This window comes from Panthera pardus, unplaced genomic scaffold, assembly GCF_024362965.1.
Source record: "Panthera pardus isolate Hobbes unplaced genomic scaffold, ASM2436296v1 HiC_scaffold_7, whole genome shotgun sequence".
Classification (NCBI taxonomy): domain Eukaryota; kingdom Metazoa; phylum Chordata; class Mammalia; order Carnivora; family Felidae; genus Panthera; species Panthera pardus.
In genome coordinates this window covers 12,729,710-12,987,507 of record NW_026527002.1, presented here as the reverse complement: position 1 = coordinate 12,987,507, position 257,798 = coordinate 12,729,710, and the positions used below count along the sequence as shown (strand labels likewise).

General features: G+C 38.8%; 2 long non-coding RNA genes across 3 annotated transcripts; one reads left to right on the top strand and one right to left on the bottom strand.

Moving 5' to 3' along the window:
• Window positions 1-97,705: 97,705 nt before the first annotated feature.
• LOC109250257 (uncharacterized) lies at window positions 97,706-226,939 on the top strand. Of its 2 annotated transcripts, none has more exons than XR_002072950.2 (4): window positions 97,706-97,816; window positions 121,850-121,959; window positions 129,729-129,828; window positions 226,928-226,939. It is a non-coding gene; the product is annotated as an uncharacterized LOC109250257 (long non-coding RNA). The 2 variants fall into 2 exon arrangements; XR_002072951.2 differs by lacking the exon at window positions 97,706-97,816 and adding an exon at window positions 103,284-103,361.
• Window positions 217,009-256,188, bottom strand: LOC109250259 (uncharacterized). The gene is made up of 4 exons (XR_002072952.2): window positions 255,911-256,188; window positions 220,061-220,184; window positions 217,840-217,968; window positions 217,009-217,314 (listed from the first exon to the last, which is right to left on the bottom strand). It is a non-coding gene; the product is annotated as an uncharacterized LOC109250259 (long non-coding RNA).
• Between the last annotated feature and the right edge of the window lie 1,610 nt (window positions 256,189-257,798).

Here is a 257,798-nt window from a genome sequence, read left to right as displayed (position 1 = left end):
GGTCCAAGCAGTCACAGGCCTGACCAGATTCAAGAGGAAAGAGGAATAGATTCTACCTCTTGATGGGGAGTGGCCAGGCCACAGACAGAAGAGCACATGGCATGAAGCCACGATTGGAAAATGCATTTGACTACAGTTTATATGCCTAAATATACAAATCAATTCTTGCCACAAGGTAACAGATTTGTGAATTATCTATCATAAGACTTTCGAACAGTGAAAACAAAATTTGAAAAAATATCTGAGGCTGTCATTCATATTTGGAATGCACGAGAATATTTTAACACTGATTTCATTTAAAGAGTTTTTGGCTTTTAAAGCATCTCTTAAATTATGTTGTACCAATATGGAAAACATTTAAGCAGATAAAATACAGTAGATTCAGAGTTAAATGAGAAGTTATTACTCTGAAGCTTTTATTTATTTTTTTAAATAAGTTTCTATTTATTTATTTTGAGACAGAGACAGCACAGGTGGGGAGGGGCAGAGAGAGGGAGAGAGAATCCCAAGCAGGCCCCACACTGTGAGCACAGATTCCAGTGTGGGGCTTAAACTCACAAACGATGAGATTGTGACCTAAGCCAAAGTCAAGAGTCAGATGCTTAGCTGACTGAGCCACCCAGGCACCCCCCCTTTTATATTTGATCATATTTGAATTCAAGTCAATAGCATTAATATTTCAAGTTTATAATATTTTACTAAATTGCCATTACCCTTTTGTTGAATGATCATATTTATTTCATAATTCTCTGTCACAGTATATAATTACAATAATTTAAACTCTCTATATAGATGTAATTTAACAAATTATCCTGGATATTTAAATGCATGCTAATCACCAAGCAATTAGTTAAGTAAAACAAGAAAATTAAAGCAAGGATTAGAAAATAAACTTCTGGAAAAGGATAATTTCAGGGACTAATTACGTCTCCAACAATAAATCTTAAGTGCATACTAGTGTAAAGACCTATTCATTTGCATTCAGATTTTACAGGTGGCCAGAATTGGTCCAATATGCATTTTAATCCTATTCGTATTAATATTTCTGTTTTTATGTTCAATTGTTTATTCAGTAATCCATTCATTTTTTCATACATTCAGTATTTATGCTCGGTCATAATCCTGTTATGAGTAGTGTATTAGGATTCTCCAGAGAAACAGAACAAATAGATTTATAGTATATATTATATATATTATTATATAATATATTTGATATATTGTAATATTTAATTGTATAATATATAATATTGTATAATTCCATAAAATATATTATTATATAATTACGCTATTAATGTGATGTGTAGTATATTTTATATAACATTGTAACTTAATGCATAAATATAAATATAAATTAATATATATTTAATAATATACAACATATGTTTTATGTGATATATAATATATGTAATTATATGGTACATAATTATATATTATGTATAAAATGTATAAATTAATTATAATGAATTGGCTCATGCAGTTATGGAAAATAAGAAATCCATACTCAGGAGATCCAATGGTGAGTGCTCCAGTCCTAGTTCAAGTCCAAAGGCAAGAGCAAATCAATGTCCCAGCTCAAAGAGAGAAAGAAGTCTTCCTTACTCATTCTTTTAGCCTATCCAGGTCACCCATGGATTGGATGAGGTCCACCCACAGGGAGCAATCCATTTTACTCAGTCCACAGAATCAAATGTTAATCTCAACCAGAAACACCCTCAACCAGAAACACCCTCACAGGCACACCCAGAAATACTATTCAGCCAAATTTCTGGTCTCCCTGTGGCCCAGTCAAACTGACACCTAAAATTGACCACTACAAGAAGTTATGAGTAGAGTCAGAGATTCACTGAAACTCTTTTCTGACCTTGAGATGCTTATTAGCTAGTTTCCAAAGAAGTTATTTACCAAAATAACAATGATTCAGAGTTAAAAAGAATATGATCATTTTTAAAAGATAAGTCGGGGCACCTGGGTGGCTCAGTTGGTTAAGCATCAGAATTTTGGTTTCAGCTCAGGACAAGATCTCATGGTTTCATGAGTTTGAGCCCTGCATTGGGCTCTGTGCTTACAGTGTGGAACCTGCTTGGGATTCTCTGTCTCCCTCTCTCTCTCTCTCTGTCCCTCTCCTGCTCATGCTATCTTTGTCCTTCTCAAAAATAAATAAATAAAAACTTAAAAAAAAAAAGATAAGTCAGTTCATGTCACTTCACTACTTAAAACTTAACTGTGGCTTTCCAATAGATTTACATTAAAATCTAAATTCCTAACCTCAGCCTAGACAACCTTCCATAGCTTTCTGACTGTACCACCTTTCTTGTATCCACTATAGCCAAGGAAAAATTATTTATTCCCAAAGATGCTAGACTCCTCCTTCTTGGGACCTTTGTGCTTTCTTCCCTCTGCCTGGAGGGCTTGTTCTTGCTTCCCTATCCCCAAACCCCACATGGGTCAGAGATTGAGTCAGTATACACACACACACACACACACACACACACACACCTGAATATCACAAGTATACATCAAAAATCATATTTTTTATAGTATAATTGAGGCAGTTATAGCCAAGAATTTCACAGCAAATAAATCATTGTCATGACAAAAAAATGTTATGAAAACGATCTATCCACTATAAATGCCTATAAACATTTTAATATATGCTGAAATACTACAAAGTTGTCAACTCCTTGTTGTAACAATGTATAAATTAAGTACATCATGTAAAAATACAATTTTTTTCTGTAATAAATTTGATCCAGATTCAAATAGGAAGCTAAAATCAGCCTTTAGACGTTAATAACCTGTTTTCATTGCTTTGTAAGAGTTTGGAAAAAATGATTTGGGATGTCCAGATCTCTGTAAAAAGCTGCTGATGGTGGCTTATACTTAGGTGTTCATTTTCAGTATCTTTCTTGGCATCAATAAAAGTGAAGATTTTCAAATTTTGTGTTTGTCCCATTGAAATGTGGTTTTAAGAACAGAACTAATCATAGATTTTCCTTTTCATACTGTTTACATAATCAGTTTATTCAGAATCACAAGTACAACTACTTAGTATTTGACTAGAGTATTTATTTACTAATACTAGTTATGTGACTTCAGAAAAATTCTTATATTTGTACATTATTATACACTGACATTTTTCTTACCATTTGAGATAGCTTTTAACAATGAAACTAATTGAATAAACACAGAGTATAAATGAAGATCATTTTTAAAAAGGTCATATCCTAACTGAAGAGGTGAGGGAGCTGGCTCAGATTTAGGAAGAAAGGGGTTTTGCTTAAGGCCTTGCTTTTCTTGTTTAAACAGAGTGGTTGATTTAGATGGCAAATAGGTCCTCTCTCATGTGCCAAACCTCACTGGGTGAAGAGGTCACTGCACTGGGATGAGATGTTCTTGAGGCTATCTGTGGGCTCACCCAGGCAGAATGCCCAGATCCCTGGGTGAGGTCTGCCAAAGTTGAGGTACCAGGAAGTCACAGGAGGCATGCCATGCATGGGCCATTTCTGGAAAAGATTATGGTTGTCAGTAACTCTTTTAAGTGTCCTCACTGTTTTTGCATAATTTCTCACTGTGCAGCAACAAACTCTTTGCAAATAATGAAAAATGATCTGTTATGCCTATTCATTGCCATCATTGCTTTGAATTTGTTTGGTAAATGGATTCACCTCAATTCCTTTTTATGACATCTTGGGAATTCCGAGCATGGTTCCTGACCTCTTTAAGTTGAGTGTCTGGTAGGCGAGAAGAACCTTAATCATGTCATTATACAAATAACCTTGTAATTGCTATTGTGAGGAGTTCTACCAAGGAAAAGCATTGTGCTCAGTGAGGCATACCTGGACTGTGCTGGCAAGTCTGTGAATGGCTGCTGAGCAGCATCCCCCTAATTGGAGGGCACATGACTTGCTTTCTTATGTGTGTTTTTACAGAATATTTATTCATTAACAGATTAAACCCCCCCCCATTATCTTACCAGACCTCTACTCTACTGAAATACTGTGTAATAATCCTATTTTATTGATTGCATACCTACCGGCAGAAGCAATGTGCACACATGCATTATTCTCATAACACTACAGCTTTAATACTCTGAAGCTAGTAGTGAAAATAATGTACTGTTGCCTACCTCTGGCAGTTTAGACCTTTAACAGTTGGAGCCTCCAATTTGGAAATGTACCCTGAGTTACATAACACTTGCAGAACTAAGTTGATAGATCAGTCAAGGTGCTGAGAGAGACTAAGTTTCTAAAAAACATCACTGATCTTCCTGTTGTTCACAAGGATAGCATATGGGAATGGTTCTTAGAAATTGAAAAGAAAAGTTCTTCTCTCTTTGCTGGATGAGGTTTTGCTAACATGCTGCTTTATCACAGTATCGAAATCCTGCATCCTTCAGCTGACTTTAATACAGGATTCCACACATGAACTGAAAGATTTGTGTATATAGAGAAGTAGTGTGTGATAGAGAAAATAGTGATAGCTCCAATGTTTTTTTAAAGAAGTTATTCAGTATTTTATATTATCAAGGAAGTAATCTTTTTACAAATAGAAATTCTTTTTTAAGTTTATTTATTTATTTTGAGAGAGAGAGAGAGAAAGCACGAGCAGGGGAGGGGTAGAGAGGGGGGAAGAGAGAGAATCCCAAGCAGGCTCTGCAGCGTGAACACAGAGCCTGATGCAGGGCTTGATCTCACAAACCATGAGATCATGACCTGAGCCGAAATTAAGAGCTGTGCTGAGCCACCCAGGTGCCCCTACAAAATAGAGACTTTTAAGAAATCATTTTACATACCTTGTTCTGTTGTGTTAAATTTTTCTTAAAAAAAAAAAAAAACAAAAAACTTTAAATTCTGTACGTCTTATACAATTACTTTAGCTGCCAGATAGTATTCCATTTAATTGTTAAAACATTTTTTATTTACATTAGCCTTACTGTGTGATGATTAGCTTGTTTACAAGTTATCTACTCTTACATACAATGCTGTGGTAAAAATTCTTATGCAGATACTGTATACAACTAGTTTCTCTAAGCAGACACCAAGAAAGAACCAGAAAAAAAAAGTTGCAAAAGAATGGGCCTGATAGGATAAAATTGGCATAAATTTTTGTAACACAAAGCTTTTATGGATACAATTTTCATTGAAGAGAGGCTTAAAAACTGCAAACAAATGATTATTCTAGCTTCAGGATGGTAGTCACCTTTGGGTGACTTTTGGAGGGACAGAGGTAAGGCCTAGCAGTATCTTTACCATTTCTTCTTTAAAAATAATCAAAAACAAAAAAATGTATAACACCTAGTGAGTATATAGGTGTCTTTTTTATTGTTTCCCATACTTTTCTTGAAATGTTTCATAATTTAGAAAATAATCTTAAATTCTATGAACAGTTTTAGGATACTGTTTAAATCAGAAAGTCCAAATGTATTCAAAATGCATTAGAATCACAGATGAAAGGATGTATTACATACACATATCTAATTGCCTCACTTGAAAGAAGCTAGCTATAAATAGTTTTTTAAAAATAGCCATGAAAAAAATGACATATAACATTAGGGTTCACATGATTAAGAAACTAAACAGTGTTGTGTTAAAGAGTGTCCCTCCCCGCCAAAATTTTTTTTTGCCCATCTAGAATCTCAGAATGTGACCTCATTTGGAAATAGGATCTCTGCAGATGTAACCAGTGTCCCTATAAGAGGAGAGGACATGAATACACACACACACACACACACACACACACACACACACACACACAGAGGAAAAATGACCATGAGAAGATAGAGGCAGAAACTAGAGGACGTCAAAGAATGCCACAGGTTGCTAGGAACCAACAGAAAGTAAGAAGAGGGAAAGAAAGATCCTTCTGTAGTGCCTCTGGAGGGATTATGGCCTTGCCCCCACCTTTATTTTGGATTGCTAGCCTCCAGAACTGTGGAGAGCAAGTTTTCCTTGTTTGGAGCCACCTGTTTTGTGGTACTCTGTTACAGCAGACACAGGCAACCAATGAAAATACTTTTTATTTCAATTCTCTGGTGGTTGGAGCTAGGACTGGAGCAGCACACAGGAATCCCCATGATCAAGAAACAGCCCTACAGGTCAACGATAATCTATGTCATTTCCAGGACTAGCTGGACTCAACTCGGGTGAGGAGGAAGCTGTAGGTGTCTTTAATGCCACAGAAAATCCGAAATGAGCCAGAGGTAAGATACAAAGAAAATCAGAGCAGATCTGGCAAGAAACATGTGGCCATTCTAGAAGATGTGTCATTGAGTGGGACACTGATGCAGTTAGGTTGGAGTTGGCTGACATGGGTTTGAAATTTGGGGGGCTCAGTTTCTTCACCTAGAATATATCCTCATGAACATTAAATGAAATAACAAAGATTTAAAGATCTTGGCACCATTGCAAAAGTTAGATTCCTCCTCAACTGTAGGGTGAATAAAATTGGAGAGGAGATGGACCAGTACAGAGACCATTTGAAGCTCTGTCTCAGAAGGTGGGATGGCTAATTTAGCCAAGTGTCAACTTGGTTAGGCCACAATATGCAGGTCAAACGTTAATGTAGATGTTTCTGTAAAGGTATTTTTTTAGATGAGCTTAGCATTTAAATTAGTAGACTTTGAGTATAGCAGATTACTCTTCATACTGTGGTGGGCCTCATCCAATCAGTTCACTGATTGAATGACTCCTCCGGAAGAGAGAATTCTACCTCCAGATGTCCTTCAGACTCGAGCCACATCAGCTCTTGCCTGGGTCTCCAGCCTGCTGGTCTACATTGCAGATTTTAGACTTGCTGGGCATTACAATTGCATGATCCAATTCCTTAAAAATAAATCTCTCGTCTCCGTCTCTGTGTTTCTGTGTCCTGTGTCTGTTCTGTGTGTATCTGTGTCTATGGATATGGATGTAGACATAAATCTCGTTGTTGTTTCTGTTGCTCTGGAGTACTCTAATACAGAAGGGATTCAAGAAAAACTTAAAGTGAAATGCTTCTTCTAAGACCAGGGTGGTGTGCAAAACCACTAAGTGGTATGAGTACTTGATAGATAATGGATCGGGAAGGTAGCCCTCCTGTATTCGAAGTTAATTGTTTGCAGGTGTGCTGGTATCATTTGCTTCGGTTGTACAGGTTTAGTGAAAGCCTGGCTGTTCAGCCCCTGATGTCCTAAACCATTAATCCTCATCCACATGTTGCTGCTGACTAGAAACACTACGTTAGTTTTTCCAGTGCATCACTAGCGAGTGATGGCTTCCCTTGTTGGTATTTACAATGTAAGTCTCTCTTAAGGTTAAAGAAAAAAAATAATCCCAGAATAAGTCTTCAGGCAATTCATTTTTGAAATTGAATAAGAGCCATTTGGGCAGCATACTCCATCTGGTGATACACTTGCTAACTGCTGCCCTCTAATTCTTCTGTTGTTCATATTAAATACCTTGCAGCCATTCAGAAAAATAGAATTGTGTTGCCACATCTTCCTGTGGCCACAGCAACCAATTAGTTCCTGGCAGGTCTGAGTATCTGAGGAGATTACAGGGAGGACCTCTAATTACATACTCAAGCACAGCAAGTTGCTTCGGTGTTTTTTGCTCCGCATTTACAATTTCTACGCCATTTAGATTTGGAGTTTATTGACAGAAAATGGAAAACTTTTATGTTCCACATTCCTGATGGTGGCATCATCATCATTCTTTCAGCTGAATAAAAGGGAAACAAAACTTGGATTTTACTGAAGCAAACAGCTTTACAAAATCTGAAAAGGACCTTCTTTAAGGAAGGTCTGTAGCACAAAATGTATTCTTATTGTTACTGATATCTTCCAAAGGGTCAAATCTGAAGAATTTACTGAAAAAGCTTTTTATTGCCCTTTGACAGTAAAAGAAAGTTTATTATTTTTATACTTATACTGGAATTCAAGAATCTCAATACTGTTTGAACTTCGCAGGTAGATTTCTCGGATCATTTCCCCCTCCCCACCCAGCTTTCCTATATATACATTAGAAGACATTTAAATAGGACATTTGGAATTTTTTTCCAAATTATTTTCATCCTTCACAGCTGGACTCCATTTTTCTTTCTTTTCTGAACCCTTTCTGGACTTGCCACTATTGTTTGTTTTCCCAGCTTTTTTGAAACCCTGTGAGATATAGCATCTGTACTAATCACTTGTCACCTCTTATTTTCAAACAAGTTTAGTGTTATATCCTCAGTCAGCCTTATCAGCTTACTAAGAATAGAAATCATGTCTTCTTGTCTTCTCTTTGGAATATGCTGTTTAATTTTTCATAGATAAGTAAAACAATCCTATTGTTCTAAAATCCATCTTTCTCCCTGGCGTCAGAAAACCTTTTCTAGAAGGCAGTGTCTTTAAAAACTGTTTTCCCCCCAAATCCTTTAATAATATTTCCCTGGATTCTACATCTACTCATAGATAGTTCAACTCCGTTGTCCCTAGAAAAAAAGATGACAAATGAGGGTTTAAAATAAAATCCTATTTCATGTCTCTGTGTTACTTAAATCTTTTCTAGGCTCATTGGATGGTTGAGATACTAGCTCCAGGGGACAGCCACTTTCTAGAGAAATGAGATCAGGACATAGTGACCAGAGGGGAGAGTTCGTGTCCAGAAGGGATGGTGAGCCTGCTAGAGTGGGCAAAGCATAAAAGCCAGAGAATCAGTAGGAACCGTCTTGGTTGAGGAGGGTCTCCTACAGTAGACAGGAAGGAGGGTAACAGGGAACGAGAGCCTCGGCCACGTAAGCCACTAGTCAGGGTACCACACACACTGGAATTCAAGTCATGGCCCCAAAGTAGTAGTTAGTGAACAGTCTAAAAGAATATTGCCTCTTACGAGGGGACTAACACCACGACCCAGTTTTGTGATGTGGACCAACCCAAAACATCAAGGCAACAGTAAACCGTGGAGCCCACGCAAGCACACGAATAGGAAGGCTGGTTGACAGCCAGGCAGATAGGGATAAGTGAATATGGGAGAGCAAGGTTGGAAATGGAGCACATCCTTAAGCTTCGTAATGCTGGAGTAGACAAAGATGGAGGAGGTCGTGCCAGAGGTGACAGTGCAGCTGCTGCTCACTGCCCCCCGCCACTGCCCCCTCCCTGGCAAACCCCAGCATTCCCTGTACCTTCAGGGCACTGCGTGTGAGTGCTGCTGTAAATCCTCGTTAGCCTTCCTCTGGACACCGGACGCTGGAGGGTGGGCCCAAATATCTGCACGTCTGACTGGAGTTGGAGAAGCATGACACCAATACTCCTGATCATTTTTTTTTTCTTTTTACCTGTTTACTAGACTTTAGAAGTTCAGAAGTATTATGAGGATGAGAACATCCCACGAAATTTCATGGTGCTGAAGGCCCTATTGTCGCCCTTCTCTCCAAGGCACACAATTCACTTTGTACTTATGTGTGTGATGCCCCCTGGAGTTCTACATGTTTGCCTGGGTAAACTCAGGTTGATTTAAATAGAAAATGTCATGCTAGCAACCTGGGTTGCTCAGTCGGTTGAGTGTCGGACTTCAGCTCAGGTCATGATCTCACAGTTGGTGAGTTTGAGCCCCACGTCGGGCTCACGGCTATCAGTGTAGAATCTTCTTTGGATCCTCGGTCCCCCACATCTCTCTCTGCCCCTCCCCTGCTCATGCTGTCTCTCTCAAAAATAAATAAAACGTTAACAAAGAAAGAAAGAAAGAAAGAAAGAAAGAAAGAAAGAAAGAAAGAAAGAAAGAAAAAATGTCATGCTACAGAGCAGTGTATCCTATTAAAGAGTTGCATAGAGGGGTGGTGGAGACCAATAGCTTTATGGTTTGATTGCAGTCAAATCACGGTTCTGCCTTGTGTCTTACTGCAGAGCTTGGGCAAATTACTGTGCCTTAATTTACTGAACTCTGACAACACGTACTCACAAGGCTTAAATGAGATTTAAGTAAAACAAAATAAGTAAAGTGCTCTGAAGTGTTCCTGGCAGGTGACCAGCACTCCATAAACATTTGTTACCATCAACAGTGTGGTTTATAGTTATAACGTTGCCAATTAGACTTGTGCTAGCACCGACCTAAACCATTTTGCTGCTCTGTTCCAGGATCAAATGAAAAGGCCTAAATTTTTAGAACCAGTACAATGATACTTATTTCATGTGACTCTTGGGCCACTGAGAAATAGATTTATGAAAATATAGGCAAGTATCAAGAGAGTAACTTTTTCTTTCAGGTGGGTTTTAAAACAGAGCAGTCGGCACATTTGAAGACTTATGCGGTAGAGGAAGTGAATGACTCCTGTGTTTTCATTGTTTAGACATTGTTATGAGTAGTACACATTTGTGTAGTAGGTGTGTGTGTGTGTCTAGTAGCTCTAAAAAAATACATGAAATGGATCCTTCACCTGTCTTTTTTTTTTCTTTTTGGTAATTTATATCTTATTTTCCTCTCTTTGTCCCTGTCTCCTTTCACCTCTTTCATAAATAATATATAGCTTTTCTCTGCCATTCTAAAGGGGTCATGGGGACTTTAAACTAAATTGATACAGCTATAAAGGAGGAAAGGAGAGACAAGGGAATACAATGTAACTTTAGGATGGAAAGCTATGTGGTCTGACTGCAAATGCAGAAGCAGCTTTGATTGGGGGTAACACAGTAAAGATCCAAGAACAATCAGAGCAAACTATTACAGATCTCCTGGGCAAAGGGAAAGCTCGGTGGGAGAAATTTTCCTGCATAAGGGTGGGGTAGGGAAATAGCTAGTTAAAATGTTAACAGTATCAATCATGTGGGGAATGCACAGAGGCTGAGTCAGGTAAGAGCACAGACTCCTTGCCAGGGCTGGAATGAGGACAAGAGTGGGTGGAGAGCTTTGCACTCACCCACACCTAAGCACACGTGTGTTCACACACGGGCACAAGCACACATATCTTTCAAAATTTTTTTTAAATGTTTGCTTGTTTATTTTTAAGAAAGAGAGGAGAGACAGAGCATGAGGGAGGGGCAGAGAGACAGGGAGACACAGAATCCGAAGCAGGCTCCAGGCTCCGAGCTGTCAGCACAGAGCCCGACGTGGGGCTCAAACTCACGAACCGTGAGATCATGACCTAAGCTGAAATCAGATGCTCAACCAACTGAGCCACCCAGGCACCCCAAGCACACACATATCTTAAGGGTCCTCTGGAGAGGTGTGGGCTTTCTTTTTGCGGGCCACCGCAGAGGCAACACAGCACGTGCAGCACAGACCAATTTTCACAGTTCCCATAAATTAGGCCCATAAATAAATCCAAAAAATTAGGATTTGCTCTGAGCTCTCCATTTTGCCCCACCCCATCATGTACTGCTTTCCTGTTCATGGCTTCTGAAGGTGACGAACTGTAGGCCAGCTCCTCCCATCAGTACTTGAACTGATTTCTTTGCCCTGCAAGGCCCTGTCGCTCATGTACTGGCCATGAGCCAAGGAAACAATTCCATGTGGATGGTGGATGGTATTGTTGAACAATGAAAGGCAAAACTGCAAGCCGCAAGACCAAATGTGTGTGTTTATTTGGGATCTTCGGGATTGCAATCTGGGGGACCCAGACTTGACCAAAATAAAAAATGGGCTCTGGAGAGACAAAAGAAGTCAGGGTTCTTAAAGAAGAAAGACGGGATTTACAGAAGTTGTTTTGAAGAACAGGTGACTGGTGTGGTTTATCCACATTTACATTAATCTATGTGTGATTGGTTGCTAGGGCTAGTGTTAGGCAGAAAGTTCATCTCTGTCCATTATAACGTAAGTAAATGTCTTGGATTTTAGCTGAGCTCAGCAGAAATCTCTGAGAATTTGGGACAGATGTGCACAAGCTCTACCTCAGCATCCTCATAGTTCCATGTTAAATTATCTCTTAGCAGTGGTTATTCCATTTTACTCTCTCCCTTGTCAGTATTTTAAGCCTATCATTTTTATACTCTCAACACTCTAGTATTTTGGGTTTTAGAAGCAGCATAATGTGTAGATAAGGATTTAGGATTCGTATGCAACCCTGCAGAAGGGCATCTTGAGGTGTTGTTTTTTTTTTTTTTTTTTTTTTTTGAAGGTTCCAGGAATCACTACAGAGAAGCAGAAGAGAATAGGGGAATTAAAGATGAATGAATGGAATGCAGAAACTTGCTGGAGAAACATGGAGAATAGTTGTGACACCTGATACAAACTATATAGAGGAGGGAAATTATAAAACAAATTGAAGGTAGTCCAAATATTGGGGAATACGAGACATGGCACATGAGAATAAGGGAAGGAGGATACCTTTCTAGTAAATCAGAAATACAGCAACTACCAAAGAAAAGTTGTTAGCTTTGTTTGCCTAACATGAATCCAATCTGGGGGAATGAAGTAGCATTCATGAGTAAAAAGAAAAACATGATTTTTTAAAAAATTTTAATTGAAAGGTCTAAAGAGGAAAACTATAAAATATACCAGCACTACACCACACTGAAGGAATATGAACACTGACAGGAAGAAATGATAAAAAGAGAGAGTCTATGTTTCATTCTAGTTTATTTGTAATACAGTAGGACAAAAGATGGAAAATAATCTGGATTTTGTGGACATTAGATACTATTTTATCTGAGATTTTCCCCTGACCTGCAAGAGACATTGCCACACAGGCAACAAGATTGGGGAAGGAATATCTCACAAAATATGTGTACATTCTGTGTGCCTTTTGGGGGGAGAAAACTATGCAAAAATGAAATTATATTAGAGGTAGTAAGTGAAAAGCAGTTTAAGACCAGGGTAATGACACTAATGGAAAAAAAAAAGACCACAGAATAGACTATTATCCAAGGAAGATATAAAAATGGCCAATAGGCATATGAAAAGAGTGTCAACATCATGGGTATTTGGGAACTTTAAATAAAAGCCACAATGAGACACTGCTTCATACCCTCCTGAATAGCAGAATCAAATATTCACATAATAACAAGTGCTGGCAAGACTGTGGAGAAATTTGAACCCTGGTCCATTGCTGGTGGAAAAAGAAAGTGGTGCAGCCATTTAAGAAAACAGTTTGGCCTTTTCTCAAAAGACTAAACACACAGTTATAATTTAATCAAACAGTCCTACTAAGTCTATATACCCGAGAGCAATTTAAACATGCTCACACAAGACCTTATATAGAACTATTTCCAGCAGCATTACTCGTTTGAATCAAAATATGGAAACAACCCAAATGTCCATCAACAGACACTGGATAAAAAAATTGTGGTATATCCATACAATGGAATCCTATTTGGCCATAAAAAAGCATGAAGAACTAATACACACTCCACTACAGATGAACCTTGAAAACATGCTAAGTGAAAAAAGCCAATTACAAAAGCCACATACTGTATACTTCCATGCAAATCAAAATCCAGAATAGGAAAATGTATGGAGATGAAAAGCAGATGATGGGTGCTTAAAGCTGAAAGAGGAAGTGGGGAGCTAGGAGTGTGATAGCTAGAGAGTATGGGGCTGTTTTTGAGGGGATGCAAATGTTCTAAAATTGACTGTCATAATCTGAATATACTAAAAACCATTGAGTTGAACACATTAAATGCGTAAGTTGTATGATATATGAATAATATCTCAATCAAACTGTAAATAGCGAAGTAAGTAAGTAAACTAATGAATACAAAAATTAGAGAAGAGATTAAGATGCTTGTAAAAATAAGCTAATCAAATTGTCACATTTCTTTTCAACAGATAATACAATTAAAGGTGTAGATATCTCAGTGACAGTATTTATTTATAAATTATCAGAATAGATGCGCTGAAAGGAAAGCATAACACCTAAAAATCTCCAGGCCAGGATGGTTGCCCTAGATCATTTTTCCAAACATTTAAAAAAGAATTAACACCAATTTTTCACAATCTTAATTTTTTTTAAAAAAGGGAAAGAACATTTTACAGTTTATTTATAAGGCCAGGATTAACCTGATCTCAAACAAGACAAAGATAGTTAATAAATAAATAAATAAATAAATAAATAAATAAATAAATAAACACCAATATCTTTTATTTAAAAAAATTTTTTTTACATTTATTTTTGAGAAACAGAGTGAGAAAAAGCGTGAACGGGGGAGGGGCAGAGAGAGTAGGAGACACAGAATCTGAAGCAGGCCCCAGGCTCTGAACAAGCGGTCAGCACAGAGCCTGATGCGGGGCTCGAACCCACGAACTGTGAGATCATGACCTGAGCCGAAGTCGGACGCTCAACCGACTGAGCCACCCAGGCGCCCCAACACCAGTATCTTCGTAAGACACAGAAATTGTCACCAAAATATCAGTAAGCTGAATCCAACAATGTATACAAAGAACTGTACACCATGACCAAATGGGACTTATTCCAGGTCTGCCAGGCTAGTCCAACATTTGAGGACCAATCATATGAAAAGGACAAAGAAAAAAAAACATGCAATGATATCACTTGTTACAGAAGAAGCATTTCACAAAATCTAACCCATTCATGATAAAAAGACAAACCTCTCAGCAAACTAGAAATAGATAGGAATTTCCATATTTTGATAAAGCACATTTACCAAAAATCTACAGCTAAATTCATATGAATATTTCCTCCTGAGATAGAGAACATGTCCCAGTCAGCTCATGTTGCCATGACAAAATACCATAGACTGGGTGGCTCAGACAACAGAAATTTGTTTTCTCGTGGTTCTGGAGACTGGAAGTGTGAGGTCAGAATCCCAGCATAATTGGGGTCTAGTGGGAGCTTCCTTCATGATTTGCAGATGGCCACCTTCTCATGTGTTCTTACAAGTTCTTATTTTAGTGCAATGGCTTGAACTTCCAGTACTATATGGGGTAAGAATGGTGAGAATGGAGATCCTTGCCTTGTTCCGCTATGGACTGAATTGTGTACTTTCCCCAGTTCATATGTTGAAATCCCTGCCCTCAATGGGATTGTATCTGGAGATGGGGTCTTTAGGAGGAATTAAGGTTAAAGGCCACAATCCTGTCAGATCGGGTCCCCTTGCTTCTATACTCTTTAGCCTTAATTCTTCCTAAAGACCCCATCTCCAGATACAATCCCATTGATGGATAAGTATTTGAAAGCCACAGGTATCCAGAATACATAAGAACCTTCCAAACTTGACAGCAGAAAATCTCATGCAATCCAGTTTTGAAATAGGCAAATGACATGAATAGATATTTCGCTGAAGAAGACATACACCTGTATTGAGACTAAGCACATGAAAAGTTGCTCAACATAATTAGCCATCAGGAAAAAGCAAACTGAAACCACAATGAAGTAGCTGTGTACATCTGTCTAAATGGCTAAAATAAAAAGTAATGACAACACCAAATGCTTACAAGGATGCAGATAAACTGGATCAGTTACACGTTGCTGGTAGGAATGTAAAAACTGTAGAGCCACCTTCAAAAATGCTCGGCCCTTTCTTATAAAATTAATATGGAATTGTCATAACGACCTAGAATATGCAATCTTGGGCATTTGTTTCACAGGAATGAAGCACAGAAATGTCCACACAAAAACCTCTACCCCAATATTCACAACAGCTTACTGTTAATAGAACAAAACAGGAAAGAGCCCTGATGTCCTTCAAAGGGTGAATAGTTAAACAATAATACATTGAAACCAAGGAATTTTACCCTGCAATAAAAAAGCAGCTGTCCTCACTGTACGTAAGACATGGGAGAATCCTCTGGCTAGGAGGGCCTTTTTCTCTTGCACTGTGCTGAGCGTTCACCCTTGAAAAGGAGTTGAAAACTCCTCTCTTCCCCTTTCTGTGTTCCACCAGGGTGATGTAATCTCTCACCTGGATTCCAGAGGTCTGGTAAATCTGTTTTCACCCATGAAGGACTTGTTAAATTGGCACTGCTGTGGTGGTGGTGGTGGGAAGGGTGGTGAATGAAGCTCGGGACCTCCTGTTCTGCCATCTTGCTGATATTATTTCCCAGTAATGTTTTAAATAAATTATAGAAAACAGGAAAACTAGGACATTAAAAACAGACCTTTTATACTTAGCAAACTATTTTCCCCCTTCGCTGTACCTCATTCCTTCCTTTAGATATGGGGTTCCATATGACATCATTTCTCTTCAGCCTACAGATGCCCTTTAAGCATCCCTTACATGGCAGATCTGTGGGCTGTCACTTATCTCAGCTTTTGCCAATCTGAAAGTGTCTTTACTTCACCAGCATCTCTGAAGGATACTTTCATTGGATATAAAATTCCAGGAGGAGGTGAGTAAAGTCATGACTAGTTCTGGATTGGATCCTTTGTCTGTGGGGTGTGTGCAGCCTAGGTACCTCCTCATTGCTCTTTTGTCATCACAAAGTTTGGTGACAAAGACCCCAAAGAGAGGTCTTGGCAATGGTGGTAGTGAGAACTCAAGAATTAACTCCATGGGTTACGTTCTTGTAGTCTGTTTTTACTGTGGGAGAAAGAAAGATTAGGTGTGTAGAAAAGACTCAAATTTTTGGACTTTTCATATTGGTCATTATTCAGTGAAAGTGGGGAAGCAGTATCTCTGAGGACAGGCAAAATAATACTTAATATCATAAAAGTTACCCTGCATGGATTATTAGGATGGATAGGAAAGAGAACAGATAGGAGCTTAGGAGATTAGTTTACACTTTAGCTTTTAGCATAAACTCAGGGGGCAGAAACCAAAACATGAGCTAGTGCAATAATGTTCATTGGAAAGCAAGAGAGGAAAGGGGTTCAAAATCATTTTGGAGGATGTTCTGACAAGACACAAGTAACAAATCAGTTTTGAAGTACATGGGGATGTTTCTAAGTTAAATGACCAGGTACTTGGCAATGCATTAATTGATTTATTACATATTAAGTGGAGGGGCAGGGTTGAGGGGTGGCATTAACTCCATGTTCTAGGCTATTTAGCGAAAGCATGTGACTGCATTTGGGACACTTGCTGAGAAGAGATTTCAGAAATGGAGATCAGATTAGATAAAAGGAAATTTTTGGTGTATATTGAAGGAGCATGTCACGTAAGTAGAGAACAGAATAGAAACTAGAAACAAGAAAGAGCTGAGGACCAAGTCCTAGGGACAACAATATTTAAAAGTCAAAGTGAAGAAAATGAGGGGGCAAGGGAGGTCGCAAAAGCTAGGCAGGTGGACAGTAGGTGAGGGTGAAGGGTACAGTGGAGATTATGGGAGAAGTCTCAGGAAATGGAGATAGTCAACAGGTTCCAGAGGAAAGCAGGCTCCTCTCAGTTGGCACTGTGCTCAGTGAGGTAGTAACATAAGGATGGCAACTCATTGTACTCTTGTCTCAGGGTGGCAGTATTTCTTCAACTACATTTAAAAGAAACTTTTGTAGATGCTTCAAAAACAGTGGCACTCAAACAGTACATTACATATTTGGAACAGGATAGAGAGGGAAGTTGAAATGTTGTTTACCTCTTACATTATTAACCAGAATGTGGCATTCTGATCAGTTCCATTTGATTTTTGACGTGGAATCCTTGACCTGGACCAATGAGAAAAAGCAACATCCTTTAGTATAGCTTGACAGATACACATACAGAAACCTTCCTATGCCACGTGAATGGAAAAGTGAGGAAGACATTGTTACTCTCCCCATGGTGGTTCTGCTGCTGTTCCTATCACTGCTTCCCATTGTCCTAAGCCTCAGTGAATGGTGACTGTCAACGAGTTCATTCCCACATCCTTTGTCTGAGAAAAGCGTATACACTGGAAGAGGGAAAGATTGAGGGAGATCATTCAAACCAGGGTTAATAACAATTCTAAAACTTGCTGCTATTTAGATATCTGATGGTAAAATGTCATGGTCTTCTAGATGAGGCAAAATCCAGTCATCTCACACAGGCCCAGACTGATTCTCTGGAACACTAAGATCTTTTATTTTCTCTTTTCTTTCAATTGAACCAAAACCAGGATACCCCCGTTCCCTAGCCCTGCCAGATAGGAAAATTCTCCGTAATTAATTATAATAAGAGCTTAACCATTTAAAATATCTTAAAAGGTAATAATTATCTTCATAACGCTGAGGAGTCATCTACACTGCAGACAAGCACTTGGCAGTGGGTGCTGTAATTGGGGCAGGGGCTGTAGCATTTGATGAGCTTGAGCTTGGAGAGTGGGACTTCTGATACACACATTTAGTTTCCAAGATGACACAGAATGTGCTAAGGAATTGAAAGAGCCTGTTCTTCTTTTTTTTTTTTTTTAAACAAATTCAGAACTGGGTATGGGGAGTGGTCAGTCCAGGGAGTGAGGGACAGCAGTGGGCCATTTAGGGAAGGCAAGGTAGGAAAATGCTTCCTAAACTGTCCCACACCAAGGCAACATAGCTGATGTCCAGTGGTTCTCTTAATTTCTTTAAGAAACATTATCATAAGGTAAATTCGTCTTTAAAAAAAAAAAAGATGGTATGTACTTATAGACACTACAACAACATTTTTTGTTGTAATTAAAAATAATGTGGCAAATATGAAGAATCATAGTAAGATTTCCACGTGGCTTTACATCATTACTTTAATGTTTTGCTGCCGGCGTCATTGAAGTTGACTTTTTCCCAAGAAGATGGAATATCTGCATTTTCAAATGTGACGACAAACAGATACATATATACCTCACTAATTTACAGCAAGCTAGGGAGGTATGGCATATTCTAAAGCTATTAATGTGTTGTCATTCTCAAACTTACTATTACCATATGTCTCGTAAGCCAATCACATTCTCTTGATAAAAGTTGCACTTAATGCATGTATAGCTCACTTACTGAATACATAGTTCTTTGTCACCTAGTTCACTTAATGCATACATAGTTCTTTATCATTAGCTACAGACTATCCCTGGGAATAGAGGTGGGGAGTAAACCTGGAAAATGACAGTAAAAAAAAAAAAAAAAAAAAAACAGAAAAGCACCAGTAACAGTAAATCTCTTGAGGAGGTCTTAGTAATATTAATAAATGTGAGAATTTTACTTTTGTAACTTATAAGATTTCTAGGAAGACAACTGGATCACTGCGAGATTTATTGGTCCATTTCATTGTATGCAATGTTTTTTATTATTTTTATGACTAAGCATTGCATCTTTAAATTGGAACTTCATAAAATGTAAAGCATTTTACCTGGAAGTGATACAATGATGTCATTAATTGGCGATAACCTATCCATGTGTAAGTCTAACCTCTCTAGAGTCCAAAGACATCATCTCTAAGTAATCCAAGACCTCATCATGTACTGTTCCCTTCCTTGTGTTAAAACACAGAGAGCATCTATGGTTCAGAACACACACTTTTTAAGATGCTATAACAAAATATCATACAATGAATGGCTTCTATACAACACACATTAATTTCTCATGGTTCCGGAGGCTGGAAGTCTGCCATCAGGGTGCCAGCATTGTTGGGTGAGAGCCATCTTCCAAACGCAGACTTCTCATTCTGTCCTCCTGTGTCAGAAAGAGTTATTAGGGAGCTCCATGGAATCTCTTTTATAAGAGCATTTACCCCATACATGAGGACTCCACCCTCACGACCAATCACTTCCCAAAGGCCCCACCTTCCAACACTATCACATGGGGTGTTGCAATTCCAACACAATTTGGGGAGTGGGAGACACAAACATACGGACCATAGCAGGGGATGTAAATTTGGGGAGTGGGAGACACAAACATACGGACCATAGCAGGGGATGATTAATAAGATTAATATCCTATAAAGTGCCTGGCACATGCTAAGTGCTAGATTGTAGCTATTATACTTATCCCTTTTATGTATGATTTTACCTTTATCCCTCTTTTGGGTTTTCAAACGTGCATATCTGAGGCTAAAATAAATATGGCTATCTATGTGTAGAGATTTATTTAAAAATATGTTCTAAAATATTTTGAGTATTGAAAGCCTTTAGATTCTAGCGATACGTCAACACCATCTCTTCTCTGTGACACTGGGCTCTCCCAGTGTCCTCCCTATGAGCAGGAGAGGTGAGTGACACCAAAACTCTCAATGGTCTGTCATGGTTTTGTAACTGTAGGCACACTTTACCTTGTTTTCGTTGTCTGAAAAATAGAGACAAAAAAATTGAAACCTGACTTCAGATGGATTGTAAGGAATAGCAAGTAGGAAAAATAATAATGAAGCAGTTAGCTTTCTTTAAAGTGTTGTAAGGTGGTATCATATTTTAATTATGTTCTCTTCACAAAACAAATAGCAAAAAGCAATCAATCAACTTAAGGGCATAATTCACCTAGTTTAAAATTGGCCCAAAAGTATGGTCTGAGACAAATTGCAAATTGTAGCTTTAGCTTCAATGCCCCTTTGTGAATATTGCCCAGTGCCTTTGTGGTAGAGTCCCCACCCTAAGAAATGTGGTAAGGGGGGAAAAAAAAACAACAACAAGAAAAGGGAAGGCAACCTGGCTATGTGCACTTATGTGACATTCCTCATGACCCTGTAACGTGAGACCACCCAATCAGACCATACATATGTCTGTATATTACCATGTAAGGGAGACGAAGAAGTAAAAAATTTATAAAAGGCTACACCTCACTGTGCTGGGGGCTCAGTTTTTCCAGTCCCAACCTACTGAACCTGTGCCTGCATAGATAAAGCTGCTTCCTGGATAGAAAGGCCTCAGTGTCCCCTCCCTCTATTTGAGAATTGTGCTACACCTTGAGTGAATAATTGTTAGAGTTATTACTGAGGATGACGAGATTATACCCAACGCTTGGCTAGCTAAAATGTAACACAGAGATTTCTGCTGGGTTGCAGTTAAGCTTGGAAGGGGCATGGGTCTCTTGGAATGCAGGAGGCCTGCAGCCTGCAGAACCACCCTGACTGCTGAATGCCCCGGGGGCTTGCCCTCCTGGTTGTTTCTGCAGTTCTTGGGGAAACTCCTACCTATACCTCGTATACAAAGTTTAGCAGAACGAGAGGACACATAGACCCTTGCTGCAGATCTCTGATTTGATTGGGCTCTTGTGATTGTTCCCCTTTAAGTCCTGCACTCCTTGTTTCTGCATGCCTGGAATGTTGTACGCCCTCTGCACACAACAAGCCAACTGAGATTTGTGATTGGCCTGACACTGCAATAGATGAGAGTAAGAGTGAGGCGAACCGGGTCTTCGTCTGCAAACGTTGACCACCCCCCCCCCCCCGCCCGCCTTCTCCTGTCTTTCTAGCAAAGTGTGGAGTGATCTTTGACCCCTTGGCACAGGGTTTGCCGGCCATGCCCCGCAAATAATTAATGCAGTGACCTCCATCAGGAGGTGGTGGCGAAAGCAGATATGGGGTCAAGTAGGCACTACATTGTTTTCTAACTCAGCGGTGCTGGATCTCTACACCATCAGATTGTCATGTCTTCAGTATATTGGGGATAATCAACCTTCCAGTCACCTCAGAATTATTTTAAAGATTAATACTAAAAATAATTGTTCACTTCTTTTTCTTCTTTGAACAGAAAGCAGTGATGGAAGCAGAGTAAGAAAAAGGGTTAGGATTAGCCAAGAGAAACCTACCTGAGAAGCTGCAGTGAGAGGGACTGTGATGGACAATGATACAAACAACCAGTTTAGTTACAGGACGCGGGGATCCATCACTAGGAAGCAGACATTCCGAAGTGTTTATGAGGGAGTCCTAGAAACCCAAGAAAGGCTCAATCTTCCCCTCAAGCCACAGTGCTAGTGTCATGGTAGGGGCGGCATGTTGTTGGGGAAAGAAGAAGGGCTTGAAGGCAAGTGGGCCTGGGTAGGAATCCTCCTCTGATGAATTACTGGGTGCTGTTCCTTGCTGAGTCTCAACATCTAAGTAAACTGGGGATAATAATATTTATCTTCAGGGAGGCTGTGAGAATCAAAAGCGTTAATGCATATCACCTACAGTAAGCATTTAACCTACAGTAAGCACGCTGTAAATACAGAGCATTGTTAATCCCCTGGGACTCGGTGTTCTCACTACACTGCCCTTCTCTTCATTGACTGTACTTCTTACTAGGAAACCACAGATCACCAAGTTTCTAGCGGAGCTTATGGTTTCCTGTTATCAGTCACACGCTCCTGAGCAAAGGAGATATGTTAAATGTCCAAGGAATATTATTTCAGATTAAATTCTTCAAGTTGGTAGAAAAACTAATTATAAATCTATTGACCTAATCCCTGACCATGTTGACTTCATCATTATTTATTGCTTGTATCTTCCATTACTTTCCAGTTACTGTCTCCTATTAGTGAAGCATATTGTAAATAATGGAAGGAAGAGGACCTCACCTCCCCATTTCTCTCAAACAAGCCACTTTAAATCAGAAAGCTTTGCTGCTGTGTTTTTAGCAGGGTACCTTGTGGGCTTACTTTAATTGGAGTGTATTTATGATAGTATTACCAGTGCCATTCAGGAACACGTGCTAGGGGCACTGGGTGGCTCAGTCAGTTAAGCGCCCATCTCTTGGTTTGGGCTCAGGTTGTTACTTCACAGTCCCAAGATCGAGCCCCATGTGGGGCTTCACTCTAAGCATGGAGCCTTCTTAAGAAAGATTCTCTCTTGGGGCACCTGACTGGTTCAGTTCGTGAAGTGTCTGACTTCAGCTCAGGTCATGATCTCGCAGTCTGTGAGTTTGAGCCCCGTGTCGGGCTCTGTGCTGACAGCTCAGAGCCTGGAGCCTGCCGCAGATACTGTGTCTCCCTCCCTCTCTGCCCCTTCCCCACTAGCACTGTGTCTCTCTCAAAAATGAATGAACATTAAAAAAATTTTTTAATTAAAAAAAAAGATTCTCTCTCTGTCCCTCCCCTGCTCATGTGCACGTGTGCACATGTTCTCTCTCTCTCTCTCTCGCTCGCTCCAAACAAACAAAAATACACCCTCTAACTTGGATGGTAGAATTTTATTCAGTTCTTATAACTTGTGAAAAATGCAGTCATTTTCAAATTGCGATGTGTATGAAGATAATCATGTATGTTAAATCTATGTAGAACCTAAGTAATTTTCAGGGCATACTATTTTCCATACCTAAAATCCTTCATAAAAATGTAATTTTGATTTAATTAAAATGTAGTTTGTAAAGACATGCATATGCTTGGGGGGAAAAACAAACCTTTCTCTTCACATAGTAAACACTGGGTTTTGTGACTCTTAAGCATCTATACTCCTGTCTTGTGTTAATGCATCCCCGTTGCCATATTCTTTTTGAGAAATTGCTTTTTGTAAAGACAGAAAGAAAACAATGTGATGTGGTGGTAACATCAATCGAAATGGCCTGACTTCCCTGAGCCAAGGCGGGAACATGTGGCCCAAGGCAAACCAATTGGATTCCGTCTCCTGTGATTTTGAAACATGAATAAAATAATGCCAATGTGGGGGGGGAAAACAATTGGAGCCAATTTATCTAGCTGTCAGTACGCTGGTTAGGTAATTCCACTGACTCCATCATGTTGTTAAGGACCAGAATCTCTCTCCTTGATTTCCACATTCACAAGGTATAGACTCATCTTGTTCAGCCGCCTCCTGTGTGGTCTCAAGATGGCTGCTCACGTCCCAGTTTCACAAGGCAAGATGATTCTGTGGACTGGCGGTCTGATCAGGGCTCAGCGGGACAGCTAAGCTCAGTAAACAAATAAATACACACCAACTGTAATTATATGGCTCTAGAGTTGCAAATATTTTGATTTATTATTTCATAAATCTGTGAAAATATCCTGAGTATAATAGTCTACGAATGTTGAAGTTGTACTTTAGTACCAGAGCATACTTTCAGTGACTTTTTCGGTAGCAATTTTGGAGGGAAGAGAAAAACATCTTATTTCTGTTACTCAGGAATCCCTTACTGTTTCTTATTTTACATTTCTTTCTGTACAGAATCCCCTCCAGCCATAACAGCTAGAGCTAAAATTGTGCGTTTGATGATGCACTGGGATTTTGCCTTTTCACTCTCCTGTGCCCACTTATGTCTATGATCAGGGAGTCTTCATTAAATGTTTGTTGAATTCATAATTAAAAATAGATTAAGTGAGGAAAGGCAATTGCTATGATACAAGCACTAGAAAATGGTTATTAGAAACAACAACAATGACATAGACATGATTCCTGCAAAAGAAAAGGAAATGTATAGTTGAGGTTTAGAAAAATGAGAGCAGAGTATGAGCTGCACATTAAAAGTCCACCGTCTTGGAAAAAAAATAACCACTGTCTTGGGATTCATAAGACTTGGCTCTGAGAGTTATGTGGATCACTCAGGCACATAATGTTGACAGTGAACAATCAACATTTTTTTGTTGTATTTTTTTATGTTATAAAATTCATTCAGGTAACACTATCCTTGGTAAGAACACAAAAGTAGAACACAAAAGTAGAACACAAAAAAAACACACAAAAAAAAGAACACAAAAGTAGAAACTGTTCTTTAGATTTATAGACCTGTAGCATTAGAAGGACCTAAATTTATCTTTCCATCTAACTTGTTCATTTTAAATGAAAAGATTAAAGTGTGGACAGGTTCATGTAACCCATACCATTTTAATAGCATATACTAATCACTTGTTCTGTGTTGTCTTAAATCATTTACTTACACATATTCTCTCATTTAATGCTCTCATGCAATTCAACAAAAGAAATCCCAACTTATGTATCGGCTAACTAAAATTCAGCAAGGTTAAGTAACTGGTCCAAGGTCACACTGCTGTGCTTCTCATCAGCAACAGGCCCAGCTCTGTTGACTCCCAGCCTAGCATTCACCAGTAGTCAGACCTCTGAAACAGCCTACATGGGAATCTGGATCCCAGGAATTGGGCAGAAAGGTTTAGGTGGTCTCTCTGTGCAGTTATAACATATGAGCATATGCTTTTATGAAGATTATCTTGAGGCGCCTGGGTGGCTCAGTCGGTTAAGCGTCCGACTTCAGCTCGGGTCATGATCTCACAGTTCATGGGTTCGAGCCCCACATCGGGCTCTGTGCTGACCACTCAGAGCCTGGAGCCTGTTTCAGATTCTCTGCCCCTCCCTGCTCGTGCTCTCCCTCTATCTCAAAATAAATAAACATTAAAAAAAAATAATAATAAAGATTGTCTTGTCCTAGGGGGTGCCTGGGTGGCTCAGTTGATTAAGCATCTGACTTCAGCTCAGGTCATGATTTTGTGGTTCATCAGTTTGAGCCTGATGTCGGGCTGTGCTGACAGCTAAAGCCTGGAGCCTGCTTCACATTCTGTGTGTGTGTCTCTCTCTCTGCCCCTACCCCCTCACACTCTGTCTCTTTCAAAAATAAATAAACATTAACAAAATTGAAAAAAAAAAAAAAGAAGCGGGGGGCACCTGGGTGGCTCAGTCAGTTGAGCGTGCGACTTCGGCTCAGGTCATGATCTCGCAGTTCGTGAGCTCGAACCCCGCTTCGGGCTCTGTGCTGACAGCTCAGAGCCTGGAGCCTGCTTTGGATTCTGTGTCTCCCTCTCTCTCTGCCCCTTCCCCACTCATGCTCTGTCTCTCTCCGTCTCTCAAAAATGAATAAACTTTAAAAAAAGTTTTTAAAAAAAGATTATCATGTCCTATTAACAGCTTTTAATAATATGCTTAATGTTTACAAATGTCAAAATAAATGGAAAGAGAGAAGATCATGAAACTGTACCTGCCGAAATAGCTATTTTAAGCTAGATCACTGATTGCATTCTAATCAGGATGAAAAAACAGCTGACTTCCTAATGTAGAATAACCAGGTTGGTGGGGGGGCAGGGAATATCAGGATTAAATACTCCAGTGATACCCTTTTCTGTTTCTATTTAAATAATATTGAGAGCACAGGGTATAAAAGTATGGGCAGGGTGTCCCTATGAGGTGATAAGAGACTGGCAAGGTTCCTACAAAAAGAGCCAGAAACGCATGGCAAAGAGTGCCACTCATTGTCATCTTATCCGCTGATTCTGGTTAATACATAATGTCTTCAATGAGTTCAGCAGGAAGCCTCTCCATAGTTCTGTGTTCAAAGCTAGGGTTATTCATTAATTCATTTGTGCAGGCATTCATTCAATTTGTTATCCTCATTGAGCTCATGTGATTGGTAAGTTGCAGTTATGGGAAAGAAGTATGGGAAATGTTCTGAAAGACTATCAGAGATGTGCTTTCAAAGAACAGAGTTGATGTATGTTGGGTAATATAATTAGAGTAGATTAGTCTAACTTTAGTGCCTCCTCTTTATAGAGATAGAAGCTTCCCTTCTCTACATTGTTTTATGTAATTAGTTTCTAGCCAGAAATGTTTTATTTTTGTTCAATGGTCCCTAATTTACCAGCCTCTTTTCCAGGACAGCATTTCCTACTACCCTAATAACTACAGTGGAATGGCTATGCTCTGCTTAATGGGCATGAGTTTTAAACAATAATGTCATTTCTGAACACTTAACGAGATTCACAATTAAGAAGGCATTGAAGTTCAAGGTCTTATGAAAAAAAAGACAGTTTTGTAATCATAATGTAGCCATCTAAGTTAGTAACCCAAGTAGTCTTTTTCTTCTAATTTAAGGCTTAAAGACATGAATGTATTCCTATTTATTCCTGACCTTGAAATAATCCCAAATGTGAAAAGCTGTTTGACTCCCATCACAGAACTACCTATGTGTGTGTATTCATAGGTATGTAGATATCCATGTAAAATACTATAGTATAACAAGCACGATACAGATGAAGTATATCTGTGTGTAGGTACAGTAAACTATAATCTGTATCTAGACTAAACTGTGTCTGTATCTATAGTGTATGAAACCAGTATATACATATTATAATATATATACTAATAAATATTTATATATACTATATATTGTTATATATACTATATATGTGCCATATAATAAATGTATTAATAATTATATAATAAATATATACACTATATATATGTATAGCAGTTTGTGTGATAGTTGTCTTAACAGCCATTTCACATATTGAATTATATATAGTATTTATATCTATATTATGATATATAGTAGATACATATTAATGTGTATAATTACTTTTGATTCTTAAGATACAATTTGAGAAGAAAAAGTCACAATTTTTAAGGAACGAACCAACACACATAGGACTTCTGTTTTCAGTGTAGACTAGATTAGTAACAGTGAAAGGCATATTATATTTATTTTCTGTTTGGGAAATAAAACTTAAACAGTCCTTTCATAATTATGCTCAGTGGAATGTGTGGTACTTGGGCAGTTACCATAAACATACTGTGAATTTTCTTCTCAAGCAGCTCACAGAGGGTCTCCTGTCCTTCAAGAAGCCTGATTAGAATAGACTCTCATTGTGGGGAAAAGATCCTTTTTACTCATCCTAAATTTAGTTCCTACCTCCAACACCCGGCAAAGATCCCAACTTATTTTCAGTGGAGAGCCAGGCCAAATACCATTCCTATCAAAATATCTAAGAGATAAATTTGAATTTGAGCTAAAGTCTAGCTTTCTTCAACAGTGGACTCAGGACTTTACTCTCGTGTTTTGGGGCTTCTGTTTTCTTTGGTTTCTCATCCAGTTTGGGCTTATGATCTATGAAAGATTTAGTATTAACCCTGGTAGCACTTTTGGCATGGACTGCTTAGAGCATTTGATTGTATGATTAACATTATAAATAGTTAATACCTGTTACTTGGTACAGTCAATTCAAATTCTGCATTGTTGCTTGGTTACTTTTATTTGGGTTTTAGAATCATGCCAGAAACTTACTGTGCTATTAACAAATATGTATTAATGATTATTGTAACTACCATCCCTATAAAGGAATAGGCAGCCATTAGGCTTTAGGATTCAATTGAATGAGAGTAACATTTAGACAGGGTCATTTCTAGACTAATACATGAAATACATGCCATAATGTAGGATCTCTGGGTTTTGTCAAAGAAATATAGTGAGTATAATCCTTTTTCTTGAATATTGTAATGTTCCTTAAAAAAAATATTTCTGCATCCTGAGTTTCTGCCCTCATCTAATTCAACTTCATTTTAAACCCAATGTTTCTATTATTTCATTCTTTTCCCCCACAGATTCCTCCAATGAAATATAAACATTTCAGATTATCCCCAATAGCTCTACCCTTGCTCCCCATTCCAAGTTTGCTCTCTCTCTCTCTCTCTCTGTCTCTCTCTCTCTGTCTCTCTCTCTCTCTCTCACACACACACACACACACACACACACACACACGTCACCAGAACTCTTTTACTTCTCTATATTCCTTCTCCTAAACCTCTTATTTAGTTTTCATAATCAATCTGTTCTTCATTAATCATGTTCAGTTCCTTCTGCATAAATAATAACCTCAAAACTTCGGTGGCTTACAACAATCAGCATTGGTTTTCTCTCCTAAGGTGGTGGGTTAGCAGGAACTTCAGGCTGCAGTCACTGAAGTAGATCATTCCCACATATCTGTCCCCATGGTCCTGAGATTATCAGGCTAGCTAGCATCTTTTTCTCATAAAATGACAAAAGTACAAAAAAAAAAAAACCAAGCCCCACTGTGTAAGGTCATTTCAAGCCTCTGTTTGTGTCACAACTGCAATCAACACATTGCCTGGTTAGGTTCCCTTGTCAAAGTTTAGTGATACCAAAACACATCAAAACAAACAAAAAGGGCAACAGGATAAGAAACAAGGAACAATAGATTACAAAACAACCAGAAAACAGTTAACAAAATGACAATGGTAAGTCCTTACCTACTAATAATTATTTTAATGTAAACAGATTAAATTCCCCAATTAAGAGACATTAGAATGGCTGAATGGATTTACAAAACAAAACAAAAAAGAAGTTCCAACAATATGCTGCCTATAAGAGACTCACTTTAGCCTTAGGGACACTTGTAGACTGAGAGGGAAGGGATGGAAAAATAGACATTTCAAGCAAATGGTAATTGATAACAAAAAAAAAAAAAAGCAAGGAATGCTATATTTATATGAGACAAAATAGTCTTTAAACTAAAAATGTTAAAAATAGACAAAGAAGGTCATTATACACTGGTAAAGGAGTTAATACTCAAGAATATATAACAATTACAAATACACTCAACATTAGAGCACCTAAATGAATAAACAAAAACTAATACAGCTAAAAAGAGAAATAAACTATATAATACAATAATAGCTGGGGACTTTAATACCACAACTTCCAGCAATAAATAGATCATCCAGACAGAGAATCAATAAAGAAACAGTGGATTTGAACAATACTGAGACAAAATGGACCTAACAGGCATATACAGAACGTTTTACCCATCAACAGCAGAATGCACATTCTTCTCAAGCACACTTCTAACATTTTATAGATTAGAGCAAATGTTAGCCTCTGAAACAAGTCTTAGCAAATTGAAGAAGGTTGAAATCATACCAAGACTCTTCTCTGACCACAGTGGCAAGAAACTAGAAATCGATAATGAGAGGAAAAATGGAAAATTCACAAACACCTAAAAATTAAACAACACTCTTCCAAATAGCCAATGGATCAAAGAAGAAATTAAAGGAGAAAGAAGAACAGTTCCTTGAGACAAAGGAAAATGAAAATACAACTTTCCAGAACTAATGCAGTGCAGCAAAAGCAGTTCCTAAGAGGGAGGTCCATAACAATAAACACCTATGTTAAAAATCAAGAAAGACCCCAAATAAACAACCTAACACTACACGTTTAGGAACTAGAAAAAAAGATCAAACTAAGCCTAAAGTTAACAGAAGAAAGGAAATAATAAAGATTATAGCAGAAATAATGACATAGAGACCAGGAAAATAATAGAAAAGATTAACCAAACCAAGACTTTCCTTTGAAAAGACAAAACTGACAAACTCTTAGCTAGACTAACCAAAGGGAAGAGAGAAAGGACCATATCAACAAATTATAAATGTAAAAAGAGACATTACAAATAACAGAAATTCAAAGGATCATAAGAGGCTACTATAAATATCTGTATTATTTAACCTAGAAAAATGGGAAAATTCTTAGAAATATACAGTGTACCAAGACTGATCAAGAAGCAATAGGAAATCTTGGGACACCAGGATGGCTCAGTTGGTTAAGTGTCCAACTTCAGCTCAGGTCATGATCCCACAGTTCATGGGTTCAAGCACCACTTCGGGCTCTGTGCTGACAGCTGAGAGCCTGAAGCCTGCTTCAGATTCTTTGTCTCCTCCCTCTCTCTGCCCCTCCCCCACTCATTGCCTCTCTCTCTCTTTCTCAAAAATAAATAAATACTTAATTTTTTTTTAAAGAAGATAGGAAATATGGACAGACCAATTATTAGTAAGGAGGTTGAATCAGTATCAAAAATCCTCCAGTGAAGAAAAGCCCAGGATCAGATGACTTCACTGGTGAGTTTTGCCAAACATTAAAGAATTAACACCAATCATTTTCAAACACTTCCAAAAAATCAAAGAGGAGGGCACTTATTTTATGACACCAGCATTATCTTGATACCAAAATCAGAAAAGAAAACTACAGGCCGATATCCCTGATGAATCTAGATGCAAAAGTTCAGTGAAATACTAGCAAACCAAATTCAGCAATGTATTTAAAGTATCCTTCACCACGATCCCACCAAGTGGGATTTATACTTGGGATACAAGGATGGTTCAACATATGCAAATCAATCAATGTGATTTACATTAAGAGAATGAAAGCAAGAATCATATGATCATCTCAATAGATGCAGAAAGAGCACTTGACAAAATTTAACATACGTTCATAATAAAAACTCTTAACAAATTAGACAAAGAAGGAACATATCCCAACATAATAAAGACCATATAAAACAAGCCCACAGCTAGCATCATACTCCATGGTGAAAGGTTGGAAGCTTTTGCTCTCAGATCAGGAACAAGAAGAGGCTGCCACTGTCACCACTCCTATTCAACATGGTACTGAAAGTCCTAGCTAGTGAAATCAGGCAAGAAAAAGAAATAAAAAGTATCAAAATTAGAAAGCAAGAAGTAAAATTAGCTCTATTTGCAGACATGATTGTATATATAGAAAATCCTAAAGACTCAACCAGAAAACTGTTATATCTTATCAATGGATTCAGTAAAGCTTAGGGTACAAAATTAGCATTCAAAAGTTAGTAGAATTTCTTTTTTTTTTTTTAATTTTTTTTTCAACGTTTTTTTATTTATTTTTGGGACAGAGAGAGACAGAGCATGAACGGGGGAGGGACAGAGAGAGAGGGAGACACAGAATCGGAAACAGGCTCCAGGCTCCGAGCCATCAGCCCAGAACCTGACGCGGGGCTCGAACTCACAGACCGCGAGATCGTGACCTGGCTGAAGTCGGACACTTAACCGACTGCACCACCCAGGCGCCCCAGAATTTCTATGCACTGATGGCAAAATTGTGGGAAAAAAAAAAAAAAAAAAGAAAAAGATCCCATTTAGAATAGTATCAAAACAATAAAATACTTAGTAATACATTTAAGGAATTAAAGATCTCTGTGCTGAAAACTGCAAAACCCTGATTAAAGAAATCATAGAAGATACAAATAAATGGGAATGTATTCTGTATTCTTGGACTGGAATAATGACTATTGTTAATATGTCAGTACTACCAAAGGCCATCTATAGATTTAATGCAATCTCTATAAAAATTCCAATGGAAGTTTTTACAGAAGTTAAAAAAACAAACAAGAAAACTAATATTTATATGAAACTATGAAAGACCATGAATACCCAAAGAAATCCCGAGAAATCAGGACAGAAAGGACAGGAAAGAAGAACAAAGCAGAAGGTACCCCCTACTTTCTGATTTCAAGCTATACCATAAAGCTATAATCCTCAAAATAGTATGGTACTGGTATAAAAACAGAACAATGGAACAGAATCAAGAGTCCCCCCCAAAAAACAAAAAAACAAGTATTTACAGTCAAATAAATTTGACAGGGGAGCCAAGAATACCCAGCAGAAAAAAGACAATCTCTTCAATAAATGGTGCTGAGATAATCGGATATTCACATGTAAAAGAATGAAAGTGGACCCATATCTTATACCACTCACACAAACTCAGAATGGATTAAAGACTTAAATGTAAGATCTGAAACCATTAAACTCCCAGAAGAAAACAGAGGAGCAACTCTCCTTGACATGGGTCTTAATAATGATTTTTTGGATATGACAAATAAAGTATAAGCAACAAAATAAAAATAAACAAGTGGGATTACATCAAACTAAAAATCTGCTAAACAGCAAAAGAGACCACAAACAAAGTGAAAAGACAACCTACAGAATGGGTATTTGCAAACTATGTATCTGATATCTAAGACATTGCAACTCTCTCTTTTTACTGTAGAACACCAAATAACCCAGCTAAAAAATGGGCAAAGGACACAACTAGACATTTCCCCAAAGAAGATATTAAAAATGCCAACAGACCAAATGAAAGGTGCTGAATTTCATATTAGGGAAATGCAATTGAAACTACAATGAGATATCACCTCATGCCTCTTGTATGTCCATCATCAAAAAGACAAGAGATTACCAGGATGGTATCCTCTATAGGATATCCTCTATAGTATATCCTCTATCCTCTATGGCGAGGATGTGGAGAAAAGGGAATCCTTGTGCACTTTTGGTGGCATGTAAATTGGCACAGCCATTATGAAAAACAGGAGGATTCTTAAAAGATTAAAACTCGAACTACCAAATGATCCATCAATTCCACTTCAGGAAATATATCCAAAGGTAACAAAAACATCAAATGGAAGATACATCTGCACCCCATGTTCATAGCAGCATTATTTACAAGTCAGGACATGGAAACAACCTAAGTGTCCATTGATGGCTGAATGGATAAAGCAGTTGTGAGGTAGGTATATATACGTGTAGTACACACACGCACACACACACGTGCATACAGATGCATACATATATGTGTATATCCATATAATGAAATACCATTCAGCCATAAAATAAACAAGGAAATCCTACTATTTGTGACAACACGGTTGGGCCTTGAAGGCATTATGCTAAGTGAAATAAGTCAGACGGAAAGACAAATACCAAATACTACATGATCTCATTTTGATGTGGAATCTAAAAACAACAACTCATAGAAAAAGATATTAGCCATGTGGTTGCCAGAGGTGGAGGGTGGGGGCAGGGGAAATTGGAGAAAGGCCATAAGTACTAGAGATGTAATGTACAACACGATGAATATAGCCAACACTGCCGTTTGATATATAGGAAGGTTGTTATGAGAGTAAATCCTAAGAGTTCTCATCACAAAGGGAATTTTTTCCTTCTTTTTTTTATTGTATCTATCTGAGAAATGGATGTTAACTAAATATTTTATGTCAATAAATTCACAATATATGTAAATCAAACCATAATACTATATGCCTAGAACTTATACAGTGTGTATGTCACTTCTCAAACTGGAAAAAAATGTTGAATACACTTAATACATACTAGAATGGCTAAAAAATCCTAAATATACCAAGTCTGGTGAGGGTTCAGAGTGAGTGGAGCTCTTTTATATTGCTGGTGGGATCACACAGTTCAGTCACTCTGGGGAACAGTTTGCATTTTCTTGTGAAGTGAAATACATACCATAAGAAACAGCATTCCCGTTCCTAAGAATCCTTTGCTTTTATCTAGGATGCAAAAGCAGTTTTTTTCCTTTGGGGCTTCTCTTTGGGGTTGACATGTTTGTTTTGCTATCTTTTATTTGTTTTTCAATCCCTCCCCCCATTCCTAACTTTCTGTTCACTCATGTCTTTTTCTGTTCTCATTTCTCATGATTTCAAAGCTGCTTTTTGCAAAGCTTTACATTGTAGCTCTCTTTCATAGTCAAACTATATTCTACTCTCTCTGTTATGTCTGCTCATTATGCCGACATGCATGTTAATGCTACGGTGTGCACTGTTTGCCATCAACTAGACCAAAAGCCTGTGATCTTACGGATAGTCTTCTTATGTCATAGTCCGTAATTCTTTTTGACCACTAGAGGTGTATTTTATGATTGCTTATTTGAAAGATGAAATGTCAAGATTTCTCTGGCAAATATAATCTGCTGGTTTCCACTTTTGGATGTCTAAATAAGCTCTGCTAAATGTGTGTGTAGAACAGTCATCTGTTTGAGGAAACATCTTTAATATTTTCTCATGGTATAGATATGCTAAATGGTGAGTCATGTCTGAGATACATCACTTTTCACAGCAGGTGCATTTTATATGCTAGAAAAACTTAATTAGATATGACATTTAAGTTAAAGGGGGTTAATGTCGTTCCAGTTTGTGGAATTCATTGTTTAGTTGCCACGTAGCTCAGCCTGCAGCCTGCCACGTAAGGGGTTATGTAGTTAGTGCATAGGGTAATGCATCCTCCCTCACTTCCTCTTTCTTTCTCTCTTTTTGTTTTATATCTTTTTCACCACTGCCTTCTTACACTTCAATAAGTCTTCATCATAGTGACTAAAAAAGGAAAACAAGGGGCACCTGGGTGGCTCGGTCGGTTAAGCGTCTGACTTCAGCTCAAGTCATGATCTCACGGTTCGTGGGTTCAAGCCCTGTGTCAGGCTCTGTGCTGACAGCTCAGAGCCTGGAGCCTGCTCCCGATTCTGTGTCTCCCTCTCTCTCTCTGCCCCTCCCCTGCTCATACTCTCTCTCTCTCTCTCTCTCTCTCTCTCTCTCTCTCTCTCTCTCTCTCAAAAATAAATAAACATCAAAAAAATTAAAAAAAAATAAAATTAAATTAAAAAGGAAAACAAAAATCAAAACAATCCACAATGAAAAAGTCCATGATGCACTTCTTTTCCATCTCTGTTCTTTGCTCCTTTACGGAAATCACAAATGAAAAGTCTTCAGTTCTTTACTACATCTTCATCACCTAACACTCTGAAGAACTATTATGGGCTTTAACAATCTCTGATACCTGAATAATGCTGTTCTTTTGGAGTCTCCAATAAATTCCTACTTGCAAAATCCAAGTGCCTCTTCCCAGATCTCATGCTCAGGTAACTTTCTGTATTACTTGGCATTGGTGACCACTCCTTTCTTCTTCACATGCTACTTCTTGGCCTCTGTGTAAATCTCCTCACTCTTGTTCTAGTAGTTATCAGCTTCTCCATCACACCTCTTTCTTCACGTACCTTTTAGGTGTAACTTTCTCAAAGTTACATGCTGGTCTTCTCTCACATGCTCTCCCTAGTGAAACGCTGGCTACCACTGTTTCAACATTCACTTCCCTTCAGATAACTCCACCTCCATATTTCTGGCCTGCTTCTTGTCTTAGACAACACACCTACATTTGGAACCCCTTGCCGTACAGGGATATTGCAATTATCCCTAAATTCAACGTGTTCAGAATGAAAGTGGGCAATGAGTAAGAGTGTATGGAACACGACCTTCTTCTCAGACAAATCTGGTTTAAAGTTTTGCCTTGACCACTTATCCTCTTGTGTGCCTATGGAGAAGACACTTAAATGGTAAATACAGCTGTAATTTGGGGAAAGCACACTACAGAGTTACTGTGAGAATTAAGTATCTAATTCACTGCCTGAGATATGGTGGCACTCAATATCTCAGAGATATGCTGTGTTATTACCCTCTCTTTAGTGTCTCTTTGTCTTACTGAAACTCTATATCCATTAGTAACATTATTACAACCCTATAGCAATTTCTTCTCGTTCTATCTTCACATCCCATCAGTGGTCAAGTCATGTTAACTGTATTTTTTTTTCTTTTTATTTTTTACATCTGTCCTTGTCTTTCCGTGCATTGGTTCTTATTATCCACAACTCACATTATTGCAAATTTTTCCAATGGTTTCTTCTTTCAGTCTTTTATTGCTCCAAATCATCCTTTATACTGTCATTTACATTATTTTCCTAAGGAACAGCAATAATGCCTTTACATTTCCCTCAGATTGCTTCAGTGGATCCCAATTGCCTGAAGTATAATGACCAAATATCTTAAATTAGCATTCACAGCCCTTCTCAGTCTGATTTTTAGTTATCTTTTTTGTTTCATTTCCCACTACTACTCTTTATAAACTCTCTGCTCTAGCCAGATTGGATAAGTAACTGACCTCCAAAAAAAAAAAAAAAAAAGCTCAATAAAGCATGCTCAATGCATTTCCTCCCCTTGCAAGGTCTCTCTTCCCTTAATAAATTCCAGTTAGATGCAACTGCTTCTTCCTCAGGGTTCATGTAACATGTTGCTTGTATCTCTGTTAAGTGTTTTATTTTTACCTTTCTCTCTTATATTGTTGTTAGGCATATGAGTATCTTTTTTCAGTATAAGCTGAGTCCATTGGAAGCAAGAATGACAATACAGTAAAGCTAGTAAAATAGAAATGGATGTAGAAAATCATGACTGAGAAAAAGAACTACATGCACATTATGGCCCAATATGATAGCTGTGATTATTGCCAAGCATTGCTCTGAACTACTTTTTTTTAATTGAGGTAATTTTTTAATTAACATACAATATTATATTAATTTCAGGTATACAACATATCAATTCAGCAATTCTATTACCCTGTGCTCCCCACAATAAGCATGATCACCATATAATATTATTATAGTACCATTGACAATATTCCCTATGCTGTACTTTTCATCTCTGTGACTTATTTATTTTACAACTAGAATTTTGTACCTCTAATCCCTTCTATCTATTTCACCCATCCCCCCATGATTCCCCTTTTAGAAATTGCCAGTGTGTTTTCTGTTCTTTTGTTTTTGTCTTCATTTTATTTATTTTAGAGAGAGAGAAAGTGCGCACAGGAGGTGGAGAGGGGCAGAGAGGAAGAGAGAGAGAGAATCTTAAGCAGGCTCCACACCCAGCATGAGCCCGAAGTGGGGCTCAATCCCACGATCCTGGGATCACAACCTGAGCTGGAATCAAGAGTCTGACATTCAACAGACTGAGCCACTCAGGCGCCCCTGTGTTCTCTGTTGTCTATTTGTTTTATTTTGTAGATTCTGCATGTAAGTGAAATTATATGTCTTCTGTCTTTCTCTGTCTGCAGCAAAAGCAGTTCTAAGAGGGAAGTTTATAGCAATACAGGACTACATCAAGAAATAAGAATTCTAAAATTAATATGGAATCACAAAACATTCCAAAGTGCCAAAGCAATCTCGAGAAAGAAGAACAAAGTTGGAGGTATCACAATTCTAGATTTCAAGATCTACTACAAAGCTGTAATAATCAAAACAGTATGGTACTGGCACAAAAATAGAGCTATAGATCAATGGAAAATAATAGCCCAGAACTAAATGCACATTTGTATGGTCAATTAATCTATGACAAAGGACTCAAGAAAATACAATGGGGAAAAGACAGTCTCTTCAAGAAATGCTGCTGGGAAAACTGGACAGCTATATGCAACTGAATGAAACTGGACCACTTTCTTACACCATACACAAAAATAAACTCAAAATTGATTAAAGACCTAAATGGGAGACATGAAACCATAAAAATCCTAGAAGAAAACATAGGCAGTAATCTCTTTGACATGGGTCTTAGTAACATTTTTCTAGATGTCTTCTCAAGCAAAGGAAACAAAATTTAAAAAAAAATAAATTTTTGGGACTACATCCAAATAAAAATCTCTGAACTTCTAGCTGAACAAAATCCAATCATTCATTTCACAAATGTATTTTGAATGTCTTCCCTAAGTTTTGCATTGTGCTAGATCCTTGGGATACAAATGCATGCAGTTCATAGGAAATTTAAAATGGCAAGTTATATACCTCAAATTTTCTAAGAGAAAGAAACACCATTCTTCATAAGAAGCAAAATGTCTCATAGTACTAATATTTGAGAGAGACTTCTTATTTGGGACCTTATGAAGGGGTCATGGGAAAAAAATGAACAGGAGCCTCAACAATTCTCTTTACAAAAATATGGAAGCAACAATCCATATAAAAAAGCAATTTGTAATCACTGTATTATATGTAATATTCAGAAGTATTAGTGTCTTAGTTCCTCACTATTTTTATTAAATGTGGCCAAACCGTTGGCAACAGCAGCCTTGACACATTAGTCACATTGGTTCTATGAATTAGTTTACATTTAGTACTAAGTAATCCTTCACTGAGAACCACATTAAAAGGCATTTCCCAGTATTGTGTGGATTAGTGACTATAACTACTAACTAGCTATTCAAACACCCAAACTCTATGAAAAGTCTGCACCCACACCTCTTGAAACAAATATGTCTTACTTTTCCTTAATCCATAGTAATGTTTGTCTAATTTAGAACATGTGCATTTTTCTCTGACTTTCATTGTTGGTCTTTGGGAACAGAGGAAGCTGGTATTTTCTGACATGTTTCTCCCCTGAATGTCTGCCAAGATTCTATTTCCTTCTCAGGGATTATCTTCATTACCTTGTCCCCTTTTGCTTCCTAGTTTTCTGCATTTCCTCACCTAATGTATAATAGGTAATGGGTTGAAACAATCTATTCTGTTTCTACTACTAACAATGGTTAGCTCTTAACTGATTTTCATTCTTATGCTAAGATGTGTTTAGTTTTGAATAAGCTGCTTATGTGATCTGCCCATAATTTTGCACTATGTGAATGATTTTCCATTGTTTGCCAAAGCATATGAGTGATTAGGAGATATACTGCTATAGAGTCTATCGGCTTCATTTGACAAAATTTTAACAATCTTGGATACTGTAGATAAAAATCCAGATGCATGAAGATTTTTGATTGGAGTCTTGAATGTGAACAAAGCATAACTTGCTTCTTCTAGACTATGAGTTACTCACTGGGACTTATTTAAAATCCACACAGGCACTGCCTCAGCAACTGTTTAGTTCTGTGCACACAGCAAGAATTCATAAATGCTGAATACGTAAATAATAGAAGTATTTTCCACTCTTCCCTAGACACCTTTATATTCTTACCAAGTAACATGGAATCTGAAATCAGGTAGAAATAATCGACACTCATGATTAGATAACACTTATCACTGTAGTCATACATGCCATCTTTGGAGCTAATGCACATACTAAGGTATTCATTATTGTTCTAAAGAATACAACAAGCTAGACCTTTTTCTGAATGCCATATCAGAGTTAGCACCCTTTTTGGTAATATTAAAATTATACTCCACCAGGTGAGAACAATAAGCCTAACGATGGATTTCTTTTTTGTTTGCTTTTTGATAGAAGAGGGATTGCCCACTAATTAGATGAAGGACACAACATTAATGAAATTTTTCTTCCTTTAACTACCTCTTGTTTACAGTTATATCTACAGTTAAAACAGTCTGCAGATTAAAAGCCTGATGGAATTTTCAAAAGTCGTGATGCCTATATTAGGCTGCCCGTTGCAAGTGTCAGAAAGGGTGTAACTTGCAAGAAGACCCATGAAAGAGAAGGGAGGTGGGGTGGTGGTAAGAGTAAAGAGATTCTTCTGTCTCATGTATTGTTGCCAGAAAATGCCAAGGTCCAGTTCCCTGGCACAAAAAGTACTAAAAAGACATCTTGACGTACACAAGACCTGCTAAGTTGAGAAAAAATAGCTCAGTTACTGTTATGTTAATCGGGCTTACTAAAGGAAACTGATAAGTCATTACTTCCAGGGAATAATTCCTCAAATGCCCTATTTCCTAAGAAGCTTCTCTTCAAAGAAGTCATATGATATTAAAGAACACACTTGAGTCAGGAGCCATAAATTCCAATTCTGACTCTACCAGTTATGGTGTGATTTTAGGCAAGTCACTTTATTTCATTTTTTGACAAAATGGGGATCCTCTCAGCCCTTCCAACTGAACTCTGTTTTTGTTGTTTTATTTTTTTATTTTCTCTTTTAGAGAGTAAGAGAGCAAGCTGGGGAGAAGGGCAGAGGGAGAGAGGGAGACGGAGAGGGAGGGGGAGAGAGAGAGAGAGAGAGAGAGAGAGAGAGACAGAGAATGAATCCCAAGTGGGCTCCACGCTGGTCATGGAGCCCAACTTGGGGACAGAAAAGCAAGACCCATCCATATCTTGCTACAGGAGACTCATTTCAGACCTGCAGTTTGAAAGTGAGGAAAAGGAGAAATATTTATCATGCAAATTAATGTAAAAGGAAACCTTGGAGTAGTACCACTTATATTGGAACAAATAGACGTTAAAACAGAGATTGTAGAAAGAGACAAAGTCACTATATAACAGTAATAAAGGGGAAAATCCAACAAGAAGATCAAACATTTGTAAATATTTATGGACCCAACATGAAACACCCAAATACACAAAACAGTTAATAACAAACATAAAGGAACCAATTGATAATAATACAATAATACTAGAAGACTTTAACACCTCACTTACATCGGTGGACAGATCATCCAAAGAGAAAATCAACAAAGAGTGACTTAAATGACACAGTGGACCAAATGGACTTAACAGTTATGTTCAGAACATCGCATCCTAAAGCAGTAGAATACACCTTCTTTTCAAGTGCACATGAAACATTCTGCAGAATAAATCACATATTGGCCCACAAAGCAAGCCTCGATAAATTCAAGATCAAAGTCCTACCATGCATAGTTTCTGACCACAGTGCTTTGAAACTAGAAATCAATCACAAGAAAAAATCTGAAAACACCACAAATACAAGGAGGTTAAATAACATGCTACTATACAATGAATGAGTCAATCAAGAAATCACAGAAGCAATCAAAAAGTACATGGAAACAAACAAAAATGTAAACACAATGGTCCAAAACCTTTGAGATGCAGCAAAAGCTGGACTAGAGGGAAACTTTATAGCAATATGAGCCTACCTTAAGAAGCAAGAAAAATCTCAACCTAACCTTACACCTAAAAGAGCTAAGAAAAGAACAACAAACAAAACCTAAAACCAGCAGAAAGAAAGAAATAATAAATATTAGAGCCGAAATAATGATATAGAAACTACAAGAAACAATAGAACAGATCAATGAAACTGGGAGCTGGTTCTTTCAAAAGATCAACAAAATTGATATACGACTCATAAAAAGAGGAAAGACTCAAATAAAATCACAATTGAGAGAGGGAAAATAACAACCAACACCACAGAAATACAAACAATTGTAAGAGAATATTATGAAAATCTATGTCAGCAGATTAGACAACCTAGAATAAATGGATAAATTCCCAGAAACATACAGCGTACCAGAACCGACAGAAGAATAGAAAGTTGGAATAGACAGATTACCAGCAAGGAGATTGAATCAGTAATCGAAAAGCTCCAAACAAACAAAAGTCCAAGACCAGATGACTCCACAGGTGAATTCTACCAAACCCATAAAGAAGACTTAACACCCATTCTTCTCAAACTACTCTAAAAAATAGCAGAAAACTTCCAAATTCGCTGTATGAGATTAGTATCATCCTGATACCAAAACCAGATATAAAGACACTAGAGAGAGAGAGAGAGAGAGAGAGAGAACTACAGACCAATATCTCTGATAAACATAGGTGCAAAAATCCTCAACAGAATACTAGCAAATAAAATCTAACAATACATTACAAAATCATTCACCACAGCCAAGTGGGATTTAGTTCCAAGATGCAAGGGTGGTTTAGTATTCACAAATCAATCAATGTGATATATCACATCAATAAAAGAAAGGATAAAAACCATATGATCATTTCAGTAGATACAGGAAAAGCATTTGACAAAGTACAACATCCATTCATGAAAAAAGCCCTCAGAAGAATAGGTTTAGAGGGAACATACCTCAACATAATAAAAGCCATATATGAAAAAGGAAAAACTGAGAGCTTTCCCCACTAAGGTCAGGAGTGAGACAAAGATGTCCACTGTTACCCCTTATATTCCACATAGTACTGGAAGTCCTAGTCACAGCAAGCAGACAACAAAAAGAAATAAAAGTCATCCAAACTGGTAAGGAAGAAGTAAAACCTTCACCATTTGAAGACAATATTATACTATGTAGACAAACCAAAACAAAACAAAACAAAACAAAAACAAACAAAAAAACAACCCACCAAAGAACTGCTAGAACTGATAAATAAATTCAGTAAAGTTGTAGGATACAAAGTCAATGTGCAGAAATCTGTCGTGTTTCTATACACTAATAATGAAGCAGCAGAAATGGAAATTAAGAAAATAATCCCATTTGCAGTTGCACCAAAAATGATAAGATACCAAGGAATAAACCCAACAAAAAGGTGAAAGACCAGTACACTGAAAACCATAAAACATTAATAAAAGAAATTGGAGATGACACAAAGAAAGACCTTCCAAGCTCATGGATTGGAAGAACAAATACTGTTAAAATGGCCACACTACCCAAAGCAATCTAAAGATTTAGTGCAATACCTATCAAAATACCAACAGCATTTTTCACAGAACTAGAGCAAACAATCCTAAAATGTATATGGAACCACAAAAGATGTTGGATAGCCAAAGCAGTTTTGAAAAAGAAAAGCAAAACTGGAGGTATCACAATTCCAGACTTCAAGTTACCTTACAAAGCTATAGTAATTCAAAACAGTATGATAATGGCACAAAAATAGACACATAGATCAGTGGAAGAGAACAGAAAACCCAGAAATAAACCCACAGTGTATGATCATTTTAATGTTCGACAAAGCAGGAAAGAAGTCTAATAGGAAGAAGACAGTCTCTTCAGTAAATGGTATTAGGAAAACTACGAGACCATTTTTTTACACCATACACAAAAAGAAAGTCAAAATGGATTAAACACCTAAATGTGAGACCTGAAACCATAAAAATCCTAAAAGAGAACACAGTCGGTAATGTTTTTGACATCAGCCATAGCAAAATTTTTCTAGATATGTCTCCTGAGGCAAGGGAAATAAAGCAAAAAATAAACTATATAATTATACAATTCAAACCCCGCAAAAATAAATAGTCCAATTAAAAATGGGCAAAATACATGAACAGACATTCTCCAAAGAAGATATCCAGATGTCCAAAAGACATTTAACTTCACTCATCATCAGGCAAATGCAAATCAAACTACAATGAGATACCACCTCACACCTGTCAGAATGGCTAAAATTAAAAACACAAGAAACTACAAGTGTTAGTGAGGATGTGGAAAAAAAGGAACCCTCTTGCACTGTAGGTGGGAATGCAAATTGGTGCAGCCAGTCTGGGAAACAGTATGGAGTTTCCTCAAAAAGTTAAAAATAGAACAACCTTACAATCAAGTGATCGCACCAGTGGGTATTTATCCAAAAAACACAAAAACACGAAGTCAGAAGGATACATGCACCACGATGTTTATAGCGACATCATTTACAATAGCCAAACTATTGAAGCAACCCAAGTTTCCATTGATAGATGAATGGATAAAGATGTGGTGGTACACACACACACACACACACACACACACACACACACACGAATATCATTCAACCATAAAGAAGAATAGAATCTTTCCATTTGCAACAATGTGGATAGAGTTATACAGTATAATGCTAAGTGAAATAAGTCAGAGAAAGACAAATACCATATGATTTCACCCGTGGAACTTAAGAAACAAATGAGCAAAGGAAATAGAGAGGGACAAACCAAGATATAGACTCTTAACTATAGAGAACAAGCTGGTGGTTATCCGGAGGCAGGTGGGTGGAGGGATGGGTGAAATAGGTGATGGGGATTAAGGAGTACTCTTGTCCTGAGGAGCACTGGGTGATGTATGGGATTGTTGAATCAATATATTATACACCTGGAACTAATATAACTCTGTATGTTAACTATACTGGAATCAAAATTTTAAGGAAAAGAAAGTAAAAAATAGATAGTTGAAAGAGGTTATTTATTGTTTAATTGTACCTTTTAGTCATCTCAGCATCATCCATTATTCTGAATTTCCACTATTACACATGCTAAGATGTCTGAAAACCACAGGAAAAAAGGCACTTTTTAGTAATACTATGGATTTAGATACTAAATTGCAAGAGTATGCCAGAGTTGTTTCCACTGGAAAATCTGCTTTACTTTGCAGTGAACACCCAGTCTTACTTATTGTTACAATTATATTATTTGTATTAGTTAAGTCACAATTTTTATATTTGAGCTGCTGCTTCAATTTTAAATGTGGCTCTCACCTGTGGAGTCTATTTGTGTAACGACATGTTGAAGTTTAGGTGAATTCTTGGTTGTAAACTTATCCTAACTTTATTTTTCTCATCAGAAAAACTTTTATCTACCATCATTTTCATTTTCACTTTCTCTGAACACAGAGTACATTACCAACAATTTTTCAGACATAAGTAAATGTTTAAAAAGTTGTGGCAGCAAGGTATCTAAAACATCATTATGAAAAGACTATCACAGCATTGGTTCCAATTGACATCATGAAAGCCATTATGGAAAAATACAAAATGTTAAATGAAACTGATTTGGATAGCATATCTTCCTTCCAAGGCAATTAATGGGAGAAATAACTTTTCTTGTCAAAGCATCAGTGCCCATGGACAAAAGCACTGCTGTTTATAATGCATTATGATAAATAGATGCATAATACCTCCCTAAAAGAAAAAAGTCTAATTTATTGCAACCAGTTGTAATGCAGAATCCTTTAACACTTATGCAAAATTACATTCTGTCACATCAGCTAACAGCATCAAACCCACCAGAGGGAGGAAACAAGAATATTTACATGTAAAGTGAATGATCTTTAGTGCACTTGTGGCTAGGAGACATGGTATACTTTCATTTGAATTTCTCTATTTTGTGTTTTAAGACACTGTCTTTTCTCTATTAAAATGTGGTGTAGCTATGGGCACCTGTGTGGCTCAGCAGGTTAAGTCTTGGAATTCAGCTCAGGTCATGATCCCGCAGTTTGTGAGTTTGAGCCCCACATCCAGCTCTGTGCTAACAGCTCAGAGCCTGTAGCCTGCTTTGGACTCTGTGTCCCCCCCTCTCTCTGCCCCTCCCCTGGCACGCTCTCTCTCTCTCTCAAAAATAAACATTTAAATAAATAAATAAATAAATAAATAAATAAATAAATAAATAAACCATCAAAACCCTAGAGGAGAAAACAGGCAACAACCTGTTTGACCTCGGCGGCAGCAATTTCTTGCTAGACATGTCTCCAAAGGCAAGGGAAATAAAAGCAAAAATGAACTATCGAGACCTCATCAAGATAAAAAGCCTTCTGCACTGCAAAGGAAACAATCAACAAAACTAAAAGGCAATCTATGGAATGGGAGAAGATATTTGCCAATGACATACTGGATAAAGGGTTAGTATCCAAAATCTATAAAGAACTCACCAAACTCAACACTCAAAAAACAAATAATCCATCAAAGAAATGGGCAGAAGACATGAATAGACCCTTTTCCAAAGAAGACATTCAGATGGCCAACAGACACATGAAAAGATGCTCAAAGTCACTCATCATCAGGGAAATACACATCAAAACCACATTGAGATACCACCTCACACCTATCAGATTGGCTAAAATTAACAACTCAGGAAACAACAGATGTTGGCGAGGATGTGGAGAAACGGGAACCCTCTTGCACAGTTGGGGGGGAATGCAAACTGATGCAGCCACTCTGGAAAACAGTGTGGAGGTTCCTCAAAAAATTAAAAATAGAACTACCCTACGACCCAGCAATAACACTACTAGAAATTTATCTAAAGGATACAGGAGTGCTGTTTCATAGGGGCACATGTACCCCAATGTTTATAGCAGCACTTTCAACAATAGCCAAATTATGGAAAGAGCCTAAATGCCCATCAACTGATGAATAGACAAAGAAAATGTGGTTTATATATACAATGGAATACTACTTGGCAATGAGAAAGAATGAAATCCTGCCATTTGCAACAACGTGAATGGAACTGGAGGGTATTATGCTAAGTGAAATTAGTCAGAGAAAGACAAATATCATGTTTTCACTCATATGTGGAATTTCAGAAACTTAAGAGAAGACCATGGGGGATGGGAAGGGGAAAAATAGTTTCAAGCAGAGAAGGAGGCAAACCATAGGAGACTTCTTAAATACAGAGAACAAACTGAGGATTGATGGGGGGACGGGGGAGAGGGGAAAATGGGTGATGGGCATTGAGGAGGGCACCTATTGGGATGAGCACTGGGTGTTGTATGGAAACCAATTTGACAAATTATATTTAAAAAAAGAATTGATATTATATTTTTAAAAAATGGTGTTATATTAAGGATATATTTGTTTAAACAAGACAAACATGGTATTTTCTTGATTTATAAATATTCCCCACTGACATCTCCAAGGTTTTTCATTATGATTTATGCTGCCACTTGGTCTAATTATGAATTAATGATTAGATTCATTTAAAGATGAATTTGACAAAGTGAACATTCATTCGTGAAGAGAAATTGTCAGTGATAACTGTACTGATGATCAGAAAACAGGAATGTAAGAAAAAATATTGCTTGCCTTCAGTTGACCATTAACTTTATCCCACTGATACTAACAACTTTTAATGGCATTCTTTAATTAATCATGGTCCCACACTTACATAGTTTTCCAGAACTTTTGTTTCAAGTTTGTTTTCTTTGCAAAGGTTTTAATCAGAACTGTGATATTTAAGCCCCTTTACATTCAAATGCTTTATTTTTAAGAGCACTCTGTCCAATTCATTTGAAGTGTAGTTACTCTTCTCACAATTGAGTGCATCTTGACATTTGAGAATTAATATAGGCCTCAAGAGAAAGTGCAATTTACTCAGGTTTCATAGCTGTTCTGATGTATATGGTCATATTAAAGATGTATTAATTACACTTCAAGATTAATTCTAACTGAAGGGTCTGTGAAAAAGAGCCCACACACAATTATGTATTTCTCTGTCTCCTTATCCTTTGTAAATGCTCCTTTTGGAAGGTTGGAAGGGAAATCAGCCAATAAAAGGTAAATAAACCCAAATGCATTTTTTAAAGTATGTATGTATATATGTTTGTTTGTTTGTTTGTTTATTTATTTATTTATTTATTTATTTATTATGAGAGAGAGAGAGAGAGAGCGCACACATGCACCAGCAGGGGGAGGGCAGAGAGAGAGAGAGAGAGAGAGAATCCCAAGCAGCCTCCGTGCTGTGAGCTCAGAGCCCAACCCAGGGCTCCACCTCACAAACCATGAGATCATGACCTGAGTGGAAATCAAGAGTGGACGCTTAACCAACTGAGACACCCTGGCACCCCCAAATGCATTTTTTAAAGTTACCAACATTGGGCTCCTGGGTGGCTCAGTTGGTTAAACATTCAGTTTTGACTCATGATCTCACAGTTCGTGGGTTCGAGCCCCACGTGTTGGGCTCTGTACTGACAACTCAGAGCCTGGAGCCTGCTTCCGTGTTTCTTTCCCTCTCTGCCCCTACCCAGCTCGCACTCTGCCTCTCTCTCTCTCTCTCTCTCTCTCTCTCTCTCTCTCTCTCAAAACTAAATAAACATTAAAAAAAATAAAGTCACCAGCTACTTTATCATTTCTGCCAGGAGCCATCAGCTGTACTCAGATTAGCTTTAATGGCGAGTTGTGTACTAAGAATCCTGCCGCAGAACTTCCTAATTAGAGCACATTGCTTTTTTTTTCAAATGTTTACTCAGAGAATTAATAGTGAATTGTAACCTTTCAAAAATTGAAATTACAAAGCAACTGAATAGGAGGAGGTAGAAAAGGATGCAGAGTAGAGGCAGTTTCGTAACTAGAGGAAAGGGTACCATCAGAAGGAGCCCCTGTTTCTGGTAATCCTGTGAAGCCATTCCATGGGCGAACATCTCTCTCTCGTGTTTTGTACACCATTATCTTTGTCTACTTGTCAGTGCAAAAGACTCTGGAATTAGTCTGAGTTATTTACATCAGAAGTTTTTAAGAGTTCTCCCATAGCTATTTGGCATATAAATCATTGCAAAAGTGTATTGTCTCATTTATTTGCTCAGCCCATATCTTCTCTATTAATAATTTAGCCTTGTTTATCATTCAGCTTAACCTGAAAGAATAGCCAGTTTCAAAATCCTTCAGGTAAATTGATCTTTTGTAAGGTCAGTTCCCTATATTATCTCTATAGCAATACACATGGAAGATGACTTTTATATGCAGTACAGTTCTAGTATCAGATATGCACAGAGCAATTAACCCCTAGCATGTCAACTGCAATTCCGCCCATTTCCTTTGCAACTTGAAAGAAGAGTACGTAGAAACACAAGTGATAATGATGTTATCATAGATACAGTCTTGAATTTGGTCTATTAGAGTTTCCAGCTTTCACAATTACAGCTTTAATAATAGAAGTAAAATACATCTTAGAACTGATGAGTATGTCACAATTAATAGAATAGGATATGAGATTAAAAATTATAGAGCCATCAGGAGCACCTGAGTGGCTCAGTCAGTTGGGTGTCCGACTTCAGCTCAGGCCATGATCTCACAGCTCATGGGTTCGAGCACCATGTCGGGCTCTAAGCTGCAGCCCAGAGCCTGAAACCTGCTTTGGATTCTGTGTCTCCCTCTCTCTCTGCCCCTCCCTCACTTATGCGCGCTCTCTCTCTCTTTCTCTCTCCCTCTCTCTCTCTCTTTCTCTCAAAAATGAATAAAAGTTTAAAAAACACTTTAAAAAAATAAATAAATAATAAAAATTACAGAACCATCAAATGAGTAGCATTTGTATTACATGGGAATGGAAAACCTTAACTTCAAAGGGCATTTTTGACAACCCAGAGAAGTCGCTACATAATGACTTCTGATTGAAGGAGTTCTCTACCTTTGTGAGAGTCAAATGATAACTACCAATCATCTGTGTCTCCTCTCTACATGGAAATCTGGACTGTTGTCCTGAAAGAATGTGATTCTTTACAATCTGCTTACCTGATTGCAGTGTTTCTTAACATTTGCCAGGACTGCAGACACAGACTTGCCAAGTCACCCTGGGGACTCCGACAGACGTTACTTAACTTTCATGACATTGACACTTAAAAAGATAAAGGATATTTATTTTGTAGACTCTCCCTCAGTTGGAGTTTTGCTGATTCATTTTTGCTGGTTACTTACTTTTAGTTTATTCTTTAACAGGAACATCCCAAAATGCTATGAAGTATTTGGATTCTATCAGGTGTCACACATTTTCTATGTGCACCATGGTTGGTGATGTTCACCTTGATTACTTTGTTGAGGTGCTGTCTGCTAAATTTACCGTAAAGTTACTCCCTTTATTTGTATTTAATAAGCCTTTTGTAGTGAGAGAGTTTTATGTGTCAGTTTGGCTAGGCTATAATACCCGGGTATTTAATCAAATGCTAATCTAGGTATTGCTGTGAAGGTATTTTGTAGATGTATATATATATGATATATATGATCTATATCTAATCCTTTTGGTTCTATTTCTCTGAAAAATCCTGACTGATCTGACTGATAGGGATTTGGGGACTGGAAATGGTTTAGGAGGAACAGGATCTTAAGGATGAGATTTCTGAATTGATTCTGCGGAGGTGCTTTGAGATTATGAAATGTCCTATTCCTTATCAAAATGTCCATTTATCCATTTCCTTTAGTATGAACTCATGATTTCCTAATTTATTCAGTGGTTTGCAGTCTACGCTTTCTAGTAATTTTATTGAAACTTAATTCACAGAGTATACAATCTAGGCATTTAAAGTATGGAATTCAGTGATTTTTAGTATATTCAGAATGTTGAGAAATCATCACCACAATTAATTTTTTAATACTTCCCCACCTAAAAATGAAGACTTACACACTTCAGCTTTTATCCCCCAAACCTCTCATCTCATCCAGGCTTGGCAACCATTGATCTACCTTCTATCTCTATAGGCTGTTCTAGACATTTCATATAAATGCAAAACTATAACATGTACTCTTGTGACTGGCTTATTTCACTTAGCATAATATTTTCAAGATTCCTCATGTTGTAGTATGTATCAGTACATCGTTCCTTTTTATGGTCAAATAATATTGCATTGGGTAGAACACCACATTTTGCTTATCCATTCATCATTGACGGAAATTTAGATTGTTTTCATCTTTTGGCTGCTACCGTTTAAGTCCACTAAAATCATTTGTGTACAAGTTTCTTCATGGATATGCTTTTGATTCTCTTGGGTATATACCTATGAGTAGAATTGGTAGGTGAAATAGTAAATGTATGTTTAGCTTTTTAAGGAACTTCCAGACTGTTTTCCAAAGTGGCTCTGTCATTTTACATTCCACCAGCAATGTATGGGGGTTTCAGTTTCTCCACATGCCTGCCAACATTTGCTATTTTGTGTTTGATTCTAGTCATTTTAGGGGGTGTGACGTGGTATCTCATTGGGGTTCTGATTTGCATTCCCCTAATGACTAATAATTTGAGCATCTTTTATGTGCTTGTTGGTCACTTATGTATTTTCTTTGGAGGACTGTTTATTCAGATTCTTGTTTATTTTTTGTGTTATTTGTTTTTTATGACTAAGGTGTAAGAGTTCTTTGTGAATTCTACATACAAATCCCTCATCAGATTTATAACTTGCAAATAACCTCTCCTGTTCTGTGGGTTGTCTTTCCCTTTTGTAATAGTATCTGTGTAAACACAAATGTGTCATTTTATGAAGCCACATTTATCTACTTTTTCTTTTGTCACTTGTACTTTTCATATCATATCTAAGAATCCATTGCCTAATCCAAGGTCACAAAGATTTACTCCTATTTCTCTTCTTCTAAGATTTTACTGTTTCTAGCTATTACATTAGATCTTTGTTGAATTTTTAGCTATACGTGGTATGAGATAAGGGTCCAACTTCATGCTTTTTCATATAGACAACCAGTTTCACAACACCATTTATTGGAAAGTCTATTCTCCGTCCATTGAATTGAACTGTGATGTCATGGAAAAATGAAAAAGTTGGAAGCTACAATAATCAGTACCTCAAATAAACCAATCATTGAGCTAGCAAAACAGATATTATCAACTTTTTTGGAATCCTGCAACCTAAACAAAAGCTCACAGCAATGAAGCAGGTGCTGAATGAAGGAAAAAAATACTGTAAATTTCATTATGAAAGCATTATAGTTATTTTGCTTGCCTTCCTGCCATCCTTCATTCTCCAGCTCAGTAGTGGCTGTCTGGACGGTGGCCCGCGTAACTGGGAAGACTTGCTGGTCCAAAGGGACAATATAAACCTTGTTCTCAAAAAACTGGTTGTGAGTTTTGGCATGTCTGATAGTTCCCTGACGGACTGGCACAGGGGCTCCACTTTCTTTTGACCCCTCTAGGGCGGGAGCAGCTCTCTGGCAGTGATAACTTCTGTCAAAAACATGTGAAGACGTGTGCTATCGGCATCTAGCTGGAGCAAGCAATGCTAAATAGGGGCCAGTAGCAGATAGATTCAAAAGCCTGAGAAGGAGGCTTAGGAGGAAAATTCTTGGGGGAATAAGGGCTATGAAGAGTTACTACATGTACCAATGAAGCCAGAGTGCAATTCTCGGGGCCAGAGGCGTGCTTAGAACATGACCGAGAGGTTGATAGGCGTGCACCTCTACCAATCTGTGGGCTCAGTGGTTGGCGGTCTGCATTAGTCTGAAAGGGAGTGCCACCTATTCTCTGACTGGATCATTGAAGGTGTGGCTCTGTGGAGAAACATGAGAATGCCACCAGGCCAGCGTACCTGGAAGTGCTGGCCTCTGGCCTGTGTGTGGGCTGGTCCACCATGAGGTGAGGAAATGGAGAGTGACTATTTAGAACCTCTCCCAGCAATTTCAAAGAGTAATTCTATGTGTGTGGAATGTAATAAAATGTTAGGTAGTATTTCAAATGCTGTTCATTTCATTTTTCTGGCAAATATTTTTGATTGTATTTTACAGAAACACTGATCCACAACAAATTGGAGACAAATTTTTAAAAACTACAGATGGTTTGAGATCATTGTTCCAGGCAACTTCATCACTTCTCCTAGGTCAGGTTTATTTATTTGGGAGTATAATGATTTGCTAAAATACCAAAGACATCTATATTTTCAATGTGAAAATAAAATTGACAAACCATTAGCAAAACTGGCAAATAAAAAAGAGAGAATACCCGAATTTTAAAGTCAGGAATAAGAAAGGGAAACCCCTAGCATTCTGGCGCCCCCTTATTTTTCAAAGAACACTTTTGGTTTTGTTCCACTTTCTATTCCTATTAGGTTTATTTATGCTCTAATCTTTTTTATTTCCTTCAATCTGCGTCTTTTGGATTTAGTATGCTCTTTTTCTAGTTTCTTAAGGTGGAAGGTTATTATTTGAAATCTTTCTTCTCTTTTAATATAGGCTTTAAAGCTATTAATTTTTAATAACATCCCAATTGTTTTTCTGTCGTCATGCATTATCTGATTGTCTAAAAGTGACACGGACAGTTCCAAAGCAAGTGTTTGTAAACAGCTCCTTGTGAAGTGGAAGTAGGTGGAACAGCTGTATACCTACTGCATGCGCATTGGATTTAAATTTCTTTATTTTGCACACTTTGCTTGTAAGTAGCATATGCATAAAATAGTGGAGGTGACCCCCTTCATGAAGTCATTCTTGATGCTCAGATAATCACTCAGTAATTTGTCTGTTGGGTCAAGAATTGATAGAATGGACAGGCAAGCACTGGGGGAAATCCACAAAAACTTTGAACTACATGTGGTGTCTCTACCTTTTGTTTTTCTTAACATTTAAGTTTTCTAGTGTAAAGATTAAAGTGGATGGGGACTATGTTTTTGATAATAAAAAAAGAAACTGGGCACCTAGGTGGCTCAGTCGGTTAAACGTCCAACTCTTGGTTTCAGCTCAAGTCATGATCTCATGTTCATGGGATCGAGTTCCCATACCACACTATGTGCTGACGGCATGGAGCCTACTTGGGATTCTCTCTGTGGCCTTCCCCCTGCTTGCATACTCTCTCTCTCTCAAAAAAATAAATACGCTTTAAAAAATGATCTAAATGAAAACATTAATTTGAAAAGATATATGTACCCCTATGATCATTGCAGTAGTATTTGTAATAGCCAAGATACGAAAGCAACCTAAGTGTCCATGGATGGATGAATGGATAAAGATGTGGTTTATACATACAATAGAGTAGTATTCAGCCATAAAAAAAGAATGAAATCTGGCCGTTTGTGACCACATGGATGGACCTGAGGGTATTATGCTAAGTGAAATAAGTTTGATTGAGAAACAAAAATACCATATGGTTTTACTTCCATGTGGAATCGAAAAAACAAAACAAAACAGATACAGATACAAAGAACAACCTGGTGTTTGCCCATGAATGGGAGGTAGAAGTAGAGGTGTAACAGGGGAAGAGATTTAAAAGGTACAGACTTTCAGGTAGAAAATACATAAGACACAGAGATGCAATGTACAGCATAGGGAATACAGTTAATAATATGTAACAACTGTATATGGTGACAGATGGTAGCTAGATTTATCGTGGTAATCACTTCATGATGTATATAAATGTTGAACCACTATGTTGTATACCTAATATAATACTAATATAATATTGTTCTGTCAACTACACTTCAATATAAAAAGAAAAACCACTGATCTTAAGTAAATCTGCAGTAATTTCTGAAGGTAAGACTCATTTAAATTAAAATTTGGTTTTGTTACCTTCGGATATCAGGCCTGGCAAGCTCTTACAATGGTAGACCGTTAGCCCAAGTAGAGAAGTAAAAAACCCTCACTGCTTTCTCTCTTGGTTTTGGAAAAATGTATCACTGGTATGACATCCAGTAACATTTATTAAATACTGTGTGCAAGGTACCTGGTAGGCACTGACTTAAAATTGATGGTTATATATAACCCCTTCTCTCATACAGCTATCTCCATATTGCAGGTGATCTAGACCTAGTAAAAGAAAACTTATAGTATTCACTTTGGCTGTGTTTTTTGGATATAGGAATAGTAAAATAGTAAGACACATTTCCCTGGATTTTTTCCCTAGTGTTCTGGCTTCTAAGGAGCTCTAGACCCAGTCCCAAGAAAGACTGGAAAAACCTGTATCCAGGAAAGGCTTTTGTAGCTCTAAAGATCTCTCCAGAGATCAATCTCTCTTGATGCATTTCTCACTTCTTTTTGTCACCTGAATTGTATTCACTTGGCAAAGTAGATGGTTAAATTTCAGCCGGGCCATCGTGCTCAGCTTCTCTTTATTTTTTTAAGATTTTTTAAAAACATTTATCTATTTTTGAGAGACAGAGAGAGACAGAGTATGAGCAGGGAAGGGGCAGAGAGAGAGGGAGGCACAGAATCCGAAGCAGGCTCCAGACTGTCAGCACAGAGCTCGACGCGGGGCTCAAACTCACAAACTGTGAGATCGTGACCTGAGCCGAAGTTGGATGCTCAACCAACTGAGCCCCCCAGGTGCCCCCTACTCAGCTTCTCTTTAAATTGATGTTAGGCACAATGGCATTAGACTTCAATTCAGTAGTCTTTATTACCTAAAGTGAAACCCGAAATCCTCTCAGCCTAACTTCTAATACCTCCCATGCTGTCATCCCAAAATGAATGTGATCTCTTCATTCGACGGGGCATCACCAAGAACCTGTTTTCCTTCTGGTACATTCAGAAGGAAAGAACCAAAAGACAGGCATATAATTACTGACAGATGCGGCACTGTTATTTAGTGTTGGGTTTTTATGGTAAGTACAACAGTAATTCAGAAGGGAGAAAGGCTTCTACCCTTCGCTTTTCTTTAGAATGAATTCTGGGTCAGGGCACATTTCCAATGATGTAAAAATACTAATACATCCTAGTAGTCAGGAAGAAGTACCTTTGTAATTTAGCTGTCATTTAAGCAGGGGCCCCTTTAGAATTTCTATATGGGTGAGGCTTAGAAAGAAGAACGTGTTTGGAAGGAGGTGCTGCGTGACTTCTTAAATAAATGTACTGTTTTTACTTAGGGTATATTAGCAAAGTTTTCTAAAGATAATTTACTTATACCTTATATAATTTTATTTATATTTAAATATGGATATTTATATGTAATATAGATATCTAGGTATATGAAATAGTATAAATATATATAATATAAATAATATATAATATGAATATATTTTTTTACGTATCTACATATCTGTCATATCTTTTCTCTATGTGAGGCAGCTGGGATTATTGATGGAGAGTACTGGGCATACAAAGGATTCCTCCAAGCCACTCTTCATTATCACCATTATGAATAAGAGGGTACAAATTGAGCCTGACGATTTTTTTTTTTAATTTTTTTTTTTTTAACGTTTATTTATTTTTGAGACAAAGAGAGACAGAGCATGAACGGGGGAGGGTCAGAGAGAGGGAGACACAGAATCCGAAACAGGCTCCAGGCTGTCAGCACAGAGCCTGACGCGGGGCTCGAACTCACGGACGGCGAGATCGTGACCTGAGCCGAAGTCGGCCGCTCAACCGACTGAGCCACCCAGGCGCCCCGAGCCTGACGATTTTGTCCAGGACTGTGACATGCCACGAATGAAAGGATGAATCCAATCAGAAACAAATTCTTCAGTCTTCTCAGAAAGATTCCTAGTTTAACTTCTTTATTCTCCACAACTTCTACCTTAATTGAATCTCATTATGTTTAGTAATGCCCTAATTGCTTTGTACCTTTTTATATTTATATCTTTGCTTTAACAGCCCTCAGTTAGGAATTCCTTTGAACTTTATGTGCAGTTCCACAGAGGCTGTTATGAATTCTTCGGGAACCTCAGAAAATAAGTTCTAATGGAAAAGATGTAAGAGCTTCCTCAAGTACAAATGGAGCAAGTGACTTTTAAAATTGACTTACATTTTCTGAGCCACTTTGATCAGATTGCTTTATTAAAAATGCTCTGCTCAACAATGGACTTTTCAGAACCTTAGGCAGGATAGTGTTATGTTCTTCCCTTCTTGACACAACCTCAGAGAGGGTGAGTTCAAGGGCAGATCTGTGTCATCTCTGTGCCGCACCTCATAGTGATGGCAGCTGTGATTACAGCCTAGCCTCCCCCGAGCTGCCAGGAGCTGCTTCCCCTGACACAAAGCAGGTGTCTGAGCACTGGGGAGAAGAGAATGAAATCGGCCTCAAGGAGCTTCACAATACAATAGTTCCAACTGACCTGTAAACACATACTTTGCAATAATTGTCCTTGTTATGGGATAGGTTGTATATTTTTCTCTTTCCCTTATTCTTTTCTGCAAAACAGTCTGAGAATAGATGTTCAACAAAGAAGCAGTTTCAGAATGAACGTTATTACCATAAAATTCACATTAATTTCAGCTATAAAAGTGATTCTTGTTGATTTCTGCCTTATGGTGTGATAAGTAGGTTTCTCTACTACAAATTAGTTTCAAATACTTCATAGCACTGAATGTGATGTCAACACTGGGCATTCATTTAAAGTTAGTGATGATTTCTCTACCCTGTGTCATTAATATTCTGCTGTACAAACTCTGTTATCTAGTGAAATTCTAAGTTTTCCATTTTTTAGAATTTATTCCAAGAATAAAAAGGGAAAGAAGCAGCAGGAGAGGAAGAAGGGGAAGAAAAAGAACTTATTCAAATGCATTTAAGGGGTCAGTGAAATATAAGATAGAATCTCTTCCTGCAGTATTACACTTTTTTTCTATCTGAAATATTACACACTCACTATAGCCTCCATTAAAATGGGGATTTTAATCCCCCTTCCGTAGCATCTAGAGCAGTGCCCAGGATGGAGGAGGCATTTAATAGGTGTTCTAGTTCTCCTGGTTTTAAAATTGGAAATACTCTACACACTAATTCCATGGTCTTTGACATTGACTCTGTGTATCCTTCTCACAGTGGTTTTGAGCTATCCTCATTTTGAGCTCATTGTTGATTCCTTTTACGTAGAAAGGAAAATTAGCAATACCACACAGCAAAGTGACATTATGGGGATTAATTACTTACTGGAATAATTGAACTATCATGGAGATTTACAGGAACTATAAAATACGTTATTATATATACTATATATATATATATATATATATATATATATATATATATATATTATGTTATTATATATATATTACATTCTTTGAGTCAAAGAATGGGAGTTAAAATTTCACTACACACTGGCAGAAACAAAGGTAGTGATTTATTTCAGGTCCTCTGCAATATGAATTTGGTCATCTGTCCTAGACTTTTGCTAAAAATCACCAAGATCTGAAATGTATGCTGCATAGAGGAAGAACACCTGGAAGAGTGACTTATGACTGAATCACGTGAAGGTGTCTGGTCAAACCGTCTCACTTCCCATTTCTCTAGAGGATACATTCCAGTCTGCGCTGTTTAGTTAGGCAACCACGTGCAAAATGAAAACAATCAAAGATCTATGAGCTGCTTTGTTTCTGTTATGAATATGAAAGGAACAAGAGTATTGCTCCTTGTGGGAAGCAATAATATACTCCAGGAGTTTGTTGTATTTATTGATTCCTAAAAATTTTATCCAAAAAGTACGTTTAGGTATCTTAGAAATTAACCACTTTAACAATGTGAATAACAAATCGCAGTTCCTTGCCCACATCTACTTCTAGCTCTTACTCTCCAGAAGAAGCAATTATGAAATTCCTGATAATTATCTGTTTTTACCTACAAACTGGCAACTTCATGTTTCCACATCATACTTTTACTATGTGTGTAGGCCCAAGCCACACAAAATATCTGTTTGTTGTTTAAATGTGGAACTCTTTAATCAACATTATTTTCATAATAATCTGTATAATTCTAATTCATATTATTCTTCTGAATAATGCCCCATGTATTTATCCATTTTACTCTTGATAGGCATTCCATTTGCATTCATTTTTCTCTATACAAATAACATCTATTCATGTCTTCAGGTGTGTCTATTTTACAATTCTTCGGGGTTATACTCTTAGGAATGGAATTTCTGGATCATAAAGTATATGCATCTTCACCCTTACTAGGTGTTGACTAATTATTTTGCAAAGTATTGATGTACCCTCCCATCAGCAATGTACAAATGTTCCTTTGCCTGTTTGTTTCAAATCCTTTGACAATTCTTGGCATTGTCAGAAGTTTTCCAATATTCTTTACATCCATCCTGGTGCTCCACCAGACCCCATGTCCCTGCAAAGATTCCTGAGAGCACCACCTCCTAAGGTTCTGCAATGCAAGTTAGGTTACATGTGTTTCCACACTCACCGCTTTGATCAGTTTTCTTAGGTATGTGGTGTAAGTTTCTGCTTCTCCTTCAGCTTTCCAGCTTACAGAATTTGGTGGCTATCATCTTCATTTATATTCTGTTTTGGTAGCTTTATGCCTTTATTAATCCCCAAATATTTTTATTTTAATGAGGTTGCAACCAGGAATTCAGATTCATCAGTGTGTTCAATCACTGCCTTTAACTAACGTTGAAAACTTCCATGGAGTTTTACTTGCAAATACATCAATATGTTGCAAGCACGCAACTCTGCATTGCAGCTCAGAGCAGCTGTAATGCCATATAAATGAATGGGTGTGGCTGTGCTCAAAGAAAACGATATTTGTAAAAATAGCCAGTGAATTGGATTTGTCCCAGGAGCCATATTTTATTGATCTCCTAATATAAACCCACTACCTAGTTGTCCAACATTGTGAACAGCATGTGAAAGAATACATTCCCCCATAAGCATTGCTTGCCTCCAGGACATGTCTTGATCAGTCCCCTGTCATTAATATATTCATTTGTGAGACTTGATAACTCAGAAATAAAAATTCAAGAGTGTTTGTTTGTTTGTTTGTTTGTTTTGTTTTTCAGTCTACTCCAATCCCAGGTTCTTTCTGGCCATCACTATCTGAACAGGTGTGCTGGACAAAGCTGACACAGAACACTGGCTGCCACCAAAAACCAAAGTCAGTTTTACAGTCGAACTCAGTCTGAACTAGGGAGCAGCAACCAAAGTGTTGTTGGGCTGGGCTCTCTATCAATTACTTTTGTGGTTGATTTGTTTCTGAGCAGCAAGCCCATGTGGCCATCAGTTGTGTTTTTCATCTGCTTACATTATTCCCAGTCAGTCACCACTGAAGACCAGAATTCACAACCAGAGTTGTAAGTTGAAGTATTTGTCATTTTCCTTTCATTTAAGTGTAAATTGTAAGTATGTTGGGAAGGAGTAAGACAAAAATACCATTTCGGATGTTTAGAGTTGGCTGTATGCTTGCATTCTGTCCCTAGGTTTCCCACAGAGGAGAGTCACGGGGGCTGGCACAGGTGTAAATATTGAATGATGGGATTCGTGCCAGTGCAGCATATGGTTTTATGTGAACAATGAATATTGCATTATCTGGTGTGTGATGCCAGGGAGAAAGTGCGTTTGTAGAGGCCTGGGGCAGCTGAGCCTATGTCAATAGGCTACCCTTTTGTCATCCCTGGTATATGAGGTCTACTGATGGATGGAAGGACTCCCTGGAGGAAGGCAGACAAGGGGGAGGTTGTTTGTGAGTTACAGCTGTGCCCAAAATGGCACTGGCAGTTGCTACAAGCAAATACATTTTGAATGACTTTAGTGTCCCTTGTGATCTGTGCTTTATCTGAGCTGCCTGGATGCCTGGATTTTCAAACATTAGTAGCATGGTATTTTTATTCCTGTCCCTAGAGAGGTCTCCGTTTTAAGAGCTTCATTTCTACCTTCTGATTAGTTATGAGAGGATTAAGCTATCCCCATATTTCTAGCATATAATGTATGTTAAATGTATGTGTTTTATATGTGTGTATATGTATTTACACACACACGTTTCTTCTTCATGAGTTTCCTAAAAGCAAATTCCAACTAAATTAAAAGATTATTTGTTCAAATAAGAATATCATTCACATTTAGTAAAAATGAAGTAGTTTCTTTTTTGTGATGGCTTCAGTGCTCTATTAGGCCCTTCTTGCCTGTTTCCTTATTCCTGGTCAAGCATGTAGATTCTGTGTGGTCAAAAGAACTCTGAGGCTGGTGTCTGATCATAAGAAAGAATACAAATCTATATTCCTGGACCTTACTGACTAGAAGTGTTCTAATGTTTGATTTTGTTTTAAAACATATGAAGAATTCCCATGAGTGATATTTAAAATGGTCCCTGAGCACGAGCTCCATGATGATTTAAAATGGAATAAAATTGCCACTCCAATTCCCGGCCGACAAAATTCTGATGTGGCCTCAGCTCTACTGGGCCTCAGGCTGCAGAGTAAGTCATGAGTCGCTTCATTAATTGGCATGCAGCGTGTCATGAAATGGAAATGAAGGGGTGCGCTGCAAATTTTAATATCCATACACATATCACCTGGTGTGCTGTTAAAGTGCAGATTCTCATTCAGGAGGTCTGAGGTAGAGTCCAAACTTGTGCAATTCTAACAAGCTCCCAAGTGGCGCTCATGTTGCCAGGCTACAGCCCACAATTAGAGGAGCAAAGTTATTTGGAACCAGTGGGTCAGAGGAATAATGCTATCCCCTTCCACGTCAATTACTGAGATCTCCCCTGGATCCTGTTAAGCTGAGAATCACTTCTGAGTTTTGAAGATAAACCTTTTAGCAGAAAAGCAGGATAGATTAGTCAACCTCGCATCTGGTGTGGCTGCCAGATACCTAGCTTTTGTGTATATATATATCTGTGTGTTTGGTATGTATGTCTATCTGAAGCAGGTCTCGCAGGCATACAGGTAATTGCACCACTGTCCCAGGAACATCATTATAGTTTGTAGATGCTGTGGAGCCTGGATTGAGGGTGGGAGTGGCAGGCATGGAAATGTGATAGTCTCGGTTAAACTGTCTTAGGTCTTAGGTATTCTGTAACTTTGCGTTTCAGTCGCATAATTTTGTAATGCATCTTTTGTTCTGTTTTTCTTTATTTACACCTCATATAATTTAAGTTTATTAATTTACTTATTTTGAAGGAAGGGGAAGCAGAGAGAGAGGGAGAGAGAGAGAGAATCCCAAGCAGGCTCCACACTGTCAGTGCACAGCCTGACCTGGAACTCGATCCCATGGACTGTGAGATCATGACCTGAGCCAAAACCAAGAGTCAGACTCTTAACCGACTGAGCCACCCAGGCACCCCAACGCCCCATATCATTCTTTAAAAATGTTGAAACAGTTATCTTTTGCCTTCACGTATATTTTTTGAAGTTAAATTTATTATAACTGTAAGCCAAGCTTTCTGGAATATATATTTGAATCTGAACTAAATTAACAAAATACAATGTGAAAGATGTATTACGTTTATCACTTTCGTAATCAATCATTTGTTCTCACAAATATTTATAAATCACTTACTGTATGGGCCAAGCTCCAAAGTAGGAACTATAAGGATATAAGTGGGAATACAAGGATTAATAAAATTACCAGCCATAGACAGACAATTTAACCATTTAGTAAAAGTAGCACATTGTAAGAAGTATCACGTCAGGGAAGTACAGAGCTATGGCAACACATAATTGAGGAATTGACATAGCTGTTTCTAGTGTTAACATCTCTGTAAAATTCCTAATCTGCTCATAAACTAGGTCTGCTGGATCTTTCAACATATAACTATATTTATTCTAACATCCCTGCTGGATAATTACAACATCTCATGTATTTCTGAGTCTCATTCTTTTAGTTTCTCTACCTCCCAGAAACAGATTATTTGCTTTTTTTTATGTTTTGTAATTTGTATTGAAATATAGGCATTATGAATTAAAAAAAAACAAAAACAGAGAATTAGGTAAATAATGCTTACACCTGAAACTGGGCATTCCTCTTCTATGCCATAGGAGTTGAGTCCATCTAGTCAGAAGTCGACCGTGTTTCAGTTCTGTTGTTGCTGTTGTTATTTTCAGTATACCACAAGCTTTAAGTTCTTCCAGCGATGGATGATTATCATCTCAGGCTTAGTGGAGGGCCTGGAGTGCTTGAAGGTATTTCTTACTGTTCATACTCTTACATCAGTTTTCAGGAGTCCTTGAGTGACTATGCTACATTGGGGGCTCCCCCGTGCTCTTGGTCCTTCTCTGGAAGCACTCTCCTGCTGCTCATTATTTGGTGTTAAGATCATAGTAGGGGTAAGGTGGGCATGTCTTTGGTCTTGTGGCTCAGTCTCAGACTCAGGCAGGCCCTGTGAACATGGGTTTTGGGGTGTGGCTTTCTAAGCATCCCTGTACTTCCTTCACCAAAGTAGCTGAGTTTATGATGGACCTTAAGCATTTCCTGCCCCTCCTTCAGCAGCATCAAACCTCTGCTTTGCAGCTGTGCAGGAATCTGGATACAAGAAAATTCCTTGCCTGTCTCCCCAGAGAGGAAAACTTTTGCTTCTATTCCTCTCAGCCTGGTCCTTAGTTCTCTCCTTGCCTGTGGAAGACTTGCCTTAAGGCAAGTCTTTTGCTTATTAGGCAAGTATACAGGAAGTAGGTAATTCCAGAGCTAAACAATCACAGCTTGCATGCCTTACCCTCTGCCAGCCCTCAATATTTCCCATGAGCACTCAATGGAGACCTATGGAAAAGAGATTTTAAGTCAATACAAATTTTCCTTGTGTCTCTAACTTCAGTTATTAAAAATTGTTATGCTACGCCATTCTTGGTCTTTAAGAATTCATTAAAATTTTCACACAGAGAAAGACAGATACCATATGTTTTCACTCTTATGTGGATCCTGAGAAACTTAACAAAAGACCATGGGGGAGGGTAAGGGGGAAAAAAAGTTAGAGACAGAAGGAGGCAAACCATAAAAGACTCTTAAAAACTGAGAATAAAGTGAGGGTTGATGGGGGTAGGAGGGAGGGGAAAGGGGTTGATGGACATTGAGAAGGGCACCTGTTGGGATGAGCACTGGGTGTTGTATGGAAACCAATTTGACAATAGATTTCACATTTAAAAAAAAATTAAATTAAATTAAATTAAAAATAAATAAATACCAGACTTTAAGTTCTTGTAAAAAAATAAAATTTTACCTGATCTCTTACTATTCTTTTTTTTTTTTTTTTTTTTGGAACTATGTCCTTTTCCTGTGTTCAGCCAAAGGTGAAACAGTTTGTTTTCTGTCTCTTCTTGGATTGATTGTCTCTATTTGGAATTTGTTTCACTTGACAACATTGCTACCTCAGCTCTCTGATGGACTCGAGAAAATTTACGATTTTGTAAATTACAGTTTTTTCCTAGTTGTTAGAGTGGAAGTGATATACTGTTGTGGCTTTGCACACATTAAGCAGAAGATGCAAAAAATAATTTAGTTTTAAAGAAAGAATTAGTAAGGTTTGCCATAAATGTTATATTTTGTTTGAGACCAGGGAATGATGTAACCATGGGACAGAGGAAAGAAAAGCATTCAAAGAGGAGGGACAGTATGTGTGAACACCCAGGAATAAGGGAGATAGTACTAGAGAGTTCAGTGTGGTCTGCAGTCCTATTAAAGATTTTAAACTTTACACTAAAACAAGTAAGTGGGCATTAAAGAATCTTAAGTAGAGAAGTGATGTAGTGAGATAATATATTACAGATATTTCTTATCTTCCTTTGTGGAGAATGTAAGCAAAGCGGGGGGGGGGGGGGGTGCTGTCAGGAAACCAGTTTGAAGGTTTTTCAGCATTCCAGATGTGAAATGTTAATGATTCTTTAAAGATGGTAGCGTAGAGTGAAAAGAAGTGGGTGGATTCAAGAGAAACTTGGGGGATAGAACCAATAGGACTTGGTGAATAATCTAGAACATACTTTAAACATGAAGAAGCCCAATAAATAGGAATTTATATAGAATTTTTGGTAGGAATTGAGTAATTCATCATTCAGTAAGAAGAATTGGTGACTAGAAAATAAGAATGAAAAATTAAATGTGGGATTATTTCTTATAAATTCACATTTTTTCTTAAAAAAGAAAGTAAATTCATTAGACATTCATTTTTACAGAATTGCTATTACTATATAGAAAATATTGGCAGAACTCAACATAAGTAGTATATTTGAAATGTATTTTCAAAGACTTGTTTAAATATGTAAGAAAAACCTATTTTTTTTTTGGTCAAGACTTGCAGTGTTCACTAGAGGAGAAATAGTCCACGTCCTACAAACTCCTGGCTTCTTAGTGGAGAAGTAAGATTCTAGAATCTGGATCAAGTGGAATGAAATTCAGTTTCTACACAAACCAAAAGTTAACTAATGTGTTTTCATGACTTATCATTTTACTGCTCAAGATTTCACAGAGAAAGCAGGTAGTTTAAATTGAGCTTTCATGTGCATTCTGGAAGTTATACTCAGTATTTTAATATTTATACGATATTTATATTTTTCTGGGATTTAAGTTATTATAATATTTATGTTTTGCTGGGATTTAAATATTTGGTAACAATTATTAAGAACAATATTGTTTTAAGACATTAGCAATGATTTATGTTTTATAATTTCATTAAGCAAGTTCTGCCTGGGTACTTGGCATAATGGATATTTACTGAAACAGTTTGACTATAAGTACTTCACTGGCAGAGGATCAACTCTCCCTTAGACTTTTCTCAGATTCCATTCTCAGATTCTAGAAGCTTTATCTCCTAATGTCTGTCTGTCTATCTGTCTGTCTCTCTGTCACCTATCTTATATAGTCTGTACTTATAAGCAAATATGCTAGAATTTATTTTTATTCAAGTATTTGAGAAATTATACATAGAAAATGCGTATATTTGCACATCTATGTTGCACATCTTTCTATTAATTTTAGAGATGCGTAATTTCTGAGAAAACAGGGCAAGTCTCTTTTGCTCATCTCTGTACCTTTAATACATTCATAACAATGGACACTAACAGGTACTCAGAAATATTTACCAAATAAATAAGTGAAACAGTAAATGAACGCAGTAAATATTTTAAAATGTTACAGTAATATGTGATGTCCTTGTTTATTGCCCCTTGGCTAATGTCTTCATCCTCTAGTTCTTTGCTGGTACATATTTCTTTCTCCTTCGTTTCACTGTTTCTTATCAGAACTTGGTCTTTTAAAGGCGATCTTTTCTTTTCCTCTCAGCTTCCCTCTTTTCATTTGAAAAATGTAGACAAAAATGAATAAATTTTAATTTCAACTTCTTTGGTCCATGAAAACACTTGATTTACAGTATTCTAATGTCTTTTGTCTCTTTAATTTGTATTAATTATTGAAAGACTTAACTCTTCACCACTAGGAGATTTCTAAGCCCCATTAGGACAATAATGATGTTTCTCCATTTTTACATCTCTGTCAGTGACTAGATTAGTCCCTAGAACATTATTGAAAATGGAGTTTTCTCTAGTTACAGTGAGATAATGAGTCTCTAAAATATTTAAATTTACTTTAAGATATTGCAACACACAGGAAGTAAAAATTATTTTCGTTACATTAAATCTCTCAGGGAAAGGATCATGTTTATCAAAACTTTGGAGACAATAAAAGAATATTGTATATTTATACAGATAAAAAGACATGGTGTATTGGATCAACTTTTATACATTTAGATGTGTATACACCCTAAGATATTTTAGAAAATCTTAGAGCAAGATCTGCTTTGTGGAGAAGCTAAAGAAAAGAGAAAATATGCATGAGAAACAGGTTAAAAATTTTTCAATAGACACAAAGAAAATAATGTACATTTCTTTTATATTATGAAATCTGGTCAATAGAACTGTATTTCAGGGCCATTTTATTTTTTTTTTTTAATTTTTTTTTAACGTTTATTTATTTTTGAGACAGAGAGAGACGGAGCATGAACAGGGGAGGGGCAGAGAGAGAGGGAGACACAGAATCAGAAGCAGGCTCCAGGCTCTGAGCCATCAGCCCAGAGCCCGACGCGGGGCTCAAACTCACGGACCGCGAGATCGTGACCTGAGCTGAAGTCGGACGCCCAACCGACTGAGCCACCCAGGCGCCCCTCAGGGCCATTTTAAACAGAAAAATCACCCACAAAAATGTGAAAAGTGTCTCATTAAATAGCCTGCTAAAAGGACACTTGTTTACTATATGTGCATGCTGGATAACACGTTATTCGCCATTCTGCACATGTCCATATATGACTATAAAATCACCATATTTTGGAATTGTAAATAAAAGTTAGCAAGTAGACAAAGTCACAGATACAGAATCTTAAAATAATGAAGATCAACTACACTGCCTCTGTTGATCCAGATCTTTAGAGCTATTATTGCCCACCTCCCAGGGTGGTCCTGAGGTCCTACCTGTCACCCTCCCTCCTCTGCAGCACAGAGTTGTTAAGGGTGAGTGATTTGCCTGTATCCTTACCTCTACTGTGAATTTTAGATGAACTCTGGCCCCAGTAGGTAGAGGTAATGAGTAATGAATTGTTAGTATATAAGTGAACAAAGTTAGGAAAACAGATATATTTAATCTACCTCAACTGTTACTAACTGGTGTTCTTCACAGCTCTCTGGGAAACATGAGTGCAAGGGGTTGGGGTGAGGAAGGAACAACAAATTGGAAGACTCCAGGCTTGCTTTCTAACCTTACTTTAGTTCAGTTCATACGTGTTTAACTTACACCACATCTCCATAAGGTTTATTTGGTACCAAAGTTTTACAGTTGCAGTTTTTAAGCTACTAACTGTACTGAATCTAAGATACATTTCAGTTAGTAGGTCATAAGGAGTATATTTATATATAACTCAAATGTCTGAGGATGCTAAGCAACAGGGGACTAAGAAACTGAATTTGATCTCTGGCAATATATTTGAAGTAAGGTAAGAGGGTTTATGAAAAGGTAAAATGATCGGTAACAGCCCTGCGGGTTTGAAAATGTTTAGTTTGAAGTAACCAATGCAATTGAATTGTTTTGTACATCTAATGATCTACGCCTTAGTAGTTATTACCAAAAAAAAAAAAAAAAGGATGTCTTAAACATTTTTGAAAATCAGTAAAAGAATTTGATTGAAAATTAGTTGCTGGAACATGGTAGACTGTTACTTACAAAATTTTGATCCAGTCCATATATTTCAGATAGGACTAAAAGAGTTGTTTTGAAAGAGTTGTTTTTAACCTTTGTGAAATGTGTTTATAACATGATTCACAAGAAACAGGCTTATATCATCACAAAAAAAAAAAAAAAAAAAAAAAAAAAAAAAAAAAAAAAAAAAAAAAAAAAACAATGAACACAACCAGCCATTACTTTGCTAGTAGTTTTAGGAAAATATTTTAGGTTCTAAGGTCAGACAGAAAAAAAGATTGTCTCCTAAAGTTTGGCAAATTTTCTTGCTATCATATATAGATCTCAGCAAACACATTTTTATTATTTTGCTTATTGAGTTTGATGAAACTCTCTCTGGAAATACTTAATTATCACCTTGATTTAATTAGGTAGAAAAAAATAATTTTTAGGTCAAATTTCCCTAGAGCTGCATATTCTGAAAATGCTTAATATATGCCAATAAGTAATGTTGGTAATAATATGACCATTGTTGAGGACTTTTTCTTTCTTTACACTGTATTTGTTATGCTTTGGTTAGAATACAATATATTTATTTAACATGCAATTTTAACATATACACATTATAAATATCGTACTGTGATATACATATAGTTATTTGGGAAACACAGAGCAAGAGCCTGGTTAGTGTAAGAATGATATTAACTTGGGCAACATTTACAAATCAAACTCAGTTGTGATGCTTCATGTTTTCTCCTTCCTATTTCTAATTTATTTACATGAATGTTTATTTTAATTATCTTAGTCACAGTGAAAAATAATAACACAAGAATGCATCAGCAAAAATGGTTGAGTAAGGAACTCCTAAACCCTTCCCTTGACAAAAACGACGAAAAAGGGTGCCTGGGTGGCTCAGTTGGCTAAGCATCTGACTCTTGTTTTCAGCTCAGGTCATGATTTCACAGTTTGTGAGTTTGAGCCCCACCTCGGGCTCTGCGCTAACAGCGTGGAGCCTGCTTGGGATTTCTCTCTTCCTCTCTCTCTGCCCCTCCCCAATTTTCACTTTCTCTCTCAAAAATTAAAATAAAGTAAAATAAAATAAATAAAATAAAATAAAATAAACATTTTTTTTTTCCAAAATACCATGTAAAGGGGCACTTGGGTGGTTCAGACAGTTAAGTGCCCAGCTCTTATTTCAGCTCAGGTCATAATTTCACAGTCATGAGACTCAGCCCCATGTTGGGCTTGGTGCTTACCATTGAGCCTCTTAAGATTCTCTCTCCTTCTCCCTCTGCTCCTTCCATAGTTACGGGCATGCACGTGCACACTCTCTCTCTGACTCTAAAAAATAAATAAATCAAATTTTTAAAAATGAAAAAACTGTAAAGAACTACCAGAATCAACTTATTCAATAAGTTGAAGAATAATGACAAGTTGGCAGCAACCCAGTTAAGCACTGAGCAAAGCCTGGTAGGAATAGTGAGTGCTTTAAGATACTGTAAACTCCTCTCCCACTCCCCAGCTCAACTGAAGCCTTGAAATTAGTAACCTGAACTCATTGTACTAGTACCATAAGAAACAGAACAAATCTGACTTGCAAATTATTGTTATTTCATCTGTCTAGTGGCTCCCTGTAAGACCCAGTAAAAAGGCTTGTCTTTATCTCACCCAACTGGAACTGTCCTTGACTATGCTGCCACCCAGGGGCATTTCTTGAAAACATGTACAGGAAAATGGTTTGTTGCTGCTGTCTGAGGCAATGGGTAACTGTTGGGCAAATAATAGACCAACCAAAATCCTGAGTGGGAAAGCTAAGAAATGACATACTGTGGGAATAAGTGCTTTGAACAGCCCTGATCTAATTCTGGGGACCTAAAATCCATATATTTTTTATTTCCTCTGATTTTTGGGGGGTAACTCATTCGTTTTTCAGTAGTGTGTTATTTAGCCTCCATATATTTGTGTTCTTTGAGATTTTTTTCCTTTTGAATGATTTCTAGTGTCATACTATTGTGGTTGGAAAACATGTGTGATACAATTTCAGTGTTTTTGAATTTGTTGAGGCTTGTTTTGTAGCCTAGCATGTAAGCTATACTAGAGAATGTTCCATGTACACGAGAGAATAATGTGTATTCCACTGTTTGGGGATGGAGTGTTCTCAATATAGGTTGATTTGGTCCAATGTTTCAAAGCCACTGTTTTCTTGTTGATTTTGTCTGGATGTTATATTCATTGATGTAAGCAAGGTGTTAAATTCCCCTACTGTTATTGTAATACCATCAATTTCCTCTTGTTAATACTTGCTTTATGTATTTGGGCATTCCCCTTATTGAATGCATAAATATTTACAATTGCTATATTTTACTGTTGGATTGTCCCTTTTATCATTATGAGTGTCCTTCTTTTTTTTCTTGTTACAAGATGTCTTTGTTTTCAAGTCTACTTTGTCCAATATAAGTATGGCTACCCTAGCCTCTTTTTGCTTCCATTTTTTATATGGTAAATGTTTTTTTCCATCCTTTCGCTTTCAGTCTGCATGTGTCTTTAGGTCTGAAGTGAGTTTTTTGTAGGAAGCATATAGTGGGTCTTGCTTTCTGTGCATTCAGTCACCCTGGGTCCCTTGATTGGAGCATCTAGGCCATTTACTTTCAAAGTAATTATTGATAGGTATGTACTTATTGCCATTTTGTTAATTGTTTTACAGTTGTTTTTGTGGTTCTTCTCTGGTTTTGTTTTCTTTCTCTTTCCTCATGGTTCCATGACTTCTTTAGTGATAGACTTGGATTCCTTTCTCTTTATTTTTTGTATATCTATTACAGGTGTTTGATTTGTGGTTACCATTAGGTTCATATATAACATATTATGTGTATAGCAGTCTGTATTAAGTTGATGGTCTCAAGTTTGAGCCCATTCTAAAAGTACTAAATTTTTACTCCTCCCATTCATGTTTTATATGTGTGATGTCATACTTTATATCTTTTTATTTTGTGAATCTCTTGATATGTATAGATATAATTGACTTTACTGCTTTTGGGCTTTAACCTCCATACTCATTTTATAAGTGATTAATCTACTCCTTTTATTATGTTTATATTTACGTGTGAAATTTTTCCTTTCACAATTTTCGTAGCCTTTATTGTGGCCTTTCTTTTTCCACTCAAAGAATCCCCTTTAACATTTCTTGTAAGGTTGGTTTAGTGGTGATAAATTCCTTTAACTTTTGTTTGTCTGGGAAACTCTTTATCTCTCCTTGTATTCTGGGTGATGATAGCCTTGCTAGATAGAGTGTTTCTGATGGCAGATTTTTTTTTCCTTTCAGCACTCTGAAGTTATATCCCATTCGTTTTCAAAGCTACATGTTATAGGGACTCATCTTCCTAATGCAGGTCCCCTATGTCTGGTGTGTCTGGTGTGGGGTCTGCTCCTTTCTCTTCTCCATGTTTATGTTGTCTTTTCCATTTATTGTTAGTCTCAGTGAGAATCTGCTTCCTGATCCACATTTCTAACCTTCCTATCCTTTTCAATGTGGCCTCCTCTTTAGAATTAACTGCGGAAAGTCTGTTTTTCCAGGCTTCCGGTTGTTTTCTGGGTGAACTGCACCGATGTGGCTGTTATCTAGCTGTGTCCATGGGATTAGGTGAGCTTAGGATCCTCCTACTCTGCCATCATTCCAGAGGCTCTTACCAAACATGAATTAACATTAAGCTTTTTCAAACATTTCCAAAAAAATAGAAAAGAACACTTTTTAATTCTATGAGGCCAGCTTTACCCTGATTGCAAATCAAATCCAATAAAAGGAAATTATGCAAGTATCCCTTATAAACATGGATGTAAAATTCCTCAATATATACTTACAAACTGAGTCTATCAGTATATTGAAAAATTTTTACACAATTATCAAGAGAAATGATTCCAGGAATACAAAGTTTTTCCAACATCAATCAATGTGAATAGAATAAGGAGAAGAAAACCTTGATTGTCTCAACATGTGCAGAGAAAACATTTGACAAAATTCAACATCCTTTTATGATTAAAAGTAAACAAGTCAGGAATAGAAGGGAACTTATTCAACACAATAAATGACATCTGTGGAAAACCAATAATGAAAGGCTGAAAGCTTTCCCCCTAAAGTCAGGAACAAACCAAGAATGTCAGCCTTCACCATATCTATCCAACACTGAACTAGAAACTCTAACCAGGATAATTAGATAAGAAAAATAATTAAAAGGCATCCAAATTAGGAAGGAATAAGTAAAATTATTTATTGATGGCTTGATTTTATATACAGAAACCCTAAAGTACTCAGAAAAACACTATTAAAGCTAATGAGCATGTTCAGCAAAATTGCAGGATATAAATTAACATATGAAAATTAGTTCCATTGTTATATGCTAGCAACAGACAATCTGGAAAAAAATGAAGAAACTAATTCCATCTACAATAGCATCGGAAAGAAGAAAATACTTAGGAATAAATTTAACTAAGGAAGCGTAAGATTTGTACCCTGAAAACTATACATTATTGAGAGACATTTAAAAAGTCAAAATAAAAAGATATCATATTCATGAATCAAAAGATTTAATGTTGTTAAATGGCAGTACTCCTCAAATTAATCTACAATTGAATGCAATCCCTATAAAAATCCAACAGCCGGGACGCCTGGGTGGCTTAGTCGGTTAGGCGTCCAACTTCGGCTCAGGTCATGATCTCGCAGTTTGTGAGTTCAAGCCCCGCATCGGGCTTTGTGCTGTCAGCTCAGAGCCTGGAGCCTTCTTCGGATTCTGTGTCTCCCTCTCTTTCTGCCCCTCCCCTACTCATGCTCTGTCTCTCTCTGCCTCAAAAGTAGATAAAAACATTGAAAAAATTTTAAAAAAATCCAACAGCCATGAGGCACTTGGGTGGCTTAGTTGGTTAGGCATCTGACTCTTGATTTCAGCTCAGGTCATGGTCTCAGGGTCATGGGATTGAGCCCCACACCCAGGCTCCCCTCCCAACCCTCTCCCTCTTTCCCTGCCCCAGTCATGCTTTTCTCTCTCTCTCAAAAAAAAAAAAAAAAATCCAACGGCCACTGTTTTGGAAGAAATTGAAAAGCCAATGCTCAAATTCATATAGAATTGCATGGGAACCCAGATAGCCAAAACGATCTTTGGAAAGAACAAAGTTTTAGGACTCGTACTTTCTTCAAAAACACCACAGTGATCAAACAGCATGGTACTGGCATAAAGATACACAAATAAATTAATCGATAGAATAGAATTGATAATTGAGAAATAAGCGAATACATCTATAGTCAATTGATTTTTGACAAGGGTGCCAAGATCATTAATGGAGAAAGTATAGTCCTTTCAACAAATGATACCCATTAATGAATAGACACATGCAAAATAAATAAATAATAAATTTTGACCCCTACCTCACACTATACAGAGAAGTTAATTCAAAGTTGATCGGTGACCAATTGTAAGTGCTAAAAATGTAAATTTCTTACAAGGAAATATAAGCATAAATCTTCATAATTTTAGACAAAGAAATGGGTTTGTATATATGTTACCAAAAGCACAAGCAACTGCAGCATCAACCACCACCACATCAACAAAATAGATGCATTAGCCCTCATGAAAATTGAAATATTTTGCACATCACAGCACACTATCAAGGAAGTGAAGATACAACCCAGAGAATTGTAGAAAATATTTGAAAATAATATGTTTAACAAGATTCTAGTATTCAGAATACATAAATAACTCTTAAAACTTAACAAAAAGATGCAGTCACTGTGGAAAATAGTTTCTCATCAATTTAAAGATATGATTACCATATGACTTACCAACTCCAGTTCTAAGTGTATACCTAAAAGAATTGAAACCAGGTATTCTAACAAATAATTGTACACAATTGCTCATGGTAGCACTGTTCACAACAGCCAAAGGTGGAAATAACTAAAATGTCTATCAAGGGATGAATGGATAAGCCAAACATGGTATATCCGTAAATGAAGTATTATACAGCCATAATAAAGAAAGAAGTAGTGATACATGCTATGACATGGGTGAACCTTGAAAACATTATGCTAAGTAAAAGAAGCCAGACCTTAAACACCACATACTTTATAATTCCATTTATATGCTATATCCAAAATAGGCAAATCCATAAAAAAAGGAAGCAGATTTGTGATTTCAGAGGTAAGGTAAGGGGAATGAGGAGTAACTACTCAGTGGATATGGATTTCAATTTGGGATGATAAAATACGTTCTAGAACTAGATGGTGATGATGGTGCAGCATTCTGAATGTACCTCATGCCACTGAATTGAAGTTTAACCCTGTAAAATGGTTTCAAAGGTAAATTATATGTTTTATCTATTTTATCACAATTAAAAAAAATCTCAAGAAGAAACAAACAACCCCATTAAAAATGGGCAAAGGGTTTGAATACACATTTCTCCAAAGAAGATACACAAATGGCTGAAAAGCACATGAATGATGCCCAACATCACTAGTGATTACAGAACTGCAGATCAAAGCCACAATGAGTAACCACTTTATATCCACTAGAATGGCTCTAATAAAAATGGGGGAAAAGGTAAATAACAAATGTTGGCAACGATTGGGCAAATTAGACCCTTGTGTGGTGCTAATTGGCTTGCAAAATAGTAGTGGTCTCTGAAAAAACATTTGGCTGTTCCTCAAGCAGTTTGAATTAGCACATGGCCCAGGAATTCTACCGCTATATATGTAACCAAGAGAAGTGATGTCATATATCCACACAAAAACTTATACAAGAATGTTCCTATCAGTATTATTTGTAATAGCCAAAAAGTGGAAACAAACCGAACTGTTCATCAACTGATTAATGAGAAAATAAAATATGGTGTATCCACACAATGGAATATCATTTGGCTCTAAAAAGAAATGAAGTACTGGGGCACCTGCGTGGCTCAGTCGGTTAAGCATCTAACCTTGGGGTTCAGCTCAGGTCATGATCTCACAGTTTCATGAGTTTGAGCCCCACGTTGGGCTCTGCACTGACAGCACAGATCCTGCTTGAAATTCTCTCTCTCTCTCTCTCTCTCTCTCTCTCTCTCTCTCTCTCTCTCTCCTTCTGCCCCTCTCCAACTCACACTGTCTCTCTCTCTCTCAAAAAAAAAAAAAAAAAAGTACTGTTACTTGCTATATAACATGGATGAACCTGGAAAACATGCTAAGTGAAAGAAGCCAAAAGCAAGAGGCTGTATATTCTGTCATTTTGTTTATATGAATTAGCCAGAAGAGTCAAACCATAGAGACAGACAGCAAACTGATGGTTGCCAGGGTCTGGGGGTTGCCAGTAATGGATGTGAGGTGTCCTTTTGAGGTGATGAAAAAGTTTCAGAACTAGATGGTGATGACAGTTGCATGACAATGAGAATATACTAAAAACCACTGAATTGTGCACCTTAAAAAGGTTAAAATGATGAGTTTTTATGTTATGTGAAGTTTATCTAAATTTAAAATTATTATTATTATTATTATTATTATTATTATTATTATTATAATGCTCAACATCACTCATCATCAGGGAAATACAAATCAAAACCACAATGAGATATCACCTCACACCTGTCAGAATGGCTAAAATTAACAACTCAGGCAACAACAGATGTTGGTGAGGATGCGGAGAAAGAGGATCTCTTTTGCATTGTTGGTAGGAATGCAAGCTGGTGCAGCCACTCTGGAAAACAGTATGGAGATTCCTCAAAAAATTAAAAACAGAACTACCCTACAACCCAGAAATTGCACTAGTAGGTATTTATCCAAGGAATATAGGTATGTTGTTTCAAAGAGACAAATACACCCCAATGTTTATAGCAGCACTATCAACAATAGCCAAAGGATGGAAAGAGCCCAAATGTCCATCGATGGATGAATGGATAAAGAAGATATGGTATACATACACAATGGAGTATTACTTGGAAATCAAAAAGAATGAAATCTTGCCATTTGCAACTACATGGATGGAACTAGAGGGTATTACGCTAAGTGAAATTAGTCAGAGAAATACAAAAATCATATGACTTCACTCATATGAGGACTTTAAGAGACAAAACAGATGAACATAAGGGAAAGGAAACAAAAATAATATAAAAACAGGGAGGGGGACAAAACAGAAGAGACTCATAAATATGGAGAACAAACTGAGGATTACTGGAGGGGTTGTGGGAGGGGGGATGGGCTAAATGGGTAAGGGGCACTAAGGAATCTACTCCTGAAATCATTGTTGCACTATATGCTAACTAATTTGTATATAAATTAAAAAAAAAATAAAAAAACAAGTTAATAAATAGTAAGAAATAAAAACTATTATTATAGTACATGTGTATCTAGATCATCATTGTAAAAGAACTAGTGATAATCTTTTTAGCCGTTGACAATACAGATATATCTTTCTGAACAGCTTAAAACTTTCTGTTTCCTGGATATCTGCCATAATGTGAATCTTCTAAGTTCATCTTACTTTTTGGAATTCCTCTTATCTGAGCTCTACAGTCGAAAGTAAGTCTAGGTTCAATATGAAATCCATATTCATTTTTGCTGTGGTGGTTACCATTCCATGACTAAATGGTGAGTCCATTCTCATTACATTATACCCATGCCAACCCTCATGCCAGCTCCCCATCTTCTCTTAAATATTTGCTACTATGTCGGATCTCAGTTAATTGCTGTTTATACTATGTGCACTTTTAGTTGCTAGCTGGATCTTGACTCTTCACCAAAACAACAACAAAACAGCAAAACTGATGCAATTGTTCTGGCCCTGAGATTGCTTTCAGGATGATGGTATTTGCCCCTTACGATCCCACCTCTGCCCTCTGTGTGGTGTGCTGGAAAGTGCAGCAACAAGACCGCTGAAAGGTGACTCTGAAAGCGGAGAAAGAAAAATACATTCCTGGCTAACAGATGTAGGTTAGATAAAATTGGACCCACAATTGCAAGTGTGCTTCTAGGTCAATGAGCATCACTATGGAAAGGTATCTTGTAAGTAAAATACCAATGGTGGTACGAAGGAGTAAAGATGAAGGATGAATGGTGTCTTTCAGTGTAAATGTTGTAGAGAATTCAAGAATATATGGAAAAGAAGCATGCATACTTATGAAGCTTAGATTATTAATCATATAACTGCAGAAACAAACTAAAAGAAGTGTCCTATCATTGTGTTGAAGGACATCTTCAAGCAAGTAACAAATTTTCCTTTGGAACATTTCTTGTGAGATTCTTGCCTGGCACATAGGTATGTTGGAAGAAATGCCAGTATTCATCCCTTAGTCAAATATGTTTCATATCTGTATTAATAATTTTAATTCTATAAATTCTTTAGAAAACTAACTTTAAAACCTTCCTTTTACAAAGTAGCTATTAGTGAAATGCATTACTTTTTTCAATGTGACTTAAAGAATAGTGCTCAAATGAATGATTGTAAGAGTTTACTTACTTAGGAAAACTGATTTCCTAACTAAAGTCACTAGAGTTTAAACCTCTGTGTATTGAGTTCAGGGAGCTATAACATTAGAGGAGAACTGGTTAAAAAATCTTGAACTATGAATAATCCAAAATCCTAAATCCTAACTCTACTTAAGTTTCCTGATATGATATTTCATGTACATTTGTGAATATTTAAATCTTTATATTTGACTTAGTAAAAGACTGAAATGCATTTAACTCCTCAATGTGCGTATTGAAAGCAGGAGGGGAGCAGGACTAGTACTGGGCAGGATAAAGAAGCTCCAAACTACTAGCTTGGAGGCCTTATCGAAGTCAATGATTCACATGTGGACCATCTACACGAGGCCTCAAGTGTCCTTTAAAAAAGGATGGAGAATGTCCTTCAGTGGCTTCTGTAGTCGATACCATGTACAGCTAGCTATTCTCTCATCTTCTCTCATGGATGATTACACTATTGCCACCATCTTCCTATTTCCAGGGCAAAACCGCTTCCATCAAAACAAAACAAAACAAAACTCTTCAGAACTGCTGTCAGAGTGATTTTTTTTTCCTAAAGCAGAGTTCTGATCATGACACTGCCTTATTTAAAGGCCTTTCTTCCCTGGATCTTGAACTTCTACACTTTCTACTTAGTCCACAGCACTCGTAAATGTTGGCCACCAAACCACTTTTTTAGAATCATGTGGCAGTAACAATTGTTTTTCAGACTGCAAGTCATGATCCAGCAATTCCTAAAACTTAACCTAAATACCGGCGTGGAGGGCTGTGAGGGGAGCAGGAGAGATGACATCTTAAAGTTATATTTATATTCCTACTCATCAGTAAGTAAGGCAGAAAAATGTATGCAGAGGTATAAATTACCATTATGCATAGTAGCAGAAAAGAAAGGAAAACTACTTCGATGTCTAAGAGAAGATGGCAACGTAAATTTTGGTGCATTCATACAACCTTAATGTGTATGAGAATGAAGACTCATTTTTGAATTTTTTAAAAAATATTCATGCCTGTTAGTGAAAAACGAGGGCAACCAACTAGGTATTCATTCTGATCTCGTTTACAAAGACTATGCACATGATGAAAATAAATCTACATGCCATAAACCAGTGATACATAGACATTTAGAAATGAGAAGAAACTATTAACATTAATGTCTATTCATGTATAATGATATTGGGAGTCATTTATGCAATTTGATTTTCTTCTTGACACGTCTTTGTATTCTCACACATTTGGCAGTAAAAAATCATCTGTTAATTTTACAAATAGTAAAGTTTACAACTGATATAATTTTAACTAACTTCCAAAAATGATCTGCCGTTACGCGATTTGTGTGAAGTCCATGCCTCCACCATTCGTATTCTGTAATCTGGAATGACAACATTCATTCCATGGATTTTCTTGTGAGTAAAATGACACCCTCTTGAATTTGTTGAATGCCAGTAAAGTGGTTTGAAGATGAAAACCGCTACATAAGTGCTAAGTATTGTTATTGATCATTAAAAATCACTCGACATAACACAAGTGATTCTCTTCATTACTGGCATGAAAGCAATTTTTTCTAGGCAAAGGGTAAGGACTTACAATGTTGACATTTTAAAAAGTGTAATACTAGGAGACATGACATGCTGGAAACACAACTTTCCCTTTCATTTAAGTCCAATTGTTAGCATTTTATTTTTTTGTGGAGTCATTCATTTATATATGTCACTTGCTAACATTAATGTACTACAAATTTTGCAGAAAAGTGCTGAATCAATGACATTTTCAGGAAATAATGTTTCCTATTAGTAAGAATGACTTAGGTGCAGATAGGTTTGCTGAAGAGGTATTGGCCTGCTCAGTACTGGATTGATGGCAGTTGCAGCTGGAAAAGATAATGATGTTATTTCAGACATAGATTTTTGGGGTTGAGAGAGGAATGAGGACGTATACATTTTGCAAGGGCTGGTGTGGGCCTACTGAGGGAAAGACGTTTTCTGAGTTTTGCCCTCCAGATTATGGTCATATGACGATTGTGATCATAGGATGTTTCAGCAATACCATCCAAGAGGAATCTCTAGATTGAGCAGGCAGCAAATAACATCTTCCTTTTTCTTTTTCTTTTTTTAAAAATAGCATCTTTCATTTATTGACTAGCATCTAAGTGTCTAAGTGTTTTACAGGCATTCATGTGCTGATAACTACCCACAAAGCAAGGACTGAGGTTACAAATACTTGACAAAGAAACCGACACTCAAAAGTTGTTACTTGGCAAAGTTTACGCAGATAATAAGTATTTTTAAGTGCCATATTACTCTTCTGAAGGATAGAAAGATTTGTATTGCCTCGACTAGACACTGAAGGACTATAGGTTAAGACTGGGAAGAGGAGACAATAGAATGAATAAAGCTCCATCTTGCACGCTATGCTTTTTTCCACCTTTGGTGATAAAGCTTATCTTGGAATTCACTCTAATTAAGCAAAGAGCTTTTTGCTGCCTGATTTCAACACGGTATGATAGAAATGAAATAGGATTAGAAAATGAAATTTTTTTCTTAGCTCTGTTGCTAATTGGCTGATAGATTTTGTTTTCATATACCCAGTAGAAATAACCGTACTTTTATTAGCATCATTTGAGATTAACAGATGTGGAAATACTCACGTTAAATGATTTCTTACCCACAGTATTGCTATTATTTCAGGCATTAGATCATTTGTTGAATACTTTAGCTGACTCCGTGACACATTGAGAGGTTGGTGAGGTATTTGTTACCCGTTTCCTATGGTTTCATTGCCACTCTGCCAGCTGAATGCTGAGTCAGTGCATAGCATACTGTGATGAACTTTTCTGAGGGTGTTTGTAGTACACAGATGCCATTCAAAGGCTCTCTTCCAGCTCTTCAGCCTCCGTAAATTTGTCCATTCACAATGAAGCTTGTAATATCATGGGAAAACTACTTTAATATATTATTCCTAATCCCTATTTCCATAGAGAGAAAATTCACAACACTTTACGTAACTTTTCTCCAGGTTCCAAAATTGTTGCCATTATCATGTAATTCAAACATCTGCTATGAGTCATTAAGTTTCCAAGAACAGGTTATGCTCATTAAACTCCCTTAATGTATATGGATTTAAATTGTAGAAAGAATTTACAGGAACCTCTCTCAAATATTCTAAGATAATTACCCAGTAATGCCGTTTTAAAGAAAAATTTGTACAATTCTTTTTGGTGTTTAAAAAAATTACCTTATCCGTATATTCATAGTCCTTCCTCAGTCCCAAGCACTACATAGGTACTAATTGAAGGTCATTTAGGCCACTGGAGCTGTCCTGAAAGAATAGGAAAACTCCATAATGTTTTAAATTATTTTGCCCTTTATCTATTTATTTGGCTTCACCAAATATTGGTCCCATTTCAGTGACCTGACTTTTTGCAATTAAAGCAAAGCATAAAAAGATAAAATCATAGAAATTGTGAAAAACGTAATACTATCACTATCTTTATCCTATGAAAAAAAGTCTAAACATCCCAGAATATCTCTATACCTAAAGAAATCTATGTAGATATAGAAGGTTCTCCAGAGTTGGACCCATTTCAGCATCTCTCAAGTAAATAATCTCCAAGTCACTAGTACCATTAGTAGCAAATCTTTACGAAGTACGTCTGTGATATGAAAGCCATTGTATCTATTAATTCTCAGACCACAATCAATATTCAGAGAAGCATAACTTGAAATATAAGATCATAAGCTTTTTCACACCATAACTATGCATAGAAGTTAGAAATCATCAACTCCAAACATGGAAAATCTTTGGGGGAAAAGTTGGGCATTAGGAAATTTTAGAACACAAAAGGAAAGAGCGAGCAGTGGTCGTGGTAGTAGGAGTGGATCTGTGGGCTACAAAGACTTACCAGGTCTATAGATGTGCTGTATTAATAACCCAGATGTGCTCTGTTTGAAATGCTCTGGAAAATTACCAGTTTAATTAATGTGAATTTCATTTAGAGCTTTTAAACTCCATTTTAAAGAAAGGATATACGCTTCATACTATAGTGATTATAAAATAATTTTGTCCATAATTTCCTACATTATTTAAGTACAAATGATTCAGCTCGGAGCCTGGAGCCTGCTGCAGATTCTGTGTCTCCCTCTTTCTCTGTTCCTCCCCCACTCAGGCTCTGTCTGTCTCTCAAAAATAAATTAACAGTAAAACAAAAAAATTTTTAATTAAAAAAAAAAGAGCATAGCAAACAGCCCCACTGACATACAATACAGAAGCAGCAGTTTTAAAAAATGCCTGGGTAAACAGGAGGGAGATTTGTTTACTAATCTCAGAGTTTATGGTGGAGAGCCAGGTATCTTTGGGAGACTTTTTCAAGAATTAAAAAGCTGGTGGTGGCATTTCTTTCCTACCCCCCAGCCTAGATACATGGATACCTGTGAGAACCAGCAGAGCGCAAACACTCCCCACCTAGCTTACTAATAGTGCACTCTGCCACCACACTCTTCTGTGGACACATTCCCTGTATCCCAGCCTTGGCAGGAGTCCATCCAGAGTGGCACCACAAGCATGGCAGTGTGAAAGCAGCCACAAAAAGGGTCAGTACCACTTTAAAGTGACTCCCGCCCCAGGGAGAGTGGAAGAAAACCACTGTTCAACTGCAGCCCCAGCAGTGGGGGTAGATATCTGATTTGACTGCGAAGCCAGCCCTCCAACAAAAGCTTCTCAAGGGACAATACAGGGAGAGTGCCCTCCAGTTCAGTGATACCACAGCTCTGGCAAACATCTAATCTGACCCAACTCAAGACCAAGGCAGGGCTAGAATGAGCCACTAACTCAGGGGCCGAACTCTGCCCACAACAGGCAAAGAGAGTCATTGCGGATGACTGGACTGAAGGCAAACACAGTTCAGCCACAATAGTAGGGCACATGCAACACATAGGAGACACTGCTAAGCACCAGGATCTAGTGAATAAGAGACATTGTACTGCAGGGCACTACACGATCTTTTCCTCATAAGGCCACTACTTTCAAGAGCAGGAGACATAGCTCTTGACACATAGAATCAGACAGAGAGTTAGAAAATGATGAGACAGAGGAATATGTCCAATGAAAAAACAGGACAAAATCACAGCAAGAAAGCTAAACAAAACAGATAGAAGTAATATGCCCCATGGAGAATTTAAAGTAATGGTCATAAAAATATTCACAGGAGTTGAGAAGAGTGGAGGACCTCAGTGAGACCCTCCACAATGAAATAGAAAAGATAAAAAAGAACCAATCAGAGGTGAAGAAGTCAGTAACTGCAACTAAAAATACACTAGAGGAAATAAATAGACTAGAGGAAGTAGAAGAATGGAACAGTGGCCTGGAAGGCAGTAATGGAAAGTAACCAAGCTGAACAGCAAAAAGGAAAAAGAATAAAAAAAAAAAAAAAGAATAGATTAAGGGAATTTAGTGATACCAACAAGTGGAATATCATTTGCATTAGAGGGATCCCAGAAGAAGAAGAGAGAAATGGGGCAGAATATATATTTTAAAAAATAGTAGCTAAAAAATTCCTGAATCTGGGAAAGGAAACAGATCTCCAGATCCAGGGGACACAAAGAGCACCCAACAAAATCAACCCAAGGAGGCCCACAGCAAGATACACTGTACTTAAAATGGCAAAATGTAGTGATAAAGAAGGATTTTTAAAGCAGCAAGAGAAAGCAGTCCCATAAAGGGGAAACCTCATAAGGCTATCAGCTGATTTTTCAGGAAAAACTTTGCAGACCGGAAGGGAGAGAAGAGAAGAAGAAATAAAGAATTTCCCAGACCAAAAAGAAAAAAAAAAGTTAAAGGAATTCATCACCACTCAAACAGTCTGACAAAAAAGATGTTAAAGGGGACTTTTTGAGTGGAAAAGAAAGACCATAGCAAGGGCAGGAAAAGTAGGAAGCACAGAAGAATAAAATGAAATGTTATAAAAAATCAGTCAAAAGATTCACAAAAGAAAAGGCTGGGAAGTATGACACCATCTACCTAAAACGGGATAAGAGTAGTAAAAATTTAGTTCTTTGAGGGTTCATTCAAACTTAAATGACCGTCAAGTTAATATATATTGCTGTATACACAAGATGTTATATATAAACTTAACTGTAGCCACAAATCAAAAACTGATAATATATATGCAAAAAAATAAAAATAAAGGAATCCAAGTATGTCATTATGAAGACCAGAAAACCATGAGGGAAGAGAGCAAGAAAAGAAAGAAACTACACACACAACTATAAAACAGATAATAAAATGGCAATAACTACATCCCTATCAATAATTACTTTGAATGTAAATGGACTAAATATTCCAATCAAAGGATATAGAGTGATGGAATTGATTTTAAAAAGCTAGATCTATCTATACACTGCCTACAAGAGACTCATTTCATATGATATATGCAGATTGAAAGTGAAGAAATAGAAAAACATTTATTAGGGAAATGTAAATGAAAAGAAAGCCAGGATAGCAATACTTATATCGGACAAAATAGACTTTAAAACCAAGACTAAAACAAAGAACGACACTGCATACTTGTAAAGGTAACAATCCAACAAGAAGATAAAGCAATTGTAAATATTTATGCACCCAACCTGGAAATACCCAAATACATGAAGCACCAAAATAATTAAAGAAAGTAATAATAGGGGATACAATAATAATTGGGGATTTTAACACCCCACTTACATCAATGGATATAGATCATTCAAACAGAAAATCAGCAAGAGTGGCTTTTAAAGACACATTGGACTAAATGGATATAACAGATATATTCAGAACATTCCATCCTAAAGTAGCAGAATACATTTTCTTTTCAAGTGATATGGAATATTCTCAAGAACAGATCACATGTTAGGCCACAAAACAAATCTTAACAAATTCAAAAAGATTGAAGTCATACCATGCATCTTTTCCAATCACAACACTATGAAACTAGAAATCAAAAAAAAAAAAAAGTGTGGAAAGAACACAAATACCTAGAAGTTAAATAACATGCTACAAACAATGAATGGGTCAACCAAAAAATCAAAGAGGAAATTTTTAAAAATACATGGAAACAAATGAAAATGAAAGCAGTCCAAAATCTTTGGGATGCAGCAAAAGCTGTTCTAAGAGGGAAGACAGTAACACAGTTCTACCTCAGGAAGAAAGAAAAATCTCAAACAACCTAAATATACATTTAAAGGACCTGGGAACAGAAGAACAAACAAAACCCAAAACCAGTATAAGGAAGGAAATAATGAAGATTAGTACAGAAATAAGCAAGATCAAAACAATAGAAAAGATCAATGAAACCAGGAGCTATTTCTTTGAAAAGGTCAACAAAATTGATAATCCTGTAGCCAAGGCTCATAAAAAAAAAAAAAGAGAGAGAGAGAGAGAACTCAAATTATTAAAATCAGAAATAGAAGTAGCAACTGACACCACAGAAATACAAAGGAATATAAGAGAATAATATGAAGAATTATGCAAACAACTAGGCAACCTAGAAGTAATAGTTAAATTCATAGAAACCTGTAGCTTCCCAAAAATGAATCAGGAAGAAATAGAAAATTTGGACAGACCAATTACCAGTAATAAAACTGAAGCAAAAAAAAAAAACCCAAAACTATCAACAAACAAAAGTCCAGGACCAGATAGCTTCACAGGTGAATCCTACCAGATATTTTTAAAAGTGTTGATACCTATTCTTCTCAAGCAATTCCAAAAAATAGAAGAGGACAGAAAGCTTCCAAATTCATTCTTTTAGAACAGCATTACCCTGATACCAAAACTGGATAAACACACTACAAAGATAGAGAACTACAGGCCAGGGTGAAACAAAAAACCTTTTGTACAGTGTCTGAAACATAATAAGTTCTAAGTAAATTAAATCTCTTGTTATTAAAAACAAAAAGAAAAAGAAAAAATAGAAAATGGATAGAGATCAATTTCATGACTGATGTGATGGCAAATATATTGGTGTCCAATTAGGGTAGAGATTTTCACTTTCATGCCAAGTGGGAAAAAAGAATGCCTGCCATTAATGGTCAAAAGAGATTTAAAAAACACTTTTCTTTTGCTATAATATTCATGATACATGACAAAACTTCCGGCACTTCATGTCTTTTGGTAATATGCTTAGTAATATACTCAGATCTTACTGAATATGCTTACACTTACATTCTAATCCACAACTCTAATGAAGTTTTTGATGCTTTTTCTATAGCTTGACTGTAAATGTTATGAACCAATAAATGACATTTATTTCATAATGACATATAAATGTACTTAATGTGAAAGGTAGTAAGGTGTTACTGGAGGTTCCGGAAGATGGCGGCGTAGGAGGACGCGGGGCTCACAGCGCGTCCTGCCGATCACTTAGATTCCACCTACACCTGCCTAAAGAACCCAGAAAACCGCCAGAGGATTAGCAGAAGGGAGTCTCCGGAGTCAAGCGCAGACTAGAGGCCCACGGAAGAGGGTAGGAAGGGCGGCGAGGCGGTGCGCGCTCCACGGACTGGCGGGAGGGAGCCGGGGCGGAGGGGCGGCTCGCCGGCCAAGCAGAGCCCCCGAGTCTGGCTGGCAAAAGCGGAGGAGCCGGACAGACTGTGTTCCGACAGCAAGCGCGACTTAGCGTCTGGGAGGTCATAAGTTAACAGCTCTGCTCGGAAAGCGGGAAGGCTGGAGGACAAAGGGAGGGAGAGCTGCTGAGCCCCCGGACGGCAGAGCTCAGCTTGGCGGGGAACAAAGGCGCCAGCGCCATCTCCCCCGCCCATCCCCCAGCCAAAATCCCAAAGGGAACCAGTTCCTGCCAGAGAACTTGCTCGCTCCGCGCAAACACCCAACTCTGTGCTTCTGCGGAGCCAAACCTCCGGCAGCGGATCTGACTCCCTCCCGCTGCCACAGGGCTCCTCCTGAAGTGGATCACCTAAGGAGAAGCGAGCTAAGCCTGCCCCTCCAGCCCCCGTGCACCTTGCCTACCCACCCCAGATAATACGCCAGATCCCCAGCAACACAAGCCTGGCAGTGTGCAAGTAGCCCAGAAGGGACACGCCACCCCACAGTGAATCCCGCCCCTAGGAGAGGGGAAGAGAAGGCACACACCAGTCTGACTGTGGCCCCAGCAGTGGGCTGGGGGCAGACATCGGGTCGGACTGCGGCCCCGCCCACTAACTCCAGTTATACACCACAGCACAGGGGAAGTGCACTGCAGGTCCTCACCACGCCAGGGACTCTCCAAAATGACCAAACGGAAGAATTCCCCTCAGAAGAATCTCCAGGAAATAACAACAGCTAATGAACTGATCAAAAAGGATTTAAATAATATAACAGAAAGTGAATTTAGAATAATAGTCATAAAATTAATCGCTGGGCTTGAAAACAGTATACAGGACAGCAGAGAATCTCTTGCCACAAAGATCGAGGGACTAAGGAACAGTCACGAGGAGTTGAAAAACGCTTTAAACGAATTGCAAAACAAAATGGAATCCACGATGGCTCGGCTTGAAGAGGCAGAGGAGAGAATAGGTGAACTAGAAGATAAAGTTATGGAGAAAGAGGAAGCTGAAAGAAAGAGAGATAAAAAAATCCAGGAGTATGAGGGGAAAATTAGAGAACTAAGTGATACACTAAAAAAAAACAATATACGCATAATTGGTATCCCAGAGGAGGAAGAGAGAGGGAAGGGTGCTGAAGGGGTACTTGAACAAATTATAGCTGAGAACTTCCCTGAACTGGGGAAGGAAAAAGGCATTGAAATCCAAGAGGCACAGAGAACTCCCTTCAGACGTAACTTGAATCGATCTTCTGCACGACATATCATAGTGAAACTGGCAAAATACAAGGATAAAGAGAAAATTCTGAAAGCAGCAAGGGATAAACGTGCCCTCACATATAAAGGGAGACCTATAAGACTCGTGACTGATCTCTCCTTTGAAACTTGGCAGGCCAGAAAGGCTTGGCACGATATCTACAGTGTGCTAAACAGAAAAAATATGCAGCCGAGAATCCTTTATCCAGCAAGTCTGTCATTTAGAATAGAAGGAGAGATAAAGGTCTTCCCAAACAAACAAAAACTGAAGGAATTTGTCACCACGAAACCAGCCCTACAAGAGATCCTAAGGGGGATCCTGTGAGACAAAGTACCAGAGACATCACTACAAGCATAAAACATACAGACATCACAATGACTCTAAACCCGTATCTTTCTATAATAACACTGAATGTAAATGGATTAAATGCGCCAACTAAAAGACATAGGGTATCAGAATGGATAAAAAAACAAGACCCATCTATTTGCTGTCTACAAGAGACTCATTTTAGATCTGAGGACACCTTTAGATTGAGAGTGAGGGGATGGAGAACTATTTATCATGCTCCTGGAAGCCAAAAGAAAGCTGGAGTAGCCATACTTATATCAGACAAACTAGACTTTAAATTAAAGGCTGTAACAAGAGATGAAGAAGGGCATTATATAATAATCACAGGGTCTATCCACCAGGAAGAGCTAACTATTATAAATGTCTATGCGCCAAATACCCGAGCCCCCAGATATATAAAACAATTACTCATAAACATAAGCAACCTTATTGATAAGAATGTGGTCATTGCAGGGGACTTTAACACCCCACTTACAGAAATGGATAGATCATCTAGACACACAGTCAATAAAGAAACAAGGGCCCTGAATGATACATTGGATCAGATGGACTTGACAGATATATTTAGAACTCTGCATCCCAAAGCAACAGAATATACTTTCTTCTCGAGTGCACATGGAACATTCTCCAAGATAGATCATATACTGGGTCACAAAACAGCCCTTCATAAGTTTACAAGAATTGAAATTATACCATGCATACTTTCAGACCACAATGCTATGAAGCTTGAAATCAACCACAGGAAAAAGTCTGGAAAACCTCCAAAAGCATGGAGGTTAAAGAACACCCTACTAACGAATGAGTGGGTCAACCAGGCAATTAGAGAAGAAATTAAAACATATATGGAAACAAACGAAAATGAAAATACAACAATCCAAACGCTTTGGGATGCAGCGAAGGCAGTCCTGAGAGGAAAATACATTGCAATCCAGGCCTATCTCAAGAAACAAGAAAAATCCCAAATACAAAATCTAACAGCACACCTAAAGGAAATAGAAGCAGAACAGCAAAGGCAGCCTAAACCCAGCAGAAGAAGAGAAATCATAAAGATCAGAGCAGAAATAAACAATATAGAATCTAAAAAAACTGTAGAGCAGATCAACGAAACCAAGAGTTGGTTTTTTGAAAAAATAAACAAAATTGACAAACCTCTAGCCAGGCTTCTCAAAAAGAAAAGGGAGATGACCCAAATAGATAAAATCATGAATGAAAATGGAATGATTACAACCAATCCCTCAGAGATACAAACAATTATCAGGGAATACTATGAAAAATTATATGCCAGCAAATTGGACAACCTGGAAGAAATGGACAAATTTCTAAACACCCACACTCTTCCAAAACTCAATCAGGAGGAAATAGAAAGCTTGAACAGACCCATAACCAGCGAAGAAATTGAATCGGTTATCAAAAATCTCCCAACAAATAAGAGTCCAGGACCAGATGGCTTCCCAGGGGAGTTCTACCAGACATTTAAAGCAGAGATAATACCTATCCTTCTCAAGCTATTCCAAGAAATAGAAAGGGAAGGAAAACTTCCAGACTCATTCTATGAAGCCAGTATTACTTTGATTCCTAAACCAGACAGAGACCCAGTAAAAAAAGAGAACTACAGGCCAATATCCCTGATGAATATGGATGCAAAAATTCTTAATAAGATACTAGCAAATCGAATTCAACAGCATATAAAAAGAATTATTCACCATGATCAAGTGGGATTCATTCCTGGGATGCAGGGCTGGTTCAACATTCGCAAATCGATCAACGTGATACATCACATTAACAAAAAAAAAGAGAAGAACCATATGATCCTGTCAATCGATGCAGAAAAGGCCTTTGACAAAATCCAGCACCCTTTCTTAATAAAAACCCTTGAGAAAGTCGGGATAGAAGGAACATACTTAAAGATCATAAAGGCCATTTATGAAAAGCCCACAGCTAACATCATCCTCAACGGGGAAAAACTGAGAGCTTTTTCCCTGAGATCAGGAACACGACAGGGATGCCCACTGTCACCGCTGCTATTTAATATAGTGCTGGAAGTTCTAGCATCAGCAATCAGACAACAAAAGGAAATCAAAGGCATCAAAATTGGCAAAGATGAAGTCAAGCTTTCGCTTTTTGCAGATGACATGATATTATACTTGGAAAATCCGATAGACTCCACCAAAAGTCTGCTAGAACTGATACATGAATTCAGCAAAGTTGCAGGATACAAAATCAATGTGCAGAAATCAGTTGCATTCTTATACACTAACAATGAAGCAACAGAAAGACAAATGAAGAAACTGATCCCATTCACAATTGCACCAAGAAGCATAAAATACCTAGGAATAAATCTAACCAAAGATGTAAAAGATCTGTATGCTGAAAACTATAGAAAGCTTATGCAGGTAATTGAAGAAGATATAAAGAAATGGAAAGACATTCCCTGCTCATGGATTGGAAGAATAAATATTGTCAAAATGTCAATACTACCCAAAGCTATCTACACATTCAATGCAATCGCAATCAAAATTGCACCAGCATTCTTCTCGAAACTAGAACAAGCAATCCTAAAATTCATATGGAACCACAAAAGGCCCCGAATAGCCAAAGTAATTTTGAAGAAGAAGACCAAAGCAGGAGGCATCACAATCCCAGACTTTAGCCTCTACTACAAAGCTGTCATCATCAAGACAGCATGGTATTGGCATAAAAACAGACACATAGACCAATGGAATAGAATAGAAACCCCAGAACTAGACCCACAAACGTATGGCCAACTCATCTTTGACAAAGCAGGAAAGAACATCCAATGGAAAAAAGACAGTCTCTTTAACAAATGGTGCTGGGAGAACTGGACAGCAACATGCAGAAGGTTGAAACTAGACCACTTTCTCACACCATTCACAAAAATAAACTCAAAATGGATAAAGGACCTGAATGTGAGACAGGAAACCATCAAAACCTTAGAGGAGAAAGCAGGAAAAGACCTCTCTGACCTCAGCCGTAGCAATCTCTTACTCGGCACATCCCCAAAGGCAAGGGAATTAAAAGCAAAAGTGAATTACTGGGACCTTATGAAGATAAAAAGCTTCTGCACAGCAAAGGAAACAACCAACAAAACTAAAAGGCAACCAACGGAATGGGAAAAGATATTTGCAAATGACACATCGGACAAAGGGCTAGTATCCAAAATCTATAAAGAGCTCATCAAACTCCACACCCGAAAAACAAATAACCCAGTGAAGAAATGGGCAGAAAACATGAATAGACACTTCTCTAAAGAAGACATCCGGATGGCCAACAGGCACATGAAAAGATGTTCAACATCGCTCCTTATCAGGGAAATACAAATCAAAACCACACTCAGATACCACCTCACGCCAGTCAGAGTGGCCAAAATGAAGAAATCAGGAGACTATAGATGCTGGAGAGGATGTGGAGAAACAGGAACCCTCTTGCACTGTTGGTGGGAATGCAAATTGGTGCAGCCGCTCTGGAAAGCAGTGTGGAGGTTCCTCAGAAAATTAAAAATAGACCTACCCTATGACCCAGCAATAGCACTGCTAGGAATTTATCCAAGGGATACAGGAGTACTGATGCATAGGGGCACCTGTACCCCAATGTTTATAGCGGCACTCTCAACAATAGCCAAATTATGGAAAGAGCCTAAATGTCCATCAACTGATGAATGGATAAAGAAATTGTGGTTTATATACACAATGGAATACTACGTGGCAATGAGAAAAAATGAAATATGGCCTTTTGTAGCAACATGGATGGAACTGGAGAGTGTGATGCTAAGTGAAATAAGCCATACAGAGAAAGACAGATACCATATGGTTTCACTCTTATGTGGATCCTGAGAAACATAACAGAAACCCATGGGGGAGGGGAAGGAAAAAAAAAAAAAAAAAAAAGAGGTTAGAGTGGGAGAGAGCCAAAGCATTAGAGACTGTTAAAAACTGAGAACAAACTGAGGGTTGATGGGGGGTGGGAGGGAGGGCAGGGTGGGTGATGGGTATTGAGGAGGGCACCTTTTGGGATGAGCACTGGGTGTTGTATGGAAACCAATTTGACAGTAAATTTCATAAAAAAAAAAAAAAAAAAAAAAAAAAAAAAAACTAAAGGTGTTACTGGGGCGCCTGGGTGGCTCAGTCAGTTGAGTGTCTGACTTTAGCTCACATCATGATCTCACAGCTTGTGGGTTCAGGCTGGGCATCAGGCTCTATGCTGATGGTTCTGAGCCTGGAGCCTGCTTTGGATTCTGTTTTTCCCTCTGTCTCTGCCCCTCCTCCACTCACACTCTGTCTCTCTCAAAATAAATAAACATTTAAAAAATAAAAAAAATAAAAAAAAAAAAAAAAAAGAAAGGTAGTAATAAGCCAAGATCACATCCCTTCTTTACAGTCTTAACATTACAACCCATGTGTTCATGTACTTTACACTGTTACACTCAAAGTTATGATAATTTTAGTATTCTTTTCATATGAACCATGTCTTTCAAGTTAACAATTGGCTTGTTTTCCTTTATTCTTTCCTTCATTTTTTAAAATATTTATTTATTTTTGAGAGAGAGAGAATGAGAGAATATGAGTGGAGGAGGGGCAGAGAGAGAGGGGAACAGAGATCCAAAGTGGCTCTGTGCTGTTAGCACAGATGTGTGGCTCAAACTCACAAACTGTGACATCATGACCTGAGCCAAAGTCAGACATTTAACCGACTGAGCCACTGAAGGGCCCCAAGACATAGGTCTTCTTTATCATATTCCTAATAACTTCTGGTTATAATACATTTTCTCTGTTACACAGAAATTATTCTACTGTTCTTCAAGCTTTCTTTCAGACTGGTTGACTTGTTGCTTCATATTCAGCTTTTTGATTTCCTGGAGTGTCTAACTGATGCTTTTGGGTGTTTTTGTTTTTTATTGAACTCTGTAACTTCATTGTATCCTCACATTATGCAATTGTATACATCAGATGATAGTAAACATTTTCTGTTAAAGAGGGCAGATAGTAAATAAATAAATAGTTTTAGTCTTTGCAAACCATTTAGTCCCTGTTGCAGCTACTCAACTCTGCCACTGTAGCATAAAATCAGCCATAGAGAATATATAAATAATTGGATGTGACTGTGTTTCAATAAAACTTTATTTACAAAAACAGATGATGGATCAGGCATGGCCAATGGACATCATTCTCTTATTTGTTTTAGCTAGTGACTGACTTTTACCGCTTTCCTGGGTCATAGCCATTATTTTTAGAGCTCATATCTTCATCTTTCTTGATTTACTCCATTTTGCTCTATCATCAGGTAATTAACCAACAAAAGGATATTCGTGATTTTTCTGATTCCTTACTTGTCTAAAATATCTGTAGTCTGTGCTTATCATTTGATTAGTAATTTAGCTAAGTATCAAATTCTTGATTCAAGACAATTTTTCCTCAGAACATTGGCAACATTGCTCCATTTTATTCTGACATTCATGTTGCTGAAGAGACATCTAATGTTGGTCTAAATTCAGGTCTTTGTGAGTAATCTCTTTTTCCTCTCCAAAAATTTTATGATACTTATACTGAACAAGTTTCAGAATAATACAATGATGTGGCCACATATGGGCCACATTTTTATTCAGATTATTTTCCGCTCAATAAGACATTTAAATTCAAAGACTAGTGTCCCTTTGTTTTCTAGAAAATCTCTTGTTTTAATAGTTTGATAATTTGCTATTTTTCTCTTTCATCTTTTTTGGAAATTATTAGCAGAAAACAGAATTCTTTGTTTTATGGTTTTTATCATTTCTCTTAAAATTTTAATTCTTGTCCATTTGTTTGTGTTCAGGAACATTCCTAACAGTACTAACTCTCAAATATTTTAATTGTTTATTTAATTATATTTCTAGTGCCCAAGAATCCTTTATATTCTCCAATTCTCCATTTTTCTCACCACTGTATGATTCTTATGAGCCTCAGATAGCTTTCTAGCAGTCTCTGAAGATAGACCCCTTGTAAAAAGTGACTTTCTATGACTTCTCTGCTTTCTCCAGGTCTATTTTTCTCTCTGTATACTTGATCTTACTCCAGGCTTTTCTCTGTTGACAAGTGAACCTTGATTATTTGCTCGTCACTATATAATGTGGCAGCTAAGAAACAGACTGGGAACTCAATTCACGTGGGCAGACTGTGTCACTTGGCACACTTAGCTTGGAGCTGAGTGTGCAAGAATCTGGTCACTAGTGTGGGTGGACTCAAATATTTGAACATGGAGAGTTTTCTGGGATGGCATCAGTCACACTATTTCTCATGCAGTTCATTCAGTTTCTTCAGAGAACAGTGCACACGTATGCACACATGTGTTAGTGTGTGTGTTTGAAAGAGGCAGAGACAGAGAGATCAACAGCGAAAGTAGGTAAAGGTGGTCTGGCTGCTGGATTCTGCATGCAGGGAGAGGTGTGGGGAGATGTTTGTTTGTTTGTAGTAAATAGTTTTATTTGCACTGTGGCCCATTTGCAAATAAAATCTTACATGAAACTCATAAGACCAATAAATATTGCTGATATCCAGGAAAAGAAATACAAACAGGAAGCAGGAAGAAGCTGCTTCTTGGTCAGCAGCGCCCACAGCACTGTATGGCTGGTGGTCTGCCATGGGCATCTTGGAGGTGGGCACACTTACAACATTCAAAATATGATCAAACATGGTAGAGACATGGCAAAGTTAGCCATATTTAAAACAAACTCCTTTTCTCTTCAGAGTGGTTCTCAATCCTGAATGTATATCACCACAGACTGTAGAAAGCTTTTGTTTTTGTTTATTTAAATTAGATGATAGGACTCTTGTTTTTGGAAGTCAGTAAACATTGTTAAGATGTTATAAACATGCAACACTTTACCCGGGGAGAAAATGTACACATGTTTATAAGCACAATAGTTTGCATATCTTTAAGGTGTATCTTTTAGTCCCCCAGGTATACCATTAGAATATCCATGGACTTCACTTAACTTCTCATAATCTGGAGTAGAAGAAAGCATTTTTCAATATAGTTTTCTATTTTATTTTATTTTATTTTATTTTATTTTATTTTTTATTTATTTATTTATTTTTATTTATTTTTTATTTACAGACTTATAATTTCTCTTGTTGTCATCCAGCCAGACTTTTCACTACCAGCCTCTATAGTGTTTATTGTTTTGAGTCTGGGACTCTTCAGGGTTCCTCTGATCAGTTGCCATCTGTTAGCCCAGTTCTCTGTTTTCCAGTTATGTGGTGAAATTTCTCATCTGCAAATGAACACCCATCATTCTTTTCACTGCTATCAAGTATATCTTCTCAATTCCTTCACTAAGTTTTAGAAAGTGCCATGGAAGGGTAGGGTACAAATACTCTCAATTTGACCTGGAAACCCTGATTAGCATTTTCAAGATTGAGGAAGTTCTTCACAGTTCATTCTCTTATAATCAGCATAGAAATGTATAAATGCCTGTTTCCCACATCTTCTAATTTGTGAGACATCTTTGGAGTCATCAGCCAATAAAATCGATCAAATAATGGTATCCTATTAACCTATAAATCATGAAATCTGTTTTGTCCTTCAAATGTATCCAGATGTTTTTAAGATCACTTCAAAAGTATCAAGCTCTGTCAAACTTATTCTGAACTGGTTCTGTAATCTAATCAATCATGAATATACTGCAGAGATCAAGATACAGAATCAGCATGTTTTAAACACTAAACTCTAATTTTTACTTCTCTCCTGTGGATCCAAATAGAATTGCATGTCAAGGATTCAAGAGATGAAACACCTAGTTACTAATTAGTAGTCTTTATGCGGTATAATCTGGGTATTATTTTTTTCTTAAGCAAGTGGCAATACGTTTATAATGGCCCTGGTGTTTCTGTGTCAGCTTCCAAGTTGCACTAAGTTGGATTTCAGGAAAAGTAATTTTTCTATCTACACATGATATAAATATACTCATGATTCTGAGAAGTTGGTTCATCTGTAAATAGCATAAATGTTTTATTTTTCTTCTAGCATTTATTAGCACAAAATTTATATATAAGCTTCAACTTTTTTTGAAAACTTTGTTTTTTTCTGAGTTTCAACTATATTCCTTAGTTTCTAGCTCAAAATAATTCAAGACCCAGGAAGTATGTCTATTTCAAGGTTAGAAGAGCATTTGTATCTCAGACCCTTTTATTCGAGGCTTTAGAAATTCTTTTTCTTTTCAGTGGTGATTGTAAGATTTACACATACTGTATATAGGTGGATATAGATATATATCCATATCCATACATATATACATATGTAATATATACATATATCCATATGCATGCACATATGCATATATGCATATATACATGTGCATATAATATATGCACGAATATGTGCATATATGTATGCATATAATGTATGCATACATATATATATGTATATATGCTTACCTAGTTATGATGTGGGCTTAAATTGTTTTAAATTTTCAAAATTTTGTTTAAATCTATGATCTTATTATATCCTGTGTTTTTCTGGTGATATTATGTCAGAGTTTGAAAATATACGTTTATTGAAAATATTTATTGGGGTGCCTGGGTGGTTCAGTTGGTTAAGCGTCCAACTTCAGCTCAGGTCATAATCTCACAGTTCATGGATTCAAGGCCTGTGTTGGGCTCTATGCTGACAGCCCAGAGTCTGGAGCCTCCTTTGGATTCTGTGTCTCCCTCTCTCTCTGCCCTTCCCCTGCTCATGCATGCATGCACTGTCTATCTCTCTCTGTCTCTCAAAAATAAATAAACATTTTAAAAACTTAAAAATATATATTTATTTGTTGCTATGAAATTTATAGAATGGGAAATCCATATTTATTTGTTAATACTGTGTAATTGATACACTTTTGAGTTTTAACAGTAAGTTAAGCTTACTCATTAGCCCCACTTTTTATTATAACCAGTTGACAAAAATATTTCATATAATTCAAGCTTTTTGTGAGCTAACAGATCAATAGTTATATATGTATATATGTATATATATAATGTAATGTATGTAATGCATTGATATATGTAATAAAATGATGTCTTTAGACAAGTTTTGAAATGTAGACATACCTTTGCTGGAAAGTTACTTGAGTAAATGGCCCAAAGGATTTAAAAAGTTGTTTGCTTACTTGTTTTTTGTTAGTGATAGTTTACTTCTTAAGGTATGGTACCCAAATCTACTTTTAATAAGTTCAATAGCATGTATTATTATAGGTTTTCTTTCTTTCTTCAGCAAGGCTGCTTCTTGTTATGATTTGCTTCTTTCATTTCTTATTGTTTTAGCTCTTATTTTGCATAAGTTATTTTAGGTGATCTTTTATTTGTGTCTTTATTTCAAGCCACCTCAAATGTGTTTTTGAGATATTCATGGAATAGATTGATAGATGATAGAATGATAGAAAGATAGATGATAGATAATACTCTCCTTCAGTAAAGAATACAGGTCCCCAGATAGGTGTCATTATTTAGTCTTTTTCATTATGTACTTTTTGTCTAATATCATAAAATGGAATGTTACCCCTGCATTTTCTGACAGAATAGGAAATTGTGTTTTTATCCATTTGAAAATTTTACCTTGAACGTTTTGTCCTACATGACAGCTTTAAAATAATGCTGCTTTTCAGACTGTATTGCCTGCAGCTGCTTTTTTTTCCTCTGAGCACAGCGCTCATTTTTGTACCTTCATTGCACATGTGGATCAAGAAACAACTGGCTGCTTTTTCAGTAGACTGTTCTCGGGAACTAATTTTAGAGTCACAATCAGAGACAAACAGAAAATCAAAAGGCGGCCCTTTTATTTACATTCCTCTGATCATCTGCTCTTTGGTCATTTTATACATCTTTCGATATGTGGATACAAGAGATGGTGACAAGCCACTTAATAATTAGGAGGTACCCGTAAAATGAATGTGGTTCTGGTGTGGTTGTCTTCAGGCGTTTGCTCTTTTCTCTTCTCCTCCACAGCTTGCTGAAGGTGAATCTTAAGCAAGATAAATTCAGCTTACTGGATGAAGGACATTTCTTTTTGTCAAAGGAGATTAAAGCCGTTCAGTCCAAACACCTGTCATGCATACCTAGCAATATACTCCAAGTGCCATTTTCACTCCCGTTGCTTCTAGTGCTATCGGCATAGCTAATCACGGTTCATTTTTTTGTGTTATTATTATATTATCAGTGTAAATCTAGGAGGGAAATGCCCGAAATATGTCAGATAGTATCCTAATATAGCAGGTGGAATTGTAAAAATTACAGATCTAGAATGTAAAATTCATTCATACATAATTATGGTCTTGTTGGTAGTTATTGAACTTGAAATTCAGTCATATCACCATAAGTTATATGAATGCATATTTTAGTATATTTCATAATTGTTTAACAACATTACAGAAATAATGAAAATGGACTAATACTGACGTAACTGAAAACTCTCATGGTTCTATAATTTTAATTTGATAATTCCCGAAGAGTTTTATTTGAGAGGAATTTTCATATAAGTTCTCAACAAAAAGTGCTTCAAAGGGATTGCTTTCTTCTGATTTGCTCTAGGACTTGAGGACATAGTAAGTAATAAGCAAGCTTTGTTTTTAGTAAGTAGTTAGTTCTCATCAAAATTGCCATTCTTTAGAGAAAAAAAGAAGAAGAAAGTATGTGTTTGCACACAGGGAAACAGTAATGTAAAATAATTTCCTCCACGTAGCATTATCTCTGTTATTGTAAGCCTGAAGTTATTATTCAGATATAAGCCAATTGTTTTATCAAGCATAGTAGTAATTTTAAGTGATAAGTCTTTCCAGATTTTGCTAATATGGACGATAACTTAAGCATATAGTTCTCTATATAGCTTCAGCATCTATTTTATACTTGAAATCATAATTTTCACAAGATCGTTGGCAAATTCTGAGAAAAGTTGCATAAAATATTATATGATATTCATCTATTATTATGTTGCCATACCATGAAACTTAACATGCAGATCTCACTAGCTTTTCCATTTCTATGATTGTGGAATTTCGTCTCTTAAGCAACCATTTATTACGCTCACAGATTTGGTTGTCAGACATTCAGTCGGGGCCATGGGGATGGCTTGCCTCTGCTCCATGAAGTCTGAAGTCCCAGATCGAAGTCTTGAAGGCTGGAAAACAGAGCAGCTGTTGGCTCAGTCGCACACACATCTGGCAGATAGTACAGGCTGCTGGCTGAGACCTTAGCTGATGCTGTCAATTAGAATTCCTGTAAGAAGCCTCACTGAGTGGCCCAGACTTGTTCACGGCACGTGGGTTGGTCCAACGGAGCACATCTAAAGACTGGGGGAGCCAGGTGAAAGTCTGAAACTTACTATGACCTCGCCTCAGAGTTTCCAATTCTGTCCCATTCTCCTTATCAAGGCAACCATAGCCTGCCTGATTTCAAAGGTGGGGCTGCAGAGGGAGATTGACTGATAGGTAAGTAGCAAAGCTCCAGAAGAACTTAGGGGATAGCTTCGATTTCCCTGGTTGGTTTTGTTTTGTTTTGTTTTGTTTTGTTTTGTTTTGTTTGTTTGTTTGTTTTGCCACTGGGTTTCCATTACTGGCAACTTTCTACATATAGTAGTTGCTAGATGGATTTGTTTAGAACCTGTCAGTATAGTTCTTAACACATAGTGGTTGAAAGTGTCTTATTTTTATCATGTCTTTTTATTGAATGCTACCAGACTGTTACAAGAGGGTGAGTGAAATAATTCATCATTTGCTTTAACGGGTTACTGTAGAATTATTACTCTAGAACTCAAATATTAAATTATGTTAAGAAAAGATTGTCTGCAAGGAGGATAGCAAGGGCTTTCCCATACTGAGTATTGTGCAGTGAGAAGAAAACAATAGGACACTAAGCATAAATTGGCACATTTTGTCTTGCAACATATCTGAAGTCAAAGTTTGCCCAGGGAATTGAAAATGGAGTCTGACCAGAACCGGAGGATGGATTTTGGTCTTGCAGCAAGGAAATGAACACAGTGTTGATCAGAATGTAAATAATAAATGCAAAAACCCATTTAAAATCAATCCTATTTGAAGGTAGAAAACAACAATGTAATTCGAATTATAATTGATTTAGTAAATTATAAATACATATACTGAATTTATTTCTTACACATCCATAATAAATGTCATCCTACATAGTATAGAACATTTCTCCAAATCATTAAGTTAATTTGGGGGGATAAAAAAAAACACAAAAACTCCATATTCTTTCAAACATGAAGATACATACTCTACTCTAGGCCAATATAAAGAGTATATACTATGAACCACAATCTAGTCAAGTACTCATTATACTTAATTTCATTTCTCTAAAGACTATATTTAATATTACTTGCACAATAAAAAAATATTGTGCAAAATAGCAAGTGCTATAGGTAAATATGAATGAAATTCTCAATGTAACTTTTTAAAGCTAGAATTACTGCATGTTCTACTCTGCAGGTCATGATTTTATAAAATATTTTTTCTTCTCCAAACATGCCAGTGTTCAATCCTGATTTAAACTTATCCTTATCTTTCTAAAGAAGTAAAGCTATAAGTAATTCTCCAAAAGCAACAATTTTCATCTTTAAAATTAGATTCCATCAGATCACATCAGTGAAGATAATAACTAAGACCACGGAATCGTCTCTGTACATAAAATGCCCGCCATGGGGCACACTGGGGACTTTGATATCAGCTGGGGTTTTTTCCTGTGTTGAGCAAGTTCTGCATTATTTTTAATGCTGCAAAAGCTCTCCTCTGCAGTCTTCTGCACAATCTCTTGAGAACGTGTGCCTTGGTGTTGGGGTTGCCTGCATGATGATGCCTTTCAGAATATCAAACTGTTACTGAATTCTGACTCGTAGTGTTACTAGGAACAGAGAGTACTTCACTTATCAGTGACTTTTTATTTTGTGATGCTGCTGTTCTGCTCAGTCTCTAAACGTCAGATGGCCAATTGATTCTACTAGATACAGAATGCACACGATAGTATTGTTTTCAAGTCCTGTTGCTTTTACCCTCTAAACACCAGCTCTTCACAGCTTTTATACAACTACTGCTTTGATTTTTGCTTCTATCATTTCTTTCATTGGCTATGATTTGCTGTTTGTCCTCAGCTCTTACCTCGCCTCCCCCACAATCATCCTTTGTATTATTTCCTAAATTATATTGCTTCTCACCTAAAATTTCTTATTGGCTCCATATAGTGGTCACAGAAGATAGTTGGTATGATTTGTCAGCAGGATGAAGTAAAAAAAGAAAGCCCACAGTCTTTTTTCCTGGCCCACCTACATGACCAAACTCTTCTTACACTGTTCTCCATTCTTCCCCCTCTCCTTCCTCCTCCTTACCCCCCTCCCTTTTTCCCTACCTCTATCTCTTCCTTTCTTCTTTTATTTACTCATTCCAGAAATATGTGTTGAGATCTCACTATGTGCTAGGCACTGTCCTAGGCTCTGGAATACACTCATGAGTAAAAAAGACCAGTCTTCTGTTAGGCATATAGAATACTGAGGGGAGATATCCTTCCACCAGATCACAGTTCCCATGTGTGTTAAGTTGCGGCCATGAAAGGTACTACAGAGCAGCACAGTGTGAAAAAAGGATACACAGTGGGAGAACTTTACCTAGGCAAAAGGGATCTACGCAGGAAGATTCTACAGGCTGTATTTATTTACACGTGGCATGAAGTAAGAAATCTGTAACTGGTGGTTTTCATTTATTCAATTAGGGACCTACCATACTATGCTAGCGCTGGGGAAATAAAAAAAGAATACAAAATATAGAGACTCTACTCTCTCTACGGTAGTTAATTATCCAAGTTAGGGAGGCAGGAGCTAGGTCGAGGGCTCTCTTGGAGGAGGTAGTAATGACAGATGAGATGGAGTTTGAAAGCCTAACAAGGATGACAAGATAACAGCAGATAATTTGTGTCCTCTCTCTTTTTTCTTTTTAAATCTGACAAGAGATCGATCAATTGTATAGATCTTTCCAAAGCACCAGCTTTGGGTTTCATTGATTTTTCTGTATTGTTTCCTTGTTTTCAATTTCATTGATTCATGCTGCACTTTTAAAATTCTTATTTCCTTTCTTCTGCTTGCTTGCTTGAACTTTTGTTTGCTGTTCTTTCTCTAGCTTCCTAAGGTAGAGAAGATTAGATTAATGTTTTTAGATCTTTCCTCTTCTCATACATACATTCAGTGCTATAAATTTCCTTCAAATCACTACTGCCTTTATTGTATCCCACAAATTTCTGTTTTATTTTTAATCTGTTCAAAATATCTTTTCATTTTTCTTGAGACTTCTTGACTTGTGTGTTGCTTATGTTGCTTAGAAGTGTGTTGGGTTAAAATAATGCAACACAGAGGCCAATAGACTGAGGTGGCTCTGATGCCTTGGTAACCTACCCGAGGACACTGAAACCTAAGCCAGGCTCAGTGCACTGGTATCTGAGAAAATGAAACTTAAGAACAACCAATCACATACAGCCAACTGGGCTTTCCCAAGTAAGGCAGCTGCTTGAGCTACAGCCAATGAAATAACTTCCTTGCTCTGCTCCCTTGTCTTCTCTACAATAATCTCTTCCCTAGTTCCCGTCAGTGAATCACTCCCAACCGCTTGCATTGTCACTGCCTGATTTGCATCAATGAATGCTCAACTAAACTGTTGAAAGTTTTAATGTGCCTCAGTTCAGCTTTTAACAGTTCTGGATAAAATGCTTTCCTAGCCATGTTGAGAGGAACCATGTAAATTATGTGATAGGAATGACTTAAAAAGGAAGAAATCTATCATTGACCTTGACAGGATTTATAGGCGAAATATACTGGTGAAGCATTTCACACTAAAGAAAGCTGTCATGAGTAATGGTGTCAGGTCAAAAAGGAAGTTAAGTTTCTATTATTACAACTTTGAAACATTAAGTTTCTTAAAGAATCAAAATATTAACAAATCAGGCCACTATATAAAAAGATCTTAAACATTTTACATAACAAGAAGAAAACAAGTACCCAGTTGGAAACCTCTATTTGCTAAAACATACCATTTTTGGACTAAATCTGTGTGGATGGCCTTCTAGTATATAAGGTACAAATCTGATTGTCGAGATCTGCAGATAAAACCCATCTTCCCCATTTATTCTTTGTGTCTTCTTGGCATCTTACTTAGATTCTTTAAGTTGAAGTTCCTCATACAATAAAGAATACAATGTTTACCTCAAAGTGTTGCTGTAGGAATAAAATAAAAAACATGAATGTAAAATAATGTGTACAGAGTAGGTGATCAGTAAACATGAGCTATTTCTCCTATTGTTGCTTTTAGAAGGCTTCTGATCCAAGTTCATGATTAATATAAGATAAATCTATAGAATTTCTTCACACTCATCTATTTCTGTGTATAACTTTTTAATTTATAATTATACACTTTAAGAATGCTTTAAGAATCTGACACATTGAAAACTCTCTAGAATCACTAAAGTAAAAGTTCCACAGCTCTGAAGGAAAACAAATAATAGCAAAATTATCCTATAATTTTAGTAATTGTCAAGGTGGCACTACAATGTCAGACTAATTCCTTTGGAAAATCTAAATTTTCAGTATATTTCTTTGTATTTTAAATGTGCCAGATGAAATGTGATTGTATATTTACATGCTATAGTTATTACTTAGAAGAAAAATGATCTATGTCATGTAATTTCCAAGGAAGCAACAATAACTTAATTGTGCTCTTGTTGATTTTAAAGTGTAGCATGAAAAACATCCTTGGAGACTTCCAAAGATACACAAAGTACTCCTAACGAGAGCAATAGAAACACCAGGAGAATCTAGCTGTGAATGTTTTCCAAAAAAGCTGTTTACGTGTTAAGGGACCCGGTTTAATTCATAGTGTTACAGCTGTGAGGTTAATGTGCAGATCTGAGATTTTATCACAAAGGACCATTATATGTACTTAACATGCCACTTAGTCCTATAATTTCCCCTTTTATAGTAATGCATAGAAATGCACATACATCTTAAAGTACTAGATGAGTGTTGTGATGGTTGTTAATAATAACAGTAATGATGAACATGACAATAACCACTATTTATTAAATGATCAAAATATGCTGGGTCCTTTCTTTAGTGAGCACTTTGTACACATCATCTCCTTGATTCTCTCAACAACCCAATTAAATCGATGCTATTATTATCTCTATCTTGAAGAAAAGGAACCTAAGGCTTTAGTAGATAATTTGCTGGGGAGGGTGTTTTTGGTTAAATACCCAGTCGTCACTCCTCGTGTCCATGAACTTATTCCTTGCCAAAGAACATCAGGTTTTTTTCCAAGCATGAAAACACCTGGAGATGTTGGGTCCTTCTCCAGCTCCAGGACTAAAAACTGAGTGGTCTCATTCCAGCATATTCCTTCCATCTCCCTTGGGATTGACTGAGAAGTGAACTTGAACACATATCTCCAAAAGAACTATAAGGTCTACTTTTGCTGCATGACTGGTAGGAAGAGTTTCTCACTTTTTAAAAAAAAGCAAACAAACAAAAACTGATGTTCTATCTTCTGGGCTTTGAGTGTTGTGAGGGTGTAAGACCTAGATCTGCTATCAGCATCTTGATACTACAAGATGAATGAATGTGAAGACAAAGCCCTCACGCCATCTCCCATCCAACACCCCAATACCAATTCCTCTTACCCTGCTCTATTTTTTTCCCATAGAATGCATCATTTTTAGCATACTATATAATTTCCTGTTATTATATTCAAGGTTTATATGTGTTATGCATTATTATATTCCTTGTTAATATATGTTATCATACATCACTATTGTGTTCATTCTTATAGCTTCACTCCCTGGCAACAGTGTAAGCTCCACAAGAGCAGAGGTTTTATGTCTATTTCACTAATATGTCCTGAGTACCCAGAACAGTGCCTGCCACAGGGAAGGCTCTGCTGAAGACAGGAGAGTGGAAACAATAGAAAAAAAACCTGGATCACTGAGGTACAGATCTAGCCATTCATCTTACTGCTACACTTCCTGTTTTGTGAATAATATGTTCCCTTGAAATCAGAATTATATGGGTTTGGGCACTGCTTTATTCAGAGTCAAATATATCAAAAAGTAATACACCTACCAAGTTTTTCTGCTAGGAAAGATCATATATGAGATTCAAATGCGTAGACATACACTTGTATGAATTTTGAGCTGGACACTCAAAACCATATTTTTTTTTCACCAGCATGCTATACTGCACCATGGACATATTAATGAGAGATGCTGTGAGATCACCTTGAAGTGGGAGAAGGAGGTAGAGTGAAGTAATCATTCCATAAACCATAGACCTACTGTGCATTAGGCATTGGAATGGACACTAGGAATGCAAGGGTTCACTGAACTTGCTCTTCATTCTAAGACTATACAGGGGGGTATACAGTGGACTTGGGGAAGCATGAAGAAGTAACCTACCTCTCTCAATTAGGACGCTTTTAATAGTGAACAACAGAAAATCCCAATTGAATTCATCTACTCAAACATACGTGGGATTTATCATTTCATATAATAAGGAATCTGGAAGTTGGTGGTTTCAGGGTTGTTCAATTCAGAGGTATAATAAATGTTATTAAGGACACAGCTTCTTTCTGTCTTCCTGCTCTGTCACCCTTAACTGGCTGTTTTCCTCATTATCTCAAAATGGCTCAGTAATTCCAGCCATCACAACCTCCCCCACATCGATGTCAAGTAGCAGGAAAAAATAATTAACTTTCCTTTCTATTTTGCCAGCTTTATTGAAGTAATATTGACAAATAAAATTGTAAGACATTTAGACAACATGATGATTTGATGGAAGTGTACATATACATCATGAAAGGATTCCATCACCTCACGTGTTTGCTTTTTTGGGGGGTGGTAAGAACATTTATCTTCGAAAATTTCAGTCATACAGTATGTATTATGAACTATAGTCACCATGCTATACATTAGATCCTCAGACCTTATTCATCTTATAACTGAAAGTTTGCTCTTTTTTAGACTGATCTCTCCCTACTACCCCCACTCCTAGCCACTAGCAACTACTCTTCCACTGTTTTCTGACTTCAACTTTTTTCTTCCTCCCTCCCTTCCTTCCTTCCTTTCTCCTTCCCTTCCTCCTTCTCTTTTTTCTCTTCCTCCTTTTCTTTCTTTCTTTCTTTCTTTCTTTCTTTCTTTCTTTCTTTCTCTCTTTTTTCCCTGCCCCCCCTCCCTCCCTCTTTTTTTAAGATTCCACATATAAGTGATACCATGCACTATTTGTCTTTGTCTGGTTTATTTCACTTAGAACAATGGTTTCCAGTTTCATCTGTGTTGTCAGAAATGACAGAATTTCTTATTTTTTAAGGATGAATAATATTCCATAGTGCATATATACGCTACATTTTATTTATCCGTTTATCTATCAACTGACAGGTTGCTTCCAAGGGAACTGTTCCACGGGTAGCTGTACACTGTCTCTGAGAAGAGGGAGCTGAGGCATTTCCTATGTTGCCATTTTGGTCAATTGCCCTTCACTCTTTAAGCGCTAAGGAAACTTCCCTAAAATATTCCCTAGGCAGATGTATTGTGTGTCATTGGATAGATTTGAATCATATGCACATTCCCAAGCCAGGCAAGGGAAATAAATACAATAACCATGATTAATTTGGGAAAAGACAGACTTGTGTCCTGAATCTGCAAAGGTTTACCGGAAGTAGGCATTTTATTTAGAACAAGGTCACAGCACAGGGCTGATATCTGAAAAAGTAAGAGTATTCTTCATAAGAAGGGTAAGGGGGGGATGGCTGTTGAGTGGACCTCAAGTGTTTGTGACTTTGGTTTAGTTCTCATGTTACATGATCCTTCATAGGCATTTGACAGAGTCACTCAAATCCTTTTCTGGATTTCTATGAAACAACTTTCTGTCAGCCATTTCCTAATTATTGTAAAAGTTAAATATAATGAATATAAAACAAAATATGCATATATGGTTTTGGATACTGTGGCTACATTAAAAAAAAAAAAACCCAAAGCTTAGTTTAGTTGCTTAAAATAATAATACTTATTTCTCATTCTTTTTTTTTTAAGTTTATTTATTTTGAGAGACAGAGAGAATGTGTGTGTGTATGTGCATGTAGGCAGAGGAAGGGCAGAGGCAGAGAAAGAATCCCAAGCAGGCTTTGCACTGTCAGCGTAGAGCCCAATGTGGGGCTCAATCTCACGAGTTGTGAGATCATGACCTGAGCTAAAACCAAGAGTCAGATGCCGATCTGACTGAGCCACCCAGGTGCCTCCTCATTTCCCTTTCAATCTGCATCCTAGGCAAGGCTCAATAGGAATACTTTGTGTTAGTTCCACTGGGTGCCAGGGTGGCTGGAACGGTGGGGCTACGATCACTTGTGACTCATGCATGTGACACGTGAGCTAAGAAGCAGCAGCTGGGGCTCCTTGGCCGTCTTTCCCATTCTCTGTATCGTCTCTCCATGTGATCTTTCAAACTGTGCCCTCAGGGATTCCAAGGTGTGTCAGCTGAGAGAGAGAAAAAGGGAACCAGGAAGAAGATTTATGTGGCTTCAGGTGTTACATAGTGTCGCTTTCACCATAGTCCTAGCATTCACACACAGGAGGAGGGAACAGGGAATTCGGCTTTTGTGAGGAGTGTCAACATCACATCCGAAAAAGAACATGTGGAATGAGACGTATTAGAGCACAGATATTAATATGTATTTTTAGAATATCATTAGTGATATTGTAAAGATTATTTGGGTAGGAAAATAGAAAACATTATGGAAAGTTTAGCAAAAGAGACACATAGATAAAACCTATGATATATTAAAGTACTTCCAAAACTAAATTAATTAAAACAGTACTGATGGCATATACAAAAATCAATGAAACCAAATAGACATCTTTAGAGAAAGGCCCTAAAAATTGTACTATATTATGTAAAAAGTATGACAAATCAAGGGGAAGACTTCTAAGTAAATATTGTTCATACAATTGTTTGCAAAATTAAACTCCAGAGGAGTTAAGTACAACCAAACAAAACGTTCTATTACCTAAAGGTAAAAATGTTAAAAATGCACAATTATCAGATATTTAAAAATGAGCTGCTTATTTGGTATATAAGAAGATATTCAACAATATACATAATCAAGGAAACCCCTAGCTCCACATGCAAACAGTATGCATTAGAAAGAAAATCAATTATGTCGGTATCAGTTATGTCAAAATCAGGTAAAATAGACTGAGGGCAAAAGAAGTATCAGATATAACATGGACATTGAGTACTGATAGAAGAATCAGAAACACGAAACAGTGAGGAATCTATATTCACTTGAGAGCAGAGCTTTAAAATCGTGCAACAAAGATTGACAGAAGAGACAATTCCACAAACACTGTTAAAAATTTTAACACGTCTCTTTCAACAATTGATAGAATTGTGGCTACAAACAAACAAACACCTAAAGCTTGGTTGCTTAGAATAACAATACTTATTTCCCTCTCTTTCTTTTTTTTCTTTATTTTAAGAGAGAGAGTGCACATGTGCATGCGGGCAGAGCAGGAGCCTTGCCCCTCACAAATCACACACACACAAATCAATGAAGCAACGACGATCTGAGCAATATTATCCCACTACCATGACCCAATTGATATTTATAGGACAATACATGCAACAATTGAAGATTACATATTTTTGCAAGTGTGCATAGCACATTTGCCAAGGTAAACTGTATGCTGGCCTGTAAAAACATTTTCTTTTTTTAAAAATTTCACTATAATTCTATTAGTTCCAGACATGCAGTGATTCATATAGTGGTTCAATAATTCTATTTCAAGATAAGAGTGCTAAAAATATTTTCAATCCATTTCAAAGAATTGAAATTTTTAAAAAAGACTTTTTTTTACTACCAAAGTAGCAAAGGTAAGAAATCATTATAATAAATTTAGAAGCAACACAATTGGTAGAAAATAGCAAAACAGTTAAGAAAATTATCTACTTGATTTATGAAATGATTAAAAACAATTGAGTTTTAAAAAAAACATTTTGAGTTTATAATAATATGAGAAATTTTTATATTATGTAGAACAAAAACAAAGTCAGTGTGTAAGTTCAACCTACCACATGATCACCGTAATTGAAAACCTTAAAGTATAGACAGACACTTCTGGCTACGACATGTTAACTGATACTGGAGTTGTCCTTGTGGTGAAGATAACAGCAAAACTGAAAAAACGTATATAAAGTAACTGTTTTCAGGCATTGAACATCAGGCAGCTGAGGAATGTGAATCTTGAAAGAAGAAAAATACCCAATGTGATATCCAAGATAGGTCACCCTGACTTTATGACTGGAGACACTTTCCCATTGTGGACCAGTGTTCCTACTGAATGGAGGAAGACTGGATATTTGGGGTTTTGAAATGTTGGAAATTCATGTGGCAGAACCTGAGCAAAGGGAGGGGAGGTGTAGGCTGGCAGGGAGGGTAGAACCAAATGGTAGGGGGGCAGTTAAAATGGTGACGCATGGGATCTTTTGAGGAAAAAATGACCCGTGATAAATTTCCTGTAAAGAAGATGGTCACGGCTCTCTGAATCTAATGCTCGAGTTAAGTTCTTACTCATAAAGTGCTCTTCTGCCATTTCTCTTTTATTACAAGTCTTCAATAATTGTCGCCTATGCACAGCAGTCCTGTGTTTGTGGTGTTTGACAGAACAGAAGTGGGTGGAAGAGGGAGAGCGTCTCAGGAAACTGGAACTTATACTGAAGAATTTAGTCACAGAAGAGAAAGGTCCTATGTCACCAGGTCCACAGGACATACCTTTTCTAGTCTAATTTGAAGTCTATCTCAAATCATGTTTCATAGAGGTAAATAAATTCAAATGACGAGATGCAAAATGTGCCGAAATAACACAAAACTTAATGGATGTAATCATTTTATTCATAAAATCTGAAATTCCTTCCTAATCTGCATGTGATGGAAGACAATTGGGCAATTTTTAAATAACAACACATTATTAAAGGGAAATATTAGCTTACAGATATTAAACTTAGGGTATGGGGTTCACTAACACATTCACGGACGTGAGAAATGCTGACAGGTTGTAACTGCACGGTACTTATAATAGAACTAACAGAAACCACCTCTGGGAGAGGGGGGTTGTTCTAGAGGAAATCCTCTGGGGATTTCTTGCTGATTCACCAAGTCAAATGCCCCTTACTACAAAAAGGCCTCACTGGAGTCTTTGTTAGATTCTATAAGAATCTGTACTGACTGGTTCGGGACACCTGGGTGGCTCAGTTAGTGAAACATCCAACTCTTGGTCATGATCTCATGTCGTGGTCATGGGTCAGGTCATGATCTCACAGTTAGTGAGTTCGAGCCCTGTGTGGGGCATCTGTGTTGACAGCGTGGAGCCTGCTTGGGATTCTCTGTCTCCCTCTCTCTGCACCTCCACTACGTACTCTCTTTCTCAAAAATAAATAGACATTTTTTAACAGTCTCCTATGCTTTGGCTCTCTCCCACTCCAACCTCCTTTTTTTTCTTTTTCTTTTTCTTTTTTTTTTTCCTTCCCCTCCCCCATGGGTTGATGGGGGGTGGGAGGGAGGGTAGGGTGGGTGATGGGTATTGAGGAGGGCACCTTTTGGGATGAGCACTGGGTGTGGTATGGAAACCAATTTGACAGTAAATTTCATATATTAAATAAATAAATAAATAAATAAACAAACATTAAAAAAAATAAAGCTACAAAGCCTTCTAAAAAAAAAAAGAAAAGAAAAAAAAAATAAATAAACATTAAAAAAAAAAAAAGAATCAGGGCTGGTCAAGGCAGATTTGCTAAGGTGTAAACCATAAGGGCAAAGAGAGGCACTTCATGGTACTTAGAAAGCTTCAAGAGTGACTTAGAACAACAGCATACATCTGACTACTATAGTTGGAAATGAGAAGCTTAAAAATAGATATGGCTTTTTATTTAATCATGCCATTTAGGCTCTTCTTTACAATGACAAATTGTGCTGTATACAGGAAAATATTTAAATTGCTTAAATAAAAATTCAGCACAAGCTGCTCTTATATTTGCATGGCAATCATTTACTGCTTCTGTAGAAAGCATGAAAATCCTCTATGCTCTACTGACATTATGCTAGATAGACTGACATGTAAGGGTGCATCTGGGCTGCTCTCTGCTATCTGATCAAGAATTAGAGATATGAGGGTTGCCTGTGTGGCTCAGTCGGTTAGCTTCTGACCTCAACTCAGGTCGTGATTTTATGGTTCATGAGGTTGAGCCCTGCATCACCCTCTGTGCTGACAGCTCAGAACCTGGAGCCTGCTTCAGATTCTGTGTCTCCCTCTTTGTCTGCCACTCCCTTGCTCATGCTCTCTAAATAAATAAATAAATAAATAAATAAACAAACATTAAGAAAATTAAAAAAAATAGGAATCACCACAATAAAATAGTCGGTTATTGGTCGGTAAATATTCCACCTAAAAACATGCAAAGATGCCATCCTATGTAATACATATATTTTTCAGAATTTATTCAAACTGAGACACCAATTTGCTATGCATATTGTGCTAACATTCTTATTCAATTCCTTTTCCTGCTTTAATAACAAGAATGTTTAAAACAATGCATCACTTACCCATTTGGAACCATAGTCATACTGATAAGAATTCACTTAAAAGTGTACATGAAGATACCTTGGAAGGCAAGTCCCACTTCAGCAGGAAAAACTAAACATGGGGCTACTGTTTTGAGGTTTTATTATATTTACATATTTCCAAAGTCATTATTTGTTCATCAAATCAGCGTTTTCTTTATATTATCTTCAATTACTACATTAACAATAACATGTGTTATAATACCTTGTAAGTGTGCTTTTTCCACATGAATAGATGATAAACTGTGATAAACAGGATGATCAACTTAATTTTAGAGAGACTACCTACTTCCAGAGAAAAATAGGTTAATTAAAACATTCCAGGTGCCTCAAAGGGAAATTCACACGGTACATAAGACAAAAAGAAAAGAAAAAGAGAAAGAAGAAAAATGTGGGGATGAAAGGCATATATACAAAACAGGTCACTAATCAAAAGGTCAATTAGGTTTGAATCTTCTAAGAAGAAACAGACAGGGTGCACTCAGAAAAGTGTTCTCTTTATAAGGTCCCCTACGATCTTTCAATTTCCAAGTTCAATAGTTTCTACTTTCAGTATTTGCCAGTAAAATTACATTAATTTTTAAAGTGCTTTGCTGGCCTGAAAATATTACTTGATCCTGAATGCTCACTTGATTACTGTTTTCTGAGGATTCTCCTGCTATAACAGATAACATTATGCAAATTTTTATATGGCCACCCATGATACCAAAATACATTATACTAATAAACTGTCAGGGCTGGAGATAGTGAATGACAGCACTTCCATAGTCCAGATAGAAAGCCAGTTCTAAAAACAGATGTTTGGACTTAAGTTAGTAAAGTTTGTTTTTTGTTTTGGGGTGTTGTTTTCTTTTTTTTTTTTTTTTTTGGTCCATTTTACAGAAGTGGAAAACGTGTTGTCTGTGGATCATGTGGTGAAAAATATTAACTAACACAGGCCATGGAATCTTAATGAATAAGTTTAGGATGAATAAATTAATACAAATTTCCATGATGAAGGAAAGGCTTCCAATCAAATGCAGCAACCTGTAAATCTGTTGACATCACAGGTGATTTTTTATTAATGACTCTTCTTGCCATAGAAAATACCTCATATACTAGAGAGCATTGGTATCCTTCACTCAAGTTAGCCTTAGATAGAAATCTTAGAGCTCACCAAGATAAAGGAACTGTGCTCCAGAGAACTTAATTATAGCTCGGATGACTGAGAATGATAATTTCCTTGGAAAAAAGTCACCACATTAGATACAATAGTTCTTTCATTTATTTTACTTACCCAGAAAAGTCCATAAATTCTTGCTTTCCTAAATTTTCACTATGTAGACACATGGATTATATTATTGTTTCCTAACCATTATGATAACAAATGACTTTTAACTGATAATAAAATTATAAAGAATATTGTATTTGTTTTATTACATTTATTTTTTTGTTTTATTCTCTACCCATTATTAGAACTGTGCATTGTGGGCTGTACCTATTCATAATTATAGCCATTATTCTCAGAGGCTCATCATAGTCAGAAAATTTCTATTCCCTGTGCTTTTTGTCACTTATTTTTTTTTAAATGTGTAGTTCACAATTTGGTTAAGTGAGGTGTTACATCTCTCGTGTTGCCTTCAAAATGGAGGTTTTCCTGCTGCAACTTACTTTTAGAAGAGCATAAACTGTAGAAATGACCCAGGCTCCTGACTCTGGAGGTTTGAAAAAATTGGATAATGTAAATAGAAAGTTAATAGATTGAGAAGATTTTGAAGTTCACTTCCAAATGTACAACAAGAAAAGCTGGACAAACCGTAAATTAAGATTTTTATTGGACCCATCAGAAAACTGAGGTTTCAGGCACATTTGGAGAGACAGGCACATCCAGAGACAGAACAGAGATCTACCTACCTGGAGCAGAAGCTATTAGGAACACTTAAATGATAGAGCACAGTTTTAGGGGGCTCCCACCCTTCCGTGGACTTTTCCTCCAGGAAACCCACCAGGTTCTCACGTGACGATCTGAGAATGACCCCTTTAAGGGCTTCCTCCAGAAGGTGGGGAGTGGGGGAGAGTCGCCACTGTAAAATATGCCCAGATTGTGACAGAGGATTCCTCCCCACTCTATGCCCCTCCAGACTTCCAATCTCAGCAAAGAAGGAAAGAAACTTAGTCAGCAGAGGCCAGGGCTTCGAGGAAATAGATTGGGAACCAGGGAGGGGAGGAGGCAATGGAAGAAGTGTGGGGTGGGAGCTACAAAGTAGCAGAAATACTGTGAGGTCACAGTCCTGAGACAGTCTTCACTGAAAGACTTAGGTTTAATTAGAATATTACAAACACTTCCGCTCCCCAACACCTTACCACCATACCAGTAGCTTCCTAATACAATACCAGTGGATTGCAGCTAAAAGAACTGCCAAGATACAGACTCTCAGAAGTTGATTACAAAGAGGGGGGCCAAGTCAAGAGAGGAGACAAAGACACCAAAGGAATTCAAAGCCTTTGGTGACTATAACTACAGCAGATGTGAAACACAGCTTAATCCTAGCCACATTGATATAAATTCTCCAATGAAAGATCTGTTTACCTCAATTCCTATTATCTGATAACAATGTGTCTAGTTTTTTTTTTTTAATTTTTTTTAATGTTTATTTATTTTTGAGAGAGAGACAGAGACAGAGCGTGAGCGTGGGAGGGGTAGAGAGAGAGGGAGACACAGAACCCGAAGCACGCTCCGGGCTCTGAGCTGTCAGCACAGAGCCCGACGCGGGGCTTGAACTCACGAGCTGTGAGATCATGACCTGAGCCGAAATCAGCCGCCCAACCGACTGAGCCACCCAGGCGCCCCCAATGTGTCTAGTTTTAAAAAAAATCACAAGGCATGCAACAAACAAAAAACTACTCTCTGAAGAGACACAGCAGTCATCAGAAGCAGACTCAGATATAACAGATGTGGGAATGATCAGAGAATTGAAAATAACCATGGTTAATAATTTAGGGCTATAAGAATAAAAGTAGCATACAAAAGTAGATGAGTAAAGTATGGGGCACCTGGGTGGCTCAGTCAGTTGAGTGTCTGACTCTGAATTTCGGCTCAGGTCATGATCCCAGGGATGTGGGAGTGAGCTCTGCGTGGAGCTTACTTAAGATTCTCTCTCCCTGTACCCCTCTCCCACCCCGCCCCACTCTGTCTCTCAAATTTAAAAAAAAAAAAAAAATTGATGGGCAAAGCAGACAGAAAGATGGAAACTCCAAGAGTGAAAAGTGAATGCTAAAGAAAGAAATTCGGTAACAGAAATGAAGAATGGTCCTTAGGAAACTTTAAGTAGCTGGGAAAAGAATCAAGAAGTGTGAAGATAGGTCAATAGAGACTTCCTACACTGAAATGCAAAGAGAAAAGGAAACATTAAAAAAAAAAAAAATAGAACATCCAAGAACTGTGAGACACTATCCCAAGGTATACATACGTATTCATAATTGAGAAATCAGAAGTGGAAGAGGAAAGGGAGCAGAAGAAAAATTTAAAGTAGTAATGGCCAAGAACTTTCCAAAATTAAAGACAGACACCAAGCCACAGACCCATGAAACTCAGATGATACCAACAGAATAAATTTTAAAAGCAAAAACAAAAAGCCACACAAATATTTAGTCATATTACCATTCAAACTGCAAAAAGTTAAAGATGAAATCTTGAAAGAAGATGAGGAAATGAAAAATATGTGTAGTGTTACCTCTAGAAAACAAAGACTTGTCATCAGAACACATGTAAGCAAAAGAGAGTGGAGTGATCTATTTAGAAGGAGAAAGCGTCAACCTTGAATTCTTTTTTTTTTTTTTTTCTTTCCTCTTTTTCAACCTTGAATTCAATATGCAACAAAATTACTTTGGAGAAAAGGAGACAAATTTTTTCTCAGATAAACAAATACTGAGGGAAATCATTGATAACAGACTCACCCTTCAAGAAATGTTAAGAGTTCTTGGGGTGCCTGGGTGCACTTGGTTGAGTGTCTGACTTTGGCTCAGGTCATGATCTCCGGTTCGGTTCATGAGTTCAAGCCCCGCATCTGGCTCTGTGCTGACAGCTTGGAGCCTGGAGCCTGCTTCGGATTCTGTGTCTCCCTCCTTCTCTGCCTGCTCTCTCTCTCTCTCTCTCTCTCTCTCTCTCTCTCTCTCTCTCAAGAATAAATATTTAAAAAGAAGAAGAAGAAGTAGAAGAAAAGAAATATTAAGAGTTCTTTAGGCAAGAGGAAAATGATATGGATCAGAAACTTGGACTTATATAAAGAAAGTATCACATAAAGAGAAAGAATAAATGTTTTAAAAATCCTTATTTTTCTTATTCTTCGTTGATCTATAAGACAACTGTTTAAAGCGGTAATCGTAACAATGTCATTGGTATATGGAAAAATATAATGAATATCAGCAATTTCACAAGGGATAGGAGGGAGAAATTGGGAATATTCTGTTACAAACTGACTATACTGCATGCTAAGTTATAGTGGTATTTGAAGGTGGACTTTGATTAAAAATGTGTATTTTACACTAGGGAAACCAATAACATTTTTTAAATAAGTGTAATTGATATGCTTAGGAAAGATAAAAATGGAATCATAAAAAATGCTCACTTAAAACCAGGAAAGGCAGAAATGAGAAAAAAGAAAAATCAAATGCAATGAATAAAAAGCAGTTACAAACAAGAGAACATTATTAGTCCATCTGTATCAATAATTACTTTAAATGCGACTGGTTTAGATATACCAATTTAAGATTCAATTTCTAAATTTCAGAGTTTGGTTCTTTTTTCTGCTGCACGTGGTATTTTGAATTGGAAATACTTTAGAGAGCCAAGTAAGAGTTCTAAAGCTAGGAAACCCAAATCCCAGTTTCCTCCCAACTGGCTACAATCTAGCCATTATATTTAATAAACTTTCTAAACATTTTTATGCATCATCAGTTCCTTTTTATTTTCAGTAGACTGAACTTCGGCAGCTGTGCTTTGTATATTTTGTTTGTATTCATATAGATGCAGTTTATTTAATACATTTATTACTTACAATTAATTTAATTTTAAATTAATGAAATAGATATAATTTCTTTAATTTATTACTAGTTACTACTTACTTTTAGCTTTTCCTAGGAGTGACTTCTTTCTACCTGGGCAACTCTCAAAAGAAATCTTGAAATAAGACACTAGTGAAAGTCTAGGAACTGGTAACACCTGTAGTTAAGAATAATTACTCTAGGAAATGATCCAGAAGCATTTATAGAAACAGTTTTAGAAATTGAGCAAAGTCTGTGCCTTCCTTTGAACTATAAAAATCATGTCTTTAATATTCTAATGTTAGTGTCAAGTAGGCTTTTTTTTTTTATACATAGACACTTTTGGTCACCAGTTTTTTTTATGTAGGTCTGATATTTACTATCATATATATCCTGTTCTTCTATTTTGATTCTCAGACATAGATGGGAGAAGGAAGTGACAGAAGGGAGGTGATGGGGGTAGATGTCTCTAGGCTTTGAGGATCTGTATAGTTAAACCTGCCTTTGATTTAATTCTAAAGAAATTCATACGCCTGTGGATCTTGATTTTTATTTTTACTGCTAAATGGTACTTTTTCAAGGGATGCCATTAAAGTAAAGAAAATAGGAGAAGTCAGCTTAAAATAGTTATGTTTCTTATTCCAGAGACCTTAGAGTTGTAAGTGAACATAATTTCTAAAAAATAAAGTTCTAATATTTCGTCACTGAAATGGTGACCTAATTTTTTTCCTCTGGAGCTTATAGAGAAGAGCCGTATGCAAGCTGAAATCTATATTGTGTCTTATCATGATGTTTAATGCAAATACAAAGATTTGGGGGAATGCTTTCTCCAGAGAAAACCAGGAAATTTAATTTAATTTACTGCTAGGTAACCCAGTCTAATGATAAACAGAATCAGTCTAAACTTTCAAGTAATCACTGTAGCCTCGGTTGCATGAATTGCTGTTAATGAGTGGTATGTCTGTCTTTAGTGGTTGCCAGTGGGTTTTGTTTATTTTTTTAAGCAGATGGGTTAATTTTTTTTATACATAGTAACAGCATTTATTACTCTGTGTTAGAGTCACTGTATTGACCAGGTCTGTGCACATATAATTGAATAACTACACCAAAATATATTGTCTCTGCCATTTTTATTTTATACTATAGTCTCCCTCCAATTAACATATGATAAGAAACAATATTTTAAATAAAAGTAAGTGTTTCATCTGTGTAATTATGTTATAGTGTCAATTCCAGAGTATAAGCATGAAATGATTCCATTTTCTCCAGTAACTCCCTCTCTGATGCTTCTGTGCCAAATCCCCCTTTCTGGTTCCTTAATGCACCAGGCAGAGATTCTGCACCAACTTTAGCTGTTAAAATTTGGTTGCTAATACATGCTCTCACATCTCCTCTGCTGGCAAGCAAACCACACGTGTGGCTTTGGCTCCAGGTTTCCTCCCCTCCCCGCACTTCCTCTCCCAGACTCTGCCCACCCCACCACCCCCCCCACCCCCCCCGCCGACCCTCCCAGGGCAGGGGACAGAATAGAGCAGTGGTTCTCATCTTCCTCAGCCAGACTAAAGCAGGAGAGAGGTTGGGAAGGGATCACTGTCACCCAGCTTCCCTGGTGTTCCTGGGGTTCTGCTCATGTGACAGTCTCCAAATGTATCCACTTCACTCATGAGTAAAAGCAACATTTTTGTCTTAATCTTTAATTGTCTCAACATATGAGAGGCTACACTGTGCCAAAAATACACCATTAAGCGGTAGACTGAGGCAGCTCTAACAGCATCTAGTACAATGTGTCTCTCCACCTTTTTTAATAAAGGAAATTCAAGCAGTATGGGTGGAATTCTTGATGGAACAAATTGAACGTAAGGTCGTTCTACAATAACAATGTGTAGAACAAATAGAACACCAGTAAATGCCATTAAGATTATGGATTCTGCCACTGTGATGTTAATTCACGTATTTAATGGATACCATGTCATGGTTGAGAAACTTCAATTAAGAGGAAAATCCAAATGAATTTTAGGTGACATTCGCTAGTGCTCCTAAGAGTATAGAAGAGAGCCTGATAAGCATGTTTATTTGCATGTCTCTTACTGTTTTCCAATTTATGCCTTCCAGTAGTTTTGTACAATAACAAAGAACACTACCCCACAGTTAAATAAATGATGAACATTTAGCTGGAGAGCCTTGCAGGAACAGAGCTTATGACATGAACATGGAACACTACCTTCTGGGATATTATAAAGGAAAAAAAAAAAAAGAGTCATTGAATTAGCTATACAAATTTGCCTCTGTATCTCACTTGACAAAAATCACATTTATCTAAAAATTTTCTCTTTACACAGAGAAAGTTTCTTATTGATGCATGAGAAATTATGAGTTAAGTCTTTGGAGTGGCCTTGAACATGAGAAGCACTGGAGTAGCTGTGCATTTGATGTGTGATTTACTGGGGTGACAGTCACAGGATGCCCACAAGAGTTCTAGATCCTTCACTCTAAAAAAGCAAGGCTGAGAATGCTGGTTAGGCAGAATGATGAGGCAATAAAACCAATCATATAGGGAAAGATGGGGAAACAGATTGGCTGGAGCCTGAGCAGCTTGGACCATAAGATAACCTTGAGGAGACAAGTTATCGACTGAGATAATAGAATGGAAAGACAGAACGACATCTTGGGACCTTGTATCTTTGTGAAGCTGTTATATCATCTCTAGACTGTGTAATATTGGATTTCTTTCCTATGCGGAAATATCTCTTAAGCCATTGTTTTTGGAGCTTTTCTGTAGTATACAACCCAATCTATACATGCAGATTTTAATTTAGAGCTGACAAGCATGGCAATAGGAACATAAAAATATACCAGAAGGTCAGCTTCTATTCCCATGAAATTTTCTATATAATGAGAAACATAGACAAATTAATCACAATAGTAATAGTAGTAATAATAATGAAATGTGAAAGTGTTAGTTTGTGCTTGTCTGGGAAATTCTTTATCTTCTTCACTTCTGAATGATAATCTTACTGGGAAGAGTATTCGTAAGTAGATTTTTCCTTTCGGCTCTTTGAATATGCCCTGCCGCTCCCATCTGGCTTGCAAAGTTTCTGCTGACAAATGTGCTCGTGGACTTATGTGGTTTCCTTATATGTAACTACTTGCTTTTCTATTGCTGCTTTTAAGATTCTCTCTTTATCTTTGACTTGACATTTTACGTGTCTTGGTGTGGTTCTCTTTGGGTACATCTTATTTGAAACACCCTGAGCCTCTTGGACCTGGGTGTCTGTTTCCTTAACTAAATTAGGGAAGTTTTCTGCCATTATGTCTCCAAATAGTTGTTCTGCCCCTTTTTCCTTCTCTTCTCCTTCTGGGACCTCTATAATGCCATGTGGTTATGCTTGATGTTGTTCTAGAGGTCCCTTAAGTTATCGACATTTTTTTTTTAATTCTCTCTTTTCAGTACTCTGTCTGGATGAGTCCCAATGCCCTCTCTTCCAGGTGGCTGATCCATTCTGCTGCTTCATTTCGTCTTTTGTTGAACCCTCTGGTGTATTTTTTCAGGTCAGTTATTATATTCTTCAGCTCTGTGGCTTCTGTTTGGTACCGACTTATGTTTTCTGTCTCTTTGTTGAGGAATATCACTGTGTTTGTCCATTCTTGTGCCACATTTGGTGAGCATCTTTATGACCATTACTTCTTTCTCGTGTAGGTTATTTTTCTTCATATCATTAAGGTATTTTTCTGAGGTCTTATCTTGTTCTTGCTTTTCAAACATACCGCTCTCTTTCTTCATTTTGCTTGACTCTGTTGTTTCCATATACGAGGCAAAACAGCTACCTCTCTCAGTCTTGAAGGGGTGGCCTCGTGTAGGTGATTCATTCAACCTTGCCCTGGCTCTTGGTTGCCTCATGGACCCTGATGACTGTCTAACCTACCTGACTTATTTTTTGTATGTCCAGTTGTTTTGTTGAGGATGTGCCAAGACCTGTCAGTGATCGAAGGGGAGGAATCTCATTTAGCACCTAATTTCAGGCTGATTGGAAGCCAGACCCTCAAGCAGCAGCATTTAAAGTATGCAAATATATGGGGCATCTGGGTGGCTCAGTCGATTAAGCATCCAGCTTCAGCTCAGGTCATGATCTCACAGTTCATGGGTTCGAGCTCCACGTCGGGCTCTGTGCTAACAGCATGGAGCCTGGAGCCCGCTTCGGATTCTGTGTCTCCCTCTCTCTCTGCCCCTCCCCCACTCAAGCTCTGTCTCTCTCTCAAAAGTAAATAAATATTAAAAATAAAATTTAAAAAATAAAGTATGTAAATATATACAGTGTCATGGGCCCCCAATTGTAAACCCTGCTGACCTCCAGACCAGGAGATCTGGAGGCGTCCCCTAGGTGACACTTGGCAAAAATCAGGCTCCAGACAAGTGCATGAGGCCCTTTATGGGAAGTCTCACTGAGCTATAGTGAGCCATGGATAGTGTCTCCCTGCTTATGTTTCCTGGGAGTGCCTCTTTAGCCTCTACATGTGTGGGAAACCTGAAGTGCGTCCCTGAGGCTGAAGCTCCAGGCTGAGTAAATTTCTGTCTGTGCAGTGTCCTGCTGGTGCTGGCCTACCAAGTACTGTCTTTCCAGCTTTGAAGGCCCCATGCAGAGACACCAGTCTCTTGTCCACCAGGGTCAGGCGATCAAGGGGTGCCCCTTGTGTATACTTCTTTTACCTGCTGGCTTTAGCAAGGCTGCTGGAGGGTGTAGTGGGTGGGCCACTCACTGGCTCCGGAAACGCAGTAGGAAAATGTCTTGACTACAAGTGCCTGTGGCTTCAACAATGCAGTAAGCGAGTTCCTTGTCTGTTCACAAGCACTGGCTTCAGGCTGGGAGTGGAAGAATGCCACAGCTATTTGGCTCACCAGCCCCAGCCAAGGAGCACAGGAGCGCCACAACCACCCACATTCTCCTGCCTTAGAGAGTGCCCCAACCGCTTTCCCTACCCATCCCAGCAAGAGGGTGGAAGAGTGCCATGCCCAAGCTCACCCCCCTGTGCTAGCAGACTACATGGAGTGTGCAACGATGGCATCTGCCAGAACCTCTGCCTCCGGGGATCATTTTTTTTTTAATGTTTATTATTTACTTTTTGAGAGAGAGAGAGAGAGAAAACAGCATGGGCAGGGGAGGGGCAGAGAGAGAGGGAGACGCAGAATCAGAAGCAGGCTCCAGGCTCTGAGCTGTCAGCACAGAGCCCGATGCGGGGTTTGAACTCATGAACTGTGAGATCATGACCTGAGCTGAAGTCGGACACTTAACCAACTGAGCTGTCCAGATGCTCCAAGGGGGAGCATTTTAATTGTCCCCTGTACCTCCAGCTGATCCTTCCAGATCAGCAGCTGACTCACCCTCACATATAATCTAGACATTTTTCAAACGCTGATGATGTTTTTCCACTGGGTCTAGGGGCGAGTGTGATGGTACATGAGCCCTCCAAAAGGGGACTTTCGGTTTCCGGTAGCACTTTGGGACCCCTGGTGTCAGCCCCACTGATTTTCCAAGCCAGGTGTCCTGAGGGCTCACCTCTCCAGTGCAGATTCCAGGAGCCAGGGTGCCCAGTGTGGGACACCTTTTCTTCACTCTTCCGGCGAAAACACCTGTCTGGTGAGATTGCACCCTATTGTGTGTTGCTGCACCAGACTGTGTCTCTGCCTCTCACCCAATTTGATGTGGCACTTTTATTCTTTGTTGTTGAGAGCAGCCATTGGAGCATTCAGATCCTTTTCAGAAAGAAATAACCTATATGTAGCTGTAGATTTGGTGTGTCCCTGGGAGAAGGTGAGTTCAGGATCTTCCTACACTGCCATCTTTCTGCTTACGGTTTTAATTTTACATTGGAAGAGAATGGAAACAATCAGCTGGCAAATTTCGCCTCAGTATAAAAGTTAGAATTACAGGTCCCCAAAATCAATGGTTGTCAATCAAAGCCTAGACACCGGGTGATCTGATGAATAATTTAAAACTGATTTATTAACTGTGCAGAAGTGAAGTTAATCGCGCAGGGAGACACAATGTCAGTTGCCAGCAATTTACTATGTTTTTGAAAATCATAGGCAGCAATTTACCAAAAAGATTAGACCAGTTACTGTACACGTGTGGCATTTTCCTGATTTAAGATGTCACCCTGAAAGCTGTAAGCTGACAACTGGAGTTTGGAATGAGGTTATAAAGTTTATGAAGAACTGCTTTTACCTGAGAATGCCTGTATTTCTGCTCTGGTGATACCTGCATTCACACCTCCTGCTGGGATTAAACATGTGTATGCAAATGAGCACTGTCAGAGAGGGCAGTGCACCTTCTCTCGGAACCATTAAAAGCACCTTGCATGACTCAGTGCTCTAATGCACTAACTGGTCTGTGGTGATGGGCTTTTATTTCTTGGAGCTCACGTTAGTTCAGAGAAAACACTATGAATACATTTTATTGAGTCCTCAACCATCCCAACAGATATAATTAATATAATTACTTCAATGCTGTGCCAGAATTATTATTTTTTAGTTGCTTTTCAAAAGGATATGGTAGAACCAAAGTAGAAAATTACCTTTGGATAGCACAGCAATAATTGCTATGGGCGAGATTCACAGAGGGCAGATAAAATTAGTGGACAGAACGTTAAGGAGAGGTAAGTTATCTGCATAGATTCAGAGTATCTACCCCGAAACATTCACTGATGACTGTGTTGGTTTGGGCCTGTGTCTACAAATTCTTTGATATTCCCCTTCCCTTCAAGAGGTAAAACTTCATTTTTCCTTCCTTTCAGTGTGGACTGGATTTAGGATTTGCTCCCAAAGAACAAGAGCACAGAAAGGGGAAAATGGCAACTTTACGGTGAAGAAATCTGTCAGACCGCACCTTACCCAAGTCACGCAGGTTAGTATCACTAAGAAGAAGGCATGTTGGTATCATGTACCCCATGATGGGATGTGATGAGCAGGGTACTTCGCCACTGTGATATCCTTCCTCCAAATTCATAATCCTAGTGAAGTTATGAGGAAACATCAGAAAAATCCGGATGAATTCTACAAAACACCCAGTATTCTTCAAAAGTCTCTATGCCAAGTTCATAAAAATCAAGTAAAGACTTAAAACACAGTCACAGATTGGTGCTGCAACTCAATGTAATAAATGAAATTTGATTTCCTAGATTGGATCCTAAAACAACAAAAAATTTTTAAAGCAGGTATCAGTGGAAAAATTAATGAAATACAAATAAAGGTCCACAGCTTAGTTAATAGAATTTTCCCAATGTTAGTTTTTTAGTTTTGAAAACTGTGTCATGATTACGAAAGTTATTTACATCAGTAGAAACTAGGTGGGGGTATGTGAGAACCCTCTGTACTATCATTTTCAAAAATTTTAGAAAAAAATTTAAAGAAGAAAATGGTGATCAGTGGGTATTATGGGTTGCATTATGTTCCTCAAAAGAGATATTGAAAGTTACATCTCAGAATGTGACTTTATATGGAAATAGGATCCTTAGAGATGTAATTAATTAAGACGAAGTTATACGGAAGTAGGGTGGGCCCTTCCTCCAATGTGACTGGCGTCGTTCTGATGAGACACGCACAGCCGGTGAGGACAGAGGGACAGACTGGGGGTGCTGCAGGTGCAGGTCGAGGGTCACCACGGATTGCTGGCCTCCACCGGAAACCAGGAAGCAATGAAGGTTTCAAGGGAGCATAATCCTACAGACGCCTTGTGTGTAGACTTTCTAGCCTCCAGAATTATGAGACTGTTCTAAGCCACCCAGTTTGTGGTGCTTGGTTACATTAGGAAACTAATGCAATTAAGAAATCAAGTAAACTTCTCTCCCTGTTTTTTAGTAGTATGAGCTCTTTCTTAAACATTTTTTGACGTTTATTTATTTTTGTGAGAGAGAGAGAGAGAGAGAGAGAGTGAGAGAGAATCCAAAGCAGGCTCTAGGCTCTGAGCTGTCAGCACAGAGCCCGATGCAGGGCTCAAACTCACGAACTGCGAGATCATGACCTGAGCCGAAGTCATATGCTTAACTGATTGAGTCACCCAGGCGCCCCAGTATGAGCTCTTTCAATCTCTTTTTTATTGGTGTTAGAGCTAGAAGTAAAAATTCTTTTTTCTCGAATTTTAAAAAACTTACCTAAAGCTACATTTCCAGTAAAAATTGCAAACCCCAGATGTCCTGAAGGATGGTGGTTACTCCGAGAGCATTTATGGGACAGAGATACCACAATTTAAATGCAATGGGGTACAAGTCTGTGTTTGATCATTTCTCTGTGCTTTAGAAGAAAGTAATCTTGCTGTATATTTAGATTTTTTTTTAGAGTTTACCTTAATTTATTAAATTTTTCAATATTTTGCTGGCAGTTTAAACCTTGTAAGCCAAGGTTCTTCTTGTAATTCCCACATTGAAATTGCATATGCCAGTAGATAATCATTTGAAATAAAAGTTAAAGTTTTGTTTTCCATATGAAAATAAGGCAACATAACCTTTTTATTTAGCAATAAAATTTACCTGAAGAGTGATACTTACAGCTTCTTCTGTCTTATACAGTGTAATATCAACTCTGACGATTTGTTTCAATAATTCTTTTCCTCTGTTTTCTTCGAAAAGGAAAAGAATGAAGACTGTTTAATAATTTTTTTTTTATCTTTGATCTCAGTTTTCAAGGGTAAAATGTAACACGGTAGATTTGATGATAGAAGTCGAACATTGAAGTGCTTTGTGAATAAAAATTGACATTAGGCCATTATCCTGATTCTACTCAGGATTTTTTTTTTTTTTTTTGCTATTGCAAAAAGACACAACTCTTTCTTTAAAACAAATCATCAGAATTGACATTTCACTATACAAGATGGATTATACCCGCAGATAAGTGGACAGATGAAACAAAAGTACAACATGAAAGTGAATGGGCTGGGGGCTTTTGGTCTACTTTTAAAACACTGTTTTGAAGACTGACAAATTCAGCTCTAAAATGTCTCAGCTGTCACTTTAATTTTGCCATGTAGGGCTCTTTAAGGCAGATTTCAGGTTACACATTACTGGCATACCCTGTTACATAAAAGGCCAGCATGGTTTTGGAATGGGAACTGGTTTTTTCAATTTTTTCAAATAAATTTAATAATATACTACCAAGCCTCTATAATCATAGTTAATAAGTTTTTTTTATGTTTATTTATTTTTAAGAGAGAGAGAGAGAGGCTGCCTATATTTCAGGCCCAGGAAACTGAGTCTTCTTTATCAGAACATCTTTCAGGTGGTGCTCCTTTCACAAACACAATACCTTTTTCTTCTAAACAAACCAGTGTATTAATTTTTAAAAACATAAATTTTTAGGGGCACCTAGGTGCCTCGAGTGGTTAAGCGTCTGACTTCAGCTCAGATCATGATCTCATGGTCTGTGGGTTCGAGCCCCGCGTGGGGCTCTGTACTGACAGCTCAGAGCCTGGAGCCTGCTTTGGATTCTGTGTCTCCCTTTCTGTCTCTGTCCTTCCCCCACTCATGCTTTCTCTCTCTCTCTCTCTCTCTCTCTCAAAAATAAATAAACATTAAAAATTTTTTTCTTAAATATATAAATTTTTAGCAGTTTTTGCACTTTATATATACATATGTTTGTACACATGTATGTGTGTATAGTATAATATATTGTTACCATATTTTTTATCCTAATTAGAAATTTCAATTAGCAATCAACTCTTAGGAAACACTAGTGTTCCCACCAAAATTCATTGTGAAATGCTGAGCCAAGATTTTTGTTGTTTGTTTGTTTTAATATTTATTTATTTTTGAAGTAGAGAGAGTGAGCGGGGGAAGAGCAGAGAGGGAGACACAGAATCCGAGGCAGGCTCCACACTCTGAGCTGTCAGCATGGAGCCCAATGCGGCGCTCGAACCCACAAACCATGAGATCATGACCAACTTAGCCACACGGGCACTCTGCTGAGCCAAGGTTTTAAGTGAAAATACCGAGCTTCCTTTTAAGTACATCAACACAATTTTTATTTTTATTTTTATTTTTATTTTTATTTTTATTTTTATTTAAAAAAAATTTTTTTTAACGTTTTATTTATTTTTGGAACAGAGAGAGACAGAGCATGAACGGGGCAGGGGCAGAGAGAGGGAGACACAGAATCGGAAGCAGGCTCCAGGCTCTGAGCCATCAGCCCAGAGCCCGACGCGGGGCTCGAACTCATGGACCGCGAGATTGCGAGACCGTGACCTGAGCTGAAGTCGGACGCTTTAACCGACTGAGCCACCCAGGCGCCCCAACACAATTTTTAAAGTGCTTTATTCTTTTCAGTTCTGTAGGTTTGAAAATATACTGTTAGATGGAAATGGAGTTTGAAAAACAGAGTATCCACTAATACAATTTTGGTACAAAATCTTTAATTAGAAGGTAGGATTTAAATGGCCCTGAAGGATTATGAAATCAAGAACAAATTCACACCCTTGTTGGAATGGAAATTTTACTCAAACTGAATTAAAACACATCCCTATCGTTTTTTTCCCACCTGAGGGGAGGTGTTCCATCTCTAGCTCATTCTGCAGGAGGAGGCCAAGGACCTGAGGCAGAATGGCTGTCAGCTACAGGGACAGAGCAGGGCAGCCCCTGAAGGATTCTTCAGTGTAGGGTAGGGCCTGCCACTCGTGACTGCAGACCCTCACTCCATGGCCCAACATGGCTGACTGAGCAAGCCATCCAACCTCACTGAGCTTCAGTCTCTGCTTCTGTGCAAATTGGTTTAAACTTCACAGTGTTGCTGCGGGCATTATTTGAAGGGTGAGATTTAGTCAATCTTTATTATTCTTATTATATAATATTTTAGAAATCAAAAATGAAATTATCTCAAAGATATGCATTCCTACTCTTCTGATTCTCTATGTAATTACTTCTTAGTTTTTTTTTTTTTTGTTCTGTGTTTCTCTTACCAATTCCAGATTCAAATAATTTATCATCTTTAGCAACACAGGAATTCATATGCGCATGCACTGACACACACAAACACACATGTGCAACCACATCCTCATCCTGTGATTCTCTCCTTCCCTGCCAAGTAGTACTCGAGTAAATATCTTTCTGCCCTCAAAAGATGAAATATGCAGTGGTAAGCACCAACTTTTAAAGTATAAATCTTTCAGAAATTTTGACAAGTCATGTCTTTAGCAGTTCAAAGAAAAATTCTCAGCCTGAATATAAAATCCTCTCTGTAAGACTAAATTTAAGTATATATAAATTGAATATATGTAAATACTCACTATAAATTGAGCATATGTGAATATTTAAGACTAATTTGAGTATATGTAAATTACAGCTACCCACGTGATACCATTTTGATCGGTGTCCTTGAGTAATTTCATTGACACTTGACTGAATGCTTTATCTCCCCCAGGACCTTTCCCATACACTAGATTGCACTTATAAAAGTATGGCTGACAAGTGCTAGAGAAATAAATTATTCGTACATCTTTCAGTGCATTGGTTTTCTAAATAAGAGGAAACTATGCCATGGCATAAATTCTGCTACAAAGGACTGCAAGAGAGAACTAAGTATGTAAGTCATAAATGCATAGAGTATGTTGAGGATAGCTCTTGCTGGTGAATTGCACAACTGTTAGCAAATCTCATTGCTGCATTAGAGTAATTGAAACATAAAACTATACTCTTTCACTTCTTTTAAGAAAATTTGATTTTTTGTAAGGAAGTGTGTTCTTTATGTTTTATTCAAAAATGCAGAATTTTCTATTTCATGCTCACACTGACAGAAATCAAGTTTTTTTTAACAAAATATAATATATTTCAGTACTTTATTGGGAAAGTATTATTTAAAGTTTCTTATTCTAGGGGTTTTTGTGTGGCTCAATCTAAGCGTCCGACTTCAGCTCGGGTCATGATCTCTCGGTTTGTGGGTTCAAGCTCCACGTCAGGCTCTGTGATGATAGCTCAGAGCTTAGAGCCTCTTCAGATTCTGTATCTCCCTCTCTCTGTGTTCCTCTGCCGCTCGCACTCTGTCTCTCTCTCTCTCTGTCAAAAATAAAGATTAAAATTTTTTTTTTAATTTCTTATTCTGCTGACGAATCTTTTAATGACAAAAATTAATAGCAGATAAAACCAGACATAAAACAAGTATATTTCCTCTTTCATGAGCAAGAGGTTTTGAAGAGCACCTCTGGGACTGCTCAAAGTTTCCCAGTAATTGTCACCTTTTTGCTACATGTGACAAGCAAGCTAGAGAGATGCCTGGCATTTCCTGCAATAGTATATGCATACAAATGAGCTTTGTATCTCAGCCAACCGTGCTGGGCCAGGTGGTTTCCACCCATATCCTACTCCACAGGAAAGCTGAAGTAGGAAGACACGTGTTAAGATCACAATGGAATGAACAATGGACTATGTGGGACCGGAGCTTCCCACATAGATGGGAAATAAAGACATCAACAAGCAGCAGGCCTCACAGGAAGTGTCCTGTATAACTGCATTTAGCGTATGTCCACTCTTCTTGTTCTTTGGATTCTTGTTATCTGAGTGCAGGTGGACTTCTAGGTCTTTCTGTTCCTACAAAGGGTGGGAATCCTATAATTCCTGAGAGTCCATGGTGAATGCATTCTAGAGAATCAAGATGCATGACAGTGCATATAGAGCGGCAGAAACAGACCTTCCAAAGGTTGAGACGCAAAGGTTGGAGGAGTCGCTCTGGGGCCAGGGATCAAGGTCTTAATGTGTCAAACATGATGGTTAAGAAACAAAAAAAGGAGATGAGGAACAAGAATGCATAGTGAAAAGGTCAGGTTTCCACAAGGTGAACTATGCCAACCATATTATGTAGAATCTTTAGCCTTTCTTGCATTATAAATGCCATCCTGGAACAGCACAGAAAGGTACTTAGTGGTAGGTTTTATTCAGACTAAAGGGAATTGCCAAATACATTTCACTAACTACTGATGATACCATAATGTTTTTCAGTGGTAAGACACCACATAGAATAGTAATAATAAATTCTGTGTTTCAAAATTATGTAAAATCTCAGAAACATGTTTTTCTCCAGATAAGTGTACCATTATAGTGCTTAGCTACAATGTTTTTCTTTAAAACACTTTTTTAATGTTCATTTGTTTTTTGAGACAGATCATTAGTGGGAGAAGGGCAGAGAGAGAGGAGACACAGAATCCAAAGCAGGTTTCAGGCTCTGAGCTGTCAGCAAGGACTATGAAATGACCTGAGCCGAAGTTGGACGCTCAACCGACTGAGCCATCCAGGCGCCCCACTGACTGAGCCATCCAGGCGCCCCGATGTTTTTCGAGAAGCCTAGAAAATTTTTGAATCATTGTCCCATCCTAAAAGTAGCTAAAACCTTAGAAAAAGGTCACCTTGTTTCACAAAGTAATGATGGATGAGAAAGGATATTGGTTTAAAAAACAAAACAAAACAAAACAAAACAAATGACAGCAACAACAAAAACAAAATCTCATCTGAAATATTTTCTCACAATTATAATTTTAAAAAGAGCTTTTGTCCTCCATTCTACCTGTGGATCCATATTATATATTTAGGTCTCTCACACCTGAGTTGCAGGGGCCAGAGTTAAGGGGAGAGTAACTGGAAAGGAGAGACACAGAGTCAGATAGAGGTGAGATAGGCTATGAAATGTATATTATTCATGTGTCAATTATATCCTCAGTGCAAAAGGGTTATCCTCTAAGTTGCCTGAAAGGATCTTCTGATCTTCAGGTAAGTGCATCTGGCTAACCCCCACTGTCACAGATTTATTAGATAGAGCAGAGCTAGAAAGTAGTGTAGCACCAAGCTCTGATTGCCAAAAATAACAATGCTTATTAATATTTCTAATATTGTTTTTTTTTCTCAAGCCAGGACCCAAGTAGATACTTATTATGAAAGGTGGCCCAATTCTAATTTTTCCACAGCAGGCTGCTTGTCAAATGCTGCTGATTCTGCCCTCACTCCACAATCAAATGCTATCTGGCCAGTTTACCTAAACTAAAACCACTTTTCTGACAGAGACAATCACTAATGATTCAGATTCCCATAAATTTATATGAAGCATCATGGGTGTCCCATTATCCCCACATTCCGCTCAAAGACAGCATCTTCCTTTTCATTCTTCCTTCTCCTTGGAAATCTCTTGATGCTTCAGCGGTTCCAACAGTCTTGCCCCTATAGCACAGAACAGTCTCATACTACCACTCAACTTGCTTAGAACTTGCCCTGGAGACATCAGCTATTTTGTTTGCATCAGTATGCTGTCCCCTGAAATCTCTGCCCTGCTATGTCACCTCCAGAGGCAAGAAAAACTTGCAATCAGACTTCCACATTTCCTATTTAAGATGGTGCTTAAAGCCAAGGGATTTGATGAGATCACCTGTGACCTGAGGCTAGAGAGAAGAGAAAGAGACCGTGGCTGGCCCTGGGAATTCTAGCACACACAGGCTGGTTAGAGAGAGGGAAGCCACCGAAGGATATGAAAGAGTTTGAGACAATGAAGCAGGAGAAAAGCCAGGAGAGTGAGGTTATGGAAGAGGAAGAATGTTTAAAGAATGAGAGGTGTGGTGAACCAGGCCAAATTCTACTGGAAATTCTAATTAGCTAAGGAGGGAGAATTGCCCATTGGTTTTGACAGGACACAAAAGTCTGCTATCTTCAACAGGAGCCCTGTCACAGTCCATGAGGAATGGCACTCCCTAGCACTGAATGGAAGGAGGAACGGAAGAGGATTTGGAGACCGTGTTGCCAGTTCTGTTACCAAGGTAAATGGAAAAACGAAGCAGTAACTGAGGAGATAATGACCACTCAAGGGAGTGTTGGATTTTTGTTTTCTTTATTGAAATACAGGAAGTTGTCAATGGGAACGCTCCAATTGGGAAGAAAAAAAAAAGGTTTTTGCAAGAGAGAGGGGATAATTGCAGAGATGGTCTTGAATGAATTGGAGGTGATGACGTCCAAAGAACAAGTTGAAGGATTTGACTCAGGCACAGGGATGTTCAAAAAGAGAGAAGGAACTATGGATGCAGAGGTAGTAATGAATTCGATTTGGTTATGGCAGGATGCTATGATTTTCTTCTGGTTGCTTTTATCTTTTTTGTATGCTGACTTGTGTCAACAAAGGAATCCGGTGGGTCCTTTCTGAAGATCCCTGAGGCAAGTCCAAGTTAGATATGTTTTCTGTCCATCAGACTTGGTCTAGAGCATCTAGAAGCATCCCTGTGACTGCTTCTAGTTTACTTCCTATGAATGTTATATCACAGTCTCTCAAATTCTTCTAACCCCCAACAACATGGTAGAAAAAGCCGTAGACTTTGCTATAGGAATTGAAGAGAACAGCTTTATTTTCTAGATGAAAGAAAACCCCAAATTAGATTATGGAATTATGCTAATGATTTTAGAGAATACTTGAAATACTTAATGAATTTGTTTGACTAATGTTCATAAAGACACGTGGTACTGCTGCATTTCTTTCTTCCTTTTTTTTTTTTTTTTTAATTTCAGGAATAGAATTTAGTGATTGATCACTTACATATAACACCCAGTGCTCATCCCAACAAGTGTCCTCCTAATGCTCATTGCCCATTTAGCCCATCCCCCACCCACCTCCTCTCTAGCAACCCTCAGTTTGTTCTCTGTATTTAAGAGTCTCTTATGGGGGCACCTGGAGGTTCAGTCGGTTAAGTGTCCAACTTCAGCTCAGGTCATGATCTTACGGCTTGTGAGTTCAAGTCCCACGTTGGGCTCTGTGCTGACAGCTCAGAGCCTGGAGCCTGCTTCAGATTCTGTGTCTCTTTCTCTCTTTGCCTCTCTCTCTCTCTCTCTCTCTCTCTCTCTCAAAAATAAATAAACAAAAACAACTCTCTTATGGTTTGTCGCCCTCTTGGTTTTTATACTATTTTTGCTTCCCTTCCCCTATATTCATCCATTTTGTTTCTTAAATTCCACATACGAGTGAAATAGTATATTTGACTTTCTCTGACTGACTCATTTCATTTAGCATAATACACTCTATTTCTATCCATGTTGTTGAAAATGGCAAGATTTCATTCTTTTTGATCACCAGGTAATATTCATTATATCTATATATATAGATATAGATATACACATATATATATATATACATGTATATACATATATATAGATATAGATATAGATACACATAATGAATAGATATAGATATATATATTATCCACTCATTAGTCAATGGACATTTGGGCTCTTCCATACTTTGGCTACTGTTGGTAGCAATGCCATAAACATTGGGGTACGTGTGCTTCTTTGAAACAGGACTCCTGTATCCTTTGGATAAATACCTATTAGTGCAATTGCTGGGTCATAGGGTAGTTCTATCTTTAATTTTTTGAGGAACCTCCATACTGTTTTCCAGAGTGGCTGCACCAGTTTGCATTCCCACCAGCAGAGCAGAAGGGTTCCTCTTTCTCCGCATCCTTGCCAATATCTGCTGTTGCCTGAGTTTTTTTATTTTAGCCATTCTGACAGGTGTGAGGTGGTATCTTATTGTGGTTTTGATTTGTATTTCCCTGATGATGAGTGATGTTGAGCATTTTTTCATGTGTCTGTTACATCTGGATGTCTTCTTTAGAAAAGTGTCAATTCATGTCTCCTGCCCAATTCTTCACTGGATTATTTGTTTTTTGGGTGTTGAGTTTGATAAGTTCCTTATACATTTTGGATACTAACCCTTTATGTGATATGTCATTTGGAAATATCTTCTCCCATTCTGTCAGTTGCCTTTTAGTTTTGCTGATTGTTTCCTTCCCTGTGCAGGAGCTTTTTATCTTGATGAGGTCCCAATAGTTCATTTGTACTTTTGTTCCCTTGTCTCTGGAGATGTGTCAAGTAAGAAGTTGCTGCAGCTGAGGTCAAAGAGATTATTGCCTGTTTTCTCCTCGAAGATTTTGATGGTTCCCTATCTTACATTTAGGTCTTTTATCCATTTTGAGTTTATTTTTGTGTATGGTGTATGTAAGAAAGTGGTCCAGGTTAATTCTTCTGCATGTTGCTGTCCAGTTTTCCCAGCACCACTTGCTGAAGAGACTGTCTTTATTCCATTGGAGATTCTTTCCTGCTTTGTCAAAGATTAGTTGGCCATGCATTTGTGGGTTCATTTCTGGGTTCTCTATTCTATTCCATTGATCTGAGTGTCTGTTTTTGTGCCAAGTACTGCTGTGTTTCTGCTGGGTAAACACTGACCTGTGACACAGGAAGATTATTAAAGTAATTGTTGGGCCAGCTGAACTATGCTTAAAAGACGCTGCCTTAACCATGTGGATGGAACTTTGTAGCTAAGAGATTAGCCACGAAATGCCTTGTCGCTCTCAGAAGCCCGTGAATACTTTGTACCACGTTTGCTCTTTGCAGGCTCGCCATAGCTAAGCCAGTCCGAAGACAACTAGCATTCAGGAAGACTACAGCAGTGTCAGTTGAAGGCTCATCTTGGCACTAAGTTCCCGAGCACAGGAAATGGTTCTAGGGGAGAATATGGTGCAAATCCGAGACGAGATCACTTCTAAATGTGAATAGCACAGAATTATCTTTGTGAATGTACATAGGAGGATTAATAATTAGGTATAACATTCCCCTATGTCACAGATCTCACAAATTTTTTCAGAGCCTTCTTTTTTTTTAATGTTTATTTATTTTTGAGAGAGAGAGAGAGAGGTGGGGGGGGGGGGAGGGCAGAGAGAGAAGAAGACAGAATCTGAAGCAGGCTCCAGGCTCTGAGCTGTCGGTACAGAGCCCTACACAGGGCTCAAACCCAGGAACCATGAGGTCAAGACCTGAGGTGAAGTCAGACGCTTAACCGACTGAGCCACCCAGGTGCCCCTGGAGCCCTCTTTTTTTTTTAAAGAACTATTTTCCACTTAATTTTTTTGACACATTATTCTAAGGTTGATGTAGAAGTGATCCCCTCTATGCTTGTAAACCCATATGTGGAAATGGCTGGCAGCCACAGAGCAAGTCCCTAAGGTTAGTGGCCAGAAGAGGTCCAGTGTTCAGTGCGGTGTGTAAGGAGCACTCAGCCAAAATAAGCATGCAACCATACTCCACTGTGAGGAAATGAGGACTGTTAAAAACAGAAATAGTTCAAGCTCACTATTAATTAACATCTCATAAATTCAGAAAATTATAAAGAGCGATCATGCAAAATATCCCTCAGAGACAAGGATATTTAATCTATTGATATGGAAACTGGTTACTATTATTTAGACGAATCAAAATATAGTCACTATATGATTTATAAGTTTAAGAATACCTAAAAGAATTTTGTGATTCCATTTTGTCTTGTAGTTTCTTTCTGTCTTATTCTCTTTAAACACAGAGGTAGTAGGCAAATTATTTCATCAAATGTTAAGTTCAGGTAAACTAGAATTGGTCCTTTTCTAAACCGAAAGATCCCTCCTACTTACGCTATTTGCTATTTGGTGCTGCTTTACAAAATCCTGTTGTTTTTTATCATGGCTGATAGGGAAACCAGTTCTAAACACAAATCTTTGTTAATAAACACAAAAGGAAGCATAAATTCTCTATAAATTTATATAATGCATTCAGAATTCTCCCCATACTCACTATCTAGCATTTACAAAGTATTAAACACAGGCAAATCATCTTCAAAAGTTTTTTTCAAATCCTAATTTTAAGAACATTCTTCTGTGTTCTAGAGATGAGGAGTAGACACTGATGACAATTACAGAGAGTACAATCACAGGATATTAGATCGGAAAGAATCACTCTAGATAACCTGATCCAGCATCTACCTGATCATTCCCCAGCTTCCAAATCTGAGAAAAGTTAAAGCCAGGAAGAGGAAAGAACTTGACCAAGCTCATCTCATTAGGGTCAGTCCTGAGCTCAGAGCCTGTGACTCAGCCTGTCTGAGTCCTAGTACTTACAACCTCCACAGAACTCCAATGCTGCTCAAAACACTCTTGACCTGGTAGAAATAGAAGAACGTACTGATGAGCTGGGAAGTTGCCACACAAAACCTTACCCACAGAGGTAAGGCCAGTTCTCTGTGGCTGGAGTCCCAGGAAGCTGTGTCATATCCAGACCCTCACTGCAATCAAGCCTCGTGGAAAATACTGAGGTGGCATGTGACACCACAGGACCAAGTCATATTCACCACAGCAGCAAGGCTTCAACCCAGCTCCCAGTTGTGCCAGGGACAGGTTGGTGCTGCTCCAGTCATAGAGCTTAAGAGGCCCATTGCTCAAGGGCTGAGCAATGTCAGGCCTTGTTAGCTTCCCATGGGCTGTCCGGGTAACATGGACGAAAGGGGCCCCATAAACCTGCCGCAGCAGTAAGGCCGAGTGTCTGCCACGTTAGGTCACTTGTCTTTGTGGTTTAACAGCCGCCTATGGGAATTTTCCCATTCAGTGCTTCAAACATTCATAAGATAGCCTCCCGTCTATTAAGAGAGAACCATTCCTGCCATAAAAGCCGTATGGTCACTAGATTACTTTTTGTTATAATGGAATAATCACAATGGCATGGAAGAGCAATTTGTTTTGACATTGTGCTGAATATCCTCCATTTGCCCTTCCAGGCTCCTTATCTGTGCTTATCCACCCATTCATGTCCGCCCCAAATCTCAAGGACACAAAAGCGCTCAATTGTTCTCAGGCTTCAAGTTAGAAGCTTCTCAGGCTTCAAGTTGGCCATTGGGGAGCCAGCAGTTAATAGAGAGTAGAAAGAGTAAGAACAAAGAGTGAGCTCCTGTGAGCTCATGTCAGGCTAGCCACGTGTTCCCCAAAGGTCACTCCTGCTCTCAGTCTGACCTTTATGAAAGGATGCTCTCCTTCCACATGTCAGTAATCTCTCTCTCTCAAACATAGCAAAGGCAACATTTTCACCACAGTTCTGTGTTCTGCATTCACCTATGTGGTTCTTGACCCTCTTCCCCATCTTGTAATTATTTCCTTTGTCGGTGAAACTTTTTCAACATACCCTGATTTCCATGTGCCATCCATGTCCTCTTGTGACCTTGACTGATACAAATGTCAAAGTTTTACACCATTACCTTTCTTAGGGAATACTGGTAAGTATCAGTCTTCTGGTAGGACTTAAAAATGATTGGTGTTTCTTTGGAAAATGGGCCGTTCAGCACCTAAATCCTTCTAAATGACAGTCCCGGACAGGCATCTGTCTATCTCTCTGACACTATCCCAGTTACTAGACATTCAGGTTTATGGCTCTTAGAGCCTTTGAAAGATTAAGTGAATCAGACATTCATCTAATTGTCAGGGCATTGGAAAGAACTATGAAGTAGCCATGTCAGTCATTACTAAAAGCAAAATAATGGCTATGTATCGATTTTAAATATTGATCCTGCTTTTTTTCTGAATGATCTTATAACGTTTATTTAAAATAGTTTCTTGGAAATCAATACAAATTTTAAAGGTCTTTGTTCTGCACTGTCTAGAATACCTGGCACAGTGTTAGACAGCAGGCAGGTAACTTGTTTCCATAATTACACACGAAGTTGTCTGCAAGCAGCTGTGTAATTATACATGCAGCCTGCCATTCATAGCTGTACTGTCTTTCAGAATCTGATTTTTAAAGAATCTCTCACTAAATAGATTAAAATAACATCCAGGTAGAAGTTGCATGGCAACTACTACTCATACAAAGGATCCACGTTTTTGTTTGATAATGATGTGCCCTCTGAAGTCAAATCATAGCAGAACGTTGATGGTTCTCAATGCTGATTGGACAAGGGGAAGCTTATCAGTATAACAATAGAGTTTGGGTAACTATTAAAAATATTGTCTCACCACCCAATCCTCTTCATCACAGAGTTAGGGATCACAAGATCAAGGATAACTCGGGAGTAAAGCAGCAGTTTTTTGAGGATTTTTTTTGCTTCATCCTTAGCAAGAACTTGACCTGAATTCCTGCAATACTCAAAATTATTACTTTATTTCTTGCACATGTTTAGGGAGAGGGAAACTGAACTAGATTTAGTTATACATTAAATAATATATTATACATTAAATATTATGCATTAAATAATATGTAAATGATGCTGTTTATTCACCTATGTTTAATAAATATAATGAAGTCATGCTAATTTTTGAGTAGAAATGGTAGTAGTAAAATTAAAACTTGTTTTTCTGGAATGGGATCTCATTTACATATGAAAGAGCATGGCTATTCTTTTTAAAAAAATTTTTTTAACGTTTTATTTATTTTTGAGAAAGACAGAGTGCGAGTGGGGGAGGGGCAGAGAGAGAGAGGGAGACACAGAATCTGAAGCAGGCTCCAGGCTCTGAGCTGTCAGCACAGAGCCAGACGCCAGCACAGAGCTCAAACCCACAAACCATGAGATCATGACCTGAGTCAAAGTCGGACGCTTAACCGACAGAGCCACCCAGGAGCCCCAGAGCATGGCTATTCTTAAAGTAATGAAGAGATGATAATATTGTCTACACACATACATGAATGCACACACATGTGCACACACACAGATACTTTTAGATCCCAGTTTTTCAAATACCTTCCCAAGATATTGAAGATATCTTGAAGATAAAAGAATTGAAGATAAAAGAATATACTGATTCTGAGTATTTACTAAATATAGAAGTTATATTAAGAACTTGAATCTCTGTAAACTCAAAGATCTCCTGTGCAGATCTATTCTGGGGCTTAATGTGAAACACATTACTGCTGTTACATCTGCTTTAGTTTGGACAACTAGAGATCTTCTGGGATGTCCTCTCTATACTTCCATTTTGGAGCCTTCCATTTTGGAGCCTTTAGACTAATTTTGTGAAGCAAATAATATTTAACTAATATTTTACATGTGAAGGTTTTGAACCAAAACATTTCAAAAATCCCATTTCCCTTATAATCCAAAATCCATTTATATATACACAAAAAAATAACATTATTTCCCCAAGAATATACTTTCCCAAGATGTTATTTTTCTCTAAAGTTCTTCCTTGCTTTATGATTAACTCTTGAAAATTATTACTTTGAAATGAATTGCAAGATCTTTTGGGGTTTATCATCTTATCTGGTCGACGTATTTCAAATAACCAAAACTACCCACAATATAAATAAAATAATGGAGCCATGGCTGAATGGTAGGTTATATTTTAAAATATATGCTACTATAACATCCTAACAATTGCAGGCTCTGGTCTCCTAGTAAGTAGTCTCTAGGAGAGCCCTTTTTAGTTGTCATCTACCACTCAGCATATATTTATTGATTATCTATAAAGTGACTGGCACTATCCTTGACCCAGGACTACAAAGAGAAAAAAAAACATATCATTCTCTTCAATTGAAGTACTCCAAGTCCAAATTGGAGAGAGAGCTGTCCCAGGCACTTCCAAGAGCCATAGGAACAGCTCTGTGGAGTTTGACTCGCCTGGGGAGATGAGCTGGAACAGGTTCACGGAAGGTGCAGCAATTGAGTAGTCCTAGAAGACAGAGTTAATCTTGACATTGAAGAACATACCAATCTGAATGATTCTTCATAGAGAGCTCCATCAGCAGAGCTGTTTATAGATACAATGGCCTAAAACTCAAAAAGTTATTTTCTCATCCTGTAGGGAAAGTAAATGTAGAAATTGTTGGCTGACAGGACTTTTTTGGTCATATGTCTCCTAGACAGTTTAATTTCTGCAGCCCGGCTTAATTTAGGGGTACAAATAAAATAGAGCTTAGAAAATGATTTTCAGAGGCCTGAACCAATTCTCTTTATAATATATGAGACACCCGTTTACATTTAAAACTGCACAACAGTGCACAGGACAAGGTGTTGTATCTGTCTTATGGTGCTTTGGCCTCTGTTTTTCCCATTTGCTTCCAAAATTGCCGACTGAGGCATTTAAATACTAAAGAGAAAGCAATTCTAGAAGATAATATGCTTAGATATTAAGAAGTACTTGCTGAGTATATAAAACTTGCCTAGACCTAGAATTGAAAAGTGGAAGTCCCTGAAGTCCCTGTCTGTGTAGACCACTCTCTCTGCCATCCCCAGCTGCCCATCATACACCATGCTGAAGGTGAATGTATATACTTCTAATGTTTATAGTTTACATGTATAGTATAATGTGTATACAGCATTGTATCATTTACAACATATGCATATTTTGCTAATTTTGATATCTTTGGAAACATCACATTTTATAAATTCTCAATTTTTATGAACCTACAGTTCATTTAATTACCCTACAAATCACAATCATTAATTTCTATTCAAGGGATGGTAAACTATAAACACAGCAACATACAAAATGGAAACAATGCCTGTGCCCACATAAAGTAGCAAAGAAGCACAAAAACAAGATCAACAAAAATATTGACACTCAAAAACTTAAAAAAATATTTTTTTAATATTTTATTCAGTTTTTGAGAGAGAGAGAGAGAGAGAGAGAGAGGACATGAGTAGGAGAGGGGCAGAGAGGGAGACACAGAATCCGAAGCAGGATCCAGGATCCAAGCTGTCAGCACAGAGCCCAATGTGGGCTCGAACTCATGAACCACGAGATCATGACCTGAGCTGAAGTTGGACACTCAACCGACTGAACCACCTAGATGCCCCAAAAACTTTTTTAAAAGGACAATAACAGATAAAACCTACTCAATTTCAATCATGACATTAAAAACCCAAAGGACGACCATGATCAAACAAGGGCAATGAGTATTAACACTAAGAGACATAAGTGTGTTAAGAATGCAGTGTGTTTCCTGCTGACATCTGCGTGACCGACAGTCCATGTCCTGGCAGGCAATTCCACCACAAGTGCCTCATCACTCACTTGCTGTGAAACACATTCTTAAAAACTTTTTTTGTTTTTTTAAGATGGTGAGCATTAAACTCTGCATTTTGTCAAATCCAGCATTCAAAACAGAAACCTGAGAGGCAACTGGGTGGCTCAGCTGGTCAAGCGTCCAACCTCAGCTCTGGTCGTGATCTTGCAGCTTATGGGTTTGAGCCCCTGTTGGGCTGTGTGCTGTCAGCACAGAGCCTGCTTTGGGTCCTCTGTCTTCTCTTTCTGCCCCTCCCCAACTAGTGCACGCTTGCACTCTCTCTTTCTGTCTTTCTCAAAAATAAATAAACATGTAAAAAAGCAGAAACCAGAGAAACTTTGAAATATGTAATAGGAATTGCATCCACCTCTCAGTGACGTTATTTCTTAGACTAGGTGATAACGCATTCTACCTTAGAGCTCAGTTTCTTCAAAATCATTAAGATGAAATCTCCTATAATTCTGTAAGGAGAGCTTCTAAAATGATCTAAAAGGACAAGACTATCCACATTAGTTTTCTGAAATTCTGGGAACCTGCTATCAGAAAAATGACTTTAAATGAAGTTTTTGTGTTGGCCTTGTTTTTGTTTTTTCAGTGTATATTTAAGCAATTACTGGGTCAGTCACCATGCCAGGTTTGGGGGGAAACTGTTATGGACAAGGGAGTCTGCATCCCTACACACAGAGGAGAAGGAAAGTTGATCCCTCAGATTAAATTCAACATACAGGGGACCATGGGGACTATAGAAAGAACCATTCTCATGAACTGAGGGAAAGGGAGAGCCCGGAGGGCTTCCTGAAGGAAGTGGTATGTCAGCTGAGACCTGAAGGATGAGTAAAAGTTAACAAAGTGAAGAGGAGAAGGAAGACCATTTTAAGCACAGGAAATAGCTTATGTGGGGACGCCTGGGTGGCTCAGTCGTTAAAGCATCCAACTCATGATTTCAGCTCAGGTCATGGTCTCAGGAGATTGAGCCCCATGTCAGACTCCATGCTGAGCATGGAGCCTGCTTTAGATTCTCTCTCTCCCCACCCCCATCCCTCTCCCCTATCGTGCACGCTCTTGAAAGAAAGAGAGCGAGAAAGAAGAAAGGAAAAGAAAAAGACAATAGCTTATGTGAAGACTTATAAGTGAGAAGATCATGGGGCTATGAGGAAAAAAAAAGATCAATAGAGCTGGAGCCTAGATTTCATAAAGACAGGAGATATAGCTGGGAAGACAGGCAGGAGTAAAACAATAGATCCAGACTACACAGCATTAAGGAAAATTTAAGAGCAAAAGAAAGCCTTTGAGATGTGTGTTTTACAAGGGTCACTCTCTAAAGAATGGGCTGGAGAACTGCAGGAGAAATGGGGGAATGGCTTGGAGACACTATGACAGTGGAGATGAAATGAAGTTGGATGAGACCAAGGTGCCCTGAGGCGATGGCAAGGCCTGGGGATATACAGAACGGGCAGTAAGGGAGTAAGGAGTCAGGAATGATTCTGATTTCTAACTTAGGCAACTGACTGCATGATGATGTCATTCACAAGATATGAAATGTCAAAGCGTGAGCAATTTGGAGTGGCAACTGTGAGATTCTGTTACTTAAGTTTTGGACACGTTGTGTTTGGTTACCTGTGCAGCAAGTAGTGACGTCTCAGATCTGGTTCTGGAACTCAGGAGAGGAACCTAGGACGGAGATCTTGGAGTCTCCAATGATTCCAATCATGAGAGTGGAAGAGGCCCTCCAGGCAGAATGTGGGTTGTGAGAAATAAAAAGGACCTGAGAAATACCCCAATGAATACCAAATTTGGTGAGAGGCAAAGAAAGGCAGTCTTGTATCTTATACCAAGTTCCCTAAGAAGTAAATCTTGAGACAAAGGTGTGTGCTCAGACTTTCTTTGGGGTGCCGTGCCTGGACAAGTTCAAGAAGGATAAAAACACAGGTGAGTCCAGGAAAGCGGGAAAGCACGTAGAAGGTGATACATTGCCAAACTAGCCACAGCCTCACAGGATAACATTAGCCACATGTTTATTCATGCAGGACATCTCCGGAAAGGTCGTATGAAACCCATGAAGGAGGTTTTGTTTCAGGGTAAGAAAGGGCAAACAATTTATCTGCCAGGTTTTTCCCATTTCCCGTGTCTTATTGATCAACTGCTTCCACATTTCCAGGTCTCATTACTTCCTACTCTTAAGCAGCTGCTGGGAAAGCCTGAGCCCTCAGGGGTTCCACCAGGTTGAACTTGGGTGCTGGAGCTGCTGCAGTGCCCCTATGGTAGGCACTGTCCAGGCTCTGCAGAAGTCAGGCCCTTGTGCCCGCTGGAGGCAGAGACCAGACGGTGGTAGAGGTGACAAAGCACGGGCAGTGGAAGCCAGGACTTTATAAATGCTTGAATGATGCGAGCCACCGTTGGGCTTATCTAGCCTGAGATCAGAGTAAGCTGCATGACTAAGGAGGAAGGTGCGTCTGAACAAATACGGACACTAGTGTATGAACTATGAAGAGTACATCCTGTAGGAAGCCTGATAGAAATGGCCCTAGGTGGCTGAAAAGTTAAATAATGTCAAAGAAGGCAAGGAAAAAGTATTCCATAAAGGGACCCATCTATGCCAAGTATTTCAGACAAACAGGACAAACAGGGCTAACAACTGTAGTGGATTTTAATGGATCGTCCCTTCTTCCGACAAAGACACTTTAGCTTTCCTGTCGGGAGCCATGCTTCCTCTACTTTTGGCTCGAGTGCCCTGGTTGGAGTAAATCCCCCCAGGAGCCCCACAGTTAGAACATGACCCAGTCACACACTGTCAGATATACATCTCTGTGCTCACACGGATGGCGTGCCAACCAGCCAGGTCATTTTACAACTTTTGCAGGAACACTTGGGAAAAAGCTATAAACTCTGACTTTTCAATCGTATGATCCAAAGTATCCTTTTTCCTAAGCCAACTTTAGCTGCATTTTTATCACTTATAACTGAGAGGTAACTTACAACTACGAGGGCAGAAAGGTGTCTGTTGGACTTAGTGTCAGATCAGTAGGGGCCTTGGAAAGAACAGTGGCAGTAGTGAAAATCTGGAAGAAGTGATTGTTCCTTTATCCTCTTTTCAACTCCTCAAATGCTAGTTTACCTACTGGGAAGGAATGAGGAAGACAACTTTAAAATGTTTAAAGTACCTGCAGGAGGAAGGAGAAATGACAGCCACAGATGCATTCTGCTTGGCATCTTGGCTCCCGTAGCTTCCTTTCTGTTAGCATCTGCAATTCCACCTTCAGGACCGGGACTGGTAATACTTCAGCTGCTGCTGGGTCCCTACTCTGTCCCCTGTATTTACATACACCCTGGTCCTGCCCTGATAATTATTTTCTTTGTAAATAAAAGCCTCCTCGAAATATCCTGATTTGAGCATGCCGTCTCTTTCCTCTTGGAATCCTGAAACTGATCCAAATGTCAAACTAATGTCATCCTAATGTTTAAAAAAGAACCTAACATACAACATTCTCATTAAGAAGTATAGCTAGTTTATTTTGAGCATTACTATATTGTTTGTTTTGTTTTTTTAATTTTTTTTAATGTTTATTTATTTTTGAGACAGGGAGAGACAGCATGAACGGGGGAGGGTCAGAGAGAGAGGGAGACACAGAATCTGAAACAGGCTCCAGGCTCTGAGCTGTCAGCACAGAGCCTGACGCGGGGCTCGAACTCACGGACCGTGAGATCATGACCTGAGCCAAAGTCGGAAGCTTAACCGACTGAGCCACCCAGGCGCCCCTGTTTGTTTTGTTTTTAAGGAAGCATTTGAGACAGCCAAATCCTTCAAAATGGTATTCTTGGACACCCAGAAGAACATACTTCTATTTGTCTGTCTTTCTATCTGAATATCAGCCACCCATCCCAAAGTTACTAGACAGTCATGCTTATTATTTTTAGGGTGAGTCCCCTCCTCAAGTGAGTGGAAAGAACAACCACAGAGCAGTGATTTTTGGTGATGGCTGAAAACCAAATAATGACTGCACATTGATTTTAAATATCAGTTGCCTTTAACCTGAATGGCTTTTGTCATTAAATTTCCCAGAATAGCTTCTGAGAAATTAATATGTATCTAGAAGGCCAATATCTGCACCATGTACCATCTAGCACACTGCTAGGTGCAGAACAGGTGATTAATCACTGTGGGCAGATTGGTTTGTTTGCATAATTAATTGTTTATACAGTTGTCTGCAGTGAGTTCTGTGGTTGTATATGCAGGCAGACCATGGTTAGTTTTATTACCTCTGCAAAATGTGACCTTTTTTGCATTGTCTCATTAGATGGATTAAAATAACATCCATAGAGGGACTCTATGTTTAATACTCCTTACAGGAAAGGTCTTTAAATTTATCACCCCTCTCCCACCCCCATTATCAGTTCAACTCACACATTTAAATAACTGAAGGTCTAGAAATGATTTTCAGAGACATAATCCAAAACAAATCAATTTAGAAGATAATATGCTTTGAAATAAAATGTCCTTAATAAGCCTATTAACAGCTTTTTCTGAACATAAAACTAAAAAAGAAATTTAATTTGCATAGTTCTAATGTTTATTAAAGGTCATTGTAATGTCCATTCTTAACAGACTTATCTTTGTTTTCAAGTTGATTGTTTTGGATATCTTTTCCATTTTTTAATTCTCATTTATGGTCTGAGCGCATATTATTTTTAATAACCCTAAAAATTGCCATCAGCAACTTTGATTCAACATGATAAACTTGACAGTTTTCACAGTTGTTAGCAAAAAATATAATGGAAATGATGTATATGCTCACATGAAGTAACACAGAATTCCACATACATGTGCACATACAAACAGATCATTAAAAATAATGCTGGAGGGGCTCCTGGGTGACTCAGTAGGTTAGTCTTCCAACCCTTGATTTCGTCTCAGGTCATGATCTGGTCATGAGATCAAGCCCCACCTGGGGCTTTGCGTTGGACATAGAGCCTGCGTAAGATTCTCTCTCTCCCTCTTCCTCTGCCCCTCCCCCCACTCACATATGCATGCTCTCTTTCTGTCTCTCAAAAGAAAAATAATAATAGTAATAGTGCAGGAGAATAGACCACACGGCTGGGAACATACTGGGCTGTCTTTGCCATTGCTGCTGGGCTCCTTCCCCTGTCAAGTCAGATATATGCTTATGGAAGTAGCCTCAAATTCTTGGCTGCATTGTTAAACCTTGATTATTGTCTGGATCAGCAATCATATTTTTCTTATGTTCTCAGCTATTTAGTGTTTTTTTTGAAGAACAGGGTGACATCCAGACTAACATTCTGAATAATTACCCTGATGCAAGACATTTAGATGCTACTTGATAGAAGCATCTAGAAGGGCTGATGAAATTGAATCAAGATGCTAATTATCAAAAATATGGAAACACAGGTGTCGCTGGATCCTTCTATCAGGTGAAAATTCTTTTTTTATGTATTTTTTAAGTTTATTTATTTTTGAGAGAGAGAGAGAACAAATGAGGGAGGGGCAGAGAGGGAGAGAGAGAATCTGAAGCAGGTCCCCTGCTCAGTACGTAGCCTGATGCAGGGCTGTATCTCACAACCATGATATCATGACCTGAGCTGAAATCAAGAGTCAGATGCCTAACTGACTGAGCCACTCAGGTGCCCCTATCAAGTGAAAATTCTTTGCTGAGTTATAACAGGACCTCAAAATCTACAAAAAATGACCAAATATGTCAGAGCTACAAGGACCCATCATTGTAATAAAGCATAGTTTATGACCTCAGAGGAAAATAAAGACTTCTCTACCGTGGGATTAAACTCCAAAGTAGGCAGAGACCAGTTGTCCCTTAATAGAAACAGTTAAAGCCTTTAAGTATGTTTATGACCATTGTCTGGAATATTCTGATTAGTTTATCAAAGCATATGATGATATACATACCATATTAGAGGTCTTGAGATGGCTGCTTATAACCTATGATCATTAAGAACCATTCACATGGGAGAAAATTTAAGCATTGTGTGAAGCAGGGTTACTATGAATGGAGGTAGGGTGTGCACTGAGCAAAGAAGCCTTGAGACTTGTTCGTGTGGTTAAAATGAACCTCTGTACACCTGTTTACACCTCTGAAGTCTTAGTGCTGGGAAGATGCATGGAAATCCTAACCAGAGAAAAGGGAATTCCAGAAATTCCACTGGAAAAGAAGCTTTCTATCCCTTTTTGCCAAAAAACAAAAACAAAAACAAAAACCCCACTAGTTAATCTAAGGTTCTCCCCCTTTGGTACTGGAAATGTAACTACTACCCTCCTGCAGAGGGTTCTAGTCACTGTTCTGATTTTACAGTTCGTTCTCACTGTATTAAAGTACAGCTATGTATGTGTTAAATAACTTACCATTTTCATCCATATGGTTATTTATGCAACCATCAACCTGCCTTAGCTGAGAATCTATTGAAGGAAATAAGCAAAACAAACAAAAATAAAGGTGCAGAAGCAAACTTAGGAAACCCCTGAAGGAAACCCATGAAAGAACAAAGGTATAGTATCTAACATTGTACTGAAAACAGATCTTTGCATCTTATACAGCTAGCATGGGGCCCAGGAGTATGTGTGCTTGCCTTATACACTGGGTCCGTGGTTCTCAAAGTGTGGTTCCAACCAGCAGCAGTACCTGGGAACTTGTAAATGCAAATCTTTGGGATCGCTGCTGGACCTACCAGATGGAAACCATATGGAAGGGTTCAGCAACCAGGATTTTAGCAATCCGTTCAGGTGGGGTTTCTTCATGTTAACCTGAGAACCACTGTTCTAGGCAATTCTGGTGCCGGTGGTCCTTAGACCACATTGAGGATTACTGACCAATAAATCAGATATTTTTCATAGATTCAGGTAAGTCATGTTTTAAATCAATATAGTCCAAGATAACACTACAATGAACCTAAACAACTTTTTTTTAATGTTTATTTATTTTTGAGAGAGAGTGGGTGGGGGAGGGGCAGAGAGATAGGGAGACAGAGAATCCCAAGCAAGCTCCACACTGTCAGCACAGAGCCCGATGTGGGCCTCAAACTCACGAACAGTGAGATCATGATCTGAGCCGAAATCAAGAGTCAGATGCTTAACCAACTGAGCCACCCAGGCACTGCTGAATGTAAACAACTTTAAAGATAATTTCACTTAAAGTGTCAAGAGAACATTCATTTTTGAAAAATTCTTTAGCTTCTCAAATTTTCCTCAGACTGTCAGTCAGTGTGCTGATAGTAACAGCAGAGTGACTTATAACACTAGATCCGTCAGCAAATCTCATATTTAGCAATTCCATATTTGGGGCAAGAAGGGCTTTTTTTAAGTACTAAGTACGTATTAATTCACTAAAAATATATTAATGAGTCTCATCTAAAAATGTCCACAACTATTAGTAAAAAAAATAAATTGCAGTAGCTATAACGACAAATAAAAATTGGAAAGCTTAGTTCTCCCTGTTGAAAATAAAGGAAGAAATTTCTCCCCCCTCCCTCTTATTGGAGCATTTCTTAGAAATCTTTTAATTAAAATTTCATTCTCTGTGTTTTTGAAATGTGTATAAATCTTTTTAGAAGCTAAATAAGCCTCTTGCCAGCACTGTGACCCAAGAGTGTCTTTCTCAAGGACCTGAGAGCCATCTCTTTCAAATGTAATCATCAAGAGAGATTGTACCCCTGTCTCCCAATTTCGTGAGACAATAGGGTGACGGGCTCCTGGCTCCCAGTTGCAAAACCACTTCCTATAGTAAAGATAGTAAAAGTGTATTTTCTTTTGTCCAAAACCAATCAGCAGACACATAGGATCGCTGGAATCATCGGGTGAATTTAGGATGAACTGTATCTAACAAATGGTGCTGTCAGCTCCTCTAACTTGAGGACTAATTATGGTTTATCTTGAGAACATGTATACATGTATGCTGTGGATTGTATCTGCTTGACTTTACAAAAGGGTGAGATTTCTTTCTTTGTAGTCCCTTAGTAGATTGCCTTGGATCATCACATTCTGGTTTGATGTTTATTCAATAACTGTTTTCTGTGTCTACTACTTTTATGGAGAGCCTTTTTTTTTTTTTTTTTTTTTTTTTTGATTGGGAGAATATTTTGCTCTTAATTATATTTCCCTAAGATATCAAAATCCTGTTTTAGGATGTGTAGAATTTTTTTCTGCTAATTTATATTACCAATTAAAACTTTCATCACTTTCCAGAATCAGTTAAGTATCATATATGACCTGATTAAAGCAAACACATATCTGAGGCCAATGGAGCATATAAAACCAGATTTCCTGGTGACGATGTCTTATTCATCATCTTTTAGAAACAGAAAATCTTTCTCATTAGGATAAACTATTTTAGTGTGGTCTCAAGACAAAAAAGGCTTTTGTTGTTTTATGTCCTTAATAATAATAGACTTGTATATTCTACTGGGAAGTACCTAGATTAAAAAGTAAGTTTTCATCGGAAAGTTTGATTATTTACTATCAAAACCCTAAATTCCAGAGAAGGCTTTATAGCTGTAATAATATTAAAAAAATAAGTGACCAATATTTAATATTTTTTAAATATGCTAATTAGGTCAGCATTAACTTTCCTAAGTGGTTATTTCATAATCGTTTGAGTATTGTTCTTTCGTTTCCTTGAGCCTACCAAGCTTTATTTACACCAAATGTGGGCCACTATTATAAATGGAAGAATCCCTAACTTGATTTACTAGGTTTCTTTGTGGCTAGCTTCACTTCATTTAAGTTTATTGTTCATTAGATTATTTCTTTCTTTGACAATTTAAATGTCTTTGTTCACAGACCTGTATTTCCTTCATAATTAACTTCCATTTTCTAGCTTTTCTTAATGCTGCTGTGATACACAAGGTTCATCTGGGTCCTGTTGTTAATGAGATTAGAATTTGTATCACTTCTGGACAACTTTTTAAGGTTGAACTGCAGGTTTCCCTATTGAGTTAGAAAGTAGTGAAGGGAGATGTCTTAAGAGTAATGCCTATTACCCCCTAGGTTTCCGGCCCTACTTTGAAAATTAACATTTTAAACTAATTTGGTATATACAATCATTAAAAAATAAAGTTAAAAATTAAAGTTATAGGTTCTTTCTTCCTGCCTCATTTCTGTACCTGTTTAGGCCTTTAAGAAATTGACTTAAGGAATCCTGGGACAAGCTACAATTTAGTTTTTGCCTAATGTCGCCTCGACTGACTTAAAAAATTGAGTTATGTTTACATATCAAAATTGAAATAGAAATTTCAGCACAGATTTGTAAAAGAGCTTTTACTTCTCTTTGGGGAATACCAGTCTCAAACCAGTTTTAGAGTTGAATTACACTCACTCTATTTCGATTCCCTTACCTCTACCTCTACTTCAGTTTATATTAGTTAAGTTTCAATAACATTTTAGGACCCTGAAAACTAATAATTCATATTAACTGAATATATTATTAGAGAGAAATTAATCTTAGTGCTAAGCAGTGTGCTATGTGGCCCAGAGAATATGTATGTGTTGGCATTTAAAAAAATATGTATGTTAATAGTGTCATAAATATTTTCTAAAAGAGTCTGGTGATGTGCTTATTTTAAGTGAAAAAATATGTTTTGGCAATGTTTTTAAATGCCTTTTGGCCACTTTTAATCATTAAGGTAAAATAAATAATAAATAAGTATCATGTAAAATAAATATCATGGTAATTATCATGGTAAAATAAACAAACACCACAAGAAAAAAACTTTCAAAGGCACATTGGGTTAGGCCAATGGCAAAAAGTCCGAGGAAAAGAAACATGAGTAAAATGTCTGCACTATAAAATAAGTGTATAAAAATGTGACTTGTGTCCCGGGCTCTCGGCACAAGTGACAACCTCTGGTAGAGAGTAAAGGCATGTGTTCCATTTACTCACCTGCAGTGAAATCAATGTTTAAAGACTACAGATTTTAAGTTCTATCTTTCAACAAAACCAGAATGTAAAACAGAAAGCAAAGAAACTTTGAAACATGTAATAACGATTTCTTTCACATCTGTGTGGTAATATTTCTTAATAACTGATGCTACAATCTAGCTGAAAGCTTAGTGTCTTAAGTCACAATTCTACCTCATATAATTCTGTAATGAAAGCTCTTCAAAGAACTGCAAAGGCAAGATAGTACATACTTGTTTTCTGAATTTCTTGGGAAAGGAAACTGGGTGTTCTAGACTTGACAGGATGAGAAGACAAAGATTTTTACAAATGTGTTTATATGTTAGACATAGTTTGAAGCCTATCCCCATGCCTGGTTTGGAGGAAAGCAGTTATGAGCAAGGTAGACAGAGGCCCCACCCCTATACAGAAAGGAGGACAACTAAACCTCTCTGATGAGTGCAGTGAGAGCAGATGTCCAAGTGCAGTGGCAGCCACAGCAGGAACCCCTAGCCTGAACTGGGGGAAGGAGTGAATATCCAGGAGGACTTTCTGGGGGAAGTGATAGCTAGGCTGGAACCTAAAGGATGAGCACAAGTGAGCAAGATGAAGAGAGATGAGACTGTTTCAAGCAGAGGAAATAGCTTATGTGAAGGCTCAGAGGTGAAAAACCTCATGAGCCCCCAAGGAAATAAACGTTCAATAGGGTTGGAACTTAGGTCACCTAGACTGTTGAGAGGCAAGAAATAAACCCGAAAATATAGACAGAATGTGGGGCATAAAATTCAAACTTCATAACATCCAAAAACGTTTACAAAAGGACACAAAGAGCCTTTGAGATTTGTGTTTTACAGGGGTCGTACTCTAAAGAATGGGCTGGGAAACTGCAGGAGAGGGGGGACAATGGCTTGGGGAGGTTACAGCAGTAGAAGAGGAATAATACTGATAAGAAGATAGAACGGCCAAGGCCTGATGAGAGATGATGTGATCACTAAGCAGTAAGAGACAGTGAGAGGTCAAGGTGGTTTCAGGCGTCTGATTTAGGAAAACATGGTGGTGCCATTGACTAAGAAAGGAAATTCCCAACCCCCACCCTGACCCCCAAAAAAGAGGAAATGTCTAGGAAAGAGCAGTTTGGGTTAGGCCCATAGCTAAGTTTGTTAGTTGGAGATTCCTATGAGCCTTCCTGGGAAGGACCTCCAGTGAGAGCTGGGTCCATGGAGCTGGGAGCTCAGGAGAGAAGCCCGGGATAGAGATGGAGGTCTGGGAGTGATCAGATTACAGATTATATATATATTATATATAAGACAAACTTTATTATTATAAAACTAATTATGTATATAATTATATATATAATATAATATAATTAGTTATAGATAGATAGAGATAGAGATATAGATATTGCAGAAACCATGGGAGTGGGTGGTGTCTCCCCAGAAGAATGTGTGTTGTGTTGTGAGATGACAAGTGTCTAGGAGGAAACCTAAGTAGAAAGTCCTGTGTCTTAGCTCAGGTTCCCTAAGAAGCAAAGCCAAAGCAAGTGATGTTCTAACCCTTTACTGGAGGGGTGTGGGGGCACTATGATGGGACAGTAAGAATAAGACAAAAATAGGAATGGGGTAGGAAAGGCCAGATAGCAATCACACGGGGGTGCATTACGTAGGTGGTCACAGCCTCAGGAGAAAACACAGCCTGGTGGTCGGTCATGCAATCTTAAGAGAGAAACCCTGTGTAAATGTTGCCTAGTCTGTCAGGCAGACTTCTAGCTCCTTCTCATTTTCTGCCTCTCATGAATCACTCACCCTGTATGTGCATTAACTTCCCGGCCTTTCTTAGTTGTACTAACCAACCCTTCCGGGCAGCCATCGAGGAAGCAAGAGCCTTTGTGGGTCTGTTTTTCTCAAGTCTCAGTACTGGAACTTCTCGTACTTCCCCCAAAAGGGCAGAGTGGGGCTTTGCCAAAGCCCAGCTCTCAGGGGATCCAAGATAGATGGCAGTCAGGAATTGTGACCCAGTTGGCAGGAGCTGGAGTTTTGCAAATAATGAAATGATGTGAGTATCATGGGGCCTCTGTAGCTAGGAATCCAGGCAAGCCGCTGAAAGCCTGAAAAACTTTCCAAAGTACAGAATGAAGTTTTAAAAGGTTAAAGTGAAAGTCGGTCTGGTACATCTTGTGAGGAAGACTTAGAAATTGGAATGGAAAAAAGAATGATATCGGAGGGCAAGGGAAGAATGTGTCTAATGTCAGTCTAATCATACACAATAAACACTACTGTGAATATGCATTTATTGCTTCTGGTAATGTGCGTCAGTTTTCTTGTGGAAACCATGCCTAACCTACTCTTGGTTCATTTGGTGCCCAGATGCAAACAATCAGTGTGTGACCTCCCTGAGCACAGGGATGGCCTGTGAGCCCACCAGGCCAATGGGACTCCATGCCAGGAATTTCACTGGAAAAATAGGTAAAGAGCTGGGAGCCTTTCTAAGTTTTAAAACCCATGAATTCCCTTTGTTTGCTGAAGTCAGTTAGAATTGTCTTTCTGTCATTCCGCCGTATCTGTCATTCCTGACTGCTGCAGAGACAGAGAAGTGTCATTGGATTTAATTTTAGAAACCATTGGTCTTGGTGAGGATGATTTCAGTGGGGCAGCACTGGAGAAGTCGGGATGATTCTGACCGCTTCTCCATCCTCTTTCCTCGAGCCTTCAAATGCTGCTTCACTTCTTGCAAGAGGACTAAGAAGGACAATGCTTAGAGCATCTGTAGGAGGAAGTAAAACTGACAAATGCAGCCGGTTTGGCATCTGTGCTCCGATTTCTCTGGACCTCCCCTGGGGGTGGGGTGCTGCCTCTCACTGGGCTCCAAAGTGCTGCCAGAACATAGCAGACCCATCAGTTTTAAAAGATTGCAGGCCGTCCATGATATGAATAGGCCTGATCTTAGTTTGTATTTAATCCCATGCCGGATACATAGTGGACTTCTATTATTTATGGGTTCCTTTGAGATGCCTGCCCTACAAGGAGCCAGGAGCAGCCTACAGGATCGCTCCATCTGGAGTTTTCACAGAAGATGATGCCCTTCTTAGGGCTGATAAGGTTATATTTTGGCCAAATCTCCAAAGTCTGATCACTCCAAAGACCCAATGTAGAAATTTTCAGATCCATTTTACAGTTCTTTCCTTCATCTCCATTGTTTTTCTTAGAATGGTAACAAATCAGTTACTCAAACCTCAGTTTTCTCTCATAACAACTCCATATCCACTCCTTTCTTATTTAGGTTGTATTCCCAGATTCAGGTGCTCATTACCTCTGGCCTAGAATGGAGGATGGCATCCTAATTGGTCTTTGTGCCTCCAGGCACCGTCTGCTCCTCTGCATCATTATTCAGCTTATTACCAGGCTAACAATGTCATAATTGCATCAAATGTCTGAGCCTCAGTTAAAGCAGAGGCACTGAATGGCCCTATACCTGCAGTGTATCTATACTTCAGATATAGCACTTGTAGTAACCAACCTTTTATTAAAATTAGCTGCAGACATTTTGTGTCTTTCTGTTTATCTATCAGTCTTCCATAAAGCAGAGTAAATTTTTTGAAGTTGGAGAATGATTCAGTGGGCTTCAGTTCAGTAGAAAGGCCACAAGGCAATTAAATGGAAAGAAATCTCCTTAAATACTGGCATGTGGCAGGTAGATACTGAGTTTCAACTTAGTTATTAGAAGTGTGGGGTGCCTGGGTGGCTCAGTCGGTTGAGCCTCCGACTTCAGCTCAGGTCATGATCTCATGGTTCATGAGTTTGAGCCGCGTCAGGCTCTGTGCTGACAGCTCGGAGCCTGGAGCCTGCTTCAAGTTCTGCTTCTCCCTCTGTCTCTGCCTCTCCCCTGCTTGCACTCTGTCTTTCTCTCTCTCTCAAAAATAAATAAACCTTTAGAAGTGTAGTCTGAGACCTGATAGTGCTCTGCTTGTCATTTTATGACATGTACCTGGTCACCGGGGAACCCAGTGTCAGTCCTGATCCTATAGTTTTAATCAAATAACTGTGTGTTTAGATCATAAAAATTGGTGTGAACACAAGTAACGATGATCATTGGCTAAAACTTTAAATGAAAAATTATTGGCCACGTCTCCTTCATGCCTTGTATTTTTGCAGGATCTTAACTGAGAGTTTAGATTCTTCTTCAAACTCACAGAATACCTCTGGTAAACGATAAGATGTATATGCTTAAAATATATTTTCTGGTTTCCCATCTGCATGTGCCAAAAATAAATTCTTTTCTTAAAAGAAAAAGGAACACATTTGCAAGGTTAATTTCCTCAGGGAAAAGTGGAGTTTTCAGAACAATTTTAATGTTTTTTTATTTTTCTTTAATTTATAACTCACGGCTTAATTTTTATTCACATTTGATACTCATATTTGCATGATAAAGAGATGCAATGTCATTTTTAAACACCTCTTGATCATCTGAGTAGCTGCGGGAAGAGGAGTAAGGTATGAAAAAGAATAAGGATTTTCAAATCCCATATTGGATCAACTTCCCTAATCCTACAAACTTCAGCGCTAATTAGCAATGGCAGACCACCTTCTTCTTTGTGGAAGGCTTGGAATGATTATTTCATCACCATTTTCAGATTTTCATGGCGGCTCAGTAATGTCACCTCATCCGCTCCCCCCTCCCTTTACTGGGATCACCTCTGTAATGGACGTTTGGGCCTACAATGATGACAGTGACCACCTCAGTTTTCTCTTCACAGAAATCAGCACCAGTTAGTTGGCAGATGATCCAAAAGCTCTCCTCTCACTTTTGACCCAGTAGCTTTATTCTGAGGCATTGCCAGACAGATGCCAAACCCATGCTATGGCTTACGAATGGTAAAGCCTTCTTAGACGGGTAAGGAAAATGCCCCTTCCAAAGATGATAGACCAAATACAAAGCTCCAAAACTGTATTTCTTCCTTCTCAGTCAGTTGATTTGCAAAATATTTTTTTTTTAATTTTTCTTCATTGTTTATTTATTTTTGAGAGACAGAGCGTGAGTGGCAGAGGGGCAGAGAGAGAGGGAGACACAGAATCTGAAGCAGGCTCCAGGCTCTGAGCTGTCAGCACAGAGCCCAACATAGGGCTTGAATCCAAGAACCACGAGATCATGACCTGAGCTGAAGTCGGATGCTTAACTGACGGAGCCACCCAGGCGCCCCAGCAAAATATTCCTGAGGATGTTTTGAGGAGGTTGGTTATTTGGGATAATGAGAAGTGGCCTGGGACATGTCAGACCTTATTCCTCATTTTTAATTATGCTGGTGGAAGAGGGAGAATATAGAGTATTTCCCTGCCATTCTGGGGCCATTTTTATACACCCGACCTCTGCCAACCTCTTTATGTACAATGCATTTTTATGTGTCTCACATAGCACATTGAGAAAGGTTAGATTATTGTACCTTTTTTTTTTTTTTAATAGAAGGAAACTGAGGCCTACTTTCACAACTTAAGAGAGTCAGGTCAAGTGCAAAGGATCTTTAGAGTGTCATCAGGTATCTCAACAGTCATAGTGAAAGAGGACAGTGGAGGGACACCTTCAAACTTTGGCAGGAAAAATAGTTCTTATTTAGATTATATACCAAGCCAAACTATGAATCAAGCCAGAGAAAAATAAGGACATATTCAAACAAGAAAGCTTTCACACAAAACAAAACAAACATTTACAAGACTGTGGCAAAAGAATAAAGTAGAAAGAAAAAAGAAAAAGAGCAACTCATGGGTGACAGGAAACATGTAAATGATCAAGAAGAGGTTTCTCCATGCCCCTTAAATCTCGACTGGCCCGTGACTTTCTTAGGACAATGGAACAATACGAAAAGTGACACAAGAAGAAGCTTAACAGTGGTTTTGTATTAGAGCTTCCTCAGTGTTGGGGACCTTTACCGTTTCCACTCTGTGGGCTTGCCCGCCAGGTGATGAAAACCACATGGCCCCATCGTGCCCCCAGTTCACATGCCCGGCCAGTTACCATCGAGGTCCTTGGCTGAATTTCATTCACACTCAGCAGTGAATGCAGCAGAGATGAGAAGAAAAAAAAAAAAATCTCTTGGCTATGTCCCATCCATAATGCTGATCCATAAAACTCTAAGTCGCATAAATGGTGATTATGTTAAGCAACTGAGTTTGCGGGCAGTTTTCACACTGTACAGAATAACCAATGGTGAGATTGGAAGCTAGATGTGGGGTGCTGACAAAAGAAAAAGAAGATGCAATTCCAAGCACTGGCTTTGAGACGAGGCCGCAGGCAGAAACTGTTTGCAAGTCTGGAAAGACGGCGACCTGCGTTACACACAGGAGGACAACAGTTGCAAAACTAACACCTGTCACAACTTGGGAAGGAGGAAGCACCTAATGAACTTTAGATTGGCTAAGGAGATCACCAGACAGAGTCTTGAAAGTGTCATTTCTTTTGTGATAAAGTATGGGAACAGAGAGATGAGTTAAAGAAAGAATTATTGGGGTGCCTGGGTGGCTCAGTCGGTTGGGCGTCCGACTTCGGCTCAGGTCATGATCTCGTGGCTTGTGGGTTTGAGCCCCATGTTGGGCTCCGTGCTGATAGCTCAGAGTCTGAAGCCTGCTTCGGATTCTGTGTCTCCCTCTCTCTCTGCCCCTCCCCCACTTGTGCTCTGTCTCTCTCTGTCTCTCAAAAATGAATGAATGTAAAAAAAAAAATTTAAAGAAAGAATTATTTAGTTTTAAAGCAGAATGTAGAGGGAACTTACAAGGCTTAGGACCTATTGAGTTAGAAAAGGACTCACATTCTGCCTCACCATACAGTAAAAAAGTCTTAAATGGTAAAGATTAAATCAAGAGTGTGGTTATAAGAAAAAATTGTTAAGGTCTATCAAAGATTTAGGGTAGTTGAAAGAAACACCTTTCAACTGGATAAAAAATCTTCTGAGAAAACTTAAAGATATGTTTTAAGGGTTTTATTCAAGTGGAAGGGCACTAGCTTTAACTTACAGGGACTGAGATTGTTCAAATTGCAGAAATGCTTCTAGACTCTCAAAACTCCACCAGAAATAGCTGCTCACCTACAAAACGGACTACTTTTTTCATGAAATGAAAAAGTCATTTCAGAGAAGGAACCAAAAGCCCAAAAGAAGAGCCAAGGATCAGGAAGCCCATTCCTAGGTTACAATCAAGGAAATGCCCTGGGAAACACTCCAGGGAGCACCCCAAGCTCCAGTCAAGGAGCATCTTCTGCTCTGGCACGTTTGTCCTATGGCATTTAAAAATCCTTATGAACCAGTGACTGGTTTTATTGGGAGTGCCTATTATGGTATTTATATTTATTTGGCATGACACGGCATGACATGGTGTGGTCTCTGTATATGACATGGATGTAGGGAGTGTGTGTGATGGGGGCATATACTTGTCTTTTGGTCTCTGGCTATAGAGGACTCATACTGGAGGAGATTCTGAGGCCCTGGACATCAAATCTGATGCCCTAATCATGTAAGACTTTTAAGAGATCTGAGATGAAGAAAGTATGTTGCATGTGAGAACAATGTAAGTTACTACAGCGAGAAGACACAGATAAATTGCAAAAATATCCGTGATGCCTTGTAGCTCCTCCCACCAAAGGTAAAATCTACCTTCAGCTCCATGAGTCTAGACTGGCCTTGTATCTTGCTTTGACTAATTAATTAGAATATGATACAAACAGAGAATTGAAAAGTGCAAGGGCATTAGGAATTCCTTTCTTGCTGCTTTTGGGACTGAGTGAAGAAGTCTGAGCTGGCTGGCTGGAGAATCAGAAATAAGGCGGTCCAGTTACCACCTTTGCCCCAGCTAAACAGTCCCATAAACACCTAGAATCTGACAGACAGCTACTGAAAAGACATAGCTGAGAGAGCCCAGATAAGTCCCACAGAAGAACTACTCAGCTGATTCCAGACCAATTTGCTGCCTCACAGACTATAAGCTAAATAGATAGTTGTTTGGAGGTAGCTTGTAGCACAGAAATGGCTCATACACTCACTATGCAGCAATTGGCAGGTGAACCATTCCTTCTAGACTTCAGAAAGTGACATATTACCAACTCATTTCTCTTCCTTATCCCTACTGGCCACACTTTAATTCCAACCAGTCCCAGTTTGGATGGGCATATTTTTAAATGTGAGAATATACTGCATCTTTGTGCTGGAACATGTCTGCAAAGCAGATTGTTTAATTTCTTGAAAAAAGGGGCAGTGATGCCCTGAAAGATAAGAGATAACCCATTGTAGAGATGTTTGTCCACCTGTCCCACCCCTGTAAGGATATTTACCATTATTCCATTCCTACAGCATCTGTTTTGTTTAAATATCACTTATATCTCTGTGCAATTGCTTTGACACTGATGCCAAAGTATTCTAGGGTCCAAAATTGAATTAGCACCACAGCCAAGAGGTAAAATGAGGGACATATGTTCCACTCCATCTCCTGGTCCCTACTGAGCCGGCTTCTGAGAGACCGTCTCTGGTTTGTCTCTCCCATCCCCATAAGCAGCACTAAGAACCCATAAGGACCCACCTTCATACCGAATTTGCTCTAACACCATGAGACTTAAGTTCAGACGTGAGTCAGATCCTGACTCCAGCACTTACCAGCCATGCATCAGGATAATGATATGTACCTCACAAAGCTTTGTAAGGATTAAATGGGAGGACACATGAGAAATACCTTAGGGCCCCACATGTATTAAAATCTTGATTTTTTTTTTTTTTTTGAGAGAGAGAGAGAGAGAGAAAGAGCACACGCGTGTGCACACACACGAGGGAGGCAGGGGGCAAAGGGAGAGAGAGAAAGAGAAAATCCCAAGCAGAGAATTCAGACTGACAGTGGAGTCTGACGCAAGGCTTGATCCCACAATCCTGGGATCATGACCCGAGCTGAAGTCAGGAATTGGATGCTCAAAGGACTGAGCCACCCAGGGGCCCCTAAACTCCCTGAGTTTTTAATAGATTCATGTGACTGTCAGGTACACTGCACCTCTGCTTTCGCTGTCACTGTGACAACAACAAGTTTATGGGACTGAGGTGCTGTGGCATGGTTTGTCACGCTGGATGGAGACAGCCAACTGCTTCTCTGTCATTCTGTAATCTGTTTGGTCTGTGCTGCTTTCTGGTCTAAGGGTCAGAATAGATTGGACCACGAGGTGGGCTGCACCCTCTCTGGCTGGCCAGACGCCTCGGGGGACGTCTGCCTGCTTAGCTGAACTGGGGCCAGTCCTGAGGCGGTGTCATGGTTTAGGGGCAACATGGTTTCCTGGATGGGGCACAGGAGCAGGATTCATGGGACCTGGGCTTTCTGCCAGGTCCCAGCACTAATTTGGCAAAGTGACCTTGGGCAAACCACTTTCCTTCTCTTCTTTCTATTAAAGGAATTTTAATAGATTTTATGACCACACCTCATAAAGATATAGTGAAGATTAATGTAGGATATCTGAAGCAATTTCAGAGGGAAACGCCACAGAGATTATAATTAGTTTTACAATCCATAATTAAGTCTATAAATAGGAGGTATACACATCTGAATTATACATTTAAAAATAAGAGTTTCCATTTAGAAAAAAAAATCTTTCTAAAGAAAATGAAGACCAATAACTTGGTCATATTCAGAGAGATGAGGAACTGGAAAAATACAGAGATTGTGGCCTTAATGTCGCCTTCAATTTGGACTCTCCAGTGGGATAACAAAGCTGATTGTAGAGGATAACATCTCTATCAGATCTCCTGGACTAAAGGTTTAACTCATTAACTCACAAAGGAGAAGTATCCGGGGCACTTACGGATAAAAGGGTTGTGATCTTAACCCAATTCTGGATATGGGGATTTTATGAGGGAATAATTAATTGTAGAGCCTTTGAAAAGCACTGGAGAACCCCTTTCCTTAAATATCTCTCACATCCTTCGGGTCCACGTTCCTCAATCCAGGCAAGAATGGGATGCTACAGGACCAAGGAGGGCTTGCCAACAGCAGCCAGGAGCCCATTCAGTCATTGCCATCTTGAGAAACGTTTATGTTGTAACCCTCTGGGCATCAAGAGATTTTCCTTTTGTTGCCCCTCCCCCATTCCATTCCACCAACTGAATAGCCCCTGCGAACAGTATAGTAGAGCATGGGGTCAAATACACAGTTGAATCTCACCACCTTTTAGGGATTTCAAAATACTCCGAATTCAGGATCCTGACACAAACACACTTACATTATTCAGTTAGTTGAAAGTACATTCAGAGCACAGATACCCTGTTTCAGGCCCATTAGCTATAGTCCCAGGGTCAGCAAGCTCATTGCTGTGGTCTGGACCTTTGGCTGTTTTCTGTCTATCCACCCCTTCCCAGTCAGGCGTGACTGTCCTTGGGCCATCACGAATGCTGGGGACCGTGATGCCCTTTTCTGTTTGAGCATCAGGCCACCACTTGGTTTCTGGCTGAAGCTGCTCTTTTCACAGTCCCCGGACTTCCAAGTTGACAGGTCACAATTTAACACACTGGATTCATAAAAACAAATAAAATAGAACCTTTTTTAATTTTCTCTGGCTGACCTACTCCTGCTCACCAGCCTCTACTTCCCGGGGCTGGGCCAAGAAGGTGGGGGAGATGTCTACATAGCAGTCCCCAGTTAGTTTTAGTCTAGATCATGTCTATTGGGGAAACAATCCATCAAAGTGATTCACTCCTAACAGACCTGCTCCTCCCCACTCTCCCCTGCACCTCCCCCACATGGTGGCTGGCTTCCCAGGAGTGGGAGCTTCCCATCCCCCCGTTGTCCGGATGGGGGAAGGGATCTTGGCCTCACGGGAGGCCTCACCAGGGAGGGCTGGTCCCCCTGCAGCGGCTGGTCCTGGCTATCCTCTGGCTGATCTCTGCTGAGATGAGGTGGATGCATTCTTAACTGTAGAGTCGGCCTGTGTTTCTGCTCAGGCCTTGGCTGGTGTCTCTCCCAATGTGTTTGCTCAGTCAGGCCATGCTCCTGGGGAGCCCAGCACCCCGCGGTTGAGCAGGCCTCTCTCCAGCTCTGATGAGTACAATTCACCCGCCAAGGTCATTGGTGAATCCTGAGGGGCCCTGAATCCATCCACCTTGGATTCAGGGTCACTTAGCTCATGCCAAAATGAGACCCACTGAGGCTCCCCAGTTCTGTCTCTCTGCCTTCATACTTCCCTTCTGTCACATTTTTCTTGTGTCAGTTAACATAAGAGAAGATGCTAGTCTACGAGGAAGTTGAATTAGGGATGCACATAGTTTGAGTTCAATGGCGTTTGTTTATGTAGTTCACAGACACACCTGAGTCCTGTTAAATTATTGTGTTGATCCAGGATAGAAATGACTTCTAGTATTGCCCTGCTTGTGCTTGAAATGTTCTTCCCCCATGTCTTATGGCTTTCTGCTTCAAACTCTTTCTTCTCTGAGAGCCGCCCCTGACCACAGGCCCATAATGGTATTCTCTGTCCCCTTACCTTGCTTTCCTTTTCTTTTTTCCTAAAGTTTATTAATTTATTTATTTTGAGAGAAACAGCCAGAGAGAGGAGAAAGAGAGAATCCCAAGCAGGCTCCACACTGTCAGCACAGAGTCCGATGTGGAGCTCTAACCAACGAGCCATAAGATCATGACCTGATCTGAAACCAAGAGTCAGACACTTAACCAACTGAGCCACCCAGGTGCCCTGCTTTATTTTTCCTTATTACACTTATCTATCACAAATAATATTAGTTTTTTTCTTGTTGACTTTCATCTCCCCCATTAGAGCTTAAGCTCCAGAGGGCATGGTCTTTGTCTTGTTCACTGGAATATTCCCAGTGTGTAAGATGAAATAATATCCTTAATAATTTTTGATATTATTAAAATAAAAATCCATATCGAAGTGTGCAACAGTATAAAGTAACTTAGAAGGGAACCTGGGTGGCTCAGTCTGTTAAGCGTCCGACTTGGACTCAGGTCATGATCTCATGGTTGTGAGTGTGAACCCCGCATCTGGCTTTGTGCTGACAGCTCAGAACCTGGAGCCTGCTTCAGATTCTGTGTCTCCCTCTCTCTCTGCCCCTTCCCTGCTCATGCTCTGTCTCTTTCTCTCTCAAAAATAAATGAACATTAAAAAGATTTTTTTTAAGAATAAAGAAACTTGGATATTAACTAGTTTCATTAGCTGTAAAAGAAGAATTTGAGACCAGAGCTGTCTTCCTACTTTATGCCTGGTATGATTTCTATTGTATCGCTCAAGCTATCTTCCTCAAAGGTATGTTAAGTAAAAATGTATTTGTTTGAGATTCCATGTATTTGTGTAATAATCTGCAATAAGATATCTGGATCAAAAATTAGCTTTATTACTAAGTCAACACCTGATCATCTTAAATATTGATATACATAGTGCAATTTATTTTAAAAAGTCACAGGAAAAGAAAAGGAGAGAAAGCAGACTTTCAGTGTCTTTATTTTATTTTTTATTTATAGATATGTAGTTCTATATATCCATATTATGTATGCCTATTTTGAAATGAATCCATAAACACTTTTTTTAAGTTTATTTATTTATTTTGAGAGAGCCAGAGACAATGTGAGAAAGAGAGGGGCAGAGAGAGAGAGGGAGAGAGAGAATCCCAAGCAGACTCCACACTGCCAACACAGAGCCTGACGTGGGGCTCAAACTCACAAACCATAAGATCATGACCTGAGCCAAAACCAAGAGTTGGACCCTTAACCAGCTGAGCCACCCAGGCGCCCCTATAAACACTTTTCTTTAATGCACATATAAATGGAGTCAATATTTTTGTGGTATTATTGCCTAAAAGAAAGAAATTAGAGTAAATGCTACAATTTTTACTTTTATACTCATTTAAGGAAATGAGTTTTGTTTATAAATTTGTGCACAGTGTATAGTCATGCTGGCTTTTACACACAGACAACAAAGGAATAGGGGGAAAGACACATATTGCAAAGCTATATCAAAGGGCCCTAAGTGACTTCACATTATAGTTTTTCTCTGGCGCGTTCTATTTGGCTGGTTGAATGACTGTCATTTTGCATCCATTCCTCTGAGGCAATGACATGGTGAGGACGGTATTTTGATGGATGGAACTGTCAGAACCTGCTGAGTATTTAGATATTGCACTGGTGTATTACATTTACAAAGGACTGCATTATAGGAAAGTGTGATTGCTCTTCTCTGACTATTCTTCTGAGCGTTAAGGACATGGGCTGGTAGTTAAAGAACAATGACGCATTTTCCTTTTCCTCATCCTACCACCTCTGTTGTGTTGCTTAGCTGCAGTTGAAACAAACCCCAAGGCTTTTGTTCACAGGCTTTAGTGTAAGGATGAACTCTCCTTCAGCTAGCTTCGTGTAATGCAATATGGCAAAGACAAGGCATTTGAAAATCAGGTTCATCATGGCAGATTCTATAGACGAGAACAATAAACCACATTGCTTACTAGAAACTTAGAGGACAAAGACTTGAAATAAATACGCTACCTTATTTTCTTACTCAGTGTGTTACTTCCAAAACAGCCCCCCTTTTCCACCCCCCCACACCCACCATCCAAAAGTAGAGCATTCCTATGAAAACTTGCATAAACCAAAATGGCATAAGGCAACCAGTATCCCCCACTCTCTGAAAGTTTGGAAGTTCATGTTAGGCCTCTTTGCTTTTATGAAAGTCCTTCATTAGTACCTGTTTTCTCTGAGTGAAAGAAATAAGAGGATTTCTGCTTTTACAAACAGTAATTACCGCCCTAATGTAGGTGTTTCAAAAGAGAGGGATACCTGTAAAGACATTTTCATAGATTAATGGACTTCATCTGCTATTCTCTCCTCAAAGGAGAATTTGAGAAACCAACCCTTTCTCTTAGGAAGGCTGCTTTTTATTATTTGCATGGGACTTAAGGGGTCAATCTCCTTAAGTGACACAACATAGCTTATAGGCTACAATCTCCAGCTTTTCCTCCTACTACATTTCAGAGCCACACAGCATGATCACAGATATTATCTCTACATAATTCCTTCCTCAAAATTGTCCTACCAGAGTAGTGGCATTTTACCTTTGAGACTTGTATTTCTAGAAACATTTAATTTTCTTTTTTAAATTTTTTTTAAATGTTTATTATTTTTGAGAGACAGAGCCTGAGCAGAGGCGGGGCAGAGAGAGAGAGGGAGACACAGAATCCGAAGCCGGCTCCAGGCTCTGAGCTGTCAGCACAGAACCCAACGTGGGGCTGGAACTCATGAACCATGAAGACATGACCTGAGCTGAAGTCAGGTGGTTAACTGAGTCACCCAGGCGCCCCTAGAAACATTTAATGTTCTGACCAAGTTAAAATGACAAAGCAAAATGACAGTAACCACGCTGTTTCCTCTCCAGTATCCTGGCTGTCTGAGGGGCTAAGAATCACTTTGGATCCCCATTCTAGAGATAACGCTGTCACCAGTTGTGCCATTTTGTCTGGATGGAGTCTAGGTCTCTTCCTAATAGAACCCTAATTTGGGGAGGGGGTGAGTAACTCCAGGATTTACTTCTCATTACAAAAGCACAAGCCAAAGAGACCTGAGCCTCTCTTTCCTTTCGTGTTACCTCCATTTGACCACAAGGTCCATATCTCCTAGGTCCATAGCTTCCTAAGAAGCTGCATCTTGACCAAGTGAGGTGGTGAGAAGGAATATTGGAGTTCATCTCATCCCTCTTTTAGGAGGTGAGGATTCCTGCCCAGGCTGTGCGTGTGCAGATACTGTTATTGTGCTGCCTCTTTCCTGTCGTATGCATGTGTGTGTTCCTTTGTTTCTCTCTTTGCGGCTTCCTGCTTCTAAGCCTGCTACATTAGCCTTGTATCAATTCTGTGAGATTTCGTATGTAGAATTACACACACATGCATACGCGCACAAACACACACACACGCCATTATATCCTGTCTCACAAATAAATACCTTTTGCTCAGGTTAGAACAAATTTCTGTTGTTTGTGGCAAAGAACCCTACCTGATACGGACGCCATGGTTCTAAATCTTATAGGAAAGGAAAGAACCAAAATCCTAGGGTTGTGTATTTGACCCAGTCCTCAAAAGCTAACCATTCACAATTAAGTTAGTGAATAGTGGAAGCATGGTATGACCTGTGTTATAGAGTAAGAAAGTTCATGTAGCACCTTAGGGTACAATCATGTTTTCGTTAACACTTTCATCTTTATATGAAATGTTTTAGTGTGCTGCCTTTTTTCCTGATGGTTTGAAATGTTATATCTATCTATTTGGGAAATGTAGAGAGGGCGCAAGCAAAGCTTCATAAAAGCACATGCAGTTAGGCTTTCTCTCATCCTAGTTTCCCTGTTGAATTGAGTTTTTGAGTTTTGGGTTTGGGGATCTGGGCTTTGGGTTTTCTTTTTCTTTTCTTGTCTCGTCTCATCTCGTCTCATCTCGTCTCTTCTCTTCTCCTTTCCTTTTCTTTTCTCTTCTCTTCTCTTCTCTCCTCTTTTCTTTTCTCTTCTCTTTCCTCCTTCCTTCCTTTTCTTTTCTTTTCTTTTCTTTTCTTTTCTTTTCTTTTCTTTTCTTTCTTTCTTTCTTTTTTTCGAGAGCCTATCTCTCAACTTTGTATATTTAAGAAGAGTCTATTTATGCCCAAGAACATTCTGTTGTTTCCTTCAGGTGCTCTTCACAGTGGTTTAACTGTAAAACTGAAATTTTAGTGCAAAGATTATATTGATTTGATGGTACAGATAAGTAAGCACTTGCGATATTATAAGATTGTTCACACTGTGTTAGAATCTTTTCTAAAAACATTATAACACTAAAAACTGATATGTACTTGGAAACTTATAGAAACTTATTTAGAAACTTATATAGAAACCTCTGAGAGGTTTTTATTAAAAACTTTGAGAAAATGTCTATTCATACTAAAGTACTATTAAGCACAGCATACAGTATGTTTCTGTATTTGCATGGGTACTTTATGTTGCAAGCAAGCAAACAAAAAATCAATTCATCTGACCTAAACAACAAATAAGAATGTATTGGTGTATATAACTGAGATGTATAGATAAAAATCCATCATTAGATACAGATTGAGTTCTAGGACTATGATGGCATAGGGGCTTTGTCACTGTGTCTTTCTAATTCCCTTGGTTCTTCCTTTCTCTTTGTTGGTTTGTTAAAATTGGCTGCTCTAGGGACACCTGGGTGGCTCAGTTGGTTAAGCATCTGACTTCGGCTCAGGTCATGATCTCATAGTTCGTGGGTTCGAGCCCCACGTCAGGCTCTGTGCTGACAGCTCAGAGCCTGGAGCCTGCTTGGGATTCTGTGTCTCCCTCCCTCTCTGCACCTCCCCTGCTCATGCTCTGTCTCTAAAAAATAAATAAAATGTTAAAAAAAAATTTTTAATTGGCTGTTCTAGTCCTAGGCCTCCTGTGTTTATCCAACATCATTTGGATGGCAATGATGTGCCCATGTCCCACAGCTCTAAGCAGAAGTTTGGATATTCACTCCAATTTAATTGCATTACATCCTATATCCACTCCTGAATCAGTCACTGAAGGCAGAGTAATGAGATAAATGCACTGCTTGCCTAATTCTACATCATTAGCTAGTTCCACCTCTGTAGCAATGGTGGGCAGACACAGCTTCTCCAGAGCACAAGAATCCCCCAAAAGAAAATCGGTTGCTGTCAGAAAGGGTGAAGAAGAAAAGGAGACTTCACAGGTAACCAAGAGGTGTCCAGTCATCCTCCATCATCTTGTCATTGTAAGGGAATATGAGTGTTATCTAGATGTTCCTGTAGAGTGTGTCTTCACCATTTTGCACCAGGGCTTGTAATGTGAACCCATAAAAGTGTGCTTTATATGGGACGGATTGGCAGAGGTTAAGTGTGACAATTACCTAACTGTTTTTAATATATCCAAGCCATTTTAGTTCATTGTAGTCAGTATCAAGACCAACAGATTCAGAGCCGTGAATCACTCAACTGAATCCTTTCTCTTATCCTTTGGCATCCCTGCTAAGCAACTTTTTAGGTGCCTCCTTCATGGAATGTGACTGTTCTACTTTGCATAGTGCAAAATGCAAAACAAATGGACGTAGTGTTTTATCAGCGGATAAAGGTAGCTGACTGATAAAGTTACCTCAGGGAAGGGATTGAATTTTAGTATCTATTGTCTCAAATTCTCTCCTCTCTCTGCTTCTCACTTCCTCTCAGGAGTGTTATAACACTTGCAAACTATCTTCTGAACTCTATTGCACTCTACAGAACTTGATGTGTAAGTAAATACCTATTTCTCTATTCATAGACATAAAATATTAAGTAGAATAAGTTATATTCTTAAAATTGGGTACCATCTGGAGAGATTAGCTGGCATTGAATTTGCTTGTTCTAGCCGCTTTCCCTCACAGGCTCGGAATTTTGCCCTTGTGTGTGCCACAGAGCAATTGAGACAACAGGTGCTAATCCACGGATCCATGCTGACTCAGCTCATACGATATGGATGTATTCCTGAGAAACACGATTTATTTAAGCAAATAATAGAAAGACGATTGACCACAGGGCCAAACACTTGCATTCTCTGACAATACGCTCTCCCCCTATAAGTAGACTACACAGGAGAGCCAAATTATTATTTGAACATTGCCTCATATGCATGGAAGTAGAACAAGGAGATTGGTTTCATACTTTAGATATTTAGTAGCATCAGATTGAAGTCAGATGCCTGCATCTCCTTAATATGGACTTGGGGCCCTGCCACCCTCATTCTAGAACAAGGCTCTGGTGAGCACTGCACACATGTGCCAGTGCGTGACTCTTTTAGCTCTGTTTTGTAGCTGATAAGTATCTTTTTTCTGAATGCCTCGTTCTTTCTTTACACAACTATCTTCAATTAAACCTTTCTACCGAAACTCCTCTATATGAAATAAATCTATACATCTTGGCCTTTCACGTATCTAAGCCAATCAAACTAGGCAGGATCTTATTTTTTCTTTTACGTACCATGTACACAGGCTTTACTAAATTTTCTTTTTAATTCATTAAAGGAGATGTAACTATTGAGTGCCCACGGCTAGCTCAGTGCTAGGCATTTGACCTATATGATCATATTTAAACATAAATGAAGCAAATAGCATGATTCTCATTTTAGAGCAAGGGACACTTAAGCTCAAAGAAGTCAGTGCAACTTGCTCAAAGTCAAACATCGAATTAGTTGATAGAGATAGAATTCAACCAGCCTATTGTGACTATGTGTTATGATTCTAACATCAATGCCCTTTCAACATGTATTAGCCAGGAGGACATATTAAGATGGGCTTTTTATTCTCCCATCATTTCTAAAACTATTAATGTGTCAAAGTCTTGCAAGCTGGAGAAAATTAAAATTCTTGGTTTCTTGTATCATTTTTATGGAAAAGTGTTAATTAATTTATTATAGTATGTATTTATTTTCTGCCTATAGTTGGCAAGTTTCTGTGTTGCATGGTTTAGAACAAAAAAAAAAGACACGTTAGGATCTTAAAATAAGACAATGAAAAAAGGGTTCAAATAGCATGAGGCTTGACTGCATATTCAATAATGGTTATGGCGTAATAGTGCAGGACTGTAATCTTTGAGATAAGTGAAAAAAATGAGGTAAGCACTAAATATTTCCCCAAAACTTATTTCCTAGAGGCAGTTCCCAGGCTACCGAGCAGAGCAGTAGAACCAGGCAGAGGCCAGCATTCTCAGTGAGTTAAAAGACAAAGATCACAAATCAGAAAGCCCAAGGCAAACAGAATTTTCAGAGCTTAATATGAGAAAGGAGGGAGTAACAGAGAGAAAGAAAAACAGGTAGAGACAGAGAGAAAGAAAGAGATCCAGAGGTCTGTGGAGAGAGGTCCTATAAAGGTTTTGGTTCATCTATGAGCCTCAGCAAAGAACCAACACAAAGCAACAGTGTTACAAGCAATAGTATTACAAGGCTGGTAATAGTTATTTTCCTATCAGCTAGAATGCAAAGATTTAAAAGTACTGAGGTATTTGTAAGTGTCCTCAGAAGAGAATTACATTAACAATGGGGCTAAATTAGCCCTAGACTAAAGACAACTCTGGATCTGCCTCCACAAAGCCTAAAAGCATGCCTTCAAAGGACTGGGCCGATCACAAATAACTACCTGCAAGAGTAAAGCCCAACACTCTTTAAAGGAACACAGCAAAATCTAGCATGCAACAATGGCAAGTTCACAATTTACAGAATTCAATTAAAAATTTCCTGACAGGGGTGCCTGGATGGCTCAGTTGGCTAAGCATCTGACTCTTGATTTTGGCTTGAGTCATGATCTCCTGGTTTGTAAGTTCTAACCCCTCATCAGGCTCCCCTCTGACAACTCAGAGCCTGCTTAGGATTCTCTCTCTGCCTCTCTCTCTCTCTGCCCCTCCCCCCTCAAAATAAATAAATAAGCTTTAAAAAAAATTCCTGAAATACAAAGAAGTAGAGAAACATGATCCATAAGAGGTAAAGCAATCAATACAAATAGACCCAGAAGTGACCAAGGTGATGGAATTAACAAACAAGGTCATTAAAATAGCTATTAAAAATATGCTGCACGTGCTTTAGAAAACAGGGAAACATGAACAATATGAGAAAATAAATTTTTTAAAAACTTTTATGAAACGACCAAAACTGACCCTCTACAGATGAAAAATATAATATTTGAAATGTGGAGTGTAGCAGCATATTAGACACAACTGAAGAAATGGTCAATGAACATAAAAATTTAGTAGTCAAAACTATCCACAGTGAAGCAAATAGAGAAAAAGATGCTGAAAACCAAATCGCCTATGGTACAATATCAAATAATCTAACACATGTTTAATTGGGCTGTCCAATAAAGAGAGAAGAAAGTTGAGGATAGGGATGTGTTCATAAAGACATTTGAAATAATAATAGATGAAAATTTAACAACTTGATGAAGACTATAAACCTACTGACCCAAGAAATGCAGATAACTAAAACAAAACAAGTAGAATAAAAATAAAGGAAACCAAACCAACTCATATTATAATCAAATTGCTGAAAATCAGTGATAAAGAGAAAACAATTTTAGACCAACCATAGGTAAAACATGATACGTATGAAGACACCTAAAGTTGACTACAGGTTTCTTGTCAGAAACTATGCAAGCCAGAAGATAACATAGCACATCTTTATAAAATGGTAAAATATATACATACATATATATACACATACGTATGTATGTATATATATGTACATAACCTACAAAGACACAAAGAATAAAAATATCTTTCAAAATAATGAAAGTAAGACTTTTAAGATATACAGAAGCTTAGAAAATTTGTCACATTGAACTTTTACCACCAGCAACGTTAAGGAATGTGTGGCAGAAAGAAGGAAAATAACACTATGGGTCTATAGAAAGTCATGAGACAGATCAGAAATATTAATAATTAATAATCATTTAATAACAATTAATAATAATTAGTAATTATAAAAATTATTTGGATAAATATGAAAGACATTTTATCTTTCTTCCTTTTAGAATTTCTTTATAAGATAAATAACTGTTTAAATCAAAAATAATAACCATGTTTTGTAGGATCTATGAGTGAAATGAAGAAGTAATTGACCACAGCAGTACAAAGGTTGAGAAGAGCAAACGGAGGTAGACTGTGAAGTAATATAATCAAGCAGTACAATATTGTTTCAAGGTAGACTGTGATGATTAAAAATGTAATTCTTAAATCTTAGAAAAATCACTAAAAACAAAACAAAGAGGCATTGCTAATAGACCAACTATGGTTAAAAAAGACCATAAAAATATTCAAAGAAATCATAAGACGGCAGGAACAGAAGAAAAAAAACAATAAAAAAAGAAAAAGAAAAAAATAGCAAGGTGGTAAATTTAAAACCAGCCATATCATTAATTACACTAACAGAAATGGTTTAATAGCTGGAGCATCATTAATGAATATAACAGAAAGCTGATTTCAGAACAAGGAATATTATTAGGTAAAAAAAAATCATGTATTTACTAATAACAAAGATATAAATTCATCAAGAGCACATAACAATCCTAACTATGTATGACACCAATAATAGTGCTTCAAAATACATGAAATAAAAACTCAGAAATTTAGAAAGTAGACGAATCCATTGTTATACTTGGAAGTTTCAATACCACTCTCTCTGTAATTAATAGAGCAAGTCAAAAGGAAATCGGCAAGGATAAAAAAAAAAGACCTGAACAATATGATCAACAAACTCAACTCAGGCTAATTGACATTATAGAACACTCCATCCACAAACGCTCTCTTCAAGTTCATATGGAATATTCACTCAGAGACTCTGTTCTGGACACTCAAAATGGTCTCTATAAGTTTCAGATGATAGAAATCATACAAACTAGATTTTCCGAACAAAACAAATATACTAGGAATTAGTAAGAGAAGGATATCAGAAAAATCCCAAGTATTTGAAAATTTAAACAATGTCCTTTTACATTTGTCCCACTTACAGGGTCAAAGAAGAAATCAGAAGGCAAATTAGGAAACATTTTTAAATGAATGAAAATGAAAACACAGCATATCAACATTTGTGAAAAGTGGTTGGTTAAGGCAGTGCTTAAAGGAAATTGGCAGCGTTAAAGAAAGAAATGAAGGAATCTCTTTCTCTGGATCTCTTTGAGCAAATATCACAGCCACCAGCCCTCTCTCGGGGGCTGGGATAATTCCAGCCTTGAGATGAATTTACAACACGGATGAAGTTAGTTGGGTTTTCATCATAGTCCATTTGGTGTCTGGTGATTCTGTTCATAATACGTCAGAAGGCTGTAAGCCTCAAGTGCGGACTAATGTGAAAAGGCCTCATGACATCTTAAGAAAAGTGCTCAAATGGGAGCATTATGTGCCTAATGCATTTCCTATGTCTCACAGGTCCCCAGTGCAGACTGGGTGACAGTAATGGTAGCTTTTATCCCATCTCTCTTCCACGGTTCGCCACACGTTGCCTTGACAGGTGGTAATGCCGAGCACATTTTGTTTTCCCTTTAGGGCCTTGTTATTTTGGTTTTGTTTTTAAATTAGAAAGGAGACAATTTGACATTTTTTCCTTTTGCCTTCTATAACGGCTTTATTTGCTTTAAAGTACCCACAAACAAAAAATACTTTTTTCCTGTTGCTCTGTGGAAAATATACTCTAAAGAAGATTCCCAAGCAATAGAGGAATTTCTCAGAAATCCACATGGGGACACAGGGAGCTAACATTTATTAATTGCCTGTGTTGCAGCTTCAGTACCTTCACACAGGAAATTTACTGACCAGGCCCTGTGGCTCTTAATCTTCTGTTTACCAGTCTTCTGGACTGGGTTCTTAAAATCTGCTCTAGAGATTTTCCCACCTGTGACCCTAAGCCTATGCAGCTTGCCTGACATTACTGAACAAGGTTTTTGATTCACCAGACTCACAGAATTTGTCAGTTTTCTCCTGTCCAGTCGCCTTCTTGACCACGGTCCCTCCTAAGCTAACCTAGTCTATCCAAACTGCAAATTTGAAAAATAAAATAGCCCTAATTTTGTGCTTTTGAGTTGAGATAATAGCCTTAGCAACACCAACAGTGATTAGGTGAATATAAATCTATTCTTCAGTTAGAAAAAATAGGAAAGAGAGGCACATGGGTGGCTCAGTCAATTAAGTGTCCGACTCTTGATTTCGGCTCAGGTCATGATCTCAGAGTTCATGAGATCAAGCCCCACATCGGGCTCTGCATCAACAGCACAAAGCCCACTTGGGATTCTCTCTCTCCTCTCTCTCTGCCCCTCTTCCACTCACACATGTGCAATATGCACATGCTCTCTCTCTCTCTGAAAAAATATATAAACTTAAAAAAAAAAAGAAAAAATAGGAAAGAACTGTATTTCTTAGTATCATAGGTCCTGTGGGAGCAAGACTTGGAGAAAGGATTTGCTACAAGAAGTTGATTGGAAAATGCTCTCAACCAACACCCCTGAGAGAGGGAAGGGAGAAGAATTGATCACTGGGAAAATACATTAGTTTTTTATCACTGCCATAACAAATTACCACAAACTTTGTGGCTTCACACAACACAAATTTATTATCTTACAGTTCCACAAAAGTCTGACATGTGTCTCGTTGGGCTAAAATAAAAATGTCTTCCAGGATGAGTTCTCTGGAACCTCTAGAGGAGAATCCATTTTCTTGCCTTTTCTAACATCTGGACACCACCCTCATTCCTTGTTTCCTGTCTCCTTCCTCCATCTTCAAATCCAGCAATAACAGGTAGAATCTTTCTCACATTGCGTCACTCTGGTCTCCTCTCCTGTTTCCTTCTGCCACTTCTAAGGACCTTGTGATTACTTTAGTTTCGCTCAAATAATTCAAGATAATCTCCTTATCTTGAAGTCAGTTGATTAGCAACCTCAGTTGGGTGTGCAACCTGAATTCCTTTTTTCTATTGAACCTAACATATTCACAGGTTCAGGGAACTAGGATGTGGATATCTTTGGGGAAGGAGAGGAAGCATTATTCAGCCTACCATGGAGAAGTTGAAGTAAATTCAGTTATCCTACAGAGAAGATGACCCTTCAGAGTTGTGTTGAACTGGAACAATGGTGATAGATCTCCTGGGAAGGGGACATGATCTTGGGTGAGGCAGCTCTTTTTGTAGGACAAGCCTGGGGGGAGTTAAGAGCAGCTGAGAGTTGTCAGTTCTTGTGCCACTGCCAGCAGGGAAAGGAGTATTCCTGACTTGAATGTGTCAGCCTGAAAATAAAGAGCCACAGTGAGAGGCAAATGAACATTTATTTGAGATTAAAGAATTGCAAGTTGGGGGCTCCTGGGTGGATCCGTTGGTTGATTTCAGCTCAGGTCATGATTCCAGGGTCATGGGATCAAGCCCCACATTGAGCTGTGTGCTGAGAGGGGAGCCTGCTTAGGACTCTCTGTCTCTCTCTCTGCCCCTCTCCCCCACTCATTCTCTCTCTCTCTCTCTCAAATAAATGTTAAAAAAGAAGAATTGCAAGTTGGAGAGCACAGATTCAGATAGATACCCAAATGGTGTTCCCACTTACAGGGTGAAAGCAAAGAGTTTTTATGAGGTAGAGGTAGGGGCAATTACATGAGTTAAAGAAAAAAAAAAAAGGTTTTCTGTGAATGCTAACAAGTTTTCTATGGGTGTCAACAAGTTATGCTCCTCTGGGTTATACATTAATAACTGCAGATTTTAACTTCAGAAAGTCCATAACTATCATCTTGTGATCAGAGTGTCTGTTCTGCTGACTTCTCAAACAATTGCTTAAAATAATTGCATTTGGCCCAGTTCAAACAAAGGTGAGTAAGGCAGTTTCTATACAATGGCCGCTCCAACTCCCTTTTAAAGCATCTCAAGTCATGTCAATTTTGCACACAGGGTAATAGGAAGGATTTGGGATCCATACAACAGCTTCCATGAAACAAGTTAAACATGTTTTTCCATCTATCATTGTGTGGCTGTTAATAAAACTTATGAGACATGTTAATGATTTACTAGAGAGACTAGGTTAAGTCCTTGGTTTGCCACACCCTAGCTAAATTTCCAAAACAACTTTGGCCAGCTTCCCTCCAGAGTTTATATACAGTTGAGGTATATTAGTGAACTTAGAATATCATCACTCAGTGAATTTTCTTAATACCAAGATATACATTATTTGATTATTTTAAAGAAATTGCAAAATTGTTCTTCAGAGTTTTCATTATTTTATGATTGTAGCTATATATAATTTGTGAAATCGAGAGTATGTCATAAGTAATAGAATCCATTTTTAAGTAGGTGTGAAGAAGAGGTATAAAGAAATCTCCATCTCTCTGAGCCTCAGTTTTCTCATCTCTAAAATAAGTATATTTTTGCTTTTATTGTTTTATTAAAAAAAATTTTTAATCTTTATTTTTGAGAGACAGAGCGCAAGCAGGGGAGGAGCAGAGACAGAGAGGGAGACACAGAATCTGAAGCAGGCTCCAGGCTCTGAGCTGTCAGCACAGAGTCTGACACTGGGCTCGAACCCATGAACTGTGAAATCATGACCTGAGCCAAAGTCGGACGCTCAACTGACTGAGCCACCCAGGCGCCCCCATTTTTTTCTTTTAATATAGAATATATAACATATACATTACCTATTTAGTACTTGAGGAAATAATAGCTGCTCAATAAATTGCAGCTAGTATGATAGGACATACTGTGGTATAATCGCAGTTGTTTACTTGGCTGTTCTACTAAACAGTCGTAACTCACAAGATGAGATCTTGTATCACTTATCATTTTATACTTAGTCCCCAGCACAGTCCCTGGCATGTAGCAGCCGCTTAACACTTGTTGGTTGGTTGGGCAACTGATTAAGATTGGGTGGCTAACTGAAAAAGTGAATTGTCATTTCCATTCCTAATTCCTTACCTTGCCCTTCTCTTAGAAGTCTTCTGAAACATCTTCTATAATATCTTTCTAAACTTACCTGCCCAATACGGGCTCTGCATTCCACCTGGACTCCACTCCTACAATCTAAAAATAGTCTAATCTAACTCCACACCTGTTTCCTATGTCCTCCCTCCTTCCATTCCCAATTAAACCTAACCCAGGTATTAAGGTCCAGATGGAGTCCCACCTTCCCCCGAAGACTTCGCACTTCACTGTTCTTCCCAGAACTTTGTCAAGTTTGAATTTCCCTACACATCTGCAACACTCATTTTGCACTTTCATACAATAACTTGTGTTGTTGTTTGTGTTTTATCTCGTTAATCGTAATGAGATCAGATGTCTCTAAGCCCTTTTAAAGGAGGAAGTGCCGTTCACATCCTCTTTCATCTGTTCTAAGATGCATTTTTGCACATTTTAACATCTCTGAAATCAGAATGCATTTTACAATCAATGGCAATTTCGAATCATCGTAGGTTTGAATTGCACTGTGTTCTCGTAGAGAGTATTTGAATTTGCTTCTGTCAGAAACCACCTATCCAAAACCACTTTAGATTAAATTTGTGTTGCATATTTAGACCACAAAGATGAGTGAGTACTGCCTTTACATCTTTCAGGTGAAATTTTTTTCCCTCCCTCACACAATGGCGAGATTGAAACATGCAACTTCCCTTGTGCCTTTCTGCTTGTCAGGTTTCTTTCTGGTTTATTCTTGTACCAAGTGTATGGCCCTTGTCCCAACCTCATGGAGGGTCTGCTATTACTTGACCCCCACCCTGGCACTCCTTCCATAATGGAAAATAAAGTTATGATTCTTATTACAAACTGTGGCATCTTAGAGTGAGTTAAATATCATAACACCTTGTATTCCCCAAGTACACTGCGTAGTATAATTAGATTAATATGTACATGCTGAATTGAATTAAAGTCACTCTGAATGCTCTTTTCCTTCTTATTCCACAGCCTCCCTCTTTGTCAAAGCCATTTTCTTTTACTTATTTAATGACCCAGATACTAGGTAAAGGCCTGGAGCTAGTGGAGAGTAACACAGATGACTTTTGCAGGCTTTGAAATCAGTATCTGGGTTTGTATCTTGGCCTTTATTGCCTTGTAGCTCTAGTACCTTGGACACAGAACTTACCCTCTTTAAAAATTTTTTTTAATGTTTATTTATTTTTGAGACAGAGAGAGACAGAGCATGAACGAGGGAGGGTCAGAGAGAGAGGGAGACACAGAATCTGAAGCAGGCTCCAGGCTCTGAGCTGTCAGCACAGAACCCGACACAGGGCTCGAACTCACGGACTGTGAGATCATGACCTGAGCCGAAGTCGGCCGCTTAACCGACTGAGCCACCCAGGTGCCCCAGAACTTACCCTCTTTAAACCTTAATTTGTTCATTTGTAGAATGTGAGGAACAGTAGTGCTGCAGAGATGATGTGAGGATTAATTTAGAAAATCATGTAAATTGTTCAGCCTAGCTCCACAGTTAATGCAATTTTGGTTGACTCAGTGTTGGTATGTTTTCAGCCAACTAATACATAAAAGTCCTTCATATACACCAAGGAAAATAATAATATTTCTTGAGATCTTACTGTGTCTCAGTCAATCTTCTGTGCCTCCGTTTCCGCATCTGAGAGTGGGGAGAGTAGTAATATTGACCATCTAAGGCTGTTGTGAGAATTGAGACAGCACAATGAAAAATGCTTATTAGCGCACTGCAAGGCACATGGTTGTTGTTGGCTCCCCGATGCGTCATCTTATTCCATCCCCCACAGCCCTTTAAAATTGGTGACGAGCATCGGGATAAATTGCTCGAGCAACAACGGTGGTTGTTGTGTGAGCCAGGACTCAAGCCCAGGTCTGTCTGAGATCAGACTCTGAGAACTCCCATCGTTCCACTTGCCAGTGGAAGGTATGAAACGTGTCTTGCCATTTTAAGCGTTTTCTGCTCCACCCACATTCTAAGTGTGTGTACTCTCTACCAAACGCGAACATAAAAGGAGGCGCTCAAAGTGATGTGGAGTCATTTTCTGAGCTGGGAAATGGGTGAGATTAGAAATATGGTTGTAGTTTAAGATGAGAACATATGGATATGATTTCAATGTGAATTTAGCAAGTCAAAGAAAATGAGCAAGCAATAAAGAGAAGATTTTAAGTAGAAACTTCTGTTTTTCCTGAGCTTTTATAACTAACAACTTACAAGAAATCGCCTCACTTTGTCACCTCCACAGCCATATCAATAGTGTGCAATTGTTGCATTTCCCCGCTTAAAGTGCCTTTTTGTATTTTCAGGGTCATGATAAAAGCTATCAGAGTTTTTCAGTAAATGGGTGATTTTCTTACATCATTAAATGGTCCCTATATCTGCCTTCTAACCAGACCAGAGAAGAATAATTGCCTAGAAATTTCTTGTCCATCATGCATCCTTAAGAATAATAATGGAACATATTAGTAATTACCCTGTTAGAATTTATAAGACAGTAGGAAGCATTACTAGGTAATTATCGAGTTTTCCAATCTCCTGAACTTCAGCATCAGTACAAAACCTTTAAAAATGCCCATATTTTATAATAATTAATCTTGAACAATGCTATACCTTTCTACAGATAAGTTGACATTCTTATTTGAAGAAGTAATGGCTTTAAATTGGCATATTATTATATTTCCCATATAATTATTTAGGAACCTATAAATATAAGAATGTTAGCACAGATAATTTGGGACTCTTATTTATTAAAATTATCATTAAACATCAAACAAAGTTATTTCAGTGTATGAAGGCACTACCAGCACTTTCTGAAACGGCAGGTTTAGGATTTAATTCACTCACTCAGCCACTAATTCACTTAACACATTTTAATTGAGCAGGTAGGATGCACTAGGCAGTGGGACATGGCAATGAAAAAGACAGACTAGGTCCATACTCAAATCATGTCCATATTCTGATGATGGGACACAGCCCTTAAGCAAAACAATCAATAAGAGGGGGGCTAGTGGCTAAGTCGGTTAAGCATCCAACTCTTGATCTCAGCTCAGGTGTTGATCTCAGAGTTATGAGTTTAAGCCCCACATGGAGCTCTGCACTGGACATGAAACCTACGAAAGAAAGAAAGAAAGAAAGAAAGAAAGAAAGAAAGAAAGAAAGAAAGAAAGAAAGAAAGAAAGAAAGAAGAAAGAAAGAAAAAGACCAGATAACAATAAATGTTCTGAAGAGGTTTAAAAAAAAGAGGGGGCTAGGGGCGCCTGGGTGGCGCAGTCGGTTAAGCGTCCGACTTCAGCTCAGGTCACGATCTCGCGGTCTGTGAGTTCGAGCCCCGCGTCCGGCTCTGGGCTGATGGCTCAGAGCCTGGAGCCTGCTTCCGATTCTGTGTCTCCCTCTCTCTCTGCCCCTCCCCCGTTCATGCTCTGTCTCTCTCTGTCTCAAAAATAAATAAACGTTAAAAAAAAAAAAAAAAAAAGAGGGGGCTAGGTAGCAGTTATCATTCATTACATTCTCACTGATCAGTTGTTACTAACTATCGAGAGGAACTGAAATAAGTAAACCATAAATTTTGCCCCCTAGAAACTTACAGTCAAGCAGTCTACTGTGCATACAAGACTAATGTATGGGGGTGGATGTCACAAGAAGTGTGGATAAAGTTTAGAGAAGAAAAGTGTCAGAGAAAGTGCTTCCAAAAGTGAGGACAAGGAGAGAAGGCTGTATTGGAATAGAAGAATATTTTATGTGAATTTTGAAGAAGTGGTAGGATTCCATAGGTAGACGACGATAAGAGAATGAGAAGATACATTCGTTAAAATCAACGTGTGTGAGCCAGGCAACAGAGTAGGAGCATTGAGGAGAAGGGCAAGAAGTCTTGTTGGATGGAATATAGGGAGTGACTGCAGGTAAGTAGGAAGTAGAGGGACCACAGAAGAAGACATTCTGAAATTTCGTTCGCATGTTCCACTTGACTGGATTGCCAGTATAAATCCATCTCACAAATTCAAGTATTTCAAGGTTCAAATCAAATGACAACCTCAGTATATTCAACAACATTTGTTAAGTGTCTAATTTGAATAGGCCTCTTTCTTAATGCTCGAATGCCTCTTATTTTCTTCTCAATTCCTCTAATGATATACCTGTGAAATTGCTATTATACCTGTGACCGTATAGTAAACCAGAAGTCAGAAAACTTTTTCTAAAGATGAGATATCTCTGTAAATATTTTAGACTTTGCAGGTCATGTAGTTTGTGTCACAACTGTTCAATTCTGTCATCCTAGCATAAAAGCAGCCAAAAACAATATGTAAATCAATAGGTGTAGTTGTGTTCCAATACAACTTTATTCATAAAAACTGGCCTGTCAGTTGGCCTGTCAACCTCTAAATGGACTGTAAACCAGTGAAGGTAGAATTCATGTCTGCTCACTTATGGTGCAGTGGATTTTATGCAATGGGTACATGATGAATATTTGTAAACTGATTAAGTCACATAATATTGTGACATCATCTTTTAAGAAGTTTTTAGCAGTATCTTCTGAACTCTAACCACTGACCCTTAATAACCGACCACCAAATCCATGGTTAGATTAGTATGCTGTTGAACCAGTTTGTTTATTAAAATCACCTACATAACTAGACTAAATATTTTACAGCCCAGTCATGTCTGACATGTTAACAAGAATTATTAGTGTAACTGCAAAGCAAATCAACTATTCATTCAAAAAGTATCTTATAATTAGTTGACCCAAATGTTACCTGCTTTGGTTTGTTGTTTTGGTTCACTCAGACATGAGAAATTTAGAAAGTAATTTAGAAATTTAGAAAGTAAATTTAGAAAGTAATATCATCACAATTTATGAATACTTGCTTAAACTATACTTAATAAAGGTGTCAAAATTCTGACTGATAATACTGGCAAGGGGTGGTATACTGGGGCTAGAACCAGAGAAACAAAAGTGTGGCTTGAGGAAGTAGGGAGAAAAAGACCCGTTGGGAGGTCCCAACATGGGGACCGTAGGTTCAGAAGCTACACTGACCACTCAGGACTGGGTAGGGACAAATATCCTTCTCCAGTGTCCAGCCAGTCAGTTGAAAATAGATTATCTGCCAGGGCTGGAGGGACCTTTTGAAACAGCCAGAAGAGTGGACCTGAGGGGCCAGAATGAAGGGATCTTGGATATGAGGCCATTTCTGACAAGCATTTTTCAGTCGGCAGTGAATATAAGAGAGTGAATTTGGCAGTGACAAAGGATTAGAGGTTAGAGAGAGAGAGAGAAGATCAACTCCTCGTAGGAAATCCTTGCCACAAACAGAAACTGATTATAGAGTTAACAAGAGGTCTAGGTAGCTGTTGAGGGAGTTGGCTGTTGCCCATTTTTTCTTTCCTCTTTTTAGGGAAAAAAAAAAAGGAATCTTTTAAGATCCTAAAAAATTTCTCCTACCCAAAACCAGCAGAGGGGTAAAAGTGACTTTCCATTGTGAAGACATTCTCATAGCGTAAACTGTTATGGTAGGAGTTTTCATTTCCTCAATATTGAAAATCAATGAGGTTAAACATAATGATGGTTTGGATTAAAATATAATGATTTTTTTAAGTTCTTATTTAAATTCCAACCAGTTAACATACAGTGTAACATTAGTTTCAAATGCACAATGTAGTGATTCAACACTTCCACACCATATATATAAAATGATTACATTACATATGTCTTAATGCTTCTCTGCCTAAAACTTAATAATATTTTCATATTATAAGCTTACAGGAAAGTAATTATCAGTTTGATGAAATAACCTTTAGTGAGAAAAAATGCTTATTAATTCTAAATAAATTTTCTTTGTTTAAACTATGTTTTTAAGTACATAAAATATGATAGTAACTATACTTATCAAAATTTGAGGTCCAGTAAAACAACTAGAAATGACTGTCTCAAACAAACTGTGAAGGCTTGGAAAAGTTAGAGAAGTTTTATAACTTCTTTGTGTTTTCATTATAATCATGCAGATGTGTCTAGAGGAGCTAAAAAAAAATAGGATGCCTGTAAGAAGACTCAGTATACATTAGATTTATACAATACATTTTCAGGTATTCTGTTGAAAGTTCTTTGAATTAAAAGAAGAAATATGTGCTCTTAAATTGTAATTCTGATGGTTACTGTTAAGATAAAAACTTAATGCAGGTAAAAGTCTCAGTCTACAAACTCATGTATTCTACAAAAGCATTTTTTTCTGACGTCTCTCCGGCAACATAATTTGCATTTTAGAGAACTCGTTCTGTTGGGTGATTGAAGCTTAATCTTAACTTAAGGTCCTGCCCCACCAATTTCGCCAGAATGGTGACTATGTTACGTGGATTTCTGTGATGCCAAGACCGCAGGTTGGAAGTGGAAGTCATAGAATGGGATTTGTTGGTGTCATTTGTCATCCATGGACTGGCAGCCACCAACACACCCTTCTCCCTTCTGGATATTTGCTATTTGCTCATGCTGAGACTTTAAGATCCTGATGATAACTCTGTCCCATCATTGGCTCACTATGCTAAGTTTGTGTCATTCTAGAGCAAATTAGATATCCCCTGCTCCCATATGGATTCCAGGCCAATCTCTCTAAACATTTCACGCAACTTTTTTTCTCTTCTTACAACTTCTTGACCATTTTATCTTTAGGAAGCCCATTGTAATTATTGGATGCAGAATACTTCAGGTTATAATTTTCCCTCTGTCCTCTTTATAACTTAGAGGAAAAAAATAGGCTTAACTTCAGCATATTCTTCCTTATTATTTTTATCTTTTTTGGCCTGTGTCCTACATTAAGGTTCATATTCAGCTATGTGTCTTATAATCTTATAAAAATATCTCAAACTTCCCTCCTGTCTCCACCATCTCCTAAACCCCTAGCAACCACTAATCTCTTCTCCATCTCAATAATTCTGTCATTTCACAAATGATATATCATTTTTGACAAGCGTGCCAAGATAATTAACAGAGAAAGAATAGCCTTTTCAACAAAAGAGGCTGGAAAACTAGGTATCTGCATAAGTAAATGATAAAGTTGGACCCTTTTCTTGCACCAAGCTCACCTTGATTGGTTAACTATGAGATCAAAAGCACAATAAACAAAGAGAAAAACAGATAAGTTGGATTTCATCAAAATGAAAAAACTTTGTGCTCCAAATCATACCATAAAGTGAAAATACAATCCACAAAATAGGAAAAATACATTTGCAGATCATGTATCTGATATGAGTCTAGTATCCATAATATATAAACTCAATAACAAAAAGACAACCCAATTAAAATGGCAAAGATTATGATGGATATTTCTCCCAGTAAGATTTACAAATGGCCAGCAAGCACATGAAACAGTGCCATTCATTAAATCCATATTAAAGTTACAGTGAGATGCCATTTCACATCCACAAGGGTGGCTATAATGAAAAGATAACAATTATTAGTGAGGGTATAAAGAAATTGGAACCCTAACATTTTGTTGGGGGTATTACAAAACAGTGCAGCCACTTTGGAAAACAGTTTGGCAGTCCCTCGAAAAGTGAAATGTATAGTCACCATATGAACAAGAAATTTCAGTCTTTGTGCCCAAGGGAAATAAAAGCATGCATCCACACAAAAATTGGCATGCAGACATTCATGGCACTTATTCATAGTAGCCAAAAAGTGGAGACAACCCAAAAGTCCATCAATTGATGCATGGATAAAACAAAATGGAGTATATTCATATGACGTAGTGTTATTTGACAATAAAAACAGATGAAGTGTTGATGCATGTTACAATATGGATGAACCCTTGAAAGCATTATGATAGGTGAAAAAACCATTCACAAAAGACCACCTATTATATGATTCAGTTTATATGACATGTCCAGGATCGGCAAATCCATGAAGATAGAAAGCAAATTCATTCAGGACCTTGGAGGAGAGAATAAGCGTGACTGCCAATGGGTGTGGGGTTTCTTTTTGGAGTGATAAAAATATTATGAACTCAGATTTTGGTGATATTTGCACAACTCTGCAAATATCCTATAACCGTTGAATAGCACACTTTAAATAGGTAAATTTTATGGTTATTAATAAAAATATTAATAAAAGGAATGTTATATAAATGGAATCATTATACAACCATTCAGGTTGTATGACTTTGTCATACATACGGCCTTGTCACTTGTCACTTGGTCATTTGAATGATTCTGATAGGTGCATAGCGATAACTCCTTGTGGTTTTAATTTACATTTCCTGAATTATTAATAACATTGGACATCTTTTCATGCACATCTGCCATTTTTATACCCTGTTTTGGGAAACATGTCTTGAGTTGTTCTGCTCCTTTTATAATTGGATTGTTGGTTTTGTTTTTACTTTCAAATTTTTAGAGTTCTGTATATATGCTAGATATTCATCCTTTGTGAGATGTACGGTTTGCAAATGTTTTCACCCCGCATGTAGCTTGTCTTTTCACCTTCTTCAAAGCTTTTTTCCTTTTAATGAATTCCACCTTACCAATTTTTTTATTTTACGGGTGATGCTTCTCGTGTCAAGCCTAAGAACTCTTTACCTAGCCTTAGCTCCTAAAAAATTTTCTCTTAAGCTTTTGTCTAAAAGTTTCCTAGCTTTAAACAATGTATTTATGTATCAACATCCATGATTTATATAAGTTAATCTTCCCGTCGATCTGAAATATAATTTGAAGTTTATTGTTTTTGTCGGGGGGTTTTGGGCTGTTTTTGTTTTTGTTTTGCCTATGGATATCCATTTGCTCCGGAACAATTTGTTGAAAGATTGCCCTGCCTCCATGTAATTGCTTTTGCACCTTAGTCAAAAATCAGTTGTATGTGTCTACTTCTGGATTCTTTACTTTGTTCTGTTGATCTGTGTGCCCGTGTCATCTATTGGTTCCACTGATCGATGGGTCTGTCCCTCTGCCAACACCACACTTATGGTTATTGTAGCTATGTAACTGTTGAAATTGGACGATTCCTCCTACCATATTCTTTCTCAGATTGTTTTAGTTGTTTTAGGACCCATATGGTTCCATATACATTTTAGAATAATTTTGTCTATATCTAAAAAAGAATTCCTGCTCAGATTTGGTAGGCATTGCAATGCATATCTATGTCAATGTGAGGAGAATTGACATCTTTACCATGGTGAGTCTTTCAACGCATGAACACATGCGTCCTGTACAGGAGTTGTTAGATTTAGCCTGAGTCTTTTGTTTTGGGGAACGGTTATAAATGAAATCTATATTAAATTTCATTATCTATGTGCTCATCGCCAGTATATAGAAATACAATTGATCTTTGTATGTTTATTTTGTATCCTTGATCTTACTGAAGTTGCCTATAATTTCTAGGAGTTTTTATGTAGAGGTCTTGAGAATTTTTTTACATAGACTTTCAAATGATCTGCAAATATGGGCAGTTTTATGTCTTCATCTCTGATCTTTCCTTCTCTTGTGCTGGCTGGATCTTCCAACACCGTGTTAAATAAGAGTGGTTAAGAGTAGCCATCATGTGTTAATCCTCGATCTTACTCTCTGTCATTTGACAAAACATTAGTTTGTCATATATGACAAAACTACTTTTAATGTTCAGTTGTCATACTGAACGTTCTCCCATCCAACCAGTATTTAAGATCCTGTTTTTGAGGAAGCGGCATTTTGAGAATTAATGAATGAGTCACTTCCTCCGTTCCGTAGAAATGAATGTCAATATAACCAAAGTATAGTTAGGAGCAATTGATGCTTCAGTTTTAATTTGATGAGATTAATACTAAGAAATCATTTTGTCACATAGAATATAAGTGAGAACTAGGAAGGGTGCTTCATCTTGACATAGAGTTTGCTTTGGACTCTTGAGAGGCAGATTCTGGGGGTGCCAGGTGGCTCAGTCAGTTAAGCGACTGACTCCTGATTTCATCTCAGGTCATGATCTCATGGTCATGGGGTCTATGCAAAGCATGGAGCCAGCTTGGGATTCTCTCTCTCCTATCTCTCTCTGCCCTCCCCCCACCCACTGTCACTCTCTTTCAAAATAAATAAATAATCTTAAAAAAAAAAAAAAGAGGTAGATTATGCAGAATGTACTTACACCTGCATTCAGCAGAGAGCCTGTGGGGGAAGCCATATAGTGGCTTCTGGGGCAACACAGTGCTTGAACTGAGTCTTGACGGGCTCATCTGAACACCAGATAAATAAAACATGTGAGTTGAAAGGAATAGTAAATGCTAAGTATTCCAATCTCCATAGCTGATATTTAGAACGGTTGATATAAGAGTGCCTGAGTGGCTCAGTCAGTTAAGCATCAGACTTCTGCTCAGGTCATGATTGCATGGCTCGTGAGTGAGTTCATGATCTCACAGTCTGTGAGTTTGAGCCCCACTTCGGGCTCTGAGCTGACAGCTCAGAGCCTGGAGCCTGCTTCGGATTCTGTCCCCATCTCTGCGCCCCTCCCCTGCTCATTCTCTCTCTCTCTCTCTCTCTCTCTCTCTCTCTCTCTCTCTCCAATATAAATAAGCATTAAAAAGAATTAGAAAAAAGAATAGTTGATACAAAAGGCAAATAATCAGTACAATATATTATGCACTGCATTTCTAGCTGTCCCAATTTGATATTATTATCACAGCAGTGCTCGTTTTCTAGCATTTTGAAGTTCTGTGTATATACAAGTGAGAAGAACCATGAAAAGACATTTTAAAATTAGAACTTTAAAAATTAGAACTTTACCTAGCTACATTTTATTTTTTTAATTTTTATTTATTTTTGAGAGAGAGGGGGAGAGGGAGAGAGACAGAATGTGAGCGGGGAAGGGCAGAGAGAGAGGGAGACAGAATCTGAAGTAGGCTTCAGGCTCTGAGCTGTCAGCTCAGAGCCCGATGCGGGGCTCGAACTCACAGACTGTGAGATCATGACTTAAGCTGAAGTCGGACGCTTAACCAACTGAGCCACCCAGGTGCCCCTTACCTAGTTACATTTTAAAATAGAATTTTAACATTTTTACCTAGGATTTGTGCATAATACTGGTACTTTTTTGAACTACTGCTTTTCTTTATGAGTTGGCAAGAGGAAGGAGTGAACTGTATGATCTCGTCAGTGCTTTACAAGTATAACTGCTGTAGTTTTCATCCTGCAACCCCAGGTGTACCTGTTGTAGTGTTTTTGATGTGCCAGATAGGTGCTTAGCCTCTGTTAAAAGCAAGAATATTAGCCATAAACCTACAAGATTTCCAAACTATTTAATTCTTACTTGAACTATTTAAGCACCAAGTCATGTTTTTTTTCATTAAAGTGATCTTAAAAATAACAAAGTGCATATATACTCTATGGACTTTAAAATTATGTATGAAAAAATAAAATAATAAAATAAAACAAAATAAAATAAAATAAAATGTACGAGCAGAAGAGATTAGTGAGTCCTGTGTGAAGGAGGTAGATAACGTCCCTACTTTTGAATGTCTAAAATCAACCTCTATAGCTTTAAGAACAAGGAGAATGGCAGTTTGGTCACAGGTCAGGCTGCCAAAACATTCTACTTTCAGATTCCATAGTAGCTGCATTCCCCCCAGCCCTGGAGAGGTCTATATAAAGCCAACTATAAACATTAGTGATGCACCTGAGAGCCATCAGGACCAAGGCAATCAGTAAGACTGGGGCTGTGTTCTCTGTTCCAAGAGCAAATAAATGACCCAGCAGCTTCTGCCTTCCCTTCCCTTCATTGTGTTCAGCCTAAAACTCTTAATGACAAAAGATAATTTACAGTAGCAAGACTGAGGGCATTTAGGAAATGGAGCAGAAGGAGGCTGATACTGGGATCCGTTCCCAAGGAACCAGAGCAAATATCTATCTGCAGACAGATAAGAAACAGGATTATGAGAATTCCTTACATACCTTATTAAATTCAGCTCTCTGAGCCCTCCTGCCCAGATCTTCTGCTTTTAGCTGGTTTGAGATGGAGCTCAGGAATCCGTATGCCCGAAGAGCACCCCAGGGGATGCTGGTGCAAGTTTGGAAGCCATGTAGTTGAATGGGTAGTAGATGATCTCTGTAAGTAAGATAACAGAAAAAGCAATGTCTCAGGGCGAAGGTGCGGCTCAGTCAGTTGAGTGTCCAACTTTGGCTCAGGTCATGATCTTGCAGTTTGCAAGTTTGAGCCCCGCATCATGCTCTCTGCTGTCAGCACCAAGCCCACTTTGGATTCTGCCCCCCTCTCTTTCCGCCTCTCCCCACTTGTGCCCACTCTCTCACAAAAATAAATAAACATTAAAAAAAAACCAGAAAAAGCACATAGGGGATGAATCACTGGAATCTACTGCTGAAATCATTATTGCACTATATGCTAACTAACTTGAATGTAAATTTAAAAATTAATTAAATTAAAAATAAACAAAAACAAAAAACAAAAAGCAATGCCTTCTACTACCTATTATACTGCCATCTGTGAAGACTTACGAACTTTGCAAAATAAATGGGAAAGTGAGAGAGAGAACAAAAATCCCAGACCAGTGGTGATATTCTGATGGAACTATGGAACAACAAAAGTATTAAAGAATAAACCATAGAAAAGGAGGCTGTCTGTTAGTCTCAGCGGGGAAGATGTCCACAGTAATAACTAAAAACTTACTCTGACCGAAGTGCTCCTCTTAGCACCCCACTTGTATTAGCATATCTAATCCTCATAATCCTGGAAGTTAGGTACTGCTGATACCTGTAGTTACAGCTAAGGAAATGACAGAAAACATGGTTACTTGAATCTCCTAAGGTTGTACAGCTGCCAAACGATGGAGCCAGGATTTTGACCACCTAGGAAGTCTGGCTTCATAGTTCGAACTCTCAACCCAAACACATTCTCCCTTTAATTTATTGTCATAGGTATCTTCATATATACACATATATGTACACACATATATACACATACACATATATGCATACATGTCTATACATATCTATACATACATATGTATACATATGTGTGTGTATATATATGTGTACATATATATACACACACACCTAATGTGTTCCTGGCACTGTGCATGAAATGTTATCACAGAGAAGTAAATATTACCTTACAAATGACCCAGACACTTTGTGGAACCCAGCAGTGGATGCCTCTAATTCCCTTGAAAGGTATAGTTGAAAGCTGGGTTTGAGCTAGCAATTTCTGTTACCAGGCTTCATTCTGAGGACATTCATGAACCTGAGGAGAGAGGCACAGTGGAAAGCAAATAGTGAAGTTGGAGGAGAGAAGATAGTGCTATGAACTGAACGTTTGTGTCCCTCCAAATTCCGTATGTTGGAGACCTAACCCTGATTGTGATGGCTTTAGGAGGCAGAGCCTTTGGGAGGTAACTAGGCCATGAGGGTGGAGCCCTCAGGGTGGGATTAGTGTCCTTATAAGAAGAGACACCAGAGCCCTTTCTCTCTGGTGCATGAGCACGCAGTGGGAAAACAGTCATCTGCAGGCCAGGAAGAGAGTCCTCCCTATGAATAGAACCTGCTGGCACCTTGATCTTGGACTTCCCAGCTTCCAGACCTATGAGATCTAAATGCTTATTTTTGAAACCACCCAGTCTATGGTGATTCGTTATAGCAGCCTGAGCAGATAATACAGATAGAGAACGGAAATGACACCTACTGGGTGTGCATTATTATGTGTCATCTAGCCAAATGGAGTGATGCTTTCCAAAACAGACTGTACAGTTGCTGCACCAGACAACAGAGCATATTTTGAGTAGCGTCTCAGGATTTTAGAATTATTTTACCAAAGAAGAGATGGAGCAGCTCCCAAGAGTTACCGGCTACAGAGACAGAACAGGGATTTGATTCCCTGATACTTCCAGGCTGCTGTGTAAATTCAGGCAGCCCAGCCCTCAGGGGCTCCTGAAAAAGTTCTCAGAAAGAGCACAGCCAAATGACAGGATAATAGGCTTTAAGGAATATGGGCATCTGTTACACAGCTTGCTGCTGGGTGTGGGAGCTCTGTGTGCCCACGTGCAAGATAAGGGAGTTAATGACTCCGGAAGCAGATCCAGTCAGTGACAGATGGACAGTTGGGGGATAAATACTCAGCTCCTCAAAGCATCAATATGAGGCATGTTCTACACCGCCTCCCTTAGGTAGGTGTGTTGCACATCCCCCTCCTAAAATGTCATGACAAGGACTGGGTTAAAGCCACGTGGTTTCATTGGTTGGTGAGCAAGAACAATCCAAGGACATGACGTAAACTTTCTGCTTGCCGCTTTAATTGTCCACATGACTTTAAAGGCATAAGTTTGCTGGACAAGCACTATGAAGATTTTTCTTTCCTACAGTTTTACATCGCAACCGTACACCCTAGCTATATTACCTGTTCAGAAAACAAAAAAGCGGTTAGCAAAATGTATTAAATTTGTGCTTTTTATGTTTATCGTATTTTCTCTAATAGTTTAACATAAATATACTAATATACTACTTCCATTTTCTATTTATAATTATATATCTTGTTAGATCCAGAGTTAAAAGAAAGAAAACAAGTTCTTGATATAGAGTAGTTAATTTAGCACTTAGACATTATCTGACATATTTGTTTCCCTTCCTTCCTTTCTCTCTCTTTCTTTCTCTTCCTTTCCCTTCCTTTCATTTTCCCTTCCCTTTCTATCTCCTTCCTTCCTTCTTTCCTTCCTTCCTTCCTTCCTTTTTCTTTCTTTCCCTTCCTTCCTTCCTTTTTTCTTTCTTTCCTTTTCCTTCCTTCCTTCCTTCCTTTTTTCTTTCTTTCCTTTTCCTTCCTTCCTTCCTTCCTTCCTTCCTTCCTTCCTTCCTTCCTTTTTTCTTTCTTTCCTTTTCCTTCCTTCCTTCCTTCCTTCCTTCCTTCCTTCCTTTTTTCTTTCTTTCCTTTTCCTTCCTTCCTTCCTTCCTTCCTTCATTTTTTCTTTCTTTCCTTTCCCTTTCTTCCTTCCTTTTTTCTTTCTTTCCTTTTACTTCCTTCTTTCCTTCCTTCCTTCCATCTCCCAGAAAGTTATCTTCCTCTCCTTGTTGTTTCTGCTCAAAGTATCCTGCTTATATGCACAAAGTATATCCCTAGTGTTTATGGAATGTTAAAAAGCCCCCGTTTAGCCTAGCTATACAAACCCCAAAGCTTTTTGGTGATATGCATAGGTTAACACGAATTTGAACTAGGAATTTTGGTCTCCTTTGCAACGTGTTTAGCCATGTTAAGATAGCGAGAATAGTATCAAAGTGCTAACACAAAGAGTAATTTTTCCTCTCATTTTCCTGGTGTTTTCTCAAGTAATGGCAATCTTCATGGCCTAGGTTCCCTAGAAAACAAAATTGGAGACAAAACTTCATGTCTGAACGTGTTTTGAGTGTCGCTCAGCCAGGGAAGCAAGAATGAAGGGAAAATGCAGGAAGGCCAGAGGAGGGAAGGGCGAACAAGAGGGTGCATTACTGGACAACGTGGCCTGGCAACAGGTTGAGTTTATTCCTGCCCAGCATCCTCAGAGAGGCAAGACAGGAAGCTACTGTGTTTCAGACTCTATCTGAGATGAAGACAGTAGAGGAATGTGTCCACGCTTCCACCTCTCATTGGCTGCACTGTCCTCGGTGGTAGCCTCTCTCACCACCTGCCCAATCAGATCCTTCAGGGTCTCCAGCCTCCGCAGCCTCCGGGACACTTCTGCTGGAGATGGGAGCCCTGCTGAGTGCTCTGTCCCGGCACTTGAGAGCTTGAGTACCAGCGGGGTTAGGAGCCACCAGCCGTGGAACTTGCCTGGTTCTCCAGCCGGTGAGGACTGCTGCGTTGACAGCGAGGCCATACCCTAGAGAGCAGCACTAGCTAGGGCCTCTCTGGCCAGAAAGCAAGGCTAGTGACTTAGTCCGAGGTAGACTGGAGCACAGTGCTGTGTAGACCTATCTCTTGTGTTATCTTCAATGATACACTTACAACCACTGTCAAGATCATCTGTTATGCAGTGTATTGGCCTCAGCGTGGTCCGCTATAAAATGCTCAAACCTTTTGCATGGTTTGAGTCTAAGAAGACGTACGTACATTAATTTATAATTTGATAAAGAAATCAGTAGCTGACTCTTGGAAAATAGTCTGTAGAAATTCTATTAATCCATCTTCAACATTATTTATATTAAAAGGGGGGGTCTAAATAATTGATCATAAAGGATTAGTTAAGTAAATGAAGACACATCTCCTTGAGGGCTTTTTTTCCCCAATTTTTTAAATGTTTATTTATTTTTGAGAGACACAAAGAGAGCATGAGCGGGTGAGGGGCAGAGAGAGAGGGAGACATGGAATCAAAGCAGGTTCCAGACTCCGAGCTGTCAGCACAGAGCCCCACATGGGGCTCAAACTCACAAACCGAGAGATCATGACCTGAACCAAAGTCGGACGCTCAACCAACTGAGCCACCCAGGTGCCCTTCCTTAAGGGCTTGTTACCCCAGTTTTGATGGGTAATTATTTTAAAATCTTGCACAATGTGGGAAATGCTAGTGTTAAATTAGAAAAGCAGAATGCAACACTTTCAAATTGTGATTCAAAATTGTGTTGGCCAGGAGAGGCTAGGTATACAGTGGTTAAAAAAAAAAACTTAAAAATCTTAGTGGTTTAAGACAATAAAATTTGTTTACTGCTCACAAGTAGTCTGCCACATGCTCAGGAGGACCTCCCGGCAGCTGTCCCATGTGTTGTCTGTCATTCCTGCCGCTTCGTCGGAGCGGATGAATGGCATTCGTCCCTGAACCATCATGCTATCCAGTCGCGAGAGTTTCTGCCCGTTCCTGTAAACATGAGACTGTCCACAATCAGAAATCCTCAGACGTGTCAAAGTCAAACACCAGGCAAACCAGAAAAAGCAAAAAAAACAGCCAAAAAAGAAAAGGAGGTCTTGCCCCGGAAATGACCCCCAGTAGTGCTGGGGGAAGCACCACACCTGGTAGGGGAGTCTCGGCTCAGGTGGCACAGACACTAACCGGGAGCTTGGCTCAGCCCGTCCTCATCTGCTCGGACACGGTGTGTCTGCTGAGATGGGCTGGAGTGCATCTGTGTGCGTAACCCACCAGCTGCCAGCGCGGCTGCAACCTGTCTGACTCCGCATCGTAGTTCATTTTGTGCGGCCAGTTTCCGTCCTGGGGTGAGTGTTACTCATGAGAGTCCGAGAGGGTTATGTCTAAGACCGTCTGATGACAATTGTCCAGCTTACTGCAGCGCAAACGCTTTGTGGAGCTGGGCGGTTGATTGAACATCTCTTGCTCCAGGCCAAAAGGGTAATATTTTCAGTTTATTTCACACAGACAGCACTTCTTCAAGATCCTATGTGGATGTCTGTTTCCCTAGAAAAGGGAATTCATTCCAGTGATTTAGGATTGAAACTCAACCCCTCTGCACCACTGGTAATTTAATATGGATATAAGAAAAAATTTCTGAGAACCTTATGGGCTATTAAACACTAAAATGTGCTTCTGAAGAAAATTGCAGGGTATCTTCGTGTGAAGTTTGTTGGTTCTCTATGGAGCCAGGGGTACTGAATAGTCGCTTCCCAGGCTTGGGACTTTTATGATAGGGTCCATAAAATCAATACGCTGAGTTGAGGAAAATTACATCTTACCAGTCTGTGAAGAAAATAAATCTAAAAACTTCTAGATTACCATTTATTGTGCACTAAACAAGTGTTGCTGCCTTAGCAAAGTGATTTACCCAGTTTCTTTGATTGCAAAAATTAAAGAGACACCAACAGACTCAGAAAAAAGTTTAAGTGCGCAGAGCATTCAGTGTATCGTTGGAAACGGCAAAGATGGAGAAAGTCATTCCTTAAAGGAAAATGTATCAAACTCCAAGTGTAATTCTGATCATGTGCTTGTTTAATAGCAAAACTATAGTTAAAAATCACTCAAAGGGATAGCGCTAAATTCATACTATAAAAGAATATGAATACATAAATGAACTGGGAAATATGCCATATATTTTAAATGACAAAAAAATGTTCTGAGTTTTTGTATTCACAGCTAAACTACTCCTGCAATTGTTCATCTATATGGTAGTGTTCTAAAAGTTTCTTTGGAACGTGGCTGTTGGGAAAATGCATTTTTCCTAAAGCGCAATTGTGTTTTTGCCATGAGACTATCCTCCAAAAGCTTATTTAACTCATAATATTATATAACTATAGTAACTTGCAATGAAAGAAATTCTTTGGCCTTATTTTAAAAATAAAATTCATATAGACTCAGTAAAGTAATTCAGTGGTAAAGCAGAATGGGAAATTAACATAGAGGAATCAGTAGCCTTCAATACACCAACAAAAACCAGTTAGGGGATAGAACATTGGAGGGAGCCCTGTTTCCAAAGCAAAATAGAATATAAAATCCTTCAGAAAAAACTGAACAAGAAATTTGTAAAACTTATGTAAGGAAAACTTCTAAACATTTCCAAAGAAGACAAAAGAAGGCTTGAACAAGGAGAAAGATATCCTTTGCTCTTGAGAGAGAACAACTGAATACATCATTAAGATGTCATTTCTCGGGGTGCCCGGGTGACTCAGTTGGTTAAGCGTCCGACTCTTGATTTCAGCTCAGGTCATGATCCCAGGGTCATGGGATCAGGCCCTGCATCGGGCTCTAGGCTCAGCATAGAGCCTGCTTAAGATTCAGATTCTCTCTCTCTCTCTCCTTCTGCCCCTTTCCCCTGCTCTCATGCTCTCTCCCTCTAAAATACAAATAAAAAATATTAATGTCTTTTTTCCCTCAGTTGAATTATAAATTTAAGGTGATCAAGAAAAAAAAAGAGAGACATTTTCCTAGAGCTATGCAAGTAAATACCAAAGTTCATAATGAAAAATAAAAGGCAAGAGTAGCAATCATATAAACTTAGGAAAAAATTTTTTTACTAAAAGATGAGAAGTCCTGTGAGACACTTCCGCAGGCTCTTCTACAACTGTGATTGCCCATATCAAACGCTTTTCTCCAAAGAGATATAAGCAAATCTGAACCTTAGTTAGGAATATAGTTATGATGCCTGAAACTACAGCAGCCACCTTGCAAGCGTGAAAATAAAAAGCAACACACCAGGGATGACAGAGAAAAGGCAAAAAGAGCTGGGTCATTGATGGAATGTTCGAGCTTCCAAACCAGCCATACAATCCTTCTACTGCTGGACTTCTTATTAAAAACATGATAAATACCCTGATTGCTTAAGCCACCGTGAGACACATGTTCTGTTACTTAGAGAGAAATCCTAAATGATGGAGTCATTATTTACTTCAGAACAAATCTAAGGTGTTATCAATTTAAAAAGTAACATAGCTTTCTGTACCACTTACAAGGAAAAAAAGCTGTGAATTAAACGATAACACTACATTTCCTTTTTCTTTTTGAGTTTTTAATTATATTTATTGAAATATATTATATTTAATTATATTTAGATTTAGTTAGACATAGATTATTTTATCATATAGTACTTCTATGCATACATTAAAAGAAAAACCATAAGTGAAATAAGTTCGTTAAAGCATTTTGAAGACTTTTTCATATTTCCTAAACAACTATTCTGAATCACATTTCAACACAGAGTTACCAATGTCTGTGTTTTTCTACATACTGTGGCATCAGTGACAGAGCACTTAAAACAGTTTGTACAAATAGACTAATAACTGTTGATTACTAAAGGCTAATGATTGTTTCAATATTATTTATGGGATTTTCTTCCATTCTGCCAATTTTGGTTGATGTGTGCAAAGACAATGACAACTCCGTAGAGTTACCACCTGTCAAACAGTGACTTCAGGACTCCCTTTCAGAGATGTTAAGTGTAGAGATATGCCTTAGAGGGATGGTTGGGTGGCTCAGTCGATTGAGCATCCGACTTCAGCTCAGGTCATGATCTCATGGTTCACGGGTTCAGGCCCCACGTCGGGCTCTGTGCTGGCAGCTTGGAGCCTCGAGCCTGCTTTGGATTCTGTGTCTCCCTCTCTCTACTCCTCCCTACTCACACTCTGTCTCTCTCTCAAAAATAAATAAAGATTAAAAAAAAATCTTTAAAAAGATATGCCTTAGAGTCCATGGACTCTGTTATGTAGCTGGCATTCAAAGACAACTTGCATACCAACCTGTATTATCTGAGTCAACCCAAATACGAATCCTAAAATAGATGTTGTTATCCCCATTTTATAGATAAGCAAACTATAACTCAGCAAAGTTTAGGGACCTCTCTAATGTTGCACAGATGAAACATGGCAAAACTGATATCTGAGTCTCAGATTGTTGGACTCCCGAGGCTGTGCTCTTAACAATGGGCTCTGTAGGCTGCCCACGGGTGTTTAGGGTCTACTTGGTGATATGATTTGATGATAACATTCAGGAAAAACTAGAGGTGTCTGGAGTGATTCCAAGTGCTGATCTGAGGCCTGTTGGAGGAAGAGAGATTTCCTAGGGGAAGAACCAAATGTGGGGCTTCCTGGTAGAGGGAACAGAGAATACAAAGGAATGGAGACATGAAGCCACATGACTGTATGAATTATTATCAAGCCCACAAACAACAGCAAGTAACCAAGAGATCTAGAAAAATTGAGGCAACTGAACTAATTCTGTGTTCCTCTAGCAATCTCAGGTCTCTTGTTCACCATTTGCATTTCTTTCTTAATCCAGAGGTTTGCTTGGGTATTTATGGACTAGTGAGCTAGAAAGACTATCTAGGGGGGCAACTGGGTGGCTCAGTCAGTTAAGCATCCGACTTCGGCTCAGGTCATGATGTCACGGTTCATGAGTTCGAGCCCCACATGGGGCTCTCTGCTCTCAGTGCACAGCCTGCTTCTGACCCTCTGTCCCTCTTTTTGCCCCTCTCCGCTTATTCTGTGTGTGTGTTTGTGTGTGTGTGTGTGTGTGTGTGTGTGTGAAAAAAGAAAGAATGAGAGAGAACTTAGGAATGTGGCAAGTGTAGAGAAAAGAGATGTATTCTTCACTAGCACAAAAATATTCTAATTTTGGATAGATGATAGATAGATAGATAGATAGATAGATAGATAGATAGAAGATAGATAGATAGATAGATAGATAATGGATAAATATAGAAACATGTGCACACACAGAGACACTCACAATCAACCACAAATATCCTTGCAGTATCCTCCAATCTTTTTTTTAGGGTTTCTGGCTTTTCGCTTTTAGACTTTCCTCGAAATACATCTAATAGAATTTCACTTGTGTAAAAGTTTACGGAATGGGAGGGTTATACCATGCAATATGACCCAAGCCCTGCATTTTTTGGACTCTTGGCTCACCTTCACATTTCAGTGACTTTAGTGGTCCCCTGGAGAGACTTAAAATACAGATACCAATTTTTGAAAGCATGTTTCACATTCGTCAATGGAATGATATGTCTGGGAATTATTTCAAAATAATCCAGAGGGCGAGGAAAGTAGGTGGTGTTATAAATGAAACAAGGTTGGCCGTGAATTTACAATTGTTGGAGTGCCATACATATGGGGCTTCGTTTGACTATTCTCTCTGCTTTTGTGTTTGTTTGACGTTTTTAGCAGTAAAAAAAAAAAAAAAAAAAAAAAAAAAACCTTTTCAATAAAAAGAAGCATGCTTCGTAAAATTGAAAAAAAAGTGGTTGTCACCTTTTCCACTTAGAGTTTTTCAAGGGCCTTGTTTTGTTCATGGCTTTATGTAGTTCTAGGACATAACCAAGGGGTAAAGTTCTCTCTTATTACAGAAAAGACTCAGTTTTCCTTTGATACCAGTGCGGCCTTAAGTTACCCACTTGGACCTCTGAATTGTAAGAAGGAGCACCCTGATCCAGAGTTTTGTCTGACCCCCACACCTCAGTGTTTTATATAAAAATGGCAATAACAGATTATGTCCTCTATGGAAACAAAGTGAATTTTACACATCGCTTGCGATACGGGAACATACCTGTGAAGTGCTAAAGGTATACCCGTGGGATGCTCACTGGAACAGCCTTTCCCGTGCCAAACCTCCTGACATGTTCAGAGTCTCTGCAGAGACTCCTTAGAAAGTGCTCTCGCTGCTCTCATCCTCTGGTCCCCAGATGATCCCCTGTTTGGCATTTAGGATCAAGCTGATCGACTCTGACATATTTGAGCTCGCCGAGTTTTTTGGTGCGGTCCACTCTCTATAAACATGATGATAAATTCCTCCTGAATATATAGGTACATTTACAGTTTACCTTCCTTTCCTATTTGTGGCCATATTGGCAGGAGAAAAGGACTTTTCCTTGTAGTTACCCATTTTCTTTTAAATCTTTTAGAGAATTTCTGTTGATGATGTGACTCGGCCCATTGTGAAAACATTATGATGAAGCAGCATCCTGTTTTAATAAAATGTTCATTGATTTTATCCCTCGTCAAGAAGAATATGGAATTTGCCTGTTAGGAGAGTTTAACGTTTTGCCACTGGCATCAAGGTCATTTTTTTTTTTTAATTCTCACAGCCTGAGTTTGTGTCCGTGGCCTACGTGGAGGCTCACACAGGTTTTCCCGGCCTCCGAGTGTGGCAGTCTACACGCCCTGCTCCCAGGAGGCTGCATGTTAGAACACTTTTTACACCAGTGCTGAAACCACCATAGTGTGTGTGTGCGAGAAGGCAAAAAAAAAAAAAAAAAAGGACCCTGCAGGACCTCGTGTCCACCTGTCTGGGGTTCACGGCTGCACAATCCAGTATGTCTGTCATTGCATTCCCCATCTAATGCCAGCGATTTACAAGTCAGCAAGAATAACTTTTGCTCTGGTCTTCTGGAGATTTCTTATAATGAACAGATCACTTTCTTTTTCAAAGTTGTGTAATACTCTCTGTGATTTAAGTTCAATGAAAAGAATTCCTGTGCTCATTGCAGTCTCTAAGATGTTTCTCACAAAAAGGCAAGATTTACAGTTAAAAGCCACATGAAGTGCCCTCTGTCATCTCCCTGAAATCTTTGAATATCTGCATTTTTATATTGATCAACATTAAAGTCGGGGCGCCTGGGTGGCTTGGTCGGTTAAGCGTCCGACTTCAGCTCAGGTCACGATCTCACGGTCCGTGAGTTCGAGCCCCGCATCGGGCTCTGGGCTGATGGCTCAGAGCCTGGAGCCTGCTTCCGATTCTGTGTCTCCCTCTCTCTCTGCCCCTCCCCCGTTCATGCTCTGTCTCTCTCTGTCTCAAAAATAAATTAAAAAAAAAAAAATTAAAGTGAACCCCTCATCATTCTCTCCCTGATTAGCTCTAACTTAGCTCCCTCTGGTCCATAGACACTATCCTTTTCTCATTTTCCAAAGGTCTCTATGCTGTGAAGGCAAGATCATTTATCTTGATCTTTCTCTGCCTTCTCTGCTTTCCAGGCATCCTTAACATGGTTAACACCAGTGGCTTCTGCAGAACTACTACTTAAACTAGCCTTTGGGTTCTCTACAAACCCCTCAGGTGGTTTAATCAAATTTTCAATGGAGGGATGTTTGCAATCCAGCCCTGTTACAAGCACTGTGTCCTGGGCCACCTGCATGTGACCCAGAGCACCTCCATCTAAGGCAGGGTTCTACACTCTTTGGTACAGTATAGCTTTATAGGGAAAGAACAAGTTTTGGGAACCAGACAGGACAGAACTCAAACACCACTGCTGGTTTTCTCTTGCTGTTAGTTTCAATTACCACAGCTTCATGGCTTCAAACAACACACATTTATTATCTCTCAGTTCCTACAGATCAGAAGTCCAGATATGGCTTGAGCTGGGTCCTCTGCAAGCTATAACAGTGCAGAAAACAAATAGATCTTGGAGAACGATTGTGGATTATCCTAAGATCAACAGACAGTAACTCAAATCTCACTTGCTGTTTTGGCATGTGGTTTCATTGTTGAGCAATTTAACACATCCCTTGGTACTTGCAGAATATTAATCTGGCAAGTGCTTTTTTCTTGATATCTGATAGTAATGATCCCCGGAAGCAATTTTCTTTTAGCTGCCAGGCCACTAATATACCTTCACTATCCTACCTCAGGAGTATATAAACTCTCCAGCCTTATATTTAGTTCACATAAATTGGCCCAGTAATACTTTAGTCCGCAGGGAACTTGATTGCCTTTCCCTTCCATAAGACTTCACACGGATCCATCACATCGATGACATTATGGTGGTCGGACCTGGTGCGCAGGAAGCAGCAACTACTCTAGATATGTTCATAAGACATTTGCATGTCAGAAAGAGGACAATAAATCTTACAAAATTCCAAAGACCTTCTACCTCAGTCAAAGTTGTAGGGCTCTGGTTGGGGTGGACTCAAGATACTCTTCCAAGGTGAAGGATAAGTTGCTGTACCTGGTCTGTCCTGCATTCAAGAATGGGGCATGATACTTCATGGGCCTCTTTAGATTTTGGATGGAATATATTCCTTGTTCAGGTGTGATCATTCCTTATTTGGGTGTGATGCTCCAGCCCATTTACTGAGAGAACCAGCTGGAAAATTGCCTGTATTGAGTCAGGTCTGGAAAAAGAGAATCTTCTGCAACAGTCCAGACTGACATGCGTGAAGCCATTGGTGATTCAGAGAGATATGATGCCCCTGAGACTCAGAGGCCTGGGTGGAGGGACTTCTCAGGAACAAGAGCAATAGCAATGTCTCACCTCATTATCATTTTGGGGGAAAGAAGGATAACAAGTGTGAATAAGGTGCTAAAAATAAAACCTGTGTTCTTGGTTGCCATTTTTTTTTTTCATTTTAAAATTATGACCTTGTTATTAGGGTAAAAAAAAGAGAGAGATCATCCCAAAAGCAAAAGCTGATAGTGGTTTTTTCCTTCTGATTCAACAGCCTCAGAAAGGAGGGAATGTCAGCCCAGTTCTTAGTCCCCACCCCAGACCTTTCAATGAGCTCTGAGAAGAGTCATCATTTTCCATAGAGGAGGAGGAATGCTACCTGTCTAGGTCTGGAAAGATCCCCTAGACTTGAATTAAAAAAAAAAAAAAAGATGATAGATAATTTAAACAATAAAACCATTAAAGGTCAAATAACCCAAACTGTCTACAGACAGCAGCCAGAGCCTGTGACCCTCAGTGATAGGGCAAGGAGGCAGGAGTTACAAGTGCTGGGTCAGTGCAAGCTCAGAGGACTGGTGGGGAAGATCCTTCCTCCCTGGGCTCACACTGTCTCAACACCAAGAACTTTATTAGGAAAAGCTTCCCTCCGTATGACTTGACACTTCCTTATCAAATGATTCTTCAGGTAAAGATCCTCTAATTTAGAGATGGTTGATCATACTGGTCAACTGATGTTTTTGGAAATTGAAGAATATTTTCTGAATTGTTCTTCTTCTGTTTTGGAGGACTGCAGTCTTCTTCAAGATGCACATGTGTGTGGTGCTATGTTGGCAAAATATAAAATGACTTATGACTGCTCTCCAAAAATTCGTAATCTAATTGACTGAAGAAAATAGATACGTATTTTTTAAAGAAAAAAGTGTGGTTTTGTGGGTTTTTTTTTTTTATTTTAGAGAGAGAGTGTGTGTGCAAGCAGGGGAGAAGGGCTGAGAGAGAGAGAGAGAGAGAGAGAGAGAGAGAGAGACTCAAGCAGTCTCCACACTCAGCACTGGAGCCCAACAGGGGGCTCGATCCCACAACCCTGCGATCACAACCTGAACCAAAATCAAGAGTCAGCCACTGAGCCAACTGAACCGCTCAGGCATCCAAGAAAAAAATGTTTAAAAACGTTTTTGTTTAATCTAAAGTTTCTTTTTATTTAAAGTGAGAAGTACATTTTATCTGCAGAGAAACTTCTTCCACCTAAATTTGACCCGATTTGGCCTCATTGTTCGTGGAGGGCATAGGGATAAACCCAACCATAGTTTCATTTTTTTTTTTAATTATTTTCCTGTGCACTTTCATTCTCTTCTATTTTTCTTCTCTTGCTACTACTTTGGATTAGCTAGTGTCATTAGCAATGAATTAATTCATCTTGGCCACCAAGGGAACAGGGGAATTAAGGGAATTAAGGGAATTCCCACCACGGGAATTAAGGATTTACTGTGATGTTTCCTTATTGCAGTGTATCCAGTTTGTGTGAGTGTGGTTTTGTGTATGGTACTCTAAAATAAGTAAGCAAGCATCACTTATTTGTAAAATTAAATAAATAAAAAATACCCACATAAGTTCAGCACAGCCTACATCTTAAAGTCAGTTAACAAGGAAGTTTAAAAAGAATTTTCGACCTCGTTGTGATTTACACTTCCTTGGTTTTCAAGAGTTTCTGAAAATGTAGGAAAATATAGGTGCCATTCTTACTGTACTTGCGATTTCATCATTAAGTAATATGATAAGGAAAAGGAAAAGGAATTGAGGCCATTAGCATAAGAAAAGGTGCAATGCACATTTAGGTAAAGAGAATGTGGATTGCTAATTATTATTCATATGATTCTAAGACTTATATTTAAACATTACTTGACTTACATTGTGTGATATTATCAGGAAAATCTTTGCAATAAGTATTGAATGTATATTTTTTATTACTTTGATTTTTAACCTTTGGGAAAGACTTTTCAGTATGAAGAAATTGTGAATGCATGCCAAAGCAATAAAAAATGAGGATTCAAAAGACTGCCTTAAAAAACTCGTATCTAAATACCCACAGTACATATAATACGGCTTCTTTGTTTTTAAATGACTTAGTTTTAAATCCTTACCCAAGGTAAAGCAACGGCAATGGAGGTTTGAGCTCAACCAGAAAAATACAGCTATTCTTTGTCTGACCCCTGCTGTTGGCAGGAAGTCGGTGTGGAGTCTGAAATAGCACAAGAAAAACTTGGCAGTTTGTTTTACTACGTGATATTTTGTTTCATTCAGAACAAGAAAAAAATGTGTTCCTGCATAAAATAATTCATCCTCACTAAACCATACACTTAGTAAAGAAACAGAAACCTGGAAAGAACCCTAGATATTTTCAAAGGCAGCCTCTGCATCTAATAGAACAAAAATTCGAGAAAGACTGTTTTCAGGACTATGGAACACCATTTGGATTGGTTTGTGGGGTCCCAGTTACTTTTCCCTCACTCCACTGGTCTTGAATCTGGTCTAGCAGTGCAGGAAAATAATCTTGGGGTTTTCAAACCTTCCCCCACGACCCTACCACCCCAAACAGCATTCACCACCATCACCAAGATAAACAATAACATCTACTACAACCACCCCCCCCCCCCACCTTCCCAAGAAACAGGTGCTCTCTCTCTTCCTGGAGGCTATGAAGACAAATAGATGTGACTCAAGCAAGTGAAAGGCAGATGGACACAGAATTCTAGCTTTCATTGCCCAAGCCTAGTTCATACTTTTCTGCTTTCCTTACAGCAAATTGAAGTAATTGCTTAATAATTGCTCCCCACCAACCACGATTTACATGGCTTTCCTTTTTGACATAGAGTTCCTTATGATTCAACCAGTTAATTTTCTTCAGCATTTTCTCTGCCTGTGGATAATCCCTTCATGTAGCTGGAAGTCCTCTGAAGGCTTGCAAGGAATGTCAAACCACGTGACCTTATCAACCAGTCCGTTATATTTCTCCTTCTAGCTTCGACAACAGAAAAGGAAAACAGATTGTGTTGCTTTTGTTGGCTTGTTTGTTTGGTTGTGACTTTGTTATTTTCTTCTGTATGACCTATAGCATATGCCCCTTCGTACTTCGTACCACCCTCCGTTCAATCCCCAAATCTGCACTCTGAACACACTCTTTATTCAAATAGTCATCCCCTTCAAAGTACAGAACTCGGCCAGTTCATAGATGTTTTCCCAAAGGTATTTATCTAGTTTTACATCTTCAAATAACTCAACTTTGTTTCCAAATTAATAAGAGCATTTGTCCTAATTAATTTCTCTCATTCTAAACCAGGAAATTATCCCTCAGGTGTTTTAAGATGCTTTAGACAAGACATGACCTTTCGGGTTGGTTGTGTAGCAGATGTCAATGCATCTAGTGTCCCAATTACACTCATTTCTTTCCTTGGGAATACTGCTAAACGGCTCAAAGAAGGTCATGCTTGAAGATTGGGTAATTATTCATGTCTACTCTCAGGTGCCTCTGTCTCCTAGACTGAATATTTGGAATAAAAAAACTCTTTTTAGAGATAATGAAAACTACTTTTAATAAAACTCTTCAAATATTTTGCAGGACATATGTACATTTAAGTTATTTTCTATGTTTCAAGGTCTGCTGGAATCAAAAGCAGTGAATACATGCTAAGAGTAATCAGCTGTGAGTGGACCTACTTATGTATGTAATCATGAACCACGGTGGACCCTGACATCACTGTCCCTGTCTCCACAAACTGTCATCCCTCCTGTCCAGCCAACTGGGTTTCCACATCCCAGCTTGCTTTCCAAGCCCGTGGTCCACCACCCTCCCCCCCATCAATGTTGTGAGCTCCTCCAATAGTATACTGATAAATCTCTTTTTTTGCTAAGAGATTTCTGTTGATTGCGTCCAAAAACCCTACCTGATATAGACATTATTTCTAAAGTGTGAGTTATAGACAATGGGCTCTCAAGGAAATAGATCCTTCTTTGTTTGCATGGAAAAAAAGCCCAGATCTAGGAAACAAGCCTCTCTTCAGCAAGCACAGCAAAGAATTGTAATCATTGTTCAATATCTAGATGTTAATTATTTCATAAACAAAGAGTTCCTTGATAAAGAGAAGACTGGATACTCTTCAAGAAGAACTCTGCATTAAATCCATTAAGTGTTATATATTTTGAATAGATGTCCTTAAAAATTGTCAGAATTCCCACATTGACTCCTTGATCAGTATTATCATGGTAGAAAGGGCCAAATGGAAGTCTCCAGAACTCCTTGTTCCTAACAGTTATACACTCCCATGATAATCATAAGAATAAGAACAACATTAACAACATAAAAATTTACAGGTGGTGATTTTTCTCATATCTTCTGTTTAATTCTCTAGTATAATAACACCAAAGATGGATGACATCGAATTATCGTAAATGTAATCAGGTGATGACAGAAATGAAAGCTGATATTTCAGATTTTATCTCACTGAAGCAAATCTACACAGACCCTGGCACTTGGTATACAGCATTTTATCTGGCAAACGTTCTCTTTTCTTTTTTACTGAATATAGGAGTTTCGAAAGTTTTCTTTCACCCGACAAGGGCAGCAGTAAACCATTATAGACAGCTTCTAAGATACAATTAATTCCACAGGATCTTTGGATCTTTGCACTGTTACATAGAACATAACACTGGCCTCCTACGTTGGTAACATTAAGCTGATGGGACTTGGGATATGTATAGTAGCAGGAATCCTAGATGCCTTAACGGATGCTGGGAGTATAGAATGAATCCACATGGTACATGAAGCAGCCATCTCATTTACATTTTAATCTAGGGCTGTAGTTGTCAACTGGGGGTGATTCTCCCCCACTTCCGGGGGACATTTGTCACAACGGAGAGAGACAGTGCTACTATCATCTCATGTATAGAGGCCAGAAATGCTGCTAAGCATCTTACATTGCACCAGACAGCCGCCCCCCCAACAAGAATTATCTGACCCCAACTGCCAGTGATGCCAGAATTAAAAAACCCTGATGTAGCACGCAGACCACCCTCTCCCCTCAAAGTAAAAGAAAGTGCACATGAGGTTTCTTTTTAGGATAAAAAAATATTTTTAAATTTTTTCACGTTTATTTATTTTTGAGAGAAAGAGCCAGAGCGTGAGCAGGGGAGGGGCAAAGACAGAGGGAGACACAGAATCTGACACAGACTTCGGGCTCTGAGCTGTTAGCACAGAGCCTGGTGTGGGGTTCCAACTCACTAGCGGTGAGATCATGACCTGGGCTGAAGTCAGACATTTAACTGACTGAGCTACCCATACGCCCCTAGGATAAAAAATACTTTAAAATGAGATCATGGTATGGGGCACACTGGGTGGCTCAGTGGATGACATGCCTGACTTCAGCTCAGGTCATGATCTCATGGTTCATGGGTTCAAACCCTGCTTTGGGCTCTGTGCTGACAGCTCAGAGTCTGGAGCCTGCTTCGGATTCTGTGTCTCCCTCTCTCTCTGACCTTCTCCTGCTGGCGCTCTGTCTCTCTCTCAAAAATAAGTAAACATTTAAAAAAAATTTTTTTAATTAAAAAAAATGAGATCATGGTGATGATTGTAAAATTCCAAGTTTACTAAAATCCATTGAATTGATAACTCAAAATGAGTGAATATTATGGCATATAAATTATACTTCAAAAAGTTATTTACTTAGGAGCACCTGGGTGGCTCAGTAGGTTAGGCGTCTGACTTCGGCTTAGGTCATGATGTCACTCTTCGTGGGTTCGAGCCCCGCATTGGGCTCTGTGCTAACAGCTCAGAGCCTGGAGCCTGCTTCAGATTCTGTGTCTTCCTCTCTGTCTGCTCCTCCCTCACTCGTGCTCTGTCTGTCTCTGTCATTCAGAAATAAATAAACGTTAAAAAAAAAAATTTAAGTTATTTACTTAAAAGAAAACAGGAAATGAAATGTTATACTTCAGGCTCCTTCACATTAAGGAAACTATGATCTTTTGGGATTTTAAAGATAGCAAAACTGTGGGGAATAAGCTTAGGAAATCCCTGAGCCCGCACCAAGGGGCATAAAGAATTAGAAAACCACAGAATGAACACACCCAAATTTGGGTAAACAAGATTAGGTAAACAGGGCTAAAGGCCCCCAGGATAGGACAAAGGTATTGGAATAGGAAATCTCAGGATGAAAACATCCAAGATTAGGTAAATAAGAGTAAGTATTCAGGGCAGAAATGCCCCCCAACTTAGTAGAATAGCAGAATGCTGCTTTCACATGAAGGAAGGACCAAATTAGATAAACAGATAAACAGGGCTAGAGACCACAGGAGGGTGAAGTTGCCCAGAGCAGAGCTAATTAGCAAAAGAAAGGTGCCTTGTTGACCCTGAGGTAGCATGCCCTGTCTTTCTCATCCCCTAAGTCAGTTTAGGTAAACAGAGGTGGTGCCTCATGTCTGCTGTAAACAACCTTCCACCCCACAGCCCGGTGCCAAGACTGTTTTGTATTGACCCAAACCCCTAACACCGCGTATCTCCCAAAGCCCTTTCCCTCACGCCCCTGAGTTAATGTTCATGGTTTCGTTGTCTCTTTGCGCACACCCATCATGCTTGTGAGCCTTCTGATCCTAATAAAAACAGAGCAAGGACCCTTACTCGGGGCTCTTGTCTCCTCCCAGACATTAGCCCCTCTCTCATTTTATTTTTTTTTTTAATTTTTTTTAACGTTTATTTATTTTTGAGACAGAGAGACACAGAGCATGAACGGGGGAGGGGCAGAGAGAGAGGGAGTCACAGAATCGGAAGCAGGCTCCAGGCTCTGAGCAGTCAACCCAGAGCCCGACTCGGGGCTCGAACTCACGGACCGCGAGATCGTGACCTGAGCTGAAGTCGGACGCCTAACCGACTGCGCCACCCAGGCGCCCCGCCTCTCTCTCATTTTAATCCTGCATCCTGTGTCCTGCTCTCTTGCTGGACAGGAGAGAACTCCAGACCCAGAGTCTATGACACAAAACATATGCTGGCCTCAAAAATTTGAGTGGGCCCAGAGCAAAAGAAGAAAATGTATCTGGTCCAAATTGCAGTGAAAGTTGACACTCCATTTTAATCCTAATTCCCCATCCTAACTCAGCAGATACAAAATCACCTAAATTCTCCATAGAAATCACAAAGTTATATAAAGCCTATGACAGGCACCAATAATATTTGTCCTCTAAGACTGTGTTTCAAGCACCGCCAGGTTTCAGCAAATAATTAGTCTTTTGAGAGTAGTTCATGGCTTGACGATTTGCTTCGGTGGATATCAAATGACCGTCCACTGGATCGTAAATAATTTATAGCCAAGATGTTCACCATGAACTGCACATTAATGGATCCATCTTGCCCTAAAGTTGAACACGCTCAGCAGCACTCCATCAGGTAATAGGGTGGCATGTGGAACCGTGTCAAGGCAGACACAGAAGCCAGCAATCAATTGTAACAGAGCTGACCCACACGACAGTGCTTTGCCCCTTTACATGGCCTGAATTTGCCGATTGGAAGTAGCAGTCCACCCCCCCAACAAGGGCAAGGCATAACTGATGGCACCAAGGTATAACTCACAAGTGGAATATGAATGAAAATGATGCGTGTGACTCTTCTGAGCCAAAGAATTTTAAAAAGCAGATATGCCTTCTTTCAATTTCCCTAAGACTGGCTGGAAACAGAGGGTTACGTAGCATTGTGGGGTAGTGGACCGTATGATTGGAAGGAGGCTGGAACTCTGAATTGCCAAATGTAGGAAAGCCACTCACCAGCCAAGAACAGACACACTAGATTGTTACGTGACTGATAAATACACTTTGTGGTGTTAAACCCCTGAAATTTGAGTTTGGATTTTCAGCAGAAACAGATCAGTTGTCTGTATACATTTAGCATGTTCTTAAATACCCATTCTAACCAGACTTCCTTCTCTGCCACGCACTTCTGATATCCTCCTCAGGAATTCTCCACTGTGGAATTTAATGGCATAGAGATAGTATTTATTGTATTGTGTTTTAGCAGCCTGAGCAAAGATAATTCCTCTCCTCTTTCCCCAACCTTTCAATATATGATGTATTGCAAGTAGTTAATGTCCCAGTTTTTTGGTTTTTTTAATCTTGTCCGTAATCACTGGTAATTGTCATGGCATCTCTCAGACCTGCCTGCAGGATCGGACTAGACGTTGGGTCATCTCCCTTTGGTTGTATGAGAAGCAGTCTCACTCTGTTTCGTGGAAGTAGTTTTATTTTAAAGCATAAATACATAAAGGTGGTGTGTATGGATGCTGGGGGGCGGGGGGCAAAGGTGAATTCTAAAGTTGGCATTGGTCAGTTTTGGGCTCTCTCGCACCCAAGCACCCAGTTCTGCCAGCATCCCTAACTCCTCTGGGGAACTTTTCACTATAGAGGCTGGGAAAGAAGTAGCCACTTACCATTGTAGAAACCCGAGCTGCTGGTTCCCCACCTGTCTGGCCTTGTGGCAAATTGTATTCTGTGGGTGAAACTGAAGTGACTGAAGCAAGGGGGGAGTAGCTGGGAGTCTGATTCATTAAGTTGGCACCTGCTGTATGAATGAGACTATACAGCATACTGTTAGGTCTTCCTATTCTTTGTCCAACATTTCTCATTCAAACTGAGTTTCGGGTATCTACTAATAAATTCCTTTTTTTTTTAATTTTTATTTTTTGGCTTAAGATATCTAGAACTTGTGTTGACCGTTTTCAACAAAGAATCCTAACACACAATGATTGTTTCTTCACTGACAATGTAGACTAAAGATTGATCACATTTAAAATAAAGTGGCCTAAAATGTTTGTTTTTTGTTTTGTTTTTGTTTTTGTTTTTTTAGATTTACACACAATTTTAGCACTTTCTTAGTCTTCATTCTTTCTTGCATCTCAGAGTTTCATCTAGGACCATTTTCATGTAGTACAGGTCTGCTGGCACAATCTATTTTCTGGATACTTTTAAGATTGTTTCACCTTAGGGGTGCCTGGGTGGCTCAGTCGGTTGAGTGTCTGACTTTGGCTCAGGTCATTATCTCCCAGTTTGTGAGTTCGAGCCTCACATAGGGCTTGCTGGTGTCAGTGTGGAGCCCACTTCGGATCCTCTGTCCCTCTCTCTCTGCCCTCCCCAGCTCGTGCTCTTTCTCTCAAAGCTGAAACATTTAAAAAAAAAAAAAAAAAAAAAAGATTGTTTCACCTTATTTTCTTATCATTTTATTACGGTGTGGCTTCACGTTTGTTTGTTTGTTTGTTTTATTCTACTTAGGGTTTGGGGGTTTGTTGTTTGTTAATTCATGGATTGATTTTAAAAATTGCCGCCTATTATCTTTTCTCTCCTCTCTTTCTGGGACCCATGTTTAAACTTTCTCTCTCTATTCTATACATCTCTTACCTTCTTTTCTGTATTTCAATGTTTTTAAAATTTCCATATACTTCATTCTGGATAATTTCTTGTAATCTACCTTCCAGTTCATTCATTCTGTTTTCTGCTCTGCCTACTCTGCTGTTAACCTGTCCACTGAGTTCTTGATTCCATTTTCAAATGTACTGTCACTGTTTATACCTTTCTATCATTTGCAGATATTTTCAAGCATTACTTTTATATATCCAAGCATAGAAGGCATTATTGTTTTATAATCTGTATCTAATAATTCCTATATTTGAAATTTGGAGGGATTATTACTTCATTTATGCAGATTATTACTCATAGCGTCTTGATTCTTTGTACAGCTGGATACCTCTAACTATGTCATAGCATAGCATTTTTAAATTTTATTTTTAGAAATAATTTGAGGCCTAGGATATCTTCCTCCCAGATGTTTTGTCGGGTTTTTTGTCTGTTTGTTTTGTTTTTTGTTTTGTTTTTTTTGTTTCTTTATTTTCCTTGCCAGCAACCAAGAGGCTTACACTTTAGGAGTAGCATAAGTTGAAAGACCGAGATTCTCATAATGAAGACTAGAACCATAAGTCAGGGTGAGGGATGTTTTATTTCTGGCTCACTGTTACCCTGTTACCCTGTTACCCAGCCCTTCAAAAACCTGGTTTAATGTGTATGTGCCTAGAGTGGGGAGGAAGGAAAGTAGGTTATCTGATTCCCCACCAGAAGTGCCCTGTAATTGACTTCTATTCCACCATCATGAGAAAATTTCATCTCTGTTCGCAAAAAAAAAAGTAACTTTGAGTAGTGAGCTTGTCTCTGGGTTCTTCTTTTCTCTAGTAATTTCTCCCAATCTGATTAGTTCTTACAATGGTGTAAATAGATGTTTTTCATATTTCTTCTACTTTTGGGGGGATTATTCTAGGTGGGTTAGTCCCAAGTACCAACAAACCTTTCTCTCACTTTTTGACTCTATTGTTGCATACTGTATACAGCTGATCATTCCATAATCTCATCTTTATTTTCTTTTTGCGTTTCATTTCAAAGTTCTTTGTGGAGAAAATAAAACTTTATGTTTGTTTAATTGTGTTTTAAAAATCAAGTCAAATAAAGTAGATAATGGACTAGATTAAACATTTCACTATCAATATATAATAGTATGAATTTGGGTAAATATTCAAGCCAATTGCATCTATGCCTAAAAACATTCTAGCATCAAGTGTCTGCTTTACATATGTATATGTGGTCAATGGGGGAAAATGAAAATATATACACTATGACATTAATGCTAGTTATCTCTGTATTGTGGATTGAGTGAAATTAATTTTTTCTCACACTTTTCTATGCAATAAACCTAATCAGGGAAAAAACAAATACTGTTTTTGGTATGAAATGTCATTGTTGCAACTAGTGAAACATGCCCAAGGATATGAAGAAAATTATTCTCTCCTGCCTATATAGCCGACAGGGAAATGGAAAGATAGATGAACAGACGGACAGAGACAGAAAGGTAGGAAATGGCAACTTCAAATGTGTACTCCCATAAGGAATTTGGAGGAAAGATGACTTTCCCATCTAATCTGAGGCCCTAGGCAATCCATGATACATTGCTTTTGGTTGAAAGACTTTTCCTTCAATGCATAGTGTGGAATTACCTGCTTTGTAATTATGGCAGAAAAAAAAAAATGTATCCTTAGCCTTCCTTGAGTAATCACTCATTATTCTCAACTTGGATTTAAAAGAGTTGTATTGCTAGTAATGAAATCATGAGTGTGTCTGTAATATAAACACTATGGAGGGATTTCATATATTCATTCTGTGATTTTCTTGTGTAGATTGATTTCAAGTTTACGTATTTTTTTACTGAAGTAGAGTTGACACACAATGTTAACAATAATTTCAGGTGTAGCAGAAACAGACCCATAATTACAGAGAACAAACTGGTGGTTACCAGAGGAGAGAATGGGCAAAATGGAAGAAGGGGACTGGGAGATACAAGCTTCCAGTTATGGAATGAATATCTCACAGGAATAGAAGGTACATCATAGGGGATAGAGTCAGTGGTGTTGTAATAGTGTTGTATGGTGACAGGTAGTAGCTACACTTGTGGTGAGCATAAGTTCAAAAAGAATTCCAAAGTCTCTTGCAAAATATCTTAGGATGTGTGTGTGTGTGTGTGTGTGTGTGTGTGTTAATTTAAACTCAAGCTGGTTAACATATAGGGTAATCTTGTCTACAGGAGTAGAACCCAATGGTTTATCCCTTATATATAACACCCAGTGCTTATCCCAGAAAGTGCCCTCCTTAATGCTCATCACCCATTTAACCCATCCCCCACCCACCTCCCCTCCAGCAACCGAATCTTTTTGTTTAAAGACATGACTTCTGGGAAAATGGAAAGGACTTTGCTAGCCAACCAGGAAAGATGAGGCAATGAATACAAAGTTGGAGGAGCTTCGAACCACATAACGTTCTTTGCACCGGGAGTGCCACTTGGTGCACAGTGGGTGATGGGATTCTGGTGTGGAGCAGAGTGAAAGGGATGTGTGTCTGCAGTAACTTATCTTAAAGAGGTCAGGAGAGAACTAGGGATATTCCTCAATTTCTTCACTCTTCCCAAAGTAAAAAACGTACTTTGTAAAATCTGTATTTTTAATCAACTTTATTGAGATATAACTTACATTCAATAAAATACACTCATTATAAGCATACAAAGAGTTTAGAAAACGCATTTATGTTTATCTACATGCACAAACAAGACTTGAACATTTCTAGCACCCCGAAGTTCCTTGTGGCTCTTGCAATCCATACCCTCCTACCCCACTGATCTGTTTTCTGTTATTATGGATTCGATTGCAAATTAAATTTAAATACTGAATGAGAAATAAGTAAGTTGTACAAAGTCAGTTCTGCTGAAGGGTGGTGGAAATGTCTTGCCACTCATTTAGGAAACCAATTCTGATGTTCTGAAATCACCGTAGGGGCACCTGGGTGGCTCAGTCAGTTAAGCGTCTGACTCTTGGTTTCAGCTCAGGTCAAGATCTTACAATTTGTGAGTTCGAGCCTCACGTTGGACTCTATGCTGCCAGCGCGAAGCCTGATTGGAATTCTCTCTCTCCCTCTCTCCTTCTGCCCCTTCCACACTCGCTATCTCTCTCAAAATACAATAAAATCGCCCTCATAAACATGCCTTTTTGAATACACTCTGTATCAGTGCTACTATTCTAAGCACCAACCCCCACAGTGTTACTACTCCATTTCAAGGTGCATATAGCATTTGTAATCAGAGGCTTCAAAACTTTTATAGCAGTTTGAGAGCACCATGTCATCTAACGGCATGATCATTTTTCCTAGATGTTTAATTTTACTGGATTTTATGTGAGTATTGGTCAACAATAGGGTGGGAACTTGGAAATAAAAGCTGGTACTTCCCCAGACAAGCAGAGAAGGGCTGCACACGCGCACCCTGAATCCGCCCCCACCTTCAAGAGTTTAGTTGTCCTTCTGTTCTTTGCCTCGTGGCTTTTAGGCTTTAAAAAGATACGCACTGAAGCTAGCACAGGAAATGTATGAGTATTTGTCAAGATGTTTTTAAATACATATATAGAGAAAGACATCCTAAGGAACTCATCTGGACTTAAACCAAAACAAGTGTCTAAGTAGGAAAAAACGTCCCTCATAAAAAAAGATTAAAAAGCCGAGGAAATTGCTGCTGCCCATTAGTTGATTTAAGCTAATGGTGTAAGTAGCCATTAGTTCAACTAATGGTAATGGACCTTCTGATGAGTGATTTAGTGAAAGTGTCCCAGATGCTTCCATTCTGCAAAAGGCTCAGAAGAGGTTCAAAAAAAAGGGTTTATTTTCTGAATTAATGGTGAACAGATCTTTGAAGCAAAAGCAAAAATAAAGATACTCTTTAACGACGATAAATAATAAATAATTCTTAAAATCTCTAATATGCTGTGTCTTATAAAATGATTTACTAACAATAATATTGGCAAGTGCGTATAGCGTGTATTATATGCCAGGCACAGCGTAAAATATTGGACATGTATTATTTCATCTAACCTTCGTATCAATTCTATGAGGTAACCACCATTATCACCTTTGTACATGAGAAGAAACTGAAAATAAAGAGATGCAGTGACTTGGCCAGCATCACACAAGTAATTAGTGGCCAAGCTGAGTGTTAAGCCAGGTGAAGTGGCATTTCTGTGTTTGCTGTCTTTGCTGTTAAGAAGCTTAACCTTCACCACAGAAGCCATTAAATGAGGGAGCTGGGGTGGGGGGGGGGGGGAGGGAAGGTAAATCAATGCTCTATCTGAGGCATTTTCATACAAGCTTGTTATATAATTTAATAAGTTAAGGCATTAAGCATTAACATCTTTTCCTTTCCTAGGATATTTTCCCAGTGGCTTTTGCCAATCATGCTGGGATTATATAATGCCTTAACAATCAACTGAAAATTTGAAGAAAAAAACAGACCCCCAACCAATTGGCTTTTTAATTGGGTTAAACAACTATTAAATACTTAAATAATCATCTGCTTTGAGTGCTATTAAGTCATGGTCTACTTTGAGAATGGCACAAAGTCCAATCCCCCCCCAAAAAAAGTTTCATATGAGACTTCTGGTAGAGCATGGTACCAGTTCAATGATTGAAATGTTTCTCTTATTTTACACCTGTCTAAATCCAAGCAACACGTGCCCTCTATGCATGCGTTAGAAGGACATCTGGTTTATGTCTCACCACATTAATATAAAATGACTGTGAGTTTTGGTCATATTACAGAAATTCTGTGACTTGAATTTTGAGTCTCAAAGATTTTGAGGGAGTGGAGAACATTGGAAGGATTCCGTTTTTTCATGATATTTCCACTAAAATAGGACCGATTGCTTCTGCAAATGACCTAAGTGAGACGTTTAGCTTCTTGACATTGTATATATATGCGTATTCATTTTCTATCCATCAAAGACTAGACTCAAAAGTATCATTCAGATATATCACCCACCAAGAAAGTAAATCTCCACAGAGTTTTCCATAATGACAAATGCCTCCCATGCAAATTCCCATCTGGATTTCCCTTAAAGTTAAAGCAATCAGTTGGTAAAAGAAAAATATGAAACTATGTCACCCTTCTGAGGTTAATGCACAGGCTAATGTGTAAGTCCTTTTATATCTACCACAAATATAGTAGAGATGCAAATTTTGAATTAGAAAGTAAACGTGCAGGTTAAAAAAAGATAAACTGAAAAGTGCATTTAGTTCATTTAAAGAGCATCATTAGACATGTACCATATACTGTAATAAAAGTATATCATTGTTTTCCACAAAAAGATTTTCTATTTGAAAAATGGCAGAGCATAAAATGCAAATTTCAAAACATTTATCCCTGAAAGCATGATACATGTCCCTGGCGAAGGCGACAGAAGAATTTCTGTACGTCAAATTAGTGACAGATTAGTTCCATAAACATTTTAATCCTCTGACAAGATTGCTCCTAGTTACATACACCAAAAGAAGTGAAAGCAGGCATTCAAACAGAAATTTGTGCAGTGTTCATAACAGCAGTACTTACAATAGCCAAAAGGTAGAAGCAATCCAAATGCCCATAGATGATGAATGGATAAACAAAAGTGGTATATCCCCGTAATGGAATATTATTCGGTTGTAAGAAGGAATGAAATACTGATACATGTTACAACCTGAATGCACCTTGAAAAAAATCATGTGGAATGGAAGCAACCAGTCACAAAAGGTCATCTATTGAATAACTGCATTTCTCTGAAGTGTCCAGAATAGGAAAATCTATAGAGATAAAAGTTCCATGGTTACCAGAGCCTGGGAGAAAGAGTATATGGAGAGTGGTGATTAATGGATATGAGGTTTCTATTGGGGCTGATGAAAATGTTCTGATATTAGGTAGTGGTGATCACTGCACAAATCTTTAATATATCATATATTACATATACTAAATATGAATAAAGTAATACACAAATTTTATACTTTAAGTAGGTGAATTTGATGGTGTGTGAAATATATGTAAATAAAGCTATTATTTAAAATGTGGCACACAGGGGCGCCTGGGTGGCTCAGTCAGTTAAGCACCTGACTTCAGCTCAAGTCATAATCTCACTGTTCGTGAGTTCGAGCTGTCAGCGCAGACCTTGCTTTGGATCCTCTGTCTCCCCCTCTTTCTGCCCCTCCTCTGCTCATGTGCGCTCTCTCTCTCTCTCTCTCTCTCTCTCTCAGATAAACATTTTTTAAAAAAACAACAAAAAATAAAGTGTAGCATACATAAATATTTCCACCTGATTCTTTATAATCCTTATATTCTTGAATAACCTATATCCCTCTTTACCGCCATATGTTTGCATCCCTCCCGCAAAGGAGCAGAGAAGTTTAAACTACCGTATCTTCAAAGAAAGCATTGTAACATCCTAACATGAAAGCATTAACCATATAACCATCCCGATGCATCAGGTGTGTAATAGTTTGCCAGTTAAGGGCTCTCCATTCTTCTGAATAGGTGGTCTACAGCTCCAAGTCACCCAAGAAAGAGGTCCTCAAAGGAGAGCTCAAAAACCATCGACTGAAGAGACAGATGTAAAATGCAGGAGTCCTGACTTCCTAATGTGTTTTATACCTCCAGGGATATTGAAAGAGAGGCTTTACTTTTACCCTCAGCAATTTAAACGACCTTCTTAAGGTACGGTCTCCATAGAAACCTCAACTTCACACTCTGCTCTCAGCCTCTGTGCCTTGGAAGAATATCCTCTTAGACACATGCTAATGTTGTCCATGGGATGAATGGCTTTTCATACGTTGTGAAAAAATTCTTGAGTCACAGCAAACTCTTTATTCCTGTTCTCAAGACACAAGTTTTAAAAGAAAACTTTTAATTTGAGCAGTAAAGAATCTGTATATTTTCTGAGCGGGAAAGATTTGTTTTGTTTTGTTTTCTAATTAAAACTATGAACATCTAAGCATCAGCACAGTGTGGTTGGTACTTAGGTGTCAGAGTATCAGAGTTATAATCCTCATTATCGTTAGAAAAAAACTCAGCAGAGGCTCTCAAACCTCCTCAGCCTCAGTTTTCTGTCTTGTGAAACTGAGGAATTGAACTTGAAGTTTTCTTAGATTCTTCATCCATTAAATATTTTATGTCCCTGCAAATTAAAAAAAAAAAAAAAACTCAAATTCTGGACCATTCTGGCACTAGAGTGTAATATCCCAGTGTTAAATGGACCAGAGCACTGGAACAAGGCCTTGCCTACATAAGACTTCTATCCGTGTCATCAGGACTGCAAAGGTCTGGTTGTATGGAATATGTCAGGCTTCTCCCGAAGTTTCTCTTCCATCCATAAGGGTCGAGACAGACGACACACACCTCCTCTTCAGCAGAGATTACAAGTGGAAAAGGGCTCTTCTCCTGTAGACCTCCTAGCCCTTATCAGGGATAGAGAGCTCCTGAAATGCACTGTTCTATCACTAACACACACTCTGCCATGATTCTGGATAACCAAACTCATTATGCCTTTTTTTCCCTCCTCGCTAGTCAACACTAAAAGCCCTAGACTTCCTGTCATTCCTTATCCATCTTCCAGTCCCCAGCCCTGTCAGACCACATGGTCCCTTCTCTTTTTCCTTTTCCTGACCTCTCTCCACCTCTAACTCCAGAAGCCCTTCCACTGTGCCCTTCAAAGCTCATCATCCATTATTAGCAAAGTCCTGCATGTTGTCAGCCTCCTTCCTAAATGTTCCTTTCACCTTCTTTGTAGAACAAAAGCCCGGATCTCATGAAGGTACTACTTCCCCGAAACACTTTCAGGAAACACTTTCTCCTACAATCCTTGTACTGTTCAACTTGGAGATGGGGTAGATACCTTTCTTCTTCCTCCTTTCCACTTTTAGTCCATTCTCCTTCTCTTTTCTCCGAAACCTGCCAGCTTTGAAGATCATGGCATAAAAGGATAACACTTGTAACTCCTCATTTTTGCTGTCACTGCTGGACCCTTCTGTACCCTACACATCTCAGTGACTCCACTTCCTGCATCACTATCATCCTCCCTTAGGATTGAGATCCTCTCCTGACTTAATTCTCGGAAATTTCCATTTACAACCCCCTGGTCTCTCAGCCTTTTGATCTTCCGGCCACAGCGACCACACCCACCCACTGGGTCGCATCCAGTCCCTCCCATGGTGATATCCTAGGTCTGTCTTTACCAATAACTACAGAACGGGACAGCGGGTTCTGCTCAGCCCTCAGTCTGCAGCCCCCATTAAATGAGAATTGAGCAACTCTGGTCATCAGTAAAAACCTTACAGCAACACCAGGGAATAAATGCCCGGGAACTTGCAGACACTAATCTGGCCAAACGACTTCTACTTGAAAAGTAAAAGATGGAGGGCCTTTTTGTTCCACATGAAGGAGCCCACGTGAAAATGAATATCAATGCCTATTTGTATTATTTACACCACTGTTCTCTTAAGGTAATAAAATACATGGACTCTGCAGTATCTACCCACATTTTCCACAGGGTCACTTAAAGAAATCAGCAACCAAAAATAAGTAAGTAAATAAACAAATAAGGCAGAAAGAATACGAGATCCCAATGTAAACAAATAAAAATAAATAAAGGTTGCAGCTTCCCTAGTAAAGTCAACTCCAGAACATTGTGCTTTAGATTTACTGTTGTAAACAGTCTATATGGCATTGACTTAGTGTGCTACCCTGAGGTAAAGTTATGATTTTTTTTTAGCTTAGTTTAATTTCAATTCTGAATGCAAGTCATTATCAAAATGCAAGGGATTTCGTTTACCCAGGCAAAAGAGCACTATTCACTAATTACAGACTTAATGTTAAATTAGATCCTCTTTCTCTGCAGCAGCAAAGTAATCAGATGAGAATCCCTTGCCTCTATTAAACATTTACATTAGAACTGCCTCGTTACTCCAGGATTTGTTTGGGTAGCACTATCAGAGGTTCGGAAAGGCTGTGGAAAACGCTCTTGCTCTTTCATAGGAGATAGGTACCCACTTAGGGCAATCCTGACGTCACAGCAGGGTACGTGAGTGCACGGGTAGATCAAGAAACGTACCAGGTGCTTCTCAATGTAATTCAGCACAGTGGATCATCTGAGCACCCGTAATGAAGGTGTTTATTCTCCATCTGCCTCAGGAAAATATTGCAAAGGGCGTTCAGTAATCTTTGATACATCCACAATTAACTGTTATGGAAACAGAAGGTTATTTAAATTATTATAATCTGAGTTTTAATCTCACTTTAAGAAGCAAGAAATCCACTTAGCTTTCCATCGTGCCCGCTGACAGTACATTTTCTAAGACTTCTTTATACAACACGAGGCATGAGATTTGAGAGACTATGAGGTTTTTTGCTTGCTTTAAACCCTGGTGGTTCACAGTTGAGTGGGTGGCACCCTGCCAGCCATTTCTGCTTAACAAAGGAGTGAACATAGCCCGGCTCTGTTTTCTGTATTCCATCCCATGCGGGCATACTTGAAGGGGTAATTGTGGGCCAGACAAGCGACAGATGGCATGTTTGCACCAATGAGATGTGCTCGTGCAGGAGGCTCCTTCCTCACAGTCAGACCCAGGAAATGGGTCACGGCTCCATCTACATATGAGATTGCTCCAGGAGTACAGACAGACGTAGGGCACCGTTGCTCAGATGGACTGGCTTGGCATTAACTCTGAGTTTGGCAAAGGTCAGGGATGACCCACATTTGACTTACCATAGTTCTGAGTAATCACTGGACATTTCCTTTCTCTAGGAGATGTCCCATAACCTTATTAAAACTATTTCCCACTGGAACCAAGAACACCCAGCACTGAGTTTTCTGTTGTTTGAAGTCAGATTACTCCTGAAAAAAGAAAAATTAAGTTGATTTCTGGAAGGATGAAATCCTCCCTTACAAATAGTTTTGGGGGAAATCTGAGAATGGAATCCTGCTTTGCTTCCAACTCCCCCGACTGTTTTGTTGGCTTTCTACTACAATCCCTCCCATCCTCCGACCTGCTGTATCTCTTCCCTTCCTACCCGACCTGCATACTATTCTCCCGATTTTATAGGTAAGAAAGAAAAATTCCTTAAAGACAGCAACTGGTATTAGTTACCATCATATCCCCAGTATCTAGCACAATGCCAATAATATAATAGATGCCTAATAAATGCCTATTGAATACATTTTGAAAGGCTTATAGGATGATGAGAAAATAAGAATTAGGACTGTCTGTGTGGCATAATGTATATCCCCAAAAGAGAGAAGGCATGTTTAGACAAAAACTCCATGTGTTAGATTGTTCTAATGATGGTCCCCAATGAATCATACTTCTTCCATGACCATACTCCTTTGCGACATCGTTGTAGCTGCTCTTCCTGTCAAAAGGTAGAGTCTATTTCTCCGTCACCCCCTCCTTGAATCTGGCTTTGTAAGTTTTTGACCAATAGAGCATAAGGTAAGATACGTTCTGTCAATTACGAAGTGGAGTCCTTAAAACATTTGGCAAATTCTGATCCTGCTTTCTTGGAAGACTGAAGCCAATACATTGGGAAGAATCTGGGTGTAGCCTATTAGGGCACGAGCGGCCATATGGAAGAGAACCAAGCCGCCCTAGTCAACAGCCATCGCCACTGCCAGACATGTGAGTGAGGCCCCAGTCAAGCCACTCATAATCAGAAAAAGAACCACCTATGTTGCACAGCAGCAAAATCATGAGAAATAATCAGTGGTGCCCTCCTGGGAGTCAGTTGTCCAGCAACAGATCGCTGAAAGGCTCCGTGCTGGCCAGGCTGTAAGTACCTCTCCTCCCACCACCAATGCTTGAAACCTGTGCTGCTCTCTCACAAGACTACAACTACTCTCTAGGGGCGCCTGGGTGGCTCAGTCGGTTAAGCGTCCGACCTCGGCTCAGGTCATGATCTCACGGTTTGTGAGTTGGAGCCCTGTGTTCTGCTCTGTGAGGACGGCTTGGAGCCTGGAGCCTGCTTCAGGCTCTGTGTCTCCCTCTGTCTCTGTTCCTCCCCCGTTTGCACTCTGTCTCTCTCTCTCTCTCTCAAAAATAAATAAAGATTAAAGACTACAGCTACTCTCTCAGGCTCAGGGTATTTCCCAGGCTTCCCCAGCCAGCCACTGCTCAGAAGCCACTTCCTTTAATCCATTTTCCTAAGCGTCTATATCTTTGCCTCATACCTGGATCTTCCCTTTTTTCTAGCTCCCTCTGACAAATACGTTGGTTGGGTGGTCTATTTGATTTTCATTTGAAATTCTTCCCCATGAACCTACTAGTTTGTTCACCCACCCTGGGTTGATGCAGTACAGCCCACAGAGGACCAACCGTCTTCACATCCACCCATTTCTCATTGAATCTGACCAGATTCCTAGGACACACAATGCCCAGGACTACTGCTTCTTTGGACCAGTAGTTCAACTTGGGATATTTTAAAGAAAAAACAAATGTGGAAAATGATAATTCACATAATGGAAAAATATTATGGAACATTATCTTGAACACAAAGCTATTCCCTCTCTCTGTATTCCATTGGGGTTTTACTATTTGTAGTAAGTTCTTAGACTTAATATCCGCAAAGTCTCTACAGTGACTTCCAGGAAGCTCTTAACCAATCCATTTCATTGTTATTTATTATCCCAGGAGTATCCGTGTCTGTTTACTTGGTTTTGTGTGCTCTTTGCAAGGTGAATGTCCTTTCACCTGGGTCTAGAGTCTTCTTCTGTGGGCACAATCTTTTCTCATTAATTTTCTATATACTTTGGAAATATTAGTCATTTCAAGTTCTTTTTTAGTGGGAACTTTCATTATCTGGTTGGGGTCCCAGATAAAAATGACAATGAAACCCTTCCAGAATTCCAAAGTTCCAGAGTTAGTGTGACCACTAACCTGCTCCAGGGGGCTGCTGTCACGTGGGGTTCTGTTTCTCAGTCATGATCACTGCACCTGCAGAGTTAACCACTGTGCCCATGGCAGTCTGCCATGGCAAACGGCAGCAGATATCACTCTTCTGCTCTTCCCTGGCCACCAGCTTCCTCTCCAGGCCATGGGCTCCCTCCTGAATATTCACCTGCAAACAAGATCAAGATTTAGGCTCTGAACTGAACATTAGCCTTTCCATTTAGTCTTACCTATTGACTGCCACTCTCCAGAAGTGACAGAGGCTGAAAGCTTTCTTAGAAAAAAAAAAAAAAAAGTGAGGCACTCAGCGGCAATGATCTTCCTTTAGAGACATCATACCTCTGTGTCAACAACAAAGGACAGGGCATGGCTCAATGTCCACCAAATTTAAGTGCATCTGGTAGAGTGCATATTGCTTTTTAATTTAAATTTTAACATTTTACATCATAACGTTAATGTAAAATAATTCTTAGGAAGGCACTAGCAAGGATATGCCACAGGGATGGTTCAAGTATAACCTTATATTTACTTGGCTCTAGAATTTTGGTGTTCTGTGAAAAGAGTATTTCTGATCATTTTAAAATGAGGGCCACATAGGGGCACCTGGGTGGCTCGGCCAGTTGAGTGTCCGACTTCAGCTCAGGTCTGATCTCGCAGCTCATGAGTTCGAGCCCTACATTGGGCTGTCTGCTCTCAGTGCAGAGCCCGCTTCGGGTCCTCTGTCTCCCTCTCTCTCTGCCCCTTCCCTTCTCCCTCTCCTCCTCTCCCCCCCCCCCCCCGCCACCTCCCTTCCCCTTTCCCCTGCGCGCTCTACCAAAAATAAATAAATATTACCCAAAAAATATTTGTTTCATAAATAAATAAATAAAATGAGAGCCACATAGAAGAGGAATAGGTGGGAGAAAATGAAAAGAGCAGTTTCTGCCCTTCTCACCATCCCAAGACCAAACCAGAGGAAGATGCCATGATCTGTAGCCTGTCTGATGCCCACATTTGATCAGACCTCCTATAAAGAGGGGACACTGAGAACAATGTACCAGAGAAAGTGCAGCAAAAAGTCCCACCTAAACAGACAGACACGGAACATCTGTCCCCAGAGCAAGGGCTCCCATCCTCAGGGATTTTGACATTTGCTGGGGAACCAAGGGTGTGGTAGAGTGAAAACTGCATGCATTTTAGATCTGACAGATTTGGAGGCCTAATCCAGACTTTGCTGCTATCTCACTTCCAATTCGGGGCCCTGTCCTCATATTTACAATGTTGCCTTGCAGTGTGTTGTGAGAATGAGGATAAAAATGTAAGTAAAGTATGAAATACGGGAGATGTTATTGCATCTATAAATAATACTATGAACTAATCAGGTTGCAGTGAATGTAATTCACAAAACTAAGATACATCCTTTAATGATTTCTCTATAGCTTTTTTTTTTTTTTTTAGTTCTTTCAGGCTGCTGGGATATTTTTCTACCATACCTGCTTACCCAGCTTAGTTTATCAAAAAAGAAGTAGCCCAAACAAACTACACCATTATGTCACTCCAAAGCCCACTTCCATGAAAAAGCACCTGAATTCCTTGTTCTCCAAGATTCTGCTTGGTTCACAATAGTGCCACAAGGACCCCAAGCCTCCATACCCAGGGTCCACAACTGGTCCTAAAGATGCATTAAGGACCAGACTATTCTGTGCTAAAACTACACCCAGGGATCACTATGACCCCAGATTCTGAAGACTATTCCAGAGCCTTCCCGAATGTCTGCAGCTGAAATCGTAACAATGGCATTAACAACCACCACTGCATACTGAGTGCTATGTGTCAGGCATTGTAAACGTTCTATGTTCACCGTCAACTCTTATCCTCATAATAACTTATGAAGTATTATTACCCTCATTTTACAGACAGATCATTTAAGGCTTAGACGGGTTAAACCACCCAAGATCACACGACTGGATAGCGTTAGAGCCAGGATTCAAATCCAGGCCTTTCATGCACATTATATGTGTGTTTCAAACTTTTTCCTCAGCAGCAAATGCTTTTTATCTGAATATTACTCAGATCTCTAATAAATAAACCTTGCAGACCCAGTTGGTGTGGTTTAACTAGTGCATGGATGCTAAGAGATCCCCACAGAGCCCTGAGGTCTGTGGAACAAAGTGAAAATCATTCACGCACTAAGCTGCCTGCAAATGGTGCGCAGGAAAGTACTTTGAGGAGAATCGAGTGCCACAAAGTTCCTCAGGACAAATCTGAAGGAACGGAAACGGAAGTGCTGCCATGTTGGGAAGCCGGGTAGCCTGGATGGTCTCCCTGCTGTTCGCCTGCTCCCCTCCCCTTCCATTGCGCCATGTCTACTGAGAGCAGAAGACCCCTTCACCTAGCTTCCGAAGAGAGAAAAAAAAAAAGTGTGGGTCATCCACCTTCCCCTAGTTTGGCTACCGGAGAAGAGACTGTCAGAGAGAAGATCAGGAATAAGAAATTCTCCCAAAGAGTCGTTTTGGCCTTGGCTGGGTACCCACACATGCCCCTCCCCCGGCGTCCCTGTGATGGTCCGACCCAGCAGCATCACCGCTCAGGAATGGGCCGGCGTGTCCCGCCCCTCACCTGCGTTTTTTCAACTTTGCAGGTGCAGCACCAACCTCACACCGACTCTGTTCACGCCAACCTGTGTGGACACTGCTAATCTTTTACTTGAGACCTGTCACCCATGTGTCTGGGCAGAGTCTGTTTCAACTTCTGCTCCCACTTCCGTTGCTTTTCTCAACGTCTGCCTCATGGACTTTAATGTGGGAAATGGTCATTTTCTCAAAAGCTGGAATTTTCAGATTACCTTTGAGAACTGTCGGTTACTGAAAGAGACTTTGATTCTCAGCGCTGGCCCAGAGGAGTTAGCTCTGTTTATTTGATGAACACATAAAAAGGCCCTTCTCCATGGTCTGTTAATTAGATATGTTTTGGTGGTTACTTTATCGAACTGGGTTGGCACTCACCGTTCTCAGTCTAGGGAAGCTGCTGCCCCTTCATCCTGTGAGTGACAGTCTTTGGAAAACAGTTATTAAATGGTGCAAGCTCTAATAGTTCATGTGCACACTTGTAATTTTTTTATAATTGCTTTCTTAAGGTGATCTAAACAAATTACGGGTAAGAGAGGTACAGCTCTGCAGAGAAAGGAATCTAGAATGAGGTCACAGTCATGCCTCATGTGATACATACATTATAACCCCCTTCTCTAGTATTCCCCCCGCTAAAGCCAGCAAGTGCCAATGTTTCAGATTTACTCAAACTGGAAGATGTAGAGAGGAAATATGTGCAAACACAAGATACACAAATTTTAAAATTCTACTCTTTATCAGTGTCATACGCTTTAAGTTAGACTATCTATCTGGCTCATTACTAGGGTCTTTTTCTTAACTTTTAAGCAATTATCTCCTGGGAAATATCAGGACTCATTTAAAAATCTTTTTCATGTACCCTAGCTGAGAATCCTTCCAAGACGTTCTGCTCTGGCTACCTGTAATCCACATCTGCTCTGCAAACAACCGTGACTGCTGGCTTGAAAAATAAGCACCAACTTGGATTCTAAAGTAGCCAAGTGATTTCTTCATCAAGAAACATAAACTGAAAAGGGAAATATCAAACCCATTTAAATTGAACAGAACTTTAAAAATATTATTTTACTTATAGGAAGGAAAAATTCTGCTGTGGAGTAGGGGAACTATTTTAGCAAGATGAATATATGTATATATTTGTAAAGAATTTAGTAGAACCCTAAAATAAGAATCCAGAGGCAAGTATTCCTATCAAGAATTTACTATACATTTCACTTAGAATCTTTGCCATTCTTTAACGTATGGGTCTCCTATCACATTTAAAAAATTGAGACATAAAATTGAAGATAAAATACATTTGCATCTACATGAATTCTAGAAAGAACAAATCTAATCCACAGTGCTGGCAAGCAGACCAGTGATTGCCTGGGTAGGGGAATGGGGGTAGGGAATAGTTGAGGAGGAGCCCAAGTGGATTTGGAGGGTGATAAATGTTCTATGTCTTGACTGCAGGGGAGTAGTTTCATGGGTACATACATTGGTCAAAACCCACTGAATCATTCACTTAAAAGGTGATTTTTTTATTGAATATACATTACCTTCCATAAACATGAAAAAAAAACCCAAAGGTATGCACATTTCAAACATATACACTTAATATATAATAAATACAACAAAATATATATTATATATATTCAATGTATAGTTTTATCTTGTTGTATTTATTATATATTTCTTTAAAAACATATATATATATATATATATATATATATATATATATATATATATATATATTTAAACCAAGGATATCTCTAACTTAATTTTGAAAAGCATATATAAAAATCTTCCTATGTCCCCAAATTCTTCATATTTATTGTTTTCATGTCTTTATCTTTTTCTGCCATGCTCCATTACTGACCTCTACTGAGCATTAAGTGGATTTTACAAGAAAATTTATTATAAATTCTTAATAGGTATCCTTTCTACCAGTTATACTGGTTACTGTTTCTCAGCAATACTTAAATTTAACAAAACTATTGCATCTAAATGATGTATTTCCATGAGAATGGCTGGTGGAGCTATCTGCAGGGTCAGAATCATCATATGCTCACTGGAGGGGCTCAGTGGACTTAAAACTTACTTGCCATGGGGTGCGGTCTGCTGAAATCATTCTCTCATCTTTTTCCAATGAGCTTTAAATTGTTTTATTATACTTTTAAAATATATCTCCTGTCTTCAAAAATACCGGATCTGTATTAGTTTCCTATTGCTATTGTAACAAATTACCACAACGTTGATGGCTCAAAACATTTATAGTTCTGGAGGTCAGAGGTCAGAAATGATTTCACAGGGCTAAAATCCACACGTTGGCAGGGCCATCTTCCTTTGTGGAAGCTCTAGGGGAGAATCTGTCTTTGCCTTCTCCAACTTCTAGAGGCCACCTGGCTTATGGCCCCTGTTCAAAGTGCCCCACTCCAACCTCTGCTCCACGACTGCACCTCCCCCCCCACTCTGACATTCCCACCTGGCTCTTATAAGTGATTGCACTGGGCCCATCTAGATAATCCAGAATGATCACCCTATCTCAAGATCCTTAACTTAATCACATCTGCAAAATCCCTTTCTCTATGGAAGGTAACATACTCACAGGTTTGGGGGATTGGGAAATAAACATCTTTGAGAGATCATTCCACCTAGCACAGTATCCAAAATCTGCTGCATGAGATCTCTCCTTTTTAAAAACAAAATGGACTTACAACAAAAAGCAAACAACCCAATTTAAAAATGAGTAAAGGATTTGAATAGACATTTCTCCAAAGAAGATATGCAGAGGACCAAACAAGCACATGAAAAGATGCTCAGAGTCAGTAATCATTAGTGAAATGCAAATCAAAGCCACAATGAGACATCGTTTCATACCCACCAGGGTGACTATTTTTTTAAAAAATGGAAAATAATAAATGTGGACAAAGATGTGGTGAAATTGGAACCCTCTTATTTTGCTGGTGGGAAGATATGGGGTGCGTGCAGCCTCTGTGTAAAACAGTTTGATGATTTCTCAACAAGTTAAATACAAAATTACCCTATGACCCAGCAATTATACTCCTGGACATATGCCTAAGAGAATTGAAAACAGGTGTTCAAACAAAAACCTGTATAATGTTCATAACAGCACGACTCACAACAGCCAAAAGAAGGAAGCAATGCAAACATCCATCAGTGCATGAATGGATGATCAAATGTTGTACATGCACACAATAGGATATTATTCAGTTATTCAGTCATAAAAAGTGGAGTACTGATACATGCTGCAATATGGACGGACCTTGAAAACATTACGCTAAGTGAAAGAAGCCACTCCCAAAAGGCCACATAGTGCATATGATTCCGTGTATTTGAAATATCCAGAATAAGCAAATCCAAGGAGACAGAAAGAAGCTTAGCGGTTTGCCAAGGGAGGGGGAGTTACTACTTAATCGGTAAGGGATTTCCAAGTGGGGTGGTAAAAATTCTGGAACTCGAGAGTAGCAATGGTTGCACGACGTTAGGAATGAGTTTTATGCCACTGAAGTATACATTTAAAACTCATTAAAATGGTAAATTATACATTTTGTGTATTTTACTACAGTTTCTAAAAACTATGTAGAATTGTTTCTTAATTCGTGTCTTTCAAAATTTCTTTTCATAAGCACTTTCATACCTGTATCTCATTGTTCTCGCACACTTCAAACCGTTCAAGCTCTCAGTCAGTCTTTTCTCCACATGTAAGCAGCAGAGTTGCCTCTGCAACCTATGGGTGGGGTACTCAGGTGTAAAATGGGCTGTTTGCAGCTTCCAGATTTTCACACGAGAAGGGTTTCAAGTCTGACTCCTGTAGTGACACCAAGGTTATTTTCCACAGTGAGTCATTGCGTGTTTAAGTGACATTCTAATGCAACATCCCAAATCATCAGCAATGTCGATATTGGATGAATCAGTGATTTTTTTTTAAGGATTGAGAAAGACCAAGATCATTTTTAAAGAGTCTTTCTTTCTCAGACACAAGCCACCATTCTGAGCTGACCTTGGAGGGGAATTACCAGTCCGGCGAGTTGCACGCAAAATGTTTACACAGTGCTTCCTTCAGGATGCAGAGAAAAGTTGCTCCTTGAAAACCTAGACTTTTATCTATAAGCAAAGTTCATAGATTATAAAACTACAATTACACTTTAATAAGGAGTGGATAAAATTGGGTTCTGTGGAAGATGTGCAGCTGAAAATAATGTTATATTTTGTATTAATTTGCCTTTTTGTGCTTGTGTAAATCCAGCTGGCACAATGGGCCTCCTGAGCATTTAACTAATAGTGTGATTATCTCCATTTCACTAAGGAAGAAGTTACCTGGGGGAAGCAACGAAAGGCCCAAATATCTGGCTTCTAACAGCAGGGCCCGACTTCAAGAGAACATCGCTTCCAACATATATTCTGTGAACATCAGCCAGGTTTGCTTTTTTGTAAGTAAAAGTTTCTAGAATAACTTAGAAAATATTGAACAGTATTTCAATGACCTTCTTTTGAAGGTTGGCCATTTATATGAATCTATTAAAGGTTCTGAGTATTCCTGTAGTAGAGAAACTTGCTAGATTTTGTTTAGCCTAGCATATGTTTGATTCTAGAATTTATTATGACAAGTAACAGTTTGCAACCTATAGGAAATTATATTCCAAAGGACTCATTAGAATTTCTTCTACACCATTGGTATTTATTTTTGTCTTGCCCTCAATGATTAGCCCATAGGAAGTAACACGATCTAATGCGGTGGAGAACCTGGGAGCTCATTTTCACTCAGCCCCAAATAATGTGCTATCGTCTGCCAATTATGACTGCAAGAAGGTGAATCACATTAATATTGAGTATAAGAATTATATTACCATCATTAAATTCTACCCCTAATTATACATTTAATGGAGAGAGCAGGTGTCTATAAAAGCAAGAAAATGAACAAATATCCATTCTTCACAGGACCCTCGTGAGCTATGAGCTACTGCCAGAAAGCATAGACCAGGACTTCTGTGCAAAACCGTTTGGGGCAGGTGGCCACGGGGGACTCCTACTCCAAGACTGACATGCAGGGACTCACGGGAAGTGAATGGCTGAGGGTATTAAGGAAGAAAAGGTGTCCCCTTGACCCTCTCCTGCAGCAGTGGTTCAAATTTTTCCATCTCTGTGAGGTCAAGACGGTACCCTGGATAGAGTACTGTTTCCATCATGGTGCAGAGGCTGACAGCAAAGGGAGAGGATTGGAGGGCTGTGTGTGTGTGTGTGTGTGTGTGTGTGTGTGTGTGAGACACCAAGCACACTGAAGCACTACTAGATGTTCACTCCTACTCCTAGTCATTTGCCTAATTGAAATCTAAAAATAGGTGGTCACTGTAAAACAAATAACCTGGTAGACTGTCTTCAACTAGGTATCTCCAACAAAAAAAAACCCTTCTTGTTTCACAGTTGTGTGCATAAAATTCAGTGTGCAGCTTTCTAACCCAACACTCAACAGTAGCAATTGGTTTTCTCCAAGGATCATGCATGTAGAGATAATTGTAAGTAAATATAAGCATTTAGAGTAAACAAGGTTAAAATCATACACTTAAGCTGCGTGACACATTGGTATGGGCTACTAAATGGCAAGACCAACAAAAATAAAGCATTTTTAAGACTTGTGAGATCATAGAATGATGATAATTTGATTTTATTTAAAATACCCACAGCTCCCAAAATGCGCTTGAAGACATTCCCAGCTACCACAGTGTACTCATGGGGATGTTGCAGGACATTTTAAGTGTTCAGAGGAAACACAGTGCTGCTGGACATCTGCCAGTCACCCTGCAAACTACTAGTTCCTGTCCATTCACATTTTCAACATCAGACTGCGTTACATTTCTTTAGACACTGTCATATCTTTGCAAAGCCATGTGGTTGGTGGTTACTATGACAAAAACCAAGTGTCTCAACAACAAGCAGCGTGGAACAGAAAATGAAGGTGGAGGTGTCTAGTCTGATTCCCAGCTAGTTGCAGATCCTTCTAGCTCCTCCGGCCAAGGTTGAGAACAGGAATCATTTCTTATTCATCTTTGCACGACGTCCAGTAGGAATACAATGCCTCGCATACAGCACACCCTCCATAACTATTTGGGACATGTTATTGCTAGACAATGCAACAGAACATAGCACATCACCACAGTGCAAAGTACTTAATATTTTGTATATAACAATGGTGAATGTGTTTTTGCAAATCAAAGCCTGTGCTAAGGAGTCTGTGGGGAAATCATTTTGTCCATATGGGATGAAGCAAGAGAATCCACGGAGTCTTCTCTTCTGACCCATCTGAGATACCATAAAGGCCACAGAGTTCCTCAAACTGTTAGAATAATGTGTGCAAAATAGTTTCGTAAGTGAAAGAGGAAAGGCATCAGCAAATAAACCCCTCGAAGTTAAGAACAGGATAAAGGAGGCACCAAGTTTGTTCCAAATGTTCCAAATGTCCTAAGCAAAAGAGAGACAACATGAAGCCCCCTGGGGAAATGCATAAAGAATGAGAGTCACAGAGACCCCACTATGGAAGGGGAAGGATGGGGAAGATTTAAGAAACATTGTTAAACAGTAAAAAGTAAAGCCGTACATGGGTAGCTAGCTTTGCAGCCACATCAGGGATGATCAAGAGGGAAGACCAGCAGGGGGAAGGAGCTGACCAAGAAGGAAGCAGCATCTAGACTGAGGCTGCCCTGGTTAAGAAGAAGAAGGAACTCAGCACAGCCCCACTCAAGATGGGAGGGTAGGAAGAACGGGGCCACACTACGCCATCTGTCGCCATGATCAGCGTTTCCCCAGATGTAGTGAGCAGAACACTGTAAGCACGGGAGTGGGGTTAGCTACTACAGAACGGGGATGTCTTTTTCATTGTCATGGATGTACGAACATCCCATGCACTTTAAAATACATCTAGCATCAGACCCACAATTTCACAGTATTATTGCCAACAAGAAGGCAGAAGTAGTAAGCATTTTTGTTACCCACCTGACACGTAGGGCATGGACCTCAGGTGAGCCCCAGACCTGCTAGGTGGGTCTGTCTGAACTCATGAAGACAGTAGGCAAATGTTGGAAATTGGACAAACACTGTTTATGATGATTCCCCAAGAAATTGGCCCTGGCTTTTCTCAAACTTTGTAAGGCCTTGTTATACCAAAAAAAAAAAAAAAAAAAAAAAAAAAAAAAATTAACATGCAAAACCTAACTTTGGCAGAAAGAAACTTGTTTGCTGGTGCATCTAAGCAGGAGAGCAGTTGTTTGGAAAATTGCAAAGGGAACAAGTAAAATACTTCATGCCCAGTCATCCAAAGGTACAACTCTCCAGATACGAAAGGAAAGACCATGGGTGTGTATGGTAGTAATATCAGGCTTCCCTATATTTTGAATACCTAATGTGGCATAAGTGTAATTAGGAAAAAACTTTCTTTAACCATAAACTGTCTTGTTTTATGCCTAATCTTTCTTTTTGCCACAAGGAAGAGTTCTCATTTATTAGAGTAAGTTTATCATTTCCAAGGAATAATATAATGATGCAATTCAAGAAAAATATGTTTATTAGTTCCTTCCCTGAAGCGTGATCTTCAGGAAAAAAAGTTTAAGAGAATAATATTTCATGTTATTATTTTCCCACACGGATTTTCAGCAAATTCCAAAGTATTTCCTGTTTTTAGTGCTCTAATCCACTTATACCCTCCTCAGGGAAAAAGATGATCAAGGAGTATTTCTTGGTAAAGGCTCTGGATTTATTCCAGCTTGTTTTGTAATAATAATAATAAAAAAAACATTCTGGAGCATATTCGTTGGTAGAAATGAGGCCGGGATGCTAGGAACAAGCTTCTTTAACAAGAGCATATTCCGTGCGTAGAACTTGTTGAAATGCTACCGAACTGAGTGTTGAGAATTACTGAGAATGCCGTGTGTGTGTGTGTGTGTGTGTGTGTGTGTGTGTGTGTAGAGAGAGAGAAAGAGAAATATTCTCACTCAAAAGAATGTGCATTTACTTTTAGGACTCGAAACCAATATTGATTTCTAGTCTTCTCATTTATAGCTAAATCATTTTCCCCAAGGAGAAGAAAATAACGCAAGAGAATTTGTTGATATGATGAATTACTACTGAGTTAATAAACAGCTAGGAAATAAACCCATGTCTTTATGGGTACAAGTGTGATTTACTAAATACAAGGAAATCATAAGAGTACCCTCAACTCCAAATCCAAATGGATGTGAAAAGTAAAAGCAGCAGCTACCTACAGTATTTAAAACTAACTTCAGAATTCACTTTAAGAAATGGCTTAGTGTATAAATGAGAATTCTAAAACATGAAAGGACCCATCATCACCAGTGGGTATATAGAGAAGAAATTAAACACAAGATTGAAAATGGTTTGTTCTAAAATGGGATTATAGGGGCACCTGAGTGGCTCAGTCAGTTGAGCATCTGACTGCTGGTTTCGGCTCAGGTCATGATCTCATGGTTCTTGAGATGCAGTCCCACACTGGGCTCTGTGCTGACAGTGTGGAGCCTGCTTGGGATTCTCTCTCTCCCTCTCTCTCTCTCTGTCTTTCCCCTGCTCATGCATGCGTGCACACGCTCTCTCTCTCTCAAAATAAATAAATGTTTAAAAAAATGAGATTATTAATGAAGGGTGGTGGGAGCTGAGAAGAGAGAGATCACTGTCCAGAGAGCAATCGAGAAGGCTTCACAGAGGAAGTGGCATTTGATTTGGATCCTGAGAAATAGGACTTTGACATGCAGAGATAAGTAGGAACTAGAGAAAGAAATTCTAGACAGAGGAACCACAATAAGCAAAGAAACAGAGAGATAAAAGCATGGAATGTATAGCCTTCAGGAAAATTATACTTAATTGTATAAACTATATGTGAGTAAAATGCAAATTAGGTCAAGCCCTTTCTTCTGCTGATTAATAGTTGCACATTTAAACTCAGGTGTTGTTTCTTCAGGGAAATCACACTGCTCAGTTGGTTGGGGTTCCCTGTACATGCTCTCCTCACTCCCATACGTTTCTATCAAAGCACTTATCACACTTGGAAGAAGTTCCTCATCTGTCTCTTTCATCTGCACACTCTAGAACGGTAGGGGTGGAGTTGGTCTTGCTCATCAGCAAATCCCCAGCACTTGTATAGAGGCTTTTACAATGTGTGATCATCATTTGTGAAGGGGAAGGAAGGAGGGAGAAAGGAAGGAAAAGGAAAAAATGATAGCCGAGGCCATATCCTGGAAAGTCTGAATGTCAAATCAAAAAGTTGAAAATTCAGTAGCATGGCATTGAACGTTTCTGAGCTGGAGCCTGGGAGGTGGGGTGGCTGGAATGATCAAACCACAGGTGGAGGGTGATTCATCAGGCTGTAATGCAGAGGATGTATGGGGCGGTCCGGCTGGACCAACCATCACACGCCCATAGCTTAGTCAAGTACGTATGAGTGATTGATCGACTCTTAGGTGATGGAGAAGTTTTGTGTCGTGTGTATCCGCAGACAGTGTGAGTTTCAGGATCCTCTATCTTCTTTAGCCAGTGGACTCTATGTCTCTAGAGATGTGAAAACGCCACCAGAGACTGCTTGGTACTATATTGAGAGAAACCGCCTCTTCTGGAACAGCTGATTTTTCATCAAGGATAAGCATTTTTGTTGAACTACAACCCATTTAAAAAGAGATGGCATGTAATATATGGAGTTAAATGGGGTTTTTGAATTGATTCAGCTCATAGCTTCTGAGGCCATGCACAAAGGGCCAGATTTGAGGTAAAGCCTAGATATAAGCCCAGCTCTACCATTTATTCACTGATAACTGCAGGTGAGTCCCGGAGTGTCTCTGATCTGGTTCCCTCATCAATAAAGTGAGGGATTTAGTACAGGAAATCATTAACGTGCCTTTAGAGCTACTGTGTGGTAAATGTATTATTTTACAGCATTACAAAATGAGATATTTACAAAAGCATCACAAATTGCTAAAAGGTATACATTTTTTATGGCCATCTTAAAAATAAATCAATGTGATGTGCTCAAAAAGGAAGACATTTACACAATTTGGTTGAATTCTCCATGTTGATGGTAAAACTGAGTAATAATGGAATTGTCCAATGATATTTGCTTTCAGAATTTAAAATGGGGTGGAAAAAAAAAGAGCCAGCTAAAATTTAATAAGCAGTCACCACCATTGTTTATTGAGTTGGGTTTATAAAAGTTGAAGACATGAAGGTAGAGTGTTAATAAACTTCAATGTATATAATATAGATACTAGCTGATTACTACTGACATGTCCAGTTCTCTAAGAAATCTAATTAGTTGCCAAATGACTTAATCACAGTCAGTACAATTAGCCTGATTTAAACCCTTTTTCCTCGAAAAGAATTACTAAATTTTTACTAAGACTCAGTTTCATTGTTCCAATCATATGAGTAAATATTTCTTCCCTCCAAAGTCAGAAGAACACTGTAGAAAGAGCATGTTTCTTGAAAAATAATTGCCCTTTTTATTCTTACTTAGAAATGGTCAAGGTAAACATACGTTATTCACTAACGAGCTTAATTTAATATTAGTTTAAGGTCTTAAAGTTAACTACAGGTCTAGAAATTACAAAATTCACCAACATATTAAGCCCTTACAATTTCATGAGTTTCACCGGATTAAAGGATATTCATAATTGAAATTTAATTGGACCAGGCACAATTTTATATTTTTTTTAACATTAAATCATTTGCCATTACAGTAATAACTTATTGGGCCCATAGAGCTAATATGGATTTTTTTTCAAATTTTAATCACAGAAATTATACCCAAGTCTTGCCTTACCTAAAATATTAAGCTAATAATTTTTATGAGATAATAAGCGCAGAGAAAAATATGTAGAGGTTTTATAAGCTATGATTAAATTACTCTTATGTGATGAAAGAGTCTTCTTTTTAAAAAATGAACCTCAAAAATGTGTGATCCATTAATTCCCCAAGTTTTCTGAGAGAAGTTAAAAATGGAAGAGGAAGGAAAAGAAGACATGAGAGAGAGCTGACTTCAAATATGAAATCATCACTGTTAAAAGCTAATTACCTTCTTCCTTCACAGAGAGGAAAGGTGTGCAGGGAAGACCAGTCTCTCGTTTACACACACACTCATACACATGTAGTCACTCACACACACATGCATACACTCAGACAAAACACTTAGGCGCATACACAATAAAGTAAAAGGGAATCTCCTGTTTTAAATAAAGTAATCTCTCTTTTAGATCAATAAGGCAGATGACCCCTCTGACGGTTTCTTCCCATTTATATTCTAATGTAGATCTCAAATAGACAATGATGATTATGTCAAAAGTTTCTCAAAGTGGCCATTGCAACTCCCATTCAAACACGGTGTACTTATGCCAGTTGGAGAGATGTGCACTGAAGTTAAAGCTTTGAGGGAGCAAGTGTTGGTCCCAGAGGGCCAAACACACAGAAAATCCCATGAGAACTGCACAGACAGTAGGAACATTTCTTGAACAACTTCTACAACTTGTTGTCTCTAGAGTATGCCTACTGACCAGTCATCACTAATTGGAAGCCCAAGGAAATTCCCAAAAAATAGGCAGAAGAAACTAAAGAAAACATTTCTCAAGGATGCAAAGATAAGACTGAGGAAAGTTCTTACACAATTTTGAGAAGGTGGCCCAAGCCAAAGTTTGTCCAAAGAACGTCAGTCTGATGAGAACTGAACTCATCAATCCTTAGAGTTGGCTGGAGGATGGACTTCTGGAGCCTGTGCCCATCCCTCCCTTAGGACTTCCTCCCTAGACTCACAGGAGAAAGTGAGGAGGGCATATGGTCATACATGGAGTAGAGGTGTTCATTTATCAAGGCATTTTACCATCGATAATAATGTTCATATTTAATCAGATAATGAAAGGATTCTTAAACTGATTTCTCATTCCTAGGGGACAAACTTATTTGAAAATAAACTCAGCAACAGCAAAATAAGAAATCAGGAGTTCAGACAGAACCTGGGTCCCATCAATTCTCACAGTTGAAGAGATTCCTGAGTGGAAGACTGTGGGGTCCCTAAGGGAGCACCCACTCACGAGTCAAGGGCCCTGGGCCTCAACAGCCAGGGATTTCTCCAGGACTGTTGGCTATTGACCCCCCCAGATACCACAAACCACCTTGACAGTCTTAGAAGGGAGTCAGAAGGGAGAAGTCAGGGGATATTGAGAGCATTTGAGGGACTCGGCCGAGTGATTTTCGGCAAAGCAAGGAACTAGTTGGTATTGGACAGAAGTAATGCCTCTCTATCTATCTATCTATCCATATATCCATATATATATAATGTTTTATCTGTTTTTGAGAGGGAGAGAGACAGAGCGAAAGAGGGACAGAGAGAGAGGAAGACAAAGAATCTGAAGCAGGCTCCAGGCTCTGAGCTGTCAACACAGAGCCTGACACGGGGCTCGAAATCATGAACCATGAGATCATGGCCTGAGCCAAAGTCGGATGCTTAACCGACTGAGTCACCTAGGCGCCCCTTTAATATATATATTTTTTTTAATTTGAGAGAGAGAGAGAGACAGAGAGAGAGAGTGCATGCATGAGAAGGAAAGGGGCAGAGGCAGAGAGAGACAGAGAGAGACAGAGAGAGAGAATCCCAAGTAGGCTTCATGGTCAGAGCCAGCCAGTTTTGGGGGGCTCAATCCCACGACCCTGGGATCATGACCTGAGCAGTAATCAAGAGTCAGGTGCTCAGCTGAGTGAGTCACCCAAGCACCTGTCAAAACATTTTTGAATGGGTTGGCATAGTGAGGAGAGAGTCTTACAGTAGCTATTGATGAATAATATGTTAGTCTCGATAAATTAGCAATTTGAGTTGGTTCAGTCTTATCTCCCAGGAGCAATTATTTCCTGGAGTAAGCGGCTAAGTTATTTTTGCTTGGCCTCAACACTGTCTAGTATGCTTCTTCCCAGAATTATTTAGCACAGGAACAAAAACAGTCAGTTTGGGTTTTCATGATATACGACACCATAGAGGTTATGAGATTTGTACTGCCCGTTTGCTAAGCCCAGCTCCTTAGCTAATGAGCTGTGTGACCGAAGCCACTGAACTCTTTCCGTGCTCTCCTTTGTCTCACCTGCATAATTACAGCTTATATTTACTGACCTGTTCCTACTGTATTCCACATGATGTTTTAAGTGTTTTACTTAATTCTTTACAACAGCCCAATGGGGAAAACAGTTGAGCACTTTCGCCAGGTGAGGACACAAAACCAGAGAAGTTTAATACCTCTGCCATCATGTCACGAGAAAGTGGGAGAGCCATGATATGTGGCCTATGGTGGCCTTCAGAGAGCTCCCAATTCATTGCTTTGTGGACTGCCCCGCTACAGGAGGCCGGGAGGACTGGATGAGATAATCAGTGCGAGACGCCTGGTTCCTGACATGTGATATGTAATCGCTAAATGCAAGCCGCTACCATTAAACTATTAAAATGAAAAGTCAGTGAAAGTGCAGAGTTCAGATGAAAATAGGATGCAGACATTGCTCTGTCTCGATTTTGAGATTTCAGAAGATGCAAAGTATAAAAGTCATAACCATTTTTATAAAAAGAGAAGAAAAAAATCCCCTGTAAAATAAAAACAGGTAGCATACGTTATAGTCATTCTTGCTGCACCAAACGGTCAGAGATTACAAGGTTCGAGGAAAGTCATTATTATGCACCACTCTGCTACCCGCCGCTGGCCTGATAGATAAGAAAGAGTCTGTCTTGGGGCGCCTGGGTGTCTCAGTCAATAAGCAGCTGACTTCGGCTCAGGTCATGATCTCGCAGTTGTGAGTTCGAGCCCCATTCGGGCTCTGTGCTGACAGCTCGGAGCCCGGAGTCTGCTTCAGATTCTGTGTCTCCCTCTCTCTGCCCCTCCCCCACTCACACTCTGTCTTTCCCTCACAAATAAATAAACACTAAAAAAAAAAAAAAAAAAGAAAGAAAGAAAAGGAAAGGAAAAAGAAAAGAAAAGCGTCCGTCTTCCAAGTTGGAATAGAGGATAGCACATCTCCATGGGACGTATCCATATCTGCTCTCTGTCCTTAACATTTAGTTCTAAACTACCTCCCCTGCGCAGTCTGAAAACCCCACTGGTTAGAGGAGTGAGTAAATGCCTTATCCTGTCAAGGCAGCTCTGCCTCCAGGATACAAAAGTCTGAGGCAAAAGGAGCCGCAAAATCCTGTAGGTGGTGTCTGTGTCTCCCTGACAGAGCCACATCATGGTGATGATAACAAAACGTTCAGCACCCTCTAAGGGTTCTGTATCTGTTATCGCTCCCTCGGCCCTATGAGATAGGTACTGTTATTGCACCCCCTGTCAAGATGAGTAAACCGAGGCATAGAGCGAAGGTAAGTGCTTGCCCTGAGTCAAACAGCTAAGGAAATCGCAGGGCCAGGATTTGGACCCGGGCAGCTCAGCTCCAGAATTGCGTGCTCATCATAATGTGGCAGTGCTGCTGTGGGAACCTGGTACACCTCAGCTACCTTAACTATGTATTGAATTACATACATATATTCAGTTAAACACAGCGGAAGTTTGCTGCAGGCCGAGAAGAAAAAGCAGAAGCAGGGATCGAGGTAGATCTTAAGAGCCGTGGGGAAAATTAAAAGGCAAAGCATTGCTCTTGTGGATGTAAGAGGAAAGATAGAGCAGAGGGCAGTGGTCAGGGCGCCGGCCCAGGGCAGGTGCACGGAAAACAGGAGTTGACGGGCTGATGCTGAGTGGCATGAAGCCATTGCTCTTAGTGGGAGCTTCCTCATCAAGTGACCTAATTGTCTCTCTGAAGAAAACAAGAGCTCTTGTTCCCAAGTGGGTGACAGGGGCGGTGCAGTGGAGCACAGAGTAGACAGGGCTGTGATGGGCAAGAGTGACGACAGCCCAAGTGAGCGAAGAAGCCAACCAAGATCTGGGCAGGACAGGCTTGTGGAAATCGAGTGTGAAAATGAGAATCAATGTCATTTGTTGCTGCCTTTTTTTTTTTAATGTTTATTTATTTTTGAGAGAGAGAGAGAAAGAGAGAGAGAGAGCACACACACGCGAGTTGGGGAGGGGCAGGGAGAGAGGGAGACACAGAGCTCGAGGCAGGCTCCAGGCTCCGAGCTGTCAGCACAGAACCCAGCGCAGGGCTCGAACCCATGAACCGTGAGATCATGACCTGAGCTGAAGTCAGACACCTAACCGACTGAGCCACCCAGGCGCCCTGAGTTGCTGCCTTTTTTGAAGAGATGTGTGCATATACCTATTTTGGGGTAGAAGCTGAGCCCCAGGACCTGAGTGGCAGGTACCCCATGCTTCAGAGAAAGGGGAAGCCAGCTCTGGGTGGGGGAGGAAGAGGACTTTGACAGTGGGGAGAAGGCAGTGGGCAGAAGTCAGGAGCCCCGGGGAGAGCTGGGGGAGGAGGCACAAGGGGAGCCCTGGAAGCCAAAGCCAGCAGGTGACCGACTTTACAGGAGAGCGTCAGCGCCCAGGGGAGTTGCTAAGTTGTCCCTGCCGAGCGAGACCGCCCTCCTCCATCTCCAGTGTGAAGTCCTCAGAAAGGATGCAGTGTGTGCTAGCTGGCCCCTTTCTGCCTGGTCACTTGCCTGGGCCCGCGGGTCACAGCCAGTGCTGTGCAAGACTCAGCCAGTGTGGGACCTGGAGGCGCAGAGGGTTCATGTCAGCAGCAGCCAGGTGATGACTGGCCTGCTGTGAACAGCGCTCAGAGGCTCGCCGCAGGGTTCACAGAAGCCCTGCTGGAAAGGAGCCTCGCTGGCTGCAGCAGCGACCCAGAGCACCCCCCACCGACTTGGCCAAAGAGCAGCGACCCAGAGCACCCCGCACCGACTGGCCCGCCTTTGGCCGCTCACAATCCTACCCCCTGGGCCGCTTCCTGAGATCACCTCCCACATGAGCTCCGGGCACGCAAGTCTTGTCCTGGTTCGCATGGGGGAAAACCCAAAACTAAGACAGTCTCCATGGCTTTTGTGTGAGTGGACTGTGAAGGCTTCCACAGCAGGAAACTGCCCTGAGGGCAGCCTGACAAAAAGCAAACTAGATGGGTGCCGAGCCTCACGGACCAGAGGACTGGCGTCCGGGTGGCTCTGGGACTCGCGGGCAAAGATGCACGTCCTGCTGCCTTAGCCTCCTCCCTTCCCTTATTCTTTTTGTCTCTCCATCAGGGTGTCTGGCTGCCTCTGTCCTCTGTCCTGCCAGCAGTGACACTGGCTGCACGAACAGCCCGGTTAAACAATGGGCAAAAGAATTTGAACGGGCCCGTCACAAAGGAAGACATGCGTGTGGCCAAGAAGCACATAGCAGTTCTCCACATCGTCAGTCATGGGGGAAACGGGGGTTAACACGGCAAGGAGAAACCACCGCTCACTCACTCACTGGAGTGGCTAAAAGTCCAAAGAGTAGCAGGAGTTGGTGAGACTATTAATGGTACAGCTCCTTTGAAAACCGTTGGCAGTTTTACAAAAAACTGAACAAATACTTACGCTTCAGCAACTCCACTCAAGAATTCCACCCAAAGACGGGGGCAAGTGGGTGTCTCCGTCAGTTAAGCGACGACTCTTGATTTCAGCTCAGGTCATGATCTCATGGTCATGAGACTGAGCCCGATGTCAGACTCTGCACTGACAGTGTGGAACCTGCTTGGGATTCTCTCTCCCTTTCTCCCTGCTCCTCTGCTGCTCACGTGCTCTCTCTGTCTCTTTCTCAATCTCTCTCTAAATAAGCAAACTTTTTTTTTAAAGACTTCCTCCTGAAGGTAAATGAAACATGACCACCAGAAGATTTATACAAGAATGTTCATAGCAGCTTTATTCAGAAGAGGCAAAATGCAGAAGGCATCCAGGTGCCCATAAGTAAGAGAAAAGGTAAATAAATGCTAGCATAATTATATAAAGTAGTAAACATGGATGAACATGAAAATATTGGGCTGAGCAAGAAGGGCCTTATCAAAAGACAATATAGTAAATACTATGTGAATGTTTAGGACACACAAAATTAATCTGTGTAGTTGAAAAATGAAAAAGAATGATTGACTTGTTGTGGTAAGAATGAGGTTGGAAAGGGGTAAGAGAACTTTCTGGTGTCAAGGAAAAGTTCTGTATCTTGGTGAGTCTTGAGTTCCACAACTTTATGCATCTGTCAAAACCCACAGAATGATACATTTAATATACATATATCTATGTAAATTTTACCTCAGAGGCAAAAAAATGAGCCATAAACAAATGTTGAGTTCTAATTAATGATACATATAATGAAGTGTTTAGCGGGAAATGTACTAATGTCTAAAACTTACAGTGAAATGCATTCAAAAATGGTTTAATGTGTGCTCAGACACATTACTTCAGTAAGGGTCAGAAAATGTGACTTACAAGCTCTAGGAGTTGCTTTATGGTGCTCACTGTCCTCCTTTCGGTAGCTTTGGAATTTTCCATAAAGTAATGTTCAGAAAATCAAGAATGACAACCAAAAAAGAATACCTGCTTTTATTGAGAAATTACTTTGTGCCACGCTCTCTGTTATCCTTATAGCTTATTTTTAAATTCTCTCAAAATCCTGAGGGTGGATATTATTATCTCCATTTATCCTCAGGAGAGAAAACTTAACACCCGGAGAGGCTCAGTGAACTTTTCCAAGATCAAATGGCAAAAGATAAAATGATGCAACTACTTTGGAAACATTCTGACCGTTTTCCGTAAAACTAAACAAGTACTCATGCCCCAGAAATTCCTCTCAAGAAATCCTTTCCAAGAGAGATGGAAACATAACGTCCGTGAAAAAGACGCGTACAAGAATGCTGATAGCAGCTTTGTTTATAGTATAGAATCCAAATACAGGTCTTTCCCAGTTTAAGCTCTTAACGTTCATGATACCCTGGTTTAAAAAAAAATGGAAGCCTATCCTCCATCCTCAAGCAGCCGTTGCTTAGGTGGGCAACCGGGTGTGTGTTTACAAAAGAATGTGTGTCTGTCTGCTTTTCTTGCTTCTAACATCTCTCTTGATCATGACTCTCAGACGGGGCTAGCACACGAGGCTAAGGGTGAGGAGTCAGAGCCAAGAAGATGAGATGCCGTCTGGGAGCCAGGAGAGTGTGAGCCGGGCAGGCTGGCAGCACAGCTCTTCGATGTCTGAGGAAGCCGGGGAAAGGCTGGCCGCAGGGCCCTGTGGCGCTGGGTCAGAAGGGCTGAGCATCGACACGCAGTGGCCAGCACAGACTCACGTGCCCTGAGACCAGCAGGAAACCACACCAAGAGGACGGTAGGGCTCAGACCAATCTAAAGTCTACGGCAAGAGTTTGGGCCGCAAAAAGAACTGGGTGTGCAACCACAGGACCTAGTGGTTGCTGTTGTTTAATAGATTTTATTTTTCCTTTTAAAGCAGTTTGAGGCCCACCACAAAATGAAACAGAGAGTACAGAGACTTCCCACATATCCCTTACGGCAACACAGGCACAGCCTCTCCCACTGTCAACATCCCCCATGGGTTTTGACAAACGTATAATGGCATGTGTCCACCATTGTAGTATCATACAGAGTAGCCCCGCTGCCCCCGAAATGCCTGTGTTCTACGTGTTCCTCCCTCCCTCACCCCAGACTCCTGGCAACCGCCGATCTTTTTACTGTCTCCATAGTTTTGCCTTTTGCAGGATATCATCTGGCTGAAACTGTACAGTAAGTAACCCTTCCAGATTGGCTTCTTTTAAATTTTTTTTAACGTTTATTTATTTTTGAGACAGAGAGAGACAGAGTATGAAACAGGCTCCGGGCTCAGAGCTGTCAGCACAGAGCCCGACGCGGAGCTCGAACTCACAGACTGTGAGATCATGACCCGAGCTGAAGTCGGACGCTCAACCGACTGAGCCACCCAGGTGCCCCCAGATTGGCTTCTTTTAATTACTGATATGAATTTGAGATTCTTTTTTTTTTTTTTTTTTTTTTTTTAACGTTTATTTATTTTTGAGACAGAGAGAGACAGAGCATGAACAGGGGAGGGGCAGAGAGAGAGGGAGACACAGAATCTGAAACAGGCTCCAGGCTCTGAGCTGTCAGCACAGAGCCCGACGCGGGGCTCGAACTCACGGACCGCGAGATCGTGACCTGAGCCGAAGTCGGCCGCTTAACCGACTGAGCCACCCAGGTGCCCCCAGATTGGCTTCTTTTAATTACTGATATGAATTTGAGATTCTTTTCATGGCTTGATAGCTCATTTCTTTCTAGTGCTGATTGATAATTCCGTTGTCTGAGCATGCCACGGTTTATTTAGCCATTCACCTGCTGAAGGCTTGATTGCTTCCAAGTTTTGGCAGTTATGAAGAAAGCTTCTGTAAACATCCACATGCAAGTTTTCCTGTGGACGTAATTTTTCAATTCATGTCAGTAGATGGGAGCAAGATGACTGGATCGTACGGTAAGAATATATTTAGTTTTGCCAGAAACCGCCAAACTGTTGTCCAAAGTGGATGTCCCGTTTTGCATTCCCACCAGCAATTAATGGAATTTTTTGTTGTTCCACATCCTTGCCAGAATTTGGTATTGTCAACGTTCCAGAATTTGGCCATTCTAGTAAGTGTGTAGTATTATCTCGTTGTTTTAAGTGGCATTTCCGTAAAGACATATGATCTTGAACATCTTTTCATGTGCTTGTTTGTCATCTGTATAGTGTTGGGCAGCAAGAATTTCCTCTACCCTTCAAGAACCTTACAGCTGGACTAAGAGTCAAATTGACATGAGACAGATTAACAGGAGAAAATCAAATTTAATAATGTACATACAGGGAATCCACACAGACATGGAAATTCCAAAGACAGGCAGGCAACACGATGCTTATATGAGCTACGGAGAGGGCTAGGGTCTGAGGATATGAAAAGGAGAAAGACCATTAGCAGGAAGGAGAAAGGAGATGTTTGGAAAACAAAAGTTGCCTGATTATGTAGGTAATTTTCTTGTAAGGGGGAGGCTCTGTTAATAGCTCTCTTTCTGGTACAAGCAGGCAGTTGAGGGAGAGGCAAAGATTTTTTCTAGAATCTGGTGGGTTTGGATTTATTTTAACTCAAAATAATGTTCATACCAAAGTGCCCCATCTTGAGGAGGCCCTTAGTCCCTACAATATCTTCTGTGGGAGGTATCTGTTTGGGGTTTTGGTCCACTTTTTTATCATGTTGTTTATTTTCTTATTGTTGAGTTTTAAGAGTTCTACATACAGACAACAATCCTTAACCAGATACGTATTTGCAAATATTTTCTCCCTCACAGTCTGTGGCTTGTCTTTTCATTCTTTTGACATTGCCTTTTGCAGAGCAGAAGTTTTTAATTTTAATGAAGTTTAGCTTATCAATTATTTCTTTCAGAGATCATGCCTTTGATGTTGTATTTTAAAAGTCGTCACCACATCCAAGATTTTCTCCATGGGGCCGAGGGTACCAGAATATGCCACCCCAAAATATGCTTCTTTGGCATATGGATTATTTTGAGCAAAAAAAAAAAAAAAAAAAAAAAGCCATTGAGCCACCAGCAGATACAGGAAAAGCTCTAAAAACAGGTCACGGTTTCCTTTTCTGAAGGAAATTTGCATTTAAAAGGAAGTTTCCATTTGTAGAGATGTTTCTCTCTCCTTTACCAGCAAGAGGAGGACCATTAACAACACTTTTCATTGGAGAGGCAGTGACTTCAGTCTGCATCGCAAATATTACTGAGTAATGCTGTTCAACATACGTTCCCCAATCACCTTCCCACGAGTTGCCCCCCCAGCCAGAAGACCAAAATCCCTGCTCCTTGGTTTTAGCCTAAAATGACATGTAAACCCAAGTTCTAACCCCTTCGAGTCATTGGTCTCTGGGTATTGCTGTGTGGAAGCATGATGCACATGCTAATAAACTTCTGTTTGTTTTTCTTTTGTTCATCTGCCTCTGGCCAGTCTCATTTCAAGGGCTCCTGCTAGAGAACCAAGATGGGTAGAAGAAAAACAATTTTTCATCCCCTGCAGGTCCTAGTTTTGAGGACCAGTTTTCCAGTGTACCCAGTGATCAAAAATGAGTTACTTAACTTCACCGAAACTCTCCATTTTAAAATGAGTGAAATAATAGTTTATACACACACAGTTTTTAGTGAGACTAGGTGAGGAGTTCATTAAAAAGTTAAGAAAATTAATAGTTAAGGGTTTTAAAGCACCAAGAATACTGTTACGGTGCTATGTAAAGACACAGTAACCAATGCTAAGGAGACCTAACACCCTAACCCCTTCCACTCATAGAGGAGTAAAATATACCTGGCCAAAATATGCCTCTTTGCAATATTGATTATTTTGAGCGGGTTGTTTTTATGAAACTGCAGACACAGGAAGAGCTCTGAAAACCTAGTAAAAGTTGCCCTTTTGTAAGACAGGTTTTCATTTATAAGGGAAATCCCCATTTGTAAGCCTGTCTCCCTCTCTGTACCAGGAAGAATGACTAAATCTCTAGAAACTCTTGTCAGTGGAGAAGGCAAGGGCTTAAGTCTCATAACCACCTTACCCTTGTTTATGCTTTTCCTGGTAGCCTCCTATAACTAGCCTTCCCTCCACATTTTGTTCAGTTTTTAGCTAGTGGTTTGTTACGGTGTTGACATGGGCCATTTCTGATAGTTACTCAGTTTTTTTAGTATCTCCCATGTACATGGGAGGTATACATGTCAGTAAACTTTTGTTTGTTATCTTCCTGTTAATCTGTCTTTTTATTACAATGCTATTGTTAGCAAGCCCTTTTGCTCAACCGTAGACTCCTACAGTTCAAACCAGAAATAGACAAAACCACTTAACTCATGCTCTAAAGAATATATATATGGATATATATGGATATATGAATATTTGTATATATATGTATATTTATATATATAAAGAATAAATATGTATATTAATATAAAATTCATACAATATAAATATATTTATATTTATGTTAATGTTTATTTATTTATTTTTAAATGTTTGTTTATTCTTGAGAGAGAGAGAGAGAGAGAGAGAGAGGCAGAGCACGAGCAGGGGAGGGGCAGAGTGAGAGGGAGACACAGAATCCGAAGCAAGCTCCAGGCTCCTAGCTGCCAGCACAGAGCCTGACATGGGGCTCAAACGCACGAGCCACGAAATCATGACCCAAGCCGAAGTCAGATGCTCAACCGACTGAGCCACCCAGGCGCTGCCCCAGCCCCCCACATTGTGCTTATTTCCAATTGCAATTTCTTGAGTCAATGATGCAGGTGTTTTGCAATGACCTAGAACATCCCAACCACCAGAGCAGAAAAGTCCTGATAACAGTGGAATACCTAGAAGACCACACCCCTTAAGTACCCCTTCCCTGCCCATGATCATGGGTTGAACACACCCCCACCCATGATCATGAGCTCTCTGCCTGCTTTCTTTCACGTACCCTCCCAAACCTCTCCTTACAAAGCTCTACAAGCCCATCTTGCCAGCATAGAGGCTTGAGGTTGCCACCTCTCCTGGCTGCTAGCATCCTAAATAAATTTCTCCCTTTCTCTTTTGCAAACTCTGATCTCTTGAGTTATTGGAGTTATTGGTTTATCTTTCAAGGAGTTCACCTGAGTTTTTTTGGCAACAGTGTTGGCAAACCAAGCCAGGAACTATGCTTTTGATCTGTCCAGCACCCTTGGGATCCCCAGGATGGAGCAGGGGGCTGTGGCGGTATGCCAGCACTTACCAATTTGTTTCATTTCCTGAGTTAGCAATTGGGATACATTGGTCAATAACAGTATCTCAGCCAATAACCTAGAAGAGTAGAGGGAAAATTGTTTTTCCTCCCTGACACACTTCACCTGTTTTCTGGATGGCATGAGAAAATTCTAGCAGAAGCTAATTTGGGACTTGCAAACAGATGCACATGTCCTTATTGCTGTGAATGCTTAGGCAAATAAAGTAATCGTTCCTGCATTCATTTCCTCCTTGTCAGTGATGGGAATAACGTTGGTTTTATAAGCAGAAAGAGTTAGGGGTCCCTGGAAAAAGAAAGACTGACATAGCTTTCTTGACATAAGAAAAATCATTTTAGCCCCCTGACGGCATCTTGTGAAAAATATAAGAACAAATGGCCAGTTTCAGGCCAGGAGATAGCCTAATCATATGAGGGACAATAAATCACTGGTAAAACTCCCAGTGCTGATTCAAAAGTGAAGACTGACCTGAGGCACCTTCTTGAGTTATCTCTGCAGGATCTAAACCCCTTTGAGCACTCAGATGTGGACCAATGGGAGCCAGAGAACTGATGATGCTGACCCTTGCTGCCCTCATGACCTTGACCTGGACTCAATCACCTTAGGATGACTTTTGCCCCAGTTCCATGCTGTATTCCCCATTGTGCAAGCCCCGTCATGAATACTCATGCACCCTTAGCTTCAAACTTCCCCAATTTTGTTGTTCAGGGCACACTGCTTTGGGAAAGATACTCAGTATTGTCCTTTGCTTGTTGCAAGCAAAGGCCTTCCTTTTCCTCTTCTTTCAAACCAAAGACCACAACCAAACCATTGTATCTTTTGGCTCAACATCGACCACAAGGCAAAACCAGTTTCCTGTAACAGTTCTGGTACTTGGAATTGTTGCAAGTATTGCCAAATGACAAAACTGAAACAATTTAGTAACAAGTTTGGTGTTCTTTACACAAGGAGAAACGACCCTTGCCCTGGGGGAATCCAGTGCCTGACAAGCAGTACAGGACTGATCTGGAGGATTGGGGCCAAGACCCAGTTTTCTTGCCAATAGGCAAGACCCCTATTGCTGAAAGTGGCAATAGGGAGGCACGCACGATTGACGGGGAGGTTGGGGGCTTCCTTTTAAGGCTAGCAGGGCCTATTTTCCAGGGTAAGAGGAGCTAGCTAAAGTTGAGTTGGAGAATTATGATTGGTGTATTTTAGGTGTCCACGACAGGCGTTTCTTGTAAGTGCAGGCTGACTTAAGTTTAGATTTGTGATGTGGGCTGGGCCCCTGGGGAGGCCTCCATTTTCTGGATCCCAATAGATGAATTAACTTCATCCGCATTAAATGAGTTAACACAGAGAAGAGGTCCTGACACGTAAGAAGGGGTCACTGAAGGCTGGTAGTTATTATTGGTAGTGGTGCTGTAGCAGGATTCTCACACAGAGTCCTGACACCCAGGCTTTTCTTTCCAGGAAGCAACTTTATTTGCACCGGCACTGCTCAGTTAGGTTGGTACCCAAAGAACTGAGCACCGAACACCATGTGGAATCGTTTTTTAGACATTTTCTATTTCTTTGTCTCCCATATATGGTAACACACACAACATGTAGTCTGATTAAGTGGTCTCATGTTACAAGGTCATGAGGGATGTTGTCACCTAAGGGCATAGCCAGGTTACCTTGAGGGGTTTTTTTTTTCCTCTTTTTTCCTTTTCTCTCTCTTTTTTTTTTTCCTCTTCTCTTTTTTTTCCTCTCCTTGGGGAGGGGACCCTACCACAGTGTTCCTGTTATCAGCCAATTGCAGATGTTGTCGGAGGAGCAAGGTCTTAGGAGCTTATACCACTCCTGACACTCTGTCATCCTCTCTGGCTCCGTGTGTCTTTTCCTCAACTACTTGTAATATGAACCTCAAATATGACTGTGTGTGTGTGTGTGTGTGTGTGTGTGTGTGTGTGTGTGTTTTAATTTGTGCCTTATTGCATAGATAATTTATTGCACAAATAACATTTCTTGTTCCTTGCCTCTTCTGTCTGAACTTTGGGCAGTACCAAAGCTTTTCTAAAAATCTCTAACTCATTAGACATACGTAATTTTGTTCTAAACTATTTCATGTGACTCATGGCCACGGTCTCGCTTGTTTGTGTGTATGACTCATTTGATCTGGGAGCTGGTGTGTCCCTGAACCAGGACAAGGATTTTGAGCCCTATTATCATGCATGACCAGGAAGAGATCAAAGTAGCCTTTATTTTTCTTTCTGAAACTTAATGCAAACTGACAGACCATAAGCAGCAATTCCTGCATCCTGTGTCAGGTCCAAGGAACACGCTACACCTCCTGACCTCTCCCTGACCTCTACCATTCTCGGGGTACTTAAGGAAATCTACTTCCCCCCTCACCCCTTCTCTCCTCCTTGCTTTACTCTCCAAGTTCTGCTAAATAAAAAGTGTCACACCTCCAGGTTCCCTTCAAAACATTGTACAGTACTTGTTTGTTTGAAAAAAAGGGGAAGAATGAAAGTTACTGGCGGTTCCTGCCTCTGAAGAACCGCCCCGTCACACACACCCCCACTTCAACATGGGGTATGCAACTCCTGGAAAGGGAGGTTAGCTGAAAATGACTTTGAACTTGGTTGGGACAAACTGACCCCTAAAATGTATGTAATTTCTCCAATCTCAAGTGGCTACTGAACTGATGGGGTAGAGGAGAGACTTTCGATTCAGTCTTGGATAAACCTTTTGGCAATTGTGGGAGGTTGGACAAATTTATATGAAAGCCAGTAGTGGGGATAGAACCTGCTTTCCTCTAATAATGTTTGTAAAAATCCTATGGGGACTTAACAAAAAAGATTTATTTATTTTTTTTAATTCAGAATGCAAAAGGCAATAGATAAATTGAATCTGGAATGTCTTCTACTTTAAAATTCACATCTTTGGTGTTAAATTCAATGTTAATTCTTGCATTTCCACTTTAATAGTACTGAACCCAGTGTGGAATTAAGCATGATTGATGTTTTTGAGTGCAGTAGCTGTGCACCCTGCCTGAAAATTTCTAAAAGCCAGTTATTTTTTTCATTACTATAAGAATAACTATAGTAGAGCTGTCAAACTTAGCAAATTAAAATACAGAACTCCTATATTCTGAAACTCAAATTTAACCAGGCATCCTATATTTATCTGGTAACACTAAATTAGAGAAAAATCCGAAAAAATAAAGAAAGAAATTAAAAATTAAAATGTTGACAATGCCATAAAACTAGGCTGGGCAGGGGCTGGTATCAGATTCACTGATATCAGAAAATTATTTATATGACTCAGGCACAGATACTGGACCCTGACTCTGCAAGATCAAAGATATTCAGATAAAACCAGAGAAATTAGTTTTAATGTAGACAACAAATAAAAGTTTAATGTCTGTAAGTAACATAAAGTGGTTAAAATTTTAGAAGGAAATACCCAGTGACCTATTAGAAAAATTACAAAAGGCTATGAAATAAAAATTCACAGCAAATGAATGTGAATTAGTCCAAATGGCTAAGAAACATGAAATAAATGGGAAAATATAAAAAAGTAATTGAGGTAATTTTATACACTCTCAAATTTTTATTTTTATACACTCTCAAGTGCCCAACTTGAAAAGTGACAACATTTTATTCCACTTAAAATGCCTTTACTGGACCACTATCTTACACCCTACCCAAAAATTAACTAAAAAATGGATTAAAGACTTGACTCTAAGAACCGAAACATAAAACTAGAAGAAAACATCAATGGTAAGCTCCATGTCACCAGTCTTGGCAATGTTTTCTTCCTTTTTTTTTTTTTTTTTTTTTTTTTTTTTTTTTGGTCCATTTACTTATTTTGAGAAAGAGGGAGGAGTGTGTGCACATGGGTGGGGGAGGGGCAGAAAGGGAGAAAGAGAGAGAGAATCCCAAGCAAGCTCCAAACTGTCAGTGCAGAGCTGGATGTGGGGTTCAAACTCATAAACCTCACAAACTTCACAAACCATGAGATCATGATCTGAGCTGAAATCAAGAGTTGGACGCTTAACCAATTGAGCCACCTAGGTATCCCTTGGCAATGTTTTTTGTTTGTTTTTTTAATTTGCCTCCAAAAGCAAAGACAACAAAAGCAAAAATAAACAAATGGGATTACGTCAAACTAAAAAGCCTCTACACAAGAAAATCAACACAATGGAAAGGCAACATAGGAAAAGGGAGAAAATATTTGCAAATTATATATTTAATAAGGAGTTACTATCCAAAATATATATATGGAGCTCAATACAACTCAATAACAAAAAACAAACAGTTCAGTTAAAAATGGGTAGAGGATCTGAGTAGACATTTTGCCAGAGAAGACATACAGATGGCCAACAGGTAAATGAAAAGATGCTCAACACCACTACTCATTAGGCCAATGCAAATCAAAACCACAATGAAATATCACCTCACACCTGCTAGAGTGGCTATTATCAAAAAGACAAGAAACAACCAAGTGTTGACAAGGATAGGGAGAAAAGGGAACACTTGTGTGCTGTTGGTAGGAGTGTAAATTGCTACAACTACTATGGAAAGGAATTAGAAGTTACTCAAGAAGTTAAAAATAGATCTGCACTATGGTCTAGCATTTCCAGTTCTGAGTACTTGTCCAAAGAAATGAAAACACTATTTTGAAAAAATATATACATCCCCCTGTTTACTGCAGCATTATTTACAATAGTCAAGTTATGGAAACAACCATGTGTCTATCAATAGATGAATGCATAAAAAATTGTGATATATATATATATATATATATATATATATATATGTATGTATATACATATGTATCTATGTATATACTCTATGTATATACATATGTATCCATGTATATACTCTATGTATATACATATGTATCTATGTATATACATAGAGTATATACATAGATATATATATACAGAGAGAGAGAGTTAGTACAGACTTCACTACTTAAAGCCTTGGTCTTATACATGACTGCCCCCACTTCAGACACCAGCCACAATTTCAAGGGGTCCTTAAGCCACCAACACCAACTGTCTGCAAATTTGGAGGTTCCCACAAACCCTCTCAGTTTCAATAATTCAACAGAACAACTTAAGAAAGAGTATACATATGATTACAGTTTTAAAGGACACAACTCAGAGGTAGTCAAATAACGGGACACAAAGAGCTAGGACTGGTTCACAAACCTGAAGCCTTGTGCCCTCCCCTCAAGGAATCAAGGGTATATCCCCCTCCCAGAACATTGATGGGTTCACCTTCACTGAGTAACTGATGGGTAATGCAGTTTTATTAAGGGGTATAATTAATCAAATCATCGACCACATAATTGAACTCAATCTTCCACCACTTTTCCTTCCCAAAAGGTCAGATAGCTGAAAATCCCAATGCTGTGTTTGGTCTTTTGGTGACCAACCCCTGGTCTAAAGATCTAAGGGTCAATCGTGAGTCACCTCATTAGCATAACTCAGTGATCCAAGGGGCTCATGAATAGTAAAAGCACTTCCACTTGAGAAATTCCAAAGGTTTTAGAAGCTCTCTATGCCGGGAACCAGGGACATAGGCCAAGAAAGGGTGAGGGAGGAGAGAAATAAGCAGCAAGCATTTGAAAAGTGAAGTTCTATAGATCAGTGTTTTTCAAACTTGAGGTTATGACCCATTCATGAAAAAACAATTTAGTTCACGGGAAACCAGTATTACTGATAATAGGACAGAGCAGAAAATATCAGATTATATCATGTATAGTAAGGATAAATCAATTTCTGGAAAAAAATTTAGAGTGATATATACAGCTAGACATAGATATAGTCCATTAGACATATATACACAGACACTCCTATAAATGCATTTACAGAAATGTAACATGGAGTTTTACTGTCATTTAAGGTCAGAAATATTTAAGGCCAGTGCCTCAAATGGGCAGATAACATTAGGTATTTTTTAACGTGTCTTGTGACACCTTAAATGATACATCACATCATTTTATTCATGTTTTCTTTTCAGTATCAATTACTATTAGGATTTCAATAAACATTTTAATTAGCATACAAGTTATTTGAAAATAATACAGCTCATATGATGAATTGTCCTTACTTCTCTCGTTAAAACAAACACTTTGTGCAATATCTATGTTAATTTTTTGTTTTACCACCCAATCAATGAGCTGAAAGTTGTAAATCCACTCTGTTCCATGGAAATGTGGCCACTCAGTCATCAAAATAAGAAACTCCAGCCAAGAATTCTCCCAAGAAAGAGTTCCTATTGAGTTATAGTGCTGACGGAGTACAGTTCCAGATTTCTTATATTAATCGAATCCCTTTCACAACTGCTTGGTCTACGGGAACATTAATTCAATATGTTACAGGTATGTATTGTTCCAGGCCCCAACATGGGCACTGGGGATACAGCAGCAAAAAGACAGATCCAATATCTACCAGATGCAAGTTTTGTAAACAGAGGCAACAAAGCTGACCAGGGCAGTGAGAGAGGCCTCCCTGAGGAAGCAATGGTTGAGTTAACATCTGAAAGTTGGCCATGCAGAAAGGGAAGTACTGGGACCCAAGACAAAACAGAGGCAAAGAAATGGAAGGAACCACAGTATAACTGGAGAGGGGTAGGTAACAAGAGAGGGACTAAGAGATGAAGTCTGAGACAGACAGGAACAAGAGTTAAAAGAATTTAAAAGCAGGGCTCCTGGGTGGCTCAGTCGGTTAAGCATCCAACTTCAGCTCAGGTCATGATCTTAACGGTTCGTGGGTTTGAGCCCCGCGTCAGGCTCTGTGCTGACAGCTGAGAGCCTGGAGCCTGCTTCAGCTTCTGTGACTCCCTCTCTCTCTGCCCCTCCCCCACTAGCGCTCTTTGTCTCTCAAAAAATAAATAAACTTGAAAAAAATTTTAAAAAAAGAATTTAAAAGCCACCTTATATTTTCTAAGTATTATTTAAAAGCCAGTTCCTATGGGGTGATTAGATTTTCCATTTAGTAACTTTTCTAAATAGCACTATGGGGCTATTTCATTCTTTTTCATTGCCAAGTAGTGTTGGATTGTATATATAAACCACATTTCCTTTACCCATTCATCAGTTGATGGACATTTGGACTCTTTCTATGATTTGGCTATTGTTGACAGAGCTGCTATGAACATTGGGGTACAAGTGCCCCTCTGCATCAGCACTTTCCTATCCTTTGGATAAATTCCTAGTAGTGCTATTGCTGGGTCATAGGGTAGATCTATTTTTTAATTTTTTGAGGAACCTCCAAACTGTTTTCCCGAGTGGCTACACCAGTGTGCTTTCCCACAACAGTGCAAGAAAGTTCCCATTTCTCCACATCCTCGCCAACATCTGTTGTTTCCTGAGTTGTTCATTTTAGCCACTCTGACTGGTGTGAGGTAGTATCTCAGTGTGGTTTTGATTTGTACTTACCTGCTGATGAGAGACATCGAGCATCTTTTCATGTGTTTGTTGACCATCTGGATGTCTTCTTTGGAAAAGTGTCTATTCATTTCTTCTGACCATTTCTTCACTGGCTTATTTGTTTTTTGGGTATTGAGTTTGGTAAGTTCTTTAAAGATCTTGGATACTAACCCTTTATCTGATATGTCATTTGCAAATATCTTCTCCCATTGTGTTGGTTGCCTTTTAGTTTTGTGGATTGTTTCCTTTGCAGTGCAGAAGCTTTTTATCTTGATGAGGTCCCAATAGTTCATTTTTGCTTTTACTTCCCTTGCCTTCAGAGACGTGTTGAGTAAGAAGTTGCTGCAACTGAGGTCAAAGAGGTTGTTGCCTGTGTTCTCCTCTAGGGTTTTGATGGGTTCCTGTCTCACATTTAGGTCTTTCATTCATTTCGAGTTTATTTTTGTGTATGGTGTAATAAAGTGGTCCAGTTTCATTCTTCTCCATGTTGCTGTCCAGTTCTCCCAGCACCATTTGCTAAAGAGACTGTCTTTTTTTCCATTGGATACTCTTTCCTGCTGTGTCAAAGATTAGTTGGCCATACATCTGTCGGTCCAATTCTGGGTTCTCTATTCTATTCCATTGGTCTATGTGTCTGTTTTTGTGCCAATACCATACTGTCTTGATGATTACAGCTTTGTAGTAGAGGTTAAAGTCCAGGGTTGTGATGCCTCCTGCTTTGGTTTTCTTTTTCAACATAACTTTGGCTATTCGGGGTCTTTTGTGGTTTCATATAAATTTTAGGATTGTTTGTTCTAGCTCCAAGAAGAATGCCAGTGCAATTTTGATTGGGATTGCACTGAATGTGTAGATTGCTTTGGGTAGTATTGACATTTTAACAATATTTGTTCTTCCAACCCATGAGCATGGAATATTTTTCTATTTCTTTGTGTCTTCTTCAATTTCTTTCATAAGTTTTCTATAGTTTTCAGCATACAGATCTTTTACACCTTTAGGTAGGTTTATTTCTAGTATTTTATGGTTCTCGGTGCAATTATAAATGGGATCGATGTCTTGATTTCTCTTTCTGTTGCTTCATTATTGGTGTATAGAAAGTATGAGGTAATATTTAACACATGGCTGGTACAGTTAATTTAGGCTAAGGAGCTGCAAGTTTAAAATGTCCTTTTTTCACACCTGTTTTGCTTCAGCTATCATAATAACCATATTTTTTTAAAAGCACCAATGTTTGCAACTGAATCATTTCCTAACACTATAAAAATAGAATCTAGTACTTGGAGACAAGAGCTATAGGTCCCCAACTTGACTTAATATGAAATTCCCACTTTTAAAATCTAAGAGATTAATTTATAATTTTTTTTGTTTTATTATGTAGATTTTTGGAGAATATTCAGATTTTTAAAAAAAAAAAATTAATGTTTATTTTTGAGAGAGATAGAGACAGAGCACGATCAGGGGAGGGGCAGAGAGAGAGAGGGAGATACAGAATTTGAAGCAGGCTCCAGGCTCTGAGCTGTCAGCACAGAACCCAATGCAGGGCTCAAACCCACGAACCACAAGATCATGACCTGAGCCAAACTCAGATATTCAACCAACTGAGCCACTCGGGCGCCCCTGGAGAATTTTCAGATTTTTAAATAGATTTTAAATGAATTCTGATGCTGTGCATTTTGCCTTGATATACCTAGGTCATTCATAGTCATTTATTTCCACTTTTGAAATAGCATCTTATTTTCATTTTGCCTTTACTGCAAAAGTTAGAAAAAAATTTATTCCCAGAAAAATTCTATCCTAAAAAAATACACACACACACACACACACACACACACACACACAACACTCCATTACTGAATTATCTGGGACTCCTTTGATTGAAAAATGAGAGAAACCCAGCTCAAATTAATTTAAACCAAAAAGGATTTTATTGGCTTACAACCCCAAACCACATGACCATAGGTATGACAAGAACTGAAACACCAGAGTCTTTTTTAAAATTTTCGTTAAGTTTATTTATTTTGAGAAAGACAGAAATAGCGTGTGAGCAGGAGAGGGGCAGAGAGAGAAAGGGAAAGAGAGAGAATCCCAAGCAGGCTCTACACTGTCAATGCAGAGCCTGATGTGGGGATCCCACTCACAAAACTGTGAGATCATGACCTGAGCAGAAACCAAGAGTCAGATGCTTAACGCACTGAGCCACCCAGGCACCCTTAAAGACTAGATCAGACAGTTGCCTCTGTTTCTTGTTTCTGATTCCCTCTGCAAGTTCTCTGAAGCTGCAGGTTTCTTCACAGGACAGGGGACGTGGCAGTCAGCTATGGATAGCACACATCCTAATAGTTCTGCAGCCAGGAAGGAAAGTACTCTTTCCCCAGATCAGTTGTGAAAAGCTCCCTGGGTGAGAATTCTGATTGGGTGAGAATTCTGACCTTTGTCACGTGATCATCTCTAGCCCAGTTACCACACAGGAAGTGGCTGCCCTTCCATGACTGGGGACTGCCAATAGAACCACATGGATAGAAGGAATGCTTTGGATGGGCAAAAAGGAGTTATAATATAAGCAGAAATAAATGTTAACTGAAGTTACTGACTGGAAAAATGTGAATAGAAACATCTTTGAGAAAAAAATTCATTACTTTAAATCAAATGTATCTTCTTCCATCAAAAAGTCCCTTTAATATACCACAGAATATTGACATCATCTTATTATGTTTGTCTCTTCCACTGAATAACAAACTCTCCAAAGAAGCAAGTATGTGATATTCGGATCTGTAATGCCGGTGTCTAACTTTGTACCTACCGCATAGCAGATGATCAAGAGATGTTTTTGAACTGAGCACGTAAGTACACAGTAAAATCCCTTGCAGATAGGCAGTAAAGCATGGGCCATTCACAACCATTGGCCTCTTCACAACTATAATCCTAGACACATGCACCCCACTCCCTTACTAATCTTCAAGTTTTTTTTTTTTAATTTATAGAATAATGGGTATTGTGTAGAAACTATGACGATTACCCGACAAACCTATTCATTACTCATCCCTTCTTCCTGGATACAGAACGAAATCACTTTTCCCAGACTCCCTTATATTTGAGTGTGGTCATGTGAGTAAGTACAGACAAGTGGAAGGAAGTTTTATATGCTACTTCTGGTATGAGGCTTCGGACTACCTCCTCGATATTCTATTCCTCCTTTCTACTGGAATCCAGATCAACCACACCTCATTCATACAGGTGATGCCATTGCCTGAGGAGATTGTGAGGTCACACAATGGAGGAAACCTGGATCACTGAATGACCACACTGAAAATGGAAGCACATAGTAGAGGAAGGAAAAAGTGGAATTTAAAATGCAGGAAACTGGAGCACCTGGGTGGCTCAGTCGGTTAAACAGCTGACTCCTGATTTGGGCTCAAGTCATGATCTCACAGTTTGTGAGCTCAAGCCCCGCAGAGGGCTCTGTGTTGATAGCAAGGATCCTGCTCTGGGATTCTTTCCCTCTCTCTGCCCCTCCCCCTGCTTGTGCTCTCTCTGTCTCCCAAAATAAGTAAATAAATAAACTTTTTTAAAAATGCAGGAAACTGCATGGAGAAAATGAGCTTGCACTGGAACTGAGAAATGAGAGATGTTTCAGGTTTAGAGAAGCATTTTGGGATTTGTAGAGAATGTGTAGGAGACAAAGAGAGATCACTGGAAGAGAAGCATTTAAGAACTTGCTGGTTTTCATTGCATTTCCTTTTGACTTTTCTTTGACAATATAAATATCTAAAATATTTAAAAATCATTCCGGCCACCATACTTGTATTAATTTAAATGTGATACTAAGTCAATGTGAGTCTGGCCCTAGCAGCAGTCAAATCAAATCATCTTAGAGTTATTACCATAAAAACTGAATGAATAATGTTTTCCTACTGGAATTGAAATTATTCAATTGCTCTTGAAGTTTAAGTTTTATTCTACTGGCAAAGAAGATTTTTAAGTCAGTTATTGGGCAAAGTGTACTAACACTGGTATTGAACAAGCATGTTGACAAATAGTGTCTCTAGAAGTAGAACCAGTTGGGAAGTAATTTAGAAAATGGGGATACGACTATATCTTTTTACTGTCATTGATCACAGTCAAAAGACTGTTTCTTTTGCTTCAAATTTTTATTTTGAAAAATTTCAAACCACAAAAAGTTATCAAATGGTACAGTAAATACTAATATGCCCTTCACCTAGATTCATCCTCTGTTAACATTTTATGGCTTTCACTGTCTCTATATCTCTTGAAAATATTCTCTTATAATGTCTGTTTTCTTCTAGAGGATTATATTTTTCCTTTCGTAATTAAACTAAAAACCTCTCTGGCATAGATTTTTGTGTATAATGTGGTTGTGATCAAGATTCGTTTTTTTAGTGTTGATATCGGTGCTATATTGCTTAATTCTATTTTCTGGGTTAAAAACCCTCCTTTTTTCTATTTGCTTTGTGATGTTAGGGTGGGACTCAATGAACCCCTGTCTCTTTTGCCACCCTGCCTCCTGTTCCATCCCACCAGTAAGACACCATGGAAGGAGACTAGAAGTTCAAGAGGGACCAGGAACGTGCTCCTTTCTGTTACGCCTGTTAGTGTCACTCCTCCAGTGACCCTCAACACGGCAATGGCCTTGTTCAGTAGTAGTTGTTCTGGTTTCTTGTTATTTCTATACCCCCAGAACAAGCCCCATTGTGCAGGGAATCAGTCTTGCCAGCTGGTACCCCATCCTCTGAGATCCGGGTCCCCCGCACCCCATCTGATGGACCTCTCCTCCAAGCTTCTGGGTTCTAATAATCACAAGCCCCTCCTCTCAGACTACTCAGCCTAGCACTGGAAGCTGCCTCCTGCATACACTCTCTGGTAACTACCTGTGTCCTTTTTGTCGCTGCGATTCCCTAAGTTATGTACCACATTCCTCATATTCAGGTGTCTCTGTTCAAATAAGTGGTGTGATTTCTGGTTTCCTCACTGGACCTTGACTGACACAACAGCCCATGGCCCAGCATCACTCCTTAAAGGACCATTCTCTCATCCAGTGTAC